Source organism: Scaptodrosophila lebanonensis, unplaced genomic scaffold (genome assembly GCF_003285725.1).
Source record: "Scaptodrosophila lebanonensis strain 11010-0011.00,11010-0021.00 unplaced genomic scaffold, SlebRS2 tig00000092-arrow-pilon, whole genome shotgun sequence".
NCBI lineage: Eukaryota > Metazoa > Arthropoda > Insecta > Diptera > Drosophilidae > Scaptodrosophila > Scaptodrosophila lebanonensis.
In genome coordinates this window covers 100,534-388,891 of record NW_022060566.1, presented here as the reverse complement: position 1 = coordinate 388,891, position 288,358 = coordinate 100,534, and the positions used below count along the sequence as shown (strand labels likewise).

The following is a 288,358-nucleotide window of genomic DNA, read 5'->3' as shown; positions in this document are numbered from 1 at the left end:
CATTTTAAATTTAAATGGAAATCAATTTGTTTGCAAATTCCTATCACTTAAAAATTTGGACTATAATAAGACAATATTCTTCGTCTTTCTCCTGCGTTTTCGGCTTAAATTTCTGAAATGTTTACATTGTGTGCGATTTTTTTTCAAAGTGCAGGCAAGGCTATTGAAGGTCCTTCCATACCCAGCAACAATTATATGTCAAATAATTCTGATTAGAGTTTCGCCAAAGTGCGTGATGACTGTGAAATTGTTAAACAAACAAAAAATGGCCATAAACGGAACTAACGAAAAAAATTCAATTGTGGCTGTAGCTGTGGCTGTGGCTGCTTCATGCATATTTAAATGAGATTTTGCGTTAACTGAATTTTGTCAGCGGCAGCTGCCGGCCAGTAGCCGAGTGTGGGCGGAAGCCGGGGCGGGGCAGGGCGTGGCCGATGGCGTTGAATGAAACAAATGGCCATGAAAAACCATATTAATTTACGCACACACACACGCACGCACACCCAACCATGCGAGTGCATGAAACAGTTATGCGTATTTAAATAAATTGTGTTATTGTTGCTTCTTTTTCCCCATTTCTTTTCACTTAACTGTTTTTTTTTTTGTTTTTTTTTTTGTGAGCGCCTTTCACTGCGGCAGCATGGCCTGTTGATGGGCGTGGTCGGGGGCGGGAGCGGGAGCGGGAATGGGGACATATGTTGGCATACATGAGTTGGCGGTTGTCGCCTCAAATTAGCATATAAATTGAGTAAAAAGTAAAAAGTCAATGTCTTTCTCTCTCACACACACACACACGCACATACTCGTATATACACACACATACACAGACACATTCGCGACGGCAAGTAACTGTAACTTAGCAGGATTTCATAATACAGATAAAAAGCAAAGCAACCAACCAACCACCCACCCACAGCTGACAAATTGACTTCCGTTTCCGCGTTGAATACAAAACAAAAATAAAAAAGGGAAGAGAAGGAAATACACGAAATATATAAGAAACTCCGCATCTTTAAAAGTGCTTCAAAACTTACAAAACAAAAGAGAAAAAAAGGAAATCCCACAAAAAATTGATGGAGAAACAAAAACATAACCAAATTAGTCATTAGTTAATATTTATTTTATTTTATTGTACTTTTCTAACTAACCTAGCAACTATCGATTAATGAGCGCAGCAGACAAAGTGAATTTTTTTTTATTTGTTGTCAAAATGTATTTATATATATATATATTTATATTTACATATACATACATATATTAAACAAACGAACAAACAAACATATATAAAAATGTATTTGTATGTTATGAACTCAGCACAAATACATACAAAAGGCCACGCAATATGCATTGTACTTACTTACCTACTCGTATGTAGCGACAACTTACAACATATCCTGCACACACACATACACATACACACACACACACACCCCACATACACACACATCTAAAACACACGCACACTCGTGACGATTGAACGTGCCAAGAGAATTTTTTTTTATGAAAATTAAATTGATTAACTAATATCATTATTAATGTGTGTGTGTTAATTACATAAATATTTATGTATGTAGTGCTATATAAATATACGTGCATACAAACATACATATATACATATATATACATATATACGTATGTGTAATCGAGCACGACACGCGATTCTCTTCAATTTTTGTAAATAATCAAAAGTAAAACCAAAAATATAAAAAAAAAAAACAAAAAGCAAATCAAACAAACAGACCCGAGAAAGCTAAGAAAAAAGTAAACGCATTTTTTTGCCTCCAATAAATAGGTAGTTATGTGTTTTTTTTTTGATCCCACACACTCACACACACACACACACACACAAAATTCGTATTGTCTGATATTAAAGTATTGTAGTTGGTATTTATATATAATATATAAATGAGCATATACATATATATATACATATACATATGTATGTATAATAATTAACAATAAAGCGAATCTAATTATTATCAATAATATTGAAATACATATGCATTTTGTGGCAACAAACAAAAATGGAAACTATATCAAAGCACAAACAAACAGCAATAAAGAAAGAAAAAAAACAAAGAAAATTCAATGAAATTAATTACAAGTTATATCATTTATGTGTACTTGAAAGAGTAAAAAACCGAAAACAAAAAGTTTAATCGAATTAAGTGGAAAAATTGCTAATAATAAAAACGAAATCAAATTAGCGCCACAAGTCTTTTTATTTATGGTGTTGAACAATGAAGGTAAGACAAATGCTTATATTTTCTTAAAATACAATTAACAGTGCAAGGCTATATCGACAGCACAATTTGTTGATTAATTAAAACAATTGTTTTTTTTTTAAAAGCCTGATTGACATCACAATAACAATTAAAAGCAAATTTTTAAGCTCTCAAGTAGAGATCAATTCATCCTTAATCCGTTATATATTAAAACCATATTCCATTTATTTGTAGATTTGCTTACAATTCTTTTGAACAAAAATGGCTTTACATTTTTTATTCAGGACAATCAATTACTTCCATTTCATTAGCTTAATTTTTAGATTTATTTTCAACTAGCTTAAGCTGCCATATTGGTAGCAGAATACTGGCTTAATAAATTGTACATACATTTTTTTATGAATAGATATCCACAATGGATATCCACAATAAATCCAACGATATACCTGTACAGATCTGCAGTTGAGTAGCAATTTGTTCTTTTCATACCTCTTGGGTTGCAGTGGAACTACAATTTTCTTACCGAAGAAATTATGGTAGATCTAATCCAAGCAATATTGCAAATTTTTGATATGAAAAAGATTTTTTTCTTTTTATGAACAATCAGTCGTGCTCATTGATTGCCATATGACAGCCATGTATTGATCACAAAACCATTAGTTGTTAGATAAACTGACTGGTTTTTTCCTAGCAGGTGTAGACCTACAAGCAGCCTTGTTAATAGATATAGAAGAGATTCTTTATAATCAGAGTAAATGTTTTTCTTTTTTGCAATTTTAGAAGGGAAAAGCATAATTTCCAAACGCACAAGAACTTCTATCTGCTGTGAAAGGGAAAACTAAACTCTGCAAATAATAGAATGCGCACACAAACATAAATTGTTGAATAATTGCGATCAGCACTCCCACATAGTACTGCCCCCCATGGTATGCAGCAGTTTATTCTTCACGTACAATACTATGCATTTTAATTAAAGAAAGAAACTTTGTCCAAAGAGTGTGGCATACTTTTGGGAGCTGCCAAAGAACTAAATTGTTTTTTTTTCAACGTCACGCATTAGAAGAGTAAGTAAGAAAAGTCATCTCAGTACATTAATTTAAAGCGCATTTTCAATAAATCCCTGGCTTTAAGGGGGGGCGTTTAGTTTTTGATGTTGTCCTGTCCAACAGAATGCCTGCTTCCTTGAGGCAAGACGTGAGGGAGTCGGAATCGGAGTCGGCAACTGAAACTAATACGCATATTTATCAAATTTCAGAGCCTCAAGGGTTGCAAAAAAGAGCTGCAATGGCAGCAACCGCAGCTGCAGAAGTTTCGACGGAGCCCCCACCACCCAACTAATCCAAAGATCCCAGCTACGAGTCGTGCACACGCCTAAATGTACATTTATTGTACTTGCCTAAAATGCCTTGCAGCGTTTTTTAAATGTATATATATATATATATATATATATATATATATATATATATATATATATATATATATATATATATATATATATATATATATATATATATATATATATATGTGTGTGTGGGTGTGAGTGTGTGTGTGGTTCACAGGAACCACAGCCGGCAGACCGCAATGCAAAAAGCAAGGCGACGCACAAAGTTTTGCAGCAAACTCCACAAAAAGCGTTGGCAGCAGCTTTGGCTGACTGACTGTCTGGCAAGGTGGGCTGGCGGTTGGTGTTCGACTGGTTGGGTGGTTAGCTGAGTTTTGGGTGGCTCGGTGGTTGTTTGAACGGATGAGGGGGGCCGGTTGCCTTGGCAATGGTTACGCGTGCAGCATAAACAACGATGATGATGACGACGATGGTGGCGCGTTGAATGGCGTTGCTCCGCACTGTCAGCGGCAGCAACAGAAGCAGCACAACAACAGCAATAACATTGAACAAACGCACTGCCGTTGTACGCTTCATAAGCGCAACGAATGAATTTTAATTTGATTAAAGTGAAAAATTGAAAAATGCGACCGAGTCTCCCCATGGCATCCACCCCTCTCTGCCCAGCCAGCGAGCCATTCTAAGCTTTTACTTTATTAAACGCCACCGTGCTGTGGATTTGGACGCAATATTTTTCTATTGCCTGGCTTATTTGCACGGCATTCGCCACACACACACACACACACACACACACACTCACTTGCACACAAATACAGACAGTAGCGAATTATAATTTGTTACTCTGGGGGGTTCTGGTCAGAAACGGTTGCGATTCTACATTAAGCAACGTTTACACAAGAAATATTTTTATAAATATTAACAAATGGCTAATAACTAACTAGCTAACCGACAATAGTGACATTAAACAAATTTAAGTTGTAATAATTAGAAATATGTAAGTATATTAAGCCTTAGAAGGCAATTGAAAATGTTTCCAAAAAAAGGGCTAACAATCCAGCTTTGAAATATAAATGTTCTCGAATTTTCTTCCCTCTAAATGAACGAGTACCAGAAACAATTTTTGCATGTAAATTTAAAGAACATAAATTTAAAGTTAATTCAGCTCTAAAAGCAAAGTAACATAATTATTGAAATTCATGATCATCTTACAATTTATTAGAACGACTCAGCGCATTCGAATATCTTCAAAAAAAAAGTCGCTGCTAGAATGAATTAGAATGCTAGAATTTGTTCCCCAAACAAGTCAAAGTGTCCTTCAACTAAGGAGTACCAAATAAAAATCTTGGAAGAGCAAACTATTATAAATATAGTATTTCAGAAATATCCTTAATCTGTATAAAGCACTTACTGAAATGATGCCATTAAATTATAGGCGTCACAATCAACTTCATCAACATTACACCACAAACCACAAACCACCACTCGCAAAATACCTAAAACATGCACTAAGTTATAGCAATCGGATACAGCTAGAAGATTTCTAAATTCATAAGATTAATACTAAAGGAAAAAACTACTGTTAAAAACAAAAATAAATAAAATGGCTGATGGCGGTAAATCTTTTTACTAAATTAAGTTTTGCTGTAAAACCAATAACTTATCTGGGGAACACCCGGGCAGCCAGGAAGGACAGGCAGACGGTTTAAGCCAAGCTAATATAGTTTAAAATTTAAATGCAATTTAAATTTAGTTTTTAGTGAATGAATAAATAAAAATTAAAAAATAAAAATCATGGTGAAAATGGATAATCTTTAAAAAAGACCCTGCTTTTTCAATCTCACTATAAGTGAATGATTTTTTCGTTTAAAAATAACAAAATAATCAATTTTTGCAGTCCCTGGTTTAAATATAGCGTTATTTTTCAGTGTCACTATCCTCATCCTTTTTAAAGTGATCATGAAAAATAAAGTTCCCCTTCTACTACTATTATATTTTATACATCGTGTGAGGAAACTATTGTAGATTTCACAGATTTATTTAAAACGTTTAGACCCTTAATTCTCTTCCACTTAACCGAAATATTTTTTCCACCTCCTTTCTAAACAACGCAACAGATCAGAAACATAACATTACCTTCATTTATATATAAATCGATGTCGGGAAATTGCTTAAGCCCATAACCATTCTATAGAAATGTAAGCTTGCGTTCTTGATGCTTTAATTTGTAATTGGATTAATTTGTTAATGCATTTACACATACTTGTACATATCGTAAGTCAATAAATTAATACTATTTCTAAAGCTCAGAAGTGTCAAAAAATCGAAGCAATCACCTATGATTCATATTGAGATTTTCTATCTGCAGCTTTTCAAAGATTTTTATTCTAAAATACATCGCGAGACCATTTTTGAAATTAGTGGCTGGTTCGTATTTGTTGTGTTTCGATTTTGGCAAGCAAGTAGTATTATGTAATCGTTGTTCTCTTAAAGCGATTTTGAGTAATAATAAATAAATACGGTTTTAAGCAAAACGTTGCCTTCATAAATAACAAATCCTCTTAGGCACAATAGGTATAGGTACGTGGCCATCTACTGCCTATATTGGCTGAAGTGGATAATGCGGTTGGAATGGTGGCGGTGCGTGTAAACTGACCCCAAGGAGCGGCCAGGCAAGACCTTGTGGAGAGTTGGAGGGAGTGGGATTAGGTTGCCAATCAGTGTCTGGCCAGGCCTTCTGGACAGTTCGTCAGTGCGTCCGCGAGACCTCAACAATGGGGGGATTTGTGTGTGCGACAACAGCAGCTCTTCGCATACTTGTATGCAGCCAGCGCTGGAAAGTATGCTGTGTTTGTAGCACTCGCAGGACTCGTATGGTTGCCATGGCTAGAAATTCCAATACCGAGACGCAGCATATAGTAGGATGCTGAGATGCCGAATGACTTGACATTCTGGTTGGTTGGGGCTCTCGTCTGACTGTCGGCATCTGCCGTTGCCTGGCAGCTTAGGCCGCACTAAGCCTTTTTCCCCCCAATAACGTTGTTTTTGTTATGCTACCTAATGCTCCTCTTTGCGCTTCTCAGCTGTACGCTCGCTTCGCTCAAAGGCTTCCTCATTTGCCGTGCTGCGCTTTCATGCCCCAGGAGATGTGCTTAGCTTGGCTAAGAAGCAGCGTCTGTTGCTTTGGCTTTTGGCCTGCTCCATGCTAGCGTTGTGGTCGATGAACTAGTTCATGAATCTTGGATGACCTAATTCGCAGTTCACTTCTTTTAAATGATTTTGTGAGAGTGTGTTTGGGGAAATGAAGCAACGAATTACAATTCCCAGATTTTCATTTAGTATCATTTCTGTGAACTAGTTGCAGCATTTTGTTTGAAGAGCCAGCAATTATTTAAGAACCAGTAATCCTGAAAAAGTTTCTCTTGGTTGAAGTCAGTAAAGTTCTTCTTAGTATATATATTTACTAACCAGCTGGAAAAACATAGATTTTTCGGATTTTTTATTCAATAAATTCACGTTCATTCTGAACCAAAAGTAATCTAAGCATGAAATGGATGAATTAGTAAAATCTCAGTTCACAAATAAAAGCTTAACATATACATATATATCCATTAGATGTTGGATAGATTGCCTTGCTTTTGAATAACAGTTTCGATTTGTTTTATGAAAAAGCCAGCAAATATTTACAATATTTTAAAATGGTTGAGAGCGGGTATTTAAGTTAAGAAATAATTTTTCAATGCCTCTAAAAATGTGCGAACCAGTTGAAAATGAGACTTTGCAACCAAAATACCCTTGCCTTGAAAAGTTTACAATGAAAGTTAAGCCAACTGGCTTTTCATTATTCAAATAAATGTTCGTGAACTAGTTCTTTTGTAATTTATACAATAACAATTGAAGTGTTTCATTAGAAGTACAGTGCAGAGTGCAATTGGTTCTTTGAGCCAGTTCGCGTTGAAGCGACACAAGTGTTTGGCCAAAGAGGTTGTGGCAAGAGCTAGTTGAGGTTGCGGATTGAGGTTTGTGGCTGAGGTTTTGTGCAGGAATTGCGTCGCTTGGATTTCAAGTGCTGCTGCTGCCACTTGTTGTTGTTGCTTCTGCTGTTGTTGTTGTTGTTGCTGTTGTTGTTGCTGTTGTTGTTGCTGTTGTTGTTGTTGCTGTTGTTGCAGCGCACATGCTACACAGAAAAGTTGAAGGCATTCGACAAACAAAACTGCGGCCCATAGTTGCTGGCAGGCAAGGCAGTCAAGTATAGCAGAATTTTTCACTGAACCCTAAACGAGTGAGGAACACACACATACATACACACACACATACACACATATACACCCGCACATACGGGACGCATTGTGAAGTGCAAAAAAGGCGCATTTTACAAGATTTTTATTACATATAAATGTGAAAAGTATTAAAAAAGTAAACTTTTTTATAGACTTTTCATTTTCTCTCGCTTTGGCCCCCGCAAGTATAAATACAAATGTCGACGAGTGTGTGTGTGTGTGTGTGTGTGTGAAAAGTAAAAGAAGTTTTACGCTTTTCGTCTGGGCGTCATGATGCGTGTTAAGGGAGTACAGCCCCTCCTCACCCCTCCCCTCCACATACCTAAACAAGCGTGTAGACCCACACATTGGCCACTCCATGGAAGTAGCATTGCGGAAATGCTGCCACGCTCTCTTCGCGCCAAAGAAAGCAGAAAACTTTTTGTGCCCTGTACTCACAATCGGCCACTTGGTTTACAAATATGGTTTGCTGCGATTCGATGTGACCGATTTTGAAGGATGTGGAGGAAAATCGGTTCAAATCGGCCAATAATATCAGAGTAAACAGAAGCTATATAAAAAGTCGTTCACTTCGGAGTTGAGTTTTATTGCAAAAGCTTGAATTATTTTTAAACCTTCAATGAAAAACAAGATATGTAAAAAATTTGCGAAACATCCTAGCAACCTAGAACAGTTTTCAACGCTCTATGTAAATAAAGGTGTTGAGCCAGAAGAGTGAAGAGAAATTAGTAACGAAAAGGAATAACATGCAAAAGTAAAAGTGTAAAGAAAAATAGTTTCAATAATTGAGAAGTTCCACAGAAAAAGAGTATTGACTATTAAAAGTGTAAAGAAAGCAATAGCTGTGGATGATGATATCCCCAGCCTCAAAATCTCCAGAAATTAATAACCGATCATAATGATTTAAGGTGGAAAAGAATTGAGAAGGATTTTGTATTTCTGTAGAGGCCTATAAGCTAATAAGTAGTATGTCTTTCGATAATAAACTAAGCCTAAACCTTCTTCAAAAACATCATAACTCCATAGATTATATTCTGTGCTATTAACCTTAGGCTATGATTATGGTGCTCTTATTTGGTGATATGCGTAAATATGTAAGTTCTTGAAACTCAATGTAATTCGTATTCTTCAAAATTCGGAAAGAGATTATAGTATATATATAGAAAATAATGTAATGTGCATTCTTAAAAATCTCAATAAAATAATCGTTCGAAATATAAATAACAACATAAGAAATCGTTAAACTAAAGATTGACATCGCATGGATATAAACCTTTTACGCATACAAAATCGACTTGCTAGTCAGCATCTGACGTTTAGAATCTGATGCATGGACATCTGACCCTAAGACAGAGCGTCTTGTGGAAAATCTACAAGATTAAAACATTTTGTAAGGAAATAATTCGTAGGAACTGCAAAGGCCGATCCGTTTAAGGAATACTTTTTAGCAGCTGCAATTTATAGTCTCCACACGTCACCAATAACTTATGTAGCTGCTGCTTCTGCTGCTGGGAACTAATTAAGGACAGCTGCTTTGCATTTCTATTACTGGGATGCCCATATAGCGGGCCAGGAGGGCGACCAGACTCGGCTAGAACGAGGCTCTGTATACTCGTATGTTTCTTTTGGTCCTCACTCCTTTTGGGTTTTGTGATTGTTGCCATTGCTGGCAATGTTGTTGTTGCTGCTACTGCTGCTGTAACTGTTGTTAAAAATGTTTTTAGACCTTTAGAGTTGATGTTGTTGCTGCTGCTGCTGCTGCTTCTGCTTCTGCTGCTGCTGCTGGGCTTTTATATTTTTCTTAACAATTTGTGCAGGCAACGCAAACGTTGGTCGCAGAGTGTTGTGTGTTCTGTGGTGTGTGGTGGATGGTGGATGGGGAAATGGTGTCGCAAATCCAAACATTGAAGCACCCACACGCCCGCACACTTTTTAAATTTTATTTTATTACTATAACAAGACATAAGTAGGCATAATGGAGCTCTATAAAATATTCAAAAGAAATTGGCATAGAAAGTTTTTGCAGGCGCGGTCGTCGGGCTTAGGCGAGTCAAGGGGATTTCTCTTCTCTGCCATTCATATGAGCCTAAAGGACTCGACGGCTGGCAGGGATGTTGTGATTGTTGTTGTTGTGGCATAGCATTTGCATAGAATTGCCGCGTGTTAAGCGATTAACGGCATTTTTATTGAGCGTCTGCTAAGGTTAATGCACTCCAAACTTGAATGGAGTCGAGATAGGAGGACTGGCACGACTGCGAGTATTCGGATGGGAAGGGAAGGGAAGGGAAGGCAGGGTAGCCAGAACGAGGAGGAGTTGAGTCAAGTCAGTCGAGTGCTGCTCAAGCAACTTCCTTGAGTGCGTCAATTTAACAACATTTTACACTTTAGAGGCAAGATTTTTTTCTTGCCTCTCCACTCTACGCCTCTTCAACTTTCCTTTTTCCTGCTGCTCCTGCTCCTGCTCCTGCTCCCACTCCTACTCCTTACTCTTCTTACTTTTTAGTTGCAATGCAATTTTGATGTTTGGCGTATCGGGCTCTCTGGATACAAAGTTTCCAAACGCCAGTATGTGTGTGTGGGCCAAGTTCTAAGGTGCTGTGATTGCGATTTCGACTGCCATTGAGCCAGGTCGAGTGGCTAATTTGTTGGCTCACTCACCGCTCAACCACTGCTCCCATCACCCATTCAGCCGCTCAAGTGCTTACTGTCAATCATTTTCACAAGCGATTTGTCACACAAGTCAAGTCGACTCGACTCGAGTCGAGTCGAGTTGAGTCGAGCCCAGTCGAGTCAATAAATGTGCCAGGATCTGGCAAATTTGCCAACTTCAGCGAGTTTTTCTTTTCACTTTTATGGTTGACAAGGGGTCGCGCCTCCGACTTCGGCGCTGGTATTAGCGGCATTAAAGAAAATTTGCTTACCAGCAAAAGTTGATGGGCCTAAGCCAAAAAGTTGTGGGCTTAGCGGGCACAAGACAGCGATTTCCCTCACTGTAGGCTGTACGCCAGAGCGAATGAAAGGGAAACTATTTGTGCCGGATTTTGATTAAATGGCTTGGAAAATATGTTGCAACTCCCATCCATATTGTAGCTTATAAATAATGCAGTTGGATCAATGCGATAAAATATGACAAATACAATAAATATTTGTTGCCAAAGGGCTGTGACAAAGAGCTTCAAAGACATTTCTTTTAAGGCAAAACGGACCAACTTAAAGGCTTTTGTACCAATTTCTATCCCAACTATTTACATTTCTAACTAGTCCTACTTAGAACTATTATATATTTCCTTCTATGTTGTCGTTTAATCTTTGTTTCTCGGTAGTTATTTACAAATGTTTATAACGGATTCATAGTTGTTGCTAGATCTAAAAAGGTCTTTGACTATTTTTGACTTTAAATCGAGGCTAAGCAAATAAGTCGCTTTACTTACGAGTACTTAGCAGATCAGGAGATATAGCATTAAGCTATGTTTATTGCTTCTTTTGAATAAACCCCCATTGAAGACTAAGTCCATTTGTGTAAAACTATTAGTGTCGAATAAAATATTTTAAAGACTGCAGTGAGAGCGAAGAATCCGAACTAACGACCAGTGGCTGAACAAAGACTTTCCTGACACATCAATTTTTTCAAAACAAAACCAATACTAAAAGTATAACTAAGCCAGCACTACTTGTAATTAAAACTAATTATCGTTAAAGATCATACATAAAATATATATTTAATGTATGAAAACACAAAACACAAAAGGAAACTGAATTAAATACCAGCTTTCTTCAAGTTCTGAAAGGTATTTTTTGGGATTGGGATTGGGTTCCTTCAAATAGACCGTAAATTGTGGTCGCAAAGCTGTTGTTTTGGACATAAAATAAAAGAGAAACCAAGGACTTTTTGAACAAACCATCAGTCCTAAGAGTTCCCCTGCTGGAAGGTGAAGTTCTCAAACTGATTTCAGAACATTTCTAATTAATTTCTTATTTGCTAAATGATATCTATAAATATGCGAGCGAAAATCAAGAAAGGAGGGAACATTTGAAAAGATGATTTGTCTTTTACGCTTTATTGAAAAAAAAAATCTAAACATAGGTCGCATCTAGTAACTAACTACTTTAGGCTGGAGGCAGTTTCTTTTTTAGGACGCGGAGACGTGAATAGATGATATCCCAATCCAAATAGGCGCCCACAATGTACCGTGAATTCTCTTCGGTGTCATCGTAGCCGGTCCGGCCATGAAGCAGCCGTATATTGTTGAAGGTCAGCACATCACCCGGTTGGGTCTTGAAGGAGTGCGCATCGGCGCGAGCCATTCTCACAAAGCGGGCGTAGGACTCATACCAGGGCAGCACCTGGTCGAGGGGCACATTGAAGTGACTGTCGCGCTGTGGAACGCTGTGATTGATGCGCGTGTAACGGCCATCGCCGTCCAAACTAATCGTGAGAAGAAACAGGGATAGAAAGAGGATAGGGATATGTTATTGCGTACGGCCATAAAATAATCATGGATCAGTAATGCAACGAAACGGCTTGGAAATGAAAAGAAAACCAAAGTCTTCATTGAACCCGACTGAGATTAAATTTGTTCAATTAAAGAAGGAAATTTATAAAATTCTACAGAAATAGAAATAGTTTTGAGAAATGTATATAATCTTGAAATATCGAATTTGAATTTGTCCAACTTGTGTTTGAAATAAGACTTTCGTGTTCAGTTTCCAAGCTCGGGATTTTTGATATGTTCTTGTTGCTTACCAGATGACGGGCGATCGCCAGATATTGTGAAACTCGCGTCCATCCTCACTGCCAATATCGTTCCAGTCAACGGGTGTCTCCTTCAGGCGCTCAAAGTCCTCGGGGTGTTCGGCGCGCAGACGATCGGCAATGTGGAAGGCGTCCACCAAAAGATTGCTGCCACCGCGCGACTCCGTCTGCACCATGCAGTGCAAAATGTTGACACTCGGCTTGTACTCGTAGTAGGGCAGATCGGTGTGGAGTGGCAATGGATCGGATAGATAGGCAAAGTTCTTGGCACCCGGCTTGGCCTGCACAATGAACTCCTCGCCGTAGGTGGTGCGCCGAATGAAGCCCACCCGCTCGGCCAGTTGGCGCACCACACCCTTGTCTATGGGCGCGCCACCAATCAGGGCCACTCCATAGACGGCCAGTGCTTGCAGCCAATCCCGCAGAGCTCTGTCATCGTGCATCACATCGCCATAGTCGAAACGTTGGGCGACGTGCTCGAAGTCCGCTCCGCGCCAATGGTGTGTGCGCGGCCTATAGAAGTCGTCCAGATAGTTGCGCTGTCGCTGATCCTTGAAGCTGCGCTCTCTCAGCCACTGCAGCGAGTAGCTACTCACATGGCTGTCACTCCAGCGGACGTGAATCTCCTGAGTGTCGGCATCTGTGTGCAGATGTTGGGGTCGCACGCTCGCATCAAAGTTATCCCAGTCGAGGCGACGGGACTGCGAGCTGGCATGAAAGCACTCGGAGCAGCTACAATTGTCCCGCAGCCAAACGCCTGGATATGTGAGCGATTCCGATCCGGCAGATCCCTCAGACTCCGGCTGCACCACAATGAACGAATCGTTCACAATGCGAGCACTGATCGCTCGGAGCTGTGTCGAGGCTACGGCTGCGCGCAGCTGCTTCAGCTGAGGGCCCCACTTTAGGCAGAAACGTGGCGTCCACATGGCGGAAAGCGTCAAGAAATACGAATTTATAAGTTTTTTGAGAGCGTGCCGAAGCGATTCAGCGCTATTTGGTGACTGAACCCGCTCACCCGACACAAGCCGGCTTAATTATCAGCTTCACTTGTACTTTCAACCGAACGCGTCAGCGAGAAAACAAAGGCGACACTGACAAAAAAAACAACCAAGTTCCGTTCGTTCTTTTAAATCAAAAACTAGTATACCCTTTCGCCCTTTGGGTACAGGGTATGAAAATAGTTTCTTAAAATGCAATCATTTCATTTGCATGCACATATCAATAATAAAGTAAAAAATACAAAATGTTAAAGTTCTAGCAATTATCAAATAATATCCTAAAGACTAAGAATTCTTCCCAGCATAGAAACAAAAGTCTTTCATTCTCATAAAAAATAATTTCTTAAAATGCAATCATTTCATTTGCATGCTCATATCAATAATAAAGTCTTGCTACAAAATGTTAAATATTCCCAGTTCTAGCAATTATCAAATAATATCCTAAAGACTAAGAATTCTTCCCAGCATAGAAACAAAAATCTCTCTTTCTCATTGGAATAAATTGCTATTACTATCAAAGAAAAAGTTCAGTTTTTATATTTAAAAAAAAAATAAATAAAACGAAAATAGTTGTATCATTAATTTCTTTTATGTATTATTTACTAAACCAATTAATTGACTGAAGACTTACAGACTTTTTGCAGCTATGAACTGTTAGAAGATTCTTCCAGGCAAGATTCTTCCAAGCCTGTCTAGAAAGATGACAAATGAAATGAAAAAGAGGTAAATCCTTTCAAATTTTGAAAATGTAAAAAATTATCAGAAAATTTGTTGAGACATCTGCACTGAATGGATTCATATTCAAGTGATATTTTGGTTGAATTCAAAAATTAACACTCTTTCTCTCTAATACTTAGAAGCTCTGCTACAAGCATAGTTTTGAGAAATCAATTGGAAATTAAAATTTGTTACTCACGTACATATTCAATTCCATATAACTCTTAGGATTTTAGTTGAGTTTTAGTTTTTACACTTCCAGCTCAACAGACTTTTAATTTTTCATTTAATTTTCTCCGAGTGCATAACCCAAAACTGATATTTAGATTCACGCTGAGTTGTCCCTAGCTGAGTGGCTACCCTGCTGATATGCTGCTATGCTGATAAGGTGCGGGCCTAGATAAGAGAGCAGCGTTATATTCTTGTTGTTGTTATCAGTGGATTTGTTGCCTGATTTGAGGTTTGTTGTCGTTCAAATTTAAAAACAAAATAATGCGTCGTCTTCTATGCTGACGGCAATATTGCTGTTGCCGCACATTGTCTGATCATCAATCAATCAATCAATCAATCAATTGAATCATCTTTGTCTTGCATTCCAGCAGCTCGCCTGATCCCAGGCAGTCGGTTTCTGCAGTCGCTGCCAGACGATGCCAGTCAAGTGGTCAAGTGGCGAAGCGGTTGCTGCCCTTTTAGGGCTCGCTCGATTCTTGCGAAAGCAATAAAAATATGTTGCACATTTAAATGTGCCCCAAGTGCACTCACATATCAGCACAAATGTTGCCGATCACTTGATTGGCTACACTAGGCATTAATTGAGTGCTTTTCTAAACGCATATCTGCACATCATTTTAATCCACACACGAATATTGAGACATTCTTTTAAACTAACTTTTATAACAATTGTTGTCCAATCGAGAACATTTTTGGCATCAAGATATTTTTATAGTTTGAAGGGGCGAATCGGAACATACTGAGATATGGAAATCCAAATCTTAAACTTTATTGGAATCTGAAATCTGAATTCATGTTTCTTGGAAACCTTTTTCTTTACTTTTTTTAAACCAATTGTCATCAAGAAATGATTAACATAAATTGACAAAATAAATTTGATATTCCGCGTGATCGTGAATATTCCAAGGGAATCTTTACATTAGAACGCATTCAAATCAAGAATTTATGCTGAACATTTTTAAGACACACATATAGTTGTTTCTGTGAAAATTTAAGCCTCAAGTTGGCAATAAAACCAAGCACAGCTAATCATCTTAATTATATTATTTATTTTTTGAAGGATTGTAAAATAGTTCCCCAGCTGTATACATTATCAGATAAGTAAGAATCTATAAAATTCTTTTTCTCCTTTTTACTAAAATAGAAACATATATACTTGTATAAGGAAAACCCAACAGAAAACAAATCAATTGTGTAAACAAATAAAAACAAATAAAAAATAGAAAAAATACTGATCCAGCCACACATCTTTAATAATTAAATACCTTCACAAAGCTCAAATTTATGATAAAATTAATAAATTAACATCTTACTTTTTAAGTTATGCCGCTACTTAATATAAATATTACTTGTACATAACAGATATTGTTTAAGTACATTTCTTTAATTCATACTTCATGCATATGCATCCCGTTCCTTTTTTAATTACTTATAAGTACATACTCATTCATTGATTGTAATAGCTTAGGATCCTGGTAGTCATAGCTATTGAAACCCTGTTAGCTGTAAGTTTTAAGCTAGCATTAATAAATAAATAAATAAAAAAAGAAAAATATGACACCTAACTATTAGTAAATTGTAGCGTACTTTGTTGTGGCAAACATTACTCTTGAATATATGTATATTATATTCTAAGTAGTTTTAATTGAAATGAATTTGAAACTTGTAATATATCTGATAGATATGCGAGCAAATAATTTGCCCGTTTGACCAAAGCTTGCAGTTAAAAATTCTCTCTCCCGACGAGAAATTGCATTATAGGAATAATTTGAATAGTAAATGGAAAATCGAAAATCTAATTACTGATATTATCAGCTTGGAGAATCCACAAGTAGTTATATCACCCATATCTTTTCTGACCAGAACAGACAGGACATTGTTTATTCTGTCTCTTTTTTTTTACAGGGTGTTGCTAAAATTTAGCTTTAGGAAACATTCCCATTATTTGAATATTGAAACATTTTAAATCAGTGCTGCTCCTATTTGTACGAGCTGGACTGTGCTTTGGTGTGCTCGCCTCCGCCTTGAATTATGCCAAATTGTGTGTATATATATATATGTGTGTGTGTGTGTGTGTGTGTAGCTTGCACTTGGCCTGGCCAAAACTATCGTTATGACGAGACACGGGGGGTGGAGTGAAGAAGAAGAAGAAGGCGGCGTTTTCCGCCTTGCCATTGACCATTTGTAGCGGCCACAATAAATTCTTCAGCCGCACCAGCGGACTTTTTTTTATGGTTGTTGGTTATATATTTTTTTTAAATTCCCAAGCGCCGCGCAGGCTGCAATAAAAATGCGCCTCACATGTGACAACGATTTGTACTTTGGCTCCTTTTATGGCACTTGCTTGTTGCCTGCTCCATTGTTGTTGTTGTTGTTGTTGCTGTACTTGTTTTTGTTGCGCTGGCATTGCATTTTTTTTAATATATATACGTATATATGTATATATATAGAGGCAAACCGCGCGCGGCCTTCCCAACGTTGAAAACTGTTTTGTGCGCCATGAAACGTGAATGCGTTTGCTTTTGTTGTAGTTGTAGTTGTTGCTCTTGCTATTGCTGTTGTTATTGTCGTCATCATCATCATCAGCAGCATCAGCATCATCGTCGTCATCATCATCATCATCATCATCGTTTTGTACGTGTCCGCGGGCTTCGCTGCCGCTTTGGTTGTACGTTTTACAAATCGCAAAATCGCATCAGATTATACATCATGCCTGCCAGGCTGACCAAAACGGTACGGCCATATGGATGTACGGCGGGGTGGGGTGGAGGAGGGGGAGTACTTGGGCAAGGTAAGGGAGCTTGGAGCGGACGAACAAGTCACACCAAAACTGAATCCGCCACCCATTTTGGGCAATAGCTTGAGCATCGTCATCCTCTGGCTGTCAACCCTTCCACCACAACCCGCCCACATGTCCCCTCTCCTCCTTTGGCTTTTGTGGGTCACTGCCGTTGTTGTTGTTGTTGCTCCTTTTTGGCTTTAATGCCTGCCTGCCTGCCTGCATTGTATTTTATAATATTCTGTCGACCATGCTCACAACATTGTTGGCCAGCTTGGCCAGCTCAGCTGCAATTGAAGCCGCGGTACGGCTCAGCGCTTAAGCATGTCTGCGTACACTCTCCGTCATATGTTTGCTGACCTTGACTGGTGGAGAATCGAATGATATTCGATCGACCTCCCTTTTCCTATTCAAATTAATTTAAATTGCATCCTGAAATTGTTGCAAATGTTACGAAACACCGAACAGGTGTGCGTGTGAAAAAAACGCATTTTATTAACAAATAATTATAAATAAATCGAAAAAATCCTGGGGGTCTACAAACAAAGTCGATGTCTGGCATGATGGGTGCCAGAGGCTTGCTAAGTAAGTAGAACTTTTAAATAATAAATATAATAGTTGTATTACATGAATGCAACAAATACATTTTGTAGGATGAATAAATGTATATACCGAATAGTCATAAGCGAACGTTAATATTTAAATCATTTTATAACATAACCTATATGACATTCTTTAAATAATAAGAGACATCTGGCAATGTAGTGTTTGAAAGAAGTTTCTTTAAAAGGTGTATTGAAAAGACTGTCTATTAAAATAAACTATATCGCTGTTGAATAGATACTGTTTATTAAAGTTACACATTCTATTGGGGCCTCCTGACACCCCCTTACCATTTCCCCCTTACAATTTAACAATTTAGTAGAAGGCAACGATTCTGAAAGAATATGTTTAGTGTTCTTTAAACATAAACGAGTTGATATCAAAGGCGACCAGGGAGGAGGTTGTAAGATTACTTGCAAGACTCGCTCAGAAGTCACGAAGGATGTTTATAACCCACTCCCAGTTGAATGTTTGTTTATTTATTTTATTTATTTATGTCAACAAACATTGACTGTCGGCATAGGAGGAAAATATATAAAAATTATAAAAAGCATCTTATAAGCAAGAAAAGCCTAAGAAGGAGAAATCAAATCAAATTACAATAATAATTAATTTGTAGTGCCAATGATAATTTCTGGTAGACATACTGAAGCTGAGCAACAGTGTATGAGTTATAAGGAATTTGGGCAAAGTCTGAAGTTTCATAACTGGTGTTGGAATCCCAATTAAGGCCTCGATAGTTGAAATTTAAAAACTGTTTCTGTGACTCCTCTTTAATCGTAACAGAATAATTAATTTAAAAAAGTGGTTTCACAAAAGTTCCGGCCTAAACTTTTTGATTGCTTAACGGACGGAGTTCCCTTGATTATTGTAATAGGAGCACCTTTTAAATGAAACAAACACCAAGTTCTAGTAATACAAGTATATCACTTTCCTTCTTGCTATATACATTCTTATAGGTAATTTCTAAGGACTTTATGGAGCTCTCCCCTCTGCATGTTATGTGCAGAAAATACTGATATTTTTATTTATTTATGTATTATAAATTTTTGTTGCTGCTTGTATATCTTTTCGTATAGATAAGTATGTATGTATTTGAAAAGATTCCAAATAAAACGAACACCAAGTCCTTCTTTCTATATATATTCTTATAAGTAATTTCTAAGAACTTTATGGAGCTCTCCCCTCTGCATGTGGTGAGCAGAAACCATTGATAATTTCTAATTATATTTGTATTATCAATTTGTGTTGTTGCTTGCATATTTTTTGTATAGATAAGAGTCCACCTTCCACTTGTCAGAATACATACGAGTACATGCGATGATTAGGGCAGTTAAGTTATTCGAGTACTATATTCCTGCTGCTGACGCCCACATACAATCGTGTCAATTAACAGCACACTCGAATGAAAGGCGTGGCTGCCACTGATATTCTATAGAGAGGCAGCCTTTAGGTTGGACTCATGGGAAACACGCGCCGACGTTTAAGTTTTCGCTTTGATTCACTTTGCGGCAAGTGCCGCCTGCTGTTTAGTCGCATGCTGCTGCTATTGTTGTTGTTGTTGTCACTGCAGATGATTATCATGTCACATACTATATACACATATACTGAATGTTTTTATGATGCTCTATAACAATGGGAAACCACTTAGGCAAACAAGAGAAACAGTCAACGAGAGCGACACGCACGGCTTGTGACGCCCCACTAAGAATGTTGGGCACCACCCCGAGCCAACCCTCGCACTTTCCCCTCCTGCCCTCCTTCCATCCTTCCCCTTCGTCCCCAACCCTTCGCAGTGCCCAAAATGTTAACAGTTTTCGTTTCATGTAATTAAGTGTTGCTGATCCACTACTTTTTATCTTTAAGACAGCCACACTCTGTCACACTCACACAGTCACTCACACACGATGAAAGCATTTTGCTTGCCTTGCTTAGAAAGCGAAATACTGCACTCAGAAAAATGTTGGGGGACACAATAAATCTTTATTTATTTATTTGTTGGCGAGCAAAAATTTCCTAAAGTAAACATCAAAGAATGCCTACAAAATTGTACACATAACTCGTTCAGCGGCGAACAAGGTCCCGAATCACAGAATTAAGGAAAAAATGCTTTATTATAATTATAAAATTGAAAGGCAATCAATGTGTGTCAGAAAATTAACAAATTAATAATACTCACGAATTTGACGATCTCTAAATGATTAAGCCAGAAAAATGTATCCATGTTGTCTAAAAGAAAAGATAATATTGTTATTGAAATTTAACAAGAAATAATGATCTACATAGAAGTGGTTTGAAAAATCATTTTAAAGTCAAAATAGGCATATATTTGAACGAAAGAAAATATAATGAAATTATTTACATATACTCCTAAAGCATTAATCAAATTCTTGCAAATAATTTTTATTTAATTTTAATTTTTATTTTATTTCAATTTTATTTTATTTTTATTTAAATTTTATTTTAAGTTTATTTTTATTTTATTTCAATTTTATTTTATTTTTTTTTTAAATTTATTTTGTTTTATTTATATTTAATTTATTTTGTTTTACTTATATTTTAATTTAACCAATTCATTAATCTGCATCATAAAAGATCAGCTTACTTCAAACTGAAAGAAAAACGAGCTGCAGACATTGCAAGATTGTGGTTTTGAAACCCCATGCCCTATTTTGCGAGTGTAAGGCCTAGGCTAGTGGCTAGTCAGCGGTGGAGGAGGGTTGTGGAGGGAGGAGGAGGTCAAAGGGTGTGAGTAACTGTTTGCAAACTGTCTCGGCGACTATGTCGAGTCGAGGCGCGTACGTGCTGCCAATGCTTAGACAGTAGGCAAGCATATACAATCGCCATTCCCATTCCCATCCTCATCATCGTCCTCATCCAATGTCCAATGTTGTGAGCTTCCTTCTGCTGATTGCACTTCACACTGAGCGCCAAAAAAAAGAAAGAAAAAAAGAGGAGGAAAGAAAAAGCAAGCGAAGACAGGCAGAGGCAGAGACCAAGCAGTGCACAAAAATGTGTTAAGAGTCTAAACACGAACGTGCCGCTCAAAGGCCACTCGTTAGACGCGCCGCACAATGGACACTACGTTGAGTCAGCAGCCGTCGAAAGTCCTGGGACTCGGGACACGGGACAGGGGACAGGGAGAGCAATAGGAATGGGAATGGAAATGGCAGTGGCAGTGGGAGGGACGTCGTCGCCCAACTATTGGTAAATATTTTTACTATTTTCGACAGGGCGCAGTAAAAGGAGAGGCGAAAAATGCAATTGCTCGGATGCACCCACTCGGTGTAGCACGTGGCAGCTTTGGACTCTCGAGGCCCGATGGCGCGACTGGATGTACATATATATGCGAGTATATCGGATATATTGTGTAACATCTCTGCAACGCAGTCGCCATCTTCAGCCATTTCATTTTGTTGCTTGGTTTATTGCCTGTTTGCCGGTTCAGACAGTTGACAAACAAACAAACAGACAGGCAGGCAGACAAACATGGGCGACTGTCCTTGCGAGCGGGTGCTGGTCCTGGTCCTGGTGCAGGTGCAGCTCCTTGGCTCTGTCTTGGCAGGCGAACAGCAGGCTTTATCTTCATTGCGAATGCGAGCGATGCACTGCATTGTGAATACTGTGCCTAATGGCTGTAGGGCCTAACACAAACAGAGCAAGTGAGTTTAGTTTGGGGTAACGTCTGAGTTGCTTATTTGGATTGCGTTAGATCGTGTGCACAGGAGTCCTAAAGCAGGACAAGCTTTGCAAGCCATTGTACTTGAAAATCCGTTGGGTACTTATCGAGTTATGGCCGTTCACAACATAGTGTGTTGATAGTATGGGCAGCCCTTTTCTTCTTTTAGGAAAATAGCAAACCATATTCAAAACCTTGAAGTAGTAAGAGTGGCGCTTACGATAATCACTAACACGATCCTGTAAGAACGAAGTCTATGCCTGCTAAAAGAGTTTCTTCCAATACTATATATGTAATTATTATGACAGATGATAAGACCTTTTTCACTCTTTCTTCAATTTATTGAAAAGTTAAGTTCCACCCATTCGACATGACTCTCAACAAGCAATAGCTCTTGAGCTATCTGTCTCAGAAAGATGTTACAGCCCTAGATTTCTGAAAGATACTAAAATAGTCAACTCCAAAATTTTTAAAGTGGACTACAATTTGTTGTTTTGTTTTAAAAAAAAAATTAATTGAATACTCGAAATGTTGTTTGAACTCTGCTTGCATTATAAGCAGTAAATCATTTCTTTATACAAATAACTGATTTTCACTTTCGTTTATAGTTTTTAGTTAACGAACTGTTATTTTATAAAAAAAATATGCCAACTGATCTTAAATGATTTTTAAATTCTTCAATATAAATATCAATCGATATAAATTCAAAGTATTTCCTTTAATTTTTAAAAATTAAATCTTAAAAATTGTATAAATTAAATGAATTTATATTCAGACATTAAATTCATTATGATTAAGATTTTTGTAAAGATTATTTCATAAACAAGTGTATCGCATTAAAACCCAAAAGTATTGATGAACGGTAAGCTCGATAATTGTAAATATCTTTTAAGTTGATAGCAAAAAAGAAACGAAGAATAGTTGAAATATTCTGGTTCGTTTTGCAACACTGATATACAAATGGACTGGTGGAATTCAAATTGTGTGTCTTAGGCACGCCCCACTGTAACAAAGTGCGGTGCTCGTCTGCCTTTTAGCCTGTCTGTGTGCATTTGTCTGCCAGTTGAAGCAGCTTCTTATTTGATTTTTCTATTCCTCTATTTGAGAGTTGTAGTTGCTGTTGTTGTTTATTTTTTTGGGTGATTTTTGGGGTAAGCCGCGTCTAAATATCTTTGCAATTTTTACAACTCATTCCGTGCGACACTCGAGATGTTTGTGCATTGTTTACAGCTTTAGTTGTCTTCCTGCCAGACAAAGTGACAGGAAAAGCAGGAGTGGAGTGTGCGAAAGACAATTGAGGTAGGGAATGAGTTAGCCTGCTTTTAATGCAGTTGCCATGGCCGAAGAGTGCAGCTTGTCAGCCAGACATTCTGCCAGTGAGCCAGTTAAGTGGCAAGTGGCAGGAATACAAATCAAATTAACCTTTTAGTTCTTTCACACTTTACTTGCTGTGCAGTGTTTGGCCGTGAATGGGGCTGCATTTTCAAGGGATGCTGGCGGGGTAGGGCAACAATTTTTTTTTTTTTGCCAACGCCAAACAAATTTAATTTGAGCTTCATTGACGCTCCTACCAAGTGGTCTGCAAGTCATTAAAGCCTTCGTAACCAATTAGTTGCAGTCGTCTCTTCCAAAACGTTGCTTTCTTTCTCCCTTTTGTGACTGACTGCTGCTTATATTTCAACGGAAACTATTTCAACTGAGGCTGCTGTGAAATGAGCCTTACTTACTCAAAAAAAAAAAAGACGAACAACAAGAAAAAAACATTAAATAACAAACACACTTTTGTTTGTGTGCGCGCGCGACTGGGAAGCTGAAACGTGTTGCGGCATATATTAATTTTTATTTCCAACGCGGCTGCCGCTCTCCGGTAAAAATTAACACTGCTACTCCTTTTGTTTGTTTAGCAACTCAATGATGGATCACACTTGCACGCACACCCATAGCTCACACGCAGACAGACACACACACACACACACTCACGCCCGACTACCTATGCACTTGAAGAAAAAAGAGAGACATTTTGAAAGCATTTTTATATATTTTTTAGATAGATATAATTGAGTATGTAATGGAAGTTATTGAAAGGCGCTAATAGGGATACAAATAAATATGAACCCAAGCTGATCGGTTCAACAGAAATATATTTCAATTATGTTCAGCAACAGATTCTGAACACCTCCTAGAAGTCTGCTGTTCCAAGTCTACTTTGTCGCATAGGAAGAAAGGAGACTATTAGATAATTTTGATCTATATTTGAGAAATTTGCAAATATTAAGCTTTAGAAATCGATTCTATAACCTATAGTATTAGAGAAAGGAGTACTTTGTTCATTTGGTAGACAGGATATCCAAGAACTTAACACCACCTTATTGTTTTGACAAGGCACAGCAAAAAGTGAATCTCTTCTTTTAATGAAGCGAACAAATTATTTACATACTCAGATATTCTTTAATAAAAAATAAAAAAATTAATAAAAACTGAAAATGTCAAATATAAGTATGTATGTAGATAATATGTTTGATAGTATTTAGATATTTACTAGAGAAAGTATTTAGTTTTATTTGTAGAGAGTTGCAAGCATCAAGCTTAGCCGTAATTAATTTTTTTTAACTTTTGTTTTTTAGCTGAAAACTGGACTATAGGGGTTCGTCTTGGCTCATTGTTGAAGGATATATGTAAGTATACACCTAATTTTGTTTTTACACGATTTTAATTTAACACGGTTTGAAAATAAACAAGAGAGAACCCTACAGTCGAGCAAGCCCGATAGTAAAATAGCCTGTACTCTCCACAAAAAAGAAAAATTTTAAAAGATAAATTTAAATTATAAAAAAATTGAATTAATTAAATTAAATTAGAAGACATGTTTATGTTCAGTTTTAACAGCATACACTTACATCACGTGCCTATGCGTGTATATATGCAGCATAAAGTTGAACCAAAGCAGCAACAACAACAACTGCGGGCAGAGCTGCAGGCAGCGCATGAGCAGCGATTTATTTATGGCTATAACTTTCTTCATAATTGACCTATCATGATGACACTAGGCATACGGACACATAAGCACTAACTGGATATATATGCCACATTTGAGTTCAAAATTCCAAGAATTACCGGAGTTAGGAAAAACGGGGGAGTGGGAAAAAAAACACAAACTCGATCTAGGGGAACCTGAATGCCAAGTTTGGTTATCCTAGCTATTGTACTTGCTGAGATCGTTGCGCTCATACAGACAGGCGGACGGACGGACAGACGGACATGGCATTTCACCCCTTGGGTACAGGCTATAAAAATTTTATATACGGCTACACGACATTATTCCAGAACGATTCAAAATAACATATGATCAATGTCTTTTTTACACGACTTTTTCTGGAACCAATCTACCATGAAAAAAACAGAATACCTAATTTTAATACCTACATTCTAACCTTATTCCCTACGAAAAAGACAAAATTACAACTTGAAACTTATTTTCGATCAAAAAATAATTGTTAAAAATAATGATTATTGGTTAAGCTGTAAAGTGAAACGGAAAATTAATCGTTATATTGTGAGAGAATGAATAAAATTTAAAAAGAAGTCATTACTTTGCAATTACTTATCATTATCAATCGCTGATTGTCACTTAAAAAAATGCGGGAACTTAGCCGTTTTTCTTTTTTTAAGTGTATGGGGATTATAATAAAAAGTAAAAGAGTTTGCTTTTTATTTTGAAAATTACTTTCCAGGGATTTTGGTTGCATTTCTCTCGCTACATTTCGCTGACTGGCTTACCTCCTTCCCATAGGTACCTGATTTGTGAGTGTGCTTGTGTTTGTGTTTTGAATTTGCCTTTCCCTCGCCCCACCCGCACCATCCCCAACACTCTTCCCACACATTGTCGTTGGACGCCTATCATTTGTGTTTAGTACACCCGCTCATTATTTTCACACGTAGCTTGGCACGTTGCCGACGGCTTGTTTATATTTTAAGGTAATTTTCTGGGCCGCCGCCGCCGCCGCATTACACAGGCTGTCTCATTGTATATAACTACTGCACACACACATATATACAAGTACATACATAAATATGTACATATATACAACATATGTGTAGCTGAACCGAAAACTGAATGGAACGGAACTGGACGGAACTAAACTGTTGCGCCTCCGCCTCTGCCACTGCCACTGCCCCGAAAAGGTCAATGATACTTAAAGTTTGAAGAAGCATGTGCTGTACTGCCTGCCTGCCCGCTTAGTGATTGCTACTACGAGTACTAGTATGAAAAAGTGTTCAAGTGCTTGGGGAAATTGAAAAAGTAAGAAGTTGAGCTCAAGTGTTGCTCTCGGTCTCGGTCTTGGTCTTGGTCTTGGTGTTGGTATTGGTGTTGGTCTTAGTGTTGTGGGGGGGAGTTCGCTTAGCGGCTGAGCATTTTGTTGGTGTGGTCAAGCTGCATGAAATTGGAAATGGTCGAGACCATAAACTTCTTGGCCATTTGTATTTGCGGTTATGAGCAAGTTCCAAAACAAAACGTGCCACGTGTGTCCAAATGGCGAATGGCAAATGGAAAGAATGGCAACCGGCAACGGGCAAACGAAATGAAAAGTGGCAACGGCAATTGCCACAAATATGAAATGGACTACGTGGTCGAACGGCATTGAGTGGCAGCAAGTGGCAAATACCTAAATACACACTCGTACATACTACACGTACATACGAACATATGTAGATATTCTTATGTATGTAGATTATGGCCAGACAGTCAGAGTCGGTCAGGTGCTCTTAAGTGGGAGAACAAAAAATGCACACACTGCCACTGCCAGCCACCACTCAGACTTTTCTGTTGAATGTTAAAACGATCAAGTCAGTTGCTGCAACAAAGTCCGCATAAGCAGTCTGAGGCAAGCCACGTGTTCGAGGTGCATGTCTGTGGCATGTCATGACATAAGTAGAAGAAGTAACCAAAGAGCACACTGTTCCCAGCCACAAAATTCTGTTCACTTCTCCCTGCGGCATGCTTGATGGAATTTTAATTACACTCTACTTATTTTGAAGGGTGCATTGCGAAATTCTGAAATCTCTCTCTATCTTAACAGTATTAGCCATCGTTCAAAAATTTTGGAATTCGATGAAACTCTGCCGCCAATTTGTGAAATCAAAAATAAATTCTATAAATAGTTCAATTTTTAGGCATTAAATGATATTAGAAGTACTGCAAAATCGTCTATTTTATTTATATATAAAATTTTTTTGTTTGTTTTTAATTTCTAATCCCAAGGGACTTCTTTTTAATCTGTAGCGTACTTTTTCCAGGAAAAAGGCTCAAGCACTATTGTACTTGTACTTTTTATGCTTCAAAATTGATTTTTGGTGTCGGATTAGCTTTTGTATAGATTTAAGCACGGATTAAATTCTTTATCTATTGGAAAAGAACCAACTCCCACAAAAAAAAAAAAAAATAAAAAGTAGAATATTCCATTAAAAAAAACAATAAAATTTAAAAAAATATTCATTATATACAAACATAAGTGGAGACATACGCGTATGTTGATATAGAGTATAAATTTTTATTCTTAATTAAATTTCTTCACTTGGCAAAAACCGAACAAAAGCAATCGTCTCGACTTGCAAATTTTTTATGGTAATTGTGTCTACTAATTTTGCTTACGAATTTTTAAGAGAAATCTTACACTCTCTTGTATTAACCGATTGATCTAACTGCGCTCTCTTGGTTCTCTCTTGGCGACAAGTTGGGGCGTTCGACCACCCTCACTCCAACTTGTTCGTGGCTCAAAAATACAAATGCAGCCAAGTTAGAATTCTGTTATACATATCATACGGTAAATTCTGCATGTATGATTGCAGTAAAATAGTAATTTAAATAGTAAAAACTTTTTATTCTGAAGTAACCAAATATGAATCAGTGCATACTTACATTTACAAACATTTTAAAATTGGAAAACTTTTATTATTTAAATCACAATTATTGCCATTCAAAAAAACAAAACAAAAATTTCGACACTGCGCAATTAAATTGCAATCACGAACACACACACACACATACATATAGAAAAAAATGTACAACGCACGTAATTCGCGCTCCTAAGACTGACGGCGCGACGCGTTCAACAGATCGAGCAAAACTGAGCCTTGCATTGCAGCTACCAGCAGAAGGCTCTCATTAAGCATGCAAAAGGGAAGAATGCAAAAGTGAAGGCAAATAATCAAAAATCATAACGGTGAATCCGCTCTCACGCCTGCCATACATGAGAGGCATAGCAAGTGTTTGCTCATTTCAAGCGTTAGAGTAGATTTAGATTTGAGAAATTGTGTTAATTTGTTTAATAACCTTTTAAAAAACAAAACAAAAATTTCGGCACTGCGCAATTAAATTGCAATCACGAACACAAAAACTGTTCGCCTTGCATTCCAGCTACCAGCAGAAGGCTCTCTTTAAGAATGCAAAAGGGAAGGCAAATAATCAAAAATCATAACGGTGAATCCGCTCTCGCGCCTGCCATACGTGAGAGGCGTAGCCAGTGTTTTCTCATTTAATGTGTTAGAGTAGATTTAGATTTGAGAAATTGTGTTAATTGTTTGTAGATTTAAATAGAAAATATTCAATACAAAGGGGCGTACGCAAATTTTTTCACTTAAATTATTTAAGTCACAATTGTTACCATTTAAAAAACAAAACAAAAATTGAGGCACTGCGCAATTAATTAACAAACACACATAACATGCATACATACATAAATACATAGATAGTAGATAAATATGTATGTACTTGGATGTATACAGCACGAATAATTAGCGTTGCATTTTCGCACTAATAAACACATATGTATATATATATATAATGCATTTTTCGCACACAACTTAATACATATGTACATACATGTAGTATGTTTTTACATATATTTTTAGTAATATTAAAACTATTTACTATACGTGTTTCAAGACTTTTCGACATATCCAACCGACGGCGCGACGCGCTCCACAGGTGGAGAAAAACTAAGCCCTACTCTGCAGACTGCAGCTGCCAACAAAATTCTCTCTTTAAGAATGCAGAGGTAGAGGCAAGGAATCAAAAATCCTAACTGTAAATCGGCTCTCGCGCCTACCAAACGTGTGAGGCGTACCAAGTGTTTGCTCATTTCAAGCGTTGGAGTAAATTAAAATAGATTTAGTCAGTAGTTAAGAAATTCTGTGAGCTTATGATTTAAATAAAAAATATTCAATACTTGTACATATGGACAGAGATTCCATATATGGCTATAACTTTCTTCATAATTGCCCTTTCATTATGAATGTGTTCAAAGTTCCAAGAATTGTGGGAGCTATGAAATATAATTAATAGCGGGAGAATGGAGGGTGCATCGAAAGAAAACACAAACTCGTCCTTTCTCGGACTTGTTAAGTTTTTGTCACACAGATTTGTGAGCAACTAGCGGTCACAACAATCCGGAAAAGCTGTCGTTTTTAAAGTCCTTTAGTTTCGGGCCATTCTTTTTTTTTTTTTAAGTTTGTAAAGCTTGCAATTTGACACATACGAGTATTAAAGACTAGCTTGAGATGCTTTTCTACGGTTTCGGAAGAATTCCTTTCATCACAAGGTAACCAAGAATGCCTGAAATTAAACGAAAAGGTTTCTATTCTTTTGACGGAAAATTTCTGTATTGTGGGATTTATTTTGCGAGTAGCAGTATTCTCGATCTTTCAGCAGATATTGATATCGAATATATAGCCACTAAATCACTTACCATGTCAACATATTTTTGTTGTCTTATTTTTTGCTTTTATTGAATCCGTTTGCTGGCATACGAGTATAAAAAGTACCAATAATTGCCTATAATTAAAAATGATTTAAGTGAATTTTAAGAGCCCGTTAAGTGTGCAATTCAATTAAAACAAAGTAGCCCGCCAGCAACCACTGCTGGAATAATGGCGAATCAATTAATAAGAAATACGATATCAGGCGAACGCACACACACGCACACACACACAGACATACACACAACTCGTATACGCACCGAAAAGGCCAATGATATGGCCAAAGATTTAAGATGGAGATGACGGGGTCCTGTAATGGCTGCTGTTATGCAATTACGGCGCGTAACTAACATGAATGTGAAGACACACATACAGACATATACGCACATACAGATACGCACACTCATAATTAACGCACGCTCACCCAAGCTCGGAACAAATGCGTTTATTTAACGAATTAATTGGCGCAAATACGCGACAGAAGCAGAAGGCCAGAGAGAGAAAGAGAGTCGGCATTACATCGAACTCCCAAATACCCTTTATCAAGTTTTAATTTAACTTATAAATCACATTTACGTTTCAGAACTTTTCCAAAACACACCACACTATTTTTTTTAGACAATTATGTATATAGCATCGTCAATATCGCCTCCATTAATATCATACTCTAAGAGTTATATACAAATGCTTTGACGGAGTGAGTTGAGTTGAGTTCAATGCTTATAGCGCTAGTGATTCAAAAGATCTTGAAGGACAAATATGCGGACGTGTGAGACGGACGTGCAAACCGACGATAGTGGCATTGCTGGCCCCTCGCTTTGAAAATCTTTAGCTATAAACACAAATTAAAACATTTTATGAGTAAAAGCTTTGAGGAATATTTGAGAAATTTTCGTTTTTAAAAGATTTTTTTTTTTTTAGCGATAAAATAAATAATAAGTATTATTATTTTGCAACCAACTTTAGAATCTAATTAAGGCTTGCAAAAAAATTTCAATAGCAGGACAGATAACAAGCCGATAATATATTTCTAGATTAACCTTTAATATTTATACACAAAAATAATAAATTATAATAAATACATAGTAATATAGCAAGCAATATAATAAATATAGATTTATTCACGAAAAGTGGGAGAAATACCATTGTCAATAATTTAATATTGTAAAGATTTAAAAACTGATAAATTCCTACAAGTTCTGAAAATATTCAAATATTACTAACAACGCAAACAATTTTAAAAGCACTTTGCACCTGTTTAGTGATATATGTAGTTTTGCCCCAATTTGTTAGAAAAATCACTTGCCGTTTCGAGGTATTACAAAGACGGCTCATTACTTAAAATCAGGCCTGGAACATAATTTCCATCCCCGGTATTAACATGAACTTCCATCGTCGTCGAATGTGATTACCCTGCAGTGGTGTGCGTGGCCACATGGATGAGTGTCTGTGTGTGTGTCGATTACTTACACATTGTTGAACTTTTCGCAAAACATTTTTGTACACGAGGCCGTTCCGGCGACAGGTCAGCAGTTGAATGCGGCTTCGGGAAATGGCCAACAATTCGCCCTGAATGTAATTAATAAACGTATTAAATACATGTACATGTACATGTGTCTGTGTGTGTGTGTGTGTGGGTGTAAGTGAAGAAGGCAGTCCGGCTATAAGCCAGACCGGTCACTCGAGCTACCGTACGCTTCTGCATGCCACAAAACCCAATTAATCAGCGGGGGCTGTTGGCTGCCAGCTATCGACTACCGACTACCGGCTACCGGTTACGGGCTCGGTAACAGGTCCGTAAATGGTCAATGGTCTATGAAATGCCTATTACACACACACGCACACACACACACACACATGCACTTGTATATACATGTATTGAGGGATACAGGCAAAGACACCCCCAGAGTGTGGGCCACCACCCCCGTGGTGTCAGTCGTTTTGTTTCAATATTTGTTATATTAAGCCCGATGCGAGCCCCCAACCCCTCTAGAGCCGCCTGTTCCCATCCCATCTACACACACCCCGCTCCCAGTGTCCACGCAAACGACATAAAAAAGCCAGATAATAGACAATTTTTATATTACGAATTTCACGACGCGAAATTTATGAACAGTTATAATTCAGCCTGCGGCCAAACAGTCGGTTGATTTCTCAATACTCTTTACTTCTCTTGGGGTACCTTGATTTTGTGCCTCAACGTATTAAGCCACTTATAGCTGTCAGAGACGTTAATACGATTAGATCTAAGAAGCAAAGTAAAACTAGAAACAACAACAAACAAGTGTGAAACATTATGCTACATAGCTCATCAACTCAGTAGATCTCCAGCCTGTGGATTTAATAGCCACTCCAGTCAGAGATATACATAGAAGTCGTTAAAAATAAGAGAGAGAGAAAGAGATTTTTGTTAATAATGGGCGAAAAAGTGAAATTTTAATATGAATAGAAACCACTAAAATTATTATGCGAGGCATCTTGTGCCTCTTTAGAATATTAAAGAAGGTGTAAATAGTTTTAAGTCGGTCTTGGGAACTAGAATAAGTAAGTTACAATCCACATCACCAATAATGAGGTTAGGAAAAAAATGTATAAACAATAGTCTGCATATTACATGTTTTACGTAATTGTGCCATCAAAAAGATTTCTTCTTTAACTTCTTTCACTTTTTTCTATTTTCCAGCACTTTAATGTCGGCTTTCAACTGCACTGGTTTCCAGCACATAATAGTTAATCGAGAACACTGAAAAAAACTTAGCAAAAACTATACTATGATTGGCCTAACAAATTTGGAAATTCGATAATTCATTGTAGGAATAACATTCAATTCCGATTGATTTTAGAGTTGGTAATGGCTTAAAATTTTCATTATAAAATTATAATAGAAGAATCGATGGAGAAACAATAAAAGGTTGAAGAACTGCTCGAATTATTCTAAAGAGTTGTGCGTGCGACAAAAATTGATAACGAATATCAGTTACAATATTCAATTGCTAGGAATACTTGTAGTTATAGTGTTGAAAAGTATTTGAAGAGCTGTTCACAGATGATAAAATGTGATTACACTGCTCTCGAAAAGTATGGCCACACAAATTGTAAGAACAAAAACGATGGGAAAACAAGAGAAGGTGGAAGAACTGCTCGAATTATTCCAAAAATTCATAACGAATTTCAGTTACAATATTCAATTGCTAGGAATACTTGTAGTTATAGTGTTGAAAAATATTTGAAGAGCTGTTCACAGGTGATAAAGTGTGGTCACACTGCCCTCGAAAAGTATGGCCACACAAATTGTAAGAACAAAAACGATGGGAAAACAAGAGAAGGTGGAAGAACTGCTCGAATTATTCCAAAAATTGATAACGAATTTCAGTTACAATATTCAATTGCTAAGAAAACTTCTAGCTATAGTGTTGGAAAACACTTGAAGAGCTGTTCACAGATGATAAAATGTGATTACACTGCTCTCGAAAAGTATGGCCACACAGATTGTAAGAGCAAAATAAGATCGAAGAAGTTTTTTTTTAATATTAGAATGAACATCTTTTGGACACCCTTTAAAAATGGCCGTTCCATTAAATCCGATTCAGATTATTGGCTAACTAATCTAAATCAGGTGCAGTAATGCACCTGTAATGGTTTCAGAGCATTGATTGACTGGAAAGAGTGTACATGTTTTGTTCTTTGGGAGAACTGATTTTTTGTGTGGTTTCTATGAGGGGGGAGGGGGGCCCACCTTTACCAACGGCCATAGATATCGCGCACAGACATACCATATACTGGTAGATACAAATACTTATTTATGGCCCAGGACGAACACAACGACGACAACGAGGACGACCAAGACGACGCATCAAAGTGACAAATCACTGCCAGTGTAAGAAAGAAAAAGTAGATGAAGCCACCACCCTCGCCCGCCGGCTGCTCGGGCAATGTAATCACATTTATTTGCGACACTCGAAACTGCTCTACAATTATTGTGTGTAGCACACGCCTCCGCCACACCCACAGTCTGCCCCTTCTCGCCCCCACCTTTTCAGCAAAACCCAAAACAAAAACAAAAAAAGAACGAAATCAGATTCTTGTGCTGGCAGAAAAACGCGCAAGATTTTATACAAATCGTTGGTAGTTGAGCGCAGCTTCCACGTCATGTCATGACACTCGAGGCTGCTGTCTCTCCTCACCATATCGCACAATGGTCTCCACTAGCATTCTAACTGTCTAAAGTTTTTACTGAAGTTGTACAATTGTACTTAGTGATTGCTCTTCAGAAAGTGATTCCTTTTATTTCTATTCCTTCAATTCTTCTTTTTTGCGGTCAGCTGTTCGACATCTGTACCATTCAGAAGAGCTGCAAAGTGATCGATCTTTTTCGATTTTTATATAGTTTTTGCAAAAATACAATTAACTGAACAACAATTATATATTTTTATATGGGATCATACATCATCAGCGCCAGTTTCAAGTAGTGAGATGCTATTTCAAGTATGTATTTGACTTTATGCGATTAATCGATTGTCAAACATCGATTAAGTCGATTCTCCACCTACTTCTAAGTAGGTGACTTCTAGCACTAACCATACAACATATAGATGCGTCATTTCACACAACGAAAACGTCCCATCGAAATTGTTAGCGACAGCTCCCATAGCTGTTCGGGTATTTGCCGAATGGGAGCTGTCGCACTTCGGCTATGAGCCGACTGGGAGCTGTCGCATTCGTGCTCTCTGTGAGCGAATTTCATTTCATTCGCAGAGAGGCAGTCTACAGGGACGGTCGGTTCACGCCGCTTATGCTCTTTGTATGTGTGCGTGCACATATATACATGTATATGTTTATATGCATTTGTGCATTTGGTCTTTTGCTGTTTGCGAGCAGCAGCTTCAATTTCGTTTTCAGATTTTACCTGCTACATGGGCATCAGAATTTCATACACTGTTGCCATATTTCTGTCGCATTGTATTTTGGGATGCGTATGCAAGTGAAGTTTGTCAGTAGTGTATGGATTTCTCATAACGCCTATAAAAGCACACATACATACAATTACATACATATTTATGTGTGCAAATGTTGTGTTCATATGCAGACACTTCATATATGAACGCATGGCAGTAGCCTTGACATTGTCATGACCTGCCTCAACTTATATTTATGCACAAGCAATTTTATTGATAGACTATTTCTTATTTTTGTTTGACTTGCATATTAATTACAAAATATTTGGTAAAAATGTCAGTTGGCATTTAAATCAAATTAATTCAAAAATATTATTTTAATATAATATATTTAGTTTAAAAATATATTATTTTAAAAATGTCGGTTGGCAATTGGCCGATATTTAATATGAAAATAAGTACATTTAAGGGTCGCAAAATGTGCTAAAATTTGTAAAACAAGTGTAATTAAATAAATAAAAATACATACATGTATATGTTTATATGTATGTATGTACATCTTTTGATAATTTAATATATATTGTTTTTTTTTTAATTCGCCGCTCAAATTTGTTACCGATCTAATATTGTATATGAGCAAACATATTACATCGGTATCCAGAGAACACCACGTGGAGGCCATCAACATTTTAATGGGGTCGTAAATTAATAGGACCTTTGAGTCGACTTGAAATGACTTAATTTCAAAAATGCATAACATTTTAATTACTATTTATAAGTGTTTGAAATTAAGTCAAATCCATGTTCCCCACTTAATATTACCTTATTTAGTGTATTAACTAACATGTAAATATTTAATATTTGCTATTATTTAAACATAAAGTAAGAAAAAATTCTACTGCTTAATTATTTTTAATTTATTTAAAGCTACCCTGGAGTTCTTACTACCAGCAATCCCATCTGTTATCCATTTACAATTTTTTCTAATTAAAATCAAAATGAACTCATTAAGCAATTGAGTTCTGTGATTATAACACGGACCAGACTCTGAAAACCAGCATGCGTATTTATCTAACTTTGATGTAATGAATACGCATTTTTGAACTATTGTTTTTTTTCAAATGGAATCTGTGAGACTTTGTCTCGAAATACCGTTTAAAAACATCAAAGTGTATTTTAATTAAAGTAAAAAAATCATCATAAGTTTAAGGTTACTATTAACGTAACCGAAGTTTTTATTTAGTATTAAATACTCGGAAGTGCATTGGACTTCATCGGACGGTTTCAACAGATTTGAACACGCTTTGCAGTCGTGTTTCTTCAAGAGCTTATGCAAGAGATACCCTGCAAAATAACGCAAAGCATTCTCATTGAAAGCGTCTTGAATATTCAAATCTGTTGCTTCTATAGCCAATTCTAATTCTAATTCGTCATCAATGAAAATCAAATCATCATCTTCAGAAGATGTTAGCTCTGATGATGATTGATTTGACCCTTCGGGGTCTTCATCGGGGGCACAGTTCCCAGATACTGTTGTTGATGTCAAGACTTTCATGTACAACATTTTGGACATGATGAGATTAAACTCAACCGATGTAATATGTTTGCTCATATACAATATTAGATCGGTAACAAATTTGAGCGGCGAATTAAAAAAAAAACAATATATATTAAATTATCAAAAGATGTACATACATACATATAAACATATACATGTATGTATTTTTATTTATTTAATTACACTTGTTTTACAAATTTTAGCACATTTTGCGACCCTTAAATGTACTTATTTTCATATTAAATATCGGCCAATTGCCAACCGACATTTTTAAAATAATATATTTTTAAACTAAATATATTATATTAAAATAATATTTTTGAATTAATTTGATTTAAATGCCAACTGACATTTTTACCAAATATTTTGTAATTAATATGCAAGTCAAACAAAAATAAGAAATAGTCTATCAATAAAATTGCTTGTGCATAAATATAAGTTGAGGCAGGTCATGACAATGTCAAGGCTACTGCCATGCGTTCATATATGAAGTGTCTGCATATGAACACAACATTTGCACACATAAATATGTATGTAATTGTATGTATGTGTGCTTTTATAGGCGTTATGAGAAATCCATACACTACTGACAAACTTCACTTGCATACGCATCCCAAAATACAATGCGACAGAAATATGGCAACAGTGTATGAAATTCTGATGCCCATGTAGCAGGTAAAATCTGAAAACGAAATTGAAGCTGCTGCTCGCAAACAGCAAAAGACCAAATGCACAAATGCATATAAACATATACATGTATATATGTGCACGCACACATACAAAGAGCATAAGCGGCGTGAACCGACCGTCTCTGTAGACTGCCTCTCTGCGAATGAAATGAAATTCGCTCACAGAGAGCACGAATGCGACAGCTCCCAGTCGGCTCATAGCCGAAGTGCGACAGCTCCCATTCGGCAAATACCCGAACAGCTATGGGAGCTGTCGCTAACAATTTCGATGGGACGTTTTCGTTGTGTGAAATGACGCATCTATATGTTGTATGGTTAGTGCTTCTAGTCAACTCAAATAGTAATTGTTAAATAATAATTATTTTTTTGTTATTTTTTGTCCGGTCAATTACTTAATACATTGCAAAATATATAATTATTAAGTCACTTACTATAAATGTCAATTGTTATTCCTACTTTGAAAGAAAATTGTGGTTTTCAAATCGACGACAGTGCTGCTAATAACCTTTAATATTTCAACATTATAGGTCATTTTTTAAACTGTGCCTATAATAGTTTTTATTGTCAGATTAAATAATTATTAAAGGATTTTGTATTATTTCTATTATTTTCAATAATCATGTATGGGAAATTATACGCCAGAAGAAACGCATTAATTAATGAACAAAAAAGCTATAAAGTATAATATTATGAATAAACATCATTTATAGCGATACCTACTATTTGGAAATGCTTAACTTCTTAACTGTAGTTGAATAAAATAGTCATCAGCTTCGACAAGAAGAAGACAGGTTTAGGAAAGGAAATACTCGTATTCCCTGCCAATTACTTAGCAATTATTTAAAAGTAAACTCTGTGCGTACATACAAGTTTCTATTCACTAGTCTTTTTTTAGAATTTGAAGGTCGAGGATTGATGGTTGAGATGTGGTAAGGAATTCTTCAAGGATGTTAGTTGTTTTTTATTTTTTTTTTAAATGCCAAACACATGTGAACTATACTTAGATTATTTCTAGCTCAAAGATTTAAAATGTTAGCCATGGTTCGCTTCAATCTGCTTGCCCGCCTAGCTACTCGACTGCCTACTTCTCCGTCTGTCTGTCCGTCTGTCGGCCTGTCTGTTCGCTGATATCTTCTGGCTGCCACCATCTCATCTCATTTCGTCCCACTTCCATTTCCATTTGCACAGAGCTTTTTGAGAACCGGCGACTACGGTTGCGGCTGTGGCTGCGACTGCGGCATTTTTGCTTTATCATTTTTACGTTTTTGTGATAATTCACGTTTATAAATTGTTTATGTACATTACATTTGCCGTTACACTGCAGAAATTTCGCTACTTAGCTTCGCCGAGATCGAGAAAGAGACGACGAGGACGAGGGAGGGGCGGGGGCGGGCAGAAATAATGCTGACTCTGTTGCTACAGATAAACATGAAATATTCATATAGAAAAAGCTGAATTTACACGACACAGCAACTGCCACAAAGTTCCTTGTCGCTTCAACTCGAAAGGTCAGCAAAAGCCCAAACAGACAGCAACACCAGCAGCAGAAAAGGAAGTAAATGGAGGCAGCCTGTCAGTCTTAAATGCGGAGGAAATAAAAGTAAAATAACTACACTCGTAGTTGAATTGAAACGATGTACTACAATATGATGTGCGACTCGTTGTCAATTAAATGTGCCGCGTCATGGTCGTAGGCTAAGCTTGTAAGGCACAACCGACATCCGTAGTACACTTCTGTTCTGAAGTGGAAATGCAGGAACAGCAATATCGTGATCTGCGAATCCGATAAATGTCAATTATCTAGACTTCAGACAATCAAACTCTGAGATTGTTTTAGCCAAGTGCTGAAGTGTAAAGCGGTCTCTTTCTTAGGTACTTGTCAGAGGAACAAAATTCCAAATTCTGACGCATAAATATCTGACGCTTTCGAATGCGTTGCATTTATTTCACTTCCCATTTAAAAAAACATCTTTTCGAAAAGTGTTCATCAGAAGAAGAAGAAGTACCCTCCACAGAAACGAAATTCAACAAATCTATTGGTTTTTTTTTTTTGCATTCGTTCCTGTAATACAATATGTACTTTCAACGAACTCTTGCAATATTTTAGAATACAATTATTTCGTACAATTCAAACAATTTTATGTGGAAACGTTATTTAAATGAGTGATGAGTATTAAAACTAAAAATTAAAGAACTTTCCCGAAATATCTAAATAAAAGTCTGATTATTTTTATTGCATTATTTTTAACAATGTTTCAGCCAAAGCAATATTTGGCCGCACTATCGAGGTTATACTGTATTTGATTATTCATTATTCAGCGTAGACACTTCAATTAGACGAGTCATTTATTTTGTATTTGTATTAAAGAGAGTTTCTGGGAGCAATGCCTTAATTCTTTTGATTTTTTTTTTTTTTTTGAACACTCAACTGAACAATTAGCCAGCTAGTCAGATTTTTGTACTTAAATATAAGTGATGTCTTCGGCTTTTGCTTCACGCCCAAAACTTACTCCATATATAGGTAAATAATCGTGAATCTGTTTATATTACGGCAAGAGGGGTGTGGGAATCGACTGCGCAACAATTTATATCATGGCTGTAGTTCTATGGATTTCGTATCATTTTTTAACGCGCACATGCCTTTGATGTGATTGTGTGTTGATTGATGGAGCAGCAAATGTTTGATTGAAGACTGATGCAACTAATTTCGATGGAATATGCGTTCGTACACAAACCCACAGAGGACAAGGGGCAGTACAATACAAGTTCAGACATGTACGATTTTAGAAACAATTAGATTTTTTTTTTGGATTAGCAGAGTTTTTTTTTTTTTTTGTTCAACGTGAACAATCATTAAATTGGTTAAACAAACTTGATAATTTATTTATTTCATTTATAAATAATATATAATATATGATTAAATAAATGCCGCTAGTTGTATTATTAAATTATTTATTTAGACCTCAGCTGTGATCGGATATGCAAATTATTTGCACTTCCTTTAGTAATTGTCAGAGAGCAATTGATCGTTTTTTTATTTATAATTTTATTTATTGATTTGTAGTCGGCCATGTTTCACTATTTATTCAATTTTATCACTTAAAATATAATAGGTGTGAGGGTAAGATTAGTTATAAAGTGCAAAGTCCTTCAGCATTTCTACAGAGGCTGCTGTGAGGCTTTCGAGCATCTACTATAATTTTCTCGAAAGTCGTGTAATGAATCGATGGCAACGATTCTTCATTACCCGAAAAAGGCGTATTATTATTTGTGAGAGAATTTCTGATACTGTAATCTTATTTGAAGCACTCGGCTCACGGCCCCCAATCGCCGCCTACCATTGCTCTGCCAAAGTGTTTCGAAGTTCGCAAACACACTGACTGCGCATATCCGCAGCAAATTAAAATTTCATTAAAAGCAACAAAAACGGATGCATGATTGGTGAGCATAAAACTGTGAGTGTGTGGGTGTGTGTGTGTGTGTGGCTGTGTGTGTGCGGAAGCAATGGGAAAATTTGTAGACAATGGGAGCGCAGCTGTCACAAAGCCACGGCTAGTTTTCCACTTTATAGAGCAACCAGAAACGAGGAGGTGGATAAAACTTTCGAGTGACTTTTAAGAGGCTCGTATGGCACTTCAGCTGCCTTGGACGTGTGGCCAGCCACAGGCACAGCCTCAGCCTCAGAGCCAGTCCCTGTCCCAGTCCCATGCCCAGTCCCATGCCCAGTCTCCGGCGCGTGCTTCAGGTCTGACTGTGGTCCAGAAAACAGCAGCAATAAATGCCAGGAGTGTGCTGGCGAGGGTATTCACAAGCACAAGGGGCACATTAAGCCGCTTAAACAGGTTAAAGTGATTAAGTAATAGTTGTGCTCCGAGCTTAAAACTGTTTTATGTGGACCACCACCAACAGCAATGATAGCAATGATGTCGCACAGTCCTCATTTCTATATCACGAACAACTCGACAACCCAATGGGGGCTTGTGATTGATTTGATTTGCCACAAATCTAAATCAAGCATGCAACGAATTGGAAACTTTGTCGCTATCTATGTATTAAAGTTGAATGATGAATGAATATCTCGGTATTTAACATTTTAAATAATGTATCTTAAAATAATGAAAGATCGTATCTAAATTCAGTTTTTATCGCATGTATTAGAGTCATAATAAAAATTGAAAAGAGAGTTTTCCAATTAGACAAATTATTATTGGCATTGCAGATTATTACACATATTAAACACTTCTATATTGGTATTTAAAAAGTAGTTATAGATTATTATACCACGTATTTATTGCTTACTCACGAATTAGAACGTCATTCAGTCATCTCTGTTTTCTCATATAAACGGCTATCTTAATAGGATATTGCGCTTTACTTTAATTTACATTGCTAAGAAATCAAATGATTGAATAGCAAATAAAATAAACCTTCAATAATTTTTTCCCCCGAAAATAATCTAATTTTATAAATCTTAATACTATTCAACAGTTTTCTCTGACGGACTAATCAAAATTTTTTTGTGTATTCTAAAAATAAATATTAAACAAACTGTAATACTCGTTTTTTACTTAAGTACTGATTAATTGAAGAAACAAGAAATGAATTAAGAGCTGGGGGACTGGAATTCAAACACAAGTTTCCCTTAATATTGTAAGTAAGCGCTAATAAGCTGAGCTCCAAAAGGGTTCGAATTTTGTTTGAAATATTTGTAGTAATTAGTTTAACTAACCACGGAAGAGTTCCTCTATTGTTTTATATATGAAAGAATATAAACCGATCTATAATCTTTAACTAAATAGATAAAGCTCTGGTCAGAGAGGCAAAAATATTCATCTTATTGAACAAGTATGTCACACTTTTCAAATGAATCCCAATCTAGACAAATCTAGATAATAATGGATCAATTCTTTAAGTAAAACAAAATACAAATTTGTTCTCTGTGGTTAATATTTTAGTTATATACGAGTATTTGACCATAACTTGCATCGAATTGAAAAGGCTACACAGTGAAAGAAAGACAATTCATACCCTTTCAAATGAGTGCCTAATTATCTTTACATTTGCATTTATATATATATTATATATATTTTTTTATCAGAAAATAAGTCATTTGTAGAGATGTCATCTATAATTTGGCCTTCCCTGGCACTACACAGACTTACACCAAATAGCAAAAGTTGAATTAGTTGCAGAGAGGATTGCTCGCCCAAACGTTAGATTCAATAATAAATGTAATTATAAATACTCTACATACTTGCATATAAATAATATATCATTTATAAATAATAAATATTAAGTTAGTTTAGTATTGGGTTAGCTTTAAGTTATTAAGCTATATGTTTTTTTTTTGTTTTTGTACAATTTTTCCAATAATTTTTTTTAGACTCTCTCTTGTTGTTTCACTCTATATTTCTAAATTTTTCTTAATTAAGAAGAAAGGGCTAAACTCTCTGTTTTTAAGAATGGTGAATAAATTGAAATGGAAAAATTGAAATTAACAAAAGCCAACCTTCTAGAAATTTAGAAACTCAGGAGAATGCTACAAAAGTCTTTAGGGGTCAGAAGACGATCAAAGAATGGAGCAAGAAGGGAACCCTAGACAAGTATTGGTTTGAGTGCAAATGCAAAATTTTCCCCTATTTAAAGTGTTTACTGTTAGCTCTGTTGTGCTCTGCTTTGGCCATAAAGCGTACTAAGTAAGTCTTTGTGTTGCCATATTATTATAATGTAGTATGTAACTACTAGTGTATGCACATGCGACAACAGCGAACAACAAGCATTCATACTCGTACAACGTAGTACTAATGCCCCATTCTCTCTGTCTCTCTCTCTGTGTTTCTCTCTTTTTGGCCCTATCTGGCATCCTCTTTGTCTCTGCGAGTCCTCTCTGTTGGTGCTTTGTTGTGAAAACATACCTAATTAGTGTCAACTATTAACATAAAGAGTGCACTTCACATAAGAACTTGAGACGACAACAACAACAAGAACAGGTCTACTTTGCCTTTAAGGACGAGCACAACCTGTGTGTGGCTCTGTGGGCCATAAACTAACTCTCGACTTCAAGTTGGCTGACTAAGCATAACAATGAAAGCTAAGAGCGTGTAGCATGCGCGCAAATTTTCCTTTAATATTATACAGTAACGAAAACACACAACTATATACATATAGTATATGTATGTATGTATGAATGTATGTATGTATGTATATGTAGATGAGTGGAGAAAGTAAAAAGCAACATAATACGTATACGGGTGCATTATCTAGCGCTCTTAAAAGGCAAATAAAGTGTGAGCATGCAAGCGACCGCCGAGTAAATGAGTGAGTGTGTGTGTGAGTGAGTGTGTGTGTGTGTGTAGGTGTGTGTGTGTGTGTGTGCTATAAGTGTGTCGGTTGCTTTACTGTGGCTACTTCTTCTCTTCTCTACTTGCCTCAAGTATCATTGCCACAATAATGACAACACACACACACACACACACACAAACACAACAGCAACATTGTTACTGTAATAACAACAGCAGCAACAACAACCAGTTACCACACATGCAACACTTTGGCTTTAGCGTTAACTCAAGCTCTGGCCAGTTGGCCCATTAGCAACATTTGTGCGTGCATAAAATGTGAAAAGGCCGAAGGACTGTGGATGGGGGGGCAGGGAAATGGGACGCAAGCCTCAACTGTTTCCTACAGCATATCCTGCAACAGGAAATCAGCAACAACACAAAACAGGCACAGGCACAGGCCACAAACGACAAACACAAACACTCGCACACACACACACACACGCATATACAGTCGCCGGGCCGCCAACAATAAAGCTTAAAACAACATTTAAATAGTTGAACACTAGACACACTTGGGACAATGTCATGTGGATCGCCATGGTGCTCGGCTCAACTCTGGCCAACAACAACTACATATGTACCGTTACAACAACAATAGAAGAAGAAGAAGAAGAAGGAGGCATGGGCAAAAGTTTTACACGTTAGGTGCGGCACAAATATGCAGAATGCCAAAGCGTCGACAACCAACGACCGGCCACAGAAAAGTTTCAGAGTTTGTCAGTGTTTATGTGGCTGTGTGTGTGCGTGTGTGTGTGTGTGTGTGTGTGTGTGTGCGTGTGCGTGTGTGTGTGTGTGTGTGTGTGTGTGTGTGTGTGTGTGTGTGTGTGTGTGTGTGTGTGCGGCTTAAAATGCTTTGGTTTGCAGGCCAAGACTGCAAGCCTGCATCGAAACTAAATGCCTGCTCCCAGGTCTGAGCTTATATTGCCATTCCATTGTAGGGATGGGTACGTGAGAGCAACAAGAAAATATTGCATTACAACGCAAACAGGATCCAATGTCCTTTAGAGTAAAGTCCCGAGAGGAATTGTGAATTTTTCAACAGAAACAGTGCAAATCGGTAAGAGAAATACTTCGATTTAATAGTAACCTAATAGTAGGAGATTCCAGATTCCATTAACGAATACGTTTTGACAAAAATCACTCTATTTTCGTATTCTATTCGCAGTATCCTTGCAGGATTTTTTTTTTACAGCTTTCTGACTTTAAGCAAATGGATTTCAACAAATTGAATGGTATATGGAAACGGCAGTAACTAATTCATTTAATTTTCAAAAGTAATTATTTAAATACAGAAAGTATTTCAGCTTTCAAAAATATCACTTTGAAGGATTCGATAACGTTACACAGGTATTAGGAAAATATTGAACACACAAGTTTCCAATTGTTGGCTACAAGCTTTAGTGATATTTTTAGTTATTAATTAAATAACTTATAATTGCTGTTAGACACACTCTAATATCAATATATGTCTGGGTTGATTTTAAAATTGGTCTGAAAACAGTTTTTTCGGCTTTACAAAAAATTTTCAAACCACTTTTTTTTTGTTATTAAAAATTGCAATTTCTTATCAAAATTGATAGCTAGAATCGCAAGTTGAAACATTAAACAAATTTTGTACTATATATCATATTATATATACACGTATGTATTTGTAACATTTTCCATACATTTTTGGTGAGTTCGATCTTAAATAAAATGCTTTTGAAATGTCAATTTCTTGTCTAAACTATGGATTATAAGCCTCAGCTTTAAGGTAAAACACGGCAACAGAAATTAAAGTCTGATGTTCACCCAACTAATGCATTTGTTTAATCATTTGATTTCAATAATTAATTATATTATTTTATAAATAAATTGCTGGTCATGGTTTAAAATTAAGCTAGGAAGTCATCTTAACATATTACTTGACGTAAGAAATCGAATAATAATTATCGTAAATAAAAAGATAAATAAAGAAAATGAGGCTAAAATTAAATAACAAATAATAATACTTATTTGTATTTAAATTGAAAACTTATTTCTAGTCAACAGAAATCGTTTATGAGTGCGATGAGTGATGAGTTTTCAGGAACAATTTTGGATAAAAATAAGTAGTTCCTAATGTCTCTGGTTTATAGCTATTTATGACAGGTTGTAATACTTAATTTAAAAAAAAAGCTTGCAATAGAGATGAAATGGTTTGAAGAAATTGTTAAGAAGATGGCTAAGAAGAATCTAGATTTCACCGCACAAGTTTTCAAGAGAAATATATACTTCCTAATCTAAAAGACGATAAGTCTACAAATGCAATGCAATTAGCTGATTACAGTTCCTATTGATGGAATTATATTTTATGTGAAAAAGATGTTGGGAATCCATGAACAGCATAAAGAAAAGAAATATTTGAACTCTCTTCCTTGGCCTATTTGCAAAGTTCAGAGCATTGCTTCACCGATTTCGTCTTTAAAACCACTGGTGTATCCGATTGTGCAATTATTGAACAATTTATCAATTAAGAATCACCTCAACACGTCAGTTGAAATAAAAGTGAAATTATTAGTCATTTGAGTTGGAGTTAAGATTTGCCGCTGATTCAGTTTTGTAACCACTTTCGATAATCGAGTAAAATGTCAACAAGTTGTTCGGCGTTGCAACTAAAACTGATATGTGGCTTGGAAATTCCATACTGGCCACATAAATAAACCAACTTTTGTCCAGCCCTGTGGAGGCCTGTAAAATATTCATAGATTTGTGGCTGGCCTTCTATGAGTTTGTCATTTTCGAGCAGAGCTATTGATGAGGCTGCCACAGCTGCCAACTTTCAACTTGCAGCATGCAACTTGCAACTTTTAAGCTCAATTTGCAAATCTTTACGAGAGCTGAACTGAGCAGAGCATAGCGCAGAGATTGCGGGTGCTGGGCCATAACTTAATCGAGCCGAGCGCCCTTCATGTTGTCACATGGTGTAACGTTTAAATCACAAAAGTTTCGGGACCGTCCGGTCAAGTGGCTCGGACAGTGACAGTCGACGGGTGTCAGAAGTTGCCGGCCGACTGAGCCCGATCCGGAGCAGGGCGCCAAAAACTATGCGCAAATTATATGCAGCCAAAAAAAAAACAAAAAAAAAAAATGAAAAAGAAAGTAAAAGCTGAAATGAAAAACTCTCGCAACCTTTAATACAGTCATAAATTTTCTGCCGTTGCAAGATGCTGTCAAAAGTGGCCGCCTTTCAGTATAAGTGTATGTGCGTGTGTGTGTGTGTGTGGGTGTTGCAGGCACAACTATTTAAAAGCCATAAAAGCTGAAAGCTGTTGCCAAACGGATGTAGCAGCCGGATGCAGTTGATAGGCATGAGTTACAGGCCGGGCACACGAACTTACGCAGCCATGCACTGCAAGAAAATAAATAAATTATCATGCTACACACTTGTAAACAAACACCAAAAAATGAGGACCAAATTGAATGTCTTATTCAGCATTTTTTAAATTCCATTTCAAATGAAACTTTGTCTGCAGTAGAGGTTGGGGGAGCAAGGATTGCTTAAGAAATGTAACTTCTGCACATTTCATTTCATTGGAAATATCAGAGCTACACTGGAAGTGTCCTTTGGAGTACAGAGATAATACAATTATGAATTAAAGGCAATTGAAAGTCTTCGACAAAAAATAAAATATATATATACGAGTGTATAATGTATATTCGAACAAATATATTCTCCCTTTTAAGACACAATCTAAGAAGGAAATCGAAACCTATTCCGAAGAAAATAAAGCTTTTTATCCGATATATACCGGGATATATACAGGGACTGTAATCAATATAAGTATTTTTTTTTCTTTAATTTCAAAACAATGATAATTTTTAATCTTATTCATTTGCTCACAATGTTATGATTAATTTTGAGTTTTACTTTTCAGCTTAGTTAATAATCATTAGTTTTTGAGCAAAAAAAAAATGTAAACTCATAAAATAATGATTATTCTTTAAGTTTTATTTTTTATTCAAAAATAAACCTCAACTGTTCCGGCCCTTTTCATGGGGAATAAGCACAAAATTTATTTATATGCTAAAAAAAAAGCCAAGACGAAACCCTATTGTAAAGTATTGAGCTATCCTGCTTAAAATATATTTTCCATCAAAATTACAGCTTGAGTTTTATTTTTGATAAAAAGGAAAAATCATTATTTTATGAGTTTCATTTTTTTTTTTGCTCAAAAATAATGATTATTCGTTAAGTTGTAAAGAAAAAATCTCAAAATTAAACATTTAATTTTGAGAGTATGAATTAAATTAATAAGATATTCATAAAAAAAAGGATGCTGATAAATTCCTTCTAAGTGAATGATATTTTCGTTGGAAAAAAAATAATAATCATTTGATACATGCAATTTAATTATGCTGTTAATCTTTGAATAAATTAAATTAAAATTATAGCTAAATACAAATACAACTTGAACTAGGTGTTTAGTCTTATTAAAAACAAAGCTGGAATATATTTTAGCCCTTAAATATTAGATAAATTTTACGTCACATTTTAGCTTTCCAATCTATACAAATAGTTCCACGAACTTAAATGATGTTTCATACTTTTTTAAACGTCTTGAAAGCTCTTTTATTTAAAAATAAACTAAAGAAGAAATCATTCAAATTCGATTGCAAGTTTGTAAAAGAAATGAATGCTTAAATTAAATACTACAACTATAATAGCAACTAGTCCTAGTCGCTTGGCACTCACTTCTGTGGGCGCACAGTACTATACACGGAGACCGGCTGAACACTTTCCGGCACATTTGGGCAACACAAAAGCGCACCGCAAACAATGCCTGGCACCAGTAACAGGCGGCCGGATCAGGCTGGACTCCACTCCCACATTCCACATCCAACAACGAGTCCTAGTTCTAGGCCCATCCCCAGCCCCAGCCCCGGTCGGCCCACAAATGCAGTCAAAAGTGTTGCAAAGCTACAAGGGATTTGCAGAGCGTACTAATTGCAACTCATGTAAATCGACAAGGACAACGTGGCACAGGCACACTCACACACACACACACACACACACACACACACACACGCACACACTCACACAGAGAGACACCCACACAAAGTCATTATGACAACGCAAACGACAACGACGTCGACGTCGTTCAGCACGACAACTAAAAACAAAGTCTCTATGCATACTATATCCTCTGTAGAACTTGAAGTAGTGCTTAATAGTTAGTTAAGTCGAGTTGAATGCGTTCCTCCACGTACGTACGTGTGTGTGTGTGTGTGTATGTGTCTTTGTGTGTCTTCATATTTGGAGGATTGTGTGTGTGCGGCGTGCATTTTGCCTGCTTTTGAATATTGAGTGAAATATTGTTGGGAGCGCTGTCGTTGCTGGTGTCGCCTGTAATTTATTTACATTGCAATTAGTTCTCAGCTACATAAAGGATTATAAACTTTAGCGAGCTAACACACACACACACACACACACACACACACACACACAGGAAAGAGAGAGGGAGAGCGGGAGTGGAGCTCAGTTAAGCAGCTTGTGTGTGTGGATAAGAACTGAAAACTTGCTCGCTTAAAATTGACAAATGTTTGTCGCATTCTCTTCACATCCCTTCTTTTTTTTTGTTGGCCTTTTTCTGTCACTTATGCGCCTGGCAAAGTTTTTGCACAAACTTCCCAACTTCCTTGCCAGATTCTCGAAGGCTGTGGCTTAAGTAACCAATGAGTTGGTTGGAATATCGAATTCCAAGCTCGGTTAAAATTGTGCGCCTGAAGACGTGAAGTGGTATTCATATTTTAATTTGTTGAGCTGAACTGAACATTAAATAAAGTTTGTTCTTTTCTGGTAAAATATATTACTCCGATAGTTAATGGCTTCAATTTCGCCAAAGTCCTATTAAAATAACGAGCTCTTAAACGAGTATTATTACATACATTTATTCTTAAAATATTGTTTTAGTTTCAATTTCAAATAAACAATTAATTGTAGCTAAGATATGAGTTGTATTTTATGCAGGAATCTAAAGCAAAAAATTACAATGAGCATGTCAGTAACTTTAATTTGTTGCATGTTCACCAAAATAGAAAGGAAGCAAAATTGGTTACCCCTTAAAACCAATTGCTGAATATACATAAAAAATACTTAAATTTGTAATCAATTTAATCTATTAATTTTAATTGACCTTAAACATAAAATATTAAAAAACAATATATATATATATAGTTCTACAACAATTTTAAAGAAAGAATACCGAAGTGGGAATTGTTTAAGCGAATATTTATAAGATAGGCGAATGCTATGAAAACATCTAATAACGATTTCAGCTCTTCAATACACAGCCAAATAAAGTGCCGAACAAATAAAGCGTTTAATAACAGCGTCAAGAAAAACAAAAAATGCAACAATTTAAATAAAAGACTAAACAGTATTAAATGTTTTAGAATCACTGACTCGAAAGAGGCTTTAGTTTCTTAACATTTGTTTAACAAATCGATAAATATTTTTGATATTTTTTGTATAAAATGTAAACAAGATTTAAAAGTTTCATTTTGGAATTTGGATCCATTAAACAAAATTGTAGGAAAAATAAGTTAAGTAATAAGCAGCTGTATGAAGAAGAAGCAATTTAATCATTAAAGATTAGATCTGTTTTCTTTACTTCTAAAACAAGTGTGCACCTAAGTAGTTTACTTATTTAAGCTTTATAGTTTTTATTCAGATTTAATGCTTTTCCAATTCCTTCTTCTTATTCCTCTTATAAATCATAAATATTCGTTTCGATATTTTTCTTTTGGTACACTGATAAAAAAAGTTGCATACTACAGATTAATATTTTCAAATTAAATTATATGTTTTACTATTTCATATTCAAATCAAACATAAACATTGTAAATTTAAATAAAAACATATTCATTTACTGATTTAAATATGAAAAATATTCAAAACAAAGTGTAAATCTTTATCATTAAATTGTGTCATGCTCAATTTAATGTTAAACCATATTAAATATTAACATGCGCCCACTTCAAATAACAAATAGTTAAATTTACTATATTCCATAGTCAATTTTAATATTTTTCTCAACATTAATTTGACGTTTTTTGTAGTCGATTTAAATGTACTAGAAATATATTAAACTTTAATTGACTAGAAAATCTGAAAGTCGGTTTTCAGCGGTTTATGTAAACTATATAAAAGGCATAAAAACGTCAAGATAATTAACTGAAAGAATTTAAAATTACTTTCCAATTAAAATGTTTTTATACAAAATATATATCTATATAAATCAAACCCACGTCCACATCATCATTTAATATTTTAATATTTATTTTTAAATCTACTAAAACAAACAATGGTAAAAATATTTAAATGTACGTGTAAATATTTAAGTTTAAGTAGTTTTTTTTTTATCAGTGTAGAAACGTTTTAATAACTCTAAGATACCATAAATAATTTGAAAAGATAATTTTTTGAGGTTCTCAAGGTGGTGAAATGGATTTCTGTACTAGATATCTAACCGCGCAATAATTGGTTGTTAGCTCTTTCATTTATTTAGAGCTTACAATGCCAGTCCTTATAAGTAGGAAGGTGCTGAACAGTGAAATAGAAAACGAGACACTACGAGTCGCACAAACCTCAAGGATTGTAAGGAGCAGCAACAGCAACAGAGACAGGAAGAAAACTACTTTCCTTTCCTTTTTTGTTTTTTTTTTTTTTTTTTTTGTTTGATGCAACAACCATCCTCAAACAAAACCCGAGGCGTTGGCAACGTCAGCCTGAGTTGCAGGCTCTATTGTGGAGGAAAGCGCACAAAGCGCCAGTTGTAGTCGACTGATGGCCGAGGGGGAGGTGTGGTTGAGAGGGGAGTGGCGAGGGAGGGAGGAAAGAGTGCTGAAGCAACACTTAAAAAGCGTTGTCCGTTTGGCGGAATGCTCATTTTTCTTTACCAACTACAAAAGTGCGCCAGAGCCAAAGCCAAAGGCAAACGCACTTGAGGCGGAAACGGAAGTGCCACGTCTTGAGCACAGTTAAAAGGAGCAGGATCAGAACACGGTGACGGAGGCGGGAGTACGGGACAGGACTAAACTGGACCGAACTGAACTTGGCTGACTGATTGACTGGCTGTTGGCCAAATGCACTGCCAAGTCTCCAAGTTGTTGAATTGCGCGCCACTTTACTTAAAAACTTAAATTCTTCACGCTCGCCGCACTTAATGAAGACGAAGAAGTCGTTAAGCGTTTCTCCCAGAGACAGAGAGGGGTGTGGTGTGGGGTTGGTTGGGCTGGGGGTGTTGGGTATACGCTACTTTTAATAGCTTTTCCTTCAACTTTTTGGCATCCCATGACTTACGACTTACGACTTAATGACGACGCCTCATTTGATGATGCGGCGCATTTGTTGCCGCTTCATTAGACGAGCATAAAGAAATTGCTAGCTATTGCTCTTATTGTTGCAATTATTATTGTTGTTGTTGTTGTTGTTGTTAGTGTTGCCTCATTTGCTTCTGTGATTTGGCATGGCAAATTAATTTTAATTGCCAGTACAATGCGGACGAATGAGCGCAAAATGATTGACAATTGTAGTCTGCCTTTAAAATAGACGTCTTCCCCAACTGCTGCCCAAACCTTTTGCCTATCATTGCGCGCTCAACAAACACCGCCAGATCGGCGGGTTTAGGTTGGGGGTGGGGTTTGGGGTGTAGGTGTAGGTGTGCGAGGAGTAAGGGAAGAACCTGTGCATAATCTCCATCAACGTCAATTACCCAAACCAAAAAATATGGCAACCATTGCACACACCATTGGCATTTGCATAGGCGTCGTATTTCCCGGGCAGCGGCAAGGGAGGGGCGGGGAGTACGGAAAGAGCGGTAGATTAGGGCTGTGTGGGTGCTGGCTGGCAATGTAAGCGGCTTAAATCAGTTTTGGCTTTTCCTTTTGCCCCCCAAAAAGCCAAAAAGAACAGCATTGTGGCATGGGGAGAAAGAAGAATGCAACAGGAATTGAAAAAGGAACAGGAACCGCGGCAACACCAACAACAACAACAACAGCAACAAAAACGTAGTAGCTAATAGTCACTAGTCAGCATTATAGTCGGAATTGTAGTTGAATTCGACGCCAGAGCGCAAATATAGCATTAAATATGTCGTCTATATAGGTGTACAGTGCATCCAGACTAAGTGCAACAGAGTAGAGAGGCGAGTGTCCTCCCAATAAATACAGCACAAAATATTAAATATACTATATATTTATATGCTATTCAATTTAAATTCAGAGCATTGTTTACTGCAAACAAAAATGGACCAAAAGAAAAATCCAAGTCATTACGATTTGGGATCCTTTTCCTGCCACGGACTTGCTTTGAATATTTCCAGATATTTCCAGAAACTTGTGTGTGAAACTATGCCTTTAAAATAGAGCTTCGTGCATGACAACGATCCAAAAAGAAAGAAAATACTCATAATCTGTTAACAGCCCCGATCTCAGTTCTTTGAAAAACCTATAGAATAATGTGAAAAAAAGACAATCATTCTAATCTATGTTTAAGGATATATCTCAAAGGCATCTGAAGCGTATGGGTGGAAAGTAATAAAAAATGCTAGACTGAAAAATTGCATTTATTTTTGTCTATAATTTTTGCTTACGGATAAATCTCATAGGCATCTGAAGAGTATGGTTCGAATGTAATAAAAAATGCTAGACTGAAAATATAATTTATTTTTGTCTATAATTTGCAGATTTGAACTTTCATTTTACGAATTGTTTGAAAATTTGTTTATTGATGAATTATTTGAAAATAAAAAACCATCGACTATTTATTTTGTTCGTCTGCTTAAATTAAAACTTTTCCTAAAGCTTCTGAATTCTAATACATGTTCTGGCATTATATTTATTTCTAACAAATATTTATATTTAGCACAGTAAGATAAATAGTACATTGAGTTCAACTCAACTTTTATGGAATTTAAGGACCATAAGGAATGATGAATTATTTGATGAAAATTTAAATTAATTTAATTTAAAATAAAATTTAATAAAATTTAATTTAATTTCTAGAAATGCAAAAATTCTACAAATTTGGAGATTAATTTCCAGCAAATCTTCGGCTCGCTCGCGATGTAATATTTGTCAAAAGTAAATTGGATATAATTCTTATATGCGCCAGAAAGTAAAGATTTTAAACATACTTGTATGCTATGATATATGAATTGGTTTTGGCTCAGTAAATTCAATAAAATATTACGTAATTTTTCTTATTCATATTTTCATTCACTTTTGATGTATAGTTTATGTATATGTAGCAGAATTATTCTGGATTTTTTCACTTAAATCGTATTTTTTCTACATTCCAATAGGATTTGATATTCAAATATTCAAATATTAGAGAAAATGCCAAATTTTACTTGTAATTATTTGCCGGAAACACAGATATTTCAATTGTGCGATCTACTGGAATAATGGGGCCGAAAACGCTTCCTTACTCCTATGTAATACCCTTGTGATAAATATCCTTTATGAGCTTTTGGGGTTTCCTTTCTTACACATTTTAGTTGGTCTTAAAGTAGATTTTTCTTTAATTTCTTTGGCTTCATTTTCACGTCGCTTATACTATAACTAAAAGCCATAACTTTTCAAAGGCTCTGCCACTAGTCCAAGTCTTTTCTTTTTTGCTGTTTCTTATTTGAAAAAGTTTAGCTGAGCAAGCAGTGTTGAAAAATCGCCCCATCACATGAATTATTGAGAATTTTCAATATCTATTACTGTCTATCGCAATGCAGACACATAAAAGCCATCTATCGGCAGTCCCCAAATGAAATGTCCATTTTTACGAAGGTGTTTCTTTATTCGAAATAAAATAAAAATCACAACTCTCTTTGAAATCTAAAATGGCTTTATAGGCATTCCCATCTGTATTGTGTCGTCTGCCACATATGGCTCCGTGTGTGTCCCTTCTAACGAGCTGAACGTCGACGCCAACGTGTTGTTAAACATTTTAGGTAACGTTCACGTCGCGGTCGCTGTCGCCGTCGCAGTTGGCAGCGACGTCAACGTCGACGTCGTTGGGTGCACACGTCTGCCAATTGGGCTGCGAAAGGTGTGCGCCGCCAGAGACAAAGGCAAACAGACGTTGGGCGTCATCTAAATACATATATAAATACGTACGTATGTGTGCGTGTGCATGTGTGTGTGTGTGTGTGTGTGTGTGCTCCTCTGGCTGTGCCTGTTCACATATTTAAAATGTGAAACACGTCTAATCCTTTGAGAGCTGTCATAGTAAATGTGTCGTGTGCAGCAACAGCGCATTATGCAGAAGCGACTGTTCCTAAAGTTCTTGTTGCTGTTGCTGTTGTTGTTGCAGGCAAGTCCAAATGGTCAGACATTTATGAAAAATGATTATAAATGCACAAAGCACGAGCACAGTCTCCATCTCAATCACTTGGGCTTTTTGCATAGAGTTGTGTGTCCATTTGTTTGGAACTACTTGCTGGATACTCGTAGAATCAAATGGAATCCAAGTCAAGGTACCTATACCTTATAGAAGATAGCAGAGTTGATTCTCTTTATCGATTATATCGTGAATTGCCAGTTTTCAAGGATATTGCGCCATCACATTTTAGCGTGACACGAAACACAAGACAAGATTTTGACTGACTCTGACTTTTTCCGTATTCGAAACTCAAATATCCGATATTTCAATAATTGAATATTTAAACGGTTATGTGACGAAAATCTAAGGTTACAGCGGCAAGTATAAACTCACAATTTATAGACATTTCTAACAGCTTCGGTCAGATATGCAAATAATTTGCACACAACTTTCTGTTAGCTGCAGTGTAGATTTTGAAAAGTAAATGCCAAAGAAGTTTCCCATAGAAGAAAACTATATTTAAGCATTGAACGAGTAGTTTTTTTAAAATTGAAATACCATTGTATTTATGAAATATTTGTGAAGTTCTGTAAATTGGTGTGCAAACTATTTGCATATCTGACCATAGCTGTACTCTGTTAACGGTTTCAATAAATTGTGAGTGGGAAGACTGCTCTTGTTAATTTTATTATTTAATTTATTTAAATTATTTTATTAGTTTTGCAAAACAGATAAATATATTCATAATTTTTTAAATAAATTTTAATTTTTAAATCGTATTTCTTCTTCATTTCCATAGGATTTTATATTCAAATTTTAAAGAAAGTGCCAAATAGCTGTACTGTGTTGAGAGTTTCAATAAATTGTGAGTGGGAAGACTGAAATTGAAATATTTAATTTTTTTAATTAATTAATTGGTTTTGCAAAACAGATACAAAGTATTCATTTTTTTTTTTTATTTTTAAAATCAAATTTAATGGTAATGTTTAGCTTTTAAAACAAATTTTTAATTGAATTTCTTAGGTCAGAGTGATTCCTAAAAAATGGAGCCTTTTATTTTTTACAAACCTTGAAGATGTAATCGAAATTAAAATGCTCCTTCAAGGGTCGCATTTATCCTTAAATGTATTATTTATTGTGACATGCTTAGTACTTATTAAATATTTCCACAAAAGAGCTTTTAAACTATGAAATGAACTGAAACGCCTACAAACGAGTACGTATGTATGTGGAAATAAAGCTCCAAAATCGAGTAGTTCGACTATTTGAACAGGAAGAGAGCACCACTCACAACAAACTGGGAGTTGGGGAGACGGCAGAAGGGGCTGGTCCTCGGTCCTCGACAATTTGAATGCGTGGCGCACAAAAGTATGGCATGAAAAACGGCAAATAATTAAACATTTGGCCGAGACGAGAGACTGGCAAAAAGGCCAACGCCAGCAAATTGGCAAACGAAATTGGCACTGCGAAGAGGTGGAGTCGGAGGCAGGCATTGACAGAGGCAGAGGCAGAGACAGATGCCGAGCTGGAGTTCGAGACGACGGGAGCGAAGAATGCAGAGGACCCCTGTCAATGGTTAGACCGCAGCTGCAAGCGCTGCTAATGAGTGGCGAGTGCCACTGCAGCAGTTTAAGGTTGCACGTCACACTAATTGAAACGACAGCAGCAGCAGTGGCGGCGGGAGCAGCTACAACAACAACAACAACAACAACAGGAAGGCGCCCCACTAAAAACAATGCGCAACACCTGAGCTGCAGTCAAATGCAAAGTGGCGAGTCGTGGCCGAGCCCGTCTGCTAATGCTCGTACTGCCCGCCATTTGATGAGCTCACAAAAGCAGCAGCAGCAAAAACAACAACAACAAAGAAAACAACACGAGTTGCTGCAACAGCCACAGCAACTACAAGTAGAGCTGCAGCACAAATGAAGCAGCAACAGCTGGCGCTGCCGCACGCAAAGTGTTTGCCAACAAAATGGCCGCACACTGAGACACACTCAGGCTAGTGATGGGCGCGTGACCAGAGTTGTCGTCCCATCAAAAGTATCCTAAATCAGCGAGTACATTTATGTAATTATGAACTGCTTCGACTCTCATAAGCGACAGAATTTTTTTCGGTTATTCCACTTCTATTTCATTTCCAATTTTCACAAATTAGAAGATATGAAAGGCAGACAATAAGGAGACACGACACTTATTCGATGTCTTGACATCTCAGCAGCTTACAATACTGCTACTAGAAGATAGAACTTCTGCTTCACATTCTTAGAAACAGTACGAATCTGAGAAAGCTCTCCAGTATTTCAAGAGAACAGGGACAAACATTCATTCTCCAGATGAACGCATTGTTGCTAACCAATTAAGCTCCAACAGGAGCTCTTCTTAAGATATTTAACATTTTCGTTGGATAGAAAGAAATGTCAGTATCGAATATTACTGAAATTATGTACAATGATACAACATATTTTGTTTTTCAGCAATTGCTTTATATTCTATTATAATTCTTTAATATAATTTTAATACCATTCCGTTTCCATTTATTTTACATATACATGTCTTTCAGATATTTGTATTTTACAAGGGTTTAACAATTCCCAGTACACTCACGATCCCATCTCTAAGACGACTTTAGGCGATAAAAATGTCAGTAGAATATGCCAAGTCTCCATTATTGGAGCTTTCCCATGAATCCAGCAATGGGAATCGGCCTTGAACTACGGACAACTGCCAAAAGGGATAATTTAGTGGATCAGATGAAATGCGTTTGATTATATAACTTATCTTCTTTCTTCTTTGCTTCCGACTTGATCAGCCAACAGGATAATTCGTTCTTTGTAATTAAATGTGATTTATTTATAAAGAAATGTTTTAATAGATAAGACCTAGAACTAAACCACACAGTTGCTCTCTCGCTATCAATATGATCGCTCGAGTTATCAATACTTTGATTTATTTGCTTGGCTAGATAAAATATAAATGGATAGATAAAAGACAACGCCATAGGCTTCGTTATTTGATGTTTTTTATTTTTTTAAATATGCTAAATAATTTAAAATTGCTTGCAGAAACTTTCAAGCACAGCGTTTGAGTCTCTTTAAGGCTTTAAAGGAAATGAATAAAATGCTGTTTTATTATTATTTTAGAAGCATTTATTTTCGCACTGTCAATGATTTGTCACAAATCTTCAAGTAAATTAATTAAAGCTTTAATAGGTGTGCTTGATAGTTGACATTGTTGTCATAGTTCTTGTGTTGTTGTTGCGGTTGTTGTTGCTGCAATTTATGCTGAGCCAGCTTATGTGGTTGGGCTTGTGGGCGAGTTAGCTCTTCAGTCCATTTTAGCATAAATAATATATCATGCAGAAATTAGCGTGTGCAGATTTTGGGTTTATGCCGCATGCCGCATGCCCCCGCCCAGACGCCCCATGCATGCCTCTGGCATATCAAGACACATGCACACACACACATACACACACACTTACATGCATGACTGATGGCTGTTGTTGTTGTTGTTGTTCTGCTGACACGTACAGCAGCTCGTCCTGATGATGGAGCCCACGACAAGTTTACGAGACGTTGACAAAGTTTGCGGTTTTCCCCACAAAACAAAAAAAAAAAAAAAACAGAGAGAAGCGACAAAAAATAATTCCGGTTAACCGCAACAATTTTTTTGGGTGTGCAAAAAAAAGGACGTCGACCGAAAAGGATACACATTATGAGCGACAACAACAAGTAGAAACTTCGTGAAGGGGAAACGGGAACGGGTTAGAAAATGTTTGAAAATTGCTGCAAGCATCCACCTCTTGTCCCCTATCCCTTGCTCGCTCGCTTCCTCCGCTCCTTCATGTCCTGCACTTCTAATGTAATCAACATCCTCCAGTTTTAATTGCATCAGGCGAGGCGTGGCGAGGCGAGGCGAGGCGAGGCAAGGCAAGGCGGCGCCTAATTCGATTGTAACGGTCAGTCGGGCAGCCGCTACCCTTAAGCAGCTACTGCCCCGACCCTGCCCCATTCCGATGTAAAGCTTAATGAGTCTTGAAGGTAATTGGCTGCTTTAATGGCCAGCCGAAGTCAACACTGACTTGGCTACCGGGCCACGAGTGCCTAGAGTGCTGACGCAGCTAATTATAAAATCAATGTATGCAATTGCATCCACTTTTGGCACAACACTGGGCGCCATTCGTACTCTGACAAATGCCACAAGAAGCTAATTAAATCGATTCAAAATCTCAAAGCTCGTCTCTGATGGACAACTAAGTAGTTGGAAAGTTTTAAGTGGACCGTGAAGAGGTATGTCTGTTGGAAACTGTTATCCTGCAGACTTGGTCCAAACAGAAGACTTACCACTCATACCAACAATTCACGACATCGTTCATAAAGCCAGAAAATGTCGAACATTGCTCTCAAAAAATGATAACCGATTGGTTATACTTAGCATTATTGGGAGATGTCCATATCGCCCATTTAAAACAAGACTTCAATGAAGTTGAGAAACAGTTATTAACTCAGATACCGCGACATTTGAAACCATTGTACTACACTACTGGATATAAGCTGGAAATTAAACTAGAATTTGGAAGCATCATAGTGTTAGTCTAATTTTTTGAGTTTACATGAAGTGTAACTTCTTTTAAAATAGTGACCAACAGTTGATTAATTTATTTTTATGCTTTAATAAGAATTTTTGAAACAGTTTAGGCAGCTCTTTATTTTATTTTCAATAGTAAGATATAATGATTTTATATCTTTACTCGATAGCTTATAACTTACAAAAGTAGCCTTAAAACTGTTGCATTAATGAACACTGGTTCATTTTGGCTTGCCAACACTGTCAGCTCTTGCAATTTCGAATTGAATTTGAATTTTTTCATGCAATCCGATATCGTTTAGTGTATAAGTGTAGATAATAATGGCGACTAGTGTGCATATGTAGGTGGCCCACAAGAGAGCAGTGCAAGAGTTGCCAGCGACAAGGACAATCTGACAGACACAACACATATTGCACAAGACACAAAACACAAGACAAAGCGCACTGGCACTAGGACTGGCTAACAGAAACTGAAACTGAAACAGAGAGACAGGCAGACAGACGGACAGACGAACAGACAGACAGACATGGGGACTGGGGAGCAGAGAGACATGCGGCAAGACAGCTCGATAGATGCTCGAAAACTTTTTCAATATGAAACCAGACAAACAGGCGTGCCCAGCGGGAGGTGGGCGGTGGGAGGAGGCGTGGCATAGCTTGGCGTATGCTTTGACAACGAGTAGACACATATTTATTTTCTTGTTCCATTTAAAAACTTTATTTATTGACGCTGATAGGAATCTAGTCATCTATCTGCGCATTTTAGACGCGCTTCCTTTGCGCTGCTTAGAAGAATGCTTTTGGGGCGAGGCTAAAGGGATGTGAGCCACACTCAGAAAAATTATTGTCACATATGACTCACGAATAATATTCGGCAAAGGACAGGAATTCCTTTTCAAATTTGTTTGAAACTAAGCAGAAAAGCTCACAAACAAACAGAAACATAGAGTGATTGAATCTATTCAATATCTAGAATTGAAAACCAAAAATATTTGTTGTATTTAGTTTAAAATCCATTAAGTTAAATAGCAAAACGAAAAACTGAAATCAAATTCAAATGCTTGCAAATTTATTTTAATTTCAAAGAAAACCTCGATTTCGAGCAAAAGCCCATCCAAATAGTTTTTGTATAAGAAAATTAAGACAGTGATTCTGACAATTCGAACAAGATAAAAATATCATAAAAAAGTATGTTTAAAGATAATATCGAAATTAAACTTGAAGTTCTAGCCATTGCCATTGGCAAACAAATGCATCGAAATTGTTTTGGTATATGAGAATGAAGATGGTGATTCCGATTTAAGGACCACTCTAACAAAATAAATTCATTTACAAAAGTTTCAAAAATATCATAAACAAGTAAAAAAGCTAAAGTCGGGTGTCCCGACTTTGAAATACTCTGTACATATGTTTACAATAATTATAAAAAATAAAAAAAAAAATAAATAAAAAAAAAATTGGATCGATTTTACCTCTCTCGGTATTCGAACTCACGTAAAGGGTGTATAATTGCACATTTACATAGCAATTGCGTCTGTGTGAGTGTATGTATGCCTATGCGCATCAATTCGTGTCTGTGTAAGCATTTTCGCAGTCAACCAAACAGCAACATCAACAACAGCCGCGGGCAGCGCTTGAGCAGCGCTGCAGCAGCGCTGCAGCAGCAAATATATTTATGGCTATAACTTCTTGGTAAATCGGTCTATCATAGTGAAACTTGGCATACGGACACATAATTACTAACTGGGGGTATTTGCAAAATTTTAGTTCGAAATTCCAAGAATTACGGGAGTTAGAGAAAATCGCATTTGCGGGGGAGAGGGGGGAGGGAGGGAAATTCCAAAATATACATTTTCTGCGTATTCACACAAGGCATCTTGGACTAAAATTTGGTGTGCCTAGGTTTTATAGTCTCCGAGATATAGGCGATTATACGAATTGAAAATCGGGAAAACCCCCATAGGGGGGAAGTGGGGGGGAAAATCAAAAAAATAAAACAAACTCGTATAGAATATACACATAACGCATCTTCGTGCAAAATTTGGTGTCTCTATCTCTTATAGTCTCTGAGATCCAGGTGTTCATACGGACGGACAGACGGACAGACGGACAGACAGACAGACAGGGCTAGATCGACTCGTCTTGTCACGCTGATCAATAATATATATACTTTGTGGGGTCTGCCACGCCTCCTTCTGCCTGTTACATTTTTCAGCTCCCGCAAACCTAATATACTCTTGTACATTTCATGTACAGAGTATAAAAATTTTAAAAAAGATTGTTTAAAATAATTTTAAAAAAAAGGACCATTCTACCAAGATAAAGTCATTTAGAAATACATATCATAAAAAAAGTATGTTTAAAAATAATATCGAAATTAAACTTTAAGTTCTAGCCATTGCCATTGGCAAACAAATGCATCGAAATTGTTTTGGTATATGAGAATGAAGATAGTGATTCCGATTTAAGGACCATTCTAACAAAATAAATTCATTTACAAAAATTTCAAAAATATCATAAAAAATTTTAAAAAAAGTGTGGTTAAAAATAATTTTTAAAAAAAGACCATTCTACCAAGATAAAGTCATTTAGAAATATCATAAAAATAGTATGTTTGAAAATAATATCGAAATTAAACTTGAAGTTCTAGCCATTGCCATTGGCAAACAAATGCATCGAAATTGTTTTGGTATATGAGAATGAAGATGGTGATTCCGATTTAAGGACCACTCTAACAAAATAAATTCATTTACAAAAATTTCAAAAATATCATAAAAAATGAAAAAAAAGTGTGGTTAAAAATAATATAAAAATTAAAAGTAAAGGATATTACACCACCGATAAATAAATCATTTTAAAAAAGTTCGTTTAAAAATAATATTGAAATTAAAAGTAACGGTTATTCCACTACCAATGGCGAATAAAATCCATCGATGGTGGTTTGGTATAAATAATTTTAAAAAAAAGTACGTTTAAAAATAATATTGAAATTAATTTGCTTGCCATTGCTATTACCCATGCTAAATCATAGTCCAACACACAAAATTGGCAATTAAAAAATATAAATAATAAAAAATAAACAAAATAAAAAAAAATTAAGAGAATTGAAGACCTGCTGCTTCCAGCACGGCCGAACGCCGAATGAGCAAATACTGTAGTTGTGGGTCCTTAAATAGATTTTTCAAAAAAAGTTCTGCCATCGATAACACTCCGATAACGATTAAAATTGTGACTCAGAATTGTTAGTGAATTACGATTGTTACTTTGTAAAACGGTTATGCATATGTACATACTTTTTTGTTCCAAGTAGGCCAATCAAATAGAAGAGCAGGAATTTTGTAAGATATGTATGCCCTTACCGTAAAGATGGGTGCATGGGTCAGTTAGGTACAAGTACAGCTGTTACGCCACGACAATCGGATAGATTGAAGTCGAGAAAAATAACCAAAACTTCGAAAGACATCATTAGGAATCCCACAATGTGAGTTCGTTCCTGCATAGACACTCGGTTCGAGTCATGGCGCAGCCATTACCCAACCCAAAATTACTGCAGTCTTACAATTCTGTAAGAGTGGTCACTATTTTATTAAAAATGTTTGTCTGTTCGCAACAAAAAACAAATTTAAAAAAATAAAATATTTGTAAATTGTAATTATTTTGATTGATTTTTTGGAAATGCTTGGTAGGTCTTTTGATTGATTTGATTATAAGATTTTTAATTAATTAATCGAACATAATGTTTCAAAATCTTGTAAGCATTTTAGCAATTTCATAAAATCGAATGTTAAAAAAGTGTAATGGAAGCGTTTTTAAGAATTGAGAGAAAATTTGATGTTTGCATATTTTTTACACGTAAATTATAATTATTTTGACTGACTATTAGAAATGATTGAAAGGTTTTTTTTTTGGGAATTAATTAATTAATCGAACAGAATGTTTAAAAATGTTAAAATCATAAAATTGCATTTTATAAAAGTGTAATGGAAGTGTTTTTAAGGATTGAGAGAAAATTTGATGTTTGTGTTTAGTTTAGAGTTGAATATTTTGTACTCCTAAATTGTAATTATTTTGAATGATTTTTAGCAATGCTTGTTGCCTTCGAAGTTCGAACACATGTTGGATGGCTGAGAAAATGAAATTTTGAAAACATATTGAAAAGAAATTGTGAGGTGGACTTTTTTTTGCGCTAAGTGCAGGGCAGGCGTTTTGTTTGCCTAAGTGCCTGTGAGCCTGCAATAAAATCAAGATACAAAGACAAACAGGCAGCCGGGCAGCCGGGCGGACGAGCGGACGGGCAGACATGCAGGCTGGTCGCTTTTGTAAAAGACAAACAAAATGCTTAGATAAATATTGGCCGAAATAGTGACCAGGCGGCATGAAGCTTGTTGCAGTTGCAGGCGTGTGAATATGTGTTGTTGCTATCATTACGACAATAACAACAACAAAAGCAAAAACAACAAAAACAACAACAACAACAGCGACATGAATAATAATAACAGTAACAGTCGATGTCCGAGTCTGTGGCTGATGCTGATGCTAAAGCTGTTCCCAGCTTCCCGCTCTCTGCCTCTCAGACCAAGCGCATTTATTGATGTCGCCAATAAAGTGAAAGAGAGCAGCCCCAAAGAGACAAATAAAGCAACAACAACAGCAACAACAACAATGACAACAACAAATAAATAAATGCACAGACGCCGCCGAACAGAGCAAATGTTTGCACGTTTTCCCACAAAAGCTTCACATGCAATGGACTGCAAAAACGTTGCTGGCTATGCCTGATGGGAGAGAGGTCGTCCGGAGAGAGAGGTGGAGAGAGGGCGATGGGGAGGGGGAGAGAGAGAGCCCATGAGAGGCTGAAGTGCAGACTCCAACAATTTCAGCGTTATAATCTAAAAATCTTGCCGCCGGGCGAACAAACAAACAAACAAACAAAGCCACAGCCATAGCCACAGAGCCGTTTTGGACTTTACGCCTCAGACAAAGGGCAAATGGGGCTCAAAAAATGGAGGAGGGAGGGAAAGAGAAAAGGAATAACAACAACAACAACAACAAAGCTGACAACGACAATGCAATTTTCATTACGCACTCAATATTAAAGCAAACTTTGGCAAACACACGCACACACACAGAGGCACGTACATGTCGCCACTTGGGGCTTTTTGTGGACGCCGGCGTCAGCAACGCCTACTACTGCCAAAAGGTAATAAAGCAAAAGTTTGGCTAAATACCTACCACATGAAGGCAAAGCCACAGCCAGAGCCAGAGCCAGAGCTAAAGGCAGAGCCATGGAGGCTCAGTTCCATTCACTGAATGACGTTGCAGCGCTTCCATCATCATGACGATGATGACGATGATGATGCTGTGCTGAGCTGAGCTGACAAAGGAAGCGGAAATGAGTGTCGTGTGTCGTTTGGCAACAATAGACGACAACAACAACAACAACGATGGCGATGGCGATGGCGACGCCCTCCAATGAGACGCACAAAAATAATTAGGCGTGTAATAGTCATCGATTGACTTTAAGTTAATTGAACGCCACGACAGCGATTAAAAGCGAAAGAGTAACGCAGCTATATTGTCATTATCTTTAGTCGAGATTCCTTTTATAAGAGGACAGCTATTATTTCTTAAAATAAAAAAAAAAAACAGCAGACACGCGAACAGCAGGAAGTGCAATTTTTGGTCTTCTATAAATGAGCAGAATACTTGTAATTAGAAATGCAGTTATATACTTAGAATATAATCGTTTGTATAAAGAACTTCAACTAAGCTCTCTGGGTTTTAATTCCAATGATTAGTGTTTAGTTAATGATTAATTAATAATTTTAAATCAATGTTGCAAAAGGAAAAACTCCTTATCTATGATCTGTCTTTTATTAATTTTAACATCACGTTCATGTTTTTTGATTTGATAACTTTTTGTACATTATTAGAGTACAACTAATTCTGTTTTTACACGGCTGATTGGTTCTAGAGACAACCGTGTAAAAAAAGAAATTGATCATATGCAAAAATAGGTGATTGGTTCCTTATCTCTAAAGAAATATATATGCAATTTTTAATTTTCAAAATGTGTTAAATCAAAATCGTGTAAAAAAGACCGTGTAAAAACAGAACTAGGTATATTATTATTTGCTGGCAATTCTTCTATTCCACAAAATAAATAATAAATACAAATATCCCACAAATAATAAATAAAAAATAAATGAGCTGCTCTTCTACACAGTTTTCTAGTTGGCTCTGGGCCTGAAAACTGCGTTTGGTGTCTGTAGTATATGAAGCATTAGGATTGCATTAAATCGGTCCTGAAGCACTACACCTAATTCTGTTTTTACACGGTTTTGATTTAACACGGTTTAATTAAAAATTTTATATATGCTTGGTTAACTTTATTCCATTTAGCAGGTTTTAAAATAACACGAATCTACCGTGTAAAAACAGAATTAGTTGTATTTACTTTTTTAATACTCTTCCCTCTTGGGTCATCTAAGCTTTTCTGTGCTTTGTAGACCAACGAGGAATTATTTTTCATTTATCAACAACTGACTGTCAAGCATCACAATCTATTGAGCTTAGATTTTAATGACCTCTCAACAGAAGTCTCTCTATTTTTCTCTTTCCCTCTCTCTCTCTCTCTCTCTCTCTTCCTCTCTACTGTATAACAACAGTTCTTCATAATCTCCGGGGCAATCTTTATTAATTGAGGCATAAGTTTCCGGCCTAGCAAATAAAATCCTGGAATGTCTTCAAAGCGCCTTTCGACATTGCTCTCCTTTTTTAGACAATTTATTTTTATTTTTTACCCTAAATTCAAAACGTATTGGACATATTCTTCTATATCGGCTATATTTAACAATTCTAAATGAATCAAATAAATAAAACAGAAATTTGTTCAATATGTAAATCATTTTTAAGAACACTATAATTGTTTTAGAAAAATGTTAGCAAAGCAGTTTCAAAAGCATTCAATGAGGGCTTGTGTTGATGTTTTAATATTTGTTATTATCTCGTATTCGTGTATTAAATATAAGCAAAATAATCGGAAGATTTATTGAACCTTAGACTTAGTTTGAATGGTAGCTGCATATCTAACCTAAGAATTAAATACATGATACAACATTCAAGTTAAGAAGGAAAGCACCAAAAAGTATACGCATGAAATTTTTATAATTTGTATAAATTGAATCAATGAATTACGAGTATAAGTAGCACAAATTATCATTAAAAATCGTTAGATAGCATCAGTGTATATGTGCTCCTTAATCCTTGACTCATTGCTTGGTGGGTGGGGAGGTATGGGGGGCATGCGGTCTGATTTGCAGCATTCTTGTCTGGTTTTCAGGTGAAATTTGGCAAACTTTGGCGGGCCACTGTTCTCCATATCAAGTCAAGTGCAAGCTTTAAATGTGAAAGTTGTTGAGTTGCTGGAAAGGGGCCAGAAGCTAAAAGCCGTAAGCCATGAACTGTGAGCTGTAAATGAGGCCCCCTGCCCAGCTTCCCGGCTGCCAAACCCAATCGAGTCCGAGTGCGAGCTCAAGTATCTTAAAGGCCCATATCGAATAACAATACATATGTATATTGTTGATATATGTATGTAAGCATGGAATAATATTTCTATATATTTATGTGATGAGAAAGCCAATAATTATCAGGCCCACGCATTCAGACACAAGCGATTACGGGTAAAAAGCCAATTATGCGCGGCTTAAACAAAACAAAACAAACAGTCAAGTCAACAGCTGCAAAATATTGAATATATCTGAGGCGGAGCTTACAGGTGCAGCCCCGACATCGACTGACAGCTTTAATGAAGACATCGCAGTCCAAATTGATGATTTTTCATTAGCTCTGGCAGGCGGACGATGCTCGTAACGCCACACAGCTATAGATGCTATATAATCCATGCCTATAGCCGACGCCAAACCAAACATTGGCGCTGCCGACAGTGTCTTTATCGAAAGTACAGTCCGCCCTAGACAAAAAGAAGGGAAGAAATAAACAAACAAACACCGTTTTCATATCGATCGGCAACTTAAAACTCAGATTTTTAGTGCAAGTTTGTCTGTCTGAACGCTTTGATCTCGACAAACAAACTGAGCCGGAGCTGTCAAACTTTTTGTGCGCTTTCTTTTAGCGTTTTTACACTTCAAGTTTATTTGAAAGCTTATAAAATACTTTTCATACATCATCAAAATCTTCAAAAATGGAGTCACTAACTTTTCTGACAATTTCTTTTACCATCCTTCACTATATAGGAAATATTCTCTGGGATACACTAAACATATTTTAGAGCCAATATATTGTATGATTTCCTAAACATTTAGAGGTTTACTTCATGACTATTGCGTCAAAAGAAATAGAAGAATCGACACCAACATTATTTTTTTCATTTCAATAAAAAAATAGAAAACCTGAATATTTTAGAAAAAACGTTTTACACAAGCTTGACTGTACATGATAGCATGTATCGATAGGAATCGAATGCGTATTATAAAAAGTCAACATATCTTGGGCACGACTGGACCGGGAACTGTTGTTGTTTTTGTTGTTGTTATTGCTGTTGGACTTACTTAGTTGCTTGCGCCGGTCGCCTGCGTGTGTGTGGTCGTAGATGTTGCTGAAGCGACTTTATGGCTGGCTGGCAAACAAACAAATGCAGGGATCTTAAAAGGCGGCTAGAAAGGCAGGCTAACTGAGGAGTTGTGAGGCGGGCAATAAAACTAAATGCTGATATGGCTAAATCGAGTGCAAAATATGGACACAATTTGAGGCGCACAAAATGTTGCAGTCAGCAGCGGTGGCAACAGCAGCAGCAACAACAACCACCTGCGAACAAATGTTGCCGAGCGAACACTGCGCATCTCATGTTGCCAACACACAAGAGGGTGAGAGTTGCCTGCACTCTCGCTCTCTCATGTTGTAAATGTTGGTTTGATGTTGCTGGAGAGCGATTTGCGTGGTGAGTTCGATATGTGGATGCTGTGCTGGCAGCATGCTGTGTCTGCAACATGTTCGTTTGTTGCTTGTGCAAGCCGGCTGTTGAGATTTCTTACCAACAACAAAAAGCAAAATATGAAGAAGAAATCAAAAATTTGGCAAAATAAAACGTAGTTTTCGACAAAAAGCTGCACTGATCGAGTAATTTATAATGTTAATTTTATTTATTTAAGCAGATTTGCACAGTTTTTCCTGCATTTATTGAAATGAACTGCCAAGTAAAATTATAAATAAATTTTCCAACAACTTTCGCTGAAAATATTTAAAAACAATTTTGAGTAAAAAACCTACTTATTGAACAAGATTTAAATATTGATATAATTCTTTAAATGTTATTCATTATTGGAGAAAAGTGACGCACAATTTTTCGAAATCCTAAAAAGAAAGAAACCACACTAAAGATATGGTTTTGGGAAAACATTTCCCGATTCCGATGTTGCTTGCGGCGGTATCGAAGACTTCGAGACGCGAGCGTTTGCTCGCTCGCTCGGGCCAGCCACTGGCATGATTGCTGTTCATTCGCTCAGCTTCGGTTCTCGCGTTCGGTCGCTTCGTCGGTTCGTCGCTGGCTAACGACGCGCATTGGTTGGTCAATATTCACAGTCGTGTGTGAACTCGCAGCACGGAAAGACGCAGCAGCGAAGAGGCGCGCGCAATTTACGAATAGAGTGGGAAGAAGGAACGCCTGCGCCTGCGCAAATCGCTTGACACTGGTGCTTAGTGGACGCCTAACAATTGGTAGGCTCAGGAATATTTCTTTCGTGTTCTCGTTTCATTATCGTGAAATATAAAGATCAATCGACTGTTTTGAAAATTGTGAGAAACCTTGTAAGAAGTGCTTCGGGTGTACAATTTTTTTTTCCATTTTTTTTGTTACTGTTTTTTCGTTGCTGAAATGTGCATCATGAAACTGTTATATGTTGTGGCGATATTGCTCCTTTTTGCGGTATGCACTGCATTGGGCAAACCCAATGATATGTACTTGAAAATGCTGTCCAGACAGTCCACCGCTGAGGATCCTTGCTATGACGAGGACAAGCCGCGTAGCTGCATTCCCGATTTTGTGAATGCCGCCTACGATGCCCCCGTCGTGGCGAGCAGCACTTGTGGTGCGAGGCAGCCGCAACGCTACTGTGAGTTCCAGGACGCTCGAGGTGCCGGCTCCGAAATGAGCTGTCAGTTCTGTGACAGCTCCAATCCGCAGAGAAGCTTCCCGGCCAGCGCCCTCACCGATCTGAACAACTCAAATAATGTCACCTGCTGGCGTTCCGCTCCAATCGTGAGCAATGCGGCGCCCAGCACCGGAGACAATGTGACCCTCACCCTGTCCCTGGGCAAGAAATACGAGCTGACCTATGTGAATCTGCAATTCTGCCCGAAGGCCCCCAAGCCCGACTCTCTGGCCATTTACAAGAGCTCCGACTATGGCCAGACCTGGCAGCCCTATCAGTACTACAGCTCCCAGTGTAGACGCGTCTTCAAGCGACCCAATCGTCTAACCATCAGCAAGCATAACGAGCAGGAGGCTCGCTGCAGCGATACCCATCGTCATGGCAACGACGCGTTGGGCGGCAGTTCCGGTCGCATTGCCTTCAGCACCTTGGATGGTCGCCCATCGGCCAGGGATCTCGACTCGTCGTTCTCCCTGCAGGACTGGGTGACTGCCACGGACATTAAGGTGGTCTTCCATCGCCTGCAATCGCCCATTACCATCGATGCGGCCGCTCATGCCGCAGATGTCAAGAGCGGCAAATACAGCGTCCAGTTGTTGGGCAACAACATCGAGCAACCACAGTCGGCATCGGCATCGGCATCTGGGTTGGAATTGGGGTCAAGGCAAGCACAAGGACAAGGACAAGGGCAACCAGCAATGGAACAGATATCGGGTCAACACTATGCCGTCTCGGATTTCTCGGTGGGCGGACGCTGCAAGTGCAATGGACATGCGTCCAAATGTGTGCCCGATGCCAACGGCATACTGAGCTGCGAGTGTCGCCACAATACTGCCGGACGTGACTGTGAACGCTGCCGGCCCTTCTACTTCGATCGGCCCTGGAGACGTGCAACGGCACACGACGCCAATGAATGCAAAAGTGAGTACCAAAGAGAAGGGTGGGGGGTTTCGATTTGAAGGCACCATTCGCCAACATGAAATTGGTGTGAAATATTTAAACAATTTGTTGAATAACTTGTGACCCTTTTTTGCTGGAAGTTGCATTTTCAAAACTATTGCAATTATTGTGGAAGACTAGAAGTTCTAGTTCTTTGGGATTTTAGCTCGATTAAAATTAAATCTTTTGACTGCCCACGACTCAATCGACAACAAATTTTTATTTTTTTATAATTGTGTGTGTTTGTTTTTTTGTGAAGAAATTGCATTCCTAAAACTATTGCTTAGTAATATGCAATTATTGTGGAAGCCTATAACTTATTTGGGATCTTAGCTCGCTTTAAAATCAATTTTAAATCTTTTGACTGCCCACGACACAGTCGATTTGAAGAAATGCTTTAACAAATTTTTATTTTTTAATAATTGTGAGTGTGTTTTTTTTTTTGCAAGAAATTGCATTCAGAAAACTATTGCCTAGAACTTCTTTGGGATTTCAGAAAACTGGCTACAAAATAAATGTAAATTCTTTTGACTGCCCATGATTTAATTGATTTGTCATGAAGAGCAAACTTAAATGTGTTAAAAAATGTTTATTTTTTACTAATAGTGTTTTTTTCGCAAGAAATTCCATGCAGAACACTATTGCTCAGCAATGTACAATTATTTCTAAAGCCTAGGTCTTATTTGGGATTTTAAGAAGCTGACCAGAAAAGAAATTTAATAATTCAATCGATTTGAAGAGCAAAATGAAATTGGTGTGAAATGTTTACAATATTTTTATGGACTCCTACAAATGAGACTCTTAATTCGAATAATTTTTATTTTTTTTATGGTTGAAGCCTAGTGTTTATTTGGAATTTTAAGAAGCTGCCTAAAAAGTAAATTTAAAATCCTTTGACTGCCCATGACTCAATTGATTTGGCATGAAGAACAAAGTGAAATTTTTAATGAACTTTTACAAATAAAACTAATTTTAATTCAAGTAATTTTATGTTTTTTTTTTGTTTTTTTTTTTTGCAAGAAATCACATTTACAAAACTATTGAAATTATTGTGGAAGTCTAGAGCTTATTTGGGATTTTAAGAAGCTGGCTTAACAATAAATTCAAACTCTATACTAAGAGGAAAATGAAATTCGTGTGAAATGTTTACAAATTTTTTAACGAACTTTTACAAATGAGACTTCTTAATTCGAATTTTTTTCAAATAATTGCATTCTCAAAGCTATTGCAATTATTGTTGAAGTCTGAAGCTTATTTGGGATTTTCAGAAGCTGGCCAAAAAATAAATGTAAACTCTTCTGACAGCCAATGACTCAATCGTGTGGCGGCGCGTGTGTTTAGTTTTCGTCTTAAAAGTGCCTGAGCCCGTTTTTAGACGGGGGTTGTATTCCTCCCCTTTTTGGGGGTGGAATCTGGCTGCTCTTTTCAGCCATCGGCTCGGACTCCTCGGCTCTTCATAATAATGTTTGTGCTGCGGATTTGGCTTAGCCATAATTGAACAACTTTGGACACGTGTAGAGCATTGGCGTGGGTGTATACTTATGGAATGGCTCAGGAGGGAGGGGAAGGGAAGGCAACACACGTGAAATTGAAACCGTTTTCAATCAATTTGCAACTCTTAAGCTCGTTGCAAGCGCCGTGTGTCGCACCCCCTTTTTCTAACCCACTCCCACTCCTCCAAAAACGATTTCATTTTGACATTTGAAAACGAAACTCTGCATTTGCTCGGCCCTTCTTACTGTTTGTTCAACTTGCCGACTGACTAATAAACAAACAAATAAACATTCAAAGAGCAATCTGCTCGCTCAGCCAGTTAAATGCAATCCTACCTACTTATAGAGCATTTCGTAGTACCCCGCGTATGTACGAGTACTTGTTAGGGGTGGCAACTCTGCAAATCCGTCTCTTAACATTTTGCAGCTACACAAGTCAGTTCATTAGGCCTCAATTTTTGTATTTATGTTGGCATTAGCATCGTTTCCTTATGACTGCTATTAATATAGTCGATGGCAAATGATTAAAATTTAAATTTAAAACGCCAGCTACCTTGACTATGAAAGCAACTCTCTCGAGCAAGTGAGAGGATTTTCTCTACATTATTTCGCCATTCACACTTTTTTCCATTGTCTCTGTATTAGTAATACTTTAATAGTTATCCCTACATAACACAAAGAAACTCTACTGTTTCTAATTATGCTTTTCCCTCATTTGCGGGTTGAATTTCTCATATTTATGACATCAAATGAGTCATGAAAAATATATTGAATAGATTATATATTCGCTGAAAAGGGAAGGGCTCAGTAGGAGTAAAGTAAAAGACAATAGTCGCGGACCGCCGTGCGTCTGTTCGCTTTAGAGTTTTATTGGAGACTGACACTTTTGCTATACATATTCTTTATGCTTACATTCGTATGCAACAGTGACAGATAACTTGTAGATAACATAAGATTATTATCTGCTTATATTAACATGCGTGCATTGGTACTTATGTTTGTATTGATTTTCAACACCCTTCCTCAATGCAAACATGTTTTACAAAAATTTTCAAATCAAATTTAACAGCTTTGTAAAATGAACATGCTTCGCTTTAGGGAGATTTTTCGTTAAAATATCAGCTATCATTTCATTGGTTGATGTATACTGTAAAACAATTTGTTCTTCGTTTACAACCTGTCTTGCAAAATGATATCTAATATCAATATGCTTTGTTCTTTCATGGTGTACAGGATTCTTAGCTAATTGTTGAGCACTTAAATTATCGCCATGAAGAATAGTTGGAGTACTCGAGTCACCGCAGCCAATCTCCACTATAAGACGCCGTAGGTATATGGCCTCCTTACACGCAGTTGAAAGAGCCATATACTCCGCCTCCGTGCTGCTAAGTGCCACGCTGCGTTGCTTTTCAGATCGCCAGGATATGGGTCCTCCAGCCAAGTAGTATACATAGCCAGTATACGACTTGCGATCGATGCGGTCGCCACCCCAGTCTGCATCCACATAGCCGGTAAGGGGTTGTCCACACTCTTTGTAGTGCAACTTCAGGTCCACAGTTGACGCCAGGTATCGAAGCACATGTTTTACACCCACTAGGTGCTCTGCATGCGGATCTTGATTCCGTTGAGCTAACTTGGCAACGGAATGCAATATGTCTGGCCTTGTTGTAAGCGCCAGCCACATTAACTCGCCAATTGAAGACTGGTAGGATGCAATGTCAACCTTTTGACAATGCTCGCTGGTACATATCACTTGGAAACCAGCATCCAGTGGGGTCGCTGTAGGTCTACAGGTCTCGCATCCATGTTCACGCAATATGTCTTTGATGTATTGCGAATTGCTTAGCGAAATTTCGCCAAGCTCACCGTCGCGCTGCACTTCCATGCCAAGGAACAAATGCAGCTCTCCCTTGTCAACACATTCAAACGATGTTGTAATGGCTGACTTGATGTTGGCCAAGTCCTCTTTTGATCGGCATGCTATAATTATATCATCAACATAAACAAGGATTAATGATAAGTCACCTCTTCCGTTCCTTTTGTAAAGACACGGTTCATTTTCACATGCTACAAAATCTATGCCTTGTAGTACACAATCGAGCTTGGAGTTCCACTCGCGCCCCGACTGCTTCAATCCATATATTGCCTTTTTAAGCAATAAAGCCTTACTTGGATTATTGGGATCTGTGTATCCCTGTGGCTGCTTCATATAAACAGTTTCATGCAGGTCGCTATTCAAATAGGCGGTACACACATCTATCTGGTGAAGGTACAGCTTCAATTCCGCTGCTAACGCCAAAATAAACCGCACGGTTTCCAATCTGCAAACGGGTGAGAACGTCTCTACATAGTTCACGCCATACTTCTGGGAGCACCCTTTAGCAACGAGTCGTGCCTTGAAACGTTCGACTTTTCCATCAGAGTCACGTTTCAGGCTGTATACCCACTTGCAACCAACTGCTCGCTGATCTTTTGGTAAATCAGCCATCTGCCAGGTTTCGTTTGATTGTAGTGCCTGATATTCCTTTTGCATCGCCTCTTGCCAGAATACTGCATGTGTGCTACCAACGGCCTGATCATAGGATGTCGGAACCATTACGTCACTAGCAACCAATGCTCCAAGCACATTGTATTGCTTTCTTGGACGACCAGGTTTACCATTTCGAACAATTTTAGGCCGGCCTGGCCCAATCTTCACAGTATCCTCGTCAGAGTCTTCTTTTTCGACTGCACTCTCATATGCGTTGGAGCTGCTGTCGTCAGAACTGTGCTCACTGTCATCGTCGTCGATGCTTCTGTCACCATCCGTGTGAGTGACATGCTCTTGAACCTCGCATGCAGGAAAATCTACCGTAACGGTATCTTCATTGGTATGACCACCACAACGCTCATCAAATAGAATGTCTCGTTTTTCGACAATCGTCCTCGTCTCTGGGTCGTATAACCGATAGCCTTTGGCTGCTACCGAATACCCAACCATACGGTACTCATGCCCTTTGGGTTTGAATTTGCCTTTACGGGGACCCTTTGCAAGTGCAACTGCAATGGAACCAAAAACTTTTAGATGGCTAACACAGGGTTTCTTACCTGTCCACGCTTCCATTGGAGTCAGGTTGTTCAGTGCACTGGTAGGTGATCTGTTTCTTATGTATACTGCTGTGTTGACTGCTTCGGCCCACAAAGACTCGCCTAGGCCCGACTGCACCAATAAGCATCTGGACATCTCCGTTAATGTCCGGTTTGCTCTTTCCGCCACGCCGTTCTGCTGCGGAGTATAAGCCACGGTCAATTGCCTTGCAATACCATGGTGTTTCAGGAAACCGTTGAATGTTGTGTTGACAAACTCGCCTCCATTGTCGGTTCGAATACATTTGAGCTTTTTATCTGTTTGCCGTTCAACCAAGTTTTTAAATTCGACGAACTTACTGAACACTTCATCTTTCTTCCGCAAAAAATAAACAAATATACGCCTGGACTTGTCATCGATGAAGGTCAGAAAGTATTTGGATCCAGCAAGTGACTTCGTGTCGAATGGGCCGCATACATCAGCATGAACCAGTTCCAACAGCTCTTCGGCACGGTTAGTGCTTACCTTTGGGAATGGCTGTACATGTATTTTGCTTAGCATACACGTTTTGCAATTCAAGTTGTCTGGGAAAAAAACCTTTCCAATACCACGCACTAGCTCTTTGCTGATCACTTCCTTCAGACTGGTAAAATTTAAATGGCCATAACGCTTATGCCACAATGTACCATCTGATTCAGTTGCGGAATAACACCTATTTTGTTTGCCTTGAAACATATAAAGGTTCCCAACTTTATTCGCTTTCAGTATACACTCGCCGTTTTGTATAACTTTAGCAAAATGTGGCCCAAAATGTATAACATTGTTCTTTTGCACTGACCGGCTGACGGACATAAAGTTGCCATTCATTTTCGGTACATACAGTACATCTGACAACACCAAGGTACAAAGTTCTGTCTGTAACTTCACCTCTCCTCTGCCTTCGGCCTTCAGGAAACCAGCGTCAGCTAAACCGATCATTTCAGTGTGCGCAATAAATTTTGAAAATAACGTCTTATCGCAACACATATGGCTTGTTGCTCCGCTGTCCAGACACCACATGTTGTTCTCTATCTTTCCAACGTCCAACGCATTTAACAAGCTGCTCTGCTTTTCCATCTCTTTCTTTGTCGATTGCTTTTTCCCTTCACCGCGAATTTTCTCACGCTTGCACTGTGCCTTGTAGTGCCCTTTTTCGCCGCAGTTGTAGCAAACGACGATTTTTGAATTCCTTTTTGAATTCGCTTTGGAATGCGCGACGATCTGCTGCGTAGCTATAAATGCTCTTGCATTCTCGCTCTCTCCATCTGCATTGCCTCTGCGCTCTCCCTCTTCCATCAGCTTGATACATAACACATCAAATGACGGTAAATTGTCACGCGTCTCAATGGCGACGACAAAATTTTCGTATGGTTCGGGCAAGCTTGACAACAACACGATTGTTTTTAACTCATCATTTAATTCGATGCCAACTGTACACAAACCATCCAGAATTTCGTTAAATTCGTGTATGTAACTTGAAATGCTTTGGCCTTGAAACATGCGTTTGCCTAGCAATTTCTTGTACAGCGACACTTTCCGTACAGGTCCACTCGGCTGATGAACGTCCTTTAACTTTTTCCATGCCTCGTACGAAGTGTTGCAATTTTTAATGAAGCCCAATTGTGAAGCTTTTACACTTAGCGTTATAATTGCTAATGCCTTTTCATCTTTTGGCCTTGAACTCTCAGTATTACTAGGTTCAGCACCTGATGCCACACTCCACAATTCCGCGTGCACTAAGACAGATCGCATCTGTATGCTCCATGAGTCATAGTTATGCTCTTCCAATTTGTCTATTTGATATAGCGCACTCATTTTTTAAATGTTATATTTCTTGAGTCACCAAACGATTACTATTTCACAATACTTTGAACTTCTCCTATGAGCCTATATGCCCTGGGCCCATAACCTATTGAATAGATTATATATTCGCTGAAAAGGGAAGGGCTCAGTAGGAGTAAAGTAAAAGACAATAGTCGCGGACCGCCGTGCGTCTGTTCGCTTTAGAGTTTTATTGGAGACTGACACTTTTGCTATACATATTCTTTATGCTTACATTCGTATGCAACAGTGACAGATAACTTGTAGATAACATAAGATTATTATCTGCTTATATTAACATGCGTGCATTGGTACTTATGTTTGTATTGATTTTCAACAAAATATTCATACAATTAACTTCTGTGGCCAGACATTTTCGCAATCTCTACGCATACGAAAAGGTTGGCATTATACTATAGAATTGAATGGAATGAAAATGAGTTGAGAGGCGTTCGTATGGATGTTTCGCCGATAAACGATCCTGAGGTTAATCTCCAAATTTTATGGATCAATAATAGTAATGTTTTGTGGACTAGTGATGTGGAATATCAATACCTTGCTTTAAAATGCAAATAACAAATACGAGTAGCTGTCAAAGCCAGCTCTAGATGGGCTCAAAAAAAGTGCACTTTCGATGAAAAAATGCTTCCAACACATGTCAGTTATTGGTCTCACGGCGGGACTTAGACCCCAAAAAAAAAACATGCTCTGAAAAAGTGTAAGAGCAAACTATTTTATGTTGACTGTCCTTTACGGATGTACTCGTATGTAATGGATAGGTTTTCCTTAACTTATGTTTTTCGTGTTTACAACAAAAAGGGAGGCCGAAACAAACAAAAATGTAGAGCTGTTCTAACCCTCGCAATTAAAACGCCCGAAATGGTTGTTGTCGTCATCATTAAAGTTGTACGATTCGTTGTTGTTGTTATTATTTCTATGGAGGGTTCAGATTGAACAATAAAGCGCGAATTTGAGCGAAATTAATTTGATAAGCATTTTCCAAAAACAATTTCTGCTTTATTATCAAAAGAACACCACCACAGGGGGTTGAGGTTAGTCTCTCGGCTAACCAAAGGGGCGGGTGTTCGCGAGTTCGTGTGTTGGTGTGTTGGAGTGTGTGTGTGTGTGTGTGTTGGTGTGTGACCGAGGCAAGCCAAATGGACGACCAAGGACGTGTCAATGTGTCCAAAACACTTGATGAAAGTGTCTCTCTCCTATTGAGTTGTACGTAGTATGTGGATGCCGCGAAAATACCAAAAACATGCTGCCACTATAACACCAACAACAACCGCAACAACAACAACAACAACTGCCTACAATTTTACTTTTTTTTTTCTCTTTGGTTGTTGCTCGTTGCAAATGGCATTCATTTCCTTGTACAGCAACAACAACAACAACAACAGCAGCCACAAGGGCGAGTCAAAAGCGGGCGCGCCTCGGCATTGTTTAGTGCATAAATCACAGTCACACGAAAAGTGCACACACACATGCATGTGTAAGTGTGTGTGTGTGTGTGTGCATGTTTGTTTGTGTGTGCAGGACATGCCGCTGTTATCAGCAGTAACAGCAACAGCCGCTGCCACGGCCACCGCCATAGCTCATGCCACTTTCGCACAGTGGCACAAAGTACTTGAAAAACTGTGACCAGCTTAAGACAAATTTGTGCAAACTTAAATAAAATCAAATTTAAAAAAAAAACAAATTTTTATTTATGCAAATTTTGTCTGTTTAATTATTTTTTTTTTGTTGATTAAGTACTTGAAAAAATGTGACTAGCTTTAGACAAATTTTCACATAATTTTTAAATCAAAACAATTTTTTTTGTTTTGCAAATTTCAACTTCCTGTGCTAGCAGTCTGTCTATTTTTTTAACTAAGACAAAATCCCAAATTTTTGCACACAAATGGTTTTTATAAAAAGTAATTTCCAATAAAGTTTTCTTTGTTGCACAACTTGGTATTCTTCTAAGTTTGAATTGCGCCAATTTTGTGTGCAAATTATTTGCATGTCTGACCAATATATTATATATAATTATATTATAATTATAATTTGTGTGCGAAATGAACAACACATGTACGGAATGCGAGCTTAAGACAAGCTTAAGAGGTCAGAATTGCAAGTAAATTGTCAAAAATTTTGTTGTTAATATACCATGTCCCCAAAGGGTAAAAACGGTATACCAGGTTTGTCCAAAGTATGCGACATCCTTTTAAATTTTATACCCATCCGGAAAATGCAAAGAAAAGTTATTAGCGACAGAATTATAGTCCAGCAGCACCGAGTCTGCTCTTCTTTTTCTTCTTCTTGCTTATGCTATGCGCGCATATAATGACACATATGTTAGGGTATTTACACTGTCGTCGGGCTTGAGCGATGGTACTTTTCAATTCTGTTTTGAAATTAGAAGCGTGTTGCAGCTGAAAACTAAGTTTATTTCTTTGCAGAACATTTGTACAAATTTGCAAATTTGTGCGCAAATAATCTGTCGCTGTCTCGAAATTTATTTCCACAAATTACTCTACAACTTTGTTCGAATGGGTCAATAGAAGTATTAGCATTTTAACCTTATTTTAGACCAAATCTTGAAATTTCAGACTAGAGTTGAATTAAAAAAAAATAAAATAAAAAAAAATAAATTAAATATTGTTTCGATTCCTTACTTATGTAATTAGAGGTTCTGCAACAGAACTGTATAAATTTGTTGGCTAATTTTAGTTTATCAGCGGCTCTGCAAGAAGTAAATATAGAAAAGGAATCTATTTGCAATAATGATGGCATATTTTATTTATTTATTTATGTCAACAAACATGGGCTGTCGACATAGGAGGAAAATATATAAAACTGATAAAAATCATCTTATAAGAAGGAGAAATCTAATCAAATTACAATAATATTTAATTAACGCCTTATTCGGCTCGTGGAATCGAGCTCAGAATAATCCAACTAATCAGTAATGGAAATATTTCTAACTAAATAACAAATCTGATCACTTAACAAAACTGGTGGGAGAGTAAACACTAAATATTTTCTGGGATAAATGAATTTAAACATGTTGCCAGAATTGTCCCCCTTAATATATTTAAGAATTCACAAATATTGCGAATATTTACGATTATATTATTTCCTATTGCTATTTAATTTGTGAACGAAGAGAGCTCAGGTTCAGGCACTGTGCGCTTCTATTGTCATGGCTCGGAGCCCATTTACCGGTCTTCGGACGCGTCCCTGGCTCCAGTTGCAGGCACAGGACAAGCCATTGGCACGTGTGCAATGCGACGACTCGAGGCAGCTTCAGATTTAGATTCAGCTTCAGCTTCTGAATCTGATTCAGATTCGGATTCTGCCTTTATTAGGGTTGCAAATGCAATGCATGAACTGCCAGCCTGACAGTCTGCCTGTCGACCTGAATGCCAGCCTGCCAGCCTGCCTGTCTGCCTGATTGTCTGCCTGCCTGCCTGCCTGCCTGCCTGACGCCTGCCTGTCTGCCTCTTTCGCGCCCTCGTCCTGTTGCTCGAGCGCTCTAACTAACTCGCCGCCCTCATCCTTGCCCATCATATTGTGGCCGGCGCACATATGTTGCATGTTTATGGGCAAACGAAATTAACGTGCTTTATGCTTTTGACATTGTACTTGCCTTTGCCATTGTTGTTGTTGTTGTTGTTGTTGCAACAACACCCTCCACGGCATCAGCAGCAATTAAACAAAAAAACATGAGCCCTTGGAAAAACAGCCCAATATTTTCGCAGTGAAAAACCGCGCAAAATTGGAAATTTTTTCGTCGGCGCCAGGTGAAACCCCCTAACATTATTTGCACATAATCATGCACATGTGTGTGTGTGCGAGTGTGTGTGTGTGTGTGTGTGTGTGTATGTGTGTGTGTGTGCATAATTGCTATTAGCAACAAACTAACGCCTCAGTGTAATAACATTTGTTTTGCCCCTCACCTTCCTCGCCCGCCGTCTCATTTTCACGCTTGAACTTTCTGGCATTCCACGTACCGGATCATTTTTCCGACCCCATTGTAATGCTACATAGCACTACACATCCATATGTGTGAATAGATAAGCATAGATATGGATATAAACTATCTGTGTATATATGTGTATATGTAATACGGTCTCGCATATTAGGAAATTGTTGGGCTCTTAATTAGATGCCCTTTCAAAATGTTACGAACAATATCTGGAAATAAAACGAATCCTAAATAAAAATTGGCTTTTGATAAAAAAAAACCGTGCCATAGGAATAACAGGAGCAGACTTATAATAAATGGATTTAAAAGTTTAAGTTTTTTTTCCATACAACTTGGTGGTTTAATTAGGCCATAAAAGTATTATAAATGGAAATTTAAATAAACATTTCAGACTCGACTCGATAAATGGTAATTGATACAGAATTTGTGGCTTTGCAGCCCTAGCTTAGTTTTGTTCTCTTCTTCCCTGGATTCTGAGCTGAATGGAAGCACAATTTTGGTTAAATTAAAGCGCATAAATAAATCAGTTATTTTCGTCTATATTTAATTAATAAATCATTTTGCAAAGTATGGCATTTTTACAGAATTTTCGTTTGGATTTTCATTTGAAGGAAAGCATCATAAAACAGCAGTTAAATATTCAGTTTCCTGCTAGTCTGTGGATGCTAGTTTCTGGCTAACTAAGCTTCCAGCATCATTCGAGTGTTATATGCACTTTAAATTCTACATGCCACTACTGTGCCTTGAGTTATCAACTGATTTAATAATTGTCCTTTTTTAAGAGATCTTAAACAAAGAAACAATTTTTAAAAATCTGTGTAAATAGCAATAATTTCAAGTCTTCTTCAAGTACGCTACAACTCCACATCTATTTAGCAAACAAAATAATTCAAAGTCCCTTTGGCAATTTTTAACTTCAAGCTAACTGAATTTTTTTGACGACAACGCCATCAAAAATTATTATTATTATTATTATTATGCTCGTAAAATAAGGAATATTTCGACAATTTAAATAAAAGTCTGAGCCTTGCAATGAAAACATGATCTCGAACATACCCAAATGCTATTAAATATTAATTGAGACTGGAATGTTGACATTTTTGTTAAATTTTTAAAGATTGGCAGCAGAAGTTTAAGTTGTATTTGTTTTTAAATCCCACTCCTATTTAGAAATTTCTACTTTTTAACTTACAAATTCTTTAAAACTCTACGGGTATTCTCCCTTATAGCTCTGCTCAGCAACTATGTATTTGTAGAGATCACGAAAAAAACAAAAAGCAAACTCTTTAGTTGTCGTTTATTGTCTCCCTTTCTCTCTCTCTATCTCTATCTTGGCTACAGCTTTCTTTCAAAGAAATTCATATTTGTCAACATTTTAGATTAAATTTTAGATTTAGGTTTGAACAGTGCTGTCCGCAAAAGACAAGAAGATATTGCCAGCGACTGACATTACGCAAGTGTCTTTTAAGGATTTTTTCTTTTAATTTGCAGTATCAGTGGGAAAAAATAGGTCTGCAGTAAACAAAAATTCGTTCATTATTTTGAAGTTTTCTTAAATACAAGTAACAATTTAGGAGTTGCTTTTCAACTTGCTGTTAAGTACAGCTTCTGTTTAATCTTCTGTTGCTTCTTAGTTTAGGGTTGTGTCCAAAAATATGTAATTGTGGATCGTGGGTAGCACTGTAGTGGGGAAAACCAATTTCGAAGTTTTCAGAATCGTGGGCTGTTCTAACAAAAGAATCCGTTCGTATAATAGCGCTATCTTTTCATTCTAAAATTATTTGATTTTTATCAATGAGAACTAAAAAATAAACAAAAAAGAGTAACACCAGACATAATAGTGCTACATTTTTACCACAGCTGTACATTTCTTGAAAGAGTTGATATGAGTGCTTAGTGGATATGAATGGAAAAGAATTCAAATCAGTGCTGCATTGTTTCGCGGCCAAACATTATTTAGTAATCACAGAAATGCTTAAATAGGCTTGTATTATTATTGTACTATACATATGTAACTCTCAAAGCCGGTATAAGCGCGTTAATTCAGTTTGAAATCAAAATTAATTCCACTGACAAATTTAGCTGCAAGCTGCGATTTTTGATATCAGATGGTCAAGGCCAAGTGCTGCTAATGTTCGCCCTTAAACACATCACTGTGGCATTAACAGCTCACCCACACACACACACAGATACACACACACTGATACACACAAGCACACAGAGTCGCTTAGCTCTGTATACCACATTCCTTGACGGCGCCCACACTTTGTTGCACCAGCAGGCGCCTAAAAACTACAAAAAACAAAAACAAAACAAAAAAAACATTTGCAAAAAAATCGAGGAGAGAGAAAACAAACAAGATTGTGGCGCACAGTAAAAAGTTTTAGAAATAGTCGCAATAAAACTACAACAACAATAGCAGCAACAACAACCACAACAACAACAACAACTGAAACAAATCAAGCATCTAAAATTAACGCAGCGTGAACGCGAGTGCCAAGCAAAATGAATAAATTTCAACTCTTAAGCCGTTGGCAAATAAAAACATTACTCATACGCCAAGTGTTCTAGCGACGTGTGTGCTTGTGTGTGTGTGTGTGTGTGTGTGGGATTTTTAAAAATAGTGCAACGCTGATGAACGACAAACGCACTAAGCGTCGCATGATAAATGTGCGATGGCTTAAGGAAAATGCGGCAAATTAGCCAAACAATTTGTTGGGCTCTTGTTGAGTGACTGAAATGAGTGAGAAGTGTTGCATGGAAGTGTTGCATGCCGCAGCGAGGCCAGAGCGGATGCATGCGCGCATAGTTCGTCCAGCTCTGAGTCAGCGAAGTTTGTATTTGGAGTGCCTGCCTACCTGACCATCTGTTGGTGGGCTGTGTTTTTTTTTTTTTTTTTTGTTTTAGCTCAGCGCCCTCCAACTGCAGAATCAATCAGGATCGCTTTTCCATTATAGTCAGGTTATAGTTTCAAGATATTTGCCAGCGCTCAAGCTGGAGCTGAGAACTGCAATAAATCTTATTATTAAACAGTTGTTCGATCGTATATCAAATAATACTTAATTTATTATATCATAGATCTAGCAAAGTTTTAGCCATTAGGGGGCTAATTTTTCATTAATTTCTCAATGATTTACAAGTTAGCTCTTGAAAGCAGCTTTTTACTTTCATAGTTTCTTAAAGAAAATTGGTTTGCAATAAAAAACAGTAGATCTAGCAAAGTTTTACCAATTAGGAGGCTAATTTTTCTTTTATTTTTCAATGATTTACAAGTTCGTGTGGATTTTCAAAGCCCCGTTTAATGATAGCTCTTTACATTTTACTTTCATAGTTTCTTAAAAAAAATTTAAACTGGAGATTGAACCATTATACCTAGTTCTTATTCTTAATTCTGATTATTTCTGGTAGGTTTTTAAAAACCCAAAAATGACTAACGAATTTTTTGGAGTTTTAGTTTTTTTAGTTAGTTTTTCAAATGCTATGAAAAGTCAATAACTGCCTTTTTTATGGTACTACATATTTAAGAGGTAGCGCGGTTATACTAGAAAGCCTAGATAACAGACAGGTACTTATAAAATCAGCTTGACGAGTCCAATTGATTAAGAAATGTTCATCCGTTCGTTTGTCCGTCCGTAGAGATGAAAAAGAGACAAAAACTTGATATGTAGACTTGTCTTTTGCATACACAGAGCAAGTTTATTTCAAACCATATATAGCCTCATTGGGGGTTTTTTTTATGGCTGTCATAGGAGCGATCGCTGCAAAAACTACTCTAAGTTGGAAAACTTTTCCGATTATGAAGCTACCTAAAGCATATTTGTGTTTAATATAGTACATCATGATATTCCGATCTGATATAGCAATTATTTTAACAGCAACGTCCATTTTAGATACAGGGTAATAAATCTTATTATATCATATCTTATCTTATCCTAACATATATTCTATTCTACTATATGATATCATGTAATATAGTGGTTGATTAGTGGTTGGGAATAGCTTTCATGTTTCCCAAGCGTATGCAATCTTCGATACATTGAAGACATTATTTTTTCTAGTTAATAGTTCCTTACACGTTTTTCGCTCTTCAGTGTGTGTTTTTAAATGGGTGTGTGCGGGTGTGTGTGCGTGTGTGTGTGTGAGTGTATTGCGTGCATTGATTTCCCGTTCATTGTGTCCTGTGGCTATAAATTCGTGCAAAGGCATCGTCATCTCCATCTCCATCGCCATCACCATAGCCATATCCTTTACCAGCAGCCGTAAACCCAGCAACCAACCAACATACTCGCACTCGCCTACTGGCATCAGTTTTCATCAGATGGATGGATGGGTGGATGCATGGATGGATGGATGGATGGTGGTGGTGGTGGTGGTGTGCCTGGTTTTTGATTAAGCGCCGCCTGGAAGGCACGAGCTGCGCTGCGAGTTACAACGAGGCAAAGGGCAATTGCTTCTCTTTCTATGCACTGTTGTCATTTTAATTGTTGTTTACTGGGCTTGTCAAATGCGCACTTCAACGGCAGCAAAAAACACGGCTCCGCTCCCAGAGCTCGGGCTATCATCACACACACACACACACACACACACAGATACACACGCACACTCATCTCCACATGCACATCCGTCATGGAGGTCTGGTGTCTCGTCTCGTCTCGTTTGCGACGTTGTCATTGCCATACGTTCTGATTTACTGACCGACCAGGCAGGGCCGCCTCTCCTGCCGGCCTCTCCTGCCTGCCTCTCACACATTTCCCGACTGCCCACCCGCCCACTCCCTACGCTTTTCCCCATTTGTTTGTTTCTTTCGCTGCAGCTTTTTTCTGTTTGCTACTTTGCTTCTTTTTTTGTTTTTTTGGCAACTTGTCTTTTAATGTTTGCATTTGTACGTTTATGAATTTTAAACAGTTCAGCGCGCCATGTTCTTCTCATGTCTACTCCTCTCCACTCACAAATAACAAATCAAAAACCCAATCAAAAACGTTCCAGAAAGCAGTCTCTTTCGAAGAATTCTAGTTCTTATTTCATGAACAGTCGGAAATCTTATGATCAGATTCTTCACACTCTCAGCAACATTTTTCTTCAGACCAGACGCTCAGAAGTTTCTATTTATTTTTTTAAGAAAACAAAGCTTAACTTTTCTAATTTAAGAAACTTAATTCTCTGGAATTAAGAGTTTCATTTAAAGGCAACACATTTTATTTTCCACTTTGTAATCGAATATGTTTGAAAACTCCAACATAAACAGGAAAACCCAAGCTTTTGAGAGCATTTTTCTTTTCTTAATACTCGACGCTGGCTAGAAATGTTTTTTAAAAGAAAACCAAGCTTAAATTTTCTAATTTAAGAAAATTATTTGTCAAGTTGAGTTTCGTTTAAAGGCAAGACAATTTAAATACAGTTTTGTTTTCCACTTTGTAATTGAATATTTTGAAAAATTCAAACATAAGCAGGAAAAACCAAAAAAAAATTGCATCAAATCTAAAGGACAAACAAACTAAAAATACATATTATTATTATTCGAAACAAGCTTTTCATTTAAAAGCAATAACAATCATTTTAATAAATTAATATTGAGAAACTAGCTAAAAAGTAGGAGCGGACTTGGAAGTATGTCATGAATTTAATACATTTCTATAGCTCTGAAATCTATTTTATTTGGAAGTGTAAGGCGAGCAATTATTTCTCTGAGTGCATCCTCCACAAATCCTCAGTCCTGTTGGACACACATTTAATGAAATTGTGCAAGCGTTTGCTTTCGGCCAGGTCCTTTTTTCACTTAACAATATTTTTTAATAAGCCTTGGCAAAACAATTCCAAAACATGGACAAAACGTATAAACAAATGCCCAAAAGGAAATGGCAATGGCAACAGCAAAGCCGGCCAAAGAGTGAAAATCACTTGGCATTCTGTTGCTGATGCTGCTCTTGTTGTTCTTGTTGTTCTTGTTGTTGCTGGTGGTGGTGCTGCTTTTGTGTATTTTGTTACAATTTATGTTTTATTTATTGTCACCGAGCTGCTGACGAAAGTGCACAAAGCGCCCGCAGGCAACCCATCCAATCCCAAATATTCTTGGCCATCTCCCCCCTCATCACTCGCACTCGCACCCGCACCGACGAGCGGCCACTTGGATGGAAGGGTCCAGCATGTCGTTTTATTTGTTTTTTTTTCTCTGGCTGCGGATTTGGCTTTAGCTTTGGCTTGGCTTGGCTTTCAAGTGATTATGATTATTTTTTATGCACATAACGTTACATGCTGGCTGCCTGACTGCCTGCCTGCCTCACTAGCTGACTGACTGACTGGCTGACTGACTGACTGACTGGCAACCCTAAAAAGCCGAGCTCATGCTCATCATCCGCATCAGCATCAGCTTTAACTTCAGGAGCAGCAGAGCCAACGTCAAAAGCAAAACCAAAAGCAAAAGAGCCCCCAAAACAAACAGGCAGCATATGAAAAGGTAAAAAGCTGCCCGCGGCCAACCAACAACAGCAACAACAACAGCAACGCCCTACAAAACACAAACACATCCACATACCTACAAGTATATCCCATGTTTCTATAGAGAAGTGAAAGAGTGCTAAGCCAGCCTGTCTGTCTGTCTGTCTGTCTGCATTACTGTCTTCTGTTTCTGTGAGTGTTCTTCCTTTAGCCAAAGGCCAGCTGAATGCACACACACACACACACACATACACACACAGAGAGTTAGAGAGGCACAAACGCATATGCCACAATGCCAACCGTTGATTTTTACTGTTATTATTCATATATGTATACAGCATATGCCTTTTGCATCAAACACTGCTCGTCATTTATATGCTGACAAGTGCAAGGGTCCTGTTTCATTCCAACTTATTGCCAACATTATAACAAATAAGTTATTGATTTAAAAAAGCTCATATCAATTTTTTTAGTTTTTGTTTAGAAAACCTTACTACTATACTTACTTGTATTAATTCGTTTAAATATTGTTCACTTTTTGCGAATATATGCACAGTCTTGTTTGCTTTTTCGTTCAGTCCCAACTACATTACAAGCCCGATAACCCGCGTATTTCAAAACTGCGCTCTATGGGACTTCCAATGTAACCATTAGTTGGAAATAATTGTAGCTTTTAAAATTCTTCCTTTCTTTTTGTATTTAATTTGAAAATCACGTTTGTATCACGTTTTGAATGTTTTAATTAATTGGCTTTAATTGCTAGTAGAAAGACTCCGAATATGTTGTTTTATTCAACATGGGAATTAACGTAATATCGCTGTTAACATCTTTTCCTGGTATACTTTATATGGAATGCATGCTCAATAATATTTCAAGCATTTGATAAGTATTAATAGGCAATGTCTAGAATATAACTTTACCGCAAAATCATATTCAAAATCATTCTGCCATTGTGGCACACAAGTATTGAGAAGCAAAGGAAATATGATTTTCTAGAAAATAAGAAAATCAATAAAAATATTATCCCATATTTTTCGGCCAATCTAACCAATCTAAATAAATAATAAAAAAATGATTTTAAAAAAGAATACTGCCCAGATATCTGAGCCCTCAATATGAAGAAAACAAATAAGCGAGCTTCTACTTGTCGCAAACAAAATAAATACAATACAAAATATAATTATACATACAAGCATATAGTTTTTAAACATATAGCATATAGCTAGTCGTTTCTTTATTTAAAGCCATTTGATTACAATTTTAGTTCTGATATGAATGCAAAATATTGCCATTAATAATTGCCTCGAAATGTTTAGTTCACTGTTAACTTTTGTTAATAAATTTAATTGTTCTTAAGTTAGTATTTTAGAAACAAAGGGAAACACGAGTACAACGAGTAAGCCATTTTGATTCAAATAGAGATCATGTTAAGGTACCCATTATAAAACAGTCATGTCTGTTTCAAAATTAGTCTGATTTCGGATTGGTCTTTAATATAATAGCAATCCAGGTTGAATTTTCTATATTCAATGATTTATTTGTTTTCGATTTACAGTTCATATCAAGACCTTATGGTAGCTTAGTAGATTAACATTCCCTAAATGAAAATATTTTAGACTGAAAGACTTCAATTATTTATGGGATATTAATGTCATTTGATTAGATTTCTCCTACTTAGGCTTTTCTATCTTTTAAGGTTCTTTTACAAGTATTTAATTTTTAATTGTTTGTTGACATACATATAAATAAATAAATAAGTTGAATGTGAAGTACCGTATCAGAATACAAATGTCAGATAGTGTGTGTGTGCATATTATTTTGTTGTTGTTGTTTTGTGTATGTTGTGCTTATCCTTTCCCAGCCTGCCGCTCTATTTGTCTGGACATTTGTGTTTGCTTTGCTGTAAGCAGTTAATTGGATCAGTAGCAGGGCTTTCTTGTCTTGCCTAATACTAATACTTGTCTCGTCTTGGCCACATACGCATATATGCATATATATATATATATGTATATATATATAAGAGTGTGTGTGTGTGTGCCTTTGAGTTGTGCAGAAACAGCGTAAGAGACTGTTGCATACTTCATGGCGCACGCTGTTAAATTTTTAATAAGCTGTCATTCACAGCATTCATCGTCATAGTCGTCGTCCACTTGCCACATGCCACATGCCCCCGCCTATTTATACACTTGCCAGTTGCCACACGTCAGGCAGCCGCTGCTTTTGCCGCTGCTGCTTACATAAATGTCAGCATGCTGTGCAAACAGACATGTATGTGCACGACGCGTCGTCTGAATGACGAACTGCCTCGTTGTCATCATCATTTCTTTCCATTGAAATCTATTAAATTATATTTTTGTTGCCAATAAATTGTGTTATGTCTGTTTATATTAACGGATATGTATAGTATATATACTATAGAAAGCATATAGCGAGCGTTTCAAACCCACATCTGTTTCTAGCTGCCCCAGGCCCCAGATGTCTCTCTGTCTGTCTGTCTGTCTGTCTGTTTGTTTGTTTCTCTGTTTGTGCGGCTTGTTGCACAGCTGCACTTGCGCCTGCAAACAATTCTTTGAATTCTTTCACCAACATGCGATTTCATTTTTGGTGCTGCTCATGCGCAACAACAACAATAATATGGCATGGAATAACAACAACAACAACAACAACAGCAGCAGCAGCAAGCAACCACAACTAGATGCAACAATAGCAAAAAGCCGCCACAGCATAAGAAACAGCAACTTTAGCTTCAACTGCGGCTACCGAATGCAGCCGTCGAAGTCATGATCAGGCACGGGTTGATCCAAAACTTAATCAGACACAAACTACATATATAGTATACGAGCATCAGCTAGAATATATACATATAAGTATTTATATTACTCGTATTTATAATTAGCATACCCTTTCTTGGAGCTTTCGGGCTACTCTAAATTGCTTCATAAATCTCAGATTGTGGTTAAAGAATTTCATTGCGAATCCAAAACTTCGATTTTTGTTTCTTCTATTTAAGCAGCACGCACTTTGTATTACTTAGTATAACATACTATACAAGTATACATATGTATTATATGAAGCTTATTTAAGTAGATTATAGCTAGAATATATATGACATTTGTTCGTCTTTACACAACCTTTCTCCTCAATAGTTGAGTCTCTGAATTACTCCCGACACATCCCTGTCTTCCTTTTCTACAAATGGTGCTAGTTCCTACTTAAATGATTTAGCAATTCTTCTAATTAACTTTGATAATATTTTAAGACCAAATTTAACCATTTAACACAAGTATGAAATGCTGCTGGGATTGCTTTTAAGCTTTCAATCATTTAAGAAAAATCCCCATCTTGGGAAAACAAGTTCATTTGATTAAATATTGGAAGCAACTTGACCACAAATGGGAACATATTTGGTGAATAGAACATACATATACATACATAAAAAAAAGTGCTCCAAGGCTTTCTAGGCACAACATTTATTTTAGCTATCAAGCTACATTAAGAAAATAACACAAGTGCTTAAAATAAAATGAGCATGGGTTTTTTTTTCAAATTTTTGTGGGCTGACATAACAATGGATATTTGCTCTTGAGCCTTTATTTTGCATTGATTTATAAACATTTGTATAAATAGTATAAAAGAATTTGAAATTACCTTTGCTCGTTTACAGTCAAAAAACGTTTAAGATTTTTGGCATTACTTAAAACAAATTTAAAGATAAATAAATGTTACTACAAGATTGTTAAACAAGAAGTAAAGAAATGCCAGCGAACCATAGAAACCCACAATTGTTTGTGGCAGCGTGTAATAGAAATGGAAAGGAATAGTTCTAATTAATTGAAGGTTCTAGCAGTTGCTGATGAGCACTTTCAGGAAGAATACAAACAGCCCATGCTGTTCTTCAGGCTAATGATATGTATGGCATATAAACCCGAAATAAATGCAGCAAAAAAAAGAAGAAGAAGAAGAAGGAAAAACACAATGAAATAAAACAGAGTCGAGGGGCAGAAAACATACATACTTGTATATATATGTATATAGCATGTACATATAGAAATAGCGTCGAGACATAAATCAAAATGTATGCAGCAGCGGCAGCCACTTTTTACCTTTCAAACAAAGTTGAAGCAGCGAAGGCTGCAACAGGCCTCTCAGTCTCCATCTCTATCTGCAGCTCAACCCCAGCCTCAGACAACTAAGTGCCGCTAAACGTAATGTAAATAAGCATTTAACAGCAACAGCAGCAACAGCAGCAACAGCAACAACAGCAATAAATGGCATTACAAACAACGGGCAAATAAATCGCACTGAAGCGCAAATGCGCCAAAGATGCAGAAGCCACTCGAAACGAAACGGCAGCAGATGAAAACTGTGCGCCGCGTTAACATTTACAACATGCAACAGATTTATGCATGCGGCAGCAACAAGCAACAGCCAGCAACAACCAGCAAGAACAACAACAACAACATGTTGACTTATGCTGCAGTAGCGATCGCCAGCAACAACAACAACAACAACATGATTAGCTTTAGCGACTCCTGCCCGCCCGCAACACGCTTCAAAACACTTGGACATGCGATTTAAGTTTTCAAGCGGCGGCGGCAGCAGCAACAACAACATTTATTTTTGTTAAGCGGCAATGGGAACAGTTGCCCCTTGCCGCGCTGACCACACTAATTGGCAAAAGTAGTTTGACAAATGCCAATGCAGCAAGTGTCATTGTCATGGCAAATCCTTGACATCACACCTTTCTGTAATGCACAAAAAAAAAAAAATTTTAAAAAAGTAAGCAACAACACTCTAGCCACATGGCTTGTTGTCAGCTATATGTGTTTGCAGCACGCAGGGCAATAAAAAAAACTCTCACATATATATATTTTTTACAACTTATGCACGCGGATAGTACGTGATATCGATTTTATTTTGATAAACTACCCGCCACGCCTTAAATTAGGATAAATACAAATGCCTTCATCTCGTAAAAATGTTTATAGTTCTATTACTTGTACATTTTCAATATTTGAAAACAAAATGATTTTTCTTAAAAAAGCAGGCTTTTTAAAAATTATATTTTTTTCAATTATTTTAGGGGATTAAGCATATAAAAAATGTTTATAGTCGCTATTAAATTTGCTATATTTGAAAACAAAATGAAGAGCACGGCTGATAATTTCAAAATAACATTAAAATTGTTATTTCAATTATTACTTAATTGATCGGAAACTTTTTTTTTTTTTTGGAACGTAAGAAACGCAAAATTAAAATAAGCTCTTTATTTTTGTCTTAAAAAACAGACTTTGTTAAAAAATATACTTGTATTTTTGTAAATTATTTTAAAGGCTTAAGCAGCCTACGAGCGAGAGAAATTCTGATATACGCAAAAATTTCCAAGTAATATCAAGTCAATATTAAAGAACAAAGCTTTAGAATTTTTGCATTTTTTTGTAATAAATATCCTGAATTTTAAGCAATATTTAATGCAAAGTATTTAAGAAATATAGATTTAAAATTGCTAATTGAAATGTAATGATGAGCCATTTATATAAAAAAATTATATAAACAAAGACCAGCAGCTTCTACTTCATCGAGTATTGAAATTAAAGTTTAGTTCTCAACAAGTTTGAACATTTGATTGCAAAGCCATTCTTCAATTCTAGACGTTTCGGATCATCTGAATTTCAAAGAATTTCGGAATTGAAAAGCTACATCGAAATCAACAAAGCTAACATATTTATAAATGATCTAAAGATCTAATTAGTTAAGCAATGTGTTTTAGTTAATGTTTATAAAGAGTTATAATTTAAATAAAATTTGACAAAATAGTAAACTAATAAACTATTAACTTAAAAATGTATTAAGAGGAAGAAAATACTTTATTCTACCTTTGCAACAGAATAATTATTACAACCAGTGATGGTCACATAAAGTAGGCATAGGGCAGAGGGTAATGCCATTTGGATATTACGTGAATAGAAATTCTAGTAAATAATTGCTTATGCATTCGCTCATGCACCGCAGTGTAGGCCGTTTGTGGGGAGAAGGTGCTTAGGGCCCTCCGTTGGGCGCCGTTATATGGGAGTTGCAGGCAAATGGAAATGAAACGAATGCCAAGCATAATTATAGAATGCGAGCTGCAATGTGTTAAGTACATGATACATAAATTGCCATGCTTTAGATCGACGCATGAACATCAATATGCATGTACGGGCATATTCGAAATTCCTGCAACATGTACTTGGGCATTGGATACAACGATTTGATGGCAATTTTCGTTTTTGTAAAGGTATGCGCCGAAGAGGTGAAATAAAACTCAACTGCAATTTCGTAAAAACGAAAGTTTCTGGGGAATTAGAAACACGTCTGATGGACAGCAGTGGGCCACAGATTCATGCTGATGCTGATTTCTGCTTCTGCTACTGTTTCTGCTCCAGGGGCTGATCTGCCCTGGCCTGGCCTGCTTTTCATAGGCCTGTTAGCTGTCAGCATTGAAATTTATAAAACATGCATAAAGCAAACAGTTGCGCAAACCAAATGCCCCCCAATTCCGAAAAAGGTGGAGCTGATGCAGACGAAGAAGAAGAAGAAGAAGCGGCAGTGTAACTCAAAGTCGAAGAAGAGGCCGCCATCATAGTCGTAGGTGTGAAGTGCAATTAAAGTGCAGTGGGGCAGGTGCCAAAGTTGTTTAATCACAAGAGACTATAACACACACACACACACACACACGCGATCTGTGTGTGATGCACATATATATCTGTATATATATACAAGTAGTCGGACAGTCTAACATTGCTGGGACGTACACATAATTTGGAATATAGAAACACACAGACTTATTTCCAAACCTCAACTCAAATCTTTCATTTTGAAAGGAAAGCTTTACTTTTCTTCAGTTATTCAAATGGTTCAGTAAGTCCGAAATTCTCACCTCTTACCTTCATCTATAGAATAGTTGGGGTGTTCCAAAGTTCTATGGAATTATAACACTTTTCAGAAGAGAGTATATTTGTAAATACTTCTTAGGCATTTATTCTTAATCGCCGCAAATGAAAACATTTGAGAAGAATTATTGAACAAAATTCTTGAGACTATTTTCAACAACTTCTACTTCGAAGAAAATTTCATTCACCAACTCAGAAGGAACTTAAGCCCAGTTGATGAATCATCTGTCTAATTTGGGATTTAAAACGAATTACTTTAAAGTGAGGTGCTATTCAAATATGTTGAATAGAAGATAATTTTCATCGAATTTCTTTATTATACATACATAAACCGAAACCAGTTGTCTTCTCTTGTAAAGATACTCTACTGTACCTCAGTTTATTTCTCTTTTCATGCACATATGTCCATATACATATATATTCGTATATATGTGTGTACAGTATATACGTGAAAAGTCGGTCGATTGCGCTCAGCTTGTTTATACGTTTAGTTAGCGGCATTTGTTAACGTCAAATAAAAAGCTAATTACCCACAGCGTGCCAGATTCAGATTCAGATTCAGCATTAGCTGTAGCTGTAGCTTAAGGTTCGGAGTTGGCTTTCAAATTGCAACATGTTTGTTGGCGGTATTTACATTCGACATCGCGTCTATGTCTGCGTTGGCGTTGGCGCCTGCCACGCCTCAGACAAATACTTGACAAGCTTTTGTCAATAAACAAACAGCAGACGAACAAAAAATACGATATATACAAAAACACCATGTATATATATATGTGTGTGTATACAGATATAAGGTAAATTAAGCAAATCTTTGACGGCTTTTATTTTATCTTGATTTGACCAAAGAGGAAAAATCAAGCGAAACGTCACAAGCAATTAAAACCGAATATGTTGGCTCAAATCTGCAGCTGTCTATATATAATACATATATACTTGTATATCTGTATATAGATTCCCATGTTGATAATGCTCACGACGCCGAGATTGGCCCTGAAGTGATGGCCCTAACCAAAGAGTGCATGCTGTAGGTGTTATCAGACAAGAGTTCAAGCTGGAGAAGTAAACCTATTATTGACATTTAAAAAGTAGAGCTAAAAAAACCATTTTCTTACAAATAAATAGGAATTATCAAATTGTTATTAGCTTCAAAAAAATCCTGGGGAATAGATTCAATTGAATTATGAGTAATAAGATGTTTTTTATTTACCGAACGCTTCACAACGCATTATTTCACTTTCTATATCCAGTCATCGCTTCCTAGTATTACAAAATAGTTAACTGAAAAGAAGAGCAACTTATATTGTTTGATTTCAATTCATTTTACCTCATTTGGGTGTTGATTTTTATAAAACAACGCCTTGGAGTACTCTTTCCTCACCGAAAATAAGCCTGCATTATGGCATTAAAACTATTTCAAATCAAATCAAAACTGGTTTTATCTAAATTTGTTTGTTTACAATTCATTTTACCTCATTTGGGGATTGAATTTTCAATAATTGCGTGTTGTAGTACTCTTTCTTCACCAAAAATAAGCCTGTATTATGGCATTAAAACTATTTCAAATCAAATCATAACCAACTTTATCTAAATTTGTTTGTTTACAATTCATTTGAACTCATTTGGGGATTGAATTTTCTATAACGCCGTCTTGTAGTACTCTTTCTTCACCAAAAAGAAGCCCGTTTTATGGCATTAAACATATTCCTTATCAAATCAAAAACTGATTTCATTTTGTAGAGAAAATTGTATTTGAAAATTCCTTATTATCAACAGCATTTATGGGGAGCTTTAACGTAATCAGAAATGCCATTCCTTCAAGCTTCATCAATGCTGGCGGATATGCCAGGATGAGAAATCAATTTTAATTTAAGCAGACGAAAGCAGTTTTTAATATAAGCGTGTGTGTGTGAGTTTGTTTTTTCTAGCAAGTTCTCACCCTTCTGTCGTAGAATGCTTTGCCCAAAAATCAAGGAAAAGGAGAGCGAACAACCGAAACATTCATCTGCAATGTTATTTTGGGCATTTTTACTTTAATTAAATTTTACACAAATATTCGAAAAAGTATTTGAAAATTGAAGTTAGAGCTGACGGCAATAACAACAACAACAATAATAGCAACCACCATCTACAAAATACCCAACCAGCCCCGCCCAACCCCACTTGCTTAAATGTGGGGGTGGTTGGCACACCTGTTCGAAAGGTAACGGTAAGGGTAAAGCCGCTTGCAAAGGGTTTGCTCCTGTTTGCTCAGACAGGGGCAAGGACAACGAAGGCATTCCGTGTGAGTGAGGTGAGGCGCTTTGCTTTTCGGCTGACTGGATGCAGGACTCGGTGTACGCTTCACGTGGCCAGCCTGACAACGTCAACAACTTGAGCGTTTTGCCAAGATTTCGACCTCGACGTCGGCCCCGGTTTTGGCTTCAGATTTGGTTTTGGTTTTCGCTTGGGCTTGGGCTTTTCTTTTACTTTTCATTTCTTTTGTTTTCCATGGCGTTTCTCACTCGATGCTGACAGGCGCTAAAAGACGACGAGATTAAGTCATTGAGGCAGAAAAAAGGGAAACAACAACAGCAATCTAGCTTTTATTGTCTGGACTTGGACTTGAAGATGCCTCTTTCTAGCTATCCGGCTATCAAGAACAACAACAACAAGAACAACAGCAGGAGCAGCATTCAAAATATTTTCATTTGACAAATTTTGAGATTTTAAACACGACAAACGACGAAGCACCCTTGAGTAGGAAGGCTTGTCTGCTCTCGTGCTCTTTGGGGCATACTTATCTTTTTATTTTTATCTCTCCATATTTGTTTTTGCTTTATGCGACTGTTTATTTGCCAGATTGGGGCTCGCTTTAATTTGGCTTTTATTGAATGCGGTAAAAGTCTTGAGCACGTAATTATCCTTTTTTACACGCTCAATGCATCCGCTTTCACTTTTGCACTGGCCCCCCGAAAATACTTACTAGCCGACCCGCGCCCCCAAAACTCTGTCTGCCTTAGCTCTGAACTCCCCCAAATGGATGCTGCCCCCATTTATATGTATTTGTATATTTATTTTGTTCGTTTCGTTCGTTTGTTCCTGTACTTGTTATTTCTTTAGCTATTCATTTTATGACATCTTGTTATTTTTATTGTTATTGAGTTGCCTGCGTTGCCTTCGTTGCCCTCGCATACAAATTTTGGGATGTTCTTGGCCGATGTCTGGGCCTTTGTAGCAGTTGCTGTTGTTACCGTTCTTGTTGCTGTTGCTGTTGCTGTTGCCGTTGCTGTTGCCTGTCATTGTCAATGTTGTCAACGAGGCATTGTTATTAATTTTGGCCGTAACGAGCTTATTAGCGGCGTCGGCGTCGTATCATACACATAAGTATATACATATGTATGTATGTATGCTCGACACAAAACTCTGGACAACATCGAACAACTTCATCATGCCAGAGACAGAAACAGAGACAGTTAGAAATGCCCCAGAGCTATCAAATATCAGAGAGGCAGGCGCTCTCACAAGCTCGCACGCACAATCACACACAAGGTGTTACAAGATCAGCAGCTTAGATTAGAAATCAAAAAGCGTGTGCCGGAACTTGGTAAAGGCCGCAGAACTACAATCGAGCTCATATCCAAGTTCATGCACTGAAAGAAAAAGCTTAGACAGACGATCGACGAGAGGTGATGAAGAGTCAATCGAAGTTCTCAGCTTAGTCCATCATGTTGCTATCAGGTACAAATTAGAGAGTGCTACGTCTATTGCCACGACCTCATTTAAAAGGAAGACAAGATTCTAAAATGTGAAATAATTTCAGACCATGATTTTATATTCAAGTTAAATGCTTAATAAACATCATCACAACATGCATAGAACAACAATAGTTGAGTTCTTTATACCGAGTCGGTTTGCTTGTCTGACAGTATGAACGTCGAAATCTCCGAATCTAAGAGCGCTATATACACAAACCAAATTTTGTATGAGCACATTTCCAATATTGCAGCACATTAAGTTTTTTCAAATAATACGTTTGTATTATTGTTAAATACATACTAGTAAATTATTTCGTAGCTCAGCAACAATCCAGAAATCTTTGATTGCATTATATTGTTATTACAAAATGAAAACAAACTTGAAAGAATATAGCATTGGATACGATGGCTTTCCTTCAATTGTAATTTGCTTTTCACAAACGATCCTTACATAAGTAATATGTGATATGGATATGGACTTTTTGAAATTTTTGAAAATAAAGGAGCAATACCAAAAAAAAACCTTCCTCTACTGTGCTATTTGCTTTGATACATTTAAGATCATTTCGCAAAAGCAAGAAGAAGATTAGGAAGAGCGAACTGCAGTTTGGGGGCGATTTATCAGTTTCCGAAATCCAAGCGTTGATATAGACGGGTGTTCATGGCTAGATAAAATATCTCATAAAGCTGATTAATAAGTAGTTTATGATTTTATGCTTTCAATACGATATAGGGCATATAAATTTAGTTTATAGTTCAATTTTGATTTAAAAGTTGTCTGCTTTGAGCAAGATTAGGATTTATTAAGGTTTGTTGGGGGTTGTTGTTTCGAAATAATTTTAGCTAAATGTGAAAAATGCTTCTATTTAAATAAAATTAATAAATAAATAAAATACACACTTTTCTGTTCTTAAAGAAAAGATAATTGATTTTTACAAAAAATTGATTGATACAATATTGTTGAAATTTTTTATTATAACTGCCCTAGAAGGAAATAGAAAAGAGTGCGTTCAAAACTAGACTTCCTTTTAGTCGTCAGAGGGCATCCTTTTTTCCGATAAACAATACGATTATTTCTTTGAGTGCATTCGCATTTGTCTGCGGTTAGAGTTTGGGATTTAGTTTGGAAATGGGTCTGTGGTCTGGGGCTGCAAGCTAAGCTTCAATAGTCTTATAATCAAATGCAAATTACACACACAGAAAATGACAACAACAACAGCAACAAGAGGAACAACAACAAAAAAAAGCGCTTGGTATTTATGTGCGGGGCGTGTCGCACGGCTCAAAACAAAAGAAAAAGTTTAACAAAATAACAACAACAGCAACCAACAAAAATAACAACAATTTTATGTAGATTTGCCGTGGGTTGCAACGGCGTTGTTGTTGTTGTTGTTGTTTACGCATTCGATTGAGACATTTTGGAGTGCGACTTCTTAGCCATGCTCAATTAAAAGCCGCTAGCAGCCATCAAACGCAACGCCTATCCATTCCAGCTTAGACATTTTATTGTGTGAGCGTTCAGCCGTTCCGCACGCCAAAGCGCAATCAAAATCCACACACGCACACACACACACACACACACACACACACACACATTTATCCACATACACTCACAAAAATGAGCATTTTTTAATAATGCGCTAAGTGATTGTTAAGCGCGACTTGAAGGAGAAGCCGCGATCCCAAGCATTCAAATTGATTCCATACAGTGGAAATTAGATTGAAAGAAATCAAAAAATAATAATACTTACAAATTTAAATAATAATAATACATGTTCAGAAGCCATGATAATAAGAGAACGATATTAATCAGAGCAGTATAGTAGATATACGTATTACTAATAAGAATAGCAACACCAATATTTCAAACAATTGTTGGAATAATCTTATCATGAGCAATTATTATTATACTCCAAATTACAAGCAAGTAATAGGAATGACAATATTATTACGAAAGGGAATGTTAACAGTCCATTCAGCCCCAGAAACTAACTCCATCCTCCTAAAATAGCTTGTTATATGGGGGAAAAGCAGAAGAAGAAGAGAAAACGAACAACTATTCGAAGAGTAGACCGGTTTTTTAAAATAATATTTTAAATAATTTCAGAAATTCTATAAAATTAATTGATACGTTATAAACTTTAATTAATATAATATAAGATTTGTGGATAATTTTAAAGAAATTCTACTGCGTGGAAAGGAGGAATTGTAGGGAAAAAAATCTTTAATTGTCTACAAACCAAGTTTCGTTAATATAGGCTATATAGGACATGTCTAGATCGGTTTGTCGCATCATGCTGATTAAGAATATTATATACTCGTGTATATACCTTTTGGGACGGCAGAGACTCACCATTCGGGTAGAGGGTATACAAATTATAAGTATTTTTGAGCTTTTGGATGTTAAGACATTTTGACCTCATTTTGAAAATTCATGTATAGTTTCAGCCTATTTTTTGTTATTAAATACAGCTATAACTGTTTATGTATATTCTTCTGAACAAAAGACATTCATTTCAAGTTGCACCTGTCTGGGTCAAGAAACAACGAAGTTTTTCCCACTGATCGAAAAACTGTTCTAGTTTGTAAATACCAATATTTCATTTACCTGCCAATAATTGCCAACTTCAATTTTCTCAATTAATGTAAATCTTTCTTTCGAGATCGATATCAACATTCAAATATCTTAGCAATCGTTCCAAATGTTTGACCTTATAAAGGACAAGACGAGATAGATTTATAAAAAATAAAAAAAATATATAAAAGACACAAAGATCACAAAAAACTACCGCAATCGAGAAGAGCTATGCATTAAGATTGTATAACTCGAATGGAGGGATTCGAATTTTTTAAAATAGTAGCAAAAATAATGAAATGTGTGAAATGTGAAAATAATAAACTAGAAGGCTAAGCTGACAGACTAAAGAAAGACTAAAGAAATAGTTGTGTGGTCTACACCTAAGTATGAAGAGAGAAGGAATGCTCTATTTTTAAAGTAGTGTAGCTTTTCCTAACGGAGAGAAATCTCGGAGGTTAAGGAATTTTGAATTGATCTGCAACTACTTGAATAACAAGTCGATATTAGAAATAAATGAAACGTTCAAAGAGGCAGCTCGTATCAAAATTATTTATTCATTTTATTTGGAAAATGTTTGGTTGCATAAAGATGTAATATTTTTGAAATAGTTACAAAGATTTTAAATGCGTTTCTGCTACATAGTTTCGCTTAAGCAATCTTTACTGTATTTTAAATGGAGTGTCAGAGTCAGGCAGCTGAGGGCTTAATGAGTTTCTGGGCTAGCCGCAACATCTTCAGGCAAGCGGCGGCCAAAACGGCACCCACACGGCCTTCGAGCCAACTTAATGGCAACAACAAAAACAGCAACAACAATAACAACAACAAAATTAAAGTCTAATACACACCCGCATAGGCAGGGAGCAGAGAAACGAGTCAAAGTTTTGCGGCCGTCTTGGCTTTTCCTCACAACTTCCAACAGCGCGACTATTAAATTTCAATTACATTTAATTAATCACACACACTCAGTCAGTCAGTCAGTCAAACAGTCTGTCTGTCTGTCAGTCTGTCAAGCCCGGACCAAGTCCAACTCCGGCACCAAGTTCAATTCAAAGTCGAAGACATCGGCGACACCTTCATGACGTGACGTTGCACAATCCGCCTGAATGCCTTGGCATTGGCTTCATTAAACTTTTTCAGAGACGGCTCAGAGACGTGCCACCAACAAGTGCAAGTGCAAGAAATCAGCGTCAAATTATCAGTTAAAACAAATTGACGCAGCTATGTAAACAAAGCATTGTCAAACACACACGCACACGCACACACAAATGTATTCAAAAATAATATTGGTTTATCAATTGATGTCGAAGTTTTCTTTTTCCACTTTACGAGTATTTCCATCAATGGCCAGTCCAAACATTTCTGGGATCATTAAAACATTTCAATACTTGTACTATAGTATAGGGTGGTGGTGTTGTGTAATTCTCACACTCGTATAGCGGGTCTCTGATGTGGGCGTTTGAATGTCAAGTTTGGCTTTATTTCAGCTCTTGAAGCAATGCCACATGCTAATGAATGAATAGCTTAGTTTTTCATTTCCATATACCCGTAAGCAGTGGTCAGACAGGCAAATGGTTTGCACGCAAATTCGTCAATTTTCAAAGCTTTAGAAAAGAACATTTCTTCATTTCACAAACCTATTGTTGTTTAAGTTTCATTATCGCCTGCTTTGGAATAAATTGGGGAATAGAAACTAATCCGAAACTAGTCTCAATAGACTAATAAATCTACAGGGTGCGCCATCTTTTATGTCGGTATGTAAATATTGAATAACTTTGTCATTAGTGAACCGATTGACTTGAGTAGGCCAGTGTTGAAAACCTCGTGCAGAAATCATCGCTATACCACCTGAGATGCTAGAAAAAGTGGTGGAAAACGCAGCAAAAAGGGCACAGTTTGCTGTGTCCAATAAAGGCGGCCACTTGATTGATGTTGTTTTCAAAAATTAGTCTGAAGAAATTGTATAGAACCAAATTAAATAAAAATATCTCATACTTGAAAACCGCTTGTTTATTTATTTATATCAAAGATATTCAATGTTTACATACCGACATAAAAGATGGCGCACCCTGTATGTATTATTGAATATTAAGAAAATAAGAAATCACTGAGAACTCAACAATCTCTGTATGCCTTTTGATATTCCCTTTTCTAATATATATTGTTGATTAACATCTACTTAGCAATCAGATAAAATTATTGTTGTTGTTTTAGAATTAGCAGCAAATTTTTGATTTATTATTGCAACTATTAAGGATATATTTTCATTTAATTAGATTAAATGTGGATGTTCTTCTAGTCTTTTAACAAAATAACAATAAAAGATTTATGAACTCTTCACATTTACTTCAGTTTTTTAATATTTTTGGGACAATGTGCTCCGCAGAATGTCACAAGCTGATGTTAAATTTAAAAGCAGGTCCTCCTTGAAGCCCAGCTCATGGAGAAAAGTAATTCCAAAATTGTCATCTGCAATCTGGCGATATAGTTGCGTAACGAAACTATAGATTCCAGCATTTAAATTTATAATTTTATAATAATTATATAATTTTCTTCAGAAGTGTTGTTGTTTCTAAATAACAGCTTTATATTCAAAAATATTTTATAGTTGAAATTAGTTGGTGAAAAATTGGAAATCACATAAAACAATTTGTAAGACATAACAATAGAATTTCTAGTCCAATAATTTATGCAAATTGTTAAACTCTTTTGCAAATGGTAGCTACTTCCTACTTAATATTTAATTGCTCCCATTGTTTCGTCTTCGTAGAATTAATATCAAGCATTTTGTCTTGATCTATGCCTGGCTATCTCCCCTTCAGCTTGCCATTTATCTGACAACAACAAGCAAACAAATACAGAAATACAAGTAAAATTAATTCAAATCTCTTCACCATTCACTTGAAGTGGAAGTTGAAGTCGAAGTCGAATCCGAATCCGAATCCAAAGCCAATGCGACAACATTTTTCACATGACAACAACAAATCGTGAAAGTAGCCGATAAAGACAAAAATCAAGCGCAAAAGCCAACAGCAACAACAATAATAATAATAAGTAAATGTGCAATATTTTGTTGTAATCTTGCTGCTGTTGTTGTTACTATTATTATTATTATTATTATTGTGTGTGTGTGTGTGTGCAAGCAGAAGTTTTCTGTCGCTTCGCTTGTCTGGCCATGATCAACGAAACAAAAAAAAAAAAGGTTGCAGTTGCATCGCATATCGTTTTTTGTAGCTGATACTGTTGTTGTTGTTGCTGGCATGGCCAAAAACTAGACAAACAAACAAACAAATAAACAAACAAACAAACAACAAACGAAAAAGAACGCGCGAGGTCAAACGTTAAACAGGAGCGCTCAATTTATTATGGCCGCGCCGATCTCTGCTCCAGTCTGGTTGTCTGGCGGCGGTCTGGCTGTCCACTAGTCTGCAGCTACTTGTAGCAATTGAACCTTAAACCTGAAGACAATGAATGCAATTTGCATATTAAGACAATGCAGCTGAAATTCATATTTGTCTCCCCCTCTCCCCCCTGTGTCCACCGACCGCCGTCCTTCTCGCCATCTACCCGTCTGCCCGTTTGGGCTTTGTTTTCTGGTCTGGGCACGCAAAAAGGGTTTTTTCATTTGTGCCGTCACGATGCCAGAAAAAGCAAACAGCTGGGAAAGTTGGCAAAAACTCTATTATTGGTACAATACATATACATACATACATACTCGTATATATACTATGTATGTGTCTGTGTGGCTAGCGCTGGAAAATTAACACCCTAACAGTCTATGAATTACTGGCTGCGTATATTTTCCAGTTTAATCGGATTGCAATCTACATTGTTTTTCCTGCCAATTTCCAAGCAATTTTCTTGCCAACATACTGTTTCTGGAATCTATATAATAAGTACAATAACTGACAACATACTTGTATATAAGAGATAACTGTTTAGTTACCAAGCTTCGCATTCTGTTGGCCAAGTTAACCAAAATTGGTTTCATTTAAAAAAAAAAAAAATAGACAGATTTTTGTGAGGAAAAGTCTTTAGGTCGAATTAATTCTTATTTTAAGACATTTAAGACGATAACTAAATAATGTTGCTACCATCTGCTTTCTCATTAATATTAAGTTTGAAATAAAGTTCTTTGTTTTCTTTATAACGGAGCTTAGAAGCTTAAATACGCATGTGATTTTTAAATGATAATGCAATGGGATTTTAATAAAAGGTGGAATAAATACTATACGAGTATATAGACAAGGGCACGTAGATGTATTGTGCTATATATTCCTTTGACTAAAGGGCGAAATATACCTCAGAAATCAGTCGCTAGTACATAGCCCTCAATACCTTTTATGGGATCGCCTCATATCAGTGAAGAGATAATGCAAGCTAACAAAAAAACATGACGAAATAGTAGCTTCGACAGATCCTTAAATTACACCTTAATCAGAATCTGACTATGAATATCGACGGGATTATACACACCCAGACTATCTTACTGCTATTTGTGAGACTATCTTGGGAGGATCGATAAAAACCTTATCCAGCATGAAAAGTAATCCCCTTTCTTAAAGCTGCCAGTTTCGTTTCAGTTTTTAATAATTTCGATGGGGAAGTTGCAAGTATTTTCGACATGAATATTTTAAAATAAATATAACATTTTAACTAAAGGGTTTCCCATTTCAGGAAATCAAATACGTTCAACTGTATTTTCAAATATTTTCAAGATTAAGAGCGTGAATTAAAAAGCTTAAAGAAAAATAACTGTAAGGAATAGAAATATTGGATTTTGCCAGACGAGTAAGCCCTTGACTTCAATTGAAAGTTGATTAAATAATTCAATTTCAATTGTTGTCATTATTTCTAAAAGTGCACATTCGCTTGTCCATAAATAATTGAAGTGAAATGTTTCTTCGATTAAATGCCATTTGGCAGCAAATTCTTGAACAGAACTGCATACAAGTATTTAACAATAAAGGATTAATTTATATAGCTTGGATAAGCTTAAAGTAAACTAAAAAGGATTCGACTTCTGGAATAAAATCAAACCAGCATGCCTAAGCTCTGCTTTCTTAAAAGAAAAAATAAACTGTAGACCAAAGGGAAGTGTCTTCTTTTTTTTTCGCAAATTGTTGCAAGGGAAGTCACAGAATGCAGGGATTGATTGAAAATATCCACGAAAATGCCATTATCTTCAGCACTCGAATCTAACTCTGGATCTTGCTCTGCTCTTGGTGCAGGCTTGTGGTCGTTCAGTGTGTGGCAACTGCGTTCTCTAATGTTCTTACTCGTATTCCTGCCTTTGCTCTGGCTCAGTCCCTGTTGTCCTGTTCGAGTCATAAAAACAAAGTCAACATACGAGTACCATTCGTAGGCTTCATTATATTTATGCGCCAGACAAAGGGCAAACAGTCAGGGAATCTTTTTTTCTTCTTCTTCTTCTTCCTCCTTTCTCACTCCCTTTCTCTCTGCTCCTCTTGCTCTGTAGCTGTGTTACTATCTGGTAGTTTATGGGCTATGACTATGGCTATGGCTATGCTACTATTTGCAATCCTCATATTGTTCAGTTGGCCTTCTGTGCCTGTTTCTGTGCGTCCTGTGCGTGCGTTTATTAAATGCTTTGCGGTTTGTAGAGGCCAACAGAAACAACAACAACAACAACAGCAGAAGCAGAAGCAGCTACAGTAATAACAACTACAATGCCCACTTGGGGGCCTTGCATATAAAAAGAAGAGCAATGGAGAAACAGAGGCGGCTGCCTTAACGACTTTGACTCTGAGTCCAAGAGGCCCGGAGTCAGTCTCTTTGTTGCTGTTGCTTTGGTTTTTTCGGCCTATCTTTCACTTTTTTTGCTGCTTTGTTGTTTTTGTTTTTGTATTTGTGTATTTTTCGTTGCCGTTGTCATTTTTATCGCACTTTTATAATTAAAAACTAAAGTCTTGGGCACAAAATGCGCACGCCAGGCTTCCAGGCTGCCAGCCTGCCAGCCTGCCAGGCGATAAGAGGACAGTAAAAATATGAAAGAGCCTGCCAAGTTGGGTGACAATAGTAGTGGGACGAGCAGGGAGCTGGGAGCTGAGAGCTGGGAGCGGGAAACACAGTTCGCCAGTCTGTGCTATCAGTTGGAAAAGTAATGATAACAATAAACAAAAGACAACAATATCGCTGCTGTTATTGTAACCATTTATTTATATATTTCATTTTTTTCTTTCTTTCGCTGTCGCGCATTTTTTACATCACCTCCGTCTCCTCATCCAGCTTCTGCATGTACTCTTATTCTTCTCTTTCCCCGCTTTTAATAAATTACATATTTATGTATCTTTGTGCTTGCTTGGCTTTTGTTATTGCCACTTGACAAACATTTGGGCAGTTTGTAGGCGAAAGAGTGCGCTGGCTAAGCGCTGCTCGGCCCGAGGTGGTTGCGGGTGGTTGGCATAATTGTCGCCGTTGTTGCCCAGCAGTGGCAGCAGCAGAGAAGAGGACAAGATTAACAGCTTCCGAAATGGCTTTTTTAATGACACCAATTATGAGTTTCTTATCAGCAGCAGCTGCCGCCCAACTATAAAAAGTCGCTGCTCCGCCGCTCCAATGCCATCCAATGGGGAGTCACTTTTCTTCATTTCTAACTTTTAATGAAGTAATTTTTTTTTCCATTGCTGTTGTTGCTACTGCCCCTGTTATTGTTTATCGTTGGTGGGTGGCTGTTGGCGGGGAGAGGGTGGCGGGGGGTGGTGTTCGCCCACACCCATTGTTTGGGCCAAACAAATATTGTTACAAGCCAGGTGATTATTCATGCCAAGTGTCTGGACCCGAGTGTTTAGCCACTTTCACATGCACACGACAGATTTCTTGAGCTGTTTGTCATCTTCAACAGTCTCGGCGTTTTATCTTTCATTTAAATAACAGTTTGTTTGTCCAAGGTAGCTGTTTAGAAGTTGGGCGTGAAAAGTAAATGAAACACCCCAAGACCCCAGATAGGGAGCATGGCAAACATTTGACATAAACTGTCGGATCTCTGGGAACAACAGCGAAAACAAAGAAGTAGAAACAAACGTTTAGGCAGGTAAAATTCTAATTAGGGATCTTTAATTGCTCGCTGCCGCTGCTACAATATAAAATAAAAAGAAGAGAGACATGGAGCGAGAGCTGAGAATATCGTCAGTTCTTTTGGTATAACACGAAAAAGTTAGGCGTCTAAGTCAAAATAAATGTTTAAAAATCAAATTAATAGTTAAAATTTATAGTTCATAAGTCTAATGCCAAGTGTGGTGTTCCTAGCTATTATAGTTCAAAAGCTATCGGTGTTCATACAGACAGACAGGCAAAGGAAGGAGCTAGCAAAGCTTCTTTCAGTCTGCTACGTATTTCGGGTTTCTTATTCCTTCGCTTACTCTTCAACTACTCTATGCATTTTTAAAATACATTTTACTTTCAATCGACAAATTATTTTTGTGTTTTCTAGGTACTATTTCAGGTTTGTTTCAATTTTATATGAACTGATTAGATTGATACTTTATGTTCTACTATATAGCATCTCCATTACGAGTGACTTTTAAGTGTCAAAGAAAATTAAGGATCAGTTCCCCGTCCAATTTGAAACTGTCTACGAATTTGGGATTATAAAGATCTATGCTTCTTTTAATTTTCTAATGGTTTTTAACAAGACATAATTCAGTCATAATTCTTCAATACATTTCGCTCTGAAATATCACCAATATTCACATAACAATCTATTACTTCTTTGCGCACAAAAAAGTGCTATGAAAGAATTGAATTTCCCTAAATATTATAACATGTTCCCGAAGGATATACAAGAAAATCCGACCACCAAATTTATAAACCGAAAAAAGGCGTGGCAGAACAAGCATGGCGAGACAAATAAAAGAAGCTGGAACTTTTGAACTAGGGGTACCAAACGTGTTTGCCTTATCCATACATAGGGCAAGTTTATTACAAACAATATAAAGCCTACATTTTGCAAATAGCTGTCATGTATTTTGATTGCCCCAAAATGTGCTTACAATTCTTTAAAATGTAGCTCCCTTGTTTTTTTTTTCATCCAATGCTATCCATTAGATTTTTTCCATACCATATTTCTTTACCAACTTATGGGATGCTTTCTATGGATGCCCAGTCCTCACTAACTCTATATCATCGTGCTGTTCAGCTGTTAATTGAAATTGTTTGAAAATAATCCTCTAAGGCTATCAGTTACTGAAGATATCTGAAATCTTTCCACGCTTCACCGCCTAGTAGAACGAGCTCGGTTGCTAAAGATTATCCAAACTGTTTGAAATTAAACACAGTTGGCAGGAGAGTATTCATATGCATATTTTTCCGTTGCATCGTTTTGTATTGGCAATCAGTGAAGGGGTTTTAGCGAAAAAAGAAACGCCTTTGTGGCACACACACACACATACTACGAGTATTTTTGCAACAATCTGGCTTTGATTAAAACATTCCGGACTAGCTCACGAGCTCGTTGTTAATGCACTATGTACATACTCGTATGTACTCGTATGTTTGATAGCAAACGATTTTTGTCACACTAATTGATTAACCCACAATGAAGCGGCGAACCAATCTCTAGCCAGTTATCCTTGTTGCATACACGTATCGTATGTATTTGCATTTGGCACAAACAGTCAAAGGCAATTCATGAAATAACATTTTCATTTTTGCAGCCATGCATCCATGCAGTCGATATACAAATGTGTATGAAAAATAGCACACCTGTTAGTCCAAGCCTTGATCCCATATTCACACACAAACACACACAAACACACACACACACACTCTCAGTCAGCGTTTTCACAAGGGACGAAAGCAAAAAGGCTTGAAAAATGAAGAGTGTGCCGACTGAATGAATGAATGAATGAATGAATATGCCCCTCGCGCCATCTCTTTCACTGCCTCGATGGCATCAAATGCAAATAGATACAAAGGAAAACTTGGCAACTGCATCGTGGGACGTTTGGCAGACAGACAGTCAGGCAGGCAGGCAGGCAGGTCGACCGACAGATCGTCTCTGAACTGGAATAGTTTTGCATTCATTTCGGCTGCATAGTTTGTCTGAATGGCCGCATCGGCGGCATGTGCATGTGCAACATGCAACATGCAAAGCGGCAGCTGCCGTTGCGCTCAAAACTCATTGAACAATTGACCAAATCGAACCTGGCTGTGCCCAGTGACAAACGGACAAACAAACATTCACACAATAAATGCAAGGCAAGCCATGAGGCGTAACAAAAAGATTAAAATGCATGAAACTGTGCCCCGACACGCCTGTGCGGCAGCGGCAGCGGCAGTGGCAACGACAGAAGCAAATCATAATGATGCTAATAATGATGACGATTATGCTCATCATCATGATGAGCATCATACTCTTCGTCATCATTGCATGCAATTGTATTGCATGCGACCCAAAACGTAAACGTCATTCATGTTAATAATGCTCATTGTCCAGTTGGTCTAGGTAGCATACACTATACAAAAAATGTGGGGGCTTTCAAAATTCTAATAGGTTATCAGCAAACAGGTTTGGACATGATCAAATTTAAAATTTAATAATTCTATCTAATATACTTTCTAAGATATTGGCGTTCAAACAGACAAACAGCTTGTCATTAATGTGAGTGTCATGGTCTAGGAAACATACGCTATACAAAAAATTTAGGGGCTTCGCAAGTTCTAATACGTTATCAGCTAACAGACTCGGGAGAGTCTTTGCTTAAAATTTAAACCCTATCTATTACACTTTCTGAGATATTTGCGTTCATACAGACAAACAGCTTGTCAAACGGACACACATAAAGGAATATTCATCTTTTTGAATAGATATTTCATCCCTTTAATTTACTTGTACCGTAAAAGAGCTTTTAAATGTTTTATAGAACTATCTCCAAAGTAAAATGAAGATGAAAATTCGTAATAAAAAACTATAAAAAATATGCATTACTCTTAGCAGGACTTTGAAAAATTCAGCCTACAAATGGATTGAAATTGCAATCACAGATCGCATGAAGACAACCAAATATTCCTCAAATCATAAACGCCATCTCATGTTTCTTTCAGTGCAGATTTCTGCTGCCTCCTTCTTATTAATTTGCTTAAGTGCCATAAATAGCAACAAGCAGAACACAAAAGGATTTGAATTTCCTTTAAAGGTCGAGCCGCCCAGCTGGATGTTTGCCCATGTGACCATGACGAATTGCCAAAAAACTACTTAAAGCCAAGCCCGACTCGACTCGGCTCAGCTCGATCTCGGTCCCGGTCTCGATCGTTACATGAGCACTATGGGAACGAGACTCAGGGGGCAACTACTATTGCAAAAAGTGCGAGGGCAGCAACAAAAAGAACATCGAGGTGACATTGAAAGCAAAGCAACTGGGACTGAGACTGCAACTGCAACTCTTGGCTCTGATTTATGTTTTGGTTTCGCGTTTGACCTTTCCTGCGGCTCGAACGCATCGCATTTCACTTCGCCGCACAATGGACAGACAGCAGAACAGTTGAGGTTTCATTCGAGTTTGAAGTTCTAGTGAATTTGTAAGATACAACAAAAAAAAAAACTAAACACCCATAAAGATAAGCGATCTATGTTGAGAGACCGAGACTGTTGTCCACTAAAAAGAAGTCAACACAATAAGTGGGAATAATGCTCAGCTTGCCTGTCACTTTTGTTAATTATAAGACAGCCTGACATTGAGCTCTCACTCTCTCTCCCTCCCTCCCTTCCTCTCCCTCTCTCTCTCTCTCTCATACCATTTTTCTCTGCATGCATGCCCTTTAATTAAATGCAATTGGCCCTCAACATGATTACAAGAATTGCAAATTTCAATTTCAACCACGGAGCTACTACACAGGCAAATGCCAATGTAATGAACTAATTTCTGCAAAAACAATTTAAAGTTGAACCGTTTCGTGCTCCCTATTGAAATAAATTGTTTACAGAATTCTCATAGAAATAATCCATCATCTTCAACTTAAAACCAATACCTTTTGCAGGTTGAGTGCAACAAATCCGCTTATACTTCTTAGGGTTGTCTTCAAAAAATCTCAGAAAGAAATAGTATACTATTTCTGAAATTATTTTGATTTCCCTTTTAAAATATTAGGTTTAAAAGTCGACAGTATTGCTGCACATTCATTTAAATGTGAGATCTGTACTTAGAACTCGAAACATTTAAAACTGATTTCTTTTCAGATTTCAGTTCAGAACATTCTTTATATGTATGAGATAAAAGATTCTCTCTGCATATATGATGAAAAATGAAAATGAAAAATTTTACTTTATTGGGTTCCACATTTTGCAAATAGTCGAAATCGAATATTGTCTATTGGAGACAAAAATATATCTTATATGATATATTCATTTAATATTTTATGAAATTATTCTCCAAAATCACTTTCCATAAAAAGTGAAAATAGGGGTTTTGCAAGTGTTTTCGATTGGTTCTCAAAAGAAACATTTTTTAAATAAAAGAAATTTAAAAAATACACTAGATATTGGGGTGAATTGGATTGGCTTTTAATATTATGTGTTCTTTCAAATCCCTTTTAATAGTATGGATGAATATTTTCTAAATTAAATATTCTATTTAGGATGGCTAGACTGTACAGCAAGCACAACTCTATTGATAATGCTGAACTGTCAGCGGCAAATCAGTAGCGCATATATTTTTGTGCGCCTTCAATAAATTGCACATTTAAAAATCATTTATATGAATTATACAGTGGAATAATTAAGGCACACAACGACTTCGGCACGACCAACAATGTTGACTGGAACTTCTGCATCCACTTCTTCCACTTCTTCTACTGCCGCCTGCAGCCCACAGCCGCCCATCAAAGTAAACAAACAAATGCAGTCGAAAGTTAAACAAAACATATGCCGAGGCCGCACTTGGGGGCCATGTGCAATCACGCCCACGCCCTCACGCCCCCATACCCCCACACCCGCACACCCTACTTGTATACTGCCGCTACCCCGCCCCTTGAATGCCTACTGGAACGCTATTTGACATTTCAACACCGCCACCGCCTAATGACAAAGCGTGGCCAACACAATGCAGCGATCTAACAATAACAACAGCAACAGCAAGAGTAACAACAACAACAACAACAACAAGCCGCCTGATCTTTTGAACTGTTGGCAGCGTCGGCAGCAACGGCATCGCAATCGGCAGCAGCAGCAGCAGCGGCAGTAACCAAATCCAAATCCAAATCCAATCAAAACAAAGATCAAAACCAACAAGGCAGCTAACCAACCGAATGAGCACTTGAGGCGCTGCTGCTCATTGCTGTCGCAGCGCTGTCGCCGCGCAGTCGCAGCGGGCGAGCAGCTACCGCGCCAACAACAAAAACTGAGCCATCACCTGCCTGCCTCAACTTCTTGGGCCATGGGTCTGCGTCTGGGCCTGTCTCTACATCTTTGCATCTCGTTGCTGCTGTTGATCTTGCTGCTGTTTTGTTTATTTTACACACACACACACACACACACACACTCACACACACACATACACGTGCACACACAATCGGGCGCGCGTTGTTTTCAACACCAACAACAACACTCAATTGATTTTTGTTGCGCTTTTCTATAGATTTTTCTTCCTCGTCGCTTTTCGGGCTCGGTAACAAATTTTTTGTTATTTGTCTTAAACTTTACTCTGCACAGATCAGAGCATATGCAATTGTTGCTGTAGGATGTTACCTTTTTTGCATCTGGAAACTCGTAAAAGTATTTCCAGTTCAATAATTTCCTACATTTATATATTTGAGAAGATCTTTAAGTGCTAGAGAGTTGCTCTAAGTTCTCATTAGCGAAAAGAAACTTTTCACTCTTAAGTTAATGTTTCATTCTTGAATATATCGGTATTAAGATAGGCCTGAAATTGTAAGCGTGTAATAAAATATATATCCGTTTTACCTGTAATACAAGAAATGTAGTTTTTCTAGATATACAAGTATGTATATTTAGGACTTCCATGCATGTTTGTAGCTATATTTAGGCATATCTTCAATAAATAAGCCAACATATTTCCCCTTCCCTATAGAATGTATTTATAAATGATATCCATTCTTTATCCATGTTTTACCTAACAGTCCAGCTTATAGGAAGTTAAAGCCAAGCCAATGTTTTCCTTAACAAACATTTCTTAAGCAAAACATTTCCTATACTTAGGAAAACGTGTTTATAAAATTAGATTATTATAGCGCTCATATTTTACACATATTTTGAAAGGCAGGGACAGACACAATTTTCAATATAAGACATACAGCTAATTCTGTTTTAACACGATCTTTTTTACACGTTTTTGATCTAACACGGTTCTAAAATTAAACATTTTATATATGGTTACACGACATTATTCCATTTAGCACGATTTAAAATAACATATGATCAATGTCTTTTTTACACGGCTTTTGTACACTACTTTTTCTGGAACCCAACTTACCGTGTAAAAAAAGAATTGTAATAATAATTAATAATTAATGTAAATATTAAATATTAAAAAATTATAATTAATTGGCAAACATTCGAATTAAAATTAAAATTTGATTATTCCGGCTATTGGTAGCGCTGGAACTTCATATAGGAAACCTTAGCTACAATTTATAATTTTCCAAATATTTAGAAGTTTATTAAAATTGAAAATTCTGCAGGAACAGGTTTTGTGCCCTAACTTTGTTGATTAGCTCAGTCGTTAGCTCATTTTGTAAGGAATATAGTCCTGCAGTTAGGGATGCTATAACATAACTTATAGATTGATACTATAAGTGATCAGTACTAATTTGTAAAATCGAAATACTCTTTGTTTCAATTTATTTTCATGGAAGTAGAGCATTTTCTATTCGCTTTGCAGCTGCTCTGTGCCCAATTGTGTTGTTGTGTTTTTATATTCTTGCCGATCCAGCCACTATATGTTTTCTTTTTTCTTCCCAGTGTGTGCGTGTGTGTGATTGTGCGTGTTTTGGGCGACTTAATTAGGAGACTTGGTGCGTTTTATTTATGTGTCTTAACGAGTCGTTGTCGTTTAAACACACACACACACACACGCACTCCCTCCCCCCACTAAACTAAACACCAAATTGAAGCTAAACACACACACACAGATACACTTGGGAAATTGTTTATTATTTTAGCTTGGGTCCTCCACACAAACGATGCATTTCACTAATTTGGTGGCAAAGCCAAAACAGAAAGAAGAAACTCAAATTTAAAAGGAAAATATGTAGACAATATAATTTCGATACCTCGATTTGAATAAAATAACAACAACAACAACAGAGTCCAGAAAAAAAGGAAAACTGAAGAAAGAAAAATTCCTCCGAAAAAAAAAAAACGAAAATCCAAACCGAACATACTCGTAAATTCTCAAAAAGAGCTCAACATGTGAGTGTTAACAGGGAATGTGTGTTTCTAGGTGTGTGTGTGTATGTGTGTGTGTGTGTGGGCCAAAGTGCAGCCATGAACTTTGTTCTTTATTAGCAACAGGATATCGTCATTGCCTATATAATAATATACCTATACAAACATACACATATACATACATACACGTATATGTTAATTCCGCTGCCTTAATTAGAAAGAAAGAGAAAAGGAAAAAAAATTAATTAAATGAAAAAAAAATTCCACAGACCAGCACCGTCGCCTGCGCTAAAATTTATTTTTAAATGGCAGCATTTTTCTCCTTGTATTCGTTTTGTTTTGAAACTCTGCTTCGCATTTCCTTTTAGTTTTTAATTGTATTTACATACAAAAACAATTTGTGGCAGTTGACAAGAAAAATGTTGCAGCTGTGGCATCCAAAAGTTGCAGTTTCTTTGTAATTGCCAGAAGAAAGCGACAACAACAAAAAACAGCAGCGCTTTAAAAAAATTATACATACTTAAAAAAAAGTGAGGCAACGCAAGCGAACGAAAGCGAATGAAGAATGCTGCTACAAGTATATGCTCGATGCATATACGACTACCAAATGCCCTCTACAATTCAAAAGTGAAAGTCTACTGAAAATTTCCTCAAGCACTTAACGTCGATTTACGGAATAGTCTTAACAATTTCTTTAAACTACTTTATAAGAAATCAGAAGTGCATTTAAGAATTATTCTTATCTGCCTACTCTTTAGGTTGTATCTTCTGTTTTCTGCCCTTCCTGCAGAACCGGTCCTTTATGTTTAACTGATTACCGATCAATCTGCCGCCTTAGTTATTATTTCAGGGTCGATCTTAGTTCAGTTTGTTTGTTTCTGAATAATCGCTTGCACTCAGTTCTTTGCCTTTAGCAAAACTCTTAAGCCATAGAACCATTAAAAGAATCCTAACTTATCAAATCTTCTTCAAGAGTCTCATTCTATATTTTAAATAATTTTCTGGCGTTGAACGAGTAAAGGATTCTAAATGCAATATAGAAACAACTGTTACTTTCTCTTCTTAAATACTAGCTTTTCATTTCTATTGATTTAATAAAAATCTTAACAGCAGCATTGCTGTATCCAGTAATAGCTTTGGAAAATCAGTTCCCCATAAAATAAACGTAAACAGCCATACGCTTGATTTAAAAATAAATTTTATAAAATATTAAGAAGAGTTCAAAAGAAATAGCACATTATAGAAATTGCATTCAAATTTCCATTGAAACGATTTGTTGCAATCAATTATTCTCTGTTTGATTTTGAGAATTGGCCAATAAATTATTCATGTTATAGCCACACAACTAATATTGTTCAGTTTCGCTTAAATTGTAGACTATATCTAGCTTATGCCCTATGGGACGACAAGCTGTTGGCTGTTGGAAGTTGTTTTTGTAGCCACTTTCACATTCTTCTCACTTCCCATGGCACGTCGTGTGTTGTTGACAAAACTTTGATAAAGACAGCTAATTGTCAGCTAATTAGGCGGCTTTTTGTGCCCACCACGCAAGTGGCAAGTGTTGAAGCATCCAACAGAAGACAAATAAAAAAGCACACACACACACACACATAGAAAATGTGTGAGAAAATGATTTTTGAATTGAAAACCACATGCCAAGGCGACTAAGAAATTCGCATTGCACCTAAAGCCCTGCAAATAATATATGTACATACATACATATCTATATGCTTTTATAGAGATGCAGCTATAATATACATTCTGCTGATCTAATACAATTGTTGAGAATTCGACTCGCCCAAAGATTTCTGGCGAAACGAGCGCTAAACAATTTATGTGCAGGCATTAAATTAAAAGTTTAGCTCGAAGTATCAACAATAGCAAAAACAACAACAATAAGAGCTGAGAAGAGGCTACGAGTTTTATGGATGTGAGAGAGTGTTTATATTAAGACAATACGGGTCAATATTTAGAATAGATTTTACAAAATTATGTGGAAATCGTCGCAAGGCAAGGCAAGCTCGGCAAGCAAAGGCCATGGCTGGCTGCAAGCAGCTGTAAAAGATTTCATGTTCGACTGCAACAAAGCAATAACAACAAAAACAAACAATCGCTTTTGACTTGCTATACCAAATCAGACAGTCAGACAGACAGACAGACAGACAGACATACATACATGGGTATGTCAGATACATACTACGAGTAGACGTAGTATGTATGGTCGATTTCGAAAAGAAAACGCAAAAACTTCAATATACGAGTATTTCATGAGGTTCATAAATTTGGAAAAACTTTCGACTCCACTGTGGAGCTTTACGTTCCCCCACAACTGCTGGGATGGTCTGTGAATTTGAACTCTCTCTCTCTCTCTCTCTCCCTATTGTAGGTCGAAACACTTTGTAGTTGAGTTAGTCACAACTTTTTTTCGCCTGTCTCTGAGGGAGAAAGCAACAAATTGCAAGTCACTTAACTGCTGCGAACTTTGAACCTTCTGTCAGTTATCAAGTGAGGAACTGCAGCGATGAAAAAAAATTCCAACTCGTATTATTAATTACTAGGAAGTTACGTGTGGCATGTGCACAAACAAAAATTTGTAAATCGACCAATTTTAATAAATTGCAGACACCTCCTCCCTCCTGACACACACAAACACGCTCCCACACACACACACACACACATCTACACATATACACATATACGAATAGATGCCAGTCAGATAGAACACAACATGGCCACAAACACCAAAACAATTTTGCAATGAAATTGTCAAATTGCAGTGCAAAAACGCAAAAGAGAAACCGCAACCACAAGCGCACACCAACAGGAACCAACACTAATACACACACACAGACGCACACGCACACACACACTGACACACACATGCACACAACCACGAATTCAATTCACAATTTCCCAGCTATTTGGTAACGAAAATCACCACGAAGCGAATGCAATCAATCATAAAACGATGAAAATGTGCGCAACGTCCAGCAGAGAGAAAATTGAAAATGCTGCAACAAGGATTGAAAGCTGAAGCTGAAGCTCAACGTGAACGTGAACGTGAACGTGAACAAGGACGACTATGTGAAGCTCCTGCTCCCAACTGGACATTGGAAACAAAAGCAAAACAAAAAAGAAGAGCAAAACCAAATATGGGCGAAAAAGAAAAGAAAAACTAGCAAGCAAAGTCAAAAGCATAACGGAAACAGCGACGCCTACACTGAGATGGCACGAGAAGGGAAATGGTGGGGGAGGGGGAGGGGGAGGGAAAAGGCACTCCACTTGGACACAGTTGACAATTTATCAACGAGCTGCCCGGCAAAGTGTCTGAGCTTGATTTGTCTCGGTGTGTGTGTGTGTGTGCTTTATGCGTTGGCTTCGATTTCGATTTTTGGTCAGCACATATCAAAGAAAACTGATGGATACGCCAGTGAGTGAGTGAGTGAAGCCACCATCGCCACCGCCACCGCCACCACTCACTCTAATACCACTTAAGCACATGCGAAAAAAGAAAAAAAAAAAAAATACACAACAACAGCAATAAAAAAAACAATGGCAAAGTGCAGCAATCAAATGACACGCAAAATCCATAAAAGAAAATGTTTTGACAACAAAGAAAAGTGTAAAGCGGAAATGGATCGACTTTGGAAAAAAAAACTTGCTGCTTTTAAGAATTCACTCTTTCCAAGAAAAATATTCAAAGACTGCTAACTTCCTATGAGAGAGATTTCTACATTTTAGTTTCCATAGCAGAATATGTTACAACAAAATTCTTTAAACAGCTTAATATTTTGAATTGTTTTTGAAACATAGCTAAGTAATTCGCAAGTCAAAAAAGTTTTAAAAAAAATTTCACTTATAATTGGCTACACACAAGACTTTTGCGCAAAACGGGTACAAACTATAGTGCACATTCAAATCCATAAATAAGACTGTGTTGATATACTAGGGCGGAAATGGAGCGACTTTGAAAAACCTTCTGACCTTAAAAAGTCACTTAATTTTAAGAAAAATATTCAATTAATTTATTTATTCATTTTTATAAGAGAGAGTTCTCCACTGAAAACATTTTAGAATAAAATGTTACAGCAAAAGTATAGAATAGCGAATTCTTAAAATAACTTTCTATTTTGAATTGTTTTCGAAACATAGAAATTGCAGTCAGGATTTTTTTTTCTCAAATCTTGGTCCTCTGTCAAGATACTCCATTTTTATTTTTATTTTTTAAGCAAAACAGCAAGCTGAAAGAAAGTGTTCTAGTTTCTTGCTCTTTAACGAAGTCTTTAACATATATTTTCTGCATTGAAAAATTATATTTCTAAAATGGAATTGTATTTGACTTATTTGTTTTTTTTTATTTCAAATTCTTTAAACTCGTGTACAAATATTTTTACATCTAATTCAAAAACGATCAAACTAATTCCAAAGGATGATTATCTTTTGTTTAAAAATGAAGTACAGTTTGCTGAAAATATGAAAATTGTGTTTGGAAACCTTTGCATCCAGCGCTGAGTTCCAAAATCATTTCAGTCTTATAGATGAAGAAATTGGAAATCTTTTAATTTTAGATCTCCTTACAGACCAGCCTTACAATTATTCATCGAATTACAGTTGATTGTATTGATTTGCTTTTTGTAAATAAGCCTTATGCTCAGCTATAAAATTGTAGAAGAACTAAGATAAATGATTGGATGAGTGGATGACTTTCGAAGCTTTATACATATGACAATGTTGTAGTGCTACTCTCTTCTTGTTTGGTTGGGTTTTTTCATTTTCAATATTATATACAAGTATTAGTGGCTGTGGAGGCATTTAATTAAAAGTCAGAGACGCCTTTCTGGGCTCACTTATCAAAACTGACTTAATTACAGTAAACCCGAAAAACCAAAAAAAAAAAAACAACAACAACAAAATATACAACAAAAACTGCATCTGATACGATGTGCGTTGATGCCTAATGAACAGTTTTATGCATTTGAAGTCAACTCGAAGCGCTGTGATGGACCTTTTTAAGTCGCATTTGGGCAGTTTGTTGTAATCTTAAGCTGAAATTTACATACTTGGCCATAGTTTGGGGGCACCTGAGTGAAATTCCGAGCGCTGTTCGCTCATAAATCAAGTTGCGTTGCAGCGCCTCTGTCTCTCTGTCCCTCTATCTCTGTTTCTGTCTCTGTCTCTCTATTTGTATCTTTGTGCGCTGGTGTTTGTGTCATTAAAATTAATTATCTAGCATTTTTAACACATAAACTTCGCGTGCGCTAAATGCAAGAAGGCTTGGCGCACGCCTCGGCTTCTGAGGCCGCTCGCTCGCTCGCTCGCTTGTCTTGCCTCGCAGTGCTGGGCCGTGCTTTGCATTTTCTAAATATTTGCTTAACTTTTGTTGACGATTCTATATGGCTATATGGCCGCTGCTGACAACGCAGACTAGCTGACTGCCTGACTGACTGACTGGACTGACTGACTGTTCAAATATTTGCGCTGACATAACTTTGTCTGTGGCTGGCGCGCGCCAAGCGGACGTCGAGAATCGTCATTCGGCAGAAGAGCGGCAGCCGGTAGCAGTCGCTGTGTCTACCAGTTGACACGCCAGCAGCAGTGCACAGTGGGGCAGATGCGATTTTTTACAGAACATAGATTAATTGTTACAAGTTTTCGTTATCAGAAAATTTTCAAATCTAACGATAAATGTCTCGATAATATGTCTTGATATGTCTATTGAGATATTTTAAGAACTTTTAAGCATAAATATAAATACTATATAATATTAAATATATAGCTGTATTTTTTTTCAAGCTAAATATTAAAATTCATTTTATTTTAACTTTACTTCAAATTGCTTAAAAGATTGATAGCTTTTGTCTTTTTCTAAAAGGCTTTCCCTTGAATGTGGAATGGAATATAGTCATAATTTCATACCTAAAATCGAAAAAATTGAATGAGAATGGTCTTTTAAAAATGCCGATGCAAATATTATAGATGATTGTCAAGTGGACAGACAGACAGTTTCCAATGCTTACTTAATTCCGATTCAACACAAATTGAACTAATTTTGTACTATTCTTGAATAACTTATATGTGGGGAATGGTCTGGCAACGAGCAGTTCCAATTAAAAGAAGATGGGAAAGGAGTCGTGTATAGAGAGCTGAGGCGTATGGAAATCGTAAAAAAAAGCCATATCAAGACGAACAAGGAGAGCGCAAAAGAAGCACTTAAACATAGTCTGAAAAAATTTTTTAATTCCTCAAATAAACCAGCTGAGCTGGCCAAATCTCAGTCACAGCCGTGTTCGAAATAATAGGAACAACAAAAGTGAAAACTAAATTCAATCTTTAGCATTATTAAAATACATTTTTTATAATTTATCCTTTTATTGGCTAAGCAGCACACTTATTGAGCTTTTTATAAATGGAGGAATGCCCTTATTTAGTGGTTTTGGCAACATTATTGGGATAAGTTGAAAATAAATAAATAGAGACAAATAATTGAAACAACAAAAGTGAAAACTAAATTCAATCTATAACATTATTAAAATACTGTTTTATCATTTCTCCTTTTATTGGCTAAACAGCACACTTATTGAGCTTTTTATAAATGGAGTAATGCCCTTATTTAGTGGTTTTGGCAATATTGTTGAGATAACTTAGATCCTCATATTTAATCCACTATTATTTTTGATTATTTCGAGACATTTGGAGCTATAAGAGTCCCAAGTAATTTTTGCTGCTGTTTTAAAGCTGTTCTATTAGTCTAAGAAAAATAAATTTGTGGAATCGGAATCACTGCTTCGCTTTCTATGTGGTGTATTTCGGATCATTATTTTGCTACATCTTCCCCATACTTTATTTCCGAATATACAACTATTTTGAGACACTGTGCGTCAGAGACAGTGATGGTGATGGTGACGTCGACTTGCATTCGGCACATTGTGTGAAAGATAATTATAACATGTGCAGCACATGTATGTATGTATGTATGTAGTATGTACATATGTATGTACTATATGGAGGACTGTGTGCACCAGCGGGACAGACGCTTCAAGTTTTTGTCTAGCCGCAAGCTCTAGCCGTGGCCTTTGCATTCGACAGCTGCTGAAGATGCCAACGTAACAGCAACTGTCAATAGCAAAATTGTTTGCCAAAAGCATGGGAGAAACAAAGAAAGCAAAAGCAAAAAACAAAAAACAAAAAAGAAATAAAGAGACACAAGAAGAAAAAGAGGGAGACGGAAACGGAGAAGGGAAAAATACTAGAATAAGAAAAGCTGAGCAAATACTTAGTAGTAGTATGCTCGGTGTTGGTGCCAGTTGGTTAAAGGCAGTGTCTAAGTCGGAGCTGGGCAAATAAATCGGCGCATAAATTATACAATTTAAGCCACGGCAGGCAAAGATAAATGGCTGGTGACTGCCTGTCTCTTTGCCTTCTGTGTTGCTGTTGTTGTCTTTTGAGAAGCGAGAGCTTTTTGAGAGATTTATGCCATTTATTTCTATTTATCGGCATTGCCATTTAAATTGTGTCGAACATGGAACATAATTTGCATTGGGGCGTTAAATGGCCACCGATAACAGCCATGACAAATGTGCCTCTAATGCTCTCTTTCCGAAACAAATCTCGGGTGATTTTTCAACCAAAAAACCCAACAGAAGAAGCGTGGGGGCGCTCGTGGGAAATCAAAAGCAAACACTGACAGTTACACGGACAGGAACAGGGGACAATTGAAAGCGCGAAAATTGACAATTGACAAGTCTTTTGTGTAAAACAATATCACTATATCTCCCTCTCTCTCTCTCTCTCTGCCTATCTCTCTCTCCCTCTCCACACAGAGTGCAACTGCAACGACCACGCCCGTCAATGTCGCTTCAACATGGAAGTCTTTCGGCGGTCGCAGGACGTCTCTGGTGGCGTCTGTCAGAACTGTCGACACTCGACCACCGGACGCAACTGCCAGCAATGCAAGGAGGGCTTCTATCGGGATCCCAGCAAGCCGCTAAATCATCGCAAGGTCTGCAAAGGTAAGTGCCCAACTATTGCCAACTATTGCTCATGCCTACATAGTCCTTTAAGCCCAAAAAATATATGATGCATACATTTGTACAACGACGTGGCTCGAATCATGATCTAATTGGAAAACTATTCGATTTATTTACTTTTTTAGCAAATAATTCTACCGAATAGGTAGTTGAAGTGTTTGTCAAAAGCCAAAGGTTAAGACTTCGCTATTAAATACTTTTATGATAAGCTATAGCCATTAGAGATTTTCGGATTCATTGAAGCCCATTACTGAGGGTATTTAAGTTATTATAATGCATAGATTTGTACAACGACTTGGCTCGAATGATCTAATTGGAAAACTATTAGCAATATATTTAATACTTATAGCTTCGATTTATTTATTAATTTTTAGCAAATAAGTCTAAGCCAAACGTTAAGACTTCGCTATTAAATATTTGATATGATAAGCTATATCCATTAGAGGTTTTGTGATTCATTAAAGCCCATTTCTGATTGTAAATGATTATATTTCTTAGAAAAAAATGTAAGCCAAACGAAAGCCTTGGTTCGAATACAATATAACATGATGGCTGAGTACTTGGATAACTATTAGTAATACATCTAATATAACTTCGATTTGGATATTATTTTTAAAATAAATGCAAGCAAATTAATCCACAAAATAAATAGTTGAAGAGTTTGTGAACAGAAAGAGGTTAAGAGGAGCCATAAGAGATTTTTTGATTCATTAAAGCCCATTACTCTTTGCATTCAAATAGTTATATTTAATAGAGAGAAAAAAGAGTAAGCCAAACGGAATTATTGCGACATGTATAGATTTGTACAACTTCTTGGTTTAAATATATTTGATCATATTGGCAGAATACTTATACATATTATATAACTTCGATATGGATATTACTTCGTTAATAAAAAAAAGCAAATGATTTCACCGAATATACATATTTGTCTGATTAGCTATAACCATAATTAAAGTATGGAAATCCATGTCAGCTTATAATTGCCATCAGTTTATTGTTTTTTTAAATAATATTTTACATGTTTGCGGACTAGTTACAATATTTCTGCGTAGAACTTTTTATAGTCTTCTATATATTTGTTTAGTGCATTTTTGGCATTACAAACAATATTTGTGGCCCGCACATTTCAGTTCGTACTCGTATGTATGAAGTTGTTGTCGATTAAGTGCCTTGGTCAACACATTTTGAGCATTTCAAGCGCCACTTGAAGCATATCCGAGAAAACATACAAAAGTAAACACATAAATGATGATCATAACTCAACCCGATGGCTACAACGCAATTGTTACAACACGGCGGCAAACAGAAATTGAAATTCCTGGGGTGTACGCAAAATGAATGCCCAATTTACAATAATTAGCCACAAGGCGGTAGCAGCGGCGGCTTCCAAAATTTATGTGTAACGAAAAATTAACACAAAAAAAAAAAAAAAAAGAGTATCAAGCTGTGTGCACCACGACTATGTAAATTAGTTAAGCAGTCCAGCATTTATCCATCTGTCCAGCTGTCCATCTGTCCGACCTTGCCACTCAACAGCAAAAATATTTTGTGTAATTTATGACACGATAAATTCCAAAAGCATTTGCCAATCCGCCGACTAACCAGCCAACCATTGAACCGCCGAACCACCGAACCAACCAACCAACCAACCGACTCTTTAGATTCTTTTTTTTTTGTATTTGGTTTTTCTGTATCGGCCACGTTAGCTGTGCGTGGCGTGCTGGCCGCTAATTTATGAGCGTGCTCCATATAATCAACTCAACCAAATACGCTTGCTAATTTGGGGCGCACTCTCTCACCCGCACACACACACACACACTCCAGGTAGGTGTATGCTAGTGGGTGTTGCACACAGACACATGTTGGGCTTTTTTTGGGCTTTCAAAACTAACGTCAAATTTGTTGTCGGCTAATTGCAAATCAAAGCATAAATAAACAAGTGCCGAAACAAGGCAAGGCAAACAAAATGCAAACAAACAATAGCGGCTCACAACAACACTCACCCCCTAGCACAATCATTTCTTGCATTACACACAAACATACTTACAAGTATTATACATAGCACATATGCATATACTTGTACATATGTACCCATTATTTATGTACTTTGTGTTCTACACTAGTCCGCAAAGTGATTCTAAAGATCACACCCTGCACCCTAAAGAGCTCCAGAAAATGCGAGCAATTTAGGCAAATTTTGTCTTGCAGGATATCTACGATAGAGAAGGGAATATAATAGGGCACTAGGCCAACAACCTGCCTTCCAACAACTCAGATGAAAAGTTTTTGTAATACTGTTAAGGTTTGTGGCTCATTCCATTCCAAAAGATTATTCCACGAGCTTACAAAGATTCATGAACATATCCCGATCCCTGTGCTTAGATTCAGCCGAGCAGCGAGAGAAAGAGAGACAAAGGAAGATATAGCTTAAAAAAATTAGTAATAATTGATAAACAACAAAAGCCGGAAATAACAAAATCTGTACTCATTATTCAAAAGTTCAGTGCAGAAAAGAATTCATTTTGTTAACAAATTCTTTCATTTATAAGAAACGAAAAAAAAGTTTATGTATTGAAATACTTAAGAAAGCAGACGTACGAGTAGCAAGGAATATTTTTTTGAATGCAAAGCACATCTATTAAGGAAGTTTTTTTTATTTTTTTTTATTTATTTATTTTTTTTTTTTTGAAAAAACTTGAATTGATGCCATTAGTAGAGGGAATTGATCAATCCGATTTACAATTGTAAACATAATATGGAAGGTTTCCAACAACTGCAACTATCGCTTGAAGGCTGATAAATGCGGCAGATATTTTAATTGGATTAATAAAGGTATTAAATATTAATAAAGGACAGCACAATCAGCCTGAAAAATTTGATGACTTTAAACTTAAGCTGCAGGCAGACATGCAAATATTTGAAAAGTTTATTCCAAATAAGTTATTGTGGAAGAGAACAATATTTAGAAATAACTTTTTTCTGGTAGCAAAAAAATTATTCATTGGCTCTTTCTTCCTCTTCCATTAACCTATTTATATCCAAAGTTTATTCTCGTTTCATTGAACACTTAAGAGTAATAGAAATATGCATTTCAGTGAACTCTAAAATCTACAAATTATAGCAAAAATTAAAGTAATTTAAACAAAATTTACAGCTAAAATCACGGAAAGCTAAACAATAATAGAATCAGCAATCACTGATCAATCACTGAAGTGATTTGACGATTGAGTTCATAAATCAAAACAACATTTTATTTCCAAGTAGTTTTGCAAATTCAACTAACTTTGCTCCCCTGTAGGTAATATATATTTTAAAACTTAATCGAATACATAAAGATGTTAAAATAAAAAAAAAATTACGCATCCGCGATGTGTGGCAAACGACAATCAAAATGTTGCTGAGAGGTATTAAACTTTTAACGGCTGTCAGGCAAAAACAAAACTTTTTGCTCTGACTAAGCCTCATAATTCTCATACAAGACGGGGTGCAGCGCATCCCGCACCACCCGAGCCGCCCGAGCCACCCAGCTTGGCACCACCTACCAGCGGAACGCCTTTGAAATATTTGCCGCTTGTGCGGCTGAACAAATCAAAATCTTATCGATTTTTAATTAATTATGCGACAAGGCAAATACACACACACACACACACACACACGCACACACATACACATACAGGTAGTCATAAAGTTTAACAAAACCACATCGTAAATATAAAATAAGATGGCACACACACACTTATGTATGTATTTACAAAAACACCCAAAAGGCGCCGCCGTGTCGGTTTTAAGTTTAATCGCTGCGCTTTAAAAAACATTTTTGTTATTTATTTTTGTTTTGTTTCAACTGTTCTTTTTTTTGTTCTTTTTGAGGCGACGTCCAATTTTTGTTTTATTTGCAAAATTTATGCGTTTTAATTTTGACGCGCGTGCAATTTGTTTAAAATTTGCGTTTCGTTTTTGTGGCTTTTGTGATTGTTGTTCTTCTTGTTGTTGTTGCTGTTCCTGCACGTCATGCCAAAGTGTTGTACATATGTATATATATGTGTGTGCGTGTGTGTGTGTGTTTGTTTGTAGCTTGTCATGTGCAGCCTCAGCTGCCGCCATCTCGTTGACTTATTCGCAAAATGTTTTACGTCATGTCATTGCCATTTGGCTGTGGCTTTCAATTAGTCAACTGCTTAATGTAACATTTGGGCCCATAAAATGCTCACCATACACCATCCACGATCCCATGCCACCCCCTTCCACCCACCCCGTTCCACCCACCGACACAAGGACAACTGTGGTATCTGCTCGCAGGGGCCAAGTTTTGAGGGCAGCTTGATAGCCGAGCCGAGCCGAGTCGGGCCGGGCCGGCAAAGGCATTGCATCATCGAGATTTTTGGGGAAAAGATGCGGAACTTCTGCAGAAATGTTGAAACAAGGAAATGCGTCATTTGTTTAGGGGTTATCGTGCACTTGAGAGCTACAGATGCAGGCAAAAAAGTATAATTTATGAATAGGTATATAAATACATACGAGTATACATACATATGTATGCATATGTTCGTATATTTTAGAACGATAAATAAATCACTTGAGAATCATTTGAGACACATGTAGTACGAATGTCACTTAAATGATTTATGGCCGTTTCTTAAAATTCTTCAATTCACCATAGGATGCAAATTATTCAATTATAAGTAGAGCAGCAGCTACATTTTTAACATCAGCTACATATGTGCTTGAGCAATCCATTGTAATCCATTTATACAAACTACGTACACCTATAACCGTTGCTCTTTATTGAACAAATGATTTATTAATAAGTGCATTTATTATATGAAATTTCAAGATAAAGCTATGAAGAATTCAGCTCGCAAGTGAGAATGTGTATAGAAAAAACACACTGAGCCGTGATAATGAAACTTAACTTTAGTTGGAAAGTAAAATGTGTTTGATTTACAAATATTTGTTTATTTAAAACAAGGTTAGACACCAGAAAATTCAGCCCGCAAGTGAGAAAATATGAAAACAAGGCACTGAGCAGTGATAATGAAACTTAACTTTAGTTGGAAAGTAAAATAAGTTTTATTTAAAATTAAATTATTTGTTTATTAACAACAAGGTTAAAAGTTGCTTCAGAGATACTAGAAAATTCAACCCGCTAAGGAGAAAATGTATGAAAAAAACACACTGAGCCGTGATAATAAAACTTAACTTTAGTAGCAGTTAGTAAAATGTGTTTTATTTGCAATTATTTGTTTATTTATTGTTTGGGAGTTGCTTCAGAGAAACCCTTTTCTTTTCTATTTCTTGCATTTATTTTTTAGATTGTTTTTTCTTTCATTCTTCTAGTAGGAATAGGAAGCAAATGTTTAAGCGTCAAGGTAATTTAATTCATATTGTTGGTGGATAATTGAAATAATTGAAATCTTGAAATTCCGATCTTGTATTAATAAGTATTATATTTTATTAATAATGTAATTAATTTTTTGCTATGATAGATTATACATTATGGTTAAAAAAAACATGGACGTGTCATCCAATTGAATAATGCTTTGCATTGAATAATGCTTAGCACTGAAATGATATCTAATGGCGACTCTAAGCTATTGGATTCAAGGGTGGATCTTATATGGAATTTTGTTATTGGAAATGAAATCATGATTCTATTTCAAACGCTGGATTGTCATATCACTTTTAATTCTCGATTGTCTTTAATCACCATGTAATTTACTTTTCTATTTCGATATTGGAATATATCACAGAACTCCTTCATTAATAAAAAAAGATAGAGCACAAATGTTATCTATTTAGTCGTCGCATTAAATTATCACCACAGAATTGATTCGGTTGCAATCTTGCAACTTAAAAATATAATTGTGCATAGCACGCTAGATGTCCAAAATCTGCAGTAATCGAATCAGATTTTTGATAGCAATATTGTGAAAAAAAGTCACTTGCAATTTGTTCTGGAACTTCTGCTTCTGAGCTAATCCCCTATACCCCTAATGTCTGCATCGTTCAAGAACCGTTCAATATTTGATTTAAGCAATTAATTTTGATTTCTTATATTTAAAGCAAATATTTTTCAGCCACTCACTATATTTTGAAAATATTATTTTCTATCAAGTTTTACAAGTAGCTGCATGGATTTTAATTAGCTTTTATTTTTGATTCCCATACGTGGCAGATAGCTACGAATGTGGCGCACGAATGTGCCCCATTTGGAAAAGACTTCACATGCACTCCATTGTCATAATTTCAATTATTATTATTATTATTATCTTTATTTCCAATCGTAAAAAGTTCCATTCAAACATAAACATAACAAATGCCTTTGTAAAACGTTTATTGCTGTACCAAATTTTTAAAGTTCTCTGTATGAGACATCACGAACGTCGGCATGTTTTGCATTATAATTAACGCCTTAAAGCATTCAGACAGAGCGATTTGGAGCTTCCTGTCCAGTTCCCCCGCCTCCTCCCTCGTCTCACCTCTTGTGTGTTTGCAGTGTTTGTCGTTGCAATGATTTCAATTTAATTTAAATATTCAAACGATTTACTTGAGCAGACAAAACAGACGTTGCCAGCTATACGGATATATGTGCTATTAGCATCGTCCATAACTCATCGTTCGCAGACGGGCCGACATTCACAATCACATACATATCTACACACATACATATATAATACAGATGGGCAAACATTGGACACCTAGGATGGCATATCAAAGTAATTTTGGGTTCTGCTCAGTCAATTTCCTTATTTGCAAAATGTTTCAATGGCCGGAAAATTACAAACTATAGATATGTACTATATGTGCAAAATTATTTATAATTTTGTCTGCGTTAATATTCTCAGCGAGACAGCGCGGTGGGGGGAGGGGAGGTGCGAAGCTGATAACCTTGCCGCCTGTCACGAACATTCTCCGAGTTGGCTTTTGTTAATTAAAATTGGAGCGCGCACACGACGCCATAATGTATGCTTTAGTTTTTGCTGTTGTTGTTGTTATTGCTGTTAGCGTTCTTCGTGTTGTTTTTGTTGTCAGTTGTCAGGCCATAAATGTGAAGCTGACAAACGTGTAATGAAATTTGCATGCTCGACAATGGGCTCAAGGGGCAAGGGGCAAGGAGCAAGGGAGGTGGGGCGTGAAGCGCAGTCACGAAAAAGTTCAGTCGTTGGCATAATTGCATGTATTGCTCTGTCAATAAAATACACATCCTAGAGGTGGGCTCGTGAGTCAACACGAGAATAAATACGACATAATAAACTCCAATGAATTGTCACCTTTGTGTTTTAACGGAGCTGACTAACCAATTCAGGACCGCTTTACTATTATGCTTGATAACCGAATAAAGCTGGCAATTGGCTTCTTCTATACTCACGAAAAGGTACGAGTACTCTATTTTAATACAAACCCAAAACTGTTAAGACTATGCTTGTTTGTTAGTCTATAAAAAAATTGACTGCTCAGCTCTTAATGTTAATTGTTTTGTAAAATAGTTAGAAAACAATTAATAAACTGTAAGGTCGTATCGATAGTGAAATGAAACAAAGAAAAAGCATTCAAGCAACTCCATTTTCTGGTGTAAAACTCTATCTCTGATGGTGATTATATATCCATATATTGTTTCCTGTTGCTGGAACGTTATTTTTGTGCTCTAGAGGGATTTTGCAAAGGTTGTGTTTTTAATCAATTACTTTTCATTATTGATATTTCTCTAATGGATGTCAACTAATTTCAAATAATTTCTCAATAAAACTGGACTACAACCTTGTTTGGCGAAATTTTTGTACTATTTTAGAAATCCCAATGAATTTTTGTTATAAGGGGGAATTCCATCTCACTTACAAGTACGTTTTGAAAATACGCCAAAGCTGTAATAATTTCGATGTTGATGCACATCTCTAGCATGCATAGACGCAACTACGAGCCTGGCCACATTTATATAGACACACGCACATTGTCTGGGCGTGCGTGAATACAATTAACATTATCCGTAACTAAATACGTGAAATTAAAGGCTATAAAATCACAAAGTCACGTGCGAAATGTTACAGCAATAACAGTGGCAGCGACAACAACAACGACAGCCACAACAATAGCAGCAAGAGCAATTAAAATAATGCCATGAATTACCTAGACACACACACACACACACACACACACACACTAGCACACAATAACACACACTCGCATATAACACATTCGGGGGCCCATAGAGAAACCGCCGCACGTACACGCAAAAAAGTTTTTATTCTCGTACACTTATTGGCTTGCCCCACAAGCCGTCGCCAAAAGTTCATGAAACGCAGCCGCTGCCAATGATGAGGCGAGGGGTGGCCAGGGGTGGCCAGGGGTGGCAGCAGGAAGCAGCAGGATCTCTGTTTATTGCCCGGCTCTGTTGCGCATTCAAACATCATTAGAATTTCATCAAATGTTGCAGCCGTTACAAATTGGCGAGGGTGGGTGTGTTTAGCTGCTTGGCGGCTCCTGCATTGGAGAATGCTGGTGGTGGTGGTGCTTAGTATTGGTGGGTAGTGGGTGGTGGGTGGTGGGTGTTCGATGGCAAACTTAGCATAAAGTTAATTGAATGCCAAAGAAAATGCATTTATCATATGAATCCTAGACAGGACCAATACGCTGTCGGGTTACCAAGAGCGAGCAGAAAAACGCAACCAAACTGCTGGCGTTCATTACACGCACGCACACAACCACAGGTCTACACACACACACACACACACACACACACACACACACCCACTCACAATTCAGCAGCTTAGTAAGCCGCGTGGCCAATTTGCGCTGGCACTGCAATAAAAGTTTATGTGGCAAAAATTTCAAATCTAAAAATACAACACACACAGCAATATAAATACAGTACAATATGCACACTGTGTGCCATAAGTATTGTGACAACAGCTGGCACAGCAACTTTTCTAAAAGGGTGCAAAACAAAGAGAGAACATATCTACTTAGGTATCCTATCAGTGCTATGGAGGAGCTCTCCTATTGATATAAAAAATAATAATAATTGTAATCCTACTAATCCCATTTGATCTGTCCTATAATCAATCAAGATCTATGCCCATCTTCCTATTATATTTGGTGAAAAACGATAAAGATGTGTGATAGTACTTGCAATTAAAGGCCTTTTCTTACATATTCTACATGAGGTATACGACCATTTGCAGATATATTCCTTTAAAATTTTCCATCTTTCTTTTTTTTTTTTTTGGCTTTAATACATTGTTGAAGTGAGACTTGAGACCAGTTCGAAGTTCATTCAACTATATGTTCAGCATCAAACGCTTCCAGACTGTAGAGTATAAATCGGTTATGGCACCAATGAAGGTCTTCCTTATCGTAAAAATACACCATCAGCCTTTAATTTAGCAACTCTGATATCTTGAATAGAAGGTTGTTATAAATTTCCAATATTTCCAATTTTCCAATTTCCAATATAATTTTTAAACATACACAGAACCAACTCTTGGCATTATCTATACACTATGAAAAGAGGTGTGAAGTGATGAAATATCTTAGCATTAAAATATTGCTGTACATAGTTAGGGTTTTGCGTTAATTATTAGCTTTTCTTTTTTCCTATGGCAATCAACATACTTATGGCCGGTAGTGTGTGTATACGTATAGCTTTGAATTATGACATTTTGCATGTGAGCTGACATTCAAAAGCGGCGCAAATTTGTTCAAGCGTCAAATTGCCATCGGGAATGGCAATGGCAATGCCAACGCCAAAGCCAACAAGCCAGTCATACAGTCGTACAGCCGTACATTCGTAGAGTCGTCGAGTCGGACGGTGCCTGCCCTTGTCCCTGTTCTGGCAGCCACCCAGTCATTCAGTCAGTCAGCAATGGAGCTCCATTTAGGGGCCCAATGATTTTCCAAAACGTTGCGCTTGCCGCTGTCGTTGCCTACTTTTGTGCGCGCGCTTTTCGACTTCAATATTTCTGCTTTCGTTTTTCAATTTTTCTTTTCTTTTCCTTTCCTTTTTTTTTAATAGCGCAATCTTAACGCACAATTTGAAAAAGCTGTGGAAAAGTTTTGCAACTTGCAACACAATTTCACGTTTCTCACCTGGCCGCAAAAAGTTTCTCTCTGCCACATTGTTGCTTTTGATTTTATTGTTGTTCTTGCTAAGTATATATGTATGTATGTATGTATGTATATGTGTGTGGATACAGACTGTGGGTGAGCAACGTCTGAGGTCTGAACACATTGCTCATTTGGCAGTAAAACTCAAATACGAAAAGTTGTTGCCAACTTTGGTGAACGCTACATCTACAGCTAGAGCCGCAACCAACATTTGCAGGCGGCTCAAGCCATTGATTTATTAATAGACTACACACAACCCTTCAGATGGAAGATACAGTGCCCCAAAAGTCCTTCAAAATGGAGATGCTTCAAAAAGTTTAACAAGCCTCCAACATGGACTGCTTAAGTCAGACATTGCATTTAATCTTCCGCTTCCACAACCTACTGGTATTGGCATAAGCTTCGAAAGCACTTTATTTTCAAAATGCAAAGTAAACTGGCTGTTGGTCCTAAACAAATTTCTGCATGTAACTGAGTCTCTAAGCCAAGAACCATTGTTATCATGAAGCCATTGAGCCAACAGCAAAACAGCATTTCAATGTAACTAAAAAATTTTTTTAATTTTTGCTGAAATATGAATTATAATTCGGATAATTGGGATGACCGTTAAGAGCAACAAATCCATTGCTCTGCAAAATTAGTTTTATTTGCAATTTAGATTCAAAGAAGCGTAGGGTTCGACTAAATTCTTTCAAGTTTCACAAAGTTATGAATGCAAATAAATATGTTAATAATACTTTACTTGAAAAGTGAGAAATATATTATAAGCCTATAATATAATATTGTAAAAAACTTGGAATGCACATGATATCAATTATCTGCTCTATTTATGTCATTATAATTAATCAGTTGGACTTCTCATAAAAGTAGGTTTCAGAAATGAACTCTTCAAGGCATGTACTTGTATATCTTTAAATGGCTTTAATATATTTTATACTTTGAAATATAATTAGCGCTCATTCTAATAACTTATTAATCATTAATTCACCAGGTAATTGCGATATTTGATTTTGATTTACTGATTGTGATTGCGATGCCGATGTGTTAAAAATATTTAAAGATTAACCCAAATGCAGAAATGGATTCTTCCAAAGCTTTTCAACCAGGCTTAAGTCGGAAAGAAAGACCCACCTTAGAAGCATATTTTTTCAGCATATGGTCGCATTGTGCTAATCAAGTTATATCTTAACTAAAATGTTGGCGCCGTATCAAGAAAGACATCAACTCCATGATCGACGCGGAATTCGATGTCATTACCCAAAAGATACATTTTTGTTTTCTTTGCTCAACAAAACATTATTTCTTTTTCTACTTCCATTTGGTTCAGATTTTTCACAAATTGTAGCCTCATCTGGAATTTGTTTTCTGGAAACAACCTACAAACAGACAAATACATTCTCCTTCATTTTCATTATATTTTCAATATTTCGATATTTCAACATTAATAGTCTACTACGAGTTCAATATCATTTACAAATTTAATCGATTGCTTACAAGTTAATCAACCAACTGTTAACTTGGTAATCTGTAATTTTCTGTATTTTTAAGAAAAGTGAAGCAATCAATTTTTTAAATTTATACTGAAAGTTTTTCCAAACTACAATATTTCCAAAGTTAGAGTATTCAGAGTTTAATGTCGAGTTCCTATAATAGTCAGACATTCCACAATTTCTATTTTAAATTTGCTGCATTTATTTATTAAATAATGAAATCAACATTTTGAATTCCATTTTAATAAAGAAAATCATCGATTTGGCTCTTTTGACACCGTGTCTGCTTTCGAGTTTCTGATGAGTGAATCGAAATTTCTGCACAATTTCCTAATTGACCCAATTGAGGGCATAAATAATGCCGCAATTCTCCAATGCTGTGGGATCAATGAGCCAACTGGCTGGCTCGCTCGCTCACCTTTTGGCGCTAAGCAGAAGCGAGGGCTGCTGTTTATTGTTTGGCCAACGGTCAGGTGTAATCTCTCACTGCAAATCATTCGATTGCAGCAGCCAGACACGCCCACACTCGTCCGCCCACACTCGTCCGCCCACCGACCGCCAGCCGATCGGTCCCGCAGCTTCGTAATTAATTTTTGCAATACGCACCGATTATTTAGTTTCTTTTGAAAATTGCTTGATTCTTGGCTAACAATAACAAACAGAAGCAACAATAACAACAACTACAACAACAACAACAAGAACGACAGCTACATTTGTATACTTATGTACTATATCTGCCCCAGCTGTGGCTTTTTTATGGCACACGATGTGTTCTTTTTTTCTACTTTAGTCGCTACCAGAAATCTTTTTTCTTTTTTTTGTGGTATAATATTTAACAGAAAAATTGATGAAGAGGCAGCAACTATTTACGCACTTCTCTCGTTTGCGGTCAGTTTTGGGGAAAACGAACGATTTATGGTTGTGTATTGCTGCATGCTGTAGAGGGATGGTGAGGGGAGGGGATTGGAGGGCAACATACAAGTAGAGGAGGGTTAGGGTGCAAAGGACGGTGCGACGCCGGCGGTTTGCGCAAAGTTGAAATAAACAATAACAAATTGCGCTTCATTTGGTTTATTGTGTTTACACTCGATCTGTATGTATGTATGTATGTGTGTGTGTGTGTGTGTGTGCGTGCACACTCAGCACAAATAAGCACAGGCTGTAAAATTGTTGGTTAATTAATTTTTTGAAAGGCAAGCAAAATAAATAAAATCAAATACAAGAAGAGTTGAAAGGTTTTTTTCTGTTGATAAGTCAAAAGTGAAATTCACAAAATTCACCAAAAACTGTCCGCACATACATACATATATACATATACATACAAACGTATGTATACATACTACAAAGAGCCATAGACAGTCTATATGGTAGTAGCAGTCTATATAGACAGTGGAATGAATAAGCAAGGCAGTTGGCGGATGAAAGTGAATGGCATGAGAAGGATGCTGATTATGAATACATACATATAGTATATATTTATATAATACACTTCTATATATGTGTGTGTGGATAAATACTTGCGAGATTGGTGTGGGCGGAAATAAATCTCCGGCAATTCAAATGAGTGCTAATGCATGTACATCACTTATTTATAGAAGCATCATATATTCTAAGAATAACCTCCTCATGCGAATTGGATTTATTTTCACGAACCGTTCCATCATTTGATTTGAATAGATTTCAAATGAATGCAAATTAATTTGCGGCTCAACTTAAAGTGTTGGATTTTGAACTGACGAGCATTAATGAACAACAACAACAACAACAAAAAACTAGGCAACATTTTTATGGCTTCGCTAATCTTTTAATTTATTTTAATAACAAGCAGGTAGCTTAATGTTTATTTAGTGACCACTTTTTACGCATTAATTCTTAATTGATATTACTCATATCTCAGCAGCTTTCCTCTTTAAAGCTTAATAATGATTTTTATTTTGGCTGAACTCAATTCGATCTAATTAAATGAAATAATTTAAGATGAAGAATAATTCGCGATTCATATACTAAGCAATTAAAGCAAATATTGATTAAATATTGAGAATCCTTGTATACCTTGTATCCGTTGAAGTAGACGTATCAGAATCCATGTGACGAGACGAATTAATATTAACATCTTCGTCTGTCCGTCCGTCGGTCCCTCCGTTCGTCCGTATGAACGCCTAGAACTTTTGAACCATAACAGCTAGGGACACAAAACTTGGTAAGCGGACTTGTATCATCCATATGCAGAACAAGTTTATGGCAAACCATATATGTACCATACAGCTGTTGACAGCTTAATGGAAACAAATGTGTTGATTGTGTGCTTCTTAATTTATTTGATATACTAATTCCTTATGTATATATTTCAAATATTTTGAATTCTAAACATATGCTCATGAAGTTGAGAAAAAGCATTATTGACTTCAAGTTAGTAGCTAAACTTTTCTTGAGTACTTTTTGTTCAAACCTCAGTCGAAACATCAGAGTTATAAGCAATAGAAATAATATATTTCTTGAAAAAGGCTTTCGGTTTTAATGAATGCAGCATGGCAGAATTGACGATTATTAATCCATGGCGGAAATACGCTATAATTTGTTGAGCAAAGCCTTTTTCATGTCTAGAGTTTTTGTCCAAACATTGTTTAGATTGCTTTAGATCATTATCTTGCTGATAAGTCCGAATACAATATATTCAGGTACTTCACCTTTGTCAGAATTCTCCAAAACTATCTTAGGACCGATTGATGATAACATATTTGTTTATGAAAATATCCGTTGATACTTAAAAGTAGGTATGTATGGAGCTTTAACAAAATCCGTCAACGTTATTATAAAGCTGCTGTAGGCATGATTGGTACAACAAAATCTATTTTAACTGAATGGGTGCAGTGAAGAAAAGGGTGGGTTCAAGGCATGGCAAGACCTGAAAGTTCTAATCGTTTTAATAATGTTTCTAAACTTTGATTTGTCATCTTTTTAGTTTATTCAAAATGTGCATATGTTATTTTATTTCATTATTTGAACAAATTTGTTTAATAATAGTTCTCAATTTTGATTTTAATTCGATATATAAAATAGTATAATTCTCTATATCGATTCAAATGATTCACTTAACTCTTTTTCCACTATTTTGTTAATTATTGATTCACTAATTATTAATTATTGATTCATCCTATCCCCTATTTTTTGTTGATTGAATCGAAATATTCATTCGCCTGCCCTGCATGTCGTTTGTCATAATTCCAGCATTCACTTGCGAATGAGTTGATGGATTCGTTTATTTGCATACAAAATTGCTTATTATTTATATTCGTTCGAATGCAGACTATGATAAATGAGCTGAGATTCGCGCACTCGCAAAATGGATTGACTGCACTCATTTCTGCATAATGATTCACACTCTTACGTAAGAGTGAAGGAGAGAGGGAGAGGGATAGTGAGAGTGAGAGAGAAAGCTCATTATTATCGTATCAAGGGCACAGCTGCGTGGACCCACCACGTGCACCCACGACCCACTTAGCTCATCGTCTTTGTCATTAACTTGGGCTAACAATGAGCTCTTTGTGCCCAACAGGCCAAATCAAATGATTCACAGCACGCCACGTGGGTTAGGTATTTGGGTCGTTGACGACGTTGTCAGCATCCTGTGCGAGCGAGTGTGTGACTCAATCTGAGATGCGAATTGGTGAAAGGTTTGCATTTTCCATTGAAACTGATATAAGGTCGAAGCAGGCCCAAGTGAATCATTTATGCAGACATAGACATTTGAAACGAGTGCCAAACGAAATGAAGAAGTTGGGCAAATAAGGCTGCTCGATAGCCGTTGCCATGAACATGAAATCGGAATCAAAATCGAAATGAAAATGAAAATGCATAGTCTGATAGTCTGGCCGAGGCGGAAAGCAGGAAGAGGAGGAAATGGAGGAAAAACATTCGAATCAAATGCATGGAATATGGGATGCGTAATGAACTTGTCTCCGACTCTGAGCGTCGTAATCAGAGTTGTTGTTGTAACTGATTTTTTTCGCCCATTTGTGATTTCTTTGTTGTTGTTGTTTTTTTTTTTTCTCTTCCTATGTGGCGGTTATTTTAACAATATCCGAAAGCAACACGCATTCGCATTCAGATGACGCACACAAACATATTGTTCTCGTATTGTTGCTGCCACGCCCACGCCCACATCCTCAACCTCAACCTCAACATATATGGTCGCTATCTCCTGTTGCCCAGCAGCAGAACAACAACAGCAACAATGACCAAAGCTCCAATGTTAAAGTTTGGCATCTGTTGCTGCCCATTGTTGCTCTTGTTGTTGTAGCAAGTAATTATTGTCTGTTGCCATTGCTGTTGCTGTTGCTGTCGCTGTTGTCATTGTCATTGCTATAGCAGTTGTTGTTGTTGTTGTTATCTTCCGGATGTGTCGCTGTGTGCATATAAATCGCATTTAATTTATTGTAAATCGGATTAAATTACCAAATGTTGCCTCTGCACCGAACGAACGAACGAACGCACGCACGCACGCGTTCGCCGTCCAGTTATGCCCACTTCTCTAGCCCCCCCCCCCCCTTCCACCCCGCCTCCTCCATCACGCAGCCTCAGAGCATCGCAGCAACGTCCAATATCCCAGTGCACAATGCTCTGCCCCAGGACTGGGACTGGGACTTGGGCGACCCTGCCCTTTGTCTGCCCGCCTAGGCTAAGGTGAAGCGCGAACCGCGAACTGTAAATTGCGTTGGTCGCCCGCTGCTATCGCTGTCACTCCATATGCTACACTGAGAACAAATTTGGGTAGAGAAAGAGAGCGAGAAATCAAAACATCTTCAATAGAATTGGACGTACAAAGTTTTTTCCTCAGAGAACTGAATAACAGACTGTTTTGTTGTCCCCTAATGGTAGAGATGAGGAAGAGAAGAAGAAAGAACAGCACTTCGCTCACGACATAATCGTAATTAAGATAATCGTCTCCTTGAGATATGCATTTCTGCAGAACTTTTCTCAGTTTGCTTATACACAAATCGGAGTATCAGCAATTTTGTTTTAGTTTTGTACTATTTTTTCCAATTGACTGGTTTGCTGGACTACTCTACAATGGCATTCAGATCCATTACACTCAGTGGTAGGCTATTGTTTAAATATTCATATATTCGTATACTGCATCTAAGAAATGATCATTTTATTATTTTATTTTACATTCTCTGGACTCAAGAAATCCCATTCTAAGTCAGTCCCCGGTAATATACGTAAACATCCTTAGAGTAAACAAGAAACCAAATTTAAATGTAATCGTATGAAAAATGCAGACATTTTATGCAAACGTTGGAGGCCCATTTCCCCCTTTGGAGTTCGAATTTTCAAACAAATTTCTACAAACTCTGAAAGTGTCAGTGTCTTAGTGTCAGCTTCCTAGCTCTTCCTCTTTGAACTGTGCGTTGATTGGCAATCAATGAGTTAGTCAGGATAAACTGTTCTATATTTTATTATTTTATATATACAACTACTTCCTATTACTCGAATACTCCTATGTATATTTATTTCATCAACAAACAAAGCTGTCGAAATAAAACTAAAGAATAAACAAGCTTATATAAATTACAAAAATATCTAATATCGAATCTGACTCGGTGGGGAGACTTTATTTGCCAAACGGCCAGCTATGCTCGATTCACAGCAGAGAGTAGTCAGAGACGTTATTAGACCAAACAAAAATGAAATAGATGCGAAGAAATAACAATAAAAGATTCACAAGTACAATAAAATTAAAGTACTAACAAATTAAAATTAAAATACTTTAAAAATAAAAGATAAATATGTTAAACAAACAAGCTAGTATCTTTTTAAAGTTTCTTTTCCATTTCTATTTGAAGCAGATTTTCTTGCAATCTCAATTTCCTAGAACAATTTTCCGAGTGCACACTCATATGTATGTTAATACGAAAATGTAAATGTATGAAGATACGAGTACGTGTGGCCGGAGTGCGTGCGTGTGGTTTAAAGAGCGACGAAAAGCATATGCAGCGTGCACCGTGCAGCGTGCACCGTGCAGCGTGCACCGTGCAGCGTGCAACATGCGCCTTGCTCTGACAGTTTTCATTTATTTTTTGGGCCACGCTCATGGCGCTCATCGTCTACACCTGACAACCAGTCGATTCGCAGATATAATTGCCAGCAGCTGCCCACGACAAAAGGAGAAAAAACAACAAATAGTCGCGCGTGGAGCTGCTCGCAGCTTAAAGCTTTAAAACTCCAAACCCCTAAAAGCCCATTAAATGTGCCCAAAAGCCGCTTATTAACTAGGCAATGGCAATGAGCGGGGAGGCCAGAAGGGAAAGGGCATGAATGGACGTTAGAACCCACCATAGTTGCAAGCCAACTAGTGCTATCTGCCTGCCTACTAATGGACCAGGGGCTCTGGGAAGAGGAGAGTGGACTGGAAGTGGAAGTGGAAGCTGTGGCGCATGTTGCAGGAAGAAGCGGCATCTGCTGTTTTTGCCGCAGGGGCCAAATGCAAGGCAATGGAAAGCGCTAAGTGCACCAAATGTTTAAACGAGCGATGAGAACCGCCCGCAACCAACATTCATTTCCACAGAAATATGAAAACAAAGGGAAATCCATCTACAATTGTAAGGCTATGATACAAATTTAAATGAAAGTGAAATATAAAGCTCTGAGAAGATGCCATAAATACGCACACGAATACGAATTCAATATGCTGTGTATATTCTTTGGTACAGCTGTGGTGGGTCGAAAAAAAGGCATTTGAACGTTTATGAATGCAAGATTTTTGTACCCAAAAGGGGGAAAAGGAGTATATTAGGAAGCACGTCCAAACCTTTAAAGTATATGTACTCTTAATCAGCATGAGCATGAGAGAAATTGATCTAGACATATCTGTTTGTCAGTCTGTCTGGATGAACGTCTTGATTTTGGAAATGTCTAAGCCTACACTGACTAAACATGATATGAAGACTCTCCTTGTCTTTAGTTAATTACACTTTTTTATTTTCCCTCCCCCACTTTCTTCAAAACGATCATAATAAATAATGCTCTTGTTTTCAATTGCATCCAAATCAGACAATTCTAAGGATTTTGTTTAGCGAAATAATTTTACTCCTGCACTACTCATATTCTTTTTACATCTGCAATCAACAAATAATATAGTGTGTATCTATTAATTTAACACTTAAGAAACGAATTATTGTATTTTTTTGTAGCTTAATATCAATATATATTGAAACGAAGAATGGAACAAAGTTACATTCGTTTTTAACGCAAATATGAAAAACCAATGCGGTTGTGAACTTTACACTCAATATATATTTAATCATACATATAACTAGGAGACTAAAAGGCCACTATGAATGGTGAACGTTTGTCTGCTTTTTAATGGATTAGTACGCCATTATTGATTCATGGCGATGATAAGTTTTGCCATGGCTCAGAAGATTTGTTGAAGAACAAAGGAAAAGGAAAATAAAAACGGAAAATATCTTCAAAAGAAAAGCTGCAGCAGTTGATGATGGCCAAGAAATTGCTCGTCCTTTTCCATATTTTTAATGCAGTTAATGGCGCTAAAGGGGCTTCTCTGAGCCCCCCCCCTCCCATCCCCTCGCCCCTCGCTTTATTTTCCCACGCAGAGCATCTGCAGCACATTTGCACTTTCATTTGCAATTAAGCGAATTGCTACAAAATGAAGGCGAACGCATTTAACTGGCAACGTGCACCCAATTGACCAACTACCGAGTCCGAGTCTGAGTCCGGGACCGGGACCGGGACAGAGTATGATGTGAGTTAAAAGGAGTGCTGCATCTGCACTTGCAACTGAATGCACATTTCGACGGCTCATAAACGACGGACTGTCGTCGCCTCCTGCTGCTGCTGCTGCTGCTGCTGTTGGCCAACCTGAGAATGAAGTTAAAAGCGCCGCGTTTCATGTTGTGGCAAAAAGGAAAGCAAACAAACAATCGAACCTTAAGTAAAACTCAAGTAGTTGTGGCAACAGCCACAGACCCCATGCCAAATAGTATAATTATATATACCGATACACCATATGGATTCATATCGCACACAATTGCGGTTGGGCGCAGATTTCGATTTGCGATTGTCCAGCCAGCGTCCAGGGTGCTTTGAAGTGCCTTCGAGGCGTTCGTTGCGTTAATTAAGCTCTCAACACGCCGCCTGTTCAATATGTTCTTTTAACTCCCCCCCCCCTCCCCTCCCCGTCTCTCTCTCCCCCCTTTCTTCTTCATATCACTGCTATAATTGTGCTTTCGTTGTGCGTATCATTCACTCACTCATGCCCCCCCACCTCATGCGTTCTGCCTTATCTACTTGCAGCCTGCGAATGCCATCCCATTGGCTCATCTGGCCAGATATGCAACAACACGAGCGGTCAATGTCCGTGCAAGGCCGGCGTCACGGGCCTCACATGCAACAGATGCGACCACGGCTATCAACTGAGTCACTCCCACGTCGCTCCCTGCATCAGTAAGTAAATCGAACAGAGAGATATTGCTGATTACTAGACCGAGCAATTTTCAATTTACGAAAACAAAAGCGCTACTCACTAGCTTCAAGTTTCCCATTTAGTTTTGTGTAACGGTCAGACAGGCAAATATTTTGTCCACAAATTCGTTCAATTTTTAAATGTTACTTTTAGTTTCGGAAAATCAGCAGCATTACAGCAACGGGTTTTTCAAAAGAATGCAGTAAAGATCATTGAATTTAAAAAGCTTCCAAATCATTTTCTTTAATTAAATGAAGAACTTTTTATAGTATCAGTATAGTATTATATTATAGCTGTCAAACATATGTAGCTACTTAGGAAAAAAAGAATAAAAAGGGCTTTAATTAATAATTAATCTTATCATCAAAAAAAAAAAAAATTTGAAATCCTTAGAGCTTTACAAAACTTGAATATTCAAGAAGTATTTGTTCTAAATGACTTTTTGTAATTCGTTTTGGGCTGTTAATTAAATATTGTCCATTAAAATATTCAACAATTTGTATTGTAAATTCTTTAGTAATAGCAAATATGGAAAAATGGTATGTTATCAAATATTTTGGATTTTTCACAATCGAGTGAGGTTCATTTATTAATTAAATAATTGAAAATGCTTTAGTCTTACTTTAGTCTTTGAAGGACAACCAGACACAAACCAATTTTTATTATTACCCGATACTAAATTGTATGTTTTGTTTATAAAGGTACTTGTATCTAAATCATGATAAGGCCTCACTATATTCGAAAGTATTATTAAAATCGGTGCATATATAATGTAGCTGTCATCCAAATGTTCAGCTTAACTGAAAATTTTACTCGTTTCAAATCCAACTATATCAAGTTTCTTAGTTAGATTAGACTGCCTCTTACCAAAATTGTGGTTGTATGTAGTTTCCTATAATTAGGACTGGCATGATAAGCCATGGCTTTATAAGAATAAGCCTTAATTTTCGGTCTGAAATTGTTTTGTCAGTTATTTTTAAGAATGTTTAATGCTTAAATGTTTTTTTTTTTTTTTTTGACAAACTCGCTTCCCCAATCTTATGCAATGTTGCGATTTTTCTAAAATAGAGCGCGGTCTAGTACTTGTAGTTCTTGAGAATAGTTCCGAAAACTGTTAAATAATTTCGTTTGTTTGAAATCTTAGAGCAAGTGCCGCGCATGAATAACATGTTGGACACACAGAATACAGCCCCGGAGCCCAGTGCGGTGCATGAATCAGCAGGTGGCGGAGGCGGAGGAGGAGGCGTGGCAGGTGGCGTTAGAGGCGTCGGCAGTTCGGTCGCTCAACAATACTATCGCACCGAGAGCGGTAGGGGTAAGTAAGTGCGCTTTCATATTCATTCTATATCGTCGTTGTGATCCAACTTACTACCAAAAACCTCCTGTTGTTGCTGCTGCTTTAGTTGTTGGTGGTCGCTGCAACCACAACAACAATAACAACAACAACAACTAGTACAGCAACAATAGCTGAAACACAACTGTAATCCTTTCAAATGGGTGAGAAAACACAAATCCGCTAAAGTGCAGTCGCTTAAGCGTTGCGGCGCGGCGCACTGAGCTTCTCTGAGTGGCTATACCCAGGAACAGGCACTTAACACAGAAGCTGACGCTGCAGTTAGAGATGGGCGCGTGACAAAATGGGAAATTAGTGCTCTTTCAATGTTACAAAAACCATTGCTAGGCCTTTCGCTTCGGTAAATAGAGAAAGTAATAGTTTGAAAAGTGTTTTCAACAATTTGAAAATATTGCAAATTATTAAATGTGGTCAGACAGGCAAATAATTTGCACACAAATATGTGTGTACATTTACAAATGTACAATATAAAAGAAGAAAATTATAATAAGAATTCTATAGAAACTTTGTTTTAGAATGAATTAAAAAAAAACGTGAAAGAACACACATCTGCGTCGAAATAATTTGCATGTGTGACCATGCCTTGAGTACACACTGATTTCAGTTGTTTCATAATTCTAGATATTAAAATTGCTTACAACCCTTTCTTTTTAAGCGTGACTAAGAATTTTGATAGAGTGGAGAAAGAACTCCAAAATTAGAGACTTATTTATTTATTTTTCAAAATATAGTTAATGCAAAACTGTTCGTGAAAGTGTTGAATTTTTCAAAACTCATAGTCTTGGAAACAAATGAGCAACTAGAGAGACTATTGCTTGTCCAGCCACTTATAATATTGAAAATGTTTCATGAAATTCATCGCTAAAAGATGTTGAAGGCAAAGCTGCAGCATCAGAAGCAGCAGCAGCAGCAGCAGCAGCAGCAACAGCGCAAATGTTTGCTCAACTTTTAGTTACAGTTGTTGCAGCTTGCAGCCGCCGGCAACTAACAGAAGGGGGGAGTGGTGCAGCTGGATGTGGTGGCGGTGTTAGGTGGTTGCTAAGAAGGGAAAGCAACAAGCAAACAAAATGCGCCACACGGCATAAATCATGCCGAGCTTAGAGGTTGCTGGCAAAATGGACACCAAGGCGGAGGTGGAGGCGTGTAATTTACGCCAGCCAACCCAAGAGCTCACACAAGGCCGCCACCGGCACCACCCCCCGCCGGCCACCCTGTCCAGCAACACCCATCACTCAGACAGCGCGTGCTCAACTAAAAGTAAACTTTGCACAAAGCGCAAGCGATGAAGATGCAACACAGTCGTGTGGCAGAGACGCCAGTAGGACAGAAGAGAAAGGAAAAGAAAAGAAAAAGAAAGGCAGCAACACGCAAATGTATTAAAAAGTTTTTATTTAATTTTCATGAATGGGAACTGGCAAAGTAGCAAAAACTATAGAGCGAGAGGCGGAAAGAGAGTAGCAGTGGATGATATGCGGTTGAAAGATAGACAAGACAAGTACGTGTACTTTTAAGCGGCACTGTGGCCGTTTAGTTAGTGTGGCGTTAGTTGCAATTGCCGCTGCTTTGAGCCACTAATTGTTGCCCAACTATTTGCAGAGCGCATTACCAAGGCAACCGAAGTGGGAGCGGACGACACTGAGAACAGCAGCCGCAAAAGTGCAGTGACTGGACAAATTAACTTACTATCTGGATAACTGACTTACTCACTTACTAACTGACTAACTGCTGGACTTGCTGACTATCTGATAGACTTACTAACTGGCTAAGTCAGGGACTTATTGATTAAGCGACTGTTGAAACGAAAGACTGACTACCTTAACTGATGTCTGAATGACTGTAGACTCTCTGATTGACTGTCTGATTGACTATAAAACATTCTATGACTGACTATGATTGACTGTAGAAGATTCTATGACTGACTGTCTGATTGACTGTAGAACGTTCTATGACTGACTGTCTGATTGATTGTATGATTGACTGTATAGTTGACTGTAAAACATTCTATGACTAACTATTTGACTGACTACAAGACATTCTATGATTGACTGTATGACCAACTGTGTGATTGACTAAATGGCTGACTGTATGACTGATTGTAGAACATTCTATCACTGACTGTGTGACTGACTGTAGAACATTCTATCACTGACTGTTTGACTGACTGTAGAAGATTATATTATTGGTTGTATGATTGACTGTAGAACATTCTATGACTGACTGTCTGATTGACTGTAGAACATTCTATGACTGACTGTCTTATTAATTAAGCAGATCGGACCGAACTGAGAGGAAAGTATAGTTTTATAATCTTTGATAAAGATTTGCATACTTCCCTTGAGTTTAGATCAATTTTGTCGAATAAAAGGAAAGTAGGACACCAAATATCTGAGTAACAAACAAATAATTTGATTAATTGAAATATTCAAAAATAATAATAATTTTCCATTGGTAGGCATTGCAAAAGATTTTAATACTTAAGTCAAATCCACTGATCAATCCAAATATGACATATTTGGAAAGTAGTTGTGAAGAGGAAATATTTGACTTGCGTTTAAAGTGCTCGACGCGTCGGTTAGCTCGCTATGCAAATCGAATCGATGCCATTTCACATTACATTTAATTCAATTAGGCAGAGCATATAGAAGGAAATTACGAATGCAAACTTCCAGACAAGAGACTCAGAAATGGGAGACAAGGCCAAGTTGAAATGCAAGCGAATGGAATGGGGGAAGAGGGAAAGATCTAGATCTAGGCACCTTGGTTGGCGGTAAATGAGCATCCATTTTAAAATGTTATTTGCCAAGGACAATCAAAAGTAAAAGTTAAATTTAAAGTTGTTGCTTTCGCTGTAACCGACGACAGACGAGGCGGCAACCAGAAGAAGGAATGCTAGCAATATAGACACTCACACACACACTCACAGACAGCTAACACACAGACGTAGCAAAAGTTCGTCCTTTGCCATTTCGCAAAGTAGTCGTCAGACTAGGAGTGTGGAGGAGGAGCGGGAGGGGAGGAAGTGAGGAAATAGGGCAGCAGCAAGGACGTGATGCCAATGCCAACATGAATGTTAATTATGAATTTCTAATTTGATAATCACATTAAATTAATTTGAAATTCCGTTGAGTTAATTTAAAGTTGAACCCAAGTTCTCTGATTTTCCAAAACACACGATTCTACGAGTATTACTTTAATTCATGCTAATTTTATGTACAATTAAAAGTTTCAACTTTTTGCATTTGTGGTCAATTCGTCCACACGATAACAACAACAAACAGTAGCAACAACAAACAAGCAGCAAAAACAACAACAATAACAGCAAGGCCAAAAATAGTGTGAACTCCAAGGTGACATTTTGAGCAACAATTTTTCATTCACTGTGGGCGGAGCGGTTGCACTTTTCAACAAAAACTAGACAGCAACAAAAAATGCACGGAAAAAAATAAACATATGTATTTCCACACGATACTGAAACATATTAGTCATGGGCTATTTTTGGAATATTTTAAGTTCTTACAAGCTCTTTTTATATATAGTTTTTAGAGTCTCCGTCTGATAATATCCGCCACTGAATTAAAGTCGATTTGGAGAAACTGAGTAAAGAAAATCAATTCTTTCTAAAAATAATTAAATCACAATCTATTATTTAACAGTCAAATAATATTAATTTTTGAACAAATTATAGCACAGACATAACACAAATAAATAAAAATTGTTAAAACAAAAGAGAATGCCAAGCAAGTCCTATCCTCAAAACAAAAATTTCCCATATGAGCGCTAGCACATCCAAAAAGCAGAAGGGGAAGAAAGGCAGAAATCACAAAAATAATGTAAACTCGTATTGCCTAAGAAATAGAAGAGCCTACATACCAAGTTTGAAAAATGTGAACTCAGCCGTTTCTAATTGCCAGGCGTTCATACAGACAGACGCTTGAACGCGCAAATTTTACAAATTGTATAAGAATTTACTATTTTTGGATTAAGAAACTACTTCGGTGCAGCAGATTGGCAAGATAGTAGGCTACTTCAGCACTTGAAAATTAAGGGGAATTTTAGCGAATTGTTGACCCGAAATTTCTTTAACCTCTGTCCCAAGTTATCAATCTTTTGAGAGGGCTATAATCGTATATAATAACAAACACATTTCAAATGAACAATTAACCGGTTAAAATATTCTTTAAATATGTTCAAAAAATTCTTGGACCAGTAAGACTATTCAAAATACTCTTGAGTTATGAAAAGACACCTTTGTTTATGGTAAATGGGCTTATGTTATTTATCCCTATCAAAAGAATTATTGTAGGTTTTTTATAATAACCATCCCTGGTTTCAAAACAGCGCTACTCATCGTGCAACCATTATATTATACCTTAAATCCTTATAGGTATTCAATAAATCGACAGTGCACGGTAATTAAATGCATTTTTGATTAAAGCACAGCGCAACGTTATGTGCATAATTGCTTTTATACTTGTACCCTCCACTAAAGAGCGTAGGGGTATATTGTTTTTGGGATATACGTTTGTAACAGCTCCCCCACAATTAGAGCTACAGCTTTAAAACCAATACAGAAATCGATTCAAGGCCGAAAAAATGAAATAATGCTTTTTAATTACAAATTCGATAATGTGGGCCTTTTAATGGTCTTTGAAGGCATAGTCTCTTCTGAAGAGTATAGAATTGGATAACTGCTTTGCCCGTTTCGGTTTCAGTGTAGAGCGTAACAATTAATGAGGCGCCCATTGGCGTCGAATTTGTTTGAGCAAAGGAAGCACATCCGTCGGCAAGGTGATTCAGAATCGAACAAAGTGCGTCCATAAACAATTAAACCCAAAATAGATGCCGAAATAGTTAGCGCAGAGGGCATAAAATAAAAAAAATATGTGTGTACATATTTAAATGCCATTCCACGTACATTTTCAATATCCAATGCCCGATTTGTTTGCCGCTCAACAGGGGCGCCAAGCGTTCGGCCAATTTTAGAAAAAAAAAGTCGTAATCGTACGCTCCTGGGTCATATACATAATATAAAAAATGTTTATGCATTTCAAATCGATCGAATCGGAATTCACTTTTTCCTAGTGCGGATTCTACTTTTCCCCCATTTTTTATAAGGGGAGGAGGTGGTCTGGGCGATTGGATCGCGTCATTTGTGTCACGATTGCTTTGACATTGGCGGCGGGCGTGACACAACAACAACAACGTCGACGTCTGGGCATATGCAAATGCATTGCAGCAATTAAAAAACTCGAAAGAAAACAAAAACGGCATCTAATTTTAGTAACAAAAGCAGTCTAAGGCAAATAAAAGGCGAGGGAAAAGAACAGAAACAACAACAACAACAAGAGCAACAATTGCGGCATTTTGTGGTGCAAGTGCGGCGTATTTTGCATTGTAGTGGGGAGATGGGGGAGGGGGCTGGGGGGTTGGGGAGATCTTAATGTAAATCTGATCGGGCATCGTTGTTGCACTAATTGGCATTGGCCATAAAGACATAAATTTTGCAATTAAATTGTAAACACAGCCACAGTAAATGCCCGATCTGAAGGGCACGCGAGCCGATTACATTACATAGATATTTTTATACAATTAGCTCATCCAAAAAGAGGAAGGGAAAGAAAATCAAAACAATAAAGTAAACTTGTATTGCCTGAGAAACAGAAAAGCCTACATACCAAGTCTGAATAATGTGGGCTCAGCTGTTTCTAAAACCCAGGCGTTCATACAGACAGACGCTTGAACGCGCAAATTTAGCAAATTGTATAAGAATTCACTTTTTTAATTGAGAAGATTGGTACGTACTCGTATGCATTTAAGGGATAACAGAAGATAATGCTAGAGCCGAGCAAGGCCGGCAATGAAATACACTGTACCCAAGCAAACTTTCCGTGAGTAGTTCTTTTTTGACTAACAAAAAAGAAGAGAATTATACATGTAATACGTTTGCAAAGCTTGGTCTTTGTAGCTTTGGACAGACGAAATTCTGTAGCGGGAAGAGAGGGAGAAAAATTAAAAAAAAAAAAATAAATATTGTCTTTGAATAAGTAGAGCCTATATACCAAGTTTGGTCAATGTGGTCCCAGGCGTTTCTAAAATCCAGGCGTTCATCCAGACAGACGAATCGATTTCTCTGGTCATTCTGATTAAGAATAAATATACGTTATGGTGTCCGAGATGGTTTCTTCTCATACAAGGTATAAAAAGCTGAGGCAATCACAGCCAGCAAGAATAAATAAACTTTATAGCCAATTTGTATAAATCACTAATTAAGAGTGATGGAATAAACAGTGTAAGACCACTGTAAGGGCATATGTTTATTGAGTTTACAAAGTGCAGAAGAGGTTATTATGTTGTCTTGTTTGCTCATCATCAGATTAAACTGATATGAATACCAGGCAGCAAAAAACAAGTCTCTAGTAGTATCGATCTCTTAATGCTTCTATCCCAAACAACGCCCCAGAATATTGCATTAATTTTTAACTTTCTAAGCGAGTGTTTTATATTTTATTTTTGTTTTCATGTTTAATCACACTTTTTCCTCATTTGCGGCTCGAATTTACTTACACTTAAACGTTGTCTTATGCGTGTTGCATTCGCTTCAAATCTGGATTATATAGCCTTTTTTGCAATAGTTGTTCCCATATGAGAAACATAATGCCGTTGATAAATATAGTTGAACATTGGCCATGTTAAGAGCAGTATTTGAAGAATAATCTTCTTATTTAAGATCCATTTTCATCTCCACTTCTCTAATCCAACTCATAGATGGTTAATCCTTTTTGCTTCCGAATTTCCGCATTTTTACAGCTGCATAAAATTTGGAGAAGCGTTCAGAAACAGAATCTAACTCACATTCTCTCTCTCTTTTCTAATTCTTTGCAGAATGCGAAAAATGCAAAATAATTACCAAACGGTTAAATCTCAACAAGTTTTGCAAAAGAGACTACGGTAAGTGTGAATACTTTACTTCCCGGATTGGCTCTGAGTGCAATTTTCGTTGTTTTTTTATTTATTTATTTTTTTTTAGCAATAATGGCCAAAGTGATTGGTCGCGAAACGAGCAGCGAGGCGGCAAGCAGCGAGCGTTACAATTACAACAACAACAACAGTCACAATCGTCGCGCTATACAACAACAGCGAAAGGATATGGACTACGAAATGGAGGGCATGCCCCAGCCGCATCGAGAGAGTCACGCACCAGGGCTGGAGTACGAGTATCAGGGGGCCTACGGCGGCAGCAGCAACAGCGATCCGGACTATCAAAACGACAGCGAAACGGTTCGATACGACCTGCAAATACAGGCAGTGTTCAAGCGCAGCAAACCCGACTATGGAATGCCGAATACAATGCTAAGACCCGGTCCTATGACTTGGATCATACCGCTTAAGAATCTCGAGTGTCGCTGTCCCAAAATCAAAGTCAACAGGTGAGTCATTTCTAAAGAGAAAGCACAACTCTACTCTCTCACTATACTAATACTAATACTCTCTGTTGCATTCAATAGATCCTATTTGATTTTGGGCCGGGACTCGGAAGCGCCGCCCGGCTATTTGGGCATCGGTCCACGTTCGATTGTCATCGAATGGAAGGACGATTGGTATCGACGCATGAAGCGTTTCCAGCGCCGAGCGCGAAGCTGCGCGTAGATGTTTTTATTGCTTTATCCAGTACTCGTACTTCCTCTCTCATGCGCCCTATCCTTCTCGCTCAATCAGAATTTTTTTTCTAAGTGTATGTCTCTACTTTTAAAAAACTACAGTGTTAAGCAATAAAGGGCAAGGTTTCTAGTGCCCCGAATTTATCAAATCAAAACGCATACAATATAATGAAAACTTTATACACTGCAAGAATTTTTCAAACAAAAGAGAAAATTTAAATAGTTTGCTTGCACATTCTTTGCAGTGTACTAAGCACAGACTTAAGCAAAGAACAGTTGGCAGAATTAATCGAACTGCTGCAGTTTTTACTTCCATTTCGATTGTTTTCTGTACCGAGTACAATAAGTAAACCCAATTCTGGGTTTTAAATCTAAATCTAACTCGATTCAAGGCAACAACTCTCCGAGTTCTAGTTCAGACAGACAAATAATTTGCGCACAACCTTGTAGAGTTTCAAAAGTTTCTGATGCATCCATATAAATTTGATTTGCTGTTCAATTGTGCAAATTGTTTGCCCGTCCGCACGTGCATTAATCTTCAAGCATTTCAAATAGTGCAGAGTTCAGATTTGAGGTTTATATCTTGAAAGCTTATAATATCCAATGAAATAAAAACTGAAGCAGTTCGATTGAGGTTTTTTTTATTAGTGTTTTTTTTTTATTAGTATTCATTAAGCTGCGTTATTTTATTTTGACTAACAGCTGCATTTAAACCTTATTTATTTGCATGTGTGTGCGTTTTTAGTGTTAAGAAACTAATTAGCGGTATTTAATTTATTTAATTTACTTGTAATTGTTATTGAAAGCCGAAAGTATCAGCACATACTTTGTATTATTTCCTCTAAGCATAAGTAACTCTATCACCCAAAAACCGAACATTTTCCGCAGACTCTATCGATAGTCATGTACCTTGATTTTATCTCCAACTTTTTTTTATACTGTATCTGTAATTGTGAACAATAACAACAAATAGACTCGAAACCTAACTAAGCAATAAGCCGCAATTTCTACCTACAACGACAAACTGAACGACAACAACTACACAAATAGCAATAATCTCTGAATAAATATATTTTGGAAGCAAACGAATATTCTTGAATGTTTAGTGTTTAAATACTACACGTAAAAATGAAATAAATAAATATTGTACAGTGCAAGCCAAAAGGAAACACACACACATATGTTTCATTTTCAAAGTTGCATTCAAATAACGGGTAAGCGATAACAATATGTTATCGCAGTAAGCAGCACTATCGCAATGCGTGCCATTTCATTTTTAATATCAAATTGGTATTTTGGCGGTATTAAACAAATAAAGCGTTGAATGATATAATTTTTTTATTATACTTCTCAAAATAACTATGTATAAAAAATCGGTAATAGCAAAATATTATATTATATAAAATATTCATTAATATTATACATACGACATAAGAATAATTTGTATTATGTCTAGAAGGTTGTTCATTGCTCAATTGCATTTGAGAAAAAAAAAGCCGAGCAATCTTTAAACAAATACAGCCGATAATCTCAATTATAAGTCGATTGGTAACCGACTAACCAGATATTTCAGTGCAACACAAGAGGAGTCCGTAGTTTTTAATGGTTCCATCAATAGCTGAATCCATCAATAGGAGAATAATAATTATTGGCTAGAAAGAATTGGGCTTCTAATAGCGCTATCAAAAATGCCCAGCAATTTGAAAAACGTTTCTTCATTTTAAATACTTGCAGTTGAAAGAAAATAATGGGCCTTTTTTATTCTTACAATGAAAAGTATTGGAAATTTGTGGCAGGTAAGGAAAGCAACATGTTCAGTTTCCATTTGTTGTGGGAATACTGCTCCCTAACATTTCAAAAATTTGTATCGCAAAAGCTCACATGGTATGGAATTCCTCCTTCTCATGTTTGAGCGATTTTTCAGTTCAACAACAATGACAAATACTTCAGTGGGAGAGTGAAAACTTTGCACTACCGCGAAGAAAATGTAGAAAGGATTGGGATTTTGTGTGCGTGGTATTTTTTGAATTAGGTATTTTATCGCTTTGGTTATCTGGTCACACTTTTCGCGTTGCAAGCGCATTTCTTTATTATTTACAAACATTGTGTTTTGTGGAGGATTTTTAAATTTTTTGCGGTTTTGTCGGTGTCAAACATTTATAGATGCCGGGGCGGCTGTTGCGAACCAAATAGCACTAAATGGGCCACACCATATTGCTAAATATGGAGCACCTATGTCGTGTGTGTCTGAGCAATGACGTCACGCTGGTCCGGATATTCACAGAGCCAGACACAGAGCTAGTGGAAGCTGTGGAAGAGGAACTGGAAGTGGCGCCCAGCCTGGCCGAGATGATGAGCGAGTGTGTGGACTGTGAGGTGAGGCGGGAGGACGCGCTGCCTCAGCACATTTGTTTGGGCTGCGAGCTGGCCACTCGCAATGCCTTTCGCTTCAAACGACAATGCGAGCAGAGCTACCGGCGTCTCTGTCAGCTGTTGAGCAGGAAGGAGAGTCTGCAGCAGCAGCAGGATAAAGAGGAGGATGAGGGGAAGGAGAACAGCAGTTATAGCAAAAAGAAGCCAACTGCTGAAGCGAAACAGACGGCTGAAGAGGCCGAGGAGGAGGAGGAGGAAGGTGAACAATGCTCCGAAAGCAGCGAAGCTATCTGCGATATGCCCATCGAACCAGCCGCCTACGAGGAGCTGGAAATGGAGACTCGATTGGTCCCCAATAACGAATTAGATGTGAACAATTTGAAGGTGGAAATCAAGACTGAGGAGCAAACTAATGGCTTTATAGAGGGTATGTTCCCAGAGAGAATCTGAACAATTGTAAAGGCATCAAAGTTTTTGAAGAAGGTTCTAATTTCTAGCACATCCATGCTAGGTTTACTTTCCAATATACGTACATCTTTGTTGCTAGTTCAGATGCAAGTTGTGATAAGTTCAGATAGAGACTTCAGATAGATACTCTAATAGTCCACACTTGTATACTATTTATATTAGATTGTTTCTTATGTTAAATCTATTGTGTATTACATCCACTGAATATTATTATATGCATATAGAGTTCGTTCTATCTTTCCGGCGTATTCTATACATTTATTTCTCTGAAATCCCAGTTAGATTCTCATCATATTTTAAATGTATTATAACTATTATGTAGATGAAAATATTTTGCAGTTGACATCAAAATAACAGATGGAAAAGGACCACTGAACATTTGTTCTACTCATAATGTTCTATATCCTTCACTCAAAAAGTCGGATAAACTGTACCGACAAGAAATTGCAGTCTTTTTCATGTATTACTTCGGATGTAGACCTCTGATGACGCCATGATAAATATTATAACTAAGTTTAAACAGACGTATAGAGATTTTTCCAAAAGGTGAACAGAAATAGGCCCCAAATTGGGAAAAAATAGGCTAACCTCTATCAACAAATAAAAATCAATGTACGAGACTTTTCAATTAATATTGAAAAATTTGCCTTCTCGGCACAAAAGAGGGTCTAAAGAAACTGCTGGTATCATTTAATGAGAAGCAGAATGAGTCAATAATATTTTACACCGATTTAGCAACTACTCACCCCGATCCACCAGAGCTTTGTTATATGGGGCATACACTTTATACTTCGAAGATTACTCTTTTCTGTCCCAATTATTTATCCTTTTCAATTGTGGCTTTTAGTGCTGCTGTGCGACAAGATCAACCAAAAAGAGGGTGCTGAGTCGAAGAGTTGCGGCAGACAGAAGGGGGGCAGGTCCAAGCTGGTCCATCACTGCGACATTTGCGAGCGCCAGTTCAGCTCGCGGCTGTATCTGATCCGACATCAGGGACTGCACGGACGGAAGCGGTACGCGTGCAAGGCGTGCTCGACCAGCTATGGGACGCGCGACGAGCTGACCGCTCACATCAAGGATAAGGGCCACGACAAGCCCATGCTCTGTCCCGAGTGCGGGCTACGCTGCAAGACCAGCCACACCCTGATGGTTCACATGCGACGCCACAACGGCGAAAAGCCCTTCAAGTGCAAGTTCTGTAGCAAAGGATTCCCGCGCATGGACGATTTGCGCGTCCACGAGAAGTGAGTGTAATTATTGAGCAGCCCCGCCGTAGTGTCCATAACTCTATATATACATATGTATATATCGCATAATCTTTCAGATACCATACGGGCGAGAAGGCGCACTTTTGCGAGACCTGCGGAAAGGGATTCCTGCGCAAATACAATCTCACGATACACACACGCGTCCATACCGGCGAACGTCCCTACAAGTGTCCCCACTGCCCCCAGGCCTTTGCCCAGGGCAACGATCTCAAGGCCCACATTCGCCGGCACACGGGGGAGCGCTTCCGTTGCGAATACTGCCCGGCAGGATTTCTGCAGCACTACAAGATTCGGCAGCACAAGTTGCTACACCACGGCATCAAGGAGGAGGCGCCCACACAGCGAGTCGCCAAATTCAGGTCCGTGGAGGAGCAACAACAGCAAATCGCCCGCAATATGCAATCCAAGGATGACGACATTTCAGAGAAGTATGTTGAGCCTCTAATGTTGTACGATCGGAGCGCTAATGCTTTGCTTTTTGCAGTGAACAGTCGCCGCCCGTGTAGTTGCCAAACGTTGCGAATGTAAGGCTTTATACATATAATATATATACATATGTACATATATATGACTACTCGCCAGCTTGTGGATATTGTAGCAAACGATCTTATTGCCGCGCGTTCTTAAAAACCGAACCGAAGGACTGAGCAGACGCGCGGTATTGGTAGCAGCCAGCTTTTGTATGTCCCTGCATATCGGCAGGCTGTTCACTCTCGATAGCTGTCGCGCTGTGAGTGAATGGGTAGCACTGCCGTTGGCGCACTAGATTCCAATTTGTAATTCGTACTTAATCCGCTGTACTTGTGACTTTTATTTAAATTGTAGCATTATAACAAGTGTTGGCTTTTCATATTCGGCCACAACTGGTATGTAATACCACGGTAGTAGAAGCTGGACAAATAAATCAGACATACTTGTATGTATGCACATGCGAAGAAGTGCATAAGAGAAATAATTGATTTTTCTTGTTTTTTATGGTGGAGATCTCGACATTCCAAGATCGAAGAACTTTTAAGTTATTAGTTAAATAAAGTGTAGTTTTCTCTGACTGAATAATTGAGTATATATTCAAACGAATTATAACATTTTTTTTCTATATTATAAAGAGGAAAGATTTGAATGTTTATTTGAATTGAATAGGCTCCGAAACTACTGGATTCATTCAATGTTGGGAAGCTACACTATTCCCGGTTAACATAGGATATAATATATTTGCAAAGTATAAGACCAGTAATGTAACCCAAGGTCTACAAACAGTACCTAAAAAATTCCTCAACAGCATCCTGTTAGTTCAGAATCATCCTCGAAACATTATGCCACTTTAAATATTAAGGCAATATTATTCAAAAGTCCCCAGCCAAATAAAAAATTGCAAGTCGATCGACACCGTGACTAATATTGAAGAGACAGTCCACTACCCACAGGAATTTGAATTCAATTAAATTCGCTAAACCCTTCTGGACTGCCGCCACATGAATTAAAGTTAAAAATCGGAATTCCAATCATGCTTTTAAGAAATTAAAGCCCTCTGAGCATGTGCAAAGGAACGGGGCTGCTTATCAGGGATTGCAGGACAATTTAGTCAAATCGTCAACCGAGGATACCAATGATCCCAACTGATCTGTCAATCCCATTTAAAAACACCTTTCGCGTTAACTGTTAACAATTCCCAAGGTCAAATCTTCGAATTAGTAAGGATCGACCTAAAAGAGGAGTGTTTTACTCTAGGCCTATCACGGGTCAGAGCTCCTGAAAATCAATTTATTTTACTGCCACAAAATAAAACAACTTCAAATATCGTTTACAGAGAAGCTCTGACTTATCAAAGAAAACAAAAAATCGAAAAAAAATAACAAAAAAGGCATTAAAGTAATAATATCCAAGCTAGTACTTGTATGTTAATATTTTCCTTTTTTTAGTAACTCTTAGCTAAAAGAAGGATGCATGTGTGTGAGTTACAAAATCTATAATTTTTGAATTTTTGTAAAATACCCGTGCGAAACAGGGACGGGACGCTAGTATTATTATAATTTCGACTCCAAAGAGTGATGTGCTGCTAAGAAATATAGAGTAGCACTCGACTCCAGGTACTTTCTTCAAACATCCTTCAATATTACTGACAAATATTGTCAGCTAGGCAACAAAGTAACAACATTTTCTTTTAATAGATATGGCTTCCTAGACACATAAGTTTCAACTAGAACTGATCCGCACACGGCTTTAATAGAAAACCAATTAAAATTTTTTGGGGGGAAAAAAAGGTTTACTCTAAGTTTTATTTAGCTTTTGTCTCTTTCTTGGGCTTCTTATTGTTTTTATTATATTTCATGGCGCCTGGCAATTTCGGGCGCTTGCGTGACGACGATTTCTTTTCGTTTTTGAAGAGTTCTGCAAAGATTAGATGTATAGGGGGTTATTGGGGTACACACAGAGGGAGCTGTGATTTCGGCAGAACTTACCCTCGTCGGGCTTCTCGCCCACCTCCTCTTCGTAGTAGGCGGCGTCGTCCTCATCTTCACTGGCATTATCGTTGGCTTCACGTTTGGCCATTTTGGTTTTTTGTTTAAGATTTCGTGCACGATTCTCTGTCTGTTCCTTTTTGCGTTGCTCCTTCAGTTTGCGTTTCTTCTCAATTAGTTTGCGCAGCTCCTCCTTTTCCTCCTCTGTCTTCGTGATGTGATCGTGATAGAGCACCTCACCCGTCAGCAGGCCCTCCTCGATCTTTATTAGCTGCATGGTGAGGCGTGGCCCGATCTCGTGCAATTTCACGGAGCTCTTGCTGCCCTCCAAATTGCCGCGACCCTTGAGCGTCTGTGCCAGCAATACATGCGATTGCTCATCGTCTTCGGCCTCGGATTCCGAGGCATAACCATCTCTGGTCACAAACTCGGCCAGTTCCTCGCACTGATTCAAGTTGGGCACACGGCCCTTAATGATTTTTTGTACGGAACGCTTCAATCCAACGGGCACGGCCTGCACCGAATAGTGTCGCATCTCGACAAGCTTTGTGTCCGGATTGTACGAAAACATCACGCAACGGCGTATCGTGCCAATGTTAACCTGCGCCAGATTGATGGATGGGAACATGTTCTGGAACGTGGTGGCCATTAGCTTCAAGTGCTTGCCTTCCCCCGTAAAATTGTTCATCACAACCAGCGGCGCATGCTTGAAGTGATCATCGTCGATGAATTGATGTTTGCTCAGCGAAATGACGTCACGTGCAAGCGTAAACTGATGGACCTGCAGTTGGAATATTGATAAACAAAATACTCGGAAAGGTCTGACTGCAGAAAGAACTCACTTTGAATGTCAGCGACGGACCACGCGGCAGGCGCAAAACTTTGAAGGAAAGCTGTGTGGATGCTTTGTTGAAGATGCCCATGTGGGAGACATGGAAGAAGCTGCTCAAGCTCACAAAGTCCTTGATGCGATTCATCTTCTTCTCCCGCAGACTTATCGCCGTGAACGGCTCCATGACGCGACGGAAGTCGATGGTCAGGTCTGTTATGTACGGACAGGAGAGGCCGCGATGTATGACGAATGTGTGTGGTGCTTCGGCGATTTCGCTCGGCTCGCTGGCCTTGAAAGCGGCTGTGCGTGACTTTGGATGCTTTTTCTTCCTGAGACCACCCATGGTTGACAATCTGTTTTAGTTATGTTCGCTGGATTCAAACAAAACTCAGCCCCTCCGCCACGAGTTTTTCGGCATGGAAATGCTGAGGTTGCCACTGCGCGCAACAGGCGTTAGTGCTGCCATGTGGTGGAAAAATGAACAAAGGCCAGTGTTGAGAAGCGGCAACAACAAAGGGACAGTTAGGCGCGCAAAGTATATTTTGAAATTGTCACAGAAACATATGAATCACGATTGTGCTTAACAATTTGCCCAAATGAGTTAATATCTATGTTATTTAATGATTTAAAACATTTTTAAAACCCTACAAATTTGTAAACATTTAATATTATTTAATTCTAGCGACTTGAACGATAAAATTAAACTTCTTCATCTCTGTTTTCTTCCTCATTATCTCAATGTGGTAGGGATAATGAATTACTTTTTCTGAACACAAATCAGTCTGTTTACTTATTTAAGGCAACATATTGATTTAAAATATTTTTTTTTTGAAATAAAGTTGCTTTCGATTTGGATGTAATGTAAAATTGCGAATTTTTTTTTTTTTTTTGAATTTTAATGCAGATTATATGCTATATACATACAAGTATGTACATGATGTATAAATAATCTGCATAATTATAAGCTGCTTTAGTTTTGGTGACATTGCTCAGCGATCTTAAGTATTTTGTTTATTTTGAGAACAGTATTTCTTTTAATATATCTTCTGGGGAGAAAATATTAGCCCTTTTCCCCCAAATAAAAATCAATAGCACTTAATTAACATCTACTGTATATATTGTAATAATTGAAATAAAATAATTCAGACCAATCTAGTATTGTCGTGGGATTTTCTTGATATTTTTGATGTAACTCAACATTAAATAGCCTCTAAAAATATGAAATAACACTAACAATTTAGATTTATAAATAAATAAATGGGGGGATAATGTTTCAAATACACTTTTTAAAAATAATATAAAAATGAATGAAATAATAAAATAGGAAGATGATTCAGGTCACAGCTCAAATCCCTGTCGTATTCGTTCTGGTTCTGTAAATACGTATATGGTAGAGTCTCTAGAGTTAATTGAGAATGTATAGCATCGGTTCTGGTTTATTCCGGTTCCATTGAAAGCCACTGAAAAGCTCATCTTACTCTTACTCTTATTGACTTCCATATCTGAGATAATTGAAAAATGCCCTGCGACGATCATTTCATTTTGTTTGTTGTTTTTGCAGTTTTTATATAAATCATGTGTACATATACATACATACATACATATATGCATATATCTGTTTAGATGTACATACATACACACATACATGTGTGGGGGTGTTCATTTGGCCGCAAATCATTTTCGCTGACGCTTCACATTTCTGTTTGGGTTTTATAATACGCTGCACTATTGTTGTTGTTGTTGTTGTTGTTGCTGCTGAGTCAGGCTTTTGTCACTTGTCTAGCCTATTGAGCCCCACACTAATTGGCATTATTTACTCCCAGCGCTAAATCAATCAAAGTCGATTTTACGCCATTCTAAAATGATCAGTTTTTTTTTTTTTTTTTTGGTTATTTAACAAGTTATTGCTTTCATATACACAACAAGCTATATAGTATATATGACCGATATCTATGCGCATTTTAGTCAGCAATTTTAAATCTGGCCGTTGCCTATAAGTACATTGTATAGAAGATGGATGGTGGTTGGAAGTTGGTGGGAAGTTGTATCAGGAATTATTATAAGCAGGCACTATATACAAGTACTTATTAGAGAGATATAGCTATTCTACAGTCCGATTTTTTAATGTTTGTGTTCAGGAAAAAACGCTCCTCCAGGCTTCTGTTTTTTTTTTAATTTCTTCGGAAAGCCTAAGCCGTAAAGCTATGCTTAGTAATTGATTAGAAAATAATTAAATAATGCAATTCAATATTTTATTTTATTTTATTATTAATTTAATGTTTATTATCATGTTTATATCATAGATTGTACATCTCTGGTAAATCTCTCGACTTCTCAACTTCAGCTGCTCTCAAAGAAATGGTAAGAAGGTAAAAGAAGGCCAACCTAAAGAACTATTCAAAGTTCATTTTCTATTCTTTAAAAAAAAGTGATATAAAAATATTTGAAAAATTCAATCTTCTGGCATTATCATGCATGCAGTTTTCAAAGAAGAAACGGAAATAGCAAATAGATCGCACATCTCTCATTTTCTATAAGTACATATCTATCGTTTGCAATAATTTCAATTTTAAATATTATAAGCAATCCTTTTGAAGACATCTACGAGTACTTACAAGTCATATAATTGCCGTTTAATTGACTATATATTTTCGTGAATATTTATATAGATAAATAGTTGCTCGTGAATACGACTAAAGACCATCGTCTGACGAAGGTCGTTAACATAAACCAGTAATCAGATTAACTGGCTGGAATGTTCGTATCGCATTCAAAGATATATACTCGTACTACTAGTATATGCATGTCTGTATATCTTTGAAATTGAACACACACTCTGTTTGCTTACATTTTGTGGCACGTCTCGATCGTTCCGTATGTGCATATATGTACATATATACCTGCATGTATATGCATAAATACAGTGTGTATTGGCTTTGAATGGGGTTCTGCATCTATCAGATTCAGAACGATTATACCTATAAATAAGACTATTCTCGCCCAGTGCTTGAATGCTTTAAAAAACTCTGCACAATCATTTCATTTACAACAATATAAAAGGATTCTCAAACAAATGCAGATCCTAGTGGAGGAGCTTATTGGTCAGCGATTCTCTTTTTGTTTCCCTGTTGTTTTGTACGTTCTTATCTATATGGATACATATGCGAAGAAGAAGAAGAGATTTGGAATTAATAAAATTTTGGGAAATGATTTAGTTTTCTCACCAGTTATGTTACCAGCTTAGGCCTTCAACGTATTCACAGTTGGCTGCAAGCGCGAATGGGAAGTTGGAGGAATCTACTCCAAGGAACTGGGGATAAGACTCTCTTTTCGTCTCCCAGCTCACTGTAGTGTATAAAGGGATGAGCTCGACGACAGCCTCCAACCATCCAACCATACATACACTCTGCCAGCCAAGCGGCGCTTAAGGCACTTCACTCTAACACAGGTATATAGATCCGGAATCAGCTTCCACTACCGAAGATCTCTGACAAGGTGCCTGCAATAACACAAATGTGTGTGAAGAATATTATTTAATACTCCTCTGTTTTCTTCCTCATTATCTCAGCTTCGACATCCGAAGATCTATGACAAAACTCTGTGAAGAAGGATGCCCCAAAGATGGAGAAGAGGCGGGGAGAGCTTAGATCACATTATTTGTTTCTGTCCCAACTTTTCAGAAGCTGCATTGAAGGGGAGGAGTACCAGACATCTTCCTAAGACCCTTCCAAACCTTCGCAGTTTAACCACTGATTGAGTGTATATTTATTTATTTATTAATTTTAATTTTATGCTGCAGATTTGGTCATAACATGAACGTTTGAGATTTTGCTTACAGATTTTTTTTCTACACTAACTAATTTTTAAACCATGCTTTAGGTGATGATTATTGTAATTGGATTCGATTTTTTTTCCTACTTAGGCTTTCCTAGCTGTAAAGATTATTTTCATAATTTTTATATGTATATTGTACTCCTACATATGTCGACAGTTAAATAAATTATGGGACTCCTGTTAGATCGTTGAGCTATGCCAGACCCCAGTGTATATTAAAAACTTTTATTGATTACTTCTCTTATGATTTATGTGCATATGCAAATGAAAATTGCATTTAATCGACTTCATAACTATAAAGATAAAGTGTCGTTTACCCAAAATAAAATATAAAAAATAATTATTAATAGAGCTTTTTATTATACAATAAAACGACTGCACGAAGAATCAAATATTAATACAATAGATTAACTAATTTCTTGACTAGTTGTCCTTCAAGTACCAGCTTAGTTAAAATTTTTCCATTACATTTAAGGTTTTTTTTTGCTATTTTTTCCTTAAATTTGTAATAATAGTTTTAGGCTACATTTATTATATTTATTGAAATATTTATTTGTTTATTTCTTAATTTGTTTTTTTTTGTTTATTTATTTATTTTTTTATTAATTAATTTATTTGTTTGATTATTTAATTATTTATGTACTTAATTATTTATCCATTTATTTTTTTATATATGATTTAATTATTATTATTTACTTTTTATTTATTTACTTATTTATTTATTTTTTATTAATTAATTAATTTATTTAATTATTTTTTTACTTTTTTATTTATTTATTTATTGATATAATTATTGACTTATTTATTTATAGATTTACTTATTTATTTATATTATTAATTAATTAATTAATTTAATTATTTATTTAATTATTTATTTATACATTTATTTATTTATTTATTGATTTAATTATTTATTTATTTATCCGTTTATTTAAAGATTTACTTATTTATTTATTTACTTATTTATTTATCTATTTATTTATAGATTTACTTATTTACTTATTTATTTATTTACAAATCTTATACTAGCGTTACAAGTATCGGGTTGCTTTTATTATTACGCTAGTCATTACAAATTTAATTATATCGAGCTTATTATTATTAGGTTATTTTCATATTATTAATTTTATTTTTAACATAAACACATATGTACCTATTCATATCTCAGATGATATCTCATAACTCTAAGCTCTGGTTTTTTATATTAAGCCAGCTTTAGGCAAAAAAGCAAAATAATTAAATAAATAAAATAAAGTTTTTCTCATCGCTTCGGGCCTGAATTTGAATTTGAATTCGAATGCGTTGCAAACTTCAACTTTTTCGAGATCAAAACATTTATTTCGTCTTATTTATTTTTATTTTGTTAACTTATCCTAGCGTTACAAGTACAAGATTACTTTTAAGTTATTAATCATTACATGTTAATTTCTAATTTAATTCAGCTTAATTTAATTTAGTTAGAATTTTGTTTTTTTTGCCAACTTTTTGAGCAAAGCTGACATTTCAATTTTATTCGATTTCTAGTATGATGCAATCGGTATTGAGGATCGCAGCGAATGGCAGCTTAGCCGATATGGACTGTACATGCATACACGTACTTACGAGTACATGCATACATACATACATACAAGTATGTGTGTGTACAGAGCTGTGTGGGTGCGTTCGATGGCGGCGGCAAGTGCATATCATATGCTTGCATTTCGTTGTTGTTGCCATCTAGAACTGCTTTGGCGAGCGACGTCTCGCTGGTCGAGTGCACTGATTGCGATTCAGTTCGTTACGAGCTACCCGTTTGTTAACAGTGCGGCGTCATCGTTTCAAAATCAAATTGCAGAGTTTTGGGCTAAAGTCGATCATCGAGTGCTTGGGACGAGAAAATTGAGTAGATTAGAGAAAGCTCTCCAGCCAGTGCGACCTACGTCACGCGCCAGACGTGACCCACGACGCGTCGCCCCCAAACACACACTCGCACACACACACACACCCACACGCGTTTGCTCTCAATTTTCTGTTGCGCTCTCAGTGGCAAAGGGCGAAGAGCGAAAAGCGAAAAGCGTAAAGCTCGTCAAGGAGGCGGCAGCCAAGCACAGGCAGAAGTGAAAAAGAAACAAAAAACTGGGAAATTTTGCTCAGTGTAAGGGAAGACGCAGAGGCAGAGCAGCAAACCAACCACCTAACAGCAGCGACAGCGGCAGAGACGACATCGAATTCCGGCACCTTATAAATACTGAGAGCCAGACGCGGCCGCTTTCATTCTCTTGTAGTGTTTAAAGTGACATGAAAGTGACGACATTGGTGCACTGTAACAAGTCATGTATCAGCATGTCCTACCAAACAACACAATTCATATTCATGCCAATGGTGAGTGCGACAGCAGAGACAGCAAATTGTGAAATCTGTAAACATCTCCAAACACTTAACAAACAAACACTATACATACATATACTTGTATGTATGTATTTATACTACATACATACATAATTAGATATCGTTACAATTATAAACAGAGTGGGCTTTTTTTTCTGGTGTTTGCCAATTTTTTTCCTCGTTTTTTTTTTCTTTCCCAATTACCATGTATATCTGTATTGCTGAGCCTTCGCTTTGTCACACGCAAAATTGTTGAACGAAATAATAGTATTTGCTGACTGGCGTTTTGAAGTGTGTGTGTTTGTGTGTGTGTTTTTTTTTTTTTAAATTCTCGTGCTTGTTTTTCGCGTTCTTGATGCTGTTGTTGTTGCTTGTTGCGGTCCCCCTGCTAAGTGGCAAATCAAATACGGCGCGCTTTCAAAGTGAATCTTGTGCAGCATGTGACGAAAGCGGCAACGTCAGCAACAGCAGCAGCAACGTCGGCATCGGCGTCGGCGTCAGCGTCAGCGTCTTTAAATCAATGGGCAACGTCTGTGCCAAAACGCCCACAGTGCGTATGCGTAATGTGTGGTGTGTTATGCTTAACCTTATAAGCTGCATTGGGGGTGGAATAAAGCACATTTAGCAACGGTATTTCGACATCTGCATTCAAAAACTTACACTCAATCGCATGTAAGCAACGAAAATAATAAAATAATAACACAAACATAAAGGAAATCTATGTGAATAGTTTTCAAAAATATTTAAATCTCCGCAAATTTTCAAAAAAGAAGTAAAAGTTCGTTTTAAAACCAAGTTAAGTTAACTCTTGAAGAAACATACATACATATATATATATATATATATATATATATATAAATACTTTCCTGCCAGCATCGCAAAACTGTTAATTGTTTTTTTTTTTTTTACTGAATAACTAATCTTTAACTTTTGTTTTCTACTTCTACTATTGTTCTCTATATTTCTATATATTGTTCTACTATTGTTTTATACTTCAAATTAAGTTGAAAAGTTAGCTTAAAAAGTTATTCTAAAATATTAATTTTAAAAACTATATTAATTGGTTGCATTGATTTATTATTTTTTTTTTTTTCAATAATTTTATGATTGCTTCAGAAATATTTAAATTTATTTCTAAAATTTCATTTGCTGTTGCTGTTTTATTCAAAAACCCACTGTGAGTCTTCACTATTTAGAGTAGCTTTAAAATATTTATAAATGTTGTTCATGGGGTTTTTATTTATTTGTGGCTTAAAAGTAATTCAAATTGCAGATAAGCTAGGCTCTATCTCAACTATAATCTAATGAAGCATACTAAGTAGATATTTACAGAGATACAAACAGTGGGTGTGGGTACATTCTACAATTTATTTGACACCTTGAGAAACATTAAGCAAATTTTCTAAAATTGTCCTTAGAGGCACTTAAAGGATAGGTGATTTACTTCTATGGTTTGTGATTGAAAGATGTTTGATTAAAAAGATTAAAAGGATGTGTTGGATTAAGAATATGTATGTATATCTTTTGCTGATCTGCTGGAACTTATCATAAGAATAAACTAAGAATTCGATGAAGGAAATGCGATGATGTTAAAATGGATTTAAGGATGTCTGCGATTCTTAGTTGCCTTTTCTATTGCACTGGCCGCTACTGGTACCTAAATGATTATTATATTATGTAGGGAAAGTGTAATGCAAGTAATTGTCAGACCTGTATGGTGTAGTATGAAAGAGTTGTGAACACTTCAATTCTTTCATAATTGCTTTAAAGAATTTTTTGTTTTGTTTAATTATTAAGGCAAAGTAGTTATTAGTTTTCTATTAGTCTTATTATGCATTTACGTGTTGTTTTTTTTTTTTGTGTTGAGGTAGCTTCGCCAGTTGCAGAGTAGCTGGCCTTTTGTGAGATATTTTGGGTTAATTGGCGGACAGGCTGGCGGGCAGCTTGCTAGCCAGCTTACTGGCTGCTTTCGTGTGCCTGGATAAAGCTAGCCAGCTAGTCACCGATTCATGCGGTGCGCTCTCTCTTAAAGGCATTCAACTCAGAGCGCATGCGTGTGCCGCAAAATAACGGTAAATTGTTGCCAAGCATTGCTGCTGCTGGTTTTCTTGAGTGAGTGGAAATAACAGCTGTTGCCGAGAGAGAGAGAGAGAGAGAGAGAGAGCTGTCGGTTTTTCTCTCACTCTTCGACAAGTTCATTCAAGTTGTGCACACACGCACACACCCTCACCATGACACCCTCACACACACACTCACACACACACTTACAGAGCCGGCTAAACGCATGCAACAGCAGCAGCATTAGTCGAACACACCCACCAAAAAGCGGCCGCTTGCTCGACTTGTGGGCCAAAAAAAAAGAAAAAACAAAATAGAGCCGGCGCCAAAATTGGTAGCAAAAATCTCTGCTTCCTCTGTTATGTTGTGTGTGTGTGTGTGTGTGTGTGTGTGTGTGTGTGACAGTTCGACTGCCCGCCAATTAGTGAAAGTGCGCCATGTTTTATCCCAAATGAGCCTCGAATGTAGACACTAGGCAGCAGCAGTGGTCGCTCGATAAATGGAATTAAATTATTCATTTATATGTGAAGCTATTTTTTGATTTCATAATTGTAATTAGAGATAATACCGTAATCTAAATGATTGGGAATAGTTGTTATTGAAACTGAGAAGCCGATAATGCGACATAGTTTGTTAAAGAATTACATCACTGTCCATAACTCGACTGCTTTAAGCTGATTTTTAGCTGCTTTATTTATTGAAAATCGTAAAAGCGTATGATAGTTCCCATGCTATCCTTTTCTACGTACTACCATCGTTATTCCTAAACGTTCATGGGAGCTCCTTGTGGGCTCATTAAAAAATAAACCATCTGTGTTTTAGAATTTTAGAAAGGGGGTTTTCTTCTTCACCGCAAGACACAGCGCAAACTTTTAGATATGTGTATCCATTTGTGGTCTAGACCGGAAAGAGATTAGTCCTTCACTCAATCATATTTCATTTTTATGCACATCGCGAATACAAAGCCTGAGAGTTCGATAATCAAAATTCGTATTATAAACTTTTCAACTATTTAAATATATATATGTTCATCGATTGGTGCTAGAGAGTTTGTCTATATTGCTATTATTAGAGAAGTTTAAAAAAATCAGTTCAACAAAAACAAGGGGTATTTATGTAAGTTGGATTATGATTGATCGTTGCATCTATAAATGGCGTAAACGATTGACTGCACTGCTATCTCTCTCTCTCTCTCTCTATCTCTTCTGCCTGCATAGGGATGCCAACTCGATTTTATAGACATACATATGTACGAGTAGTATAACATACTTGGATGAAAACATAGACTAATTCGTCAACATTGGTCATCAAATGTAAATAATAAATAAATAAAAAAGCACATTTATTTTATATACATATATACAATATTCAACGAATATTTTTGCCATAAGGTAATACCTTTTTATAATGATAAATCAAAAATTGTAGAATTAGATTACAATTTCAAATAAACAGGAGTAAGGAATATCAGATTCGAGGTCGAAAAATCTCTCTCACTTCCCATTTCAATTTATTAGTAGACTTAAAATGTACTGTTTTTTTAAGCAACGTTTCATTCTAATTTTACTCAGGCCTTTATTAATAAAGATCGAAAATAAGGAATAGGTGGAATTGAATGAGTTTTTATTTCAAAATCAAAGTCTTTTCAGTTGGCTTGTTCAAAATGTTTTCTACTGTATTGAATGAGTCAAGAAGCTTGTTGTTGTCGTAATTGCTGACTATTCTTTTCATCAGTATTCCTGCTTTCGATTCTTACAGTTAGTTAACCATCGAGCAATCATTTAATCCGCCTCGCCCCTCTCTCCATCCCCCTCCCCAACAAACGTTCCGTTCCAGCCTCAGCTGAGCTGCAAGCTATTTTGATTTCTATTTGCTATTGAGCTCATTGGGTAGTTTGGTTTTTGACTTTCCACATTGAACTGCTACTGAGCCACTGAGCCACCGAACCACCCAGTCAGTCAGCCACAAATTTATTGACGCCCATTTAATGCCTGTTACGCAATCGTTAGCTCTGACCTTATTTACCGTTATCAGCATTTGGAACGCGCGCGTCTAAATAAACTGAACTGTACTTTACTTACCTCTGTCTGCCATTAAAGGGTAGCTGTTGTTGTCATTGTCATTGTAATTGTTGTTGTTGTTGATGTTGTTGTAGTCATAGAAGGTGTTTTTATAGATATTTGCACATATTTGTATTTGTATGTATTTGTTATTGTTGCCCCTGGTATCATATTCAAGGATATTTGCGGCGCTTATTTTTGGAATTTTCTCATCAACCATTTACCCACACACACAGCCACACGCCCACGCCACACAGCGACATACAAATATACATTTAGATATACGAGTACTCGAACAGAAAAAAAAAATTACATCTATAGTATATTTGTGTGCGGCAATGTGTCTGCTTGGCTTGTTTTCAGATTACTTTTTGGCCCTGGAGTTTGAAGTAACGTGTTTTTTTTTTGTTGCTGTTGTTATTTTCTGTGAGGCAGTTTGTTTTGAGAAATGTGTTGCCTACTTTTAGGCGTTGTCCAAACAAATGTTACAAGTCAACAAACATGTTTACAACACGTGCGGGAATAATCAAGGCAATTCTATATAAAAGAAGATAATTTTGTTAGAGGGCCTAACATTAATTCCAAATGTGTGGCTTACTTTCTTATTTTTTCAGTTGAAATTATAACGCTATATTATTAAATTCTATTTTATAATATTATAATTTAATATAAATCATAGTTGGGAAACATGTATTGACAGTAAAACTTGTTGTTTTATTACACAAAATAAAAAATAAAAGAAATGACCGAAATACATTTCAAATGTGGTAGAACAGTTATTGGGCAGCAGTCGCTATAAGTCGCTTATTTGAATCTAGATTCAATTACTATTCAACACTGCAATCTCTTTATGTGCAATTTTCCAACTCTTACAATTGGCCCCTTTTATTGTGACTCATCTAATGGCATTTCCTTGTAAAAGTTGGTCCAAATACATAAGTGCTCTTTTTAAAAATGAAGCAAATGAAAAAACAATCTATTTTTTTAGTATATTATTGCAAAGAATTCTTTCATCTATGGAACATGATATTATTCATGTGGCTGCCTGACTGATCCGATGACTTGCTCGATATTCGCTTTAAGGGCCTCAATCATTAGGGGATTCTTTGCACTTCATCGTTCCTTCACAGCACCCAACAATAAACACAGTCGAACGGCGTCAAATCACAGCTCCAAGGATCGAGATAACACGTTCAACGAACTCGTTCCAGGAGAAAAGAGCTCTCACATTTAACTAAAAAAAATAATCACCGTATCTCTTATACTCTTCAGTGCAGTTATCGAGCTCTGAGCATCATTACATTTAAAAAGGATGCCTGTAGATTATTATAGAGTTCGAAAAATCGTTAAACGTTGAAATGTTTAAAACATTGAAACAGTTTTGTTATAGAAGTGTGCGAATACTTGTAACTTATTTAATAAGAACAACCTAGAACTTGCTGCTAAAGCCAGTCCTTAAAGAAAACTTTCCCTAATAGTTAACAATATTTGCTCAAAAACTAATTTTCGCAGAATGCTTTTGTGGGTGAAGAAAGATAAATAAAATATTAAAGCGAACAATGAGAAAGAAGCCTTATTCTGAAGATGCTCGTCATAAATGCAGGCGAGCGGATAATAAAGTGTCAGGACGAAAAGTCCCAAATGTCAATGGGCATTAAGCAAAATTATGTTGATTTTGTTGGGTGGTGCTGCGGGTGGTGCTGCGGCAGACAACCCCCAAAAGTTGCAGTGTGCGTCAAGGACAAAGTCAAGGCAAAAGCGCCGCAAACAAATGTGAGTGTTTGTGGGTGTGTCTGTGTGCATGTGTGTGTGTGTGTGTGTGCAAGTTCCTCTGTGCGTTTGGGGCTTTGTGTGCTCTGCCATTTGCATAGAATTTTGCAATTTGCCAAGTTTCCCCTGAAAGCCGGAAAACCGCTTGACATAATTTGTCCAGCAGTTAACGCCCCCGCACGTCCTCTTGCTACGCCCTAAACGCACGCACATACCTACATACATACATATATATGTACAAGTAGTGAAGCAACGACTTATTGATAGCCACATGACGTGGTCAACTATACGACTATACGGCTCAAGAGAAAGCGAAAGGACATTCTCAGAATGTGAACTCAACAGGATATTCGTGCAGGGGATGTGACTGAGCCATTTGCATTCATTTTTCGTTTATTTATAAAGAAATGCATTCACTAATAGACAATATTCTTTTGCATCCACATTTGTTTTTGTTTTTTTAATTTTGAAGACTGCCAAGAAATTAAATGCTTTCATGTGTAAATAATAATTAAAGAGAATTATTTAAATGCAAATGCGATTCATTTTGATTCATTAACTCATTAACTCATATTAATTAAAATGTTATCATTCGCATAACATATTGATTTCATATTGCTTCAAAGTAAATGCAAAATTAATAGACTAATATTTCATTCATTTTTCAAATCTTTTTTAATCTTAATTTGAAACCTGTCCCTGAACATTAAATTGTTTAATGATGCCTTGACAATTTCAATGTGTTTGTTTAAATTGTTATTAAAAAATTTTGATTTAGAAAAAGGTTTTTGGTTATTGGTCTAGCGGTTGGAGTCTCTTTAGCCTTCTGTTGGTCGTAATAGTGTAAAGGAGATTTATGGCCAGATTGCTTGGATGGCCAGAGAGCTATTTCACCTATACAAGTAATGTAAGGAACACCTGAATTTCCTGATGAATATCCTTATTGCTGATGAAGCTGTTGATATTGCAATGAATCATGGGTATATATTCCAAGAAAATGTTGTGGATTTCTAAGAATTGAACTCCTCAAAAAAAAAAAAAGAGTTGGGAGAGTGTTTTGGCAAGCAAAAAGAAGAAGCATCAATCCAAGTCTTATAACAAACTATTGCAGAGAAATATAAGTAGTATGCGAAATCGAAATCCATCAAATCTAATAACTATATACGATTTGAATTGGAACTGAAACGAATTGACATTGAATTCTGTCGGAATATTGTGTCTCTACATTATTTCACATTTATATTATTGGCATATTTCTACGACTATATCGGAATGGTTTTAAATATTTGTTATTATTTTGTTATTTAGAATATAAAACAAATATTTGGTGTTTTGGAATTACAAAGCAATTCAAAAACATTCAACTTCGTTGACACGTCCTTTGCGGCAACTCAAGGTGAACTCTTCGATATGTCGTTGATCGATAATCTGCTTAGCATCCCTTCCATAAGTAGCTTCTTCTTCTTCCTTTAGAAACTGCTTTCCGGTCGATTACAAATGTATAAAGTGCGACATTTATTTCATTGATTGATTCTTTTACTAAATAAACAAGTTGAATAAAACTTTAGTTACGATTTGTTGCAATGCAGAAATCTGTAAGTGTGGGAGTAATTACAGATGCTTACATGATTGATTGATAATATGGCCACAGGACTCTTTAAGCCTCCATTCATTTCAAAATAGAACTCAATGCAATTCAATCGTCTTTCAAAGACAATGCATGTATTTATAGTCAGTAATTGGTACGCCCTGTGCATTGTAATCTCATTGAACGTAACTCATCCCGCTTGTGCAATCTATAGATTGCGCAAAATAGAAAACTGCAGCTTACAGTTTGCGTCCTTAGGTCAAATGCCAGTCACATTTGATGGCACGTTTATTCAACTTACGCAAAATAATCGCGTTGTTTCAGCTGAAAGCAAAAACTTCCAGCCTTTGGGAATGTGTCACACACACACACACACACACATATATACACACAGATAGACATCCCCACACTTATACAGATACATACTGTATTTCTTCTATCATCAGTGACAACTATCCAGATATTCTAGGCTTTAACTGCACAGATGCTGGCACGTATCGTACATATACTATAGTATAGTCCTAGATGTGCGTCTCATTCAGCTACAATATCCTTAGAAATTCCAGCATTGTCCTTGCCTTTGTCATTGTGAAATATGTGTGTACGTGTGGGTGCTTTGGTTTGGTTGTGTGGGCAGCAAGGACCTTCAAGTGACCCCTTCTCATCAGCATCCTAATGTTGTTGCTGTTGTTTTGCTTTTAAAGAGCGCCAGAAATTAAGATCTGCGTCAATATTTTTCGCCTGCGCAGTAGTTGAAGAAGAACAAGAGAGCCCGACATTTAAATACTCTGTACCCAAATAAACTTATAGTAGAAGCAAAAAGAAGAGGAAGAATTGTTTCACTAATATATTTTCCTAAAATCAGACGACTTCTATTAAATTTGAAAGAAATAAAAAAATTAAACATACTTTTACAACGCTCGTTTTATGTAGCTGTGAAAAAATGGGTAGTATTGACAAAATTCTGTAGCGGGACGAAGAGGGGAAAAATTAAAGAAAATAAAATAAACTCCTATAGCCTAGGGACATGGAGAATCTACATTCCCAGTTTGGTAAATGTGCGCCCCCCTATTTCCGAAATCAAGGCGTTCATACAGACGGACGGACATGTCTACATCGATTTCTATCGTCATGCTGATTAAGAAAGAATATATATATATAAATCATTAATCGATTAATTATAATCAAAGCTTAAGATAAAACTCTGTCTTCATTTCAATTTAAATTTAAATACAAATTTAAATTAAGCTTTTATTATATTTCAATTTAATCTATTAATATACTATAATACATATAATTTGTACTTCTATAAGGCGAAAAACTTGCACTAAATGTTGGTTTATTTTCAAGTAGTTTTCTCTCCAAATATTTAACGCCATTTTCACCCAGTTTTGGGTTGAATTTTGTCCCCATATTTGAAGCTGATATCTATCCATATACTTGTAAGCCTAGCATGTATCTTCCCCTTTCAATGTTGCATAATGAATTAATTAACATTTTTGGGCAGCACAATCAACCCCTCAAGCATTTCAAATTTCCTTTCATTTTGTAAACTGTTCGTCCCCCCGCCCTAAGCGTTTGCCACCGCTTCTCCGTTTCCATGTTGGGCCAACAACAGAGATTTCATTTTGGCCATGGTAGTGAAAAAGTTTTCCAACATCTAACCGGCGCTCAGCAACGGCAGCAAAAGGCGGCAAAGGCGGTTAATCAGCTAAGCAGGCAACGCCTCGTGCCTCGTGCCTCTAGCCACATGCCTTCCTTCTATTCCTGCTGCTCCTTCGACTCCACTTCCTTCCTTCCTGGCTTTCTTCATTTTAGCATGTAAAGTGGCAGGCTCAGTTTTCAGCCCGCCAGTGAAAGTGGCGTCGTCGTCACAGGCGCCGTTATCGCAGACATACTCCATACATACTATATATCTCCATAAAAGAAAATAATAAAAATAAAGAAGAGCAACAACAACAACAACAACAATTGGGCTCTGCTCGCTGTTGTTGGCTGTGTGGTTTGTGCGTGTGTGATGTCCTCACAAGGACATTGCGTATGGCGCATGCGTTAGATTCAAAATCAAAAGCTTTCTTGTGCGTGGGAGCAAAATAACGGTAATTCGTTCTTCTTGTTGTTGTTGTTGTTGTTTTTTCCCTCGTTTTGTGCGTTCGCTATTTTTGGGGGCCAGCTACACACATATATACATACATATATATATATATATATATATATACATATGTACTTACATATATGTACTTGTATGTATAACAACAAAATAGATATAAGAATACATACATAAATGTACATATATATATATACTTGTATATATACAAGTAGAGTCGCATTTGACAACGTCACCAAATACACAAGCCGGCCGCACAGCAACAAAACCAACAACAGCAACAACAACAATAAGCACGCATTGCGTAAGGCTTTTGGAAGGCGTTGTGGGCGGACGGGGGATGGGGGATGGGGGGCTGGTTGGGAACTGTGGGACTGTCATAAAAACAGGTGGCCCAACACTTGGAGTCCATGACCAGGCTAAATGGGTGTTAGGGTCTTACCAAGCATACATATATCTATATACACAGTAGGCCAACGCTATAATATATACGGGTGTGTAGAAAAGAGATCCTTTTTTCTGATAAATAATACAATACAATGCAAGTATGTTCATAAGCTACATAGATAGAGAATTTATAAGAAAGTAAAGTACAAATAGATGAGTAATAGAAAGCACTAAAAAAAATTTAATAATAATAATAATTGATAAAAATGTTTGAGCTCATTAATATTTCCATTAAACAAAGTATCAGTTCGATATAATTAAATATGTAATTTATATTTATTTATTTATTAAATGCGCCCGTGCGATGCGAATATTAAGAAAAGGCTATAACTGCGAGGCCTTAAGCTAAGTTACACAACTAATTAGAGATAAAATTTACTAATAAAGTATTTGCAGTTTTATTATAACAATATAATAACAATAAAAGTAACAAGTTATAATCGGATATGGAATATTTTTATATGAGGAGATACATGTTTTTGATTTTTCTTCAGAAAGTGATGAGATTAAGAACGTTGAATATGTAATAATTTTAGAATAAATAAATAAAAATCATTGTAGGAATAGATGCAATATTCATCATTCGTTCCATTCCGCTTCTCAGAATTTCCCAAAGAATTTGTAATAATAATAATAAATAATACAAAGTTTGAATATTAGAAAATAAAATGCATTAATATGAGAATAACCAAATTATCGTTTCTATATATTTAAATATATAGTAATTAAATTTAAAGTTTCTCAGAATTTCCAAAAAAATGTGTTATAATAATAATTAATAATACAAATTTTGAATAATAGAAACAAATGCATTAATATGAGAATAACCAAATTATCGTTTCTATATAATTAAATATGTAATGATTTTAAAGTTAATAAGTAAATAAATAAAAATCATTGTATAAATAGATCCAGTTGATCCAAAGTGTTCGCTGAGCTTCAAGAATTAGCTTAATTCGTTCCATTCCGTTTCTCAGAATTCCCCAAAAATTTCCCAAACTTTAACGTCTGTTGTGAGAAAGTAGCGCTAGTTTGAAAACCAAACAAGCACATGCTTGATTTTGAGAACTACTTGTATTTTGCAAAGCTATTTACATGGATTCTTCCGTTTGTCTACAATATCTAATCTAAATAAAAAGCTGGAAATATAAAATCCTGCTTCATTCTTGCACGACGCCTTGCGCTTCATTTAAGTTTACTTTTCTAAATTATAAAAGAAAAAAAATCAAATAATGAAATAATGTCTCACTGTGCCTTGCTGGGCGCCACGTGTGCAAGCACTTAGGGAAGATTCAATTTTAATATAGAACGATGGCAACCATAGCAGCAACGCCAACAACAAAGTCGACCACGACGACGACGATGAGGAGGACGAGCCTCTAAATTATGTGCTCATAAATGTGTGACGTGCGTCCGTGTGCGTGTGTATGTATATTAGTATCTGTGTAATATATGTATGTACGTATACGCAGTTATCGGCAGCTGCTTCGGGCATGTCCTTGCCATGCTGCCGTTCGGCAAACTAATTGACTTACACACGCCTGCACACGCAAACTTCAAAGGACAACGATGAGTTCAATGGCTCTTCGCCTGCTTGAGTCCGTCCGTCCTGTCCGTCCTGTCCGTCCTGTCCGCTGGCTCCATAAATAGCCTGCACTTTGGGCCGCAAGCTCTTAACTCAATTTTTCAACTGGCATTCGCATTAAGTTTGCATGAGACCGCGGCAGGATGGACGATGGGAGGCACGAAACGGAAAAGGACTTGTGTTTGAAACTTTTTCGAGGGTCCTGTTTTGTTTTTGTTGCGGACACGTGGAAGCATTGCCTTGCCATCATGCATAAATGATGAAGCCGAAGACGAAGGCCATCGGCGATGCAAGAAGCGCGAACAGCTGCTTGAGTGCACGCTAGAGGTGGGCGCGTGACAAAATATAATGCACAAGTATCTAAAATGCAATTGAGAAGTGTGTGCTTTGTTAGCCATCGAATTGTGAAAAGCTAGATGTGGACGTGAGTGAGTAAAACGTGAGTGAAGTCGTGACTTTAATTAGTCATTTCATCAGAAATGTAAATCCCTAATGTCCTGTTTCTTATTCAACTCCTGCTCCGAACACCTAACAGCATTTCTCTATTACTGGCTTGGAAAAATTGTTAACTGCGAATTAGAATTAACAGGCGCCTTCCACATTCACGCTGCCATCTCTAGTTAGGTGTCCTGTGGGCGAATTTATTGAAAATATAAAGCATTTTCAATCAGTTCCCATTTCTATTTAGTACTTAACGTTCTGTTGTTGTTGTTATTGTTGTTGTTGTTCATTTCACTCAACTGGCAGACAATTTATTATTTTTTTGTGCCCACTCGCTCGCCTCACTCGTCTGTAAATTGCCGCGGATGGAAATGAATTTATCGCTTTGTAATTATTATGGTCGATCATTAGCGTCATCGTGGAATAGTCGCATTTGTTGTTGTTGTTATTGTTGCTGCTGCTGATTCGCGTCACGAGCCAAATGAGAATCAATTGAGCTAAATTGAAATGCGCAGAAATAGCGATGGCAACAACAACAACATGTATGAATGCTGGTCAGCAACAGCAAAGAAAACATGGCATTATTGTGTGCTCGTACATGAACAATTCGATAATGGAAATGTTGTGGGCCAGTTGAGCTGTCGATCAGCCCAGGAGGCTTGTCTCGCTTCGGCTAATCAATGGCGGGCCTCGTAACTGCTATATACCCCTAAATACTATACATATACAGGGTGCGCCATCTTTTATGTCGGTATGTAAATATTGAATAACTTTGTCATTAGTGAACCGATTGTCTTGAGTAGACCAGTGCTGAAAACCTCAGTTCAAGAAATTGTACAGAACCAAATTAAATAAAAATATCTCATACTTGAAAATCGGTTGTTTATTTTCAAGGATATTCGATGTTTGCATACCGACATAAAAGATGGCGCACCCTGTATATACGTTCAATTGTTACGCTCGATAGTGAGAAGAACTTGAATGTTGACAGTCAAAAAATTGACAATTTTAAGTTATATTTATAATTTTGCCCCTATTTCTTTTTAATCAAAGAATAAAACTGAAAAAATATTCATTATTTTATTTATATTTTCAAATAATGACTATTGGTTAGGTTGTAAAGTATAACTCCAAAGTAATCATTATATTGCGAGAGAATGAATAAAATTAAAATTTTCAACTTATGGTGATTAGGCACAGATAATGCTGATAGAAGGATTATGATTTTTACGCTTTAAAAAAAGAACAAAATATTCATTAATTGCAACTCCTGTTTGTAAATCATATTTAATATCAGCTTATATATATAACCCCAAGCATTATTTCATTTCCTCCATCCATGCGAAAGGCCATCTACAACTGTACCCAGATATTTGGAAATGGAATGTAATTGTAGGCGTATACTTCATATATACTTTTATTTATTATTTATTATTTATTGGAAATATTTTATATTTGAAATATTCAATCTACTCTACAAGTATAATAGGGCTACAAAAAGTCTTATAATTAACATAACATTTAAGTTACACGAATAAATTCACTTGAAAATCATATTTTGTTTAGCCTCCAAAAGAACACAATATCCTCCAAAAGGAACTTGCTCGTGTCTATTTGATGTATTCAGAAACCACTCCTCTGCTGATGTAGTTCCCTTCCAAAGTACGAGTATTTTGCTTTTGTCTTTCATTTCAACAGTGGTCCACTGCTGGCCATCTATTGAGAGACAACTATTTCTCACTTGCGATCTTCCGAAGCATTCTTATCGAGGCATCACTTACTTGATCTCAGGATGTATTTGGGGTTCATGCTATATTTATTTGGTGAAGGCAACTTTTTTTTTCATTATACATAAATTTTGAAGGCACAGTTCTAAAAAAGGGCTCAGTAATTTTATAAATAATTCATAAAATTAAACAAATGACCTCAAATTTGTTTGCTTACAGTTGTTGAGCCCCAAGACAACTGCTTCCGGACTCCGGTAGCAGCAAGTTAAAGGGAAGCTGTGGACTGCCTATTATCGGCTCACTTTCTTTGCATCCCAAAGTAGCTTTGATTGCTTTCTTAGTTTACTATTTGATGTAGTATTGCTAAATATTTCAAGAATATATCACTGTAAATTCAACGAATTGTGATAGTAAAAAATATAGGCGGACAGATTTCTTTTGGTGCCGCAGAGCTATTGCACAATATAAATAAATGATGCATTAAATACTTGTCGGCCTACAGTGCGTATGAGTAATATTTTATTATCAGCTGCATGTAGGCGAAAAATTGTTAGACTGAGCACAAATTTCTGTTTCTATTTCACAATATAAATATTTTAACTTAAATACAGTGCGTATGAGTAATTTTTTTATTGTCTGCCTGTAGTCATGAATATGTTGTACTTTTCTTAGTTTTTTTGGTACTTCTGCCACCAATTGCAGTACAGGGCGTTGTCTTTTCTCTTCGCTGCTACTTCACAAACTCCTTCACACACCCCTCAAGGCTCTGCTTTGCTCCTCTCCGCCTCCGTATGTCAGTTTCTGCTTTTATTTTAATGGAATTGGCTGTCTGGGCTCTGCATTTCTTAGCTCAGCCTTGGCTTTTCCATTGCCGCCATCACATATCCTGCTGCTGCTGCTGCTGCTGCTGCTGCTGATTTTTCGGCTTCCGACCCCCATCTGTGGTGCGTGTGTGTACGTGCATGTGGAGCTCTCGAAACATTCCTGCTGATGCCATATGTACGAGGACTTCTTACCATATCGCTTTCACATCGAAAGTTTGCGCCCAAGCTGCTGCCTTTCAACTCAATTCATTTCATTTCAGTTTCCTATGCCTTGTACTTCTCTCGTGTGACCTTCGCGCTACTGTGCTGACAATGTCAAGGTCGTTGCTGATATAAATCAACAACAAATATATATGCAGATTCATATACACTTACATACATGCACAACAACAGCAACAACAAGTTGCACCCGCTGTGAAATAAAACACAATTTCTATCACATGGCGACAAAATGGCGTCGCACCCAAAACCAGCGAACACTTTACACATTTGCTGGCTGTTGTTGTTCCTGTTGTTGTTGTTGTTGTCATCGTCATCGCTCGTTAACTGTCACATGAGTAATTAATATCAGCGCACACAGCCACACATTTGAAAATTCACAACACGCCCATTCCCATGCCCATGCCCATGCCCATGCCCAGATCCAGGGCCAGAGCCCGCCAACAACCCAGAGAAGAGTTGGGCGTCAGACCACCTGATCTGGTCTGGTCGTAAAAATTGTGAATCGCAAAATAGTTGGCGTGGGCACGAATGGGTTTAATTATTTGTGTGATTGCCGTGCATTAAAAATTCATCAAATGAATGCGCACACGATTTTATTGCCGTCAACAAAATACACGCAATATCGATTTAATTGTGTTTTAAACTGTTAAAACTGTTTTCAAAACAAACCAGTTAACCATTCAGAAGTAATTAATTTCGATATTTGTAGAAAGGATATAATTGCAATTTCAATTTCCATGTGTGTTTACCAGCGCTTTTGTTTTTTGTTATTGTTTTGACTTGTTTTTTCCACTTTGCAACAAAAAATGCTAAAGAAAGTACAAACATATATAAATGAATATCTTTTTCTAATCAATAATTAAGATATTTTGCTTGATTAGGTTTGTTGGAAAGCAATTGTTGTTTGAAATGAATTTTGATATATTTGTGAAATGAAAAGATTATAAGAATATTCGAAAATATTAAGTTTATTTCATTTAACTTTTCACTCATTTTTATTTTGAGAATTATTTCTAAGTTACAAATGCGAAAATAAATAATAATTAAATAATAATATGGGAAAAGCTAACACTATTCGATAGTCAATTCGGTTTGATTTTCAAAGAAATTTTCTGAGTTGAGAAGAGAAGAGAAAAACAAATCCCAAAATTAGTTTTACCGTTTTGCAATTAAATAAATAAAAAAAACCAGCAAAATTCCTCAATTAATCGAAACACAATGCCACGAGTTTTAAATTTTTCACAAAGTCGGAAAGGTTGCATTCATTTCTGGTGGGTCAGTTTCTGGGTCTGGTTTTAAAATAATTACTAATTCCTTAATTTAGTCTGAAAAGAAAATTAATTAGTTCACAAAATAAATCTGCAAACATGTTTTTGTTTCATTTTGTAAAAGCAGATGCGCAGAATATTCCGAAAAATATTTAAAATAAATCATTACGAATCGGCCGTAAACTAAAATAATAAAATAAGAAATTGCAAGTAAATTGAACAATTTTCGCCTCATGGGCTACTACGACTTTTAATTAAAAACTAACTTGGCTCGAAATGTTTCTGCGCAGAACAATTTTTCATTTCCCATTTTACTTTTCCCCCTCACTTGTTTGTTTATTTCAATGAAAATGTGACGCAGCCTATTCATATTCATTCATGTAGATAAACATTTAATGATTATCGAATTTCTGCAGATGATATTGAACCGAGTCAAATAATTTACAAATCTGATTAGAATAGAATTCTAAATTGACATTGACATTATATTTTTACAAAATATTGTCATTTATTTCTATTTCTTTTTAATTTTATTTATTATATAATAAGACTACAATAAATAATAAATTGAGAATTGATATAATGCTTTAACTATAAGATCCGCTAATAATAAGCTGCAATGCTTTATTCTGAAGCGTCCAATCCTCAAATCTGGTACAATAATGCTCCGGTAAATTGCCCTCTGGCAGGAGAGGCCTTATTAAAAGGCTGGCCAAAAGAAGAAGCACATATTGTCAGCAAATGAGTTAAAATTTTTCCTGGACTTTATTTCTTTTGTTGTTAATTAAATGAGAGCCAGAGCTATTGAATTATCTCCCCTTATATTCTACATTGTGTTGAATGATTCGCATGATTCAAAGCACTTGTTCGTCCCTAACCTATGACGGTACCATTTAATGATGACTAATGTTTAACTTGACATTGACTTTGGCTTTGCAATGGAGATCCTCCCCTAAGCCCAACCCTCGAGCTTCTGCCCCTCGCTTGTGTTCCGCACCTTTTTTCCGACAGGACAAATGCATTTCAAGTACATGCATGTGTGTAAGCGATTGTTGTTGCTGCTGTTGTTGATGTTGTTGTTGGCCATTGAATGTTTTCAATTGAACTATGGCAGCCATAACAATAATAACAATAACAACAGCAACAGCAACAACAACAAACGATGTCCCAAACGATACATTTCAATTAAGCGAACGCGCGTTTACTTTGATGCCGAAATACACGCAGACGGCTTCTGTAAAGTAACGCACACACACACACACACACATACACACACATACACACACATGTATGTATTGGTCGCTATGGTCATGCATAGAGACTTGCGGCAGGTTGCGACAACGTCAGAGTATCGACATCTAAACATGAGCCTCGCCGTCGAGTCATTGACATTTCTGACACACACACACACACACATCAATTTTTATGTGTGGCATAAAAATATAATGCTGTGCGTGTGTGTGTGTGTGTGTGCGCCACACTTATGCTGTCTGTCGCGCCTCTTCTCTCAATACACTGGCCAACAGCTCAAATCAATTAAGTGCCGCATGTTGCGCGGCATATGCGGCGTATGCTTGTTTTTTTTTTTTAAATTCCATTTCACTTGATATTTCGTTTTTCTTTTATTATTATTTCTGCTTACGTGCACGGTTGCGTGTTGGCAAGCACTGGTGGCTAAAAAGGATGTGGCATGCCATGCCTGCGTGTTGTTGTTGTTGTTTTTGTTGCCGTCAAGGCTCTCTGGTGTTGTTTATTTTATTTTCTTTTTCTTTTTTTTTTTGGGCATCTGTCAGTTTGAAGTTGAATTTGATGGACTAGTGGGCTTAAGTGCGACTAAACTTGTAAAAGACCAAGAAAAGAGCGCACAATACGTCATTATTTATATATGTAGACTCTATAGATGTGAGAAAATCCAGCTTGCCTGACAATAAACTGATTTCTCGATTCGGATACAATTTTTTTGCCAGACTATGGTAACAGCAATCTATTCAAGATTTTGCTTTAGTTTTTGTTTATTTATTTAAATTTTTATTTATTTACTTACTTATTCATTTATTTATTTACTCCTTTGCGAAGACTGAAACGATTAGGTTTTTTCAAAACATTTAGATAAGCATAAGCCACCACTAACTTATTAATCCTCGCGCGGAAGTGCTCGAGGTTGGGCTATTTTATATTTGTAAAAATGTATTGTTAAGGTGCTAATCTGAATGCACGGCTTCAATGCTTTGATTAAACAAAACAAAAAGAAAAAATATTTACTTACTTATTCATTTATTTATTTATATTTACGTCAACAAACATTGATTGTCAACGTACGAAAAGAATACACGTATAGAAAAATTTAAAATTCAACTTACAATTATATCTAATAACAAGCGTGTTCAGAGGCACCCAATATAAAAAGAAAAACTGAACCGAGAAAAGCTTAGAAATTAATTAAAAGCTAGTTAAAAATAAAAATTAAAAAAAAAAATGGAATCTCAGACCCGCAAGCTATGGCCCGTCTCAGAGTCATTCCTTTTCAGAAATTCCGGAGATGGCTGAACTCTTTTCAGCTTTTATTAAAGGAAGAGACAGTTCCGTTGATATCAGATGAAAATAATCATTGTATGTTAAGCATAAAACCCGACAAGAATTCATAATCAGTTGTACATATATTAAAAAGAATGGGAAGATAATTTCGTGTTGTTCTCTAAGGAACTGAGAAATTAAGGCGTCCTAAAGGCAAAGGAGAGTCAACATTACCAAGAATGAGTTTGTGGAGAAATATAGCTCCAAGGACAATTCTCCGATTGGCCAATGAAAAAGTGAGAAGGGTGGGCAGCTTTGTTTGATAAATTTAAAACATAATTCATGTCACTTATTAACTATTTTTCTTGCTTTTGATTAATGATTGAAGCTTAGAGTAGAACATCATTTTAAAGTCAAGCACTAGTCTTCAAATTCTTCAACAAATATCTGCTTTGTTAGCTGCTCTTCGTGCTTGTTTGAAATTCTAGATAGCAGACAGTGTCGCATAACATCTCATGCTATCGATTCTGTTGCGTAAAGCTCTCCATTGACATTGCCATTGAATAATGCAAAGTGCAAGGTTTCAGACTGGAAGCAGACTTTGTTTCGTTTACATTTGACAGCCGATGATCTGCTCACAGAATTTGATCATCAGTCGTTTAAACACAAAGTTTGTGAGCACATCATAAACTTTTTGAAGAATCTTCTCCCACAGAACGCCCTAGAAGACTGATTATTATTAGAAAGACGTGCCTGAACCCAAATAAATTGAAATGGATTATTTAAGATCGTTTCTATTCTGATTTCTGATGCAGCAGCTGTAATGTACAGGGCCGCTTCCTTCCTTGTTATGCGCCAAAACGAAGGACCAAATAGCCCTAACGTTTGCACGCAAAACTATGTAACGCACAGAACTTAGAATATTGGTACACAATACCGAAATGGCTGCACTTGGTGCTCAAAGCGATATAATGGACCAAGACCTTTGCTCTATAATCGGGTCCTCGTGCAGGTTGAAATTGTTGGGAACTTGTCGGGGTGGATTCTCTGGGATACGACCAGCATTCAGTCCGTGGGGGGGGTTCTTTGACTCGTCCATCCAACACACCCACACTACATAAAACAATAGAATCCTTGCCTCTATGGTGGTTAACAAAAATTAAATTAATCACGAAATTTCAGAAATAGCAATCAGACGGATAGACAGACAGACAACAGCCTAGCACCGATATAGCTACATGTTGTTGTTGTAGCCTCGCCTCATGACCCACCCTACCATTGATTTTCCAGTGGCGAACAAATTAATGGAAAATCCCAAACTTAAATGCTTTACTTCCTTTACATTTGCATTACCTCAAAAGAAAAACTAAATTACTCACAATTCCATTTCAAGAATATTCATTACAATTTATTCAACTCATAATTATTATCCATAATGTGCATAATCTTCTATATACTTTTACTTCAAAACTGACAAGTCAAGTACCAAACATTAAATTCCAATCTATGTAATAATAGAAATAATAAAAGGAAACTAATTTAAATTCATATTTAGGAACAAAAGAAAGCGCAAGAAAATTTACGAAAATAGGTTATAACATTTCAAAAAGCTTATAAGAATATTTTTAGGGATTAATTAACAGACCGATTTCAATTGTGTGTATATAAATCCATTTTGAAATTAATTGTAGGTTAAATGTATTGTTGTTAAATCATTATACAAATTTAACACACGTAACGAGAAAACTTTAGGGCATACGCACTTCAAATCATCATCATTTTATGAAAATCAAACTACGTTACTTCAGCTGTCATAAGATTTCGGCAAAAAAAAAAAAACAAAACAAATTTAGAAGAGATTTGTTCACTGCATATTGTGGTTGTACTAATTATCATTATCAAAGTGAAGCGTTGCAAAAAAAAACGGTGCACGCATTTGTATAAACAAATAGGCATATAAGAAGCAAATACAAAAGAACTGATAAGAATGGTTAGACTCACCCGCTCGCCGCGTCCGTCGAAGGCCTTCGTCGTCGATGCGATGCTCCAAGTGTTTTACAGCTAATATTAATTTTGGAAAGATAATATGCACTAACCAACAGTGAGGCACTATTGCTACTTTTGGCTTCTCTTATCTTTGTTTGTTTTACTTTTGCTCAGACAGATTCCAACATATCTATATAAAGCATATGCACTATAGTTTTTTGTTGTTGCAGTTTACATTTACGTTAGATGTTTTTATAAAAATAAGATTTCTGCACTGTTTCAAAATAACATGTTTTACGCTGGTTGTAGGGTTTTTCTTCCCTTAAATATATGCTTTTAACTGCCACAGACCTATGTCAATTGTTTTTTTTGATTAGCACTTTCTAATTTTCAATTTAGACCTTTATCACTGCCACTAGATCTATTGGAGGTTATGTAACTCGGTGGGTAGCTTGGGTGCTTGCCCTTTTTTTTTTTTTTTTTAGCCTGCGTGGTAGCCTTAGCGTGATACTGCACCGAGAATCAAATGGGTGTGTGGCGCTTTGATTGTCTGCGCCCTGCCACAATCACGACAAAAGAAGTATAATTCCTCGTTGTCGCAAAACTGCTGTCGCCCTTAAGAGCCCTGGCCTTTGCCTGTGATCCGCTACACTTGCGCAGTTCGCATAATTCGAAATAAAATCCTATTTATTAAAAGGTTAAAGTTTAGAACACATATATCCAAGTTTTTTGTGTACAGTGGAAACTTACAGGATGTATTTTGCTATTTCACCTTAAATTTTCGTCATTAAAGCACCATAATATTGCCATTGGCGGACTTCTTTTGTTTTACAAACGTGGTTTATTATCACTTTTAGTTTAAAATAAGCTTGATGCCTTTAATGTGGGTAGCTTAAATTTGCCGAATAGGCACGCCACGAGGTTAAATAAAACTTAGTTAGGCGCTCTTCAGACGCAAAGTGCGTGTGGTCGGTCCAATAGCTCGTATCAAAAAGATCGAACCCCGATAAGAAGAAAGCCCTTGAACCTTTGCTTCGAAGCTTTTAAGCGCCATGACATTCTGGTTGTCAATTTCAGCTGGTCAATTATCAGCGTTGCTTATGTCTTATTGAGAGTGGTTGGTGTCACAGCTAAGGATAAGTCAGTTCCATCAAAATATGAATTATTATCTAATTTCTTTTATCAAAGTTTTTCCATCTTGCCTGCACATTTTTTCCCAGTAATTGTACATTACACCACAGACTAATTCTAGAGCTTGACTCGGAGGGCTAGTCTGAAAAAAATCAATTACTGCCTTATATCTTTTGCGTGAAAAGTACCTTGTAATCTTCCCTGTAAATCTTCGAGAACATAATAGCTATTACCTAGTCTTTCTCTAACTCTCACCTTGATCCATTGTGGGTTAAATTTTGCGATTATATTCTTTGGAGTGCTACTATGGCCGAAATTACGTCTATACACTTCTTGGCCTTCTCGAAATACAATCTCACGAGTACGCAGATTATACTGATGCATATTCTGCTGCGCAGCTTTTGCGATGTTTTCTTTTAATTCCCTACGTAACAAGTGCAATTGGTCATCCCGTTGCAATACATTTTGTGGTTCATCCAATAGGTTAAGTTTTCTCAAAAGACCGTATTGGGATCCATGCATAACCATATCGAAACCGAAAAGAGCGTGATAAGGCGAACATCCTATACTCTGATGATAAGAGTTACGCAAAGCACAGCTGATGCCTGGAATGTGGTCATCCCAGTCTCGATGATCTTCTTTTAGATACGCCCTAATGCCAACAATTATAGACCGATTTACCCTCTCAGAAGCGTTTGACTGAGGTGAGTATAGGGCCGTATATATATGCTTGATTCCAAGCGACACAAGCCACGAGTTGAATTCAGATGATTTGAATTGCGACCCATTGTCACTGACTATTACTTCTGGTACTCCAAATAGAAAAAATATGTTATCTTGTAAATACTTCTGAATAGCATTTGTAGTGAATTTTCGTAATGGACATAACCAGTGGTATTTGGATAAATGATCCAACACAATCAACAAACCGCTGAAACCTTTTTTGCTTCGAGGATATGGGCCTAAAATATCAATATATAAGCGCTGAAAGGGACGTACAGAACTAGCTGGTTTTCCCATCGGAGGCTTTAAAATACAATTAGGAGGCTTAGTAGTTTTACACACCTCACAATCACGTACAAACTGACGAATTTGGGTTACCATACCTGGCCAGTAAAAGTTTCTCCTTATTATTTCTAACGTTTTCGCCATCCAACTGGTATCCAAAGTTTCCAACACGTCTGTTTAGCGATTTTTGTACCATCGTCATGCTTAGTCCGTATATATACAAAATTGTCTATTACTTTGATGTCCGGATAATCCGATTCATTTTGCATAATTTTCTCCTTTAGCTCTGTATAATCAGGTTCATTAAAACAAGCCGAATTTAAGTCTACCTCGGGACTTACTGATTCAATTACTGCTACTTCATCTGAGTACATACGAGAGAGAGCATCAGGCACCACATTGTCTTTTCCACGCCTGTGACTCACGTTAAACTTATATCCTTGTAAACGCATAGCCCATCGAGCTAACATGCCTTTGAGATGAGGTTGTCGCATAAGCCATACTAGACTAGCGTGATCAGTTATTACCTCAAATTCTTGCCTTTCTATAAAACAACGAAATTTTTCAATAGCTTCTACTGCTGCCAAACATTCACGTTGAGTTACACTATAGTTTCTTTGCGCGGTATTCAACTTTCGCGACATGTATGCTATAGGCTGCTCAACACCGTCGTCACTTAACTGTACTAGCACTGCCCCAATACCAAAATCGCTGGCATCACAATGCACATAGAATTTTTTCTCAAAATTTGGATTTTGCAAGACAGGTGCTGACGTTAATACAACTTTGAGTTTGTCAAAAGCAATTTGAGCCTCCGAAGTCCATACAAATTTCTTTTTATTGGAGAGAAGTTCCGTGATAGGGAAAGTAAGATCTGAGAAATTAGGAATAAACCTCCTATACCAACCTACTACACCCATGAAACCACGTACTTGCCTTAGTGTCTTTGGTACCGGCCATGCTAAAATCGACTCTACCTTCTTGGGATCTGTTGAAATGCCTCCTTGGCCAATAACGTAACCCAAGTACTGCACTTTTGTTACTCCGAAATTACTCTTTGCCACATTAAGAGTTAAATTTGCCTTTCGAAATTCTTCTGCTAAACGTATTAATACTGCTGCATGAGAATCAAAATCATTTGATACGACGCATAGGTCATCTAAGTATCCAAATACACAATATTTTAGTTCAGGAGGAATTAGTTCGTCCATGAGGCGACACATCGTCTGGGGCGCATTGCAAAGCCCGAAAGGCATTACCGTAAACTGGTAAAGAGGACGACCAGGTACTGTAAATGCTGTGATTTGCTTTGATTCGTCGCTGAGTGGTATTTGCCAAAATGCGTCCTTTAAATCGATTTTAGAAATTATATTTGCCTTAGGCAATCTAGCGAATATGCCGTCAATACTGGGTAAAGGATATGCGTCCTTTCTAGTCACCTCATTAATTTTTCGCGCGTCCAAGCACAGGCGAACCTTTCCTGGTTTGACAACTAAGCGAATTGGTGAACTCCACGCACTATGTGATCGTTCTATTACTCCTAAAGAGAGCATTCGATCTATTTCTTGAAACATGAGTTTCTCCACTGCCGGTGATACTGGATAAAATCTCTGCTTGATTGGATCTGATTCTCCTACGTCAATTTTGTGTTTCAGCAAAGGGGTTCTGCCCAATCCCTGCTGATCACAATTTGGAAAAAGCTTTACGATGGCCTCAAGTCGACTGTGCTGTTCTGCATTCAAAGGAAACTTGTTTTCTGATATTATATCCGTAACCTCCTTAGTGGGTGATGCATCTAAAGCCGATATAAGTCCTGGTGCCAACTCAAAGGTTTTCCAGAAATCGATGCCTAAAATGACTCGTTTTTCTATCGATGGAATAATGTAAAATGTTAGAGGTCTTCGTTTGTCTTTATATCTCACTTCTACACAAACTAAGCCTTCAACAACATGACTCCGTCCGTCCGCTGTTTTAACGCATGATTTAAGTTTTCTAAATCCTGTGTATTTACTCCAATCCGTTGCTGCTAGGTCCGCGCCTATACAACTAATGTTTGCACCGGTGTCTAGTAAGCCGAGTTCGGTGAAATGGAAAAATGAAACTGCAGCATACAGACGACCATCCGATGCTTCGTTTACTACTGCTGATATAAGCAATTGCCTTGTTGTTTTAATGTTCTTCCAAAATTTTCGCATACGTAAAGTAGAACGCTTCGGTACTTGCCTAATGACAGCGGCAATACTATCAAAAATTCTAGATCGAGCTTCCACATACGTTTTGTAACGCTGGTGATATGGCCTAATTGGAAATAATTTGGGATATTCGTTTATAAAATGATTGTCGTTATTTTGTTGTATATAATTTGTATTTGTTGTCGCTACAGGCTCTTCCAAAGGTCCTATTAACCCGGAGTTATCTGCTAACGAAAAATTAAGTACAGGTGTCTTTAGTTGGGGGCCACCCGCCTGTTGTCTACAGATGGTCCCGGATGGGAGTTTCCCGACCGTCTCAAACACACTTCACACTGGGGCTTGTATACATTTTTTGCTCCACAACCATAGCAAAATATAGTTCGCTCCCTCAGACACATATCCCATACATGTCCTTCTTCATCGCAATTCCAACAAACTAGTCGTCTCGCTTCTCGCTGCACTGCCTCCACTGAAATCTCTATCTTTTTGCTAGGCAATGATGGTTCGGTATCAATTTCTACTTCAGAAACCACACGTTTATAGGGTTTTGAAACAAGGTTGGTTTTTGAATTGGTTCGTCGAACATCTTCTCCTATCAAATGTTCTCGACGCTGCACTAGCTCACGAAGATGTGATACGGTATGTATTGGAATATACAATAACGCTTCTCTTACTTCTGGGATAAGATTTCGCTGCAGAAGTAAAATAAGACGATTCTCCTCTAAAGGAATGCTCAAGTGGGACACTATTTTCATTACGTCTTCGAAAAACGAATCGAAAGTCTCACCTGGCTTTTGCTTCCTAGCTCTAATTTCCTCTAAAATTATATCATCATCTTTGTTGTCATGGTATTGACTTTTAAGGGCCATACAGAATTCTACCCAGTCTACCACATCAACTTCCTTTCGATACCTCCAGTACCAGTCGCGCGCTTTCCCCACTAACAAAATATGCAAATTTTTACATAACTGGGAAAAATTGTTGTGTAATGTATCTACCGTCAACGCTTTAATTCGATACAAAAATTCTTGCACAGTAGGACCTTTTGGGGATCCATCGAATTTGATGCCCCAGCTTTGCACTATATGAGTGACTTTCTCTGCATCTCTGGTAAGCATAGTATTTTCTGGTATTGGCGAGGCGATCCTTGCATTTGGTGAAATAGGCTGCCTCCCATTCGCTGTCTGGTAGTGCCGACTCGATGGATTACTATTCAAGCTTACGCTTGCCATCTTTCGTTCAATTATATTTTCTAATCTTTCAAAAATAAAGTCATAGTCAACGCGATCGTCTTGATATCTACCATGGGCTCTACTTGTATTTTGATTTTGTTGATTCTGATAGATCTCTGCTGGTTCGTTATGTACAGGCATCGTGCGCTGTTTTGGTGGTCTACCCTTTCGTCCCGACCCAAATCTCGCTCCTTTCTCCACTACGTTATATCGAGGGTTACTTTCTCTGGTAATATTTGCCGTAGTCTCAGAAACCTGAAGATTGTGATCTACATTACTTTTACTACGCGTATTATGTATTTTAGCTGTTGCTCCTTCTCCACTGGTTATTGGAACAATTACTCTGGCAAATGGTTGCAAATCGTTTACGTGACACAACGCTTGACAAACCTGACATTCATGTGTCGCTTCTAAGTATGTTATTATACACTTTCTATGGAATACATGTCCACATTTTGTAATAGCTGTATCCTCAGATTCTAACAAAGCTTGTGAACAGATAGTGCATTTGGCTTCTACTTCTATGTTATCCTCCACAATGCGTATATCTTCTCTGCTACGTGCTACAGGCATATTGGAAATGATATTAATTCTGATAGCACTTGCATAAATATATTTATTTATTTATTTATTATTATTTTTTTTTTTTTTTTTGGAATTTTATTTGTTGTTTTGTTTTCTTTTTTGGTTAGCAAAATTGTAAGGAAGTAAAGGGTGCTTATTAGCTGTTGTAGGGAGATTCAAGCCGTAGCTTTAACCTCAGGAAAGAAAATAAAGTTTAGCATAACACGTGTTTTCTATCCACCACGAAGCTGTTTCAACACCTAATAATGAGCGGATGTGCCGATGTTCAAAAGACAATTATTCACATATTTCCATTCTCATAACAAATGTAGAAAAACTTTGTGTGTAAGATACACTACTGTCACACAAAAAAAGAAAGAAAAGAAAATTGATGAAAAAAAATGTTTTCAGTTGCAGCCCTACATATATAAAAATCTTCAAGCTCTGAGGTTGTATTATTGGATCTTGTCCACCTAATACAAAATTCCTGCAGACCTTCGTAACAGACAATCTATACATGCAGTACTTCAAGTAAAAACTTAATAGTTAAAAATAGAATTTTGGAAAATTTTTGCTTCACTAGCCCTTTTGTCTACGGACACACAGCGGATGTTTATTTGGTCCTGGCCAATAAAACATAATTCCTGGTCAATATGCCGCAGGCATAACCTGTTAAACATTCATTTCCTATTGATGGTGAACAACTTAATTGTAAACATCAAGATGGCCTGGCCCTAATTGCAATCAGACAGAAATCAGAATCATAGTGGTCGAAATTTTGGACTGGCCAATAAACTCGTACTTCCAACTATCCCCTGACTTAAAAAAACTACATTTAGTGTTACGTTAAGACCTCTTGATGAATTCAATCATCAAAATTGAAGCAGTTACCAAGCAAAAAAACCTTAGTAACTTGCCGGTCGTAATCTCGAAAACTTCCAAGAATTACGCAGTTCCGAAACTGGTATACTAACATTCGTCCTGATCAGCAACTCAACATTTGATAGCTGTTAAATGTAATAAAAGAGACTTCCATGACTATAAGGTTAGGAAAAATCCTAGCATGTTCTGATATTGGCTGCTTCGCCGTACACTGGTGTTGTTGTGTGTCCCTAATTCCCCATTTTGATTTCTGACACGCTGAAATGAGTGAACCTAAAACGCTAGAAATGAGCTTGCCCCACGTTGGGCGCCATAATTATGTAATGTACAGGGCCGCTTCCTTCCTTGTTATGCGCCAAAACGAAGGACCAAATAGCCCTAACGTTTGCACGCAAAACTATGTAACGCACAGAACTTAGAATATTGGTACACAATACCGAAATGGCTGCACTTGGTGCTCAAAGCGATATAATGGACCAAGACCTTTGCTCTATAATCGGGTCCTCGTGCAGGTTGAAATTGTTGGGAACTTGTCGGGGTGGATTCTCTGGGATACGACCAGCATTCAGTCCGTGGGGGGGGTTCTTTGACTCGTCCATCCAACACACCCACACTACATAAAACAATAGAATCCTTGCCTCTATGGTGGTTAACAAAAATTAAATTAATCACGAAATTTCAGAAATAGCAATCAGACGGATAGACAGACAGACAACAGCCTAGCACCGATATAGCTACATGTTGTTGTTGTAGCCTCGCCTCATGACCCACCCTACCATTGATTTTCCAGTGGCGAACAAATTAATGGAAAATCCCAAACTTAAATGCTTTACTTCCTTTACATTTGCATTACCTCAAAAGAAAAACTAAATTACTCACAATTCCATTTCAAGAATATTCATTACAATTTATTCAACTCATAATTATTATCCATAATGTGCATAATCTTCTATATACTTTTACTTCAAAACTGACAAGTCAAGTACCAAACATTAAATTCCAATCTATGTAATAATAGAAATAATAAAAGGAAACTAATTTAAATTCATATTTAGGAACAAAAGAAAGCGCAAGAAAATTTACGAAAATAGGTTATAACATTTCAAAAAGCTTATAAGAATATTTTTAGGGATTAATTAACAGACCGATTTCAATTGTGTGTATATAAATCCATTTTGAAATTAATTGTAGGTTAAATGTATTGTTGTTAAATCATTATACAAATTTAACACACGTAACGAGAAAACTTTAGGGCATACGCACTTCAAATCATCATCATTTTATGAAAATCAAACTACGTTACTTCAGCTGTCATAAGATTTCGGCAAAAAAAAAAAACAAAACAAATTTAGAAGAGATTTGTTCACTGCATATTGTGGTTGTACTAATTATCATTATCAAAGTGAAGCGTTGCAAAAAAAAACGGTGCACGCATTTGTATAAACAAATAGGCATATAAGAAGCAAATACAAAAGAACTGATAAGAATGGTTAGACTCACCCGCTCGCCGCGTCCGTCGAAGGCCTTCGTCGTCGATGCGATGCTCCAAGTGTTTTACAGCTAATATTAATTTTGGAAAGATAATATGCACTAACCAACAGTGAGGCACTATTGCTACTTTTGGCTTCTCTTATCTTTGTTTGTTTTACTTTTGCTCAGACAGATTCCAACATATCTATATAAAGCATATGCACTATAGTTTTTTGTTGTTGCAGTTTACATTTACGTTAGATGTTTTTATAAAAATAAGATTTCTGCACTGTTTCAAAATAACATGTTTTACGCTGGTTGTAGGGTTTTTCTTCCCTTAAATATATGCTTTTAACTGCCACAGACCTATGTCAATTGTTTTTTTTGATTAGCACTTTCTAATTTTCAATTTAGACCTTTATCACTGCCACTAGATCTATTGGAGGTTATGTAACTCGGTGGGTAGCTTGGGTGCTTGCCCTTTTTTTTTTTTTTTTTAGCCTGCGTGGTAGCCTTAGCGTGATACTGCACCGAGAATCAAATGGGTGTGTGGCGCTTTGATTGTCTGCGCCCTGCCACAATCACGACAAAAGAAGTATAATTCCTCGTTGTCGCAAAACTGCTGTCGCCCTTAAGAGCCCTGGCCTTTGCCTGTGATCCGCTACACTTGCGCAGTTCGCATAATTCGAAATAAAATCCTATTTATTAAAAGGTTAAAGTTTAGAACACATATATCCAAGTTTTTTGTGTACAGTGGAAACTTACAGGATGTATTTTGCTATTTCACCTTAAATTTTCGTCATTAAAGCACCATAATATTGCCATTGGCGGACTTCTTTTGTTTTACAAACGTGGTTTATTATCACTTTTAGTTTAAAATAAGCTTGATGCCTTTAATGTGGGTAGCTTAAATTTGCCGAATAGGCACGCCACGAGGTTAAATAAAACTTAGTTAGGCGCTCTTCAGACGCAAAGTGCGTGTGGTCGGTCCAATAGCTCGTATCAAAAAGATCGAACCCCGATAAGAAGAAAGCCCTTGAACCTTTGCTTCGAAGCTTTTAAGCGCCATGACATTCTGGTTGTCAATTTCAGCTGGTCAATTATCAGCGTTGCTTATGTCTTATTGAGAGTGGTTGGTGTCACAGCTAAGGATAAGTCAGTTCCATCAAAATATGAATTATTATCTAATTTCTTTTATCAAAGTTTTTCCATCTTGCCTGCACATTTTTTCCCAGTAATTGTACATTACACAGCCCTCTAGCTATATAGTTATATGAGCTTTAACTAAACAAAAAAAAAAAAAAAAAAACCATTTGTCATTGAAGTATAACTTCTTCTCCTCCTCTAATCCACGATCTCTGCAATGCACTGCTCTGCACTTTATTGATTTTTCGTGCCATGACCATGCGCCCCCACTTAGACCCATTAGCCCCATTTGGCAACTGTTTTGGCCAAATAATTAGCAATATCTGCGACAAACAAATTTGTTGTTCGAGGAGAAACAAAAGACACACAACGAAATTTCATGCACTGTTTAATTAACAGCAGACGCATTGAAATTAATATATTATATAAATAAACTTGTGTATGTATGTAGATAGTAAAAATAATAATAATGAAATTTGCGCGCAAAATAAATAAACAAATTATTTAAATTACATTTCTGCGCTCGTATTTTCAATGAATCGAGACCGCGACAGAGACAGAGACGTTGGCGCTAACGTCGATTCTGATTCTGATTCCGATGTCCACGTTGACGTTGACGCCGCTGCCAACATTTGCGACGCCTTCATGTGATTAGAACAAAAACTTGTTAATAATTTTTGGTTGCGGGCCACACACACACAAAACAAAATTAAGATCAAATTTATTTGAACAAAAGCAACACGACAAAATTATTTTCTATTGGACACATGCCAATAAAAATGCATATAATCAAGCATGAAACAACCTCTGCACCGCCGCACCACCGCGCGCCACCCACCACTCTCTATGATACGCTTCGTGTTTTGTATATTTAAGATTTTCATTTGCACCGCACGAGGCGGCCAACAAAAAATAAACGAAAGGAAAGCAAAGCAAAGGAAAGAAGAAAACATTAATTCAAAAAGTTAATCTACACACCCTTTACTTTCTTCCATCAACTCATTACTAGAAGATTTAAATTTGAACTGTCACAAAAAAACGGGTTCTACTTTCCCTTCGCTTGATCTTTATAAGCAAGGTTAAACAAGGAAAGAAAAGCAAAGGAAAGAAGAAAAGATTAATACAAAAAGTTAATCTACACACCCTTTACTTTCTTCCATCAACTCATTACTAGAAGATTTAAATTTGAACTATCACAAAAAAACGGGTTCTACTTTCTCTTCGCATGCTCTTCATAAGCAGGGGTAAACAAGGAAAGGAAAGCAAAGGAAAGGAAAGGAAAGTAAAGAAGAAAAGACTAATAAAAAAAGTTATTCTACACACCCTTTACTTTCTTCCATCAACTCATTACTAGAAGATTCCGATTTGAGCTGTCACAAAAAAATGGGTTCTACTTTCCCTTCGCTTGATCTTTATAAGCAAGGTTAAACAAGGAAAGAAAAGCAAAGGAAAGAATAAAAGATTAATACAAAAAGTTAATCTACACAACCTTTACTTTCTTCCATCAACTCATTACTAGAAGATTTCAATTTGAACTGTCACAATGTCACATGCTCTCCATAAACAAGGCCGCGATGACAGGAATATAATTTTATGATCTTCTCTGATCCCATCAAGCTGTCTTTCCAACCCAACATACCCCTCCACATAAAGTGTAGAGTATTAGAAGAGAAAATAAAAAAAGGTTGGATGAAGAAAAGTTAGCAAAAAGTTGGCGCGTGATAATTATTAGTCATTCCGAGTGCTCCGTTTTGCGTCACTCGCGGCATCGCCTCCTGGATGCGAGAGAGGAGAGCGGACGGGAATGGCAATGGGAATGGAGCGGGGACGACGGCAAGTCAATCATCGTATGCTGCAGCTTTGGGGGCTGATATACGCACGAAGATAGCCATCATGGGGAGGCGCGTGTCGGGTGTTTGATTTAACCCCAGAAATCCCCCAAAGTACGCAGCACCTTTGGCATAGAACACTTTTTGGTGGCGCCATCTGTATGTCATACTGGTAAGGTACATCCCTAACCAATTCTCAGTCAGCATTTTATAAAATTTGCTCCACAAAGCAACACTATATTTGTTGCATCGATAAAAAAAATCAGCATGAAAAAAAAACCAAGTTTTTGCTCAAGCTTGATTAGATATTTTTCTAAAACATTTAATCTAATTATTTCTCTCGGTGCAGAGTTTATAAGTGTTAGACATGGTTTCTAAATGGTCTCAGATGGCTTGAGTGCCAATGTTTCATGATTCTATAATTACCGAAGCTGCAGTCCAAAAAGGGAGTGATTTCATCAACAATTAGAAAAAAATCGGAAGTAAAATAAGTGGAAGTATCTACTTTTTATCTATCTTTTTTTGACAAAAAACCGTCCACTCCCCTTATTTAATTAAGTTTTGGAAGAAACTGAAATGCTTTTCATTCCGTTCCAAAAGCAACAAAAGCAACAGTTCAAAAAATTGATTATTCTACTTGTGAGTGTGTGAGTTCCCAGTTATATTCTGCATCGTTCCCATTATCAGCTTCATATACTTTCAATTGGAAGACGAATTGAACTGATTTTAGGGCAGTGCTCGGTTGTGTTTCAAGTTTTTATTAAAAAAAAAAAAACGGCAAACATTTTAAGTGGATAACCACAAATAAATAATAAAAATAAAATATTTGAATAATATTTCGTTAAAAGTAAATATTGTTTGGGAAATACTCAAAATATTAATCGTAGAGAACGAGCGTGCCTCAAGAACAACTTTTGGCATTATGGGGTTAAAGAATTGCCACCTAACGTAGGCTCACATGCATTTTGGCACGAATGCCAAGCGTTGATATTGTTTATCTGACTGGGCTTAGTTTAAGCCGATTTGTTTAAGCAATTAACGAGAAATCAGCCGATCGGTGGAATAGCATCAGCTATATAGTATATCGGCATTGACGTCTCTCATATCTCATATGTATACTATATAGTAGTAGAAATGAAAAAGATGAGCTAAACGAATTTGCACTCAGCGGCATTACACGATTTGTGGTGACCGATTTCATTAGAGACTGACACATTAATATTCATTTCTTTAATTACAAACATCATAATGATAATCATCTATCTATTTGCATCCCTTCAAAGCTATTTCCAATCCGATTGCTTTGAAAATGAATTTTTTTTTCCCCGGCATCAAGTTTATTTGCCACATTTAGCTTCGAATGTGCGAGGCGTTTATAGATTGCTGACAGGCGTGACGAATTAAAATAGAATTTCAGTTCATTTCGAATTGAAAGAACAACATTTACGGCCGCCGAAGAGATCTAAACATAAACTTGTACTAGACTGTCTGATATGTTTTGCTGCTCAGTTCGTTTGCTTACCTATTTCGATATGTTACAAGTCCGTGGCCAACACAATGGCCTATAATCGAGTCAGAGACCTTTGAAAACACTTACATACATATCTGCGTCCTTGACTTGGCCATGTATCCGACTAGTTTTGTAAACATGAATGTATTACGCATGATTCTTACTTACTATAATTGATTAAATGTATATTCATTAATTCTCCCTACAACTGACCGGGTTTTTTTGCAATAAACAACTTTTGGAGCCCACGCAATTCTACATTCCGACCCGAAATGCTCTATTCGTCATATTCTTTATAAAAGGACAACATTTTCCCTCTCATAGCTGTTTGATCTTGATTTTCTTTGTATTACTAAGCCGACATACTTCTTTCTAATTATTCTCAACACCATTTGGGCTCTTCAATTTTTCGATTAGGTGCTCTACTTTCGATTTAAAGATGAAAATTAGTTCATATTAATAGCTAAAAGTCCTTAACCTTGTTGCCTATCTCTCGTGGTACTCATAGATTTATGTAGGTCGAAACCCATTCCAATGCGATCACAAAAAAGCACCTCAATCGAGATTTAACCTAGTATGGGAACAAAAGGTCTTCAGTTCTACTCTCCCAACTCCATGTTGAGAAGAGTGTGGCAAAAAAGTATTGAATAGTTTCTCAATTTTACGAAAGAAATAGACAGCTGTATATATTTTTTATGTAAATAAAAATCATAAGCAGATTTAAATAATCCTCGGACCGAATTTTAAAATTTTTTCAAATTTTAGCTAAATAGGAGCAAATCTTTTCAAGTTTTTACATTTCTATTTAGATAGATATTGAAATTTCCATTGATCGTCTACTTCTTTTGGGGCACACACAATATTTCCCCCACTTTTGGGCTGAATTTGCATTCTCTGCAGTTGGGTGTAAAGGAAACTTGTGCTTATTTATAGAATTCTACTTTGATTTGCGATTCGAATTTGCATTTGAAAATGCGCAGCCCCGCCCTTGCATAATTCATCAAAGTATCGCAAATTTCAGTCAGCATCTTGTTTATAGTTGCTTCCTGCCAGACTTCAAACACTGCGGCAGATCAACAAAGCCGAAAGAAAACAAGAAACAAGAAATCAAAAGTCCATATCTGCACTAAAACAAAGTACTGCCCATACACAATTGCGATTGCGAAGCACACATCAGCAAATCGCGAAGAAGTGCCTACAACATTTTCATGAACCGCGTGACTTTTATGACAGAAAACAGGGTGAACAAAAAAAAAAAAAAAAAAAAAGAAATAATAATATTAAATAAAATACAACAGAGCCGAAACAAAAAAAAAAAAAAGAAACATTGAAAATGTACAAGCAGTTTTATTTATGTTTATACAAACATACATACGTATACAGATATATACCCATAGATATCTGGCGATCTATATTATTTATATACCGCACACACACACACACACACACACACACACATACAGAGGTACATACCTAAATATATTGTCTAAAGCATTTATCTACTCGTATACATTTGCTAATGGCAATAATTTGTATTTGTGTTGGTCTCTTTTTTTTCGGGCCTCTCATTCACGACGACGCGTCGTCGACTCTTTTTTTTGGGCTTCTCGGATTTTTTTTTAAGGCAAAAACATGGCGTGAATAAATACAACAATTTTGTTTCGAATAAACTAAAAGTTTGTTGTTGGCGGGAATACATTTTTTGCTGGATTTTAAAATCAACGTTGTGTTATGTTTGGATTATGATTGAAAGATCACGCCCGGCATTAGCGAGAATGGGAGCAGAGCATTACGATGCCTTAAGTAAGCAGGAATTTTGGAATATAAGAACACTAAATGGATATTTTGGCTAAATCTGTGTCTTAGGCCATCCATCAGAATGCTGATACATACAATCCTTTCGCATGGCTTTGAAGTCCTTTAAGCGTTTTCCTTTGCGATTTTAAGAAAAAGGTTGACTGTGTGAAGTGGTTGATGGCTAAATGCAAGTTTTTGGTCAACAAACCAATCACCAGCATTAGTAGACATCCTTCTCCAAGTTATACTTGGCCAGTTGGAACGAATTCCCCATAAATAATTTCCTTTCGACCTTGCACTTTTGACTTCTCCAAACGACTTCTGGGTGTTTCCAATTAAAACATTTTGGTTTCGCTTGGTTTCAGGATCGTTTTGAAAACACCATACTCCATTACTAATCACAATTATGTACAAAGAGCTTGGACTTTTTTTTGAGACCCCTAATGGTGTCCTTTGAATGTAAAATTCTGAGCAATTTTCGGGTATTTTTGTTCGTTCAGCACAAACACACAGTCTTACTTGGTTTACTATAACTTGGCTTCGATTGTCATGAAATTTTGACGGGATGTTATTAAAAAGATGAACCTAAGCAGCACAAGCAATATAGTGTGGCATCCAAAAGTCATAAAGTCCTGTTTACTTTGGAATTTACTTTGTGGTAGAGTTTTAAAAGCAAAAAAAAGAACGTACTCCCCTTTTGTTTCTTAGCCTTTAATTGTGTTTGGAATATCAGTTAACTTTTAATACAACAAATAGAAACCGCAATAGCAACTTTTGTTTAGCATTCAATAATACATTTCGTACTTTCAAGCTTAATTCACTTTTTTATTGATAATTTTTTTACTTTTTAATAAGTTTTACAACTTGAGCTTAAGACACTTTTAGTTTTGTTTTTAAATTATTTTCCGTTTTCATCTTTGAAGGTAATTAGAAACAAAGCTTACAATAATATTTCATGTCTTTGAGACGTGAATCGGAGCTCCGAGTGTCCTCCAACATTTATCAAAATAAAATGTACTTTTAAGAAAGTCTAAAACATTATCTTAATGGCATTAATATATGGCAATATTTTACTGCAATTTTTTAATGCATTCAGTCTGATGATGGAATTAAATGATAATGCTTTAAATGCAGAGTAGAATTCCAGCAAAAAAGGAGCTAATTACTTTTTAATCATTCAGTTATCTAAGCTATAGGCTTTTTTAAAATTGTTTCCCGCTTTCATCTTTACTTGAGGGGAATTAGAAACAGAGCCTGCAATATTGCTTCATATCGTTGAGACGTGAATCAGAATTCCGAGTTCAGTGTCCTCCTCCATTTATCCAATAAATGTACTTTTAAGAAGGTCTAAAAAATTATCTTAAGCTATTTTACAGCAATTTTTTAATGCTTTAAATGCAGAGTAGAATTCCAGTTAGAAAAAGTACAAGTAGATGATTACTTTTTAGTCACTCAGTTATCTAAGCTATGCGCTTTTTTCTTTTTTGGAAATGCTGATGAAATTTCGACCAAAGATTGCTTTGCAGTTGTCTGTGTGTGTGTGTGTGTGTGTATTACGTGTGTGTATTACGTGTGTGTATTACGTGTGTATATATGTTCATTCATGCTGAGATCAAATGGAGAGGCTTTGAAGAGCCCGCCACTTCCACTTGTGACGTATTTTAATTATGAGTAGCGGCATGTAATTTGCTATACTTGTATACTATATAGATGTATATAGTATATAGCAGACACATGACCATATAGACAGGCCTCTATTAATAAGCAATAAAATGAGAGTCGACCGCAGCCGCGGCCAATTGAAGCCAATGAAAAGCTGACATGAAATGAAAAAGCGTGTGTCAGCCAAACGAACAATTTGTTTGAATTCCAATGTACACACGAGTATGTGTATCTCTATACAGATATACATACAGATGTACATATGTATAGTATGTATAAGCTCTGTTCATCTGTACATCTCTATTACTCTCTGCGAATTGTTTTTTTTTTTTTTTTTTTTTGTTCATTTCTTGAGAGCGAGCCGAATGGTTTGTCGAGAGTCCGGCATTGGTGGCCCTTCTTGTGGCGTCTCTGTGTGTGGAAAAACTTTTGCAGTTTTCGTTAAGCAACGAGACACGCAAGACTCGAACGCATTATTCAAAGAATAACAAAATAGCAGACTAAACACTGACGTAGATAACAGGAATAATAAATAAATAAATAAATAAATAAAAAGCATACCGAGAGTCTCATCTAACGCGGCACTGTCGTCGACTCTGAAAGAATTTTAAATTATTTGACTGTTTTTTGTTGTTGTTCTTGTTGTTGTTGCGACTACAAAAATAGCTGCCCAACAACAATAAAACATCGTGAAAGATCGTGAAAGAGGGCGGCGTAATACTTTTTAACCAAATGCCTTCACCTTCGCGCAAATGAAATGTGAATGTGGCGTCAAAATATGTGAAAACTCGGAAAAACGAAAAACCAACACGACACATCGCGGCGCGACTCGACTCGACTCGACTCATCTCGACCCGAGCACAATAATAAAAAGTTAGACAAATTGCAGAGAGCATACCTGAAAAATTGTATAAATCAAGTGACGAGGACTATACATACATACATACGAGTTATGTGGGTGTTGTATAGAACCATCGATGTCTTGTTTGCAGAATCGTACAAAATACTATAATATCAAGTCCTCTACTGATTGATGAGTGCATTCGCACCTAAGAAATGGTGTGATGATGCATTGAAATATTCCGCTATTGTCTTCTATCTGATAAATGGAATGTGTCTTATCTTTAGCAGAAAAAAGAAGAAATAAATGAAAATCCCATCAAGTTTTTGATGGTTCATGTGACTGAAAACGAAGTGAACCCACTTCTGAACTAAATAAAACAATATTTTGTAGTTTTCTTATCGAAGCTTTAAATGTGATTTCAAAATATTAGATTCCTTTTCCTAGTAAAGTCGAAACGTTATTATATTTTCCGAAGATGAACAAATTGGTTGCAATTTAATTTGCCAGTTCGTCTAAAGGCGGAAAAATTCCTCCATAAAACTCACAAATTCGATATTAAGTTAAATATTTGTAGTAACCAAATTAATTAACATAGGCAAGAAGTATGTCTTATTTTCGAGAACTTTTTGGAAACACTTGTGAACTGCGAAAACATACTCCATATTTCCAGATAGCAAGAAACTTTACTTATTTGGAAGTGATTCCATAAAACTTAAAAATTCTATAATAATTGAAATATTTGTAGTAACCAAATTAATTAACATAGACAAGAAGTAAATCTTATTTTCGAGAACTTTTTGAAACGTTCCGCTTTAGAAACACTTGTGAAATGCGAAAACATACTCCAGACAGCAAGAAACTTCATTTATTTGGACGTAATTGCAAGGGGGTTCTTTTTTTCTAATTCAATTCCCATTCAGATCTAAATAAATGGCTTGTTATTGTTTTTAGCGACTATCACGGTTGTTTTTAGATAGTAAATCGCTTAGGGTGTTAATTTTAGTGGAAATGTAAAGTGGAAGCCCTTAATGAGAAAGTGCAATGTTTTCGCCATTAACTTGTTGAACATTTTTCTGCAGCCACGCTGGCTTTTCTCGTATGCCCGCCTTATACGTAAAAGATCGCCAGTCAAACATTGTAGGCGCTCGTGTCACGTAGACCAGATCGTCGTATACGAAATTTTGGCACATGACTTTTATATAGCACGCCAACAACAAGTGCCCACAATTCCCAATTCACAGCGCACTCACTCTCCTGTGCTTTGAAACTTGGCGAGAAGAGAAGAGAGCGCAGTGCAGCGCCTCTAATCCGAAGTCGATCGAGCAGCGGCAGCCGACGACAGCATCCGACGACATCGAATACGAATACGAATACGTAGTACGGGTACGGTGCGAGTAGTGTTAGACGGACGGACTCGTCACAGCCTCTCTCTCTCAGCCTCAATTCTCGTGCGGTAGCCTGTCGTTAGCGCGGTCGACGTCGACGTCAGCGCAGCTTTTTCGTTCGCCTATTTGACGCTGTGCCGAGGCTACGAGCAGACAGTTGCCAGCGATTCGTCGCCGTATTCGTATCAGAGTATATTATATTACGCGTTCGCTTCACTGTTGAAATTCGCGGCGAAATAATTTTAGCTATTTTTTATCCGTCCATGCCATGCGCGATAAAATATCACAACTACTTTGCTTGCAAAAAAACGCATGCAAAAATAATTCAACAGATAATAGAGGTGTGTTTACATACTTATATATTATATATAAATGTAACCAAAAAAAAAGTGTGTTTGTGTGTGTGATGCTATCAACAGGCCTAATGGCTTAAATGCGTGCCATATTAATTAACAGCAAGGCAGCAAGAAAAAAATACCCAAAGTAGAAAAAGAGAAAAAATGCTTGTGCCGCCTTTTTTGTTTATCTAACGAATTATTTATAATATTCAATAATACATTTGTGTTTGTTGTTATCGGCTCTTATTTTCCCACTCTCCCTCTCTCTCTCTCTCTCTCTCTCTCTCTCTGTCTGCCTCTCCTTCGCTCTTTCTCATCATTTTACATTGCTAACCTGTGTTTTGTTTTGTTTGTTTTTTTCAATGTTCTTCCATGTGTGCGAAAAAAAAATGAAATGACAAACAACAAAAAATGCAATCCTTAAAGGACATAATGTGCCAACAAAAGCAACGAGCAACGGGACAATGTGTGCCAATGGGACTCTTGGGACAGAAGGGCCCGAAGCGACAGAGACCGACTCATCAGGGACCGGGCGGATGCGGAAGCCGCTGGAGAGGAATGGCTCAACGCCGAACGACGCTGTTCACCTCGAGAGAAGGTAAGTCCTGATTCCCTTTAAATGACTTCCGATTCACAACATGATTAATGATAAACCAAAAATAGAAAGTACAAGTATAACAAACATTCCATAAAATTACAATATATCATATATTGATATATAAAGAAGACGTCATTATCTACATAAAACAGCAATTGATGGCTTTGCTGTGTGAATCATTCATGAAATGCATGCAGATATTGTGAAATTTGTGCGGTCTTAAAGGCTTTAATAAAACAAGCACTAGATAGTGTTTTTAAACTGGGAATTATATGAGATATCAGCAATTGTCCATACTTATCAAATAACATGGAACTGTGTGAACTAAAATCAATCAAAATAATGCTTATATTTAATAAACTCTTCACTCTTTCTCCCCCTCTTCTATATATTCGCAGGCTGGGCCTCTTCAGTGGGGTGGCTTTAATTGTTGGAACTATGATAGGTAAGTCTGCTGATTAAATGTTGAATGTTTTGATGATAACTGAAAAGCTACAATTTCGTGAGACTTTAACAAGAATTATAAATTATATATAAATTATTAAACCTTAATTTTTATGCACAAAAATATCTTGAAAATTTGAATAAGTAAAGTAATACATGTCAGGACTTGATGGAAATAATAACAAACGAGTTTATTTTATTCAAAATATTTTTCTTGCGAATAGAGATGCACTTTGTACGAATGTGCTGGGCCATCTGCTGCCATGTCCTTCCAGCCCTTTGAATGGCTACAACGTCCTTAAAGTGTTCTCCTCTTACGGACAAATGCAATCCTAGGAAAAGTTAATACTCATACGAAGTCAAATCAGGGGAGTGGTCGATGATTAAAATGCCATATTTTTTTGGGTTAATAAAATCAGTCACGAGTGTCATCTGATAAGACGAAGCGCTTATCATTATTATCAATTCCATCAGAGTTTGCTTTGAACGTAGTATTTATACTCTGTACATGAAATGTACAAGAGTATATTAGGTTTGCGGGAGCTGAAAAATGTAACAGGCAGAAGGAGGCGTGGCAGACCCCACAAAGTATATATATTCTTGATCAGCATGACGAGACGAGTCGATCTAGCCCTGTCTGTCTGTCTGTCCGTCTGTCCGTCTGTCCGTCCGTATGAACACCTGGATCTCAGAGACTATAAGAGATAGAGACACCAAATTTTGCATGAAGATGCGTTATGTGTGTATTCTATACGAGTTTGTTTTATTTTTTTGATTTTCCCCCCCACTTCCCCCCTATGGGGGTTTTCCCGATTTTCCATTCGTATAATCGCCTATATCTCGGAGACTATAAGACCTAGGAACACCAAATTTTAGTCCCAGATGCCTTATGTGAATACGCAGAAAATGTATATTTTGGAATTCCCCTCCCTCCCCCCTCTACCCCGCAAATCGTAACTCCCGTAATTCTTGGAATTTCGAACTAAAATTTTGGAAATACCCCCAGTTAGTTATTATGTGTCCGTATGCCAAATTTCATTATGATAGACCGATTTAACAAGAAGTTATAGCCATAAATATATTTGCTGATGCAGTGCTGCTGCAGCGCTGCTCAAGCGCTGCCCGCGGCTGTTGTTGATGTTGCTGTTTGGTTGACTGCGAAAATGCTTACACAGACACGAATAGATGCGCATAGGCATACATACACTCACACAGGCGCAATTTCTATGTAAATGTGCAATTATAAACCCTTTACGTGAGTTCGAATACCGAGAGAGGTAAAATCGATCAAATTTTTTTTTTATTTTCTTAATTTTTTTATTTTCTATAATTATTGTAAACATATGTACAGAGTATTTCAAAGTCGGGACACCCGACTTTAGCTTTTTTACTTGTTTTTTTTTTTTTTTTTGGGGCTTTATAAAGCAGCTAGAAGAGTATATACTTAATTGTAACCAAATGCACCAGCTTGGCAAATCAAAACCAAATTATGAACTCAAGCAGCCTTTGACTCGCTGGCATCTACATCCTTGTACTGTTGAATATTTGAATGCTCTATACAGATATTCTTTATAGGAGTACTCTAGCATATAATCAAAGTTTTTCCTAGACCAGCCCCTGAACACATTTTGTTTTGGTTTTGGCAAAAAAAAAAAAAAAAATGTGCATGTCAGCCACACTTAACCCCCAATAGGCTTAGCCAAGACACTTTGTCGACTCCGGACAATGTCTCGAGCCGGCAATTTGCATTTTATTTATATCTCTCGCATGCCGATGAACCCAGAAAAGAACAACAAATGCAAGCAAATTTGCTGGCAAAACTGTGGCAGACACGAGAAGCCGCAGTAAGGCCATAAGACATATTTTTGTTGGCTTCCAAAAACAGAAAAGAGAGACATTTTGTCAATTTTTATGCACACTCTTGTTTCGTGTTTCTTCTCCTTATATTCGATTTGAAATTGGGGGCAAATTTTTAGAGGCTCGCATGGCAAAAATAAAAAATTGAAAAAGAAAATGTATAAATGAATAAATAAAGAACACAGCCACACAATGCTGGCGCATAAAATTAGATCCGCACATACATACATACAAGTATGTTAACACCCGCATGCATTCATGCTCGTACATATGTATTGACATGTGAATATATGTACATGCTTACAAACCGACAAACAGACAGACAGGCATACTTTTATTTATGAATACGTAAACGTATCGATAAAGAGAGAGAGCGGCTAATGCGCACGTACAGCAGTGCGTATACGCAATGGCCGTGAGAAAACACGTATACGTAACAAGACAACAACAGCAATAACAGCAAATCGCGTCAACAAAAAATAAAATAGATAAAAAAATTTGATAAACATAGAAAGAAAGTGCTGAAGCGAAGAAACAGTGGGACGAGGCATTGGCAATTTCCATGCTCGTGTTTTTATGGGATTTCGCACAAGTAGTGGATGAACTATAGAAACGAAAAACAAGAAAAAGTACATAATATATGTATATATATATACACACATATATATTTGGTCGACAAATACAAGTTGAAAGGTGGGCGTGACGCAAAACGAATTCATAATTTAGCTCAGCACACAACACCATGTGACGCCTCATATGGAAGTGTGTATCCCGGCACAGGTGTTGCCCGAGCCCGTGCCCGAGCCCGAGCCTGTGACTGTGCACAAGCAAAGCCCACAAACTGTACAACTTTAATGATATTATTGCCTATTTATGAAGGCCATTTAGGGCACAATAGCAGAAAAAGTACTGATAAGTCATTTTAAAGTTCAAGCAAATAAATAATGGGGGAAAAACAGCACTCGACTGCTTCACTGCTAGCTTTTATGCGAGCCAATTTTGCGGATTTTTATCAGGTTTAGCTGCCATAAACATAAATGATGATATATTAAATTGAACGGATAGTTTTGATTAATTTTTGAATGAAACTTAGCGATTTTTGATTATTCTCACAGCTAGAGCGACGAAAGTGTCATTTGTCCAAAGATTTTCATAAGCTATGGCTAAGACAGTTTTAAAATATCAGTATTATACAACAAAGAAGCTATTGGAAAAAAAGTTTACTCTGACTTGAATGTGAACATATTAATAAACCTGAAACAATAAACGATTGCATCACTACAGTTGACATTTTCTAAGCTCTCTTAGCTGTTATTTACTAAGCTTTTTATTTAAGTTAAGACAAATAGAGATACACTTCTATTATAAATTAAAAGCATTTAAATGTAGGCTTTTTGTATTAGCTGGGACATAAAATATTTGTTAGACTGCTATTAAAAGATTACAATTGTTTACAATTAAATTTGTTGAAGAATACGTTTTAATATATGCTGTTCTTCATTAATTGTTCTTTATTTTGAGAAATAATATAAGTAGCTCATCATTTATTTAAATAAAGCATTAGCCACAGATTTTAAAATTGATCATGTAGTGGCGAAGGGATATATGTTAGCTGCATTGTTTAAAAGGGTTATTTGCTTTCATAGAACCTTTTGAAGACACAACTCCAGTTAGTAAATCTTTCACTTATATTATAAATTAACCAAAAAACTAGCTTCAACTTATTTTCAAATGCAAATTTCAGGCCCTCACTGAGATCTCTTAGAAGAATGTCAATGCAAATTTTAAATAAAGTGAATTAACCAAAAAACTAGCTTCAACTTATTTCAGAATGAAAATTTGAGGCCCTCACTGAGATCTCTCAAAAGGATGTCAATACAAATTTAAAGACATTGCAGGTTCTAGTAAGATATAATCACCACCTCGTCTACTTTCCGAGATGCAAGTGTTTATTCAAACAGAGAAGAAGCAGAACAACAATTTCAATTAACAGTTAAGCCCACTATAGAATATCCTATATCCAGAGCTCAGATGCGAAATCCCTTTAATAACACACTGAAATGCTCCGTGGGTGGTCTGCTTATGTGTGTGGCAAGTGGGCGCTTAATTATTGACACGCAAATGCCGGCAAATGTGTTGCACTTTGACCTTAAACAAGGCACGCCACGCCACGCAACGCAACGCCACGCAATGAACCCAAAAATTGTTGCATGGCGGCAACAAAAATTGTGAATAAGACTAAGGCGTTAATGACGCCGACGCCGAACGGCGGTCGACGGCGAACACTTGCAGTCGGACAGCGCGCTCTCTGCACAATGTTCCCGTTATTTGTTGGAGCTTTAATAACGGTATATTGTGAAAGCCTGTGCCACAGCATAAATTGTATTAACCCACACAGTCACACAAACACACAAACAGCGACGCAGACACTGGCGATGACGTTGCGTGCGTCTTTTTGGGGTGGCTTTGGTAACAACCCCCTTGCCATGTCTCTACACATTCCGCTACACATACATACATACATACACATGTATATAAGTAGTACATGTGTGTAGGTATGTATTTGGCAAGTGCGTGCATGCACATACATACATACATGCTGTTGGTAAGCCGGAAGTTATTGCTGCATTGCTGTGAAAAAAAACGCACACTCGTCAATCGATGGGCGGCACAAGTTGCCTTCAAAAGTATGCTACGCAGGCAGTCGTCGCTAACCCGATTCCGAGCTAGTTCCAATTAATTTTGAAAATCTTCGCTCAACTTTCTTCCTCACATTTCACCAGCATTATTCCTAGCGAGTCACTTATGTCTCTTTCTTTATCGCTTCTTTCTTTCTTTATTATATTTGTGAGCTGGGAACTAGTTCTTTCGTACAGCTGATAAGAAAAGAAGTCCAAGAAAGCTATTTTTTAATATTTCTTAAGTACACGCACAGATATCAGATAGAGAGTTGAGCATTCAATTATTCGTAAAAAAAAAACTATTTGTAAAGCACTTTATAACAGTATACAATATACAGTATTCATACATGTTTGAATGAAAGGAATAGAGCTACATAGAGGGGCTTGACATATGTTACCTGGTACAAAAGAAAATCCCCAAAATTATAATATCCACATATAACTTTCTAATTAATAAATATGTATGTGTGGAGCATCGTAGACCTATTTGAAAAAAATAAATTGCTACAAAAATAGGAATTTGAATCGAATGATATTTCATTTAATTTTAGTTTATATAATAAATATTATAAATAAATATAATATAATAATAAATATAAAATATCTATATGCAAATACACTTAAAAAGTCATCATCAACACGATAGTTTTTCGAACTGTTGGAAAACGATTGATTTTTATAGAAAGATTTACCATAGCTACCTAATTAGTTGTAATTAATAATCGTATTATGATAATCTGTTATATAATTTTAATATTGCTATTTATTTAATTAACTCATCTTACAGGGTCTGGAATATTTGTGTCACCCTCCGGCTTACTGGTTCGCACTGGTTCCGTTGGAATTAGCTTTTTAATCTGGCTTGCCTGTGGTTTGCTCTCTTTGCTGGGTAAGTACACACACAGACACACACAAGCACACACAGACACACACACACGCACACACAGACACTCTTTGCGAGTGACCTATTTATTGGCCATTTATCACTTGTTGCTGCCTTGCCACATAATTGCACGTCATTAGCGTGCAGCGTGCTGGCAAGCGTCCAACAAAACACATTTTGGCGTACACACACAACCAAATACCCTAACTCATTCACACACACACACACACACACATGAGTTGAAAGCAACATCCCTAACACATACGGTATCATCCAATTTCTCTGGGCTTTTTTTAGGCGCTCTGGCATACGCTGAACTTGGTACAATGAACACATCATCTGGCGCTGAATGGGCATACTTCATGGACGCCTACGGACCGGCACCGGCGTTTTTATTTTCATGGGTATCCACATTGGTGTTGAAGCCATCACAAATGGCTATAATATGCTTATCATTTGCACAGTATGCCGTTGAGGCCTTTGTCACGGAATGTGATCCGCCCATGGGTGTTGTCAAAATGGTCGCTCTGGTGGCGATTGGTAAGTCCATCATCTACGAGTATATGAAAAAAAATAGATGCACTCTTCAACAATAACAATCCAATTAAAAGTAATACTTAGATTCCAAGCTCTATTGAACACAAACCAAGAGATGAAGAGCAGTATGACCGTCTGTCCGTCCGTTTGTTCGTTCGTTCGTTTGAAGGCAACAATATTTGTTTGTAGACTTGTCCCATCCAGTTTATTACAAATCAAATATAGCCGATTTATTTTATATAGCCGGCCTAGCACCGATACTGAGAACTTTGTGGTTTATGACGATACCGTAGTATTTATATGTTTTTATAGTTTCTCACACTATAATCAAAAAATGTATTCAAATTGGATCAATAGATCATACAGCTGGCATCGAAAAGATAGGTTCAAAAATCAAACAGATCACTTTTTGTTAGTATTTTCAAGATCCCTATCAGGCCCCTCACCATAATCAAAACTAAACTATATCATATAGCTATCATAATAGGAAGCATTGGTGTAAAAAGCATTTCTAATAGCAAACAACTTTTCTTTTCTATAGGATTCTTTTGTAATACCTCAACATAAGATGAAGTTTCAGTAAAATCCTGACAGGATATATGAATAGCTAGCATAGGAACAATTGAGTGGCAATGCTGGTAGGATTAAAAAACAGATCATATAGTGGGTTTTTAAAATGAACATCGAGGCTTAAGTACAGCACCCATGTAGTATTTGTGATAATGGCTTGAGGTGCGCAGAGAAGGGATTGAAAAATGGATTTATTCTTTCAGCATATACTTTCGAAATAAATAGATTTTCAAAATAAACGGCAGAACTCGTGTACTATTTGAGATGCGCAGAGAAGGGATTGAAAAATAGATTTATTCTTCAAGCATATACTTTCGAAATAAATAGATTTCCAAAATAAACGGAAGAACTCGTGTAATATTTGAAATATCGCAGAGAAGGGATTGAAAAATGGATTTATTGTTCAAGCATATGTTTTTGAAATATAGTAGATTTTCAAAATGAAATGCAGAAGTCATGTAATATTTGAGATGCGCAGAGAAGGGCTTGAAAAATAGATTTATTCTTCCAGCATATACTTTCGAAATAAATAGATTTTCAAAATAAGCGGCAGAGCTCGTGTACTATTTGAGATGCGCAGAGAAGGATTGAAAAATGGATGGAGCATATATTTTTGAAATATAGAATATAGAACTCATATAACAGTACTTGTGTTAATGTGCAAGTGGAATCGATCGATGATGATATTGACGGTATGTTCTCTTCTTTTCCTTTTCATGCTCTCTCCCTCACACTCACTGTGCTGCTCCTGCCTGCTCCTTCTGCCTGCTGCACAGTCATGATACTGTTTGTCAATTGCTACAGCGTTAATCTGGGAATGGCCGTACAGAATGTTTTTACGGCCGCCAAACTGGTGGCCGTGGTCATTGTGATCTGCGGTGGGGCCTGGAAACTGTTTCAGGGCAACACACAGCATCTGACGAATGCATTTAGTGAGCCGGCGCCGAACTTTGGCGCCATTGCGACAGCATTTTACACAGGCCTCTGGGCGTACGACGGGTGGAATAATCTAAACTATGTGACCGAAGAGATTCAGAATCCGAGCAAGAACCTGCCACGCTCCATCATGATTGGCATACCGTTGGTCACCCTCTGTTATGCTTTGATCAACATCAGTTATCTGGCAGCCATGTCTCCCACCGAAATGATCGACTCTGAGGCGGTGGCCGTTACCTTTGGCAATCGAATCTTGGGCGCCATGGCCTGGCTAATGCCGCTCAGCGTCACAATCAGCACCTTTGGCAGCGCCAATGGAACGCTCTTTGCTGCGGGGCGGTAAGTGTGTGAATCACATCCCATACATAACTCCAATAGATGGGCAATTTTAAATGAGAATTATAAAAAAGGGATTCTATACGGGGTGTGTTACTACAGATTTCATTTCGTTTAGAATTTTGTTTACACCTAACGACCATATACTCGTAGAGCTAATTTTCGATGATTGAGCTGACTGAGGAGAGTACCAGGCCAAACCCCTCGGTCCGGGAGGTGCAATCGACACAAATTTTCTCGAGCTTTTAGTACCATGACTATACGAAGTATGTACCGATTTCAAAGACCATCTGCCCTGCTTCCATTTCCGTATCTTTTTTGCAAGCTACTTAGAAAGCGTGGCTCATTCCACCAGCAGGTGTTCCCATATCCGAATATATTTCCAAAACATTTCTATACCTCTTGCCCATTTGGTGGTGATGGAATTAAGAACAGTATGTTTTTGGGGCTTATCTTTTCATTTTATTGTAGGCTGTCCGAAATATAATATTTTTTAAAATACGTTCATTTCATAAAACATGAGAAGTCCTACTAAGTAGGTTCGAATCAGCTCTATTAGGGAATTAAATGCAAGCTGGAGTAGTTTTTTGTTTGTTTTTTTTTTTGTAGCTGAGTGCTTGGGATAATTATAGGGCTTTTTAATAACTTCTTGATAAGATAAGTCTAAAATAAAAGCTCGAGCTAGAGTTCTTAAATCTTACAAAAAACAATATCGAATATATCTTGTTGATTTACTAAAGTTTTATGCTCTGATCAGTAAATATTCTATTAGCTGAGCAGATCCGTCCAAAGTTAGCAAGGAGTGCGTAATAATAAGGTAGTTCGGAAAGAAATACACTGAATAATGATTAAAGATCGCGATCAAATCGAGCCCTATATGTATTAGTTGTGCATCCATTCGCGGGGCACAAGTTAGCTGCAATTTATTCTTTATGTGAAAATATAATGTTCATCTGATTTTAAAAACTTTAAACCCATTATTTTTGATTTATTGGTATTTTCTTTTAATATAAAAATCAACTCATTTTAATGGCTCTTTTAATTTTTGAGCACTTGAACTCCCAAATGACGTAACTACAAGTATATACATAATTTTTTTCATTTTTTGCATTCGAATCAAATGTTCTACCTTTACGGAGGCTGAGGTGAAACATATATTTCAACATAGCTTCAGTACTACTTATAGTTGTGTCCCATATAACTTGGATTCAATTTCGAAATTTGTATTCACGTGTATAAAGGACGTTTTCGTTTATTGAAGTTTTGCGGATTTATATAAACTCAGTCTCGGAGAAGTTCGAATAAAATGTATTCATATACAAATAAAAGTTTTAACATTAGTTTCCCCAACTGGGGGTCGAAATGCATCAGAAGCATATACATATATTTAAACTGTATCTAACACTTGATTTCTTATAGTTTGTGCTTTGCTGCCAGTCGCGAGGGACATCTACTCGATATTCTGTCGTATGTCCATATACGTCGGCTAACGCCAGCGCCCGGCCTAATATTCCACGTAAGCATCGGATGCTATAGTAATTGGAGTAATCCTCATTTATAAATACATACATATGCTATCATCAAACAGTCATTGATCGCCTCGGCTATGGTATTGTATGGCACCATCGACTCGCTGATTGATTTCTTCAGCTTCACCGCTTGGATATTTTACGGCGGCGCCATGCTGGCACTCATCGTGATGCGCTTCACCAAACCCAACTATCCACGGCCCTACAAAGTGCCAATTATCATTCCCGTTGTGGTCTTGGTCATATCCATGTATCTCGTTGTGGCGCCAATTATCGATACGCCGCGCATTGAGTATTTATATGCGGTCCTCTTTATCCTTACGGGGCTGATCTTCTATGTGCCGTTCGTTAAGCTGGGCATGACACCGCGTTTCATGAGTGAGTATCGACGATAAACATTGGGAGTGGCAGTCACCTCTTAACTATTTCGGTTCCATACCTATCTATATAATCAACCTATTATAACGTTTCAATGAAAGACCTAATGATCTTGAGAAATTCCATTAAACGTGATTTTTTCGGACACTTTTGATAGCCGAATAGTTTTGAAGTGATGACCCAGTCTTCGATAAATAAGTGACGATTTGAGCTAATCCAAATTTTTCATTTCCTTTCCAGACAAAGTAACGCTGTTCTTTCAGCTGCTGCTGGAAGTGGTGCCTACCTCATCGATGGCTATGTTCGAGTGATTCTGCAAAAATTGTGCTCAACACGTATGTAAGAACAAGTTACAAGAATGACGGGGAAGTGAGATATGAATGAATGGATATAAAAGGGAGAAAGAGAGAGAGAGAGAGAAAGAGAAAAGTAGAATGTACTTAGTTGTTCGGAAGCTAAGCAACAAAAAAAAAACCTAAACAAAAAGCAAAGCAAACATTCATAATTATTTACAAGAAAAAACAAAAAATAGGAAAAAAATCCTATAATTATATATTTAAAAAAAGAAAACAACAAAAAAACAAAAACAAAGAGTAACCTTTATTGATATATTGACGTTGACATTATGTGAGAATGATATGATGGCAAACTATTTGAAATAGTTTGGACACAAATATTCAGAGCGTGTTGTTATGCTACGAGCTGGTTACATTCAAATTATTACTATATAGTATATACATATATTTACATATACCTAGTACATGCCTATATATGTATGTATGTAGTATTGTATGTATAGAATGTATATAGCAAAGTTATGATATATGGCAAGCTGGAAAAAAAAAATAAAAAATCCAAAAAAACCTTAGGCTAGCCATATATTATATGCATAGTTGATATATATACATATATTTATGATTTATAAGTTAACCCAAAAACCAGCAAAAACAAATGACAGACAAAGTGAAAAAATATTAAATAAAATCTATAACTATTGATATGTCCAATGTAAATTGTTCTCGAAATGTTACTTGCCCAGAGACAGCAGAGGCGGGGAGCGTGGCAAGCTGGCGGAGAAATTGAGTTTGAGGTTATGTAGAAAGAAGGCAAATCCAGCTACAATAAAAACTACAGTCTCAGCTGGTAACTACATAGTATATACTATACATAGGTATTGAGGAAAAGTTCGTGCAGTACAGTCCAGTCTTGCGGTCCAAACAAAAAGCAAACTAAATCTCAATCAATGAAGTTCCAAAGAAAATAAAACAAGTACAGTTACACCGTTACAGTTACAAGACGAACACCCACCAACAGAGCCAAGAACTCAAAGGATCCCAGTCTTAACGCCACCACCAATTTGTTAAATTTAACAATCTGCTCGAAATGTTTGCGCCAAGATCTGAAAAAAATTTAATTTTGAATAGCAATATTTTAGTAGGAATAGAGATGAACAAAAAACAGAAAACAAACCAAAAAATATATATACACAAGTATATTGAAAAAAAAACTGAATGTTTCTAACTCGAGCTCGATGAGCGCTATTTGTGACGAAATCGTAGGACTGCAAATAGGCATTAGAAGAAATTTGTAATTGATACCAAAGTAAGGTTTAGAGCAAGATTTAAAACGAATTAAAAAGAGGAGAAAGCGCAACAACAACAAAAAACAGTAAAACCGTAAACAAAAAAATGCAATACATACATATTTGTATGAACATACTTGTTAAATTTTTGTAGTGCTTTGACAAATGTTGAAAACTATTTTACAAAGCGCGGTCGGAGGAAGAGGAAGAATGCCGCTGCAAATACTAACGGTATATCGCATGTACTATGTATACAAATGTAATTTTTGTTCTCTCTCGTTTTAAACGCTTATACATAGCTTAGAAAAAGACAAAGCATATGCTTGCCATCTCGCTCTAGCGCAGGCAAAATGCTCTCGCGCTCACACACATGCGTTCGGCGTACTATTTCTGTATAATTCATTCTTTCTTGTTTTCTATTCATTATTTTTTTTTCTCCTAAATGACTATTTTTCTGTTTTACTACATATGGGTACATTAATATTTAATGCTGGATAAAACTATTATTATATGTATGTATGACCACAGAACGGTGTAATAAATAATTATCTGTTAAGTTTTTAAATTTTATAATTTTTATGATGTCTACAAGATTTACAAGAGAAATTAAAACCATAGCAAACAGAAAATCTCTCTATCTCTATATACATACATATATAGATATAGATATACAGTATAGTATATATATACATGTAATGAATATGAATTGTATTATAACAGAACAATTTACGAAATAAAGTTTTTGAAACAAGTTGGCGTTGATAATAATTTACCAGCTCTGTCTAATTTGGACATTACAATTTCTCATTTATCATTCGAAATTCGATGAAACCACACGTACAAAATTAAGTTGTTAACTTTTTTTTATTTTATTTTTTAAAAACCATTTATTTAAAATATATATCGAAATATAGTACGATCAAGACTATTCATATTTGTGAGAGCTCGTTAAGTGCTTTTGAGTCTGAATTGGAACAGAGTTGTAGGGCTTTTTAACTGGTGTCTCCAAGTCAAGGTATGTATGTACATATGTATGGGTAATTGTGGCGATGAGTTTGAAAATCTTCCCAAATGCAAAATTTGCTCACAAATGACATGTTGTCCCAATTTAGGAATATTCCGGACTTTTGAAATAAGTTTACATATATGTAAGTGTATTCAAGATTGCCAAACAAGATATCTATCAGCAAGGTTGGCGGATAAAAAAGCTTACAGAGTTCCTTGGTTCTTGGTGGTGCCTTTTCCAATAGTATAGTTCTATTTGGACGAATCACTGTTTCAATTCTGAGGTACGTACTGAACCATTTAGGTGGCTTTGCGATATTCTCCAATCAACTGAAGCGTACAGGGACTTTAAATTGAAGTCTGCAATATGGAGGAAGAACAGGATAACAACCAGTCCGAGACCACAACGTCTGAAACAACGAAGCTGCGCGGTACTGTTCTTGTCGAGCACGGCATTGTCTTTGAGAAGGATGGTCTAGTACTCCAGGCCCGTCACTACTATCAGCAGGGTCTCAATGCATTGCTGTCCATGCTCACACCGGCGGAACATCAATTTGGCAACGCCGGTTTCTTTGAGCGTGTCGAACAGTACGGCCTCCGCATTACTCAAATTAACAATCACATCAAGGATATGGTAAAGGGAGCTAAGCCAGTGGAAGTGACGCGCATACCGGCCCAAACATACGGCTACAACTATGAGATTATCTTTGGCCAATATTTGACAGATGATACGCGCGAGCTCCTCATCGAGGAGCCTGTCATGGAGGACATATGTCACTTCAAGAATCTGAGAAGTTTTCTGGAGTTATTGGTGGCCAAGTGCCGCTGTCTCGAGTTTGTGGAGCTTTGTACGCCACGCAACAAGGACAAGAAAGGTGCCGACCTGCAGGAGACAGCGCTATGCCAGCTAAAGAATGACATGGGCACGGTGAAGCGCTACTTTGGTTTTCGCTTCGACAATAATATTAAGGAGATGCGTCTCATTTTTGACAATGGGTGTGTGGTGCGCACAGAGTCGAATGGTCTGCATCAGTTTGAGCGAGCTCAGGATAAATTGGAGCTGGATGGCCAACTATTTAGTGAAACTAAGGGGGACATTATCCACATCTACCGCTCGCCTAGGACATTCAGGCACGTACTGGAAAGGTTGTTATAAAAGAAAGCAAAGCGCATGAATCTGGCATTACTGATAGTTGTACTTAATTTAAATATCACAAGATTCGGGACAAATACATAAAATTTTGTCTGCCATATAAAGCCTATTATTGCTTCACTTGGGTTTTGGCGGTGCTTTTAACTTGAAATTCAGGAAACAGGATGGCAATCTCGCGTAGTGCCGATGCCTCGCTGTCCGATCCATGACAAGCATTTCGAGTATCCGATAGTCCATAGAGCGCACGTATGCATTGAGGCTCACTGTAGACCGCCCGGAATACTTTTGTGGGGCCCATCAGGGAACGCCACTTTTGTATGCAGGCCTCCGATTGCAAGATGAGCGCGTAGCAGGGTCCGCTATATCAAGATCAATATGTACATAGTAAATAATTGTTATTTATAGTAGAAGTAGCAATTACCTGTTCATAAAACTGGTCAGCCGATGGTAAAAGAACTTGCCTTGGTGCTCCGCATAAAATTGTTCCGACAGCTCTTTCGTAATACGCACCTCCTTGGCCTGAAGCACGTTAAAGTTCTGTTTGATGAGCTGTTTTACTTGTTGGAATGCATAAGTATTCCTCAGCACGTGTGGTTTGATTACCGCCAACGTGATTTCCATGTTTAAATGCGATAATTTATATTAATAATTTAACTAGTAACTAAATCAACGGCAAACCGGCGCCGCTTCTAAGTAATCGATAGACTAGTGCGCGCAGTCGAAAACGAATTTACACGAATATAGTTTAAATTTCCTAAAACAAAGAGTGCAATCTATATTTAAATGACTTACCTATGGCTGACCAATTCAATTAATGCGTATACTGGCATATAAACGTATTTAAGTCATTGGGTAAAAAATCGTTGATTTATCGATAAGCGACTACATGCTGTGATGCGCAACAGCTACACAACAGTGGCGCAGCTGTTGAGCCAATCAGCTGTTACACCGCATTACACAAGCAGCGGCTTAGTTTTTTTTTTGATAATATATTTGCGCTAAACTTAAATTAAAAGATCTGCAGAATGCCGTTTATGAAAGGACGCGAACCTGTGCGTCGCACGCTCAAGTACTTGAATGCCGGCAAGCTAGTGTTAAAGGAGAAAGTGCGCATTTTCAGCGTCAATTACAATACATACGGCGAACATCATGCTGGCGCGAGGTAAAACATATTCTTCTTAATAGCACACTTACATGTATTATTAATTCTGTTCCTTCCATAGAGACTTTGTGTTCTGGAATATACCACAGATACAATTCAAGAATCCTGCAGTGCAGGTGGTCACATTGAAGAACATGACGCCCTCACCATTTGTGCGATGTTATTTCGACGACGGCCGCGACATGCTCATTGACATCGACAGCCGGGATCGGGACCAAATTATTGAACATCTCGTCAAAGTAGTGGGCAAGACGCGGTAAGCAAATATCGCTAATTATGATGATATTTATTCAATTAGCGTATCTTGCAACTGTCTACCTGTCTGTCTGTTTCATCAACGTTAAACAAATCAAATTTGTACATTTCGAGCCATCTTTTTGTATCTTTATCGATACAATTTACAATAAGTTGTAAACAATTTCAAATTTTCACAAAAGGCGCTTGGCCTGAAGAGTCTTTTTAAAGAGTTTGTGGTCCAAGCGAAACCATAATCAGTTTCTCTTTCGAAGCTATTTTATATAAAGGAACTTTTGCTGTCCTAAATACAATCGGGCTGAAAGTAGGAAACGTCAAGTAAAATCTTATATTCAGTCAAATACTCTTCCTTAAAAATTATAAATATTTTATAAGCTTGTATTTCTCGTGTCAATATTTTCTAACAGGGAGCAACTGGCAGCTGAGGCGCATCTTGCGGAGAGTAAAGACAATCCCGCGAATTTTGGCTATGGCTGCGATCGTCATTGCATTTGCGAAATACCTGGCCAGGTGACATGTCCTGGCATTGTTCCTCTGCCCAATAATATGCGTGGAAAATTCATATTTGCGCCGAAGTAGGACGCTTCGTACGGATCGCACCCCCTAGATTTTTTCTACCAACATTTGATTTACAAACGAACTATAAATAAATATATTGTTATAAATTAAACATGTATAAATGATTACGTCAGACTGTATGCTACATGGTTTGTTTTAGGTGACCAGCGTTTGAGATGGGTCGCCACAGACTACAGGCTATGAGAAATCTCAGATTGGCAGCGCATTCAACGGCGTTTGGGCCGTTGCTGGCGATGATATGGCGCGGTAGATTTGTGATATTTGCCACCGGGCCCGGAACGTTGTGTATTATCGCGATCCTTGTTGAACTGATATCGCTGTATAAAAGGTACATTGGCATCGCCTCGGCCCACTGGATTAAGCTCCAGATTATCATCTGATTGACGTTCCAAAACTTTCAATTTGGCCTCTATGGCACGTATGGCCTCGGATTTGCTAATTTTCTCCTCCCGTTTACCAGTCCCGAGGGCAGGTATCTCAAGACGAGGTTTTGGCTTTTGCAAATCATCCTGTGAAATGTATTCTTAATCAGTCAGGAGCAGCCAAGAGAAAAATGTTTACTGAAAGCACTTACGTATTTGATATTCTTGGCCAAGCGTACGGCTATCGAGCGGCTGCCTACATTTATGCCGTCTAGTTTGAGGAGCGCATTTGTAGCGCCTTCGTCCTGCAACGGAGGGAGGAAATATGTTAAAACAGATGGTTAGCAGCATAAGCCACATGGGGTAAGTGTTTCATAATTAAATAAACATATTCTCCAAATGATTGCATTTTTTATACTCTTTTTTACTAATTTACTGAATATTGCGCAATGTTAAGGAGAAAGTTGAAGCACAAAGCAATGTTCAATAATTATTAGCCTTTGTACTGGCAACGTTTTACAAAAATCGAACGAATATAACATATTGATTTTACAGAGTCTTAAGGGGAAATGTGATGAAACTTACCTCCGCAAATGTTACAAACGCGTAGCCACGAGACTGACCGACCATGGGGCCGCCCTTGTGAAACAGCATATCGAACTTTTCAATGCGTCCGCATTTTTGCATTAGTTTGAGAAGTTGAAACCGATAGATTGGCAACATGGGCAATGTGGAAATATTAGTACAATTCAATTTGCAAGTCTATGCGCATTCATTCATTTGCAGCACAGTTCGCAACTTACTCGGTGATGCGCGAGTCCAGATTCCCCACCCAAATCCGTCGATGTTCCTCTGTGTTGTTTGAGGCAGACCCCGCGTTTCCGCCAGCTGTAGCAGTCGATGTGCTAGCCTGCATAGTTTTCATTTGAATTAAAATACATTATTATTATATGAAATGGCACTGTCGATCTTGTAACACTCACAGCGCTGGCCATTTTCAGCCTGAATTTGGCAATTTAACAATCTAAACAAAAATGAACCAAAGACCAAACGATAGAAAGTGTATCGATAACTTTTGAGCATTCACAATACTTGCTAGTATATTCCTACGCAGCACAGATATTTTGTCCGCTGCTTGCGGTATTTGCCGCTAGGGGCGCACCTACCATTCACAATGAAGCGGTGCCGCTTTTTTGCGTTATTACTTTAAATATTTGTAAGCTGCTCATTATTATTGTTGTTGCTTTAGTCGTTGTGCTTTTTGAACGTGTCACTTGTGCTAATGCAGTTTACGTGCACCCTGCTAACACAAATTGCCACAATTTATGCACCATAAAGTGATTTGCCGCACAAATTACATATGTATGCAGTAAATGACCAACATGTTGCTGTCTGTAAAAAATGAGCAAACGAGCAGTCTAAAAAAGATGCCTCACAGAGGCAAGAAATTGTGCGCAATACAGAAATTGCAGTATGCATACTAAAACGCATTTGCCTTGTGTCAACGGCAGCCAGAAGGAGTCCCTGTAGTCCAAGGAGCCCAAGCTGCCAAGCAGGCTCAGCTCTTGCCTCTTTACATATGCATGCGAGCGCTCGTCAGTTTTGCCCAAGCCTTCCAGGGCTGCAGTCTAACAAAAACCTGGCTATAAAATATCTAAAATGTTTTGAATCGACTGAAAAATCGAAAGAGGTATTTATTTTATTTTATTTATTTATTACTTTTATGAAAAATTTGTAGTGGGGAGAAATTATCAAAAAAAAAGTATGGTTTCTAACTTCAATTACTTTTATTTATACCAATATTATAAAGATTTGTTTAAATTGAACCGATTTCAAGAATTCTTTCACTGTTGCGAAGCTACAATATCCCCGGGTAACATAGTCTTTATTATATTTGCAAAAAAGGGATCCTTGGCAAAAATCCAATAATGTAACTCAAGCTGTAGTAAGGTCGGAACTCCTGAAAGTCAATTCATTTTGCTGCCACAAAATAAAACAACATCAAATATCGTTTACAGAGACGCTCTGACTTAATAAAGAATAAAAAATATATATATAAAAGAAAAAAATCAATAAAATAATAATATTTAAGCTATGAGTATAATTTTACTCTTTTTAAGTAACTCAGAGCCTAATTTTTGAAATACTTAAATTTCAATTAAATATAAATTTGTAAGTACTTAATATTTACAAAAAATTAAAAAACATCTTGGAGACAATTCTTTGAAATTGTATTTTAAAAGACATATAAAAAGATTATCTGAGCACTTTTAAAATTAAAACAAGAAAGTGAATTCAAAATTCTAATGGTTAACAAAATGTTTTTGTTTTCATACCGAATACAAAATTTATTTCATACCAGGACTTTCTTATACTACGTATATACTTGTACGGGTGAATGCTCGTATGTGTTTGGTTTCGAAACTTGGGTAATTACTCAGTTTATGACTAGCTTAAGCTGATTTATTATCAATGGCTTAGTTTGTGGGTTCGTTAAAGACTGCAGCCACTAACTTGTTGTCTCAACAGCCAGCCCTGACATTTTGTTTTTGTTTTTGGTTTATTTTTTGTGTTGAGTGCCCGGAAAAAACTCGATATGCATGCCAGGGTGCGGCGTCTCGGTGAATTATTTAAACAAATGACGTCGACAGCATTGCACGATATATGGCGAGTGTGACAGCGACAACAACAACAACAACAACTATAACAAATACATATGCATATATACATATGTATGTACATATGTATGTATGTATGTATGTATGTATGTATGTATGTATGTATGTGTATAAGAACACTCGTATGTATGTAGACATCAAGACCCAGTTTTTCATCATCACTCCGTAACTCACAGTGGACAGGCACCGTGGACGTGGCATTGGCTCCTCCAGCTACAGCTTCAGCTTCAGTTCCAGCTCCTGCTGTTCCTCCTCTGGCTGCTAGTTCTGCTGCTTGTTAGTGGTGCTTCAGCTCAACGATGGTAATTTGTGTTGGTCGTGCAGCTGAATGCCACACAGGGACATAGGGACACAGGGACATGGCTTGGCGAGTGTCACGGAGGTCGGTCAGTGGGAGGGGGGCGGGGGCATGTATGGAACGGAAGGCACATCGTTGACGATGGCGGCAACGGATGTTGCCCAGAGCGTTAGAACTTATCGCATACAATGCGCATTAGCAATGTCTACAGGCGTCCGCATGAAGTTATTTCATCCTGTCCATGCAACAGCGCTCTATTGCATATTTCAAGGGGCTGTGGAAAATCCTTTGCCTTTGTCGTCTCTGCCTCATTCCTTTTTTCCTTCTTTTCATTTTCTGTTGCATATTATTTGCGAAAAGCATTCCTTTTGCCTTTTGGCTGGGGTGTTCATTTTTTTTTGTTTTTATTAATTTAACTGGCACTTAGCACTGGCAAACGGCATTGCAATCCTGCGCCTTTGCATGTCCAGTTGTTGTTGGTTTTTTCTTCCTTTTTCATTGCTGGATGCATACATTTGTAATCATTGGGTGGCGATTAAATAACGACTAAATGGAATGCGTTTTGTTAGTAATTTGTAGATTATTTCTCTTTGCCAAAAATTGTTAAACGATGCTCCAGTTCCGGGATTGGAGCCGTTTCATTATTTTTTAAAAATATTTAGGATAAAGTTCTTGATTGAGAATATAATCGCATATCAGTTCTTAATGACGTATTATTCTTTGATTTACTTTCTGTGGAAGGACTACCACTATATAGTATAACACAATATCTTTTTACCAACTCGATTTGTATAAATGTTTATCCCTTCTGAGCAATATATGTAGTTAAATAATTTTTCAATTTCGACTTAATGTTTTCATTTTAATACATGTGATCGATATTTACAGATAATTTTGTTAAAATATTCTTATGCTTTAACACTCGTAAAAGCTTTTCTTTAGACGGCTCTTAAAAAATCTTCGAAACCATGCCTTTTACATTGAAAACAAACGGCATTAGTCTATTTTTCTAATACTTAGTTATATAGCCAGATATTTTAGCTCGATCGAAAATAAAAAGAAGTCAATCAAAATCCAGTTTAATAATTGATAGGAAGTTCTCAAAACAATAAAAGAATTATTCACCACTTCCGTATTGTATATATTCATATATATATTTGAGAAAGCCTAGCTTACACATTTAACATTTTATCTAGCTGTGGCAAATGCTTGCTAAATTCTATTGATTTTCTGTTAAATGAAGCCCCAATCTTTTTTCAAGCGATATGTGGTCTATTTTTACAGCCAGTACAGATTTGAACAGATTAATCCGTCTGGATGAACGCCTGGATTTCAGAAACGACTGAACCCACACGCCAAACTGTGTATATAGACTGACATTACGAGTTTATTTTATCTATTGGTTTTGATTGCTTTATTTCCGAAAATCTGGGACATCGTTAAGATTTGTCTGCAGATATGAATAGAGCAGCCTTTGGTGAAGCAGTTTTTTAATCGTACAAATATATGATCAATATGAATCGATCGGCTATTGAATTGGTCAAGTGTTTCGCGAAGCCTTTCCCTTGCAGCGTTAATGAAACAAGGAGATTTCTTTCGCAAAGGTCGCCTTAACACATTGTATCTATCTAATAGCAGCACAGTATAGTTTGCGGAAACATATATAGTAGTTTAAGAAATATGTGCTTTGTTATTTGAAAGAGTTAATGCTGCTCCTTGCTTCTTGGTTCTTTTCTTCTCCTACAACATTCCTCTGTTTAGTTGATATTCAACCAAAAATTAGCCACAATGGCATTTCAATTACAAATAGCCACTTCCACCACTTCACTTTTCCACTTCCACTTGCCACTATCAGCTCGCAGGACCCTCTCCAGTACTCGGAACGCTGGCGGCAAATTGCGAAATGGACACAAAATTGTTGGCGTTTACAAGCGCCTCCTCTCTACCACATTTTACGTCCTGTTCCTCATTTTTGTTGTTGTTGTTGGTTTTATTTTTGTAGTTGTAGTTCATAAATATTACTGCTATTATAACTGCACACATACTCACTCGCACTGCCATTGCCCAGATATTCAGATATTCAGATACTCGGATACTTGAATACTTGGATACTCTGGGGCTGGGATGGTGGACACATCTCTCTCTCTCTCTGCAGAACTTTGTATTGTGAAAGGAAACCAGTTCAAGTGCTTGGGAAAAATGTAAAGACATCGTCATCTCTAACGTTGTTGTTGTAGCTCTTGCTGCTGCTGTTGTTGTTGTTGTTGTTGTCGTTTTGTCGTCTGTCTGGGTGACTTAAGTTGTTATAAAAATGCAAATTTTTTACAGCTTTTGCCGTTTCCTACTACGAGTACTACGACTACAACGGCTAACTGTTCTGCATGCGTGTAAGAGCATCCTATCTCTGCATTCCCCTCAACCCCCTACCCGTTGTGGTAGACGTAAAATGTTTATATAACGATAACTACACGAATGGTTGTAATGATTTTGTCATGAGTTGAGTTTTCTACTGTCAAGCAGAACTCTGGGAAAAGGACAAGACGTCCTAGAGGGTCTAGAGCTGAGCGCGTGATAAAACCCCCCCACCACGATCTCGGCAGTTCCCGATAGAAATGTTCCCGACATGTTTGATTTCCTGGCCGTTTTCTGTCTGAAACAATAAAGCTTAAATTATGTAAAGGACCTGCATTTTTATAGGCTTTTTTATTTCTTTAGTTTTACTTAGTTTAAGTTCTCTATTGTATTGATTTTTTTATGTAGTCGATGAAAAATAAATAATTAAAAACAAGGAGCATCTGCAAAACAAAAAAATATAAAACGATGACAAAATTCCAATGGCGAACCAGGATTTGATTACTAGTAATGATAATGGTTTATTTCCCGGTGACTGGAAATAAAGAATCAATTTTTAAATGATCTTTGGGACTGCCCAGCTCCGAGTTCAGACTTGATTGTTATTGAAAATATATGGTATTTGAGTCTTTAGATAACATCAAAGAAGCGTGCCCTTAGAGGTCCTTCCTAGAAGCCTCCACGAATTTATTGAAGCAGAAGAAACGTATTTCTTATGTTTTTGCTTCTTTATGAATAATACTTGGTTTAATTTATAACTTTTAAAGTTCCTTGAAACAAATTTTAATTGATTTTGTTTTTAGTTTTTTCTACCAATTTGTTTTTTAAAAGTTCTTATGAACAAGCTGATTGCCTAGTTTTGTTTTCAACTATTTTTCAAAAAAATTATAAAAAAAAAATGTTAATGTTGTTTTAATGTTAATGTTGTTTTGTTAATGAATTGTTAATAAATCGAGCAGCCAAATCAATTTCCTTGAATCGAAGGCTCGAGTAGCTAGCTTTCGTTAATCTAATATTAAGTTTATTATTAGATGCTATAGTAAATTTAATTTGTTAAAATCAAAATAAAAAAGTAATGTAATTCATCGACAATATAGAAAGTATTAGAATTATTGTATTGTATTATGTCAATCAGGAAGCAATTCCTAATTCTTGGATTCAGGTGGACAGTCTTTCGATTCGTTTGTTAGGAACAAGCTTCTTAGGGGCGATATAAACTTCTCTGCTCTTTGAGGTTGTCCTTACTTTTCTTCCTTCCTTGTATGCAGACCAACAAGGAATTATTGTTTATTTTATGTAAATATAATTTAAAAGAGTTTAAATACCTATAAAAATCGTCCCCCATTGTACCAGAAGAGACTATAAAAATGTGGTTCAAGAACATTTTTTTTTGTAGTTTAATTAACCATCTTGTTGTTGTTGAATTTTACATTCCTTAATACTTGGTATCTGCTATTTAAAACCACCCGATGAGTCGGAAATTATTTAATTTTTTCACAGGTTCCCCTTAACGATGTCAGTCGATTTATTTATAATAATTAATTTGTCTGCTTCCTTCGAATGTGTATTTTTGGATTCTACTCAGCATTTTTGATTCAAGTAAGTAGTTTGTAATGCTGTTTTGGTTGCACATTAAAATGTTGAACTACTGTGAAATAATTGGAAAGGAGGCCTCCATGCTGGTCTCCCAAATTCGTGCAAAAATTCAAATTTTCGTCGAGTTTTCCGCAAAATTCGACTACTGGCTGTGCAGATTATTTATATAAAAATCTATTTGTGTTTACTAACTTTATTGTGGGTTTTTTTTGTTTAAGTTTGTAGTTGTTGTGCTTTTGTTAGTTTTTATGACGTCACGAACTTTATTTTAAACTTTTCTTAAATTTGACATGCACGTTCACGAATTTCACGCACAACTCTATTGTTTTTGCTGTGGTTGCTTTGTTGCTGACAAAGTTGACAGCTTGATGTGCGACTCCTAACCATACGAGTAGCATAGGCAGATGCACCGCTATTGTAACGGTACACATACATACATACATATGTATATACATATACAAGTATACAGAGGCCACAGAGCAGTCGGCATTATCCGAATGTCTTTGGATTCGCACTCGGAGTTCGTTTTATTTTCAAGTTACGTTTGCTATCAGTGACATATGTATGTACAGGTATGCATGTGTGTGTGTATGTATGTGTGTATGTATGTATGTGTATGTATATATGTGTGTGTGTGTGTTTGTTTGTTTGTTTGTTGGGGCTGATGTACGACAGAATTATGCGATAAATGTGCATTTTTGTAAGTTATTCAAATTATGCATGCGAAACGCATGTGTGTGTGTGTGTGTGTGTGCTTGTGTAGGTGCGGGCTTATATTCTACATATGTTTATACGCTGGCTGCCACATAAATAGATACATATTACTTGTATGTACATGATTTCCGCGGCTTTTCCTCTTTCATAGAACAGAGGAAATGTCGAAAAGTTTCGACTAAATGGGAAATTTTAAGAAACAAATTGTGCAGGTACTAAAAAATATTTAAGCGAGCATTAAATACATTTATTAAACATTTAAAAACATAGCACGGACTTTAAATTTTAAGAGGGAGACTGCATTGCTCGCGGATTGAGATAAGCTTAGAACAATGTCAAGACATCTTATACTCTATATATACTATATTATATATTACTATTATATTATACTATACTGTAATAACATACGTACTTTTTATTATGAGTTTTTATTAATTATTTATTAACTTTTATGACACTCAATCTTAAAACTTGAACTTATACTAATTTCTTACATTTTACTTAAAATGAACTTAGCTAAGGCCTCGTAGCTGCGCTGCCAGAGACGCCGGCAGCGGAGCGGCCGCATTATGTATTTTACTTATGTATTTGTACTCAGCGCTGTTGGCAGCGAGAGCGCGAGGGAGAATGTTATGTGCACTTGAGGTGGCTGACACTAGTTGCACTGACGCTGCACTTATGTCGCCCAATGCATGTGCGATCATATTACATCGCGTCCGAATTATGCTTGGCTTTTTGAATTAATTTATTCACTGCAATAAAGTGTTACAGTGTATGTTCTTAAGAGTGCACTGCGTACAGTGTGTACTCCTTATGTATGCACACTACATCTCCCTCCTTTTGAAAAATAACGTAATATTATGAAGTTATTTTCTAAATTATTTATCTATTAATTTCATGTATATCTAGTTATGAAATATGTTTATATCTTTATGATTCGTTTCTTATTAATCTATTTGTTTTGTTTGTTTAATAATGTTTTTAAAAGGGAAAATTGATATATGTATGTATATACTTATTTGTATGTATAAATTTTTTTTTTTTTTTTTTTTTTTTTTTTTTTTTTTTTTTATATGTATATGTATATATATATATATTTTTTTTTTTTCTATTATTATTTTTTTTTCGATGGAATCATAGAAAATTGATGTATATTTTTTTTTGTATTTATTGATATTTATATATATGTATTTATGCTTGTGTATGGCCATACTTCAAGTTACGAATTAAAAATCTTTAACCTATCCTTATGTACTGTTTGTTTTTTGTCTTTATTATTTGATATTATTATGTTATTATTTTCTTCTACTTTTTCTACCTTATATGGTCCTGTATATTTAAAATCTAGCTTGTGACCTGTTTCATTTTTCAATAGAACCTGGTCTCCTATTTTTAACTTCAGATCTAAACTATTCTTGTCATAACTAATTTTCTGTTTATGTTTATTTGACTCTAGCATTAATCTTGCTCTTTTCAAAGCTTGTTCTATCCTAAACTTAGATTCCTTAGCATAATCTTCTATATTGTAAAGTGGTTCTATTCTATCTATGCTATTGAAATACTCTGGTAAATTTGAGGTTCTACCAAAAACTAGCTCATATGGACAGTAATCATGTGCCATTGAGGGTGTAGTATTAAAAGAATATACGAAGTACTGTAACCACACATCCCAATCTGATTTGTCGACTGAGATGTATGACCTGATGAACTCATTAAATGTTCTGTGGCTTCGCTCCACGGTTCCTACAGTCTGGTGATGATGTGCAGTAGATGTTATGTTTTTAATATTTAGATTTTTACATAAATCTTCAATTATTGAATTCTTATACTCTGTTCCCATGTCCGTAATGAACGTCTTCATTGGACCGTACTTCAGAATAAAATGTTCAAATATAGCCTTGGCTACTGTCTTTGCACTTTTGTTCTCTATTGGTATGGCTACAAGGTATTTTGTTAAATCGCAGATTAAAGTTACTGCGTATTCATTTCCTTTTTCTGACCTAGGTAGTGGACCGATCGTATCCACAATTACCCTATCGAAAGCCTTTATTGGCGTATCTGTTATTATCAATGGGGCTCTGGTATGTTTAGTCGATTTCGACTTTTGGCATTTTCGACATTTTTTTATATAATTTGTAATGTCTCTTGTTATATTTTTCCAGTAATAATGCCTTTTTATTTTTGCCATTGTTCTTGCTATACCCGTATGGCCTCCTTGTATTGGATCGTCATGGAATGTAAACAGTATTGCTTCTTTTTCTTTTTCTTTATTTATTTGGGTCACCGGCTTGAGTAGCGCTACTCTTAATGATTTCAATATTTTATTGCCCATTTCTTTAAAAGATTCTATTGAAGTTGTTTCAAAAATCTTTTCGCTCGGTGCCACTTTGAGTCGGCTGATATTAAGCACACCGGCTTGCCTTTCAAGCCTTTGGAAGAACTGACCTAAGTCGAGAATTCCATTGGAGTACATATCGCTAACATCAATTCTTGCTATGACTTTTTTTCCATGCTTTAGTAAACATGTTGAATCTGTCGTACGCAAGGTCACTACTTTTCGTACCTCGTCATTTATAATGACTTCGTATACGTTGGGCTTTGAAGCTTTATTTTTAGTTTGCTTATGCAAATCTACTTTGTCTTTCTCTGCGCAGAGACTTTTCTGTTTACTTTGATTTCTTGTAGTGACTTTTAGTATTTTGTTTCCTTTATGTATATCTTTTAAGTCTGTTATAGTTATTCTCGACAACGCATCTGCTATATGGTTGTCTTTTCCCTTGAGGTATTCAACTGTGAAATCATACTCCTCTAAGTCAAGTCTCATGCGCGTCAGTTTTGAGCTCGGGTTCGTCATTGAAAACAAGTAAGTTAAGGGCCTATGATCGGTTTTGACTGTGAAGTGTCTGCCATAAATATATGGTCGAAAATGGTTTATTGCCCAATGGATGGCTGCCAGTTCTTGCTCCGTTGTATTTTTGTTACTTTCCCCTTTTGTAAACGATCTTGATGCATACGCTACTGGCAGTTGTGTCCCATTATGATTTTGGGTCAGTACAGCTCCACAAGCTTGTTTACTCGCATCCGTCGTTATGCAAAATTCTTTGCTAAAATCTGGGTACTGCAACAACGTAGGCTTCATCAACTGGACTTTTAAATATTCGAATGCTTTTTGACATTCACCGGTCCACTCAAACTTAACATTCTTTCTACATAATCTTGTTATGTGCCGCGAATAATCGGCGAAATTTTTTATAAAACGTCTATAATAATTGCAGAATGCAACGAATCTTCTAGCGCTATCAGCGTCCGTTGGGACTGGGTACCTTTCTATGACATCATATTTCTTGCTGTCTGGCAAAATACCCTTATCAGTACACTTATGGCCCAAAAAGGTTACCTCGTGCCTGAAGAATGAGCACTTTTCGGGGTGCAATTTAAGGTTGTGTTTTCTACACAAATCAAAAACGCTTGTAAGATTCTTAATCATATGTTTTTCTGAACACCCGATGACAATCAGGTCATCCATATATAAGAATGCCTGAGTAGGTTCTATACCCGAAAATGCGATTGTCATCATTCTTTGAAATGAATTTGGTGCTATTTTTAAACCATATGGTAATCGCGTGAAGCGATAAGAGCCATTGCTCGTGGAAAAAGACGTTATGTTTCTGGAGCTTTCCTCAAGCTCTATCTGATGAAATCCTGACATCAGATCCAAACATGAGAAGTACTTAGCTCTACCCAATTGATCGAGAATATCATCAATTCTGGGCAACGGAAACTTGTCGGATAAGATTTTTTTATTGATCTGGCGATAGTCAATCACCAAACGCCATCTTTTACTATCAGAACCCGGCAATGACTTTTTTGGAACTATCAATAATGGGCTATTATATTCTGAGACTGACGGTTCTACTATTTTGTCTTTTATTAGCTTCTCGACTTGCTTGTCTACCTCTTCTTTTTGGCTATGTGGAATTCTATAGTTCTTAATATAAACTGGTTCATCATCTTTCATTCTTATCTTTTGTTTGTAGAAATTATTGGTTGATATCGATTCGGTTTCTATTCCGAATACGTCAATGTACTTGGTGCATATCTCCGTAAGAGCGTGTTCGAACTGTGGTGGGAAATTTTTACTTAGTTTGTCCAAGACCTCAATGTGACTGCTGTTCATATTTGTTTCTATTATTTCATAATCACTCAATGGTTCAAAATTTACTTCGTTTAACTGAATGATTGCATTTTTATCTGTGGTATTCAAAATTCGGACAAAAATATTTTTAGAGTCTGCAATGGAGTTCCCAATGTATACTCCGTTTTGAATTTCTTGATTTGGTATGAATATATACTTGCTTGTAGTATTTATGGAAATTTTTCGGACGACTTCGGATCTTGCTGGCAAAATTGTGTAACTATTTTGAAGTGTATGATGTATTGGGATTTTTATTGAGTGATCAATATTATTAGGTCTCAGTATGAGCCAATCACTCTCCTGATTTAAGTCTATTTGACAATTATATTTCTTCATAAAATCTATACCTATTATTCCATTACATGGAAGCGGAAAGTCTGAATCTACTATATGAAAGTCATGAGGGATGGCATAGCATGTTGATAGGAGTTCTATCATTGCCGATCCTTTGGAATTGGTTGTTCCCTCACCTATACCGGACAATTGAGTAATATTATTATAATTGACGTTATCAAACGAGTCCGTATCTTCCTTTATTAAAGACACATCTGCACCTGTATCAACCAGCAATGTGTACAACTTATGTGTTGCTTCATTTTTTAGTGTAACATAAAGATTGAAATTAAGGTTTATTGCGTGAACCGTTTGTTCCACAGTTTTCTTTATCCCAAGGGTTTTTACTGGTTTTCCGACGTGGTTTGCACCAGTCGGACTTGGTTATAATTGCTGTTATTTCGTTGGTAGCCATTCTGGTAGTTTCTACCACCACGATGGTTATCTCCACCGCGATAGTTATTTCCACCGCGATAGTTATTTCCACCGCGATAGTTATTTCCACCACGATAGCTATTTCCAACGCGATGGTTATTATTACCTCTGGCTCTATGATTATTACTGAAGCGTCTGTCTATTTGCTGGTTTTTATAATACAAAATTGTATCTGTTCGTCCAGTTGCATCGGTACAACTATTGACAAACTTGGAGACAGCCTCATTCATATTGTTGAATTGGCCGGCCTCCATTACCAGCTTTACCCTGTCAATGTTACAATTCTTCATCATTGATTTTACAGCATGTTGCGTACTGTATTTAGCGGCTATCTCCAATGAAAGTCCATCGTTTATGTATGCACTCTCTAGAGACTTTGTCAGTTTTTCTACCTCTTGGGTATACTGATTAGCCGTCTTGCTCTTCTGTTGAAGGTTCATCAGTTTGGCTGTAATAACCTCAACTGAGTCACCTTTTACAGTGGCAGAAAGTTTGCAAACAATTTCAGCAATTGAGTTCTCAGTGCTAATTAAATTGCGTGCGTTGCCTTTGAGCTTTGTTTTTATTAATTGGACTGCCGTTGACTCGTGTGTCTCTTTAATTGAGTCCACCAACTGCAACGCGTCCAAGAAGCTTCTCAAATTTTCGGCTTTGCCATCAAACTCCGGTATCAGAGATGACGCCGTTTTTAAGAATTGTATCTGTGTCTGCGACATTTTTCGCAACTGCGGGCTGTTTACTATTGCGTTGAGGCTGTCAGCCGGTTCGCTTCTTGCGGGGCTGTTATTGGGAGTAAGTCCGCTTTTGGAATCTTGTTCCGAAATTATGCTGACATATGCCGTATTTGGCGATTTTGACCTGGGACTTATAGACATTACTTCATCTTCGTCCACAGCTATATATGTCGCCGCGCTACTTATGACATTTGGCAAGTGTATATCCAAGCCATGTCTTTCCCTAACAGCGAGCAGCTGTTCTCTTAGACGTTTGACAACGTCTGAAGCCTGAGTCCAATGGAGATCCGTGAGCCTAGGTTTGTTTTCTAGGAATATCTCTCGGATCTCGTTATAATAATGCACCAATTTGATGGTGTGCTTATTCAATGTACCAATCTGTATTGGCCTATTTTGAGTGAGGCTTTTGTATGATTTATCAAATTCAGCTCTCAGCTCTTGCACTCTCCCGCATATAGCATTCCAGTCCATGTATTATGGATAATTTTGATGCTCAGCAAGATTTTTTTTTCATTGGACTCCTAGGTAATTAAGTTGAACACCCTTTCTTTTTTTTACTTTTAATTTTTATGTTTTATTTATTATTTATTAATTTTTATTTATTTATGTTTCTTCTATTCTATTCCTATATTTCATAATTATTATTTACTGTTTAAATCTATTGTCCTGGTCATCTACCCATTGTGCATAGTGGTTGGTTCTACCTAGGTGTGGATTTCTTTCCACTCTTGGGCATACCTGATATTATAATTTTACATTGGTGAAAAATGTCCTTTTTTTATTTATATTTATTTATTAATAATTTTTTTTTGCTGCTGGCAGTAATCGCTGTATATTTTTTTTATATTTTATCTAAGTCATTTGCCTTACTCAGAATTCTTTTTTTTTAGGCATTTATTGTGTAGCTTATACAGCTTAAAAAACAAATTCGCACTCATTAACACAACGATTACTACCAACAGGATATTTATCATTTCTACATCTACTTTCTGTGATTCCACCTTATTGACAATTCCTGCAGTGGAATCTACTACCTTAGTGTCTATCAAACCCATTTTGGGTATATTACTTATTTTATCGGTAACTATGCCACTTTTATATGGCTTATATATTTCTATCTGATCTATCTTACTTATACTATTGCTCCTCATTCATACTATTAAAAGATTGACAATTTTCCTGCCTATTTGTTCGTACAGCTTTACGGGCTGTACTTCTAATCGGGCAGAAAAGGTTCCGCTCAATTTTACAATTTTCCTTATTAATTATTTTACAATTTTCTTATTGGCTATTTTTTTACAATTTTTCTTACATATATATATTTTAACTTAAATATGCATTACAAATTTTGCATTATAAGTTTTTATCTTTGCTTAATCATTAAATTTTCCTCTGGTGTCCCTTTTTGGGATTGTCGTCTTGTGGCGTCCGCATCAGCTGGACGTCGCCGGTGTGGCACGCTGATGCTCCCTCGTTGTCGCTGGTGGTGGTTTGCCTCCCGCACTTGTCGCTATTTGATGTGGTGTATTCCCGCATCAGCTGGGCGTCGCCGGTGTGGCACGCTGATGCTCCCTCGTTGGTGCAAGGGGCGGCCTGCCTCCCGCACTTACAGTTGTCGTCGGCGTTTTTCCAGCGGTGGTGCAAAAGGCGGTCCTATGCCTTTCACACTTACTGCTCCTAATTGCGTATCGTGCAGTGGCGGCACGTGTACTCGCAGTGTGGGGTGTGCAATGGTCCCTCGCAGTCCGTTGGGCAGCTTTTTGCGTTCCTTGGCAGTTGCTTGGGTGAAGGCGGTAAAATTATTTCACGTTTATTTATATTTTCAATACGAGTGGAGCGAGTTGCGGAGTCGGGTTTCGCATTTTTGCTTATTGACTTTAAATAGTCAAGTTCTGCCTGCAATTTTTGGGCCGTTGTCCACGCGGGTGGTGTTGCAGTTGAGAATAAAAGCCACTTTAAATGTGCTATTCTCTTATTAATTTTATTGTGCACACCTCCGCGTTTACCCATCACTCGCGCACTCTACTCACTCAGTATTTTTATTGTGTTGATGTCCATGCCAAGCTCCGTCTTCCGAATTTTAAAGTTGTCCTCCTGCCGTTATTATGGTCGTTTTTATGGTATATCAGCTCCTCTGTCCTTGGTCCTCCAGGACCACTATCACGGTCCTATGTAGGACACTGTCACGGTCGCCATGTAATAACATACGTACTTTTTATTATGAGTTTTTATTAATTATTTATTAACTTTTATGACACTCAATCTTAAAACTTGAACTTATACTAATTTCTTACATTTTACTTAAAATGAACTTAGCTAAGGCCTCGTAGCTGCGCTGCCAGAGACGCCGGCAGCGGAGCGGCCGCATTATGTATTTTACTTATGTATTTGTACTCAGCGCTGTTGGCAGCGAGAGCGCGAGGGAGAATGTTATGTGCACTTGAGGTGGCTGACACTAGTTGCACTGACGCTGCACTTATGTCGCCCAATGCATGTGCGATCATATTACATCGCGTCCGAATTATGCTTGGCTTTTTGAATTAATTTATTCACTGCAATAAAGTGTTACAGTGTATGTTCTTAAGAGTGCACTGCGTACAGTGTGTACTCCTTATGTATGCACACTACAATACACGTATATATAATAAAACTAATCTATGATTGCCAAATTATCTAGTCCCCTCATTTTGAATTAAAATTAAAAATTGAGGCATATTTTGAACTCTTGCTTAATAATTGTTAAGTTAAGTTAAATTTTTTAATTTTTTTTTTTTTTTTTGAATTTTTATTCTTTTTACTGGAGTGCTTTACTTTAAATGTTTCGAGCAGAACTTCGATCGATTTCTTGCAGTTCCTACATGGGTCGTCTCTAGTTATTTTTATTTATATTTATATTTATATTTATGTCAACAAACATTGACTTATTTGGTTGGCTATCAAGCAGTTTTGTTTCTCTAAAGTTGCAGATTATTATTATTTTTTTAAACTCTTCTCAATATCTTCGTTTTCGTTTCACTACACCCATGATAGGCATTAAAATGATATAGAAATCTGTGAAAATAGAAATAGAATCTGTGAAAAAAGCAACAATATTTTTATTATTTATTAACAAATCAATATTTATTTATGAACGAACGAACAGGTAGTTAATCGGGCGGACAAAGGACATGCCAGAGTCGTTATAGGAAATAATTTTTAATTGTGTTATTTCCGTGTACAAATCAGCATAAAAAAAAAACAGTGCCTTACTTATGTAAAGCTTTCCAAAGCTTTTGTTTTGTTTTATTATGGGCCATATGTTTCTCTGAACTTTATTTAGCTGCATTTAAAGAAATGTATAAATGAGCTATAATTATCAGCTAGATATTATCTATAAGTATATACCAGTTCTTACTTATTCTTAATGATCCCGCTGGGCTTAAGTATAAGTTTTCACATCAGCAATATACTTACATGGTGGAACACTAATGATTTGGGCCGCATTTGGTTATAATGGAAAGTCTTCTATATGTTATGCCGAAAATTATGTTGAACTATTAGATTCAGTTTTGGTAAGCTCTGGGGAGGACTGTTTTTGGCGACGTATGGACATTTCAGCAGGACAATGCGAGAATCCATACTGCAAAGCGCACACAAACTTTCTTTGCGGATCATAAAATTCCAGTTTTAAAGTGGCCAGCTCGAAGCGCTGACTTGAACCCTATTGAAAACATTTGGGGCATTGTATCTCAGTGTGTTTACCTAAATGGAAAACAATACAACTGTCTAAAAGACTTAAAAGATTCATTTATTGAAGAATGGGGAAAATCTTTCAATCCTGAATAAATTCTATGCCAGGACGAATATTGGCCGTGTTAAATAAAAAGGAGAGTCAATTTAAACTCTACATTTTAATTAAGGCGTTCTCTTAGAAATGAAAATCAAGAAGTACGATTTATTTATTTGTCCTACTTATATTTTTTTGTATCTATTACTTTTATTTGTATGGCCTCCCCAAAGACTTATTTGAATTGTTAGTTATTTAAGATTCAAAAAAAATTATTTTGTTGAAATATAATACAGGTATGTAACATTAAAAAATGTGTTGTCCTACTTACTTATTTCGCGCACCTTATGTGGCTTCATTTGTTGTGAACTTCTTTTTCTCGAAGCCCACTCAGTTGTTTGGCAGCTACTGTTTATCCTTTTTGTCCTTAAATGGAAGTCAGTCTGCCCTATTGAAGTGGACATATGTATGTATGGTTTATCTATACCCATTTACTGGTATATGTATATACAGGTAATATATAAGCCATATATATGAGCACTTTAATGCATTCATGCATGCCGACAGGTGTGTGTGTGCGTGTGTGTGTGTGCGTGTGTGTGTGAACGCCATGCAGTTCATTTGTGCAACGTGGAAACAAATTTATGACAGTGCCCAGAATATATATTATTGTTCCCATAAAACGCCTAGCTACCAGGTGTTGTAATGCCCTCTAGGCATATTTACATATGTGTATATGCTCGTATGTGTGTGTGTGTGTGTGTGAGTGTACACGAGTATGCATAAGTATGTTTACAGGCAATGTCCTAAGACAAAACGCAAATTAGCTGAGATATGTACTTATGTGCCACATGATGGGGAGAGGGGGAGTGGGGGGCCGATGCTGAAGCAACCAGATAGCGAGGGAATGCGGCAACTAGAGAATTTGCAGACAGCTTTTGATTTTAATTTTAATTAAAACTTATGTGAGAAATGTGAAGCATGACTACAACAACAACAACAACAACAACAAGAAAAAGATGAAGAGGAAGAGAAAGAGTAACACTAAAAATAACAAGCACGAACAGCATCTTTAATAACAATAATAATAAGGCATGACGAGTGCTGCATAAATTTATCGTATACCTAAAGTTGTTGCACATGTTGTTGTTACTTTTGCCCCTCCTCCTCCCTCTGTTCATGCTCCTGTTGTTCTTGTTGTTGTTGTTGCCTTTCGCACAAAAGTATGCAGCACGCAAAAATGTGCGAGACAAAACTAACGGCAAAACCATAAAACAAATTACATTCTGCCAGCGTCGCAGTCGACGTCGCACAGTGAACAAAAACTGAACTGCAACTGATAAAAATGTATTTATTTTTTATTTTATTATATATATATATATATATATATATATATATATATATATATATATATATATATATATATAAGTGTATATATATATCTATATATATATATATATCTATATATATTCTATATATATATATATATATTATATTATATATATTTATATATTTTTCAAAAAGAAGGTTGCTCACTATTTCGTAAAATAGAAACCGAACTCCTTGAAAAATATCCATTCATATATTGATTTGGATTCACTGCTTCAGTTGGGCACATCCTTTATCAACCTCCCCCTCAACTTTTCAGGACAGTCAGAGGAATATAATTGACAAATGACACTGTGTTTGTGCCATCGGTACAAAAAATTTAATCACATATGAAGTTCAAGTATGAAGTTCTGTTTGAAGCTCGCTAAAGATTTTTTCGAAACATTTTAATACATACAACAAGCTTATCTTGATATGTAATTCTTTATCTCGTGACAGAGTCATTGCACAATGTGAACAATTTGGGTCTGCGATAGGTGTGCTCTTATTTCTGGCTTTGACTTGGCACTTGTGATTGATTTCTTAAGAAAGAAAATCGCATCCTAACCATCAACCATTCCCCATTTGGATCCATGTGTCCAAACAAAGAACACATTATAAGGGATTCAAAGTCATTGAATATGCTTGCACAACCGATGTGAATGAAATGCTAGCCGATATCTTAATATATTTGTTCGATATGCTGCTTGAGTTGCCAAGTAATTTTTTTTGAAAAAAAAAAAAAAACAACTAATTTCGCCAAAATATCAATTTGTGTTCTTTTATTTAAAAAGTCCTATTCATTTAAGAGCAATTTTTGCATTTGTATTTTTTTTGTCGTGTTTTTAATTATAATTGTATTTTTGATTTATTTATTTATTTTTGTGTTGTTTCAATTTTTAATTTTCAACTTTTATTAAAATGAAAAAATTATAAAAATGTTTATGAATGAATATCGAAAGAAAACGTAATGCATAGTGTTAGATATGTTGAAGATACTTAGCAGAACTTACTTCTAGATCTGCATCTTCTCGATCGGTTGACAAAAAAATTCAGTATATCCTTGTATTGCATTTTTAAGACACGTTCGACCTCATTTGGGAAAGCCTAGGTTGGTTGGACTTGCCCTTCTAATTTGGGTTCAACTTTCTGAGGCTTTCGGCATACATTTTTCTGGCTGTTTTTGTAGGCCAAAGATTATATGTCTATATATGTATAGTTTTTCAATATTCCATATTCCATATTTTCCATTTCTATTCGATAGTAATAATCATACAGATAATGATCCTTTCGGCATACATTTTTCTGGCTTTTTTGTAGGACCGAGATAATATACTTCCAATATATGGAAAATTGGGTTCACAAGAGACTTCCCTTACACCATTTCTATTCTATAATAATTATTATACAGATAATTTTCTTATGAAGTAATGAATAATGAAGTAATGTAATATTTGCTTTGCCAATCGATTAGAAGAGCTTCGCTTTGTGACGTCAGGTCTTGGCAAAGATTCAGATGCTCGAAAGTATTTACAAATTACGTTTCATCTGAGTTCTTTCTGAGTATTTGTTTGCCCAATGTACGGGCTGCTGAAATGGCCCGGCAGGGTGTGGGGTGGGGTTGTGGAAGGGGTGGAAAGTCATATTTTTATTATGGGTACGAGCATCAGAGGCTCTGCCACGGTCTGAATGAATGTCTTCGTCATCGTCTTATGCGTGGTAATAAAAAGCTTGAAATAAATGTAAAAAACATGCCAAGAGAAAGCGCAGCAACACTACCAGCAACAAAAACAACAACAACAACAGGAACACCAAAAACAAAATAATAATGCATAACTTGTAGCAGTTCGAGAGCCATTTAAGAGACAAAGAAAGGGGGAAAGTGAGATTAAGAATATTTTCTCTACTTTTTATTTGGCATTTTTATTTTCTCTGTGACTTGGTAAAACTTTTTAATTGTCTGTGTGTGTTTGTGTGTGTGGGAAAAGCATGTGTTGATGGCATTTGAAGTTGAGGAAAAAGCCGAATAAGGAGAAGCAGCATTATTATTGTTACTCTGGGATTTGCCACTGCTGTTGTTTCTGTTCTTAAAAATTGAAATTTCGTAAGTTTTTTGTTTCAAATGAGACTACAAACTGAAATGTAAAGGTCACCCCAACTAGTGTTAGTGTGTGTGCTACATGTGTGGATATCTATGTGTGTGTGTGTGTGTGTGTGTTGCAAGTCATCAAAGTCACAATTTTAATGGCACTAAGTTGCAAGTTGTTGGTCTCTGGAGCGCCAGCTGCTCAAGACGCTGCGGCCAGATTAGATAGTGTGTGCGTGTGTGTGTACTCAGATGCATCTTTTAACGAGGGTCTGTGTTCTGCCGGCAAGGGTTGGGTTGTCTAATGTAATCAGCAAAGTCAAAAACGAGCGACACAGAAATGAACTCGTACATACATATAGTACATACATATGTAATAAAAAGTGTTTCGCTCTTTCTCATTACATTTGCAGGAATTTCCAAGTCAAGGCACGGCTTTGAAGCTGGGCAGTGAACTGAGCACTTAAAAAAAAAAAAACGCGACGAAATAGTGCAGAGACTACTAAGCGGGAAAGGGAAATATTTTAAAAAATTGTAAGGGTATTAGCCAGCCTCACTGGCTGATAACAACGAATAAATAAATTAATGTTATACAATTATAAAAAACTATTAAATATAACAAAAAACAAACGAAAAAGTAAATGCATTAGTAAAAAGAATATGAGCAGAGACGTTGCAAATAAATGAATCAATGAATACTTTTATTTTTAATTTTTTTGTTTTTGAAATCTTTAATCTTTATTTAAGATCTGCCCTAGGTTGGACAGTTATTAAATTTTATGATAACTCTGACAATGTTTTTTTAATCATGCGTGATTCGAGCCTACGAGTGCCTACTCAAGGAATGAACTCACATTGTGGGATTATAAAAGAAGAAAATCTTGTAAGAACTTATTAAGAATAAAATGCTGGGGACCAGGGAGCAGTAGCTATACGCCAAGAAAGGAATGCACATTTAATTCTGTACCTAATATTTTATTAAATAATCATACAAAAATAGCTATTGAACCTTGAGATAGTTTTTATTAAAAGCCTATTTGCAGACCCCCTGCTGAGATGTTAGCGAAGTGAGAAATCCTAAGAATAGCTTAAATGAAAAAGAGTAGTGTATGTACTATAATGGTGCGATCAGTCTAGTCTCGACATATTATCTGCGTCTGGTGAAAAGAGATTTTCTTATAAAGTTCTTTCTAAATAATATCGTTGCTATATAGTGAACTAGTGTTATGGCATGAACGATCAAGTCTCAATCAAGTCTTTGTATGTAGCAATAGCTTTAAGCAACCATTCCTTGTTCAATTGTCACAGAAGCTTCTAAATTTCTGGTCAAGAACTTCCATTTAAGTTGTTGTTTATTTTATTTATTTTGTCATCAACAAACAGAGCTGTCGATGTGAGAAAACAAAAACACAACAATACAGAACTTATACTAGAAAAAGCAAAAGAAAAACGAAGCCTTTAGAAATGACAAAAATTTCTAATAACGAGTTCAACTCGTTGGGGGAATTTTATTTCCCAAACGATCAGCTATGCCCCGATACACAGCAGAGAGTAGTCAGACGTTTTTAGATCTAAGAAAAAAGAAATAGCAATAAAAAATAAGCAAGGAGTTAAGTTAAATTTAAATAACAAATTAAAATTGATGTCGTTGTTAAGAAAGTTTCTTATGCTTGTTGAATGAAAAGGATCTCTCTGAATTTTTTGGCCAAGTTCCAGACCACCCCAACTATGTGGAAAAGCAGATTCAAGAATTAAAATTCTGTATCTCTTAAAAGTTAATATCTAATAAAGAAATTTTATTATTTCTGTCTGTTTTTTGTCTGTCTACTCACTTAATTGAAAGCCAGATTGTATATTACTGAGTGGGATATTTTTGCGGGTACTATAGAGCTTGCTGGACTGTAATATTCAGTTGCTTGCAATTTCCTTTCAAGCTGTCAACAACCACTCGCTTTTTTCAAAACAATTCGGCCTTCATATCTGACTTAATAATATCCTAACAGACTGCTATTAATATAGTATAGTCATTGAACAAATTAATATTTAGATTCGCAGTGAGTGAGCAACACTGCGTATGTGTAATATATTGTATTTAAATTTCACCGGGCCGTTTAATGAAGCCTATCTGCGCAATCAACTTAAATTCCCTTAATTTATTTACAATTACCAAACTTTTGACATTTGCTGCCATATTATCAGTGAGGAGCATTCACTTGGTCGATTCATTAACAAAGAACTTTCACAACAATATAGTTCGTAAACAAGCAATGTCCATTTCCGTAGCATTTGGATGGATGCCACCTTTCGCCAACAGACGCCTCAAATGTAGAACAGTAATTGTAACAATAAAATGCCTGACACGGACACGGACACCAACACCAACACGAATAACCACTGGGCTCGTACACCGCACCCTGACCAACGACCTGGCACCTCAAATGGCGAAAATGCGCCACAAACGGAATCGAAATGAAATGAATTGACATACAAAATACTTCTTATTATAATGCAATTCAATTTCGTTCAATTCAATTATGCTTTAATTGAAATGCTTTCGATGGCAAACTTTCGATTTTCCCATGTCACCGACAACGGCAACAACAACAGCAACAACAACAACGACAACGACAACAATAGCAACAAGCAGCACACAAAACCAACAGCGGCCGTTGGCCAAAATGCTATGAATTGTGGAGCGGGCTGGCAGGGCTGGATTGGAGGGGGGACGGGCGGAAGAAGACAATGCCAATATTAAAGCAATGACAGCACTAGCGTCAAAGTCGCGACATTTTGGCTGCCATTTTGGATGGCGGCGATTGTTGTTGTCCTCGTTGTTCTCGTTGTTATTGTTGTTGTTGTTGTTGTGGCTATGGCTGTGGCTGTCATTGCTGTTGCTGTCTGGAATTGATGTCAATTGATATTGATAATCCATGCATTATGCGCGCTAAACTGAGTTAATTGAATCAAAAGCGTTTTTAGGCCGACTCGAGCGTGTTCCCTCTTCACACACACACACACACACACACACACATCTTTACTTAATATTTGATTATGTCTCTCATAATGCGCATAACATGCCTGTAATTGGCCCCATCATCATTACGAAACTCAATATTAAGCCTAGTTTACACTGCCAATTTTTCAAATATGGCCAGTTCTAGCCTAGGCTTAATTGTTAAAGCGAGTCTAGTAAAATGTTCGAATTTGAATTTTGAATGCTTGAGGAATGAAACCTTGAGTTGTTTATGAAATGTTTTGGTTTTTAATAAAAACTGTTCGCTGGTTTTTTGTTGTTATGATAATTATTATTTTATACAATTAATGCCATCAACAACTGCTTCATAATCCATTTACATACTTATATGAATTAAATATATGTATACAAGTATAAAGAGAGAGTGTGAAAGAGAAAGTGGGATGTGACACAATTCCTTGCCAGAAGTTGTTGTGGAGCTTGAGCGAAATATTCGAATTTGAAAATGAAAATATTTGATTTTAATGAAAGAATTGTAAAAAGTTATCTTAGCTGAAATATTATTAAATAATTAAATTAGACAATTTAAATCTTATATTGAAGGGATCGTTGGAAAAACTTTTTTTATATAAACATTTATTGACAATTTATATAACCAGTATTCTACTACCAATAAGCCAGCTTAATATTAATGGGTAATACAAGAATTCCACAAGAAGAATTCAAGAGGACATACTTAACGGGGTTCGAGTGATAAATTTGAAATTTAAACTTAACTTAACTTTAAACTAACATTTATACCGTATGATGCCATGAATATATTTTAAGTTTCTAGTGTGACATTAAATTAGTTCTTAGGGAGGGTCTTAGAGCACTTGACATTAGTGACATTACCCCTACATACTTTATTTAATACAAGTACATATAAGCATACTATAATATTGATTCGAAACGGTTAATGGAAGAAAATGTTTAAAGTTTTCGTAAACTTCGACTTCATCTTCGCAAGATATTATACTTATATTTAATAGGCTTTAGAGAGATTCATTTCTTTTGTTATATTATAGATTTAAAAACGTTGCACTAGGATTAGGAAATAAAACCAAAGTGAAGCAAATAATCTAGAAATAATTGAGAAATGGCAATAAAGGTTTTTGAGATATCTATGTAGTTGTAATTTAGTTTCATTAACTAGTGACCATGAACTGCATTATTTTGATTAGCATATCTGTCTGTCCTGATGAAATGGAATGACCTTGAGTTTCCAGCAAAGGCAAGCTTGCATTTGTTTTCCACCTCTAACTGGGGACTGGAAGGAAAACAAAGTTGGTCTGCATATTATGGAGTGATGTTTTAAAAGCATTTACTGTACTAATTATATTTTCCAATTCATTAAATACGTGTGAGCTGAGCTTATAAAGTTTTTTTCTATTTTTTTGTAGTCTACTTTAAGGCGCCACCTGCATTGCATAAAAAATTTGAAAAGTTTGTATTGACTATCAAACATTTTACAAAAGTTTCTGAAGCTTGAAATGAACAATAGTTTTAAATGCCAAGCACACACACACACATACACACACACACACACTCTATGTTCGTGTGAGAGACATTTGAAAGCCATTTTTATGGGCTAGTTTTATGAGTTTTGTGCGTAGAGTTGGACAATTATTTTGTGCCCAAACACACAAACTAAAAATCTGCAGACATTGAATGAGTTTGTAAAGTTTTTTGGCATTCCTAAGAGCCAAACACATTTACATTTTGTGCGTGCGTGCGCATGTGTGTGTGTGAGTGAGTGTTTGTGAGTGTGTGTGTGTGTGTGTGTCATTGAAAGCCACTCGTTTTACAAATGTGTCTAATGTGCATGGGGAGCTGCCCAAAATTTGCTGTCAAAGCACATACACTTTCAAATACACACACATACACACACATACATACATACACACACACATACACACACACACACATACATACATACACATACACACAAATACACTTGAAGTTGGCAGCTGCACGGAAACGGAAAGAATCAGGCACATCCTAAAACCCTTTAACCAAGCCACCCCCTCTCCGCCTCCCACCACCACTCCACATAGTTGCCACTCATGTGTGTGAGTGTGTGTGTTAGTTTCGTTTTAAAACTTTTCGCAATTGTAATTATTTTTCGATTTGCATGCTGCAGTTAGTTGTCCGACAACTTTCCAGCAATGGCAGCACCAACAACAATAAAACTGGCACTTTCAGCTGCCACTCGCATAACGCACGTTTGTTGCCTGCTCCATTGAAACAACAGTAGCAGCAGCAAAAAAAAAAAACAAAAAAAAAAAAACAAAAAACAAAACATATACAATAAAAAAATAAAACAACAACAATAACAAGCAGATTGAAACGCCCAAACAAATGTTTGGCTTTGTTCGCTTAATTACAAAAATTGCTGGCTTCAAATAATTTTGATCAGCTCAGCATGGTTCAGCGCTTCCATCTTGCATTGCAACATTGGAGCCTGAACTTCTGGTTGTTAGGGGGGCATCATGAGTGGTGCACTGTGGGCCATATCCGACTCTGGGCTTCGAGTTGCAAGCAGTTTGTAAAGTTCGTAGCAAAAACTTTGCGGCACACTTGGCATTTTGTTGCGCCTCGGTGGGCGCTGGTGCTGGTGCTGGCTCTGGTCCTGGTGCTGGGAGGTATTTGCTGTGGTATTTGCTGCGTCGTTTTTGTGGTCATCAGTAGCTATGGCAACAATAATAACGGCAGCAACTATAGCAGTCGGAGCAACAACATCATCAAAAACAATGAATGGGTGCAAAAAGTTCTCTTACTTCAACTGCTGTGCAGCAAATGTGACAGATGAGGAGCAGAAAGGGATGAAGGAAAAATACATCCGTACTCGGACTGACTGCAAATAGGGCTGAATGCCAAGCCAATAATAAAGGCAATAGTTGCTTCAATAGTTGGGGCAAATATAATTACGGTTCAGCTTTTCACTAGCTGAGTGCCTGATGCAAATGCGTGGCCAAGCTTAAACGGATTAAGCATTCATTATATGTGTCCATTTAATGGGTGTGCTACTTAGAAACAAAAACAGTATTTCATTCAATGCTGCCTCTTAAACCTGGATGCGTATGTGCCGAGTGCGCTTTTGTTATTGCAGCTCTGAAAAGGTGAAAGTTCTAGAGAAATATGGGCTGTAAAAAAAACAATAGAAATAGTCATAGTGTTCGCTCTATCATAATTAATATTTTGACACCACTAAATAGTTCCTTTAGAATTACATTTTGCCTCAATTTTGGGCTGAAATTAGTTTTGAGTAAGGAAATTTTAGCTAAGTCTGCCGGCCGATCCAGGATAATAAAACAAATAAAAATTGAAAATAATTTTTATGTTTATTTTTTTATTTATGGGTATAGAATTGGATTGTGACTGATATTTCAACTAATTCCACACACCCTTATAGAGAAAATTGACTTCCTGATCAGATAAATTAAAATATATTAGTTAAATTACATTTTACATTTCAACTACTTTATGCCTCAAATTTGGGGCTGAAGTTTTTTAAAAAAACCTTTTAAAAACTAACTTAAATGTTTCAAAGTCGGATAAAAGATTAAAACTTTGTAAAAGTAAAGTAAAGTCAGGTCTGCTATAAGTATGTTAAATATTAATGTGTCAAAAATAATACAATAAATGAAATTAAAACAAAATTAAGAGCAACAAATTACTTCTTTTTTTCATATAGGGGTCCAGAATTGTGAATGATATTTCTACTACTAACTCCACACAATCTTTTAAAGAAAATTAACTTCCATTTATATTCCTGTTCAGCAAAATTTAAAATGTATATTTTAATTCAATGATCTGGGAACCATTTTACAAAACGAGGTTTGATGTTTAAAAAATAAAAAAATTATGATTATCCATTTGATCATTTATTCTTCTATTTGGAATATGAATGTAGAATATATACTAGTATGTACATGGGTTTCTTTTGGATGCTAATTATCAATTGAAATGCAGTTCATTTCCATTTCCATCCATTTTTCGACTTTATTGATGTTATCTATCGGAATTCAAGCACTTTTGTAGGGCTATAGTTCGCATTGAAGGTAATTCCTGCTGGCACCTAGGGTGTCTTGTATTTAGTTTACATTGATTTTCTGGCTTCCAGACAACATGGTATAATTCCGATTTGAAGTAGAGCTTGCAGTCGGAGCATTGGTCATGCATTAGAGAGAGCATTTAGCCAGGTGCTGTTTGGGCAGACACACTATTGGCTATCTGGGGGCTCACTGGCAATATCAGTTACAATTAGCATGAAGATTTTGTGGCGATGCGAAACATAATGCGTGTTGCACAGTTGTCGCCATAAAAAGGACACGAAATCGAAGCCGCTAAAGGCTGTTGTCGTTGTCCCATTGGGGCCTATGGGTTTTGTAGGCGAGCACCAACCGCTTGACCAAGCGTGCAAAATCAAATTACATGCTTAACAAATAAACAAACAAGCCACTTGTTTGGTAACACACACACACACAGAAGCATACACATATCAACACACATAGCTGTGCAATGAGGCGGCGCAAATGTTGGCAACAAAATTTCATTGCACACGTTGCCACAAAACTCTGTCTGCACAAATGCCCCCGATCCCAATGCGTTATGTTGCAACTAATTATTCACATTAATTCTAATTTGATTTGTTTATTTTGTATAACAAAATGTGTTTGCACTTTAACGAACACACAGCAATGTGGAAAGCCATAGAGAAACATACCAAAATGAAAAAAGTTTAGCATTAGAGTTGTGTTCATGCCGCTTGAACTAATCCAGTTGTTTAAGGATTTGCCCCTTTGATAAATATTTAAATTGCCATTATTGCAGTACATGTTGGAAGTACATATTAGAACTAGATCAATTTCATATTTGTTTGACTGTCTGCCAGATTTAAAGAGCTCCAGACACTCAAACGTTGCTTCTGGATGTGTTGAGTAAGAGTGCGAATAAGGTTTAGTTTAAACTCATTGTAATACTTAATAGATAAACACCCTTTTGTATTATTCACATTTGCTTTAGTTTTTATAATGTCCAATAACTTAACTCAATTTTAACACAATTTTTAAACGATATCACACGCCAGAGAAGTAAAAATGTGGATATTTATACTACTATGTATATAATACTATTCTTCCACGTTCCTATTCCAGCCAGTCTAGGTGCATTTCCCCAACAGAAGATCTGTGTAGTATGTATGTGTACTCTTTTTAGAATGGTAGTCTCTCCGTCCGTCTGTATGAACGCAAGGAGATCAGAAAGTTATTATACTTATGCATGGATTTTAGCGATTTATCATAGCTCCCTTAGTTTTTGTAATATTTCACCCAAATTTGAGCTGAATTTTTATTTAATTGCTGTACTATATTTGTTAGCATCTACACATAAACTATTTCAAAGTTCCTCCTGAACCTTCATCAAGGTTGTAACATTCGAAAAGATTGAAGATTTATGATTTATGCGAATGTTATGGAGAAAATTTAAAGTTGAAGAGTATTCTGTAGGAAAATAAGGAAGATATTCAATAAATGTCCACAAAGTACAGTATTCAATGGTTGTTTGAAGGCTTATTAAAAATTAGTTATTTTTGGATTATGTAGATTATATAAAGATTAGTGTTCAAATAATATCAGAAAATAAATGCTATACTAATAATATTATTATGAATATTTTTTATTTATTATTATCATTTTTTTATTGCTTCCTCGTAGGCCGACTCGCTTGCCGCATAACCATCTCCTTTAATTCAAATCAGAAAACACTTTTGAACATCTAAATGAATTTATTAGTTAATTAATTAATTATTTTCATATTTTATTGGAATAAATCATGAGATCCATGAGTTTAACTAGAACTAGTTCACAAAACTCAAATAGACTGCCATTGTGTTTTCGAGGCGCTCTTGGGCGTTACAAATGTACGAGTGTGTTTGTATGTATGTAGCCTTGTAAGCCTCTATGAGTCCGCTTGTACTTATATACATATGTATGTGTGTTGGTGTGTGTGTGTGTGTGTGTGTCTGCATGTCCGTTGTGCGTGTTATTGCATAGCTGGAAGGCTCCACTTATGGGCTTTTGTGAAACGCTGCAAGAGAGAAAATTCAATTCAATTTTGTTATGGGCATAATTAAATATCACTAGCCAGTCATCCAATGTTTAATGTGCAGTCATGTGTGTGTGTGTGTACGTGTGTTGTTGTGTACCGGTATATTGCCTAAATAGCTGCACACTGCCTAGACTGTAAATAAGCCGATCGGACGATATACGAGTACTCGTACACTTGAGCGCCACTTGAAGTTCAAACTTGAAACTCGAAGCTCAAATGCAATTTCGAATCAATTTGTTTAAATCTGTTTGTGGTGTGGTTATTGTTGTTGATACTACTGTTGTTGTTGTTGTTACTGTTTTTGTCGGGGGTGGCAGGTTCTGTGTTTATTTCTATCGCCTGTGTCACACTACACTCATACACTCAAGAGTCGCTCAAGCCCAACTACAAGTATGAAATACCCTGATTACGAATATACGAGTAAATACTTCATCGGGTGGGCGATGCTTGCTTCTGCCTGCTACTTGCCTTTTTATCCTGCGGGGACAGAGTATAAGCAAGAGAGAATGTTCTGAATCACAGCAAAAATAGTTATACTTTCTTCTATTATTATCATATTGTTGTTAAGCAAAGAAAAAGAGTGGCGATCGTTTTGGATTTACATTAACATGTGTTGTAGAAAATATCGATCTTAAAAAGTGCTAAGTACAAGTATATATACATAGGAAGCATTACTTTTTTTTGCTACTTTACTAAATGTATTCAGATCAATTATAATTATGATATTATGATATTAAAAGAAAAGTAATAACTAATTGATACACTTACTTGATACATATCCAGACTTTGGAATGTGTTTGAATTAAGGATTTTGGAATACTAAATTGTAAAATACTTGATTTGAATAATATTCATTTTGCAACAAGACACAATGCTCATGTTAAGAATCTTCTTTTATATTTATGTGAAAGACCTGAGAAGGACTGAGCTGAAGTAAATGGAATATCTCTCTTAAGCAGATAAATTATAATAACGGCTTCAAAGAGGGGGGCTACTTGGGGCTCGCATTCGATTTAAATTAAACATAAATGCTATTTACAGTTCCACAGCTTGTTGTAGGACTTAAAAAAGTTGAAAGTGAGCAACTAATGTAAAGATTCTAGTTCTTGATTGTAAGCACGTGTTTGAAAGTAGCTGATTGGTACATTTCAAAAATTACTAAATAATTTAATCAAGTTTATTAAAAAATCTATTTCCCAAATATATTTATTTATTTCTGGTTTTATCTCGAACTTGCATAATTTCTCAACTAAATTGCATTAAAAGAGCTGCCTCATCGTGTCCAGATGTTGGAAAAACATTATACTTGTACAGCACATCATTAATGTGATTTTAGAATTGTTGATGGGTAAGGAAAATAGTTAAGTAGTTATTGCTTGAAACAAACATAAAGCTCTCTTCTTTTGACTCTTGTCTTACCAGCAATAATTGTTAATTGGCGATTCAGTATGATTAGCTATTGAGCACCGGAACTGAAACAAGCATAATGCAATTAAATACTATAATTACATTGACATTTGACTATATAGTAAGTGATTGTGTTTGAGGGAAAGTTTCGCTTAAATGATTTCCACTGCCACTTTGACATTTTCACGCTCGAGGCTTGTCAATTGTGTTGCGTTGTGTTGCGTTGTGTTGCCTTCGAAGCAGCATCCTCGTGGCGGCCCAGCAGCCATCAATCACGGCATCATCGTAGTCCTCGCGGTCCTTGCCTGTGTCTGCGACGCAGCTGGCAAGTGTGCCAGCAAATGCCTAATACAAACAGCATCGAGCCTCTGCGAGTGCAATAAAATACAAGAAATCAAAGCTACTGCCCTAAGCAGTTAATCGCAATGGAGTGCCTCGGTCTATTGAAATATGGGTGTATATGTGGGTGTGTCTGTGTGCGTGTGTGGGCGGCATTAGAAGCTGCAGACGACGCGCTTTGATAACTGATTAGCTCGCGGCTATGAAAATGCGTTGAAAGAGAGTGCGTGGGCCACCCCTTCACTACAAAGGGGTCCTTCCGACACGGCTTAAGTGTGAATCAGAATATGATTTGTGTAAATGCTGAGCCTTGAATTCTAGCATTAAGTTGAATCATGTAGTGGCAGTGGAAACTGTGTGAATAGGTGAATGGATCATCATTCTTTTGTGCAAATGTAATATTAAGAAATAAATCAAGAAAATCTGGCAAACACATCTCAACTAAATTATTAGCTTTTAAAATATAAAGTATATTTTATTTTGAAAAATGTTCTCGTTTTTACAAAAATTATAATATTGCTAAATGGCAGGCTTTAATTTTGATGAGAAAAATAAATAAACTTTTAATAACAAAATAACTCTTATTGAAGGTGTATTTCAGCTTTTTTTTTTTTGTTAGACCTATGTTTGGTTTTTCTAATGTAGGAACTGTTTTCGAAAGCGATAATTATCTTATTCATTTATTTACTTATAAACTTTTTTCCCAGCGCTACACGTAATTACTTTTCAATTATTAAATAGATGCCAACATACTAAATAATCGACTGTAAATTATCTTATTTTTAATTAGTTTATTTTATTCATTTTATTCATACCTATTTAAACTTATTTTAATTTTATAACATTGTTTTGTTGTTTTTAAAATATTTTGTGTTATTTTATATTTCAATTTTTTTATTTTAAAACTTATTTACTTTTTTATTATTGGTTTAATTTTTATGTATGTATGTGTTGCGATTTAAATAAATAATAATAATTTAATTTAAATAAATCTATTAGTTTTGGGTAACGAATATAAAGAAGTGCTTTTCCGAACAGGCTAGTTTATACCATAAATTAGAGCAAATATTGGATGAAGTAAGCGAGACTTTTTTTGTTCCTTTCGCATTATAATTGTATGCATACAAATTAGGGAGTTAACAACAATAAATGCTCTCTTATTTTAAAGTCAAAATTATATCGTGCTTTGCTTTTAAAGGCTTTTTTATTAATATTGAAATTTGTAATCTACATAAATACGAATAAGTTTAATTGTAAAGCAATTCAATCATGTACTAAATGATTCGATGGCATACTTATGTACTTGAAATGGAAATTTCAGTGCGAAAGCACTTCATTTGCTTAACATACAGCTACGAGTACTCGCATTACTTACATCTGCGCCTCTTTATTTAATTACTTGCATAATCAATTCACTCCAGCTTTGCACAGCAAAAACGAACGAATGAATGAATGAATAAATGCATTCATGTGGTAGCACAGTTTGTACTATGTATATCTCTATAAGGCAGCAGGCAGAAAGTGTTGCACAGACTTATGTATTTAGCACTTTGTTGCAGCCACGTTGTTATTTCCACTTCTTTCCCTACGCTCCCCTTCCCACCATTATCTATACGAATGTTCGAGCGCTGGTGTGTGTGTGTATGAGTGTGTGTGTGTGTGTGCGGCTCAATGAGCGATAGAGCGAACAATGTAAAGCTGTTTTTGGTGTACCAAAAGCAACGCAAATAATTTAAGCATGAAACCCACAATCAAGATAATGAAAGACATGCAGGCTGGCAGACAGTCAGGCACTACCAACCAACCAGTTCACCCATAGTTGTGCACACACACACGCACACACTCCCTCACACACATTTAATATGCCCATGTATACTCGATATACATATATATGTGTGTGGGTGTATGGCCAACAAATCTCCACTCGTACAAAGCACAGCCTATTGAATGCTTTTTGCTTACCACACAAAAGTGTTACAGTGAACCTGCACTAAGTGGCGAAAACTTTCTATCATTCAATGTAATAAAATGGAATAGAAAAGAATGGCAGGAAATGGAATATAATGGAGTAGAATAGAATAGAGTGGACTAAAATGGAATAAAATTAGTTGAAACTAAGTTGTTTATGAAAAATAGTTTTCAAATTACTAGAAACAAACTTAATAAAATTGAATGGAATAGAACGGAATAAAATGGAATAGAATATGAAGGAATAGAAAAAATGGAGTAACATGGAATAGAACAAAATAAAATGGAAAAAATTGAATAAAAGAAAACATAATAGAATGGAATAGAAACAAAAGGAATACATTAAAATGAAGAAAATTGGATAGATTAGAACAAAATGGAAAGAATGTAATAGAATGGAGTACAATAAAATAGGATAGAACTGGGGAAAAATGTAATAGAATAAAATGGAAAAATTGAATATTTTGAAATGGAAAAAATGAAATAGATAAGAATAAAATGGAAAAAAATTAATAGAATGGAGTACAATAAAATAGAATAAATGAAACTAAGTTGTTCAAGGCGAATAGTTTTGAATGCAATGAGTAAGATATTGAAGGTCTCATAAAATTGCCTGTTCCTTTTTATACCTGGTTCTTTTTAAAAACGTATATCAAAAGAGTCAAAGATTTAGCCTTGTAATAGAATAGAAATACCGAATGCTGTCAAAATTGTAATTATGGATAAAAGATTTATTTGTTTTGAAAATTTGGAAGACTTTAGTGGCGGTATTTCTGATGAACGATTTTGCAGAGTTGGGGAAATGTAATTCTCAGTGCAATTTGTTTCATTAAAATATCTCAAGATCTAATCGATCAATATTTAAAAAAATGTAATTGATTATCTATTATGATGTTAGATTTTAATTAAAGTGCCTATCAGAGCTGGAAATATTTGCAAACCTATAAAAAAACAATTATATATTGTTATATATATATTGGGACGAAAACAACAAGCTCTATGCTGCTGCAAGACAGATGTTTCTCATAAAATGTTGGCGACTACTGTGGATGGAATGTCTGTGTATGTGAGGGAGCATACATATGTATGTAACTGTGTATTTTTATGTCATTTTGTAATAGAAAACCGCAAGCGAACTCTAATTAGCAAATACGTGACACACACACACTACGAAAGACATTGTGTGCGCATGTGTGTGTGTGTGTGTGTGTGTGTGTGTGTGTGTGTGTGTGTGTGTAAGCTGTGTCCATTATGGCATAATGCGCATACGCAGCGTGTGCTTGTGCCTTGGTTCCTGCTGGCCAGCAACCTGTGCTCGTATCATTTCGCCTCGTATTGTACTTATAAGAATTTTAAAGAATTTTAATGAGCGCACAAGACCATAATAACCGCAAACGTATGTGTGTGTGTGTGTGTGTGATTGTGACAGTTGATGCGAACCGCTAAGCACACACACACACACACACACGAATACAGGCACAGACGACAGCCACAGACATTTGCTTATGTGTTTTGTTTCAGTTGAGAGTTAAATTGTGCGATGCCACCGACTCATAAAACTTGTCCTGCGCCTGCCACTGGCAACAAAAATGGAATTGATTATAACCGCTGCGGTTACCGCTGTTTCTGACGCAGCTCTGACAATGGTTGTCAATGGCAGAAGACACAAAGTCTCAACACTGGAGTGTGTGAGGAGGTTGAGCGCATCTTGATGTGATCTAAGATATTTGTAAAATGTAATATCTATGCGTCATAGGACCAGACCACAATTAGTCACTATAACAATTGCAACCTATGTTTTGAGTCGAAGATCTTGGCGTACATTTTGATTTCAAAGTGAAGTTCAAAGTTCACATTAACTGTTGGCTCAAAGAATTTATTTATTCCTATACCACAGTTCTCTTACTCGACCTTTGAGTGTTTTCAGATCCAGATCCTACGCCAATTATGGTTATACTCGTACTATCTATAAAGAACAAGTAAAATTTTAACAAACAAAAAACCGACTTCAGGTCTAGTGCATTGCATGAAATTGATTTTGAAGCAACAGCGCCCTGTTCAGGAATAGAATTTTTTGCTATTTGGACTAAAAAGGTATTTTTGGACTAAATGAGGTATGTTTAAGGTATTTTTCTCATGGATGCCATTGTCAGAATTGGGCCAAATTGAAATGGGACCATTCGGAAAGCACCAGCTTTCAAATGGTAAAATAATCAAAAAACAGGTTACCCAATTGAGTGTTGATGGAGGTTCTTCTATTTCCCATACGAAAAAAGAAGCACTATAGATTTGCAGAAGTATACATATGTATGTATTTCCCCTTCTCTCTGCCCAAAAAGGCACTTGAGAAGCAAATCAGCTTTAACCTTAGCCGATTCAAACAACTTTCAGTTATTTATTCTTCCTAATCAAGATCGCAATGGGACACAAGATTGTATTTTTTCATTTCATGCGAGAGCTTCAAGGTTATGTCTCGGTTGGGGGCCCCCTGAGGCATCTCTTATATTTAAACGCATTGTTGATTGAGGTCGAGGGCTTAAATTTTGCACAGCAGCACTGAAAGACTCAACACATACTAATCGATCCATACATATATCACACAACTGAATACACACACACACACACACATAGGCGGGCACACGGGCACATGCATACTATATAACGAAATTTACTGTTAATTAGCCGCAAGTTCATGAATTTTGCCATTTGATTTATGGGCATTTGATGCATTTCAGTTTTCGTTGCTGTCGCAGTAAATTTGTGAAAATTTGTAGCATGCTTTGTGGCGCGGGAGCGCGCTTTGCAGCAACGTCGGCAACAACAGCAGCTTCAGAAGCAACAACTACAACGGCAGCCAATTAACGTAGCTGCAATTAATTTAAATGCAACACACATCAAAACTAATTGCGCAAACTGAATTAATTAAAATGCACAAAAAACAGACATCAACAGCCTCAAGACCCTACCAAGCCCCCTAACTTTTATGCCAACACTGCTGCACACCCTCGATTCTTCCGTGCTATGACCAGCCATTGCGTGCGCCAGCTGCAAAGTGGCAATGTTAGAAGAAGAAGAAGTCTTCAGAGTCACCCCTCCCCCTTCCCCGCCCACAACCCCCTCATACACTGCCTCTCAGTGCCACCATCGACGCCTCCCCAGATGCCCCAACGTGCATAATGAAACGTGGCAATGGCGGCCATATTGTTAGCATGCCAACCGGCAAATGGCAATGGCATCAGTTGGCAGCGCCGTCGCCTTCATCTGCCACATTGTTAGAGATGAGGCGTATCTGCTGATAGTCAGATTTCAGAGAGATTTGCTGAGACTCTTTTCGGCATGGTATTAACATAGAAATGGACTGAGAAATGGATGGTGATGATTTAATGAGCTCATCGCAATATTTTCAAAACTATCCATTCTCGGATAGTTTTTCTCTCTTAAGGTTGGCTTATAATCCAAGAGCTGCCTACTTATATTTTTTCATATTTGTCAAGATAAGGATACTTTCTGAAACGGAATATTCAACAAGAGAAGCATAGTAGCACAAAAAAGACTTAAAACATTTTAGTTCGATCAACAGAATGGGTTGAGAAACCTGATATTTGTATAAAAATATATAAAAACTGGAATCAACAGCTTTGGTTTAATTAAACAAGAAGATATGGTATCTGTGGGAGACAAATATAATGTCTATTTCAATAAAACACCAAAGCAATATAAAAAAGACCCGTTTTATTTATTCATCTGCTAGGAACAAACTGACTCGCGAACGAATTGATTAAGCTAGAGAGCTACAGCGAGATCAGGAAAACAGCTGATAGGGCTGCGAGAGTTCCTATGTATATACTTATGACACTACTCGTACATATCTAAGTCCAATTGAGTCTTTAGTACTACCTTTGTTTCTCGAGTTAGTTTCATGTGTCCATACGATTTTGGATAAACTATAACATTTTCGAATAACCTGTAAACGAAGTGTGAAAATCCAAGACAGAAGAAGGAGTTGTCGACCCAGCTAGGGACACCAAACTTGTCCTATCCATAAGCAGAGGAAGTTTTTAAAAAGAAGCTGGCATAGAAGAAGAATTGTCAGTACCATATACTTTTTGTTTTTGTTTATAGAGATATTGCATGATTATTAGGTGCTTGGGAGTTTAAGTCCAAGTGTTTTTTTTTTAAATCCACCAACAACATTTGTTTTGGTTACTAGCTTTAGCGAGGAATACGGTGGGCGATAACGTATTCAAAAATTGTTCTAATCGTTGTTTAAAATCGTCAAACTCTGCCCCGCCCTCAGCTAAGTTAGTTGTACTTTTTGTTGCAATAAAGCTCCCAAGCGTATCCCACTCGAGTCACATGTTGGTCGTTTATCCCCTGCATATATATATTTCTGATTTACCGTTCCAAAAAAAAAACGTTTTCTTTCCGTTATACTTGGCGCAAACAAATGAAGCTGCAAAGCGAGCATTGAAAATAATTGTATATGCAATAGAAAGTAGAGGAGAAGATGAAATTTTCTCGGACCTAGTTTAATGGGCATCTGACGTTTACCTTACCCACCGAGTACACCTCTGACGTGTAGATAACTGATGCTTAGACATCTGACACGCATGCATCTGACGTCAAAAAAAAACACACATTTCATTTCATTTACTTCAACAATCGCATTTGCTTCAAATCGTTTTCTTTGTTCTCACGGACAATAAATTGAAGTGGGGTTACGTAGAGACTTGAAAAGAGAGTTTCGTGTTTTTTAATATATTTGTTGTGCCTCTCAACATTGCTGAGCAGGCGTTAGGCGATTATTTCGTGATTTTCTCGCACGTCCATACCTAATCTTTACACTGTTGTGTTTAATTTCTTTCTGCTGCCGCGGCGTGGCGCATGCAAATGAAATGTCATAAAAATTGCAACTCAGCAGCAGCAGAACGGCAACGGCAACATCAATGTTGCAACAAAGCAGCTGCTGCTGCTGCTGCTGCAGATGTTGCTGCTTCCACACTTATTGTTGTTGCTAGGGTTTGTACTGCTGCTGCTGCTGCTGCTGCTGCTGTTGGCAACCGCAGCGTTTGCCGCGACGCAGCGCACATATTTTGCAGGTTTTTTAATTTCAAAAAACGCAGCACATTGTTGCTGTTGTGCCTCTTGCTGTTGCTGTTGCTGTTGTTGCATAAATGAAAACGGGAATAGAAAAATGCACACGGGTAGCAGCAGAAGCAGCAGCAGCAGCAGCGGCAACCACACACATCGCTGGGCGGCGGCAATGGCGTCGACATCGAAGTCAGCGTTGGTTGCATCCTTGCCGTTGTCCTGGGACTGCGGCAGTTTAGAAAATGTGCAAAAGTATTAAATTGCAGTAGCAGCAGCAACACACACACACACACACACACACACACACACGCTCAACCAACCCAACCCCCCACCCACACACCCTCTATCCGATACTCTTCGTTTTTGTCGTTTGGCTTGTCCCTTTGCGCGCCTTTGTAAATTTTACACGTCTGTGACATTTTTCCATATTTTTATGCTCTGCAAAAAAATCTGCGCATTGCTTGGGGACCCCCAGCCACCAACCAAAAACAACAGCCAACCAACCAACCAACCAACCAACCAACCAACCAAACCAACAGCAACAACAACAACAACAAAGGCAGGAAAAGTGCCATCGCTTTGATTACTGGCCTTACCACATACCATATAGGAGTACTCGTACTGGTATATCCCCTCGCTTCCTCTCTTTGTAGCCAGACATACTCGAACGCATCGACAACAACAACAACAACAACAGCAAGTTTGCAATTTTTTCTCGATTTGCTTTTTAATTTCGGTTGCCGCGCTCAGCATTTGACACACTGACTGACTCTGCTTCCCTACTCTCCCTACTCCCCTTGCCAGCCACTTCTCAGAGCTGGCTGATTGTCTGCCTGTTTGTTGCAGTTGTTTTTGCAATGTTTTAAATGGCCATATGATGGCCTTCTGCGCGAAAAACTTCAAATACCAACAATGCACGCATTTAAACACAATTAAAGGATTTAATTTGTATTAAATAACAACTAAACTTGTTGAAGGTCGAAGTTTTTGCAAAATATTGAAGACTAGGCAGTCCTCAAATAAATACATGGGAAATGCTCGTAAACAATGTCAAGGGCGTACTCAGGGTTTTTCCCATTGTTCATATGCATAAACTATTATTTAATGAAAATTTTAATTTCTTGGCCCCATTACCAAATAAATGCTGCGTACGCCCTTGAACAAAGTGTGTGCATTGCTGAGGAGTCTACAATATTTTCAAAACTATCCATTCTCGGATAGTTTTTCTTAAGCTTGTCTTATATTCCAAGAGCTGTCAACTTATATACATTTACGATTTTTCATATTTGTCAAGATTATGATACTTTCTGAAACGGTTAAAGGACATTCAACAAGAGAAGCACGAATAAATTGTTCGAACCATTAATTGTCTGATTCCTCTAGATTGCACTGATCGTACGGTTTTTCGTTTTTATAGAATTTTTATTTAATTATGTTAAAAATATTTATATTATTAACTTCGTTGTTCATAACTTGCCTTTTTCTTCAATCTTCAATCATTTTCTCAATCATATTTATTTCAACGACAAGCACAGCTGTCGATGTTAAACTTTATAAAACTAAAAATTAAAAAAGTCTTTTATAAATTACAAAAATATCTAATTCGACTCGGTGGGGGAATTTTATTTGCTAAGTTCCGATTCACGGCAGTGAATAGTAGTCAGAGACGTTATTAGAGCTAACAAAAAAGAAATAGAGATGGCGAAATAGCAATAAAAAAATCAAAATGAAGTAAAATTAAACTAAACTAATAATAAATTAAAATTCTTAAATAATAAAAGATGAAATACTTATAATTAAAAGCTAAAAGGCGGAGAATCACTGACTGAGAAGGAAAAGTTTCAGCCTTTCTTTAACAAGAAAATATCTGAATAACCGAAGAAAGGGAACTGAATTCCCATACGTAGAGTATAGCTACAAACAACCAAGATTATGCCGGATTCAAGGTCATCGCATCAAAGCATTTCTGCGGAAAGATTCAAGTCAATTCTTCAAAAGACGCTTTAAAGTTGAAGAAATGTTGATGTCACTGCTAGGTTGAAGTTCTATCTCCAATCAAGATAATTTGATTAATACTAAATAGTATTAAATTGTTTAAAATTGTTTTAAAGGGTATTTATATATTTATTAATTGCTGTTCGTAGAAAACTATTTTCTTGCATTTTGTCATCATATTTGCTCTTAGCTTTTTTACAATCTTAGCTTTGTCTTGCTGTCTTTCGTTTAGTTAAAGGATCTTTTATCTCATTTTCTTCAGCTGCATCTTGATCGGTTCCTTTGTTTGTCTTTTCATTTTCTTCTCTTTTTTTATCGTTTTTGACACTGTCTTATCTTTTGTCTTTTTGTTTAGAGTCGGTTTATTTCTTGTCGCTGGACTATTTGCCTGTCTTTTAAGCTGATTTAAAGTAAACAATTCTCCGCCATAATATAAGCATACGTTTATATTTATATTTGTAAAAATCCGGAAGCTGTTTCCTTCATTAAAGCCAGAGCTCACTTCTCAGGCAACAAAATAAACTTTAAACGAACTTTTGACCATTCCTAGATGCCTTATGGCATCTATAGACCTTTTAGGACTTTAGGACCTTTTTGGACTTAGTTCAATTAGTGGTAAATGGCTTATACGTATATTGCATTGCATTTGGTTTTGGCCACTCTGTCGGCATTAAAATGAAAAGCAGCCTCATCAGTTAAGACAAGCATTTAGAATGTTGGCCCTCAGTACAAAACAACGACAGCTACAATTGAGAGAAAGGCATAGATAGTATGCCAAAGATTTAAAGGCAATCATAAAAGCATAGCTTCTATTGATTTACGCTAATGCATTTTTAAATGCAAACTGCATTGCAAGGACGAACTGCTGCACAACAAGGTGTTCACAAGAGCACGAATTATGAGCTACTAAGCAGACACACATCGAGTCTGCGACAGACACAATATAGAGATGAGCACGTGATTAGGCAAGAAATTATAGCTCTTGTAATTGCGAATGGCTTGACATGAAAAAGAAGAAGGATTTAGTCGACGTTGTTGCCTGCCTGCAAGTGGATTATGGATGAGCTGCAGGGCCTCTGAGCCATAACTCCCATTTCAGTGAGAGGCTTATCTAAGGTCCTTTGTCATTTACACTCACGAGTCACGTCCATCTTTGCCACAGACACAGCTGCTGGGTTGGCTTGCGCCCGCAACAGGATACTTTAAGTCACCTAAGTGCGTATAAATCAGCAAAATGCAAGACGAGACGCCGCCGACGATGCTGTGGATAAACGAGAGGAGTTGAGGAGGAAACGGAAGGCTGTAGATGAGGAGCAGAAGGAAAGCAGCTCGTTGGAAAACACATTATAAGCTAAAATTATTATAATCGTTGCATACTTTGCAGCGCTCTCAGTTCATAAATAACCCCAAGCCGCACTACTGCAGCAGAAGCAGTGGATGCAGCACTGCTGTGGAATGAAATCAAATAAAAACGCAGTAAAGCGAACGCAGTAAAGTGAAGAAGAAGTGAAAGTGGTATAGGTTGCCGCATTAGCTAAAGAAACGCGTCCGCGTTGATGCAAACTTTTGGCGCCCAACCTGGGGCGTGGGGAGGAGCATCAAACTACTCACATAACTCACACAGACTGACATTAAGAACAAAAAAACACTGCCCTGCACTGCAGACGGTCAATTTGTAAGGCAACGGTCAAGCAGAAGAGGAGGAAAATCAAGTGCCAAACTGGCGCCCAACGTGGGGCAACACCTTGAACGGTCGAAGTGCAACTTGTCAGATCAATGGCAGAAAAACTAGCACCAAACACCTTTGAGTCAAGTTCAGAATTTATTACGACCAAACTAATAATCATAATACAAATATTGCTTACAAAAATCGCTGCAAATGTTTGATAAATGGCGGCCACTCTACTTGTATTTGTGGAGCATTTTACTCCCTCCACACCTTCTGCTGCACAAAATCAATGGCCATTGGCATTTTCATTGGTTTTTGTTGCAACACAAAGGACTTTAATGTTACACTATGAAGAAGGATGGAACAAAAAAAAAAACAAAGCGTTGAGTTGGTTTTGTTTTTCACTCTTGTTTGTCTTTTTTCAAAGCGTTTTTTGCGCGCTTTGACCCATGAAACCCACAATTGCCGTTAATTTATTTACAATTACATAGTATTTTGCTTATATCCTTTTCAAAAACAAAAAAAGAAAACAGAAGGGGATTAGGACATAATCATTTGAGTTTGTAATACACAGAGGAAATAATCGCCGTCTCATTTGCACGAGAAAATAATTTGTGCGAGCTTCTGAGCACCTTCAAGGATGCAGAGCTAAAAAAAAAAACACTTTATTCAAGCGATACAAGAAAGAAGAGAGATAAATATTTTGTATTGACAAACGCAATTAAAGAATTCAAATTTTGTCCATTTTTGACTGACTGTCCAAGTTATTTTTTACTTCAAATAGAGAACAAACCGAATAAGAGAACATTTTTAGGAAGATTTATTTTTTTTGTAGTTCCTTTTCAGTTTTATTTTATTCTCAATTCATTCAATACTGGAAAATTGTACAATCAATTAACCGAAGCCTTATTTTTAAGTTTAAATCATAACTCTTTATTTGCTACAACTATCATTTCCTTGCTGGAAAAACTGCAGAGCGTACATCCACTTATGGAGAACACACCTTCTTTAAATGTACTGGATAGAGAGGTTGGCCCCATAAAGAACACATAATACATCAAATGATGGAAATAAAGATCAATGGAAGATCGACTTGGACAACCAGTTGTTATAAATAAATTAAAGGATATTCATAGAGGCTGGATAAATAGATGAAGCTCTGGATGTGCCAACCTGAATAACTATTCGAAATAATTCCGAATAGAGAAACCCTCAGGAGGAGGTGGGTTTTTAGTGCAATCCGAGAGCAAAAAAAAAAGAAGGAAATTTGCCAAAATTCTGATTTCTGTGCCACTTATATAGTATTTGTGCAGCGCATAGGACTGTCGTCAACAAGGTGTTAAACAGTTCATTTTTTTGCTTTGTCGTTTTATTTTATTGAGTGTAATTTATAATTAATGTTTTTTAATAAACAATATGTGCGCAGTTTGTTTTTATTGTTTGTGTGTGGGTCTATTTACACGCACACACACACACGTCATGGTGTCCTTTGTGCGTGTGTGTGGGTGTGTGTGTGTGTGTGTGTGTGAGAGTGCCACATAATGAGGCCATTGTCTGTGAAGTAGGCAACGTTTTTATTGCCGCTCACTTGGCCGTGTCATTTTTGTTAATATTATTATTATTACACTCGCTATTGTTGCTGCTGCTGTTGTTGTTGTTGTTGCTGTCGTTGTTGTTGCAGCATCTACTGCCTTCGCATTTGTGAAGCATGTTAATAAAGTCATAACAATCGACATCATAATCATCGACGCCATTGTGTGTAAATAATTGTAATTAACCCCGAAATTATTTTTTAATTTATTTTTCATGCGCATGGCATGGAAGGAGGAGAAGGAAGGGGGTTTGTGGACGTGAAGTGTTGTTTGCACGCCATTTTAAATTGAATATGGAAAATGTGAATGGAATAAATATAATATATATGCCACATATTCGTACAGTCGCTGGTTTCGTAAAGCGCATTCTTTATTGTCCTCGCCACAGTGCTGGCGGTTGGCTTCGGGTCTGCAGTATTTGGTTAAGGGGTGTGGCTCGTGCAACAAACGCAACAGTTTAAACATGCCACTTTATTTTATTTGCTCAACATTTTTTATACCAATTAATTATAAATTATTACTCATTTGCTGTTGTTGTTGTTGTGCTGCAAAAAGTGCCGATAAAACGTTTGACTCTCTTTGTTGTGGGTGAGGTTAAGGTCTATTTGATCAATAATATATTAATTGGCATTTCGTTCAAAATTGTTTATATCATTTTATATGATATTTAAAAATGGTCTGCGGTTCCAATGAAAAGGGGGTTGAAAACTCAATAATGTGGTTATTTCCTACTCCATTTCTTAACTTTCGTTTGATTATGTATTTTTACAAAGTATTTTTTAGGCTCATTTATTGCACGCTGCCACAACATATCGCCTGCAGATATATTCGATGGTTTAATGGATTGTTTGGTGATTAAAACTGTGTGCTTGCATCCATCTAGAAGTTATCCATGCAGGATGGTTCACATTGAGTTTTATGAATAATTAAATATTCTTTTGCACTAAAATGTTAAGTAAAAGCTTTTGGTTTTTTTATATTTTTATTTGGCATTAAATGGAAAACGTTTAGCATTAAGTTCAACTACAATTGGCAATTGGCATGAATGTGTTTACGAGTTCTGTTGTTGTCGCTTCTTGTCCATCTTGGTTAAACATTCTGTAGTACTTTTTACCTCTCGTCCTTACCTTTTGTGGCCACTGAGTAACTAGTTAACCAGGCCAGTAGACGACAAGGCAGCGTTGCAGCCGTTGCCACCGCAGTGCCGACATTTTCAGCAACTTTGTGCACATTTCTTTGCGTATTAAATTTGCATTTAATTAAAATACTGCAAACTCTTAATGAGTTCCTCGCTGCTCGCTGTCCAGCTCCAGAGCATCGTGGCTCGGCACTCGGCGCTCGATGCGCTTGCCGCTTGGCACTTGGTTGTTGCTGGCTCGCTGGCTACCGGTTACTGGTAACCAGGAACTTTTTACATTAGTTACCTGGCAAGTTGCATTGCGTTGTATTCCATTGGCGACCACCACCAACTGGAAATATGAACTATGCAAAAATGTGTAAATTACTCATAAAGTTCAAATGCTAATGATTTACAGGCAGAGGCGGCTTCCGATTCAGTTTCGAACTGGCAAGAAGCAGCAATAGGACATCTATCTGGTCATCAGGCATCACTTCAGCTCAGTGCTTTAAGTGTGCTGATGCTGCAAAATATTAATCTCTTAATTGTGTTTGAGCATCTTTAATAAAATGTAATTAACTTGGGCCAACAACACATTTTGATTTATGTCGTCCAACTAAATTGCTTGCAAAACATCAGTCCGAGAAACAGGTGGTGGCTGGCAGCTTTGCATTGCAATAAAGGCAACAACTGCAGCAATCTGTCAAAGCAATGTAATTATAATTGTAAAATTGGCCAGCAAGCAAATGGAAGGACGAACAAGGAGACATTTCCATCCCTGCCATGGGAGAGTGTTTAGATTTCCCTCCCATAAAACAATGCAAACAGGAAGATACTATATGTGAATCGTAGGGAAACGAGGCAAATTAAACTTTGTGCATAAAGCCAAGGCATTCTTTATTTACTTTTGGTTTTAAAGTGGGTCGATATTTTTTTGAAGTGAAACTTCTTATGTGACGGCTTTGAATATTGCATCTGCAACCTTTTCTGTGACGGAAAAAAATAGCACGGTAACAGGCGCACATAAGATGGCTAAATTGAAATTTTGAATGCAAACAAAAAGTAGCTGTGACTTTTGCTTATTTATACCTTCCTGGTAGGTCTTGATTTTTACGAGTCGCCATTTTTTGTGGTTTTCGGAATATTTTTCATACGATATAGAACGGCGCTGTCTGAGGCTCCTGAAAACTGGATCGACAACCATGACGGCAGATTTTCTTTTCCATTTTAGGACATTTTCTGGTGTGTTTTTAGAGGATTTTCTGCCTTTTCTCTAGCTACTTGTAATTGTTTTTCTTGCAATTTTCTAGTTTATAAATTTCTAGCTATTTTCTATTATACTTGTACTATATTCTGTCGGTCTTATAGCTCGATAACCTAAAGCGATAACAAATTTTAATTTATTAGTCATTCTGTGGCGAAAAACGCCGATATGTGTGAAAATTCGAAAGGCACTTTTGTAGCTGGATAGCTACAATTGGAAGGCAAATTTGAGTTTCTTTCTTCTATTTCTTGTCTTCTATTTTTTGTTGCCCCTAAGGAAGAATATTTTTTGTTCTCTTTCTTCGACGCCACCTCTCCTCACCTCTCCATCAAGTGTGTCATGCAATGAACTTTTTGTATTAAACTGTCAATGCGCGCCAAGTGCGCTTCTTTCGTTCTATATGCGCGCCTCAGGCCATATACACACATATCTACATACATACTATATGTGTGTACATATGTATCATACATTCACACTTTTATGTGGAGGGGCCCATTTTTCGCCACTCAGCCTAGCGTGGCGTACACACAGACAATGGGTGCGTTGTCTGAAGTGCCGCTCCGTCTCAACAGGCAAGTGAAACGGCTAGAAAGAAAAGGAGGGGGAAAAAATACAAAAAACAAATGAAAAAAATAGCAAAATCCAAGGCATAAAACAAAAACATTGCCAACAGCGTCAATTTTCATCGCCAATTTGCCTCTGCAACAACAAAAGCAACAGCACCAGCAACGGCACTTCAACAATTGCCATATGTGTGTGTGTGTGTGTGTTTGCTTTATTTAGGCTGTCTATTTATTTAAGCTTACATATGAATGCGCGCGACAGAAAAAGCTAGAATAAAAGAGCTATGGAATAGAGAGGGAGATAGAGAGAGAGAGAGAGAAAGAGCGAGACAAAGAGAGTCAGAGAACCGTTGAAGACATTGTGCGTAAGTTGACACATACAAGATTTTAGGGAGAGAGTGACTTGCTTGGCAAGCAGCTGCGTCTGCTGTCGCTGCTATTGTTGTTGTTGTTGTTGTTATGCTGCTGCCATTGGCATGTCCCAAAGGGTTAAGTGTTGCTTTTTATTGACACAGTTAACGGCATGCTACGCTATCTCTCCTAACATCCTTGCCTCAACTCCGTTCTCTCCACTCCTCACTCTCCCTCCCACTCTCCCTCTCTCTCGACACTGCCGCTGCTTGGGTCGCTGTCTGCGAACAAAAACAGTTCATTTATCTGACGCATACTTGGCACAAAAGGCAAAGTCGTTTGCCTGACACCAGCACATACATACACACACACACACACACATACACTTATACTCATTTAGCATATGCGCGCCTTCAGTTGATTTGGCAGCCAACAACAAGAAGAACAGTAACAACAGCAAGGGACTGAATGCAATTTCGTTTGCCTTTTACGTTATTAAATCAAAGCTCCAAAGAGTGCAGCACAGAGAGATGAGCATGTAACGTGATCTTAAGGCATGAAGGAATAGCAAAATCGAAATGAATTTTTAAAAAGAATTAAACACAATAATACAAAGTTATTCTCCACCAATTGATAGTTTTCAGTTATGCAGATATATGAATTTTTTCAAATTCTAAAATCTACAAATTATGAGTCGGCTCTGAAATATTAAGGGCAGCGTATAATATTTGATTCTACATTTTTTCAAAGCAAATTGCAAGCTATTTACATTACGTGGATGCCGTAGTCTTAAAAAAAAAGTATTACAAATACATACATAAATGGTTCTTTTTTTTTCTTCTTTTAAATCAAATTTCGGATCATATTTTAAACTATTAGCTATTGAACCTTTAACAGTTAACGTATGCTACCTCTTTCATTGCTCATAAGAGACTCAATTGAGTCAAACAATATAAATTTGAATTTTCATTAATCACTTCATCATCAATGAGACTGAAGCTAAGAACATTCATATTTAAACGCTCGAGCAACTAAGTGTAGAAAAAGAAATATCATCTAATGACAATAAGCAATATCTTACGCTATTTTAAATTTATAACATGTCGTAAACTTTATAAATTCTATCAAAAACGTAGCATCGATTTCTATGTACAACATATCTTCAGCTTTAATGCTAGTTCGAGCACATTTGGAAATGGTTTCCCAAACAAAAAAGAAGCAAATTGCAGCCTAGCCAGCCAACTTCAAGGTATTCTTAGATAACTTTGTCACGCACCCACAACTGATGCGGCATTTGGTTTGCCACAACTAATTTGGATTTATTCACTAAAGTCATGCCGCATAGAAACATTTTTTTCTGCAGCTGGCACCCACAGTCTTGCCTCTTCCTTGTACGCTTTCTCACGCTGCTTTTATGTTCTTTGTCGCATTATTTAATTCACTATGGTCAGCTGCTTTAGCGTGCAAAGCGAATGGATGTGGTGAGCGGATGGCGCATAAAAAAATATTGTGGTGCAAATGCAAGTGAGGAGGGCAGAATTTTAAATGTACATACTACATTTTATCTCGCTTTGATTAGCAATTGAAAATAAAGTGCAAGCGGCTTTTGACCTTTTGCCGCCATGAACTTTCATAACGTTCCATTTTCCTTTATTGCCGACTAATGTCCGCTTCCATAGAATATCTCTGCAGACACTGAGAAAAAAAGTCAATTATAAAATACGATTCATTTTGTGAGGTCCATGTTGTTTAAAAAATGTTGGCAATTGGCTCCATTTGTGTCAAAGATGTTCATTGAAAATTAAATAACAAATCACGAATAAATTGGAAATTGTTTTCCTTTTACTTCATATGTTTCTAAATTCTAATCCAAACTGTCAAGCTTAGTAGATGCAAGAAAAACGACATATAAAACATAATTATTTAATTTATTTTAATTATTTATTTATTCTGAAAAGCTCTTGAGAGTTTAAATATTAGTATAGAACCACATATATGAATATTTAAGTAAATGTTGCCCAACTAAATATAAAAAACTACTTTGTAAAAACAACATAAACGAAACAAAAAAAAAAAAACAATTTGCACTTACAAATATTTAATTAAAGAAGTGCGTTTGCTTGTGCTTTTGATTTATTATTTGATTTATTTATTTATTTATTTGAGATCTCTATCCTAGCATTACAAGTATTAGGTTACTTTTGAGTTAGTACGCTGGTCATTAAATATTTTAAAACTGGGCTAATTCTTTGGCCAAAACTTCACACTCCAGCATATGTAAATAGTATATATGTATATACATATAGTATATACACATTTCCTCTCGCACCGTTTGCTTTGTTGGTTTGTTCGTTAGTTTCTGCGACCTTTTCTCTCCTGCTTCCCATTTTCCTCGTCGCGGTCTTGTTGTTGCCACACCAGACAACGACACTCTCGGCAAAACGCTTTTATATTTTCTGTTTCTCTTCGCATTTTTTTTTTTATTTCAAGCAACTGATAAGCTTCGATATAAGAAGATTTCAAAGTGTCTTAAATAACGCTTGAGCGCATTCTGTGTGACTGAGCTGTTCGAGCCGCTTGATTTTGACCAAAGGACAGACAACGGACCGAGGCCAGGACATAGGAGACAGCATACAGCAAACATTGGTGGTCTATAGAGGGAGCGGGTGGCGGTGGCAGCAGGAAATGGCAGAGGGCAGAAACAAGAGGCGTGATGTGTTGCTGTGGTTGCATTGGCTTTTGCCCTACAACTAGGCCTTAGCCACACACCATTGTGTTCTGCTCTCGAGGACGAGAGCTCGGCTCGTCGTTTGTGCGAATTTCCTTTTTTCATTATGGGTGTGAATAATACTCGTATACCTTGATACGCAGTGGCACGCATACATATGCAATTTAGTAACAAAACAGTTTGCAGCAGGGCGGGCTTAAAGAGTTCACCGGCCAACTTTTTCGACAGCGATGGGGAAGTCCACAACATTGATGCATTATTTATTGCTGGAATGTGAGGCGAAAGTTGGGTAAAAAGTATTTAAAGATTAACAATCACTTGACTAGCTTTGACTTGCACTCTATTTAAAGCTTTTAGTTCTCGCTGATCAAGTTATTTCATAGCTGGGCTTTCAGTTTAATTACTTAAGAAATATTTTGGACCGAATTGTTTTGGAAATTCATTAAATAGTGAATGCATTCTAGCCAAAACACATATATATTTTAAAACAATCACCTCATTATTATAATTTTGCAGTACAGTAATTTTTCTCTATAAAGTATTTAATTAAGAGCTTACGTAGCTATCACCAATTAAAGTTTATTAATAATGTTGATATAAATTTAAATGTTTTCTAGCCTGTTATTTGCTTAAACATTGGAACGGGATGGGATAAAAACAAAAAACTAAAGCAGCTGGCGCTCTTCAATTTGGCTTGAGGAAACAAAGTACGTAGCAAATAGTTTTTTTGCATTTCATTTATCTCTCTATTTTACATCGCCTACTATAATTTTTCCTTTTATTTTGTTTTAAACTGTCGCCAATTGTTGCTCTTTCCTTGTCTCTGCGGCTAAAACTCAAAAGTATTTTTGAATGATCATTGACTATATTTGAGAAGTATTTAGTATATCTTTGCCCTTTTATGTTGAATTTATGATCATCTAAGCATATTGAATGGAGTTGTTTTTTCCAACTTCTTCTTATTCAATTAATTCTAAAACATTTCATATTTGTGTAAGTAAAATTAATATTGAATGTTTAGGCATAATAAATTGTAATGAAAAATTCTTTAAAAATTCTTTAAAAAATATCTTTTTTCAAATTATTCTTTACATTCATTTGCTATCATTTAATATTAAAATATGACCATTAAATGTATATTGCCTTACTAAATTTTAGAGAGAACAATTATGCATATGTTTTCATTAATTCTTAGTTGTCATACGTAAGACCTAGTTTTAGTTTAAACGATTTTAACTTCTAGGGTAGTATTTTAGTTATTTTTCTACACTAAACCTTCGATTCATTTAATTATTGCCTTTGGTGCACTTCTTTTGCTGTATTTTTTAATTTGTGTGCGCTTTCAAAATTAAATAGCGTGAAGCTTATTTCCGCTTCCATTTCACGCTCCTAATCCGTCTATTAACTCATTCTGCCACGTAAGCACAGCTGCTTCTTAGCCTACACGCGACCATCATTTGTACTTTGTTGCAGTCGGTTAATTTCATTTTATTTCCTTTCATTAAACAAGTGTTCCTCCCCTCTCCACTCAGAGTTGGGCCGCTGCTCTTTGGTTGCACCTCACGCTCTTCCCGACTTGCCGGAAACAAACTGCAGTTTAATTGCACACTGTTAGTTTTATGGCACTTTTAATAGACTGTAGAAACTGCCCTCGCCGAACAGCTAGCAAGTGTCATGCCTTCTTCACTTCATCCCCACCCCTCCTTCCCCACCAACCCCAACCCCTCCCTCTGCCACGTCACTCTTTCGCTCTCTGGTGTCTGTGTGTGTGTGTGTGTGTGTCTGTGAAAAAGGTCTCACCTTTATTTGCAGCATGCTTCATTGAATATTTCCCTTTCGTTAGTGAAGCAATGAAATGTCTGTTATAAATGCACACACACGCACGCACAGTTGCTGGTGCCGAACATGGACACACGCACACCCACACACACACACGCAGACACACATCTGCACACATACATACATACTATAGTTTATAGTCTGGTGCTATCAACACTTTAGGATCTCGTATGTTAAACCGACTTAAACACATAAGATTTATGCCTTTTGCACAAACGTGTGGCTCTGCCCACACACTCTCTCACACACACACACACACTCTCACACATACACACGCACACATCATGATTTCCATTTAAATGCCAGTGACTTGCCCCTTTCGCCGCACTCTGCGCTGTGGTGCCAGCAATTGGCCTTAATTTAAAACCAAACTCAACTGAAATTCCATTCTTTTTTTTTTTTTTTTTGTACGTGGCCATTTTAAGGACTCCAAAATGGTCGTGTCTATGCCATCAGAGAATTCGCAATGCCTCACCATCATCATCATCACCAACATCATCATAATCTTGGTTCGTGCCATATGGTCTCCACTCTTCCCAATTGGCTGCCAATCGTTAGCAATCTAACAATTTACATGAACTCACACAAAAATCCAACTAAAAACGCATAAAAATTTCAACAATGCCATAAATAAGCTGGGAAGGTGGCAAGCGGATCGGGACGGTGCTGGGTGGCGAGCTTCGTAAGTGCAGCTGCAGCCAGCAGCCCACTCAAATGCTCTACCTACACACATACATACCCACATGCTCGTACATACATATGTGCACATGTATGTATGTACAGAGCAAACATTTCAAAAGCCAAAGCCCAGCAATGACAACTACAACAAAACATTTCGAGTAACTAGTATAACAAGAGCAGAGGGAAGAGGTGGCACTTATAATAGTGCCCTTAAATACTCCTAAACTTGACTAGGCTATACTCTACAAACTATAATGGCATTGCTTATTACTTTGTTTTTAATACATATGTATTAAATACAATTCAAATTTGTTAATAATATCAATACAGAGAAACTCTTAATTTCCTTAATAACTATTATTCCATGTTAGTTGATAATTCCCTTAATTGCTTTATTTTATTATCAACGACGAGCTAAATAGTTTCTTCGTTGAATTGGTTGCCCATTTTTAATGAGTTGGCAGCACATTTTTAAAGAGTTGGCAGCACATTTTTAAACAGTTCGCAGAGCGATTGGGGATGTTAAACAGGCCACATACAGCTGATGTAAGCAGACAGATCTTACTTCTAGACAAACAATATCATCATTTTATAAACATTTTCTGTTCAGCTTTCAATATTTCTTATATTTTAATAACTTTATACTGTACGAGTATAAGAAGGGATTTCAACTTTCAACAAAGTTTCAGTTTTGAAGTCTTAAAAAGGGGGTATGGGGGAATCGACTGGAAGTTTCCTGTCCTCTCTGCTGCTGCGGCTTTTAGGCCGTTCATTGCTTCGACTAGTGTGTCTGTTCAACTGGAGTTGAAAGGTCTCCAGATTTGGAGGTTATGGTGCAGCATAGAACTGCTTAAAGTCTTATTATAAAATCTTGATACCCTAGCATGATGCGGTCTTGCAAAGCAGATGTAGTTTTGAGTGAGGCTTGATGTACGCCGGCAGTCCATTTACTGTTTATATGTTTTTCTGTCTGGGCACAATTCAATTTATCTTTTTTTTTTTATAAATATGAATAAAAAACATATTCTTATCAATTTAAAAAGAATTCGTTTTCGGAGCTAGAACTGCCTTTGGGCTTTAAAACTGACTTACTTATCTACTTAAAGCTGATTTACTCGGTTGCTAATTAATTACATTTTCTTATTGACTGTTTACTCAGTTACCTAAGTACTTATCTCTTATTCAAATACTTATTTCTTTTACTTACCTACTTAGTTCTCTACTTAGTTAAAACACATTTGTTTTTTTTTTATTTGCATATTTTCTTTCTTACTTGTATACCTAACTGCTTATTCTTTATACATTCAAACACCTCACTTATCTGATTATTTACTCAGGTACTCATTTACTTAATTACTTGTTAAGTTAATTACTTTTTTTAAAGTTTCCCTTTCAATTGCAATAAACGTCTAACTAAATATAGATTGTCTGCTGATTGCGTATGGCGTTACAAACTGACACAAGCGGTAGAGGATGCTCGACCAAGGGTAGTGTCTACGGAATGACGATGAAATGTAACGAAAATTTTCCAAAAATACTTTAGCATGTTTCTGAAGCGGGGCGGGGGCTGTGTTATTGTTGTTGGTTGTCTATTTATTCGGTTGCTCGTTGCGCTACAATTTCGAACCTTTGCCAGCTGAATTAGGCTTAGAAGAGATTTTTTTGTACATATATAAATTTTTTTTCCTTTTTCTGTGTGTGTTTTTTTTTTTTGGCAAACAAGATGAATCGCAATTCGCTTCGACTCACTGACTGTGGCAACACATCGCATGCACATGGCTGTTTGTACTAGTGGCTGTGACAACAACAACAACAACACGTTCAGCTCTTAGTATAGAAAATAGAAAGAGCAACAACAATAAAAAGCAAAAACATTTTTGTGGTCAATGGGACAAAAACCTATTTAGATAGTAATCAAAAATGCTATTAACTTTATGCCAAAAAATTTTACAATGTAGACTCTGGGGAGGCTGACTAGAAAGAAAATTCTGGCGATGCGTGCGGACGAGGGCTCATCCCACAATTCCCTTCTCTCGAACTACAATTTGTAACTAAGCCAAGCAAAAGCAAATCATGGTCAAGGTAAGGTTAGGCATTTGCTGTTTACTGTCTACTGTTGTTGTTGTTGTTGTTGTAGTCCGACCGAGCAGCGCACAAGAAAAGTAAATAAACTTTTCAATTCAATAGTCAAGAAAATCCCACATTCTAATCCTATAAAGGAAAACAAAAGGTATTTTAGCTTCTACTGCTGCTGCTGATTCTGATTCTCTTTCGCATTCAGAACGCCTTCGTGCTCGTCGCCCCTCCCTCCGCCCCCTCCCAGCCAGTTCTTTCATAAAAAGCGTGACGCAAAAGGGGCTGGTGGAATAGTTTAAGACAAGGGTCCATGTCCATATCCAAGTCCAGTTCTAGTTGCCATACAGGTGCGGGCGTGTTTCTGTTGGCAAGTCCAGGGCGCCAGTTTTATTTACACAGCTTACAATTTTCAGTTCAGATTTGGCCGCGCGCCCAGCTATAGGCTATGAAATATTAATGTAGTTTTAAATGCGCCGTTGCTTAGTCACGCATGAGTAGCCGCTGGAAAATTTGAGTGAGGTCGGATCACCCAGATGAAGTCGTACAGTGCTTACGGCTTCTACATTGCAAACAGTTGCTCTATAGTTTTAAATAGATTTATCTTCTTTTTTTGTTTTGTTTATATTATATATCTAGTAGGACACACATCTATGTATATATATTTTTAGATTAAGTACGGAATATATTTGATGATATATATTTTAAAATAGATTTATCAAAAGATAAACTGATTTAATACAAATACGAGTATATAACCGAATTATATATAAATTTGGAACCTTTTTTAATTATTTTATTTTATTTAATTTATTTATTTAAAAATAACTCATATGCGATATAAAATCTATAAGCAGTGGAAAAAAATCTATAGCACTAAGATATATAACTATTTAAATAAATCTTAATTAGTTTAATATTATTACAGAGCATACAAAACGAGTATAAGTGAATATTGTTGGGAGTTTGTATTATTGAGACTAAAAGGGCAGTAGTGATGATACATTTGAAAAGTTTATTTACAACTATTAATTTTTTTGCGATTTGTGAATTAAATAAGTATAATAATTGCATATTTACTTATTAGTCAAGATATAAATTTAATAAATTAGCAGCAGAACATCTATATATACATAAATATAGTATTTACAAGTTTATTATCTTTGTTTTTGTTTTTACTTATGGCCTATACTAAGTGATTATTATTTTAATTTAATTTCAAAAATTTGATAAGTAATTTAATTTTCCTGTTCTTATAGATATATACGCAATCGGTCTTCTCTGTATAATGCTAGCAAAGAAAAAATACCAAGAAAAAAGTGATTCAAATTTTAATCATCTATAAATTTTAATAGGAGTTGGCGAAAATACTAAAGTATTGCTAGAAATGTTTAACAGTGAATGAAAATATTTTAAAGGCTCATTCATTTATTTACTCCTCAGATTTTCTGTAGTCATTGTAACTATTAAAAAGAAAGTCGGATAATCTATTTAATGGCAAAGAATTTTTTGAAAATAACTGAAATGTTGCCCACATATATATCATATATATATACATATATGAACTGAGATTCATATCTTAGCATTGAAAGCTACACCTATTATATAAAGGAGAATAAAGAAATGATAATTCTAACTCCAAATCAAACTGGAACCAATGTGCACTGACAGAGGTTTAGAGCTGGTTAGCTCAGAATTGGGGTTAGAATTGGGCTTCATGGCATGATGTCGGCGCGGACTAAAGACAGTACATGGTCCAGCTGCAAGGCTTTGTCAGTCATAAAAAGCTTGTGTTGAGGTTAAACAGAACTACGTTTAATGCAAAGCCGTTTAATTAAAATTGCAGAGACGCTTGTGCGCCGCAGCATATGCAACACTTTTTACAAGCCATCTACACGTGTGTGTGTGAGGGTGTGTTAGTGAAGCTAAAAGCAAAATACAATAAAAATCGACAAAAGTTGTAAATATATAAGCTAATGCGTACGTGTTCGCCACACACACATATACACGCGCACACACACACACACATACACGAAATTTGTAGGAGAAGAGTTAAAGAAAAGCAAAGAAAAAATGTCTGAAAGCTCAGATGGCTATAAATATCAATTGGATGGATTTGAAATATAAAAATAGAAACTCTTTGGAAGACATTAAAATCTTGAATATTTACGGAGAACAAGAAATGGAAATAAACAAACGCTTGAATTTATACTTGAATTTAGTTTGATTTAAGAAAAAAAATTTGAATTAGAATTCAAAATTTCTGCATCGCTAACCGATTTCCTGAAATAATGTCCTAGCATTAGCTGCACTGGAAGCGAAGTTATCGCTCAAAAACTAATACCGTATTTGTGTCATCAGACCAACTATTCTTAAAGTTAGTTTTCAAGATCAATAGAACTGAATTAAAAGGTGAACAAATTCGTTTTAAACTCGTTCTTTCCACGACCTTCAGAAAACTCCTCTAAAAAAAGAACAGGAGTTTTTCAGTTGGTTATCATGAATAAAACTTTCGCAGTATTAGACATAGTGATCAGATTTCAAACAAACTGCATATCAGCCAGCATTATTGAGTTGAGGGTTTTTTTTATATAATTTAATAAATAAATAATCAATAAATGCATCTTAGAACTGTAGTTGCATAAATACTATATACAGGTATCTACAAATAATATATAATTTTGAAAGTTAAAGAAAAGGTATATGGTAACAAATTAAGAACAAGAAAAATGAAAAACTTTTGAAACTTTAGTTTATTGTTCAAAAAATTAATTGATTATTCTTAAATGTTATTTTAATAGCAAAATTCAAATTAATATTCATTTTAGTAAGATTCATATTTTTTTAAACATTTCTCGAGAACTTCTTCATCTAATGTTAAGATATTTTTCCTACATGTATTCCATTTACAATTTTAAAGTTACATTCCATTGAAAAAAGAAATGCTTCTTCATCTAATGTTAAGATATTTTTCCTACATGTATTCCATTTACAATTTTAAAGTTACATTCCATTGAAAAAAGAAATGCTTACAATTTGTCTTCATATTTATTCTTAAGCTAAGCTTGTTAAGTTAGCTTCTTAAAGCGAAATAATTAACGCAACTAACTCAGAAAACCACACCTTAGCCATTATTGTACATAAGGCAGAAGGATTCTATTTGTGATCATTTGTTTGTTTCGATTTGCATTTTCATTATGAAAAGAAACCAATGTAAAGGAAATGTAAAATATAAATAAATATCCGCTTGTGTGTTCTTTATTATTATTATTCCGAAGCTGCTGCCTATCTTTTTGGACGATATAAGGCAAAGCTGTTGCTAAGAGAAAACGCTTTCAAATTGAAAATGTGAGAAAATGAAATGAGCCTTCAAATAAGACTACAGAACACAGCAAGTCAGTTAAGCAGGCATTTCAAGTAGAAGTTTGATTTGTTTGTAGAATATTCTAAATGGCTTAGTATGCGTATTTTGCATTTATTGAACTCAAATGTTGAGCCGACTTGCTGCTTTTTGTTCGTAGTGCCTGTCTAGATTGTGTAAACAACAAATATTCTATTGCCCTTGCAGGGAGATTACTTATAATCTACCGTAGTGCTAGCAAGCTCTTTATAATAATGTTGGTTTTTTTTTTTCCAAAATCTAACAGGCTTTGGCTTAAGTCTGGCCAATACAATTGCAAGGTAGTTGCGTTGCTTTGCTGGGAGCTTATATAATTCATAAATGTTTGCTTTCCCATTTAATCGTTTCGTTCCGACAGCATGCTGTGTATAGTATGCCTCATATTTGCAATCATTTTGAATGCAGTCCGTGTAGAAAGTGCAGTCGAAATCATTGCAGATTAGTCTACGATTAGAGAAGCTTGCATTGTTTAGGTTGCCATCAATTCAATGTTGGCCCCCCGCCTTTACGCACACTGGCGTAGCGTTCATTAACAGTTGGGTCCTGGCCAATTGGTGAACATTAGGCTTCATCTACATATGGTGATGGGCCCACGCCCTATCGCAGACTCCTGCCCCCATGTGCGCCCCATCAAAATTATTTGTTTGTAGCAAATCACGTTCGAGTTGGCAAAAGTTGTGGCCCAAATGCCAACACCGAGCGACATTATTTGCGTACGTGTGCAGCCTTTGAGTGATGTGGGCGATGTGAGGGGCATTGGAAGAGTGCAGCCATTACTGGCAAACGCGTGTGCCATTGCTGTTGTTGTTCTTGTTACTACTCGTATATTTATATATATATATATATATATATGTATATATATTGTGAGGCGGTCGTCAGTCGTTGCTGATTTTAATGCGTGCGCGTGTGCGTGCAGAGAACTAATGCATGCCTCAATTTTGTTTGATTAGCGGCTAAATGAATGAACGAATGAACGAACACACAAGAGCGGTACCAACACAACAACAACAACAATAACAACAACAACAACAACAAGAGAAAAAAAACAACGACAAATGTCTGGCTGAACACTCGGAAAAAATTATAGTGTAATTGAAATGAAAGCCGTAATTCAAAATGTTTTGCAATTAACAATTAAGTGGGTTCCCATTTCGGCATTTGTTTCGTTTTCGGAATTAGAACACAGCAGAAAAAAAGGCTGAAGGATGTTATTTATCATGTGGCCTGAAAACAGTTTTTCATTCGTATTGCGATTTAGACAATTTGTTGATGGCCAGAAGACAAAAGAAAAGTAGATTTCATATTATACACCAATCACTACGCAATAACAAGAATTAGTTTATAAGGCATTATAATATAATTTGATAAAATATCATTTTCCAAATAATATCATACGAACTGCAAGAAAATATGTAAATTTTAAAAAGCATCGCAGTTTTCTTTTTATATGCAGGAACACAAATAATTTAAAGCGCTTTTCTTCGTTTTTCCTCGTCTTTTTTTAAACTCTTAAAATAACAGACCGATAGAAAACCTTTTAAAATATCGGAATCAAAATAGAACTGAATGCATTCTAAACATTCTTCATACATAAATATAATGCTGAATTGTTTTAGAACTTTTAATGTTCAAAATATAGCTAAATTGGATTTAAAAACTGAAGGTATTTCATTTTCAAAATCTTTTTAATTGACCATAAATTTAAGTTTTTTTTTTTCAAATATGAAGTCAACAATAGAGCGTTGAGTTTTTTTCAGTTTTTTTTGTTTTTTTTTTTTACTTATGGCTATATATATATTAAGTGATAATTATTTTAATTTAATTTCAAAAATTGTAACGTTGTTACTCTGCCGCGGGTATGCTCGCCGGCCAGAGTATGCTGAAATAAATTAGGCACCCCAAAGTGCCGAGGTGTCCACCAAATAAAAGAGGGCGGTATGCCCAAACTTCTCCACGTGTTTCTTTACTTGTAAAACAACATACAGAGCGCTTCAGTGCGCGTTGGGCCTGAGCCAGAAGAGAACTAACTTAAAACGAATTTACAATTACTTGCCTTCATGGCTTACTCTTCTTATAATTACTTGTACTTATAACTACTCGTAATGACGCGCGGCTGGTTGCTGCGCAACGCGTCGTTACACCTCCCCCTTTCCCCAAGGGGTCGAACGGCCCGATCGGTGGTTTTTTTCGAATTTTCCTTCACCGCGCCATAATCGAACGGCAGATGCGTAGCAGCTGGGTGGCAGCGCTGCCACCCCTCGCGTTTGGCCACCTGTCAACGCCACCTGTACCTTCACCGTCAGCTGTTCGCTCTGTCATTCGGTCGCATTGTTGTTTTCTGCATTTCCGCCGCGTGGTGCTGACGTGTCGTCATCCTCTGGATTCTGTACTGGGTGCTGTAGTGGCGGCTGTGGGACTGGCTGCTGTTGCCGTAGCTGTTTAGGGATCGCCAATGGAATTATCATACCGCCCATCTGCTGCGTCTCTGGTATATTCGGCGCTGAGTGTGTATCTCAGGCGGTGCGGCAATCTACATCGCTTCACATGGCCTGAAACGAAACAACAAACTGCGTTTAATTATGTTTGTAGGCTTACATGGGCATCTTCTTCGGCTAGAACGGCAGCTTTGCTGTTCCCGCTTTGGTGGACGCCGGTGGAGTTGCCGTTGCTGTTGTCGGTGTGGCTGCTACGAAGCCCTGGTTGCTGTTGCTGCTGTCGTGGCTGTCGTGACCGTGGCTTCGTTTCTTCACGGACCGTCTTCTGTGTCCCGTCAGCCATGGACACAGTCACGCTCACGGACCGTACATTTCCTCCGTCTGGCGCCCGCAGGCGTTGCGCCAGCCTCGGACTCGCGAAGCTGCGTGTCGCTCCGGTGTCCACGACCGCCTCTACCAGTACACCATCGCAGTATACTGGTAGCGCGGCCGCTACCCTGCGTGTCGTTGTTAATTGGAATCTGCCTGCGTGGGCTCGCCGACTGTTGATGTGGGACGAGCCCCCCCTGGCGTTTCCCGTCGCGCGTCGGCAGCATTCGTTCGCTCGTATGCCCAGCCTACCGCAATCCCAGCAGTATAGTTGTCGTTGGTTTGGGCAGCATTCGTTGTCGTGCCCCGCCATACCACAGCGTTTGCAAGACCGCCCCTGGTGTACCGACGAGCTCTGCATCTCGGGCCCGGTTGCTGTTGTTCGCGCGGGTGTCGTCTGTAAAGGGAGAAAGTCTCGCCTGCTTAACTCACCACCAGATATGGGCTGCGTATCCGTTGGCTCCGGACGTCGGATCGGAAGCCCCCGTGGGCCCATGAACGCTGGCTGGGATGGCCCTGCCCCAATGGTACAGGCCGGAACCAGGCCCAACTCCTCCAGCTCTGCTGCTTGCCGTTTGAATTCGGCCACAGTATGGACATCCTGATGCCGTATCCTGATGTTGATCGCTGGTCGGCTGTTGCGGTAGATGAGCCTCAGCTGCTCCTCTCCGGGCATGTCTGCATCGAGCATCAGTTCCAGCATCGCTTGGACGTAGGTCGCAGTGGACTCCGACTCGCCCTGAAAGCGTCGTTGCGCATTCTGTCGCCACCGCTCAATGTGAGGGGCGGCCGGATACGCTTCTAGCAGTTCCGCGCGGAACTCTGCCCACGACTGGGTCGGGCTTCGCCTTGTGCGGTCCCACGTCAGTGCCGCGCCCTCCAGAATGTTTGGTAACATCGGCACCAAATTATCTACCGGCTCCCCACTCACTTCCGCTTTCTCTTCTAGCCTGCGCAAGAATGCCCGTGGGTCCCCGCTGCCGTCGAAACGTACTCCCCACTGTGCCACCTCCGTGCTCAGGGCTCTCCGCTCCGCTCGTGACATTGTCGAGTGGGCCGAACCAGCCGCGGATGCGGTTGACACGGCTGATGTTGGCGCCTGTGGTTCTGCCACCGCCTGCGCGCTTGCGAGCGGTGACGCTGGAGTCGGTGCTGCTGGGTCATCTTCGTCAGGCGCATTACCAGCAGGCGCGGTGGAAGCGCAGACCTGGCTCGACAGCTTCTGGAAACCATCCTCCATAGCCTGGGCCAACCGGTGGGTGTACTGAGCCAACTCGGCAATCGCTTGTGTCAGGTCCGCCGTTGAGAGCACTGGAGCCACTGTTGGCGTCGCTGAGGCTGCCGTGGGCTCGGTTGTGGTAGCTCCCGGCGAGGCCGCGACCGCTACCGAAATGGTCGGCACTGTCGCAGGAGTTCGCGGTGTCGTGTTCGCCTCTGTCACGACGAGCAGCCCCTCCGGTACGTCCTCTTGTTTCGGGACTCCCAGCCGTCCGCCGGGCACCGGGCTCAACTGACCTGCCGTCGCGGTACGCGACGACATGTTCTCGTAATACGCCGCTAGTTCTTCCAGGCGGGGTCGGTACTCTTCTTGGGCCGACTTCACGAACGTTGCCAGCCGCACCCGCAAAGCCTCCACGGTGCCGGTCTCCTCGATGTCGAACTCGCGCAGCACCGTGCTGAGCTCTTCCTTCCGCAGCACACGAATCCAGCTCGTTCGTAGCATCGTAGGTCCACGCTCTCTCCCCTACTTGGTCGGATCTAACCTCACACTTCTTTGGGGTCCCTGCTCGGGCGCCACTTGTAACGTTGTTACTCTGCCGCGGGTATGCTCGCCGGCCAGAGTATGCTGAAATAAATTAGGCACCCCAAAGTGCCGAGGTGTCCACCACATAAAAGAGGGCGGTATGCCCAAACTTCTCCACGTGTTTCTTTACTTGTAAAACAACATACAGAGCGCTTCAGTGCGCGTTGGGCCTGAGCCAGAAGAGAACTAACTTAAAACGAATTTACAATTACTTGCCTTCATGGCTTACTCTTCTTATAATTACTTGTACTTATAACTACTCGTAATGACGCGCGGCTGGTTGCTGCGCAACGCGTCGTTACAAAATTTGTTAAGTCATTTAATTTTTTGTCTACATCGGTGCATATACAGTTAAGTTTATAGTAGATTTCAATCAGTGTTCAAAAAGGGATTAAAAATTTCATCATCTATAAATTTTAATTGGAGCTGGCGAAAATACTAAAGCATTGCTAGAAATGTTTAATAGTGAATGAAAATATTTTAAAGGCTCATTCACTTATTTGTTCCTCAGATTTTTCTGTAGTCACTGTAACTATTAAAAAGAAAGTCGTATAATCTATTGAATGCAAATAATTTATTCAAAATAACTCAAATGCTACACATATATATATAATATGAGATATAATATAATATATATATATAATATATATATATATATATATATATATATATATATATATATATATATATATATATATATATATATATATATTCATATCTTAGCATTGAATTGTTTTAGAACTTTTATTTAATGGCAGAGCTTGCATTGCATTTAAAAATCTGAAGCCATTTCATTTTCAAAATCTTCTTAATTGACCATAAATTGAAGTTTTTTTTTTCAAATATTAAGTCAACAGTAGAGCGTTGGGATTTTTTCAGTGAAGCAAGTGAGCGAGCGTGCGAGTGACTGAGTGAATGACTGCCTGTGCGTTCTATGCATGGCTAGCTTCATTGCCCCATTGACTCAATGCCTCAATGCCTCAATGGGTAAGTGGTTTGGTTTGGTAGCCAGCGCTGCTGTTGCCGCCGCAGCAAACGCAGTAAATTCAAATTTGAAAAACGAGCAACTTTTCGTCTTGCGTGTTATTGAAGCGACGGCAACACTGGCAACTAAAAGTGTTCGCTCTGTGGCGGGTTGGGAACGGGGTCGGTGTCGGGGTCGGGCCAGGCAACGTCGAGCACCACACACACGAGTGGCATACTAAAGAGCCCGCAACGCAGTCTTTCCTCTTCTTCAGCTGCTTCAGCTAGCTCAACTGCTTCAACTGCTGGCCTGTTGGACTGCTGGTCTGCGAGTCAATCAGTCAGTTAGTCAATAAACAGTTGTAGAAGTTTTGCTCTAGAAAAATACACGGCATGACTTTAAGGTGGTGGTGGTGGTGCTGGTGGTGGTGGTGGTGCTGATGGTTATGGCGGTAGGTCGGTCAGGGCTCGCCGTTGATAAGAATAGCAAACGTGCAAATTGAAATGGGCAGAGGGAAGGACGTGCTCGGGCAGGACCTTACGCCATTGTGTGTGTGCACCTTCGAGTGGTGGGAGCAAATAAATACAGCAAAAACTGATGGAAATGGGAAACAGGTTGAAGACTGCCTCGCATAGGACGTACTCGAAACTCCGCAACTATCGAATACACTGTGTTTTCCAAAACAGTGACAGTGATTATCCGGCATTGATTTCGCACTTTCCACGGGATATGGCCGGGAGTTATTTGTAATGGAGCTGTACTGTTTAGAAGCTCCCAAAGATTCTCCATCGTTAATACCATTAAATTATTTAGTTAACAAAATAACCTTAATTTAAAGTTACATATTTCTTAAAGAGAACAACCGTGCAGTTGATTTCTTTTGCTCGTTATTCTAAAATGTGTGTTGAAGGGAATAGTTGGAGAAAAATTTCAAAGCATACTTGTATATTATTGTATAAATCGGCATCTTTTAGCTAAAATAATATTAGCTTTTTAATATTATACTTAAAAGTCAATTTAGAAATTTATATTTTAATATTTAATATTTTTTAATTTATTTAATATTTTTTAATATTATTTTTTATTTTATTTTATTTATTTTTGGTAGTTTTTTTTGCTTTCAAAATTTTCTGGAAATACATAGAATTTGCAAACGGAAAAATCACATTCTCTTTATATTATTATACTTATAAATCAATTTAGTTATTTATTTTTATTAGAGTTTATTTTTTTGCGTATATGTTTTTTGCTTTAATTTTCTAGAAATACATAGAATTTACAAACGGGAACACAATATAGCGTAACGACACAACTTGAAAGTTTTTCTGTGGCCTGACTTCCAAGCCAATGTACCCTTTCGGTTGTAGGGTAGAAGAGCTTGAGAAAAAACTGAGAAAAGAATCTTAAAAGCGAAAACGTTTGTGTGCCATGGCAGAGCAGAGCAAACTATTTTGAAATTTATTTAAGAAAATTACTTGATGTTGTTGCAACTATTGTTGCTGCTGTTCGTCTTGCTGTTGTTGTTGTTGTTGTTGCTGTTGCTATTGTGGTCAGTTCTACCCAAACAAAATGTAAGCCAATGCAAATATTCATTGTATTGTAGCTTATGGAGCGCCTTTTGTGCGTTTGTGTGTGAAAATCAATTGGCAAATCAATTGAAGCATTGCTTTTGATGCATTCCTTAAGTGGCTTTAAAACGGCATTACGCATACGCACTGTTGAGCGATATTTTCATGAAACACTATCAAAGGACAAGTGGAAAGAAGTGGACTGCATTAGAACAAATCAAGAAAAGAAAGAAATAAATACATTATATTTATTTTTCTCCAACTATTCCTTATTCAAGATCTGTCCTGCGTTGCACAAATATTCAATTTGATGACAACTCTTGACTTTGCTAGCTCGTGGAGCTACGGCGGGAATAATATCGAATAATATTGAACAGAAAATATAATACTCCTATATTATAAAAAACAGTTTACAGATAGACAAAATCCATTCCACTTTAAAACTGAAGGGAATAGGGAAGATTATTTACTTAAAATTTACAGTTTATTGAAAATAAAGGTAGAAGAATATTACTTTTAAAAATATTTTAATTAAATTTAAATGATAAACATTTTGCAAACAAAATATATAAAACTTAAAAAATGTCAAAAAGTTAGTTTGGAATCAAATAATTTACATCTTATTTGCAGAGTTTGTGGCAAAGTCAGAGTAAATTCTAATAAATTACAATGCATGAACTTTTCTATAAATACTAAATTGTTGGACAACATTTATGATTTTAAAAAATATGTTTGCCGTCTTGACTTGCATTCAATTCAGTAAAGATGCGGCCTTAAAGTTTATTTATTGTAGTTCGAGGTGATTGTTATCCATAACTTTTAGGTATGTGGTAGAAAGCTGAGTACTGAAAAGAGGCTAACAAATATACACATAATGTAACCTGTTATGCCTTCTTCTGTCTGTTAAAGGCTTGCATAACGTTCACAATTCAAAAATGACACACACATGTCAGCTCATATTGGCTCCACAAACAACCTTGAAATTATAAAAAAAATTACAGAAAAGAAAAAGAAACCCTAAAGAACTTCAACCAAATATGTCGTTTGATCTTCGGCATCCATTATCTTGTGAAATGGCTCTTTTTGGGGCCTTCAAAGAGTTAATTAGTGGGCCGCAGAACACGTCACAGCCGATGCATAAAAATTGAAATCAATTTCCATTAATGACTGCGCGTGTTCATTGATGAACTTTAATGGGAGTGTGGATGAGGATGTGGCGGTGTGCGGGCTGTGTGTCAAATAAATTAATAAAATTGCCACTTGTTGTGTGAAAAACAACAGCAACGAAAATGGCAGCGCTACAATAACAACAACAACAACAGCAACAGCAGCAACAACAACAAAAGCATTGTAATACACGCAGTCAAGGCACGTTAAGAAAAGGCCATAAAAAGTCTTGGATTGAGAGAAGGAGCAGAAGCAGCGCCATTTTTATGGCATCAAAGTATTGTCATAAAATTCATAGCTCATGCCATGCAGCTCCCTGGGCGTGTGTGTGTGTGTGTGTGTTTGTGTACGTGTGCGTGCCTACAAATCCCACTTATAAGCTAAAATTCAAGCACTGCCAAACATATATACAAGCAAACCTAAATAATACCACACCTAGAGTGAAAAGCACAAATTAGAGATGGGCGAAAAGCGTGAACGAAAATTCATCTAAAATAGGATGTTAATGAATCTAGCTAATGTATGTATATAGAATGTAAATATATACTCAATCGATCTGAAGACGTCAAAACTTACATTTGAATCTGGGCTAATACTAAAATTTATGCTAAAATAATGATAAGAAATGAAACCCTAGAACGGTAATAAATAATAGAGTATCAAAGGAGCCACTCAGGGAAAAGTTTATAATCTATTAAAAGAAATGCAGTATTACAGATAATATAAAAAAATGATTGAGACTCCAACATAGCAGATCGATTATAAAGAAAAGCAATTTATTCCTTTATGTCTGCTTTTTTGAACTGAACTTTTTAATTAGCTTTGTGATGATAGGA

The 288,358-nt window shown here is 36.9% G+C and overlaps 9 protein-coding genes across 12 annotated transcripts; 5 read left to right on the top strand and 4 right to left on the bottom strand.

Annotated features, from left to right (window-relative positions):
• Positions 1–11,873: 11,873 nt before the first annotated feature.
• LOC115627353 (gamma-butyrobetaine dioxygenase) lies at positions 11,874–13,526 on the bottom strand. Its single transcript, XM_030523001.1, has 2 exons — positions 12,589–13,526; positions 11,874–12,270 (listed from the first exon to the last, which is right to left on the bottom strand). Exons 1-2 carry the CDS (start codon positions 13,524–13,526, stop codon positions 11,952–11,954), a joined length of 1,257 nt encoding a protein of 418 aa, XP_030378861.1. The 3' UTR covers positions 11,874–11,951.
• A 54,941-nt stretch (positions 13,527–68,467) lies between these two features.
• Positions 68,468–151,944, top strand: LOC115627231 (netrin-A). The gene is made up of 7 exons (XM_030522854.1): positions 68,468–69,857; positions 122,127–122,315; positions 142,244–142,393; positions 143,557–143,727; positions 150,649–150,714; positions 150,794–151,193; positions 151,272–151,944. Exons 1-7 carry the CDS (start codon positions 68,660–68,662, stop codon positions 151,411–151,413), a joined length of 2,316 nt encoding a protein of 771 aa, XP_030378714.1. The 5' UTR covers positions 68,468–68,659; the 3' UTR covers positions 151,414–151,944.
• A 1,582-nt stretch (positions 151,945–153,526) lies between these two features.
• On the top strand, positions 153,527–156,488 carry LOC115627265 (zinc finger protein 226-like). The gene is made up of 4 exons (XM_030522893.1): positions 153,527–154,224; positions 155,113–155,509; positions 155,590–155,961; positions 156,018–156,488. The coding sequence occupies exons 1-4, from the start codon at positions 153,624–153,626 to the stop codon at positions 156,037–156,039; spliced, it is 1,392 nt and encodes a 463-aa protein (XP_030378753.1). The 5' UTR covers positions 153,527–153,623; the 3' UTR covers positions 156,040–156,488.
• Positions 156,489–157,780: 1,292 nt separating this feature from the next.
• LOC115627240 (protein Peter pan) lies at positions 157,781–159,234 on the bottom strand. Its single transcript, XM_030522863.1, has 3 exons — positions 158,835–159,234; positions 157,993–158,773; positions 157,781–157,921 (listed from the first exon to the last, which is right to left on the bottom strand). Exons 1-3 carry the CDS (start codon positions 159,165–159,167, stop codon positions 157,809–157,811), a joined length of 1,227 nt encoding a protein of 408 aa, XP_030378723.1. The 5' UTR covers positions 159,168–159,234; the 3' UTR covers positions 157,781–157,808.
• Positions 159,235–164,717: 5,483 nt separating this feature from the next.
• On the top strand, positions 164,718–217,694 carry LOC115627217 (b(0,+)-type amino acid transporter 1). Of its 3 annotated transcripts, XM_030522838.1 has the most exons (10): positions 204,459–204,615; positions 205,039–205,210; positions 205,609–205,655; positions 210,980–211,081; positions 211,373–211,479; positions 211,540–211,615; positions 212,959–213,457; positions 214,874–214,970; positions 215,043–215,361; positions 215,602–217,694. In XM_030522838.1, exons 1-10 carry the CDS (start codon positions 204,543–204,545, stop codon positions 215,670–215,672), a joined length of 1,563 nt encoding a protein of 520 aa, XP_030378698.1. In that variant the 5' UTR covers positions 204,459–204,542; the 3' UTR covers positions 215,673–217,694. The 3 variants fall into 3 exon arrangements, with proteins under 3 accessions (XP_030378697.1, XP_030378698.1, XP_030378696.1); XM_030522837.1 differs by lacking the exon at positions 204,459–204,615 and adding an exon at positions 164,718–165,019 and having other exon boundaries at positions 211,373–211,615; XM_030522836.1 differs by having other exon boundaries at positions 211,373–211,615.
• A 99-nt stretch (positions 217,695–217,793) lies between these two features.
• Positions 217,794–219,104, top strand: LOC115627352. The gene is made up of 3 exons (XM_030523000.1): positions 217,794–217,958; positions 218,056–218,232; positions 218,292–219,104. Exon 3 carries the CDS (start codon positions 218,316–218,318, stop codon positions 219,102–219,104), a length of 789 nt encoding a protein of 262 aa, XP_030378860.1. The 5' UTR covers positions 217,794–217,958; positions 218,056–218,232; positions 218,292–218,315.
• Positions 219,105–219,124: 20 nt separating this feature from the next.
• Positions 219,125–219,753, bottom strand: LOC115627226 (nucleoside diphosphate kinase 6). Its single transcript, XM_030522849.1, has 2 exons — positions 219,523–219,753; positions 219,125–219,460 (listed from the first exon to the last, which is right to left on the bottom strand). The coding sequence occupies exons 1-2, from the start codon at positions 219,720–219,722 to the stop codon at positions 219,211–219,213; spliced, it is 450 nt and encodes a 149-aa protein (XP_030378709.1). The 5' UTR covers positions 219,723–219,753; the 3' UTR covers positions 219,125–219,210.
• Positions 219,754–220,065: 312 nt separating this feature from the next.
• Positions 220,066–221,216, top strand: LOC115627206 (probable 28S ribosomal protein S25, mitochondrial). Its single transcript, XM_030522824.1, has 3 exons — positions 220,066–220,263; positions 220,325–220,519; positions 220,926–221,216. The coding sequence occupies exons 1-3, from the start codon at positions 220,127–220,129 to the stop codon at positions 221,095–221,097; spliced, it is 504 nt and encodes a 167-aa protein (XP_030378684.1). The 5' UTR covers positions 220,066–220,126; the 3' UTR covers positions 221,098–221,216.
• Positions 221,147–222,458, bottom strand: LOC115627204 (probable RNA-binding protein 18). 2 transcript variants are annotated; one of them, XM_030522822.1, is made up of 5 exons: positions 222,443–222,458; positions 222,263–222,369; positions 222,045–222,165; positions 221,672–221,764; positions 221,147–221,606 (listed from the first exon to the last, which is right to left on the bottom strand). In XM_030522822.1, the coding sequence occupies exons 1-5, from the start codon at positions 222,452–222,454 to the stop codon at positions 221,304–221,306; spliced, it is 636 nt and encodes a 211-aa protein (XP_030378682.1). In that variant the 5' UTR covers positions 222,455–222,458; the 3' UTR covers positions 221,147–221,303. The 2 variants fall into 2 exon arrangements, with proteins under 2 accessions (XP_030378682.1, XP_030378683.1); XM_030522823.1 differs by lacking the exon at positions 222,443–222,458 and having other exon boundaries at positions 222,045–222,119; positions 222,263–222,363.
• Positions 222,459–288,358: the final 65,900 nt, after the last annotated feature.

Bases quoted from the DNA above. Each gene is read 5' to 3' on its own strand.
- LOC115627265 (XM_030522893.1), top strand. From the start codon at position 153,624: ATGGGCCACACCATATTGCTAAATATGGAGCACCTATGTCGTGTGTGT. The intron at 155,510-155,589 runs GTGAGTGTAATT...ATAATCTTTCAG, and splicing joins GATTTGCGCGTCCACGAGAA to ATACCATACGGGCGAGAAGG. The intron at 155,962-156,017 runs GTATGTTGAGCC...TGCTTTTTGCAG, and splicing joins GATGACGACATTTCAGAGAA to TGAACAGTCGCCGCCCGTGT.
- LOC115627204 (XM_030522822.1), bottom strand. The intron at 221,765-222,044 runs GTAAGTTTCATC...CCTCCGTTGCAG, and splicing joins CGTTTGTAACATTTGCGGAG to GACGAAGGCGCTACAAATGC. The intron at 221,607-221,671 runs GTAAGTGCTTTC...TACATTTCACAG, and splicing joins TGGCCAAGAATATCAAATAC to GATGATTTGCAAAAGCCAAA.
- LOC115627231 (XM_030522854.1), top strand. From the start codon at position 68,660: ATGTGCATCATGAAACTGTTATATGTTGTGGCGATATTGCTCCTTTTT. The intron at 69,858-122,126 runs GTGAGTACCAAA...CTCTCCACACAG, and splicing joins CGACGCCAATGAATGCAAAA to AGTGCAACTGCAACGACCAC. The intron at 143,728-150,648 runs GTAAGTAAGTGC...AATTCTTTGCAG, and splicing joins TCGCACCGAGAGCGGTAGGG to AATGCGAAAAATGCAAAATA.
- LOC115627240 (XM_030522863.1), bottom strand. From the start codon at position 159,167: ATGGGTGGTCTCAGGAAGAAAAAGCATCCAAAGTCACGCACAGCCGCT. The intron at 158,774-158,834 runs GTGAGTTCTTTC...TTCCAACTGCAG, and splicing joins GTCCGTCGCTGACATTCAAA to GTCCATCAGTTTACGCTTGC. The intron at 157,922-157,992 runs GTAAGTTCTGCC...TAATCTTTGCAG, and splicing joins GGGCGAGAAGCCCGACGAGG to AACTCTTCAAAAACGAAAAG.
- LOC115627226 (XM_030522849.1), bottom strand. From the start codon at position 219,722: ATGGAAATCACGTTGGCGGTAATCAAACCACACGTGCTGAGGAATACT. The intron at 219,461-219,522 runs GTAATTGCTACT...ATCTTGATATAG, and splicing joins CTGACCAGTTTTATGAACAG to CGGACCCTGCTACGCGCTCA.
- LOC115627353 (XM_030523001.1), bottom strand. From the start codon at position 13,526: ATGTGGACGCCACGTTTCTGCCTAAAGTGGGGCCCTCAGCTGAAGCAG. The intron at 12,271-12,588 runs GTAAGCAACAAG...TCTCACGATTAG, and splicing joins TGGCGATCGCCCGTCATCTG to TTTGGACGGCGATGGCCGTT.
- LOC115627352 (XM_030523000.1), top strand. From the start codon at position 218,316: ATGGAGGAAGAACAGGATAACAACCAGTCCGAGACCACAACGTCTGAA.
- LOC115627206 (XM_030522824.1), top strand. From the start codon at position 220,127: ATGCCGTTTATGAAAGGACGCGAACCTGTGCGTCGCACGCTCAAGTAC. The intron at 220,264-220,324 runs GTAAAACATATT...TTCCTTCCATAG, and splicing joins GAACATCATGCTGGCGCGAG to AGACTTTGTGTTCTGGAATA. The intron at 220,520-220,925 runs GTAAGCAAATAT...ATTTTCTAACAG, and splicing joins AAAGTAGTGGGCAAGACGCG to GGAGCAACTGGCAGCTGAGG.
- LOC115627217 (XM_030522836.1), top strand. From the start codon at position 204,543: ATGCGCGATAAAATATCACAACTACTTTGCTTGCAAAAAAACGCATGC. The intron at 204,616-205,038 runs GTGTGTTTACAT...CAATCCTTAAAG, and splicing joins TAATTCAACAGATAATAGAG to GACATAATGTGCCAACAAAA. The intron at 211,082-211,372 runs GTAAGTACACAC...GGCTTTTTTTAG, and splicing joins TGGTTTGCTCTCTTTGCTGG to GCGCTCTGGCATACGCTGAA.